At 45.0% G+C, this 257,208-nt stretch overlaps 2 protein-coding genes across 2 annotated transcripts in view; both read right to left on the bottom strand.

Annotated features, from left to right (window-relative positions):
- TP53INP1 (tumor protein p53 inducible nuclear protein 1) overlaps positions 1 to 16,952 on the bottom strand; it is a 24,388-nt gene extending 7,436 nt beyond the window's left edge. The window contains exons 1-3 of the mRNA XM_040354697.1: positions 16,720 to 16,952; positions 2,956 to 3,204; positions 1,040 to 1,385 (exon numbers count right to left, since the gene is read on the bottom strand). Coding sequence (XP_040210631.1) covers positions 1,040 to 1,385; positions 2,956 to 3,070 — 461 coding nt within the window. The 5' untranslated portion in view covers positions 3,071 to 3,204; positions 16,720 to 16,952. The remainder of the gene's footprint in view (positions 1 to 1,039; positions 1,386 to 2,955; positions 3,205 to 16,719) is intronic.
- Positions 16,953 to 86,490: 69,538 nt separating this feature from the next.
- LOC120941356 (neural-cadherin-like) lies at positions 86,491 to 227,391 on the bottom strand. The gene is made up of 34 exons (XM_040354693.1): positions 226,797 to 227,391; positions 199,270 to 199,464; positions 190,875 to 191,100; positions 189,237 to 189,441; positions 187,267 to 187,378; positions 185,773 to 186,022; positions 183,189 to 183,331; positions 182,778 to 182,950; positions 180,588 to 180,756; positions 178,993 to 179,163; positions 178,678 to 178,850; positions 176,039 to 176,206; positions 172,026 to 172,275; positions 171,686 to 171,813; positions 166,132 to 166,318; positions 155,749 to 155,892; positions 150,043 to 150,326; positions 146,866 to 148,483; positions 142,159 to 142,249; positions 139,544 to 139,728; positions 138,456 to 138,688; positions 134,993 to 135,270; positions 131,767 to 131,981; positions 128,576 to 128,703; positions 122,010 to 122,125; positions 119,666 to 119,789; positions 117,369 to 117,549; positions 114,882 to 115,048; positions 111,420 to 111,684; positions 107,673 to 107,853; positions 100,519 to 100,772; positions 94,740 to 94,885; positions 91,433 to 91,492; positions 86,491 to 87,053 (listed from the first exon to the last, which is right to left on the bottom strand). Exons 1-34 carry the CDS (start codon positions 227,389 to 227,391, stop codon positions 86,637 to 86,639), a joined length of 8,232 nt encoding a protein of 2,743 aa, XP_040210627.1. The 3' UTR covers positions 86,491 to 86,636.
- Positions 227,392 to 257,208: the final 29,817 nt, after the last annotated feature.

Genomic DNA, 257,208 nt, shown 5'->3' with positions numbered 1-257,208 from the left:
ACAAAAATGTTGATGAAGAGGATTGCTCAATGTGTGAATAAGACAGTTGTTTCTTTATCAGACATTTAGCAATCGCAAAAGCCCTTAAATGATTATTTTTCAAAATAAGGGTAGATTTAACTGCAATTCCACTTGAAAAATGTTACTCCACCCAGCAGCATATAATTCAATTTTATCTAGCACAAGATATTTTCTGTATGTGAAGCCATTTTCAAGCATCATTTATTACCCCTCACAAAGATCACAGTATTATTCTGGACTATGCTTTCATATGGATTTTCTCATCAAAAGAGCACCCATCTGTCCAATCTGACTGATACGCTCACATTTAGGCTGCATTCACAACTGAGTGTAGCGTTTTGCGGCATTTGCCGCGACAAAATGCAGCGTTTTTACCGCGACAAAACGCTGCGTTTTTTTTACAGGTCTAGGGTCACCAATGTAAAACGCCCAAACGCCCAAATTCGAGGGACAAAAAAAGTCCAGAACTTGTTTGGGCTTCAGGCGTCAGGCGTTTTGTAGTGGAGATGTGAACCATCTCCATAGAGAATAATGTATTTTTTCCCCCTCTAGCGTTTTGGGGCGTCGCGCTTCAGGCGACTAAACGCTCAGGTGTGAATGCAGCCTTAGTGATGACACATTCATGTAAATCCTGCTGCCTGAGCAGTACTTGCCCATGTTCTCAATGTCTGACTCAGATCTGTTTCCTTCTACTGCTGCTCCCCCGTAACCGCATACAAAATGACAATGTTGCATTATAATTAATGGGAAATGGGAGACTGAGGAAATGCTTCTTCCTGCATGCAGCATACTGACGATATATTTCAGCCTGGGCAAAGTCATTGGATTGGAATTCAAGAAGGACTTGGTCTTCTTGTCAAGCAGAGATGACTAGGCTCTCTCAGCTGTAAAACTATGCCCTGTAGACTGACATTGACTAGAACTATATAGACACCATTTACCTTGGACAGGCGGCCATCAGCAACAGCCTAACTTTAAAAGCACAGAAGCTAAAAATAGGAGAATGAAAATAACTCACCTTAAACTGTTCGAGGTATCAAACTCTGAAGCACATGTATCTGCCTGCTTGTTAGAAAGGTTGTGAAAAGCATAAACAGACATGCTTGGGTGTTCAATGAGAAGGTTTTCCATAGGACTGGTCTCCACCTCATTAGTGGTCAAATCTCCAGCAGTGAAGCAGGGAGGTGGAGTTACAAACCAGCTCTCTTCCATAGGACATGCATCAAAATGGACAAAGTACGAGTCACTAGTATTTCCAAACGGTTTCAAGGCACCAGATGTTAAGGACATTATGGGGTGTTCGTCAACGAAAACCAATTCTTCTAATGTAGAGGCTTCTTCTTCTGTTTCAATGCAGGCATCCACTTTGAAGGGCAAGAAAACAATAGTGAAAAACATAAAAATAAAGTATTGCCAATGAAATGTTATGACAACTGTGTAGTCTTTTTATTTATAAAGTTCTATATTTAAAAAATACACAAACTGCTGCCCTTCTTCCATGGACATAAAGCCCCATACACACGGTCACACTTTTTGCCAACCAACTTCAAAATCATCAACTTTTCTAATTTGTGTGACCGTGTGTACGCTCCATCAGACCAACTTTTTCGGGTTTCATCCGACAAAAAGTTGGGTCTGCAAACGGACCAACTTTTCGGCAACAAAAGTCCGATGGTGCCTTGTCTGACTGTGTGTACAGCAAGCCAACCAACTTTTGGACAAAGTGCAAATACGCATGCTCAGAACCAATGTTAAAATCAACCAACAATAGCAGAAGTTAACCAAAGGGTGGTGGTAAAGAGCAGAAAAACCACGTGATGTTGGGTAATTTTTAGAAAAGTTTGCAGAAAAGTCTGAGCGTGTGTATGCTATGGGTGTGACCGGACAAATCAATTAAGACAAAAATCCAAGGGAAAGTTTGTTGGATGTGTGACTGTGTGTATGAGCCTTTAGTCTCATTTTCTCAAAACGTCTGAATTTAAAAGAATAAAGTATCTGGCTTGTATATTTAGCACATCTCTGCAATATATGATCATTTCCCCAGTTTTATCCGTTAAACACTGCAGTACAAAAAAACTTTCAAGGCAGCAGAGGCAAAGTGCAAAAGAAAGTTAGGAGCTTACTGGATTTCTGACACAACGGGTATTCCTTCTACACTTGCAGTGTTTTTAACGAGAGAAAACATGAGTTGGCATGCATTTCCTATACAGCATGATGGTAGGGCACTTAGGCCCCTTTCAGACTGGGGCGGGAGCCGCGGTGGCGGTATACCGTCTGATTTGCCGCGGGATTCGGCCACTAGCGGTGCGGTATTAACCCCCGCTAGTGGCCGATAAAGGGTTACCGCCTACTCTATAGAGGTGCATTGCGGGCGGTATTGCCGCAGTTTCCCATTGTTTTCAATGGGAAGGAGCAGTGAAGGAGCGGTATACATACCGCTCCAAAGATGCTGCTGACAGATTTTTTTCTCTCCTGCTAGCGCATCGCCTCAGTGTGAAAGCCCTCGGGCTTTCACATTGAGTAGGCAGTGAAGGAGCTTTTCAGGTGGTATAGCAGAGCTATTTTTAGCGCTGTACCGCCTGAAAAACTCCTCAGTGTGAAAGGGGTCGAAGGCCTATTTTACACTTCATAATACTATGGAGTTGAGTAACTAAAACTGGAGAGTGCAAAATCTGGTACAGCTGTGCATGGCAGCCAATCGGCTCCTAAATTGAGATTGTTCAATTAATCATTGGAAAAAAAACAAAAAAAAAAACACTGTCAGCTGATTGTTTTTTATGGAGAACTACACCAGATTTAGCACTCTAGTTTTAGTAAACCAACCCCTATGGCTGCTGAAAAAAAGGGGTGTTAGTGTTCCGGGTGTTGTCTTTGATATGTGACTAGTGCAGCGTGGGATACAGGTATACAGAGCGTTTCACCACCTCGTCCTACCTATGAAGTCCACCAGAATCCATTCATCCTCCTCTTCTTTTTCCTGAAGCTCCGGATCATGACTCAAGATGTTGCTGGAGTCGCCCATAAACATATTATTTAGCTTTTGGAACATTGCTGGGTTCCTTTACTAACCGTTCCTCACAGTGATGGCTCAGATTCAGCCAGGTGGCACAGGCAGTGATAAAGTGCATAAAAAATGTCTCAGCTTAAAAATAGAGGAAACATCACATTGGCTTTGTACAAAACCTGCAAAACAAAAACAAAATAGAGTATTGGTATTCATATGGACAAATTTGTAAGATCAAATGCGTTAGAGGACCGAGACAAATCATCCATGTAAAATACAACTGGTTATAAAATGAAAACATTTGTCAACTTCAGCAGCAACCAGGTGAGATTTGAGCCGTATATGGGCAGGCTCAATGTACCAAGTTGATCGATCATTCTGGGTGAGGACAGCTTCCCCTGCCGGGAGAATACAATGTCTTGGCACTAGGGAATCATGCAAAGTTCTTTCCTGCAACCAGTTTTCACCATCTATGGTCTGCCTTAGTCAATGCTGAGCTCCAAACAGACACAATCACCCTTTCTCAGACTTTTTGACACGGAGGAAAATAAATTGCAGGTCTCAGGGAACCCCTGCTAAAAACTGGTGGCGGCCCATGGGAAAAAAGCCCTTTAGTTTGGAGGCCAGTAGGGATGAGCTTAGGTGTGTTTGGACAGGAGTCAGAACCTGACGGATGTATTTGCGGAGGTTTTCGGCCGCTAGCGGGCACTTTTAAAGCGGGAGTTCACCCGAAAAACTATTTTTAACATTAGATTGATGCTCATTTTGTCAAGGGGAATCGGGTGTTTTTTTTAAAATCAAAGCAGTACTTACCGTTTTAGAGAGCGATCTTCTCCGCCGCTTCCGGGTATGGTCTTCGGGACTGGGCGTTCCTATTTGATTGACAGGCTTCCGACGGTCGCATACATCACGTCACGAGTAGCCGAAAGAAGACGAAACGTCGGTGCGGCTCTATACGGCGCCTGCGCACCGACGTTTGGCAACTTTCGGAAAATCGTGACGCGATGTATGCGACCGTCGGAAGCCTGTCAATCAAATAGGAATGCCCAGTCCTGCAGCCCATACCCGGAAGCGGCGGAGAAGATCTCTCTAAAACGGTAAGAACTGCTTCGATTTTTAAAAAAAACACCCGATCCCCTTGACAAAATGAGCCTCAATCTAATGTTAAAAATTAAGTTTTTGGGTGAACCTCCACTTTAACCTTCGCTACCGGCCGAAAAAGGGTTGAAACCACCTGCAAAGTGCCCATGCAGAGGCGCTTTGCCGATGGTGCCCATTCACATTTCAATGGGCAGGAGCGGTATACACACCGCTCCTTCACCACGCCAAAGATTCTGCTAGCAAGACTTTTTTACCGTCCTGCTAACCAGGGCTGTGGAGTCGGTAGATAAATGTTTCAACTCCTAAATGTTCCGACAATCTAAATTTAGTAGGAGTTGGAGTCGATGCATTGTTTGCCGACTCCAGGTACCCAAAATTTCCTCCGACTCCAGGTACCCAAAATTTCCTCCGACTCCAGGTACCCAAAATTTCCTCCGACTCCAGGTACCCAAAATTTCCTCCGACTCCAGGTACCCAAAATTTCCTCCGACTCCAGGTACCCAAAATTTCCTCCGACTCCAGGTACCCAAAATTTCCTCCGACTCCAGGTACCCAAAATTTCCTCCGACTCCACAGCCCTGCTGCTAACGCACCGCTCCAATGTGAAAGCCCTCGGGGCTTTCACACTGAAGAGACAGCAGCGGCGGTTTTAAAGTGCTTTGCAGGCCGGTGCCCCAGTGTGAAAGGGGTCTTACAGTGGTGGTCAGAAGGTCCTCTTACAAACAGCAAAAAAGATAATTTGTATCATGCAGCCGACTCTGCCAACTGGTACTTGCCCCAGGAACTATGTAGGCCCCATCAAATAGGAGGTTAATCAGCAACAGCTCAAGGAACCCTTAGCAGCCTTTGGAAAAACCCTTGTTGACAATAGCTGGTCACAATCATCAGGTCTCGAACAAAAATGACTTTGGTAGCACTGAGTGTATTCCCACCACTGTGGTCAAAGTAAAAAACAGCAACTACACAGACCTGTGCGGTCTGAAAAGGAAGCTATAGCAAGAACATGTGGAGTTATCACAATGTACAATAAACATTTAACTGAAAGTGTGTGAGGATGGGGGTACTTGCCCCCCAAAAAAGAAAACAGCCACCACTGCCGTTGACTGCAGTACTATTTCTAGGTAGGAAGTACCGGTAATGACTGCATACTGTAAATCGGAAGAGGTCTTTATAAACTTTAGCTTAAAAAATTTATAAAAAAAATGACAAGTTATTATGAAGAATTTTGAGATGGGATCGCTGGACCGGCATCTGGGGTACTGACAGTTTAGTATCCCTTAAGGTCAGGGGTGCCCAACCAGTGGCCCGGGGGCCACATGCAGCCCGCAAAGCCCTCAGATGTGGCCCACGACCTCCTGCTCTGGGATGGCTGGTTGGCAAGCCCAGATTGCAGGTTGCCGACCTGCCAGCCGAGAGCATCAGTGTTGTGAATGAAGCCGGCGGTAGAGGAAGCAAGTGGCCTTTTAGAAAGTGCACCACACCTGCAGGATATAATAGACGTCTATGGCAAAGTGCAACTAACCGGCGGGAAAACCACAGGGACACTGCGCCGCAATAGACCGCAGATCATCAGTGCAAGAGCAGCCTTAGGCCCCTTTCACATGGTCGGTCCAACCCAATCGGACACTCCATTCACCTCTATGGAGCGGAAGATGTAAACACACTTTTGTCCGTTTATACCCGCCTACCTCCAATCCGATCTGCAAAAAAAAAGTGGATCTGCCCCCTTCTATCTGATTAGATTGGAGGGCCCATAGAGTAGATTGGGCTGTGTCTGCTTTGCATATGCAGACTGGACACAGACCTGTCATCTGCCCACTCTGATCATTGTGGCCCACGACTGGTTACCAAGTCGCTTGAGTGGCCCTCGGCCTTCAAAAGGTTGGGCACCCCTGCTGTAGGTGCATACAGTGGAGCTAAATCTACCTTTTGTTTAAAGCGGTAGTAAACCCATCGATTTAACAGTTTCAAAAAGCAGTTACATTTCCGGCATGCCGGGAATGCTAACTGTCACATTGGTTGTGCTCTCAACCAAACTGTCAAACCATCCAATGGCTGGTGTCATAACTGATCACATGTGCAGCACCATGGCAGTTGAAGATTAAACATAGGCCAAGATGGCAGCTTCCTTGGCTGAAAATGATAGGTGGCTTTACTTACACTTTAAATTCCTCCTGACAAAAAAATAGTGTGTACCGCTGTCTCCGACTGCTAGTTTTACAAAATGTGAGTTGAGATTTGATGACGTTATGATTGAGGTTCCCGTTGTTGGAAAGAAAACAAATCGCCAATTACCTATAGAGTCATACCCCAGTGTATAGACAAGAACTTCCCTGCTTCTGCTTCATTCATTCTGTGATCGACGCTTTCTGATCCCCTCTAATACACAATTAGTCATCAGATCACCAGTCATTTAGGATGAGAAACTGACATAAGGAAGAAAAGCCCAGCCTCTACCAAGATGCCCACCTCCAAACAGGTGCCAAACAGTTCATGGTAAGTCAGTAGTGGGGAAAAGTTTAGTCACACAGTCTACATGAGTGGTTCAAAATGTGCCACATGCTGATCATACTAACCTACCTTACAGCAATGGGAAGGTGGTTGTGAAAAATGGTTGCTCTAAAGAGACATCCTGACACCTCATCCAAAAACAAATATTTACTGACAAGGTTATGTGTCAGAATGATTTCCAAGAGAACGCCATACAAACCTCAGCAGGAGATGTGTACAGTTATTTTAGGAAAATTGCTACATAAAATGACCTTTGGCTATATTCAGAATTGGACTACACCCACTTATAAATAGCAGAATAAAAATATACCAAGATCCTTATGTGGTGTGGAAAAAAAGCCATAACCACAGTAAGTGGGTTTTCTGAACACTTCAAAAATAATTGTAAGAAAATAAATCAAGATGATCGAATGTCCCCCTCTCATAGTAACTGCTTCATCTCAGCCCAGAACAGATTTAGTGATGGGTATATGGGAGACATTTAGGCCCTTTTCACACTGAGGAGTATTTCAGGCGTTTTAGCGCTAAAAATAGCGCATAAATAATGCCTGAAATACTCCTGCCCCAGCATTCTCAATGTGAAAGCCCGAGGGCCTTCACACTGAGGCGATGCGCTGGTGGGAGAAAAAGCAGCATCATTTTTGGAGCGCTGAGAGGAGCGGCGTGTATACCGCTCCTTCCCATTGAAAACAATGGGGCACCACGGTAACACCGCCGGCAATGCGACTCTGCAGAGGCGGTATTAACCCTTTTTCGGCTGCTAGCAGAGGTTAATACCGCACCGCTAGCGGCCGAATACCGCCGCAATTCCAACAGTATAGCTAAAAATAACGGCGCTATACCGCCACCGCACACACTGCCCCACCCAGTGTGAAAGGAGCCTTAGTTATGAGATATTAAAGCAGAGCTCCACCCAAAAGGGAAAGCTCTGCTTCTTTGCTCCCCCCCCCCGCAAGTCTTCACTTCCTGTTTCCCTCGGCAAAGATGCTAGCGTCTGCAACCGAAGCCGATGGACAGATCTTCTAGGGGTGCGGACATTGTGGAATCCCTGGACAGGCAAGTGTCCTTATATCAAGTCCTCATGCACACTGGACGTTTTTACCTTCAAAGGTTTTTTTCTGCAGCAAATAAACTCCCCATCATGTTATCTATGTGTTCATGCACACATAGGAGTTATCAGCAGTTTTTGACAGGGGGCGTTTTCTGGCTGGAAAAAAAAAAAACAGAACTAGTGGCTTTTGAGAGGAATTTTTCGGCTGTGAAAACAGCTCCAAGACTCCTTTCACACTGGAGGCGTTTTTCAGTGCCAGAAAAATACCTCATCTGCAATCCCAGTGTGAAAAAAAGAGTGCTTTCACACTGACACTGTGCTGGCAGGACGTAAAAAAAAAAGCCATGCAAGCAGCATCTTTGATGCGCTTTAGGAGCGGTGTATACATCGCTCCTGCCCATTGAAATCAATGGGCAGCACCACTGAAGCGCCACTTTTAACTTTATTCGGCCCCTGGTGGGGGGGGGTAAAAGCGCCCCGCTAGCGCCTCTAAAATTACCATAAAGCGCCACTACAACTAGTGAGGCTTTGCCGCTAACATGGCCTCGCTGTCAGTGTGAAGAGGGCTCAAACTCTGAAAACAGCTTAAAAACGCCAACAAACGCTGAAAAAAACGTGGCTATTCAGCGTTTTTGAGCCATAAGCTTTAATGCTAAAGCTAAACATCCAATGTGCATGAGGCAGAAAAGTCAACAGCTACAGCAAAAATTGTTGTACAGACTGAAACTCCTCTTAAAATTGTTATTAAACCCAAAAGCAAACAATTATATCAAAACTAAACCAATTCTTAGATATAAAAGCTGCATTAGTTTTCTTTCCTGTATTTTCACCTGGTGATCCTGTCAGCAAGTCTTATTTTTTCAACAGAACAAGCTGCCCTGCAGATGTAGCAGTTAGAGGGTTGAGACACACAATTCACCACTGGCAGGGGTGCTTACAATGAGTTTATTATTGGAGCTGGGGCTTGGCTTCAGTTTGTTAGTGTTACTAGTACTACACTCCTTTAAAACACAAACTGAAAATGCCGCTGTCCAAAGGTCTCTCTATTTCTCCTTTATCCGGAGTGTAGGCACACTAAGATGGGAAGAGTGTCACTTACCAGATCACCAGGTGAAAACAGAGGGGGGGGGGGGGGGAAGAAAAACAAATGCAGTCACCACATATCAAGATTGATAAGCTCCAATTTATTGCTTTTTTGGTTTTGGGTTTAATACCACCTTGAATTCTGGGAGGACAATGGAAGGCCAAGTCACCATGTTTTGTCTTGGACAGAAAAAAAAACATGGAAAGATTTAACTGCTTGCCGACCAGCGCACGTTACAGCTGACACCCGCAATCTCATAGGGACCAATGTATGTCCCTTTTTCATCCACAAACGGATGGATGAAAAAGCGGACATACGGTCCGCACATCTGAAAGGGCCCCAAGTCTACACACGCTACTCCAGACGTATTGCTGCTCTCCATGTTCATTTCTGAATCTCTACCAAGACCAAAGCCTTTTCTTGTTCTATCCCTCTCTCCCACTTCCTTTCTTCATTTTCTTTTCCTATATTCCTTCTTTGTCTGAATATATTCTCTTATCCGCCTCCTTATAGACTACTTTTATGGAGTCCTATTGCAATTTCTCTCTCTATTGGATTTCCACACATTTATTAAATGTGAACATCACTATATTTTTGATGCCCATTTGTCTGGGCATACCCTCTATTTTTACCTCAAACATTTATTAACCACTTGCCGCCCGCTAATGACAGATTGACAGCAGCAAAGTGGTTGCTTAATCCTGACTGGACGTCCTATGACGTCCTCAGGATATTGAGCCGCTGCGTGCCGATCGCATCGCGGCGATCGTTGTTGCAGGGTGTCAGTCTGACACCCCGCAACACCGATCTAGGTAAAGTGTCTCTCACGGAGACACTTTACCACGTGATCAGCCGTGTCCAATCACGGCTGATCACGATGTAAACAGCAAAAGCCGGTAATCGGCTTTTCCTTACTCGCGTCTGTCAGACGCGAGTAGAGGAGAGCCGATCGGCTGCTCCTCTGACGGGGGGGTTTGTGCTGATCGATTATCAGCACAGCCCCCCCTGAGGATGCCCACTGGACGACCAGGGATGCCCACTGGACCCCCAGGGATTCCACTAGATCACCAGGGATTTAAATCAAAGGTATGCCACCCTAGACCACCAGGGATGACACATAATGGATGCCAATCAGTGCCACAATGGATGCCAATCAGTGCGCACAATGGGCATCACTGATTGGCAGGCATTGTTTGGCACTGATTGGCATCCATTAGTACAACACATTAGTTAGTGCCCATCTATGCCCATCCGTGCCGCCTATCAGTGCCCATCCGTGCCGCCTATCAGTGCCCATCCGTGCCGCCTATCAGTGCCCATCCGTGCCGCCTATCAGTGCCACCTATCCCTGCCCATCCGTGCCGCCCCTCTGTGCCGCATATTGGTGCCCATCATCAATGCCACCACATCAGTGCCACCTCATCGGTGCCCATCAGTGCCACCTTATCAGTGCCAGTCAGTGCACTACCATCAGTGCCCATTAATGAAGGAGAAAACGTACTTATTTACAATGTTTTATAACGGGAACAAAAAAAAATTTTTTTTGTAAATTTTCGGTCATTTTTTTTTTGCTGAAAATAAAAAACGCAGAGGTGATCAAATACCACCAAAAGAAAGCTCTATTTGTGGGTACAAAATGATAAAAATGTAGTTTGGGTACAGTGTAGCATGACCGCGCAATTGTAATTTAAATTGCAACAGCACTGAAAGCTAAAAATTGGTCTGGGCGGGAAGGTGTATACGTGCCCAGTATGGAAGTGGTTAAACAAAAAAAAAAAAGCTGTAACAGAGGTATGGGGGAAGGAGGCAGGCAGTATGACATGACCTTAAAAGTGGTTCTAAAGCCTTGAGGTGTCACCTTAGACCGTATTGGTTACCTCTGGTGTCAAATGTTTTGATGCAGGGGAGAAGCTAGGCCACTGGCACTGTGTCAATAGATGCAGGCAGGGTGGCTCAGGAGCAAGCACGCACAGGTGCCACCATGGAAAGCAGCATTCTGTAAGGACACCTGACAAAGGGGCCAGGAGCGCTGATGGGGGACCCCAGAAGAGGAGGATTCAGGCTGCTCTGTGCAAAAGCATTGCACAAAGCAGGCAAGTAAAGAAAAAAAAAAAAAAGAAAAAAAATGTTTACATTTTAAGGGCCCATTAACACTTAGGCTGCATTCACACCTCGGCATACTAAATCGCTGCATTTTGTCCCGCGAATTGCGGCGACAAATAGCGGCGTTTTGTACCGCGATTCGCGGCGACAAAACGCCGCGATTTAATGCAGCCTTCACCCCCTCTATGGAGATGGTTCACATCTCCTATGCCGAACGACGCCTGAAAAAAAGGTCCGGGACTTTTTTTCAGGCGGCAGGCGTGGAGATGTGAACCATCATCCCTCTACATCATCCCTCTGGCGTGTCGGGGCGGCAGCGGGCGTCACACTACAGGCGACAAAACGCCTAGGTGTGAATGGGCTCTAAGAACTGCATGTGAACCGCACAGGAACACTGGCTGAAATCATACCGTACCACACCAAAAGTAGTGCATACATTACTTTTTAAAATGCACGGCAAACAACATCACATGCTGCTTTTGTAGCGTGGGATCTTGTGCGGGCAAACGCACGGTGTTTGACCTGTGTTTAAGATGTTATCTTTGTACCGCCCCCCGCAGCAGATCGCAATGCCAGTGAAATTGGCCTCACTGGAACGTGGCTTTCCTGCACTGCATTCTAGTGTGAACGGGCCCTTAGGGTGAAATGCTGTCTCTCTATACACCGCACTTTAAATACCATTTCTGCCTCATTTTTCTATGTGGTGACGGCAAAGCCGCCCCAGGTCACGTCACCACAGGGGGGGGGGGGGGGTACTTCCCTCCCACCAGCCACACACCCAACAAAGAGGAGGCAAGGCTTTGCCACATAGAAAAATAGAAAAAACAAAAAAAAAGGATAACTTGCCATTTATACAAAGTTATATACAATGCAGTGAGGAGGCAGCATTTAAAAGGCCGGGTGTTATATAGTCTAAACTTCTATTTTCCTACGGATTATACCAAGAAAATCATATGAGATGAAGCAGGAATAGTAGGCACCGTCCGGTTTTTGTTCATCTTAGCTGTGCACCTATTGAAGGCCTTTCCTGCATATTATATCTGTATAAACACGCTATTCATATCATCTGAGCAGCCATTGTGTAGACCCCCCCCCCCCCCCAGGCTTGTGGCAGGATAATGATGGGTAGGTGAGGATGTTTACTGAAGAAAACCTTGTAACAGGTAATAGGCATAAAGAAGAAGAAAAAAAAAGTGTGTGTTTGATGGGATGAAGTTTATGTCCTCATGGGCTCCCTGTAAATCCACCAAGAACACACCCAGATATTCTATCCATCACCTTCTTTTGGCCTCCAAGTATGTAAGTGATAGTACACTCCCTTCATAATCTATGGAGGAATTCACCTAGGACTTCTATTACACTCCTATAGTATGTGCACTTTACCCCGATCTCATATATCCTCAGTAAAACCAAATTAACTAACACTACTAGAGCCGCACGATCATTAAAAAAAGAAAACAAATACGCAATCTCGATTCAACCCCCTCACGATCTTAACTGGTTCCCGACCCGCTCACACAGATAAACTGCGGCAGGATGGCTCTCCTGGGCGAAATCCCGTATGGGTATGTCCTTCCCTTTAGTGGCCACCAGAGGGCATGCACCCGCTACACAGCAGGGGACCCAATGCCCGTGGCCGGCAGGCATGATTGCCAGCAACACACAAATCCCTGTTCTGTCAGGGCAGAGGAGACATATCGTTTGTTTCTACTAAGTAGGAACAATGATATGTCTCCTCCCCTATTTAGTCACATTCCCCCCTACAGTTAGAACACACATTTAACCCCTTGATCCCCCTAGTGTTAACCCCTTTCCCTGCCAGTGACATTTACACAGTAATCAGTACTTTTTTTTATAGCACTGGTCGCTGTATAAATGTCAATGGCCCCAAAAATGTGTCAAAAGTGTCTGATCTGTCCGTCGCAATACCACAAAAAAAAAAAAAACGCAGACCACCACCATTACTAGTAATAAAAAAAGGCCATAAATCTTTCCCATTTTGTAGAAGTTTTAACTTTTGCAAAAAACGAATCAATACACGCTTACTGCGATTTTTTTTTTTTACAAAAAATATGTAGAAAAATATATATCGGCCTAAACTGATGAAGATTTTTTTTTTATAAGTTTGGAGGATATTATAGTAAAAAAAAAAAAAAAAATGTTTTCAAAATTGTTGCTCTTTTTTTGTTTATAGCGCAAAAAATAAAAAGCACAGAGGTGATCAAATATCACCAAAAGAAAGCTCCATTTGTGAAAAAAATAGGACACAAATTTCGTTTGGGTACAGCATTGCATGACCGCGCAATTGTCAGTTAAAACGACGCAGTGCCAAATTGTAAAAAGTGCTCTGGTCAGGAAGGGGGTAAAATCTTCCAGGGCTGAAGTGGTTAATCTGGCATTCCCAAGATTCTATGTAACAAGTGTAGTCTGCTCTGGGCTGTCCCAAAAAAAAAAAGCCAGCAAATGTTTATTAACATTGCTCAACGCTGAGAGATAAAAAGAAACAATCATTGGGTTCTTTTAGAAGGGATGAACTTCGTCTACAAATGAGGTCAGTAAACCACTTGAAGCCGAGATCCCCCCAAAAATGGAAGGTGACCCCCCCTGACATGCCACATTTGGCATGTCATTTTTTTTGAGGGGGGGCTCTACTATTAAAATACAAAATAATAAATATATGTATTAATGTGTTATTTTGTTTATTTTTATTTAGCATATTTTCACTAATCTGATATATAAGCAATTTTTGCACAATAAAAAGATTCTTCTTGATTTGTGATAATGATAATATTATTACAATTCAAAATAATAAAGTAAATCAATGTGTTTTGTTTATTTAGCAGCATAAGAATAATAAATCACAAAAGAATCTTTTTAATATTACACAAAAAAAAATATTTGTATTACATTTTAAAATTATATATATAAAAAAAAAAAAACAAGAAACATACAAAATTATATTATTTTCTATTAATATACAAATAATAATTAACAATAAGAATATAATACACAAAATTACTATTTTACTTTGCATTTAATATAAAAAAAAAAAAAAAAACTACATGAAATATACAAAATATTATAGTAATATATATATATATATTTCTGTTATTTGTTAACCACTTGCTGACCGCTGGCGGTTATATAACGTCCTTGGCTTTGTGGTGGTAAATCTGAATGATGGGTGCAGCTACAGGCATCATTCAGATATCAGCATTTTCAGCCAGCGATTCCCTACACCACAAGAACGATCATGGCGGCTGTTCCGCCGCTTGATCGTTCTTACGGGCGGCGAGAGGGGATGTCCCCCGCCTCCCGCCGGTGCTTCTACCGACTCACCTATGCAATCAGTGAGTCGGTGACAGGATCCGCTGGCCCCGGATGTTGATCATAGAGATTTCCGGCGGACCAGATGGTCGCCAGAGTCTATGATCGTCGGAGGCCGGGCGCGATGTTATGATGTCACGCCTGGCCTCTGCATTAAAAAAAAACGCCGCTGCTTCGGCTGTGAAGCGGTGATCGTTTTTTTTTTGAGGGGGGGGTTAGGCTTCCCAGCCTAGAGGTGAGATGTGAGGTCTTATTGACCCCATATCTAACTGTAAAGAGGTCCTGTCATGTCATATTCCGATTACAAAGGCTGTTTACATTCCTTGTAATAGGAATAAAGGTGATCAAATTTTTTTAAAAGTGTCAAAATATTTTTTAAGTAAAATTAACAATAACATTTTTTTTTTTAAAGTGCCCCTGTCCCCGTGTGCTCGCACGCAGAAGCAAACGCATACGCAAGTCCTGCCCACATATGAAAAAGGTGTTTAAACCACACATGTGAGGTGTTGCCGCGACTGTTAGAGCGAGAGCAATAATTCTAGCCCTAGACCTTCTCTGTAACCAGTAAACAAAATGAAAGCGTCACCTATGTGGATTTTTGAGCACTGAAGTTTGGCGCCATTCCATGAGCGCGTGCAATTTTGAAGCGTGACATGTTAGGTATCTATTTACTTGGCGTAACTTCATCTTTCACATTATGCAAAAAAATTGGGCTAACTTTACTGTTTGTTTTTTTTAAAACATGAAACTTTTTTTTTTTTAAACGCTTTTTAAAAATTGCTGCGCAAATACTGTGCAAGACAAAAAGTTGCAATGACCGCCATTGTATTCTCTAGGGTCTCTGCTAAAAAAAACATTATGGAGCAGATCCACAAAAGGATTATGCCGGCGTATCTACTGATACGCCGGCGTAATTTAAAATTTCCCGCGTCGTATTTTTGTTTTGAATCCTCAAAACAAGATACGACGGCATCTGGGATCGATCCGACAGGCGTACGTCTTAGTACGCCGTCGGATCTAGGCTGCAATTTTTTGGCGGCCGCTAGGTGGCGTTCCCGTCGAAATCCGCGTCGAGTATGCAAATTAGCTAGTTACGGCGATCCACTAACGTACGTCGGCCCGGCGCATTTTTTTACGTCGTTTGCGTTCGGCTTTTTCCGGCGTATAGTTAAAGCTGCTGTTCTGAGGCGTACTCAATGTTAAGTATGGCCATCGTTCCCGCATATAATTTTGAATTTTTTAAGTCGTTTGCGTAAGTCGTTCGCGAATAGGAATTTGCGTAGAATGACGTCACCGTCGTAAGCATTGGCTTGTTCCGGGTTAATTTCGAGCATGCGCACTGGGATACCCCCACGGGTCACAACGTATTTACATAAAACACGCCCCCATCACTTCCATTTGAATTCCGCGCCCTTACGCCGCAACAGATACACTACGCCGCCGTAACTTACGGCGCAAATTCGTTGAGGATTCAAACAAAAAAAAAAAGTAAGTTACAGCGGCGTAGTGTATCTTAGATACGCTTCGCCCGGGCAATAATGCGCCGTTGTATGTGGCTATATATATATATATATATTAGTGTGTTTGGGGGTTCTATGTAAATTTTCAAGCAAAGAAAATATGATTTTTAGGAGAGAAGTGTCAGAATCGGCCTGGTTGGTAAGTGGTTAATATATGAATAATACATGTATATTATAAAATATATATAATAACAAAATATGACTATTTTAATTGTATTTAAGGTGATTGTAGCCATATTAGTGTAATTGTGACAGAGAAAATCGAGTACTGTCTGTGAAAACTTTGTATTTAATAATATTATTCAAAATAAAATGTTGTATTTGTTATATAATATTAAAAACAAAAAAAAAAAAACGAAATAAGAATGACGTTGAGGATAATAATAACATATGGTGCACATCCCTCCCCTGTATCGGAGTCCTGTCTGTGTCTGTGTCTGTAGGTCTGTCTTTTTGTCTGTGTGTCGGGCGGGTCGGGTGAACTTGTCTCCTCTAACAAGTTGAGGTCACACCGGGAGAGGAGGGCAGTGGGCGTGGCCGGTACAGAATGACAACAGATTGCGTCAGGGATGTGGGTGGGCACGGGGGGCGGACCTTACTAGTATCAACTCAAACTCATAACAACGTCATCCGTGTCACACAAAGAAAAGGGGCAGCTCCTCCTGAGAAGCCAGCGCTGGCCAGTCACCCGCATAGGCAGAGAGAGAGCCCCGCACCCCCTAGTATATCCCCCGTACACACACACGGCCCCCCCATAGCACACACAGTAGCCGGAGGGGACATGAGAGTCCAGAACTCAGCGCTGTGAGGCGCGCCGCTCGCGTTGGAACGTTCCATCCGCTGTAGAGGTGGAGAGCGCCGCGCGCCCCGTAGAAGTGTGGTGGGAGAGTGTCTGGCGCCGCATAGAACCCCCCTCTACCCTCCGTACAGGTGGGAGAGCGCGGCGCGCCTCACATTCCTCCCCCCTTCCCTCTCACACACTGCGGCGGCTACTCACTGGGTGAAGGAGTTCAGCCAATCCCGCTCCAGTAGTCTCCGTTCTAGTAATGAGGTAGTTCCGGCCGGGGTCAGTAGCGGGGACGCTGTGAGGGTCTCGGGTGAAAGGACGAAGTTCTCCCGTCTCGTTCGGTTCTCTTCTCGCCTCCCCAACTGACGCTTTTGTTGTTCTACAACTCAGTTTGCAAACAGCTGATCGGGTCGTGACGTCGCGGAAACCCGCCGGCCAATGGCAGGCAGGGGGCGGGTTGTCGTTAACGCACGTGACTGATAGGGCCAGTTTTATACCCAGTCCGGGCTGTCAGTCATAGAGGAGCCTGGAGGGCATGTCTGGGCAGAGCCGGGGAGCTGTGTGTCCGGCCGGGGACCGGGGGTCCTACTTCTCCGACCGTCCGGAGGAAAACATACACCGCTCACTGATTGGAGGAGACAACAGGAGGCCTTTCCCCAGCACCAGACCCTATAGAGATGAATCCTGGGGAGACCAACTTGTGGCTCAATAGAAACGAATCTGTTTCCCTATGGAAAGTGATTTATAGAAGCTCCAAATTTATCATATGTCTGCAGTTTCTGATCATCTCCCGTATCATGTCTGCCGTCTCTGACCATCTCCCATATTATGTCTGCCGTCTCTGACCATCTCCCGTATTATGTCTGCAGTCTCTGACCATCTCCTGTATCATGTCTGCAGTCTCTGACCATCTCCCGTATTATGTCTGCAGTCTCTGACCATCTCCCATATTATGTCTGCAGTCTCTGACCATCTCCTGTACTATGTCTGCAGTCTCTGACCATCTCCCGTATTATGTCTGCAGTCTCTGACCATCTCCTGTACTATGTCTGCAGTCTCTGACCATCTCCCGTATTATGTCTGCAGTCTCTGACCATCTCCTGTATCATGTCTGCCATCTCTGACCATCTCCTGTATCATGTCTGCAGTCTCTGACCATCACCTGTATCATGTCTGCCATCTCTGACCATCTCCCGTATTATGTCTGCAGTCTCTGACCTGTATCATGTCTGCAGTCTCTGACCATCTCCTGTATCATTTCTGCAGTCTCTGACCATCTCCTGTATCATTTCTGCAGTCTCTGACCATCTCCTGTATCATGTCTGCAGTCTCTGACCATCTCCTGTATCATATCTGCAGTCTCTGACCATCTCCTGTATCATTTCTGCAGTCTCTGACCATCTCCTGTATCATTTCTGCAGTCTCTGACCATCTCCTGTATCATGTCTGCCGTCTCTGACCATCTCCTGTATAATTTCTGCAGTCTCTGACCATCTCCTGTATAATTTCTGCAGTCTCTGACCATCTCCTGTATCATTTCTGCAGTCTCTGACCATCTCCTGTATCATTTCTGCAGTCTCTGACCATCTCCTTTATCACGTCTGCCATCTCTCACCTGTATCATGTCTGCAGTCTCTCACCATCTCCTGTATCATGTCTGCCATCTCTGACCATCTCCTGTATCATGTCTGCAGTCTCTGACCATCTCCCGTATCATGTCTGCAGTCTCTGACCATCTCCCGTATCATGTCTGCAGTCTCTGACCATCTTTTGTATCATGTCTGCAGTCTCTGACCATCTCCCGTATCATGTCTGCAGTCTCTGACCATCTTTTGTATCATGTCTGCAGTCTCTGACCATTTCTTGTATCATATCTGCAGTCTCTGACCATCTCCCGTATCATGTCTGCAGTCTCTGACCATCTCCCGTATCATGTCTGCAGTCTCTGACCATCTCCTGTATCATGTCTGCAGTCTTTGACCATCTCCTGTATCATGTCTGCAGTCTTTGACCTTAAATTATGTCCAGAAATGCCGATGTTCAAACATCAGTTTTGTGTGCAAGACGCCTTTAAAACCACTTAAAAGGGATCAGTAGTCTGCTCACATAATTTGTAATAAAAACATCTTTGCCATTCTGAAGCTTCCCTCCAACCACTTTGCATATTATTTTATATATACTGTGGAACCTCGGATTACGAGTATAATCCGTTCCAGGAGAAGGCTCGTAATACAAAATACTCGCATATCTATCAAAGTGAGTTTCCCCAATGGAAATGAAAATAAATCGCTCTGCATTGACTTCAATGGCATGCAGTAGCGCATGCGGCCAGAGGTGGGGGGGGGGGCGCCGGAGAGCCTCAAAGGCCAGAGGAAACTTCGGAAAGACTCCGTTCCCAAGGTTAGCCGTTCGGAAAGGCCCGAGGACAGCTCGGCTGACCTCGGGCCTTTCCGTGCATTTTCGAACGGCGCTGTTCTGCTCAGGCGTCCCCCCACCTCAGGCCAAACGCGGTACTGCACACCGCTTTGGCCTGAATCCTGCTTGTTTTGCGAGACAACAAACCATGTTAGGAACTTTTTAAATAGAGTGCTCGTATCGCGAAACGCTCGTTAACTATGTTACTCGCAATCCGAGGTTCCACTGTACTGTGATATGCTGCAGAAATCTCCATCCACCGAGTCTGGCTGCATCCATTTTAACTGTGGGCAGCCGAAACTGCTGCCTGTCCACTTCCTGGATTTACACAGCGACAGCCCTGCAGCTCTTATGACTCCTCCCCCCTCCTTCCTGGCACACTCTCACAAGAGAGGGAGAGAGCTGTGCATGATGTCATAAGCCTAGGCTTTTTACCAGACAAGAAACAGGAAGTGGGCTGTGTAAGGTATTTACTGGCAGGAAAAAAGTTTTACTATCCAAAGTTAAAACAGCAAGGGCAGAAGATTTAGGCCCCTTTCACACCCGCCCCGTGAACCTCCGCTTGCTCAGGGGGGATCGCCCTGTTGATCCCTGCTGAGCCGGCGGATGACAGGGCGGTCCCCGCACACTGTGCAGGGACCGCCCTGTCTTTTCGCCAGACGGATGGAAAAGTAGGTTTTTCCTCCATCACACTTTGGCGGAGCAGGTCGGATGTCAGCGGGCATGTCACCGCTGACATCCGCGGCTCCATAGAGGAGCATAGAGTGCCCGTTCAGGTCCGCCTAAAAAACTGGCAGGAGGACCTGAACGGGCCGCCCGTGTAAAAGAGCCCTTAATAGATGCAAAGATTGAAAAATGACCGAAGGTCCAAGCCTATTTCTGACACCTGTTGTTTACAAGTTAAAATACTTTTTTTGCTAGAAAATTACATAGAACCCCAAACATTATTTATATATATATTATATTATTTTTTTATTTTTTAGCAGAGACCCTGGAGAATAAAATGGAGATCATTGTAATACTTTGTCACACTGTATTTGCTCCGCAGTCTTACAAATGCATTTTTTTGGGGGAAAAAATACACTTTTTTTAATAAAAAAATAAGACAACAGTAAAGTTAGCCTAAAATGTCTTTGTTTTTAAATTGCGCCTTCTCGTGGAATGGCGACAAACTTTGGACTTTAAAATCTCCATAGGTGACGATTTAGAGTTACAGAAGAGGTTTTGGGCTAGAATTATTGCTCTCGCTCTAATTATTGCGGCGATACCTCACATGTGTGGTTTGAACACCGTGTACATATTTGGGTGCGACTTGCGTATGCGTGCGAGCTCGGAGCGACGGGGCGCTTTACCTTTTTTTTTTTTCTTATTTATTTTGATTAGTGTTTGATCCACCTGTATTCCTATTACAAGTAATGTAAACATCCCTTGTAATAGAAATAAGCATGACAGGGCCTCTTTAATGTGAGAACGGGGTCAAAAAGACCTCAGATCTCACATTTACAAATAAAGCGGTAGTAAACCACTGAAAAAAAACAAACCTGCAAGACAATACCATAATGTGCTAGTATGCATCGCATACTAGCACATTATTAAATAACTTAGAACAAAACTCCCGCAGCACGCCCGGTCACCACTGAGGGAGCAGACATGTTCCCACTGTGTTTCTTCCGGGATCACTGGCTCCCGCGCTGTGAGTGGCCGGAGCCACGATGACTACACTCCAGTGCATGCGCATGGGAGCCCCTTCGTTCTGGCAGGATACGCCGGACCTGCAGAGCTCATGCGCTACCGACGTCGTCAGCGGCTGCTTGCAGGGTCAATATCTCCTAATCCTTGCAGGTTTTGGAGATATTCTTTTTACCTACAGGTAAGCCTTATTATAGGGCCGCCATCAGGAATTTTGGGGCCCCTTACACAGCTTCAGGCATGGGCCCCCTGGAGCAGAGAACCGGGGGGGGGTGCTGCCGCCTGAAATTGAGAAGCGGGGGGGCTGCCGCAAATTGTGAAGCTGGGGGGGGGGGGGGCTTTACAAAAATAGAAGAAATAAAGAAAAATAGATATATAAAATAAATTATAAAAAAAGGGGGGTAGCCATCCAGGGCCCTGGGACCTCTGAGCCCTTTAATAAAAATAAACCTCTGGCCCTTTAATAAAAAAAAAAATATAAACAAAAAAAAGTAAATGAACATTTATAAAAAAAAAAGGGGGGGGGGTTGCCACATGGGGCCCTGGGGACCTCTGAGCCCTTTAATAAAAAAATATATATAAAAAAAACATTAACATTAACAAAACATAACATTTTTTATAAAAAGGGGGGGGGGTTGTATATATATATATTATATATATATATATATATATATATATATAAATAAAAAAAATATATATATATATATATTTTTTTTTATAAAAAAAAAAATAAAAAAAGGGGGGGTTGCCATCCGGGGGCCCTGGGGACCTCCGGACCCCTAAAAAAAAAATGATTATTATTTTTTTTTTTTAAAGGGGGTTGCCATCCGGGCCCCTTACAGGTGTACTGCCTGTACCCCCCTGATGGCGGCCCTGCCTGTAGGTAAAAATCCCCCAAGCGGGCAATACAACCGCATTAAAAGATTAAAATGTAAACATTTTCATTTGTCAAAAAAAAAAAATTATCTCTTTAACGTCTGAGGGCGCAAGGGAGATTTGATGTCGCTCCGGTTCGCCAAGGGCATAGAGTTAAGTGGGGGCCATCTTGCCCTCACTTGACTTCCTGCCCATCAGGCCACCAGACCTGCTTGTTTCCGCCACTGCTGACCTCTCCATTAAGCTGCCAAAACGACTGGGATGTGGCGGGAGGGGCACCTCTCCCGCCACCCATAAAAGTGATCCCCTGGCAAATCCACCGATGGCAAAGAGGATCACTCTCCGTGGATAAATATACCAGGATTATGGCAGCTATATCCACGGTGGGCGGTCCAGAAGAAAAAAGTGGTCAAAACCTTCCAACAGACTGAACAAATGATTCCTGAATGGAATATATTTGTGATGCACAGTAGCAAATGTTTGTTACAAAGTAACATCTTGGATCTAACAGCTCCATGTATTGAATCTATTACAAACAAAACATGGCTAACGTTTTTCAAAACAGATACAATGTTGTGACAGATTGTGTTAGGAGATTTTCTCTTCTTGGTTACTACTGCAGTGAAGCCTGGGCATACAGCCAAGACAGCTGATTGGAGGAAAGGCACACACTCCCTCTCCTCATAGGTAGAGACTTTCAGCTCTGTTGAATAGTTCAGGGCTCTGCTAATCTATAGCACCCTCCTCAACACAAAACTCAGGCTGCTTTTATCACGTGATGGAGAATTTGGCAGAAGTTATCAGGCTGATAACAGAAGAATGGAGCAGGGGAAAGCTACAGGACATAGAGGGATAAGAAAACACTGCAGATATATGTGCCCAGCTCAAATTTCTTGGTTTGGGTTTACATCCACTTTAACATTTAGGGGCAATCAAAAGGTAAATGTGTGCCTAACAATGTTTACTATGTGTAATGTGTGCTGATTTTACTAAGCAATGTCCGGGTGTTCTGTCAAAATAGCCAACTCGTCTATCTACAACCATGTCACTTTCGGTTACTCTTCAGCATCAGTAAATGGAGTAAATGGAGATTTCGGTGAGTTGGCTGTTTTGACACAACACCGGCAGCGTATACACTACGGTGCAAGACCACTTGGATGTTTTGACAGAACAGCAGCTAAGGAAGAAAAAGTTGATGGTTACTAGCGGGCAGACTAACAATGTCCGCTCATTATATCATCTACTGTAGTGTATACGCTACCAGTGTTGTGTCAAAACAGCAAACTCATCCAAATCTCTAATTACTGATGCTGGAGAGTCACTGGAAGTGACGTGGTTGGAGATTTTGACAAGTTGGCTGTTTTGACACAACCCTGGATAGCTTATACACCAGTGGCGGCTGGTGCTCAAAATTTTTGGGGGGGCGCAAACGGAAAAAAAAATTGCAGGCTCACTGTGCCCATCAAATGCAGTCACTGTGCCATCAATTGTCACCACTGTGCCATCAATTGTCACCACTGTGCCATGCCATCAAATGCAGCCACTGTGCCATGCCATCAAACGCAGCCACTGTGCCATGCCAGCATAAACTATAAATGCCCTCTATATTCTATAAATTCAATTGATATTCTATAAACAATAAATACCATTTATATGCTATAAACTATAAATGCCCTCTATATTCTGTAACTGGCATCGATTTTCTATAAACAATAAATGCTATCCTGGCAGATGGAGAAGAGATAATAAACTGGGTGCATTTTTGGGCCACCACACTGGGGGGGTCGGGCATCGAGGGACACAATAGGAATCCAGGCGTCGAGCATTTCTAGAAAATCAATCGCTTAAAATTCACATCTAAGCAAAATGTAAGCAGAGCTATTCCATTCCTAGAGATTTCAGGGCCCCCTCCCCCCCTGCACCCGGGCCGTCTAGGTTCTGTGTCCGCTTCCCTGTGTATTACTGCGTCTGGGAAGAACAAATAGAAACTAATACACAATACCTGGGTGGTGGTGGCGGCGGTGTGGTGTCACTGGCGGCGGTGTCGGCTGTGTGTGTCCCGGGCGGTTTAGCCAATCAGGTTACCGATAGCCAGAACCGGTCAACCTAATTGGCTGAGACGCCTGACAGTCTTATCCAAGGAACGCACCCCGGTACGTTCCCTGGATAAGCATCCGGAAGGCTGAGGGCTGTACTCGGAAAGCCTATCAGGGCCGCTGGCTCTGATAGGCACTTCCGTACAGCCAACCCGCTGCCGTTATTCAGGTGGTCGGCGCTGATTTCCGACCATGTGAATCCGGCCAGCGGCGACAATAACATTGATTCATGCAATGCATGAATCAATGTTATTAGTCAGTGGTGTGTGCGGGAGCCAGAGGGGGCGGCGCTCCAGCACCCTCTATGGACGAACCGCCACTGTTATACACTACAGTAGATAATAGAATGAGCGGACATTGTTAGTCCGGCCAGCTAGTAACCAACAACAGTGGCGACAACTTTTTCCTCCTTAGTCCCTGTTCTGTCAAAAAAGTTGTTGTGTACCGTAGTCTACACGCTACCAGTGTTGTGTCAAAATAGCAAACTCATCCAAATCTCCAATTACTGATGCTGGAGAGTCACTGGAAGTGACGTGGTTGGAGATTTTGACAAGTTGGCTGTTTTGAAATAATACCGGTAAACCTGCACATTGCCGTGGTCAGAAGAGAGCTTTGTGTTGTTTACATACACAGAGCTCTTTCGTGTCCCTTTTTCCGAGGATCGGTGGGTCTCGGCCATAAATCATTGGCCGAGAACAGCTGATCTGCATTTGCTGGAGCCAGTGACAACACAGTCGGCCATGTGCACATGCACCCCCTACCCGAAACTGTACAATTGTGTGTGTGTGTGTGTGTGTGTGTGTGATTTTGCGCAGCCAGCAAGCACTGTAGCAGTAAAACTACAGTGTGTGGTAGGCAAGTAGTCAAATCATGATCATCAACCTCAAAATCATAGAGCTGGAGCCACCCATCCTGCATTCTCACCCCATTTGAAATCATTATGTTTATTGAAAAGATAAAAAAAAAAATTATGTACATTATGTAAATTATGTACATAAAAGCCCAACTTCACAACTTCAGGGAACTAAAAAATGTTTCCTTTCAGTGGGGTTGTGTTTGTACTTAGGGGTATTGGCTTGTTTAGGTCTAGGAAAACAGAAAAAAATATAACAACATTTTCTCGATCCTCCTCTCCTCCACCAGCCTCCCCCTCATTCTCTGGTTTAGAATCCTGAAGTTATCAAGACCAAACCAAGGTCCAAAGACCGACATTGGGCAAGGTGATGCCAAGGGACAGTCCATCAGCAAGCACCATCTCAAAGGGAGAGGGATCTGCTGCTCTAGGTGTGTGCAATACCTTGATTGGAACCAAGTAGGAGTGCTAGAGAGGACCCCCTTCATAAAAACTTGAAATGGCTGCACATCCAAAGTTTTCAAAAGTGCCAAAGTACACCAGGGACACCAGGTGTTAGGCATATAGACGCGTTTCACACATCTGATCTGTGCTTAATCATTAATGGATAGCGGAGTATCAGATAATCAAAAGTGCAAAAACTTTCCCTATAGACCAGGGGTCTCCAAACTTTCTAAACAAAGGGCCATTTTACGGTTCTTCAGACTTTAGGGGGGCTGGACTAGGGCCATTGGGAGTAGAAAATGTCCAAGTGTCCAGTGGGAGTAAATAATACCATATCTTGGTGTCAGTGGGAGGAATAGTGCCCCATCGTTAGTATCAATGGAAAGAATTAATGGTGTCAGTTGGAGGAGTAGTGCCCCATTGTTGTCAGCAACAATAATTATGTCCCATTGGAGCTGGATGGAATAGTGTCCCAAGGGCCGCATTAAAGGGGTGTTCCAGGCATTTTTAACTGCTTGCCGACCAGCCGCAGTTCTACAGCGGCAGGTCGGCTCCCCTGCACGAGAGCCCGTAGCTCTACGTCGGCTCTCGAAGCGGCCACTAAGGGCGTGTGCGCGCCGCCGGAGGCAAGCGCGCGCCCCCGACTCCTGTGCCCAGCGGGCGCGATCGCTGCCGGGCACACGCGATTGCACGTTACAGAGCGAGGACCGGGAGCTGTGTGTGTAAACACACAGCTCCCGGTCCTGTCAGGGATAGAAATGCTGATCTTCTGTTCATACAAGTTAGAACACACCCAGGGAACATATTTAACCCCTTCCCCGCCCTCTAGTGTTAACACCTTCACTGCCAGTGGCATTTTTATAGTAATGCAATGCATTTTTATAGCACTGATCGCTATAAAAATGCCAATGGTCCCAAAAATGTGTCAAAAGTGTCCGAAGTGTCCGCCATAATGTCGCAGTACCGAAAAAAATTGCTGATCGCAGCCATTACTTGTAAAAAAAAATATTAATAAAAAATACCCCCTATTTTGTAAACGCTATAACTTTTGCGCAAACCAATCAATAAACGCTTATTGCGTTTTTTTGTTTACGAAAAATATGTAGAAGAATACGTATCGGCCTAAACTGAGGAAAAGTGATCAAATACCACCAAAAGAAAGATCTATTTGTGGGGAAAAAAGGACGCCAATTTTGTTTAGGAGCCACGTCGCATGACCGCGCAATTGTCAGTTAAAGCGACGTAGTGCCGAATCGCAAAAAGTGCTCTGGTCTTTGACCAGCAATATGGTCCGGGGGTTAAGTGGTTAATGTTTATTAAAAGTCAGCAGCTACAAAAAGTGTAGCTGCTGGCTTTTAATAAACATGCACTCACCTGCTCCACGTTCCAGCGACGGGCCGGCCGGAGCTCCGCTCCTCTCCCCCCCTCTCCGGCCCGCGTCCTCATTGTTACTGTGGGCACCCGCCGTGACAGCTTTCGGCTTCACGGCCGGGCACTCACTGCGCATGCGCGAGCGGCGCTGCGCTATCTGATTGGACAGGCGATCGCCTGGGACCTGTCACGTGTCCCAGGCGATCGCCTACAGGAAGGGGCCGCCAAAAGGCGATATGACGTATCGCCTTAGCAGCCCCTCGGCGGAAGGAGGAAGTGGGACAGGATGTTCCACTCCTGAAGCCCCCACTCCCCCCCAAAAAAATGACATGCCAAATGTGGCATGTAAGGGGGCGAGGAGTGGATTAAGTGGAATTTCCATATTTGGGTGGAACTCCGCTTTAAGGCACGCAAAGGGCCGCAGTTTAAAGACCCCTGCTATAGACCAAACAAGTAATAAATCCTTGCTGTGCAGGCACAGCCCCACTACAAAGGGATACAATTACAGCGGGTAAAATAAGTATTAAACACGTCACCATTTTTCTAGGTAATTATATTTGTTGGTAATGACAGCTTCACGACGCTTCCTGTATGGAGGAACTAGTCGCATTTACTGCTCAGGTGTGATTTTGGCCCATTCTTCCACACAAACAGTCTTCAAATCTTGACGGTTCTGTGGGCCTCTTCTATGAACTCTGATCTTTAATAGTTTCCATAGATTTTCTGTTGGATTCAAGTCAGGTGATTGGCTGGGCCGTTCTAGCAGCTTTAGTTTCTTTCTTTGAAACCAGTTGAGAGTTTCCTTGGCTTTGTGTTTGGGATCATTGACCTACTGAAATGTCCTCCCTCGTTTCATCTTCATTATCCTGGTAGATGGCAGCAGATTTTTATCAAGAATGTCTTGGTACATTTTTCCATTCATCCTTCCTTCAATGACATGACGTTTTCCAGTAACGCATGCTGAAAAACAGCCCCACACCATGATGTTCCCACCTCCAAACTTCACTGTTGGTATGGGGGGTGTTTTTGAGGTGAAGTGCAGTGCCATCAGGGCCGATCCTAGGGTCACATGCGCCTGGGTGCAGAAATATTTCTGGCGCCCCTACAAGGGCATGGTCACCTTACTAACTCCTCCCCCTTTACAAATGTTTATATGGCAACGATTCAAACACAGAGATGCTCCCTTAAGACGGCTGAGACAGAGAGAGGACGGCAGAGAGAGAGGACAGCAGAGATAGAGGAGGACGGCAGAGAGAGAGAGAGGACAGCAGAGAGAGGAGAGAGGACGGCAGAGAGAGAGAGAGAGGACGGCAGAGAGAGAGGACGGCAGAGAGAGAGAGAGGACGGCTGAGAGAGAGAGGACGGCAGAGAGAGAGGACGGCTGAGAGAGAGAGAGAGAGAGAGAGAGAGGACGGCTGAGAGAGAGAGAGAGAGAGGACGGCTGAGAGAGAGAGAGAGGACGGCAGAGAGAGAGAGAGAGGACGACTGAGAGAGAGAGGACGGCAGAGAGAGAGGACGGCTGAGAGAGAGAGAGAGAGGACAGCAGAGAGAGAGAGAGAGAGAGACAGCAGAGAGAGAGAGAGAGAGAGAGAGGATGGCTGAGAGAGAGAGAGGATGGCTGAGAGAGAGAGAGGATGGCTGAGAGAGAGAGAGGACGGCAGAGAGAGAGAGGATGGCAGAGAGAGAGAGGACGGCTGAGAGAGAGAGAGAGGACAGCTGAGAGAGAGAGAGGACCGCTGAGAGAGAGAGAGGGGGGGGACTGGACTGACACTGACAGAGAGATCCCTAGCCCTGTCTGCATCTGAAGATACCTAGAGCATTTGGCATCCGGGGCGGATCCTACATCTGACACCACCCCACATTAAAATGTAAAAACACCCCACTGTGCCCCCTGCATACCTCTGCATCCTTCAATATTTTTTTGTCAATTCTGTGTACCCCCTCTCCACAAGTGCACCTCTGGACCCCTTCACATTACACAGCCCTTGTACCTCTGGACCCCTTCACATTACACAGCCCTTGTACCTCTGGACCCCTTCACATTACACAGCCCTTGTACCTCTGGACCCCTTCACATTACACAGCCCTTGTACCTCTGGACCCCTTCACATTACACAGCCCTTGTACCTCTGGACTCCTTCACATTACACAGCCCTTGTACCTCTGGACCCCTTCACATTACACAGCCCTTGTACCTCTGGACTCCTTCACATTACACAGCCCTTGTACCTCTGGACTCCTTCACATTACACAGCCCTTGTACCTCTGGACTCCTTCACATTACACAGCCCTTGTACCTCTGGACTCCTTCACATTACACAGCCCTTGTACCTCTGGACTCCTTTACATTACACAGCCCTTGTACCTCTGGACCCCTTTACATTACACAGCCCTTGTACCTCTGGACTCCTTCACATTACACAGCCGTTGTACCTCTGGACTCCTTCACATTACACAGCCCTTGTACCTCTGGACTCCTTCACATTACACAGCCCTTGTACCTCTGGACTCCTTTACATTACACAGCCCTTGTACCTCTGGACCCCTTTACATTACACAGCCCTTGTACCTCTGGACCCCTTCACATTACACAGCCCTTGTACCTCTGGACTCCTTTACATTACACAGCCCTTGTACCTCTGGACCCCTTCACATTACACAGCCCTTGTACCTCTGGACTCCTTTACATTACACAGCCCTTGTACCTCTGGACCCCTTCACATTACACAGCCCTTGTACCTCTGGACTCCTTTACATTACACAGCCCTTGTACCTCTGGACCCCTTCACATTACACAGCCCTTGTACCTCTGGACTCCTTTACATTACACAGCCCTTGTACCTCTGGACCCCTTCACATTACACAGCCCTTGTACCTCTGGACTCCTTTACATTACACAGCCCTTGTACCTCCGGACCCCTTCATATTACACAGCCCTTGTACCTCTGGACCCCTTCACATTACACAGCCCTTGTACCTCTGGACTCCTTCACATTACACAGCCCTTGTACCTCTGGACCCCTTCACATTACACAACCCTTGTACCTCTGGACTCCTTTACATTACACAGCCCTTGTACCTCTGGACCCCTTCACATTACACAGCCCTTGTACCTCTGGACCCCTTCACATTACACAGCCCTTGTACCTCTGGACTCCTTTACATTACACAGCCCTTGTACCTCCGGACCCCTTCATATTACACAGCCCTTGTACCTCTGGACCCCTTCACATTACACAGCCCTTGTACCTCTGGACTCCTTCACATTACACAGCCCTTGTACCTCTGGACCCCTTCACATTACACAGCCCTTGTACCTCTGGACTCCTTTACATTACACAGCCCTTGTACCTCTGGACTCCTTTACATTACACAGCCCTTGTACCTCTGGACCCCTTCACATTACACAGCCCTTGTACCTCTGGACTCCTTTACATTACACAGCCCTTGTACCTCTGGACTCCTTCACATTACACAGCCCTTGTACCTCTGGACTCCTTCACATTACACAGCCCTTGTACCTCTGGACTCCTTTACATTACACAGCCCTTGTACCTCTGGACCCCTTTACATTACACAGCCCTTGTACCTCTGGACTCCTTCACATTACACAGCCGTTGTACCTCTGGACTCCTTCACATTACACAGCCCTTGTACCTCTGGACTCCTTCACATTACACAGCCCTTGTACCTCTGGACTCCTTTACATTACACAGCCCTTGTACCTCTGGACCCCTTTACATTACACAGCCCTTGTACCTCTGGACCCCTTCACATTACACAGCCCTTGTACCTCTGGACTCCTTTACATTACACAGCCCTTGTACCTCTGGACCCCTTCACATTACACAGCCCTTGTACCTCTGGACTCCTTTACATTACACAGCCCTTGTACCTCTGGACCCCTTCACATTACACAGCCCTTGTACCTCTGGACTCCTTTACATTACACAGCCCTTGTACCTCTGGACCCCTTCACATTACACAGCCCTTGTACCTCTGGACTCCTTTACATTACACAGCCCTTGTACCTCTGGACCCCTTCACATTACACAGCCCTTGTACCTCTGGACTCCTTTACATTACACAGCCCTTGTACCTCCGGACCCCTTCATATTACACAGCCCTTGTACCTCTGGACCCCTTCACATTACACAGCCCTTGTACCTCTGGACTCCTTCACATTACACAGCCCTTGTACCTCTGGACCCCTTCACATTACACAGCCCTTGTACCTCTGGACTCCTTTACATTACACAGCCCTTGTACCTCTGGACCCCTTCACATTACACAGCCCTTGTACCTCTGGACTCCTTTACATTACACAGCCCTTGTACCTCTGGACCCCTTCACATTACACAGCCCTTGTACCTCTGGACCCCTTCACATTACACAGCCCTTGTACCTCTGGACTCCTTCACATTACACAGCCCTTGTACCTCTGGACTCCTTTACATTACACAGCCCTTGTACCTCTGGACCCCTTCACATTACACAGCCCTTGTACCTCTGGACCCCTTCACATTACACAGCCCTTGTACCTCTGGACCCCTTCACATTACACAGCCCTTGTACCTCTGGACTCCTTCACATTACACAGCCCTTGTACCTCTGGACCCCTTCACATTACACAGCCCTTGTACCTCTGGACTCCTTCACATTACACAGCCCTTGTACCTCTGGACCCCTTCACATTACACAGCCCTCACTGAGTGCCATTGGACCTCCAAACATGGTGTGTATTATGGCCTCCAAGGAGTTAAATTTCTGTCTTTTCTGACCAGACTATATTCTCCCAGTATTTAACAGGCTTGTCTAAATGTTGGGCAATGGGCAGCAAACTTTAAACAAGCTTTAACATGCTTTTTCATCAACAATGGAGTCTTGCGTGGCGAGCGTGTATACAGGCCACGGCGGTTGAGTGCATTACTTGTTTTCTTTGAAACAATTGTGCCGGCTAATTCCATGTCCTTCTGAAGCTCTCCACAAGTGATCCCTGGCTCTTGGACAACTCTTCTGATAATTCTTTTCACTCATTTACACATTCAGTAGTTTAGAAATCCTTCTGTAGCCAGTGGCATCAGTTTTTTTTTTTTTTTTGCAACAATAAGGTTGCGAAGGCCTTGAGAGAGCTCTCTTTGCTGTTACTCATCATGAGCTTTTTCTTGTGTGACATCTTGGTAATGAGACACCTTTTTATGGGCCATCATTTGAGACTGAACCAGCTGATATTAATTTGCACTGACAAGGGGAAGGATTGCTTTCTAATTACTGGTAGATTTCAGTTGGTGTGTCTTGGCTTTGCATGCCTTTTTGCACCTCCTTTCTTCATATGTTCAATACTTTTTCCCTGGGTCATTCCATTTTATTTTACACATAACTTACTTGTTTTGGTTTCTTTGTATGTTTGTATTATTTGGGTTGTTACCAACATGTGGTAAAAATGTAATGTCAATAACACCTTTAGAAATATATTTACCTAGAAAAATGGTGACGTGTTCAATACTTATTTTACCCGCTGTATTTCATGATATTCCCAGGACAGTCCTGCGTAATTAATTTTCAAGACTGACATAAAGCCAGGCTCAACAGCCTACTGAAATTGGCAAAAGGCAAGTAACACTGATATAGTTAATTATTGATATAGAATTCCCCTTTGAGTAGGTTTTTGGACAATGGTTTTATATTCTGTTGGCATTGTTTAAGGTCAAGGAAATTTGTGCCAAAACTTTCAGCTTCAATAGTTCTGCACTCAGTGAGGACACCACTACAATGGGGGGCAGGAAAAAGGAAAAAAAATGATATGTTAAGGAAGGATGAGTGATAAGAATGCAGGAGATGGTAGTGAAGAAAAAGTAAATAGTAATATTCAAATTTGGAAATAAAAAAACTAAAAAAGGTGATCTTGATTTCCCTGGTATTGGGTAGTTTTATTTGGATAGTACATTAGACATTACCTCAAACTGAGATTAGGTAAGCCAGGAGGACCATACCCTTCCATGGGTATTTTGTACCATTGTTTTTAGTTTTTCTTTTATCATTGTGCTGTTTAACCTGCTTTTTATATCCAAGAATCTGATGCCGCGTACACACAATCATTTTTCGGCATGGAAAAAAACAACGTTTTTAAAAACGTCATTTAACCACTTGGGACCCACGCTGTAGACGAAAGACGTCTACAGCGCGGCTCTCAAGTGCCGGGTGGACATCCCTGGACATCCTGTTGTTTACATTCCCTGTGCGCGCCACTGGGGGCGCGCAGCGGGGAAACACTGTGCCCGGCGCATCGCTGGGAAGCCGATGCGTGTGCCTGGCGGCGGCCACGATGTCCACCAGGTACCCACGATTGGCGGTGACAGCAGGGACGTGGAGCTCCGTGTGTAAACACAGAGCTCCACGTCCTGTCAGGGAGAGAGGAGACCGATCTGTGTCCCTTGTAGATAGGGACACAGCATCGGTCACCTCCCCCAGTCAGTCCCCCTCCCACACACAGTTAGAACACACCCAGGGAATACATTTAACCCCTTCCTCACCCCCTAGAGTTAACCCCTTCCCTGCCAGTCATATTTATACTGTAATTAGTGCATTTTTATAGCACTGATCGCTGTATAAATGTGAATGGTCCCAAAATTGTGTCAAAAGTGTCCGATGTGTCTGCCGCAATATCGCAGGCCTGACAAAAAAAAAAAACGCAGATCGCCGCCATTAGTAAAAAAAAATAAAATAAAAAAAAAATCATAAATCTATCCCCTATTTTGTAGGCACTATAACTTTTGCGCAAACCAATCAATATACGCTTAACAAAAATATGTAGAAGAATACGTTTTGGCCTAAACCGAGGAAAAAAATAGGAATATTATTATAACAAAAAGTAAAAAATGTATTTATTTTTTTCAAATTTTCTGTCTTTTTTTGTATATAGCGCAACAAATAAAAACCGCAGGGGTGATCAAATACCACCAAAAGAAAGCTCTATTTGTGGGAAAAAAAACAATAAAAATATAATTTGGGTACAGTGTTGTATGACCGCGCAATTGTCATTCAAAATGCATCAGGTCTGAAAGCTGAAAATTGGTCTGGGCACGAAGGGGGTTTAAGTGCCCAGTAATGAAGTGGTTAAAATGATCATGTGTGGGCCTCACATCATTTTTCGGCTTCTGAAAAACGACCAAAAAAAATTCGAACATGCTGCATTTTTTAACATAGTTTTTAAAAATTAAGTTTTTCGGGTTGTAAAAAATGATCGTGTGTGGGCAAAAACAACGTTTTAAACCCGCGCATGCCCAGAAGCAAGTTATGAGATGGGAGTGCTCTTTCAGGTAAAACTACCATTCATAATGGAGTAAGCACATTCATCACGCTGTAACAGACAGAAAAGCGCAAATCGTCTTTTACTAACAAGGAATCAGCTAAAAGCAGCCCATTTTTATAAATTTCTTCCCACAAATAGAGCTTTCTTTGATTGGTATTTGATCACCACTGGGGTTTTACATTTTTGCTAAACAAACTAAAAAATACCAACATTTTTTAAATAAAAAATTCTGTTATAAAATGTTGTTTTCTCTTTCACTGATGGGCACTGATAAGGTGGCACTGATGAGTTGGCACTGATGAGGAGGCACTAATATGCAACACTGATGGGCACCGATAGGCGGTACTGATATGCAGCACTGATGGGCACTGACAGGCCGCATTGATGGGGACTGACAGGCGGAACTGATGGGCACTAACAGGCGGCACTGATAGGTTGCACTGATGGACACTAATAGATGGCACTGATGGGCAGCACTAATGATGAGGTACTGACAGGTATTACTGATGAGCACTCATTGGCACTGTGGTGGGCACTGATTGGCACTGTCAGGCGTTCCTGATTCCTGGCACTGACTGGCAGCTGATCGGCACTGATTGGCATTGTTGTGGCACTTCTCATGGGGGCTGCGCTGATAATCAATGTGCTGATTATCAGCGCTGACCCCCCCTCTGACAGGGAGAGACACCGATTGGCTCTCCCTGTCAGCGCGAACTGAGGAAAGACGCTTACCGGAACTTCCTGATTCACGCTGTGATCAACTGTGATTGGCCATAGCTGATCATGTGGTAAGGAGCCTCCATCAAAGGCTCCTTACTACGATCAGAGATGCGGTGTGTCAGAGTGACACACCGCCCCACTGATCGCCATATGATGCCCAGTCAGGATAACTGAACCATCGCCTGGCCGTCATTCTGCTATAGACCAGGCGGGAAGTGGTTAAGAGGAGCCTCAACAGGATCTTTACAAACAGGCAAGCTCTGCTTATCACATCAGGACTCCCCTTCCTTTACCGAACATTTACATCTATGCGTTTTTTTTTCTGGAAACAGCAGGGGACCTTTTTTTCCTGCATGTAATAGACTTCAATGGGGTCGCACCAGAAACGCAAGTTCGCAAAAGGTCGCAAAGTTCAAGGGGGCCGAATACTTTCGCAAGGCACTGTAACTGGTTGCCAAGGAGCAGGCCGGGAAGCCGGCCGTTGCGTCTTTAACAACCGATGAGTCATCAGCTGTCAGCGCCCTTCAGGTCAGGTATGAATTTGTAGGGGACACCGACGACAAAATGTAAAAAAAAAATGTCATGGGGCCCCCCCAAAATCCATACCAGACGCTTATCCAAGCATGCAGCCCGGCATATCAGGAAAAGGGGGTGAGCGAGCACCTCCCCCTTCTGAACCATACCAGGCCACATGTTATCAACATAGGGGGGTGATTTGGAGCAGGGGGGCCCTCCTACCCCAAAGCATTTCATCCCCACGTTGACAGGGACAAGGGCTTCTTCCCCACAACCCTGGCCGGTGGTTGTAGGGGTCTGTGGGCAGGGGGCTTATCGGAATCTGAAAGCCCCCTTTAAGAAAGGGGGCCCCCGAATCCCGGCCCCCCATGTGAATGAGTATGGGGTACAATACCGATGTCTTCTCCCTCCGGTGATTTCTTCCCCCTCCGCTGTCTTCTCCCTCCGCTGTCTTCTCCCTCAGGTGCAGTCTTCTCCCTCCGCTGTCTTCTCCCTCTGGTAATGTATTCTCCCTCCGCTGTCTTCTCCCATCGGTGATGTCGTCTCCCTCTGCTGTCTTCTTCCTCCTCCGCCGTTGACCTGCTAAAAATAAAAACAATGGTCCTCTTCCTAAACTGACTCCCTCCATTGTGTCGGCTCCGGTGTTTGCCAGTTCTTATATAGTCATGGGGCGTGACCATTCAGTGACATCACCCAGAGGACCTGCTCCTTGTCATGCCACCTCTTTGTGTCATCACTGGATGGCCACACCCCATGGCTATATAAGAACTGACGAACACAACAGAGGAAGCCAGCCTCGGAGGAGGAATGTTTATTTTTATTTTTAGGTCAGCAGGGGGAAAACAGCAACTGAAGGAGAGGACCGGAGGAAGAAGACATCTGGTGGTGGTACCGGAAAAAGACACGTTGGAGCTACGACGGGGGACATTCTTCATTTTTAATAAAGAACTTGTCAAAAAACGTCTCTTGTTTTTTGTAACACTACACTGCTTTTTCGTTTAGTGGATAGGTAGGGGTACAATATACCCCAAACTCATTCATATAAGAGGGTGCTTCCATAAAGGGGGCTTCCAGATTCCGATAAGCCCCCTGCCACCATCGGCCAGGGTTGTGGGGAAGAGGCCCTTGTCCCCAAAGTGCTTTGGTTTAAGGGGGGGGGGCAGAGAGAGGGGGTAGGTTGGATGGTGGCAAGTTGAGGGGGTGGACCCTATTTATTTTTCTCTTCACTCCAATTTCTTCTTCTTAGGCCCTGTACACACGATCAGTCCAAACTGATGAAAACGGACTGAAGTTCAGTTTTATCGGTTAACCTACACACCATCAGTTCAAAAACCAATCGAGTCCAACGCGGTGACGTAAAACACGACGACGTGCAGAGAAAAATGAAGTTCAATGCTTCCGAGCATGCGTCGACAGATGGGGCGTACACATGGTCGGTTTGCACCGATGAAACTGAACTTCAGTCCGTTTTCATCAGTTTGGACTGATCGTGTGTACAGGGCCTTAGTGTTGCTGGTAGAAGGTACATTTGGGGAGGGTTTAAGTTCTCACCTCAGATCAGCCCTCAATAGTTTTTGTCTTTCTTTTATGCATCTTTTTCTGGTATTCACACAATATTAGATTAGCTAGTCTTCTTTTTTCCTAGCTGCCAAAATAGCAATTACTAAGGCACAGAAAACTTCTCTGGTAGGCCTCAACTTTTCCAAAAATAAACTATACTGGACCTTGAGGTAGTTAATGATAAACATGAACTCTTTCAGAGGACATGGGATACCTGGATGAAATATATACAACTTATTGGTTGAAGGCCTTAGGGGAATGGAACATCTTCCTTTATCGTACCTCACTTTGGCGGTTGGGGTCCTGGGTCCAGAGGGAGAGGGTAAGTTGGATGGTGGTACAGTCCCCTACTTTCCTTTTAGATCACTTTAGGTAACCTATTATGTTGAAAATTTCAATATATTCAAAACGCAAACTTCATTTGGTTTCTGTTAGCCTTGTTGTAGATTGAAAGAGAACTTTATAGAAGGGCAGAGATATAATTATAACAGAGACACACTGAGCGCCATTAGTTGTTAACTGTGGTAAAGTTGTATTGTATCAGCTGGTTGGTTTGTTGATGCAATGCTTCAGATAACTATGTTGCACAATGTGTTTTGCACTATTTGAAAAACAATAAACATGATCATAATTAAAAGAAGACATTTCAGCCGGAGCTTCTTCTTCTTACATTTGGGATTCTCAGTGTTCCCAGAATCTCAAATAAGGAACATGACATCACCCTCAGTTAGACACCATGGAGGAGATTTACTAAAGCTAGAGCATGCAAAATCTGGTGCAGCTGCACATGGTAGCCAAATAGCTTCTAACTTCAGCTTGTTCAATTAACCGCTTAACGACCGCCGCATGTACTTATACGTCGGCAGAATGGCACGGACAGGCAGAACGACGTGCCCGCACGTCGCTGCCTAGATGTGGGTCGGGGGTCCGATCGGGACCCCCCCCCCGGTACATGCGGCAGTCGGTAGGCCTCCGGGAGCGATCCGGGATGAGGGGGCGGCTATTCGTTTCTAGCCGCCCCCTCGCGATCGCTCCCCGGAGCTGAAGAACGGGGAGAGCCCCATGTAAACACGGCTTCCCTGTGCTTCACTGTGGCGGCGTCATCGATCGTGTCATCCCTTTTATAGGGAGACTCGATCGATGACATCAGACCTACAGCCACACCCCCCTACAGTTGTAAACACACATTAGGTGACACATAACCCCTTCAGCGCCCCCTGTGGTTAACTCTCAAACTGCAACTGTCATTTTCACAATAAACAATGCAATTTAAATGCATTTTTTGCTGTGAAAATGACAATGGTCCCAAAAATGTGTCAAAATTGTCCGAAGTGTCCGCCATAATGTCACAGTCACGAAAAAAATCGCTGATCGCCGCCATTAGTAGTAAAAAAAAAAAATGAATAAAAATGCAATAAAACTATTCCCTATTTCGTAAACGCTATACATTTTGCGCAAACCAACTGATAAACGCTTATTGCGATTTTTTTTACCAAAAATATGTAGAAGAATACGTATCGGCCTAAACTGAGGAAAACATTTTTTTTTATATATTTTTGGGGGATATTTAATAAATAAAAAAATATCGTTTTTTTTTTTTAATTGTCGCTTTATTTTTGTTTATAGCACAAAAAATAAAAACCGTAGAGGTGATCAAATACCACCAAAAGAAAGCTCTATTTGTGGGAAAAAAAGGACGCCAATTTTGTTTCGGTACAACATTGCATGACCGCGCAATTACCAGTTAAAGCAGCGCAGTGCCAAATTGTAAAAACACCTCTGGGCATTTAGCTGCATATTGGTCCGGGGCATAAGTGGTTAAAGGAGTTGTAAATAATTTTTTTTTTTTTGCTGAAATTAATGTTTACAGGGTATAGAGACATAATAGTTAACTGATTCCTTTTAAAAATCGATAAAAAATAGATAACAATCAATCATATAATGTACCTGTAGTTTCTAGTTTCGTTTTTACATGTTGTTTCCTGCCTCTCTGCTGTACAGAGCCACAGAGCCAATACAGGGCAGTGATGGTTTGGAAACTGATTGGTGCTGAGGGGTTTTAGACACACAGTAATCACACCTCCTAGATTAGTGACCACAGAGAGAAAGCTCCCAGTACTGTGGTTATCAGAAAACAGACAACCATGAAGTGTGGAGATCAGAGAAGAATTACAGCAACTTGAGAGCAAAAACGAACAATGAGGACATGAAAACAGCACTGCATTAAGGTAAAGGAAAAGGTATTAAGATAAAAAAAATATTTCCTTTACAAACCCTTTAAACTTTAAAAACCTGGAAGCCGATTGGTTTCTGTGCAGGGCTGCACCAAACTTTTCACCTTTTCACCCATAGGGTTTGATTTATTAAAACTGGAGAGTGCAAAGTAGGTCTATGTTCTAACCTTGTTTTAGGCTGGCCATCGATGGTGCAGATTTCTTTCCTGCAGCCACAAGTTGCTAATGGCGTTTTGCTGTTCCGTGACCAGATCGCGGGACACCGGCGGACACTGAGTCTGGGGGTGCCGCGGGCACGGTCACGGAGATCGCGGTAGGTGCGCGCCTGCTAGGGGGCAGGTTTAAAGCAACGTGTATATATATATATATATATATATATATATATGAATATACGTTGCTTTGCCTGCCTGTGCCATTCTGCCGACGTCAGGCGGTCGGCAATCGGTTAAAGAGACATTGGGGGTTATTTACAAAAGGCAAATCCACTTTGCACTTTCAAGTGCAGTCGCTGTAGATCCGAGGGGGACATGCAAGGAAAATAAAAAACAGCATTTTAGCTTGCACATGATTGGATGATAAAATCAGCAGATCTTTCCCTCATTTCAGATCTACCCCTCAGATCTACAGCGATTGCACTTCCAAGTGTACTTGTAGTGCAAAGTGGATTTGCCTTTTGTGTAAATAACCCCCATTGCAATCATTTGATAAAGATTTTTCGTTTGTTTGTTCACTTTGGGCCAAATTCACGTAGAAGTGCGGTGGCGTAACATATCGTAGATACGTTACACCGCTGCAAGTTTTCATCGCAAGTGCCTGATTCACAAAGCACTTACAATGAAAATCTACGCTGGCGGCCTCCGGCGTAAGCCCGCGTGATTCAAAGGGGCATGTGCCATTTAAATTAGGCGCGCTCCCGCGCCAGACCTACTGCACATGCTCCGTTCTGAAATTCCCGCCGTGCTTTGCGCGAACTGACGTCATTTTTTCGAACAGCGACGTGCGTAGCGTACTTCCGTATTCCCAGACGTCTGACGCAAACGACGTGAATTTTTAAATTTCGACGCGGGAACGACGGCCATACTTTATACAGCACATACGTGTGCTGTGTAAAGTTAGGGCACCCAAAACGACGACTAAATTTGCGACGGGAAACTAGACTAGCAGCGACGTAGCGAACACGAAAAACCATCGTGGATCGCCGTAACTCCTAATTTGCATACCCGACGCTGGTTTACGACGCGAACTCCCCCCAGCGGCGGCCGCGGTATTGCATCCTAAGATCCGACAGTGTAAAACAATTACACCTGTCGGATCTTAGGGCTATCTATGCGTAACTGATTCTGTGAATCAGTCGCATAGATACTCTGAGAGATACGACGGCGTATCTGAGATACTCCGTCGTATCTCCGCTGTGAATCTGGGCCTGAGTCACATTCGAATCGAAAAAAAATATATAACATTTTCGTTTCTACTGATTCAAAATTTATGGATTTGACTGTTTCAAATTGAAAATAAATCGTTAAATTCCAAGAATATTTGAAAAATTACGAATCACGAATAGGAATTGAACGAATCAACCGATTTTAACTAAACAAAATAACTTGGGTTATTGAATCTAAACAAAAGAAAACACATTTTTTCGTCATGCACATGTCTACCCTAATCCTTCCCTTCCACTAGATCTACTAACACGGGGAAAAATGTCAGTTGAAAGTCGAACTATACTCGCCTCCCCTTCGGTGTCAACATCTTTGCCCGGTATCTTCCAGGTTCGGGATTTTCACACATTTTGGCCGCACGAGGATGACATAATTCCCCCACAAGTGCAGGAGTTCATTCATCCTGGCATATGCCGAAATTATACACTGAGCTGCAGAGTGTACATTGTTAATAATAGGCAAAGGAGAAGGAAGAGTCTTTTATTGCAGAGGAGACGTAGTATGGGCTAGATTCAGGTAGCTGCGAGCATTATTACGGCGGCGCAGCGTATCGTATTTACGCTGCGCCGCCGTAAGTTATAGAGGCAAGTGCTGTATTCACAAAGCACTTGCGTCCTAACTTACGGCGCGTATCGTAAATGGGGCCGGCGTAAGCGCGCCTAATTCAAATGAGGATGAGGGGGGTGTGTTTTATTTAAATTAATGTTGACCCCGCGCCGTTCGTGAAAGAATCCCAGTGCGCATGCTCGAAATTCCACCCCAAATCGTCATTGCTTTCGACGTGAACGTAAATGACGTCCAGCCCTATTCGCGAACGACTTACGCAAACGACGTAATAAATTCAAAATTCGAAGCGTGAACGACGTCCATACTTAACATTGGCTGCGCCTCCTAATAGCAGGAGTAACCTTACGCTGAAAAAGCCTAACGTAAACGACCTAACTAAATTGTGCCGGGCGTACGTACGTTTGTGAATTGGTGTATCTAGGTCATTTGCATATTCTACGTCGAAAACAACGGAAGCGCCCCTAGCGACCAGCGTAAAATTGCACACAATTATACGTCGCAGTATTCAAGTTACGTCGGCGGAGGAAGCCTATTTTTTCAACGTATCTGCCTTTGAGAATCGGCGTAAAGATACGACGGCGCAGATTTGAAATTACGGCGGCGTATCTCCAGATACGCCGCTGTAACTTGTTGCTGAATCTAGCCCATAGTTTTTTCTACAATAAAAAGCCTGCCTGGTCACCCTTTTTCCATCTATCCTTAACATTCCGCTTTAACTCCTGAATGAGACAACCAGATAAGAAAAAATGACAGGTTTCATGTGTGAGCTGACATCTAATCTGTTCTAATAAATCCGGTGACATGTCGTCGTGCAGTGTACAATAGCAGGTGGTAATTTATGATTGAAACTGAGAATACATATGTCCTTTGTGTGTACATGCCCCTCCCATGTTTTCATGCCTTCCTTCAGGCCTCATGGCAGCTGTGCTGCAGTATAATTCCCTGAGGTGTCTGAATGAGAAAGGAGAGAAGAGAACTTTAAATGCAAACTTTATTTTCCAGTAATGACCACAAGTGCTGTGTGATCTATTACTGCCTTTTATCACACTGGAGCTGAAAGAATCCAGGTGTATACTTTAACCACTTAAGCCCCGGACCATTTTGTTGCTAAATGCCCAGGCCAGGTTTTGCGATTCGGCACTGCGTCGCTTTAACAGACAATTGCGCGGTCTAGCGACGTGGCTCCCAAACAAAATTGGGTCCTTTTTTCCCCACAAATAGAGCTTTCTTTTGGTGGTATTTGATCACCTCTGCGGTTTTTATTTTTTGCGCTATAAACAAAAATAGAGCGACAATTTTGAAAAAAAAACAATATTTTTTACTTTTTGCTGTAATAAATATCCCCCAAAAACATATATAACATTTTGTTTCCCTCAGTTTAGGCCGATACGTATTCTTCTACCTATTTTTGGTAAAAAAATCGCAATAAGCGTTTATCGATTGGTTTGCGCAAAAGTTGTAGCGTTTACAAAATAGGGGATAGTTTTATTGCATTTTTATTATTTTTTTTTTTTTTTTACTACTAATGGCGGCAATCAGCGATTTTTTTCGTGACTGCGACATTATGGCGGACCCTTCGGACAAGTTTGACACATTTTTGGGACCATTGTCATTTTCACAGCAAAAAATGCATTTAAATTGCATTGTTTATTGTGAAAATGACAGTTGCAGTTTGGGAGTTAACCACAGGGGGCGCTGTAGGAGTTATGTTTCACCTAGTGTGTGTTTACAACTGTAGGGGGGTGTGGCTGTAGGACTGACGTCATCGATTGTGTCTCCCTATAAAAGGGATCACTCGATCGATGCAGCCGCCACAGTGAAGCACGGGGAAGCCGTGTTTACATACGGCTCTCCCCGTTCTTCAGCTCCGGGGAGCAATCGCGACGGAGCGGCTATAAACAAATAGCCGCGCCGTCGTCCCGGAGCGCTCCCCGCGGGTATCCGACCGCCGCATGTAGCGCGGGGGGGGTCCCAATCGGACCCCCGACTCGCGGAAAGACAGGGACGTACATGTACGCCCATATGCCTGTACGTGCCATTCTGTGGACGTACATATACATGTGGCTGTCGGCAAGTGGTTAAACTTTATCTGATTCCCAGACTTTGAGGGCCCATTCACTCTTCCATTCGTTCCATTGCAGTGTGTTAACCCCTTCCCGTCCGCGCTATAGCCGAATGACGGCTACAGCATGGACATCAGGGCTCAAGTCCTGCGGGAACGCGTGGGAACGGAGTTCCTGCACTTTTTTCACAGCAGGAACTCAGTTCCTTTTGCAGGACTAGAGCAGCTGAGAGCAGCCGAGCCGCCCGAGCCAATCCTTCACTAAGCGGTGATGCCCAGCTCGAGTCACTTGCTTCTTTCTAAATCCCGCGATAACTCGCGGCAGACCTCCGCAATGTCTCCTGGGAACAATGACAAAAGCTCCCAGGAGACATTGCGGCATCAAGGAAGTGAAGGAATACACTACCTGATAAATCCATATACAGGAAGCGGCCAGTAACATAAAGGATTACTAAGGTACAGTGGATCGAAAAAAAACAAAAAAACATGCGCTTTAGTAATTATGCATATGAGCGTACTTTTTTTTTTTTGGTGGGGGAGTGAATCTTGGGTGGGAGTTCCCACACTTTTTTCCCCAGGACTTGACCCCTGATGGACATACATTGCAGTGAGGCCGTCATATGACATCCTCCCCTTTGCACGCTCCCCGCGCAGTGCGCTCTGTGGTCACAGAGTCAATGAGACTCAGGCATACTTGCCAACTGTCCCGTTTTTAAAGGGACAGTCCCGTTATTTGGGACCTAGTCCCGGCTAATTTAGGTCTCTACTCATTCCCCAGCACACAGGCCACTCCCCTCAGCACGTACACAAAACAAGAAGCACATGGAGCTCAGCCACGCCCAGCCTCACCGCGATAAGATGGAGGGGTACCGCTTGTCCACCTTGGGGCAGGCGATTGGCCGAGGGGCGTGTCGGGGGCGCGGCCCTGTGCGGGAGGGATGATGTTTTGGTCACGTAGGAGGGAGGTTGCGGCTGTCTGGCTGACATGTAGACTGCAGTAAAAGCGGCAAGTAAGCGCTGTGTGTGTGCTGTCGGAGGGATGAATGGAGGGGGAGGGGAGGGAGCAGCTGGCCGGGATGGAGTACGTTCACGGAGGAAGTAGAAGGATATATACACATTATAATGGGGAGGGAGGATTCGTGCAGAGTGCAGGCATCATGGTCCGCCCATCCTGCGCTGTCTGTGTCTGCCAATTAGATAGGACATGACTCCGCCGCCTGCCAGAACCCGCCAATGCCCATCAAGATTACATTTAGGATGCTTCCTGGCTGGCACCGTGTGCCCAGGATAGGTGCCTTGACAGCCAATGAGGTGCTGAGGGTGGTCATGGTGCGCCGCCCACATCATTGTGATTTTGTTCCGTCCTCCAGTCCAGTCCCACCTACAATAGAGCAGAGGATCCCGCGCAGTGCCTTGGCTGGCTGTCCCACATGGTCTGCACTGTTCAGTGGAGGCTCAGGCTGGAGCTGAGAAGAAGGTACAGACAGTCTGATGTGTCAGTGTGGCCAGTACGGTCAGATGGTGTGTCTGCAATACTGCCTGACTCAAGCTGTAGACAGACAGTATTATACACAGTCTGCAGCTGCAGCAATTATATTCAGAGATCACAGTGTAAACTATAATGTCATCATATACATATTTATTATAGTATGGACAAATACTCAATACTGTATTGTGGGAAACATTGACAAAACCCAAGGCATACTGCAAGAAGGTATAGATAAATAACATCAGCCCTCCACAATATTCCCATCGTTATGTGCTAAAACAAGGACATTGGGCAGTGGCAGAGATAGCTACTAAAGTCCCCTTGATTGGCAAAATTAATAATCCAGCCACGTGTGTCAAGTGACAATCCACAACGTGTGGCAAGTGTCAATCCGCCACACGTGGCAAGTGAAAATTCGCAGTGTGTGGCAGGTGATGTGGCAAGTGACAATCCACATCTGAAGCCAGGTGACGTGGTGAGTGACAATCCGCAACTGAAGGCAGGTAAAGGTTTACTAGTAATGGTGGTGATCTGTGATTTAATGCTGGGATTTGTAGTCCTCTGTAACTGCTGGTATTCTGCATTGCATTTTATATAATGTATTGCTGGGATTTGTTGTTCCTCTCTAGCTGCTGGTATTCTCCATTGCGCTGTATAATGTATTATTGCTGGGATTTGTAGTTCCTCTCTAGCTGCTGGTATTCTCCATTGCGCTGTATAATGTATTATTGCTGGGATTTGTAGTTCCTCTATAACTGGTCAGTGGTAATCTGCATTGCGCAGTATAATCATTATACAACGTAATGGAGAATACCACCAGCTATAGAGGACTACAAATCCCAGCAATAGTACATTATACAGCGCAATGCAGAATAACGCTATCTATGCTATCTTTCTCTGTAAAAGATAAATACGTTAAACGATCACTTTAAGCATCATAACCATTAAAGCTTAATGAAGCACAGATATAATGTATGGTGTGTGTGCCTGCGCGCGCGCGCGCCGGGGGGGGGGGGGGGGTTTAAAATGCACCTTCGCCTTAGTTAATAGCTGTGCTGCAAAGTGTCCCTGGAATTTTTTTTCAAATGTTGGCAACTATGACTCAGGTGATCACAGATCGGAGGATCACGGCCTTCTTACCACGTGATCAGCGGTCAGCCAATGACAGTTGATCACGTAATATAAACAGAAGATCAGTAATCGTTTTTTTGCTTCTCCTCACGCTGACAGCAGGAGGAGAAAAAAAAGCCGATCACCAGCTGCTGTGAAAGGGACATCGGTCCCAAAGAGGAAAAAGGGCAGCCACCTAACCTGTGCCCACTAGTGCCGCCTGCCAGTGCCGCCTGCCAGTGCCCACCAGTGTATATCAATGCTCACTAGTTTTTAACAAAAAAAAACCCAGTGGTGATCAAATACCACCAAAAGAAAGCTCTATTTATGGGGGGAAAATTTCCGCGCAATTGTCATTCAAAGGGTGACAGCGCTAAAAGCTGAAAATTGGTCTGGGCAGGAAGGGGGTGCCCAGTAAGCAAGTTAATGCACATGCATTATGGCACGCGTTGGCAGCATCTCCAGTGGCGTCTCCAGCTTTCATATTTAGGGGGGGCACATGGGGGGACAGGGACAAAAGTAGGGGGGCCAACTATAAAATGCAATTATATATATATATATATATATATATATATATATATATATCCTGGGGCCCTTTATTACGATCCCACTATGGGCCCTTTCATATGTTCTGCAGTGAGCTCTCTTCCTACTATACTGGGGCCCCCCAGGGTGGCAGAAAACAAGAGATATATGTCACCAGCACACCAAGAAAATATAAGGGTCCAAAGCAGTGGGAGAACTATCATTGTTGCAAAGGTTGTCTTGCCACCGGGCCCTGGGGTTCTGCCACAGTGGGGATCCCCAGCTGTCCTGTCCCTGCTATTTACAGCGCTGGTCTGGCATCTGTCTCCTTGGCAGCGGCGGCAGTCTATTAGGACCTAGTGCTGGTGACATTATGGGTGCATGCAGGGGAAGGCTGGCACTATTGGTTATAGAGAGCTGGGCCCCCAGCTGGTCACCTAGCAGCAGTAATGCTGTATAACCTTCTCTGTTGACATGCTGATCGGCATGTGATCCAGGTGATGCTCCCAGTCAGATCTAATAAACACAGTATTTATTAGCATCAAGAGTACAACCACATGAATATAATCAACCATATGATCAGCAGCCATGTGGGCTCTATGCCTGTAATGTGTGGGCTTTGATCAATAAAATCTCTGATATTTATGACTAGGATTTGACTAAGAGCATCACCTGGATTGCATCCCGATCAGCATGTCAGAGAAGGGTCCACTGCTGCTAAGCAACCTGCAGGGAGCTCAACTGTCTACAACAGTGGTCTCAAAGTACCGGCCCGCGGGCCATTTGCGGCCCGCGGACCAGTTATAAATGGCCCGCAGGCAGGGTGGAAGTGAGGAGAGCAAAAAAAAAAATTTTTTTTTTTTTTTTTTAGCTGGCGCCATCTGGTGGCGAGCCGTTGGTATTACAAGTTATTACCACCAGATGTGAGCTGGCGCCATCTGGTGGTGGCCGTTGGTATTACAAGTTAAGCATTACAAGTTAAACAGCAATTCTAATGTCATTTTACACTATTTTCACTGCCATATTCTTCCCTCTAATTAGAACCCCCAAACATTATATATATTTTTTATCCTAACACCCTAGAGAATAAAATAGCGATTGTTGCAATACTTTCTGTTACGCCGTATTTGCGCAGCGGTCTTACAAGCGCACTTTTTTGGGAAAAAAATTACACTTTTTTTAATTAAAAAATAAGACAACAGTAAAGTTATCCCCATTTTTTTTAATATTATGAAAGATAATGTTACGCCGAGTAAATTCATACCCAACATGTCACGCTTCAAAATTGTGTCCGCTTGTGGAATGCCGACAAACTTTTTTTACCCTTTAAAATCTTCATAGGCGACGTTTAAAAAAATCTACAGGTTGCATGTTTTAAGTTACAGAGGAGGTCTAGTGCTAGAATTATTGCTCTCGCTCTACCGATCGCGGCGATACCTCACATGTGTGGTTTGAACACCATTTACATATGCGGGCGCTGCTCACGTATGTGTTCGCTTCTGCGCGCAAGCTTGTCGGGACGGGGTGCGTTTTCTGGCTCCTAACTTTTTTAGCTGGCTCCTAGATTCCAAGCAAATTTGTCAAACCCTGACTTACACCAGTGCTGGTGGTAATAATGCGCTCGCTGACACCAGTGCTGGTGGTAATAATGCGCTCGCTGACACCAGTGCTGGGGGTTAATAATGTGTTTGCTGACACCAGTACTGTTGTTTTTGAAGTTTGAAAGTTTGCATGCGGCCCCCCATGGCATATGAAAACTTGTCTTGTGGCCCTCAGGTAATTTGAGTTTGAGACCCCTGGTCTACAACCAATAGAGATGGGCTCGGGTGTGTTTGAAATCCCACATGCCCGATCCCGCCAGGAAGCCGACACTCCACAGTGCTAATCAATGTATGGGCTGCCTAAGAGCTAAGACCAGCCATAGACAGTTTAAATCTCAGCTGGTTCAGCAGAAACTGGCTGAGATTTGAACCATTAATTAGCAGATTCTCTTATAATTATCACTAGTGGTTGCTGTATAGCCACTGGTGATAATCACTGTTTGTCGGGAGAATATAATTGCTGGGCAGGAGGGATATTCCCCTGTCACCACTGTCTGTTGATGGGGGAATCATGCAAGTTTCTTTCCTGCAATCTGTGGATGCAGGAAAGAAATTTGCACCGTATATTATCTGCCTAACTGAAAGTGAAAGTAAATTGTGAATGTTTTGAAAGAACAGAAGAGGGGGAGGGAGACAGATGGGGGGGAGAGAGAAGGGATGGAGATAATGTAGTTCAGTGATTACAGTGTACTGCAGTCTGCAGTGCACACACTTAAACACGGTCCAGGCTAGAATATCTGGTTGTGTGAGCGCTCGCATTATGCAGTGATGGCGAGCAAAGGGAGGGGGAGGAATCCCCCGCAGAGCTGACTGGGGAGCAAAATACAAAAATTGCAAACAAACAAAAAAAATTTTTTTTTTTGGGGGGGGCACATGGTGGGGCACAGCATGATGTTGGGGGGGTCAGGGCCCCCTCTGGCCCCCCCCCTAGGGACGCCCCTGAGCATCTCTCTAAACAGCCTATTTATTACGGGCTGCCAGCACACAGAACTTGTGAAAAAAATTTAGGCTTTTTTAACAAAGTAATGCAGCACAATGGCTGGGGGGTGATTTACTAAAATTGGGGAGTACAAAGTCTGGTGCAGCTGTGATGGTAGCCAATCAGCTTCTAACTTCATCTTGTTCAATTAAAGGAGTTGTAAATAAAAAAAAATGTTTATGCTGAAATGACTGTTTACAGGGTATAAAGACATAATAGTTAACTGATTCCTTTTAAAAACGATTAAAAATAGAAAAAAATCAATCATATAATGTACCTGTAGTTTCTAGTTTCGTTTTTGCATGTTGTTTCCTGCCTCTCTGCTGTACAGAGCCACAGAGCCAATACAGGGCAGTGATGGTTTGGAAAACGAAACTGATTGGTGCTGAGGGGTTTTAGACACACAGTAATCACACCTCCTTGAAGTTAGTGACCACAGAGAGAAAGCTCCCAGCACTGTGGTTATCAGGAAACAGACAACCAGGAAGTGTGGAGATCAGAGAAGAATTACAGCAACTTGAGAGCAAAAACGAACAATGAGGACATGAAAACAGCACTGCATTATGGTAAAGGAAGCTATTAAGATAAAAAAAAAAATTTCCTTTACAAACCCTTTAAAGCGGGGGTTCGCCCTGTTAAAAAAAAAAAAAAAGTTTTTTTTTATTAGACCATTAAATTCGGCATCGTAGCGCGAGCTACGGTATGCCGGTCTTACATTTTTTATGCCCGTACTCACTGCGGTATCGCTGATTGAAGAATCCGGGGAATGGGCGTTCCTATGGTGAGAGAAGGTGATTGACGGCCGGCCCTGGCACGTCACGCTTCTCCGGAAATAGCCGAAATAGGCTTGGCTATTCACGGCGCCTGCGCATAGCCTGTGCGCAGGCGTCGTGAATAGCCGAGACCTACTCCGGCTGTCTTCGGGGAGCGTGACGTGCCAGAGCCGGCCGTCAATCATCCTCCCTCTCCATAGGCACGCCCATTCCCCGCGGGAGTCGATTTCTTCAATCAGCGATACCACAGTGAGTACGGGGATTAAAAATTTAAGACCGGCATACCGTAGCTCGCGCTACGATGCCGAATTTAATGGTCTAATGATGGAAAGGAGGGTGAACTACCGCTTTAAGCTTTGACAAAAAATAAACAAATCTGGAAGCCGATTGGTTTCTATGCAGAGCTGCACCAGATTTTACACATCTAAAAATTAATAAATGTTATAAAACTGTACACTAGCAGCTATATAAGTATCAAAAAAATATTCCAAAATTAAAAATACCAATATGCAGTTCTATAAATATGCTATATAAACCTTATACAGTTCATACATAGTAAATAGAAGTATAAATCATTATCCCAAACAATGTGTAGTGATGATCAGTAAATAAAACAATTGGTCAGTTCATAAATTATTATTACTTTTTAGCTAAAACTGTGTTTTTTTTCTGTGCAGAATTTAAATTTAATTGGTGATAATAATATATGCACAGACCATTTGTTTTACTGCATTGTTTGGGATAATGATTTATACTTATATTTTTTATATATAGCTTGTATAGGGTTTATTTTTTCTTTATATAAGTGTTTATTAGTATTATCCATATGTGTTGTGTACGGATGAGCCCAACCCCCCCCCCCCCCCCGGTTCGGTTGGCACCAGAACCTGCTAACGGACCGAAACTTTGCGCAAACTTTAGAACCCCATTAAAGTCTATGGGACTCGAACATTTGAAATTAAAAGTGCTAATTTTAAAGGCTAATATGCAAGTTATTGTCCTAAAAAGTGTTTGGGGACCCGGGTCCTGTCCCAGGGAACATGTATCAATGCAAAAAAAGTTTTAAATACATCAGTTTTTTCGGGAGCAGTGATTCTAATGATGCTTAAAGTGAAAAAAAAAGTGAAATATTCCTTTAAATATCATACCTGCTGGGTGTCTATAGTATGCCTGTGAAGTGGCACGTGTTTCCCGTGTGTAGAACTGTCCCCGCACAAAATGACATTTCTATAGGAAAAAAAGTAATTTAAAACTGCTTGCGACTTTAACCACTTGAGACCCGCGCTATTGACAAAAGACGTCAACAGCGCGGTTCTCAGGTGCCAAGTGGACGTCTTTGGACGTCATTTGAAATGCATTACCCGCGCGCGCCACTGGGGGGCGCGCGGTGGGTAACCACTGTGCCGCCGCATTGCTGGGGACCCGATGCGTGTACCTGGCGGCCGCGATGTCCGCCGGATACACGCGATCGTCGGTGACACAGCCGGTAACAGCAGGGACGTGGAGCTCTGTGTGTAAACACAGAGCTCCACGTGCTGTTAGAGAGGAGACCGATCTGTGTCTCTTGTACATAGGGACATAGCATCGGTCACCTCCCCCAGTCACCCCCTCCCCCCCACACAGTTAGAACACACCCAGGCTACACATTTAACCCCTTCCTCACCCCCTAGTGTTAACCCCTTCCCTGCCAGTCACATTTATACAGTAATTAGTGCATTTTTATAGCACTGATTACTGTATAAATGTGAATGGTCCCAAATTTGTGTCGAAAGTGTCCGATACGTCCGTCATAACGTCGCAGTCCCAATAAAAATCACAGATCGCCGCCATTGCTAGTAAAAAAAAAATAATGAAAAAAAATCATATTTCTGTTCCCCATTTTGTAGGCGCTATAACTTTTGCGCAAACCAGTCGCTTATTGCGATCTTTTTTTTTTTTTACAAAAATACGTCGAAAAATACGTATCGGCCTTAACTGAGAAAAAAAAACGTTTTTTTAAAAAAAAAATTGGGATATTTATTATAGCAACAAGTAAAAAAAAAATATATTTAAATTGTCGCTCTTTTTTTGTTTATAGCGCAAAAAATAAAAACCGCAGAGGTGATCAAATACCACCAAAATAAAGCTCTATTTGTGGGGAAAAAAGGACGGCAATTTTGTTTGGGAGCCACGTCGCGCAACCGCGCAAATGTCAGTTAAAGCGACGCAGTGCCGGAAGCTGAAATTTCGCCTGGGAACGAAGGGGGTTTATGTGCCCAGTAAGAAAGTGGTTAATGTAATGTCTGTTCCTGTGCAAAGGACACTAAATCAAAATACTGCAGGTCCCTCCCTGCCTGTATTTGTATGAGAACACCAGCAATTGTATTCAGGTAAGCTTTAGGTGCACACTGTTCAAAGGACACAGTACACTAAGTGAAAATACTGCAGCTAGTACAATCACCTGCCTGCCTGTCAGTATATTATGAAGAGAATAACAGGAACGGATCTAGCTAAACTGAATACAGTGTATAAATGTATATACAACACCTGGGATGCATATATATCCTCTACACACTGTAACTGAAGCTAACTGACTCGCCTGCCTGCTCTATCTAACCTGTGCAAAGGACACTAAAGCAAAATACTGCAGGTCCCTCCCTGCCTGTATTTGTATGAGAACACCCTGCGAGGCCTGGTCTGAGTGGAACATGTCCTGTTGAACTGCTGTATGGTCTTGCCCACCGTGCTGCAGCTCAGTTTCAGGGTCTTGGCAATCTTCTTATAGCCTAGGTCATCTTTATGTAGAGAAACAATTATTTTTTTCAGATCCTTAGAGAGTTCTTTGCCATGAGGTCCCATGTTGAACTTCCAGTGACCAGTATGGGAGAGTGAGAGCGATAACACCAAATTTAACACACCTGCTCCCCATTCACACCTGAGACCTTGTAACACTAACGAGTCACAAATTTCACCGGGGAGGGAAAATGGCAAATTTTCCATATTTGGACATTTTCACTTAAGGGTTTACTCACTTTTGTTGCCAGCGGTTTAAACATTAATGGCTGCGTGGTGAGTTATTTTGAGGGGACAGCTAATTTACACTGTTATGCGGCATACACACGGTCGGAATTTCCGACAACAAATATTCGTTGTGAGCTTTTGGTCGGATTTTCCGACCGTGTGTATGCTCCATTGGACATTTTCTGTCGGAATTTCCGACAACAAATGTTTGAGAGCTGGTTCTCCATTTTTCCAACAACAAAAGTTCTTGACGGAAATTCTGATCGTCTGTATGCAATTCCGACGCACAAAAATCCTACGCATGCTCGGAATCAATTTGACGCATGCTCGGAATCACTGAACTTTATTTTTCTCAGCTCTGCTCGGAATTTCCGACATTTGTGTGACCGTGTGTATGAAAGACAAGTTTGAGCGAACAATCCGTCGGAAAAAAATCCACGGTTTTGTTGCCGAAATGTCCGAGCGTGTGTACGCGGCATTATTCAAGCTGTACACTCACTACTTTACATTGAACCAAAGTGTCATTTCTTCAGTGTTGTCACATGAAAAGATATAATAAAATATTTACTAAATTCTGAGGGGTGTACTCACTTTTGTGAGATACTGTATATACAAGAAAAAGTGAACAGGCAGGCTTTTATTGTGGAAGAGATATATTACTACTATTACTATTACTATAGTAGCACCAGGCCCGTCGCTACATGACAGGCAAAACAAACAATTGCTTGGGGCCCCGATCTGGCCTGGGGCCCCCAACTTCCCTATCCCACGCTGTAGCGTGGCCAAGCTCCTTTTCCTTCCTCCTGGAGTCCTGTCAGTTAGGCCGGGTACCGCGCGTGGTACAGGAGATTCAGTTTCCGGTTCCTGGCCAGACTGACAGGAAGTGCATACTGGGTGCTCACTTCCTTTCATTCCGGCCGGGAACACAGGAAACTGAATCTCCTGTACCACGCGCGGTACCCGGCCCAGCCCCGGCACTATCTGATAGGGGACTGGGGACCCATAATGATAGAACACCGGACTAAGAGGAGGAAGAGGAGCTTGGCGACGCTACAGCGGCAGCCTACAGGGAAGAAGGGGAGTTGAGAATAGAAAAACATAGGGATTGGGGGGGGGGGGGGAGTAAGAACATGGGTGTAAAAAAATTGTGTAGCGCTAACGCAGGTTTTGTGTGCGCGGGGGTGCTTAGGGGCCCCCAATTTGCTTGGGGCCCCCAAATTCCTTCAAACGGCCCTGAGGAGCACATATACGTCATCACATCATGGCTAAAATCCTGAATCTGGAAGACCAGGCGTGGATGTCGGTGCCAGTGAAGGAGCTCATGGAGAGGAGGTACCGTATTTTGGGGTATAGCGCGCTCCCGCGTATAGCGCGCACCCCTAAAGTTGCCCTGAATCCTGTGGAAATTATTATTTTTTGTACTTACAAGTCGGGTCCGGCGTCCGTCTGCGGCTTCGGGTGTCCTCTTCGTCGGGTCCGGCGTCCTTCTGCGGCGTCCTCGCGTCCTCCCCGCTCGTTTCCCGCGCCGAGTTTGAATATTGCGCCGACATATACAGAGCGCAGTACACTCGTGTATTGTCGGCAATGCTCGGCTACTCTCGCGCTGACGTCCTGTACGTCCAGGACATCAGCGCGGGAGGAGCCGAGACTGCCCGACAATACACGAGTTTACTGCGCTCGGTATATGTTGGCGCAGTATTCAAACTCGGCGTGGGAAAGCGGGTATTGGCGTATACCGCGCACCCACGATTTTGCCCTAATTTTCAGGGCAAAAAAGTGCACGGTATACGCCGATAAATACAGTATGTATAATTTTGCTTTAATGCCTCGTACACACGGTCGGACTTTCCGAGAAAAGAAGTCAGACGGGCTTTTTTTCTCGGAAAGTCCGGCCGTGTGTAGCCTCCTTCTGACTTTTTTTCTCGGAAGTCCGACGGACCTTAGATAGAGAACTTGTTCTCTTTCTTTCCAATGGACTCACGGCGGACTTTTGCACGGTCAAATCTCCAACTGTGTGTACGAGGCATTATGGTCGCCCCACCAGCTGCTTATACTTACCTCTCTTATACTTCCTCCTGCTTTTGATCGGCTGATGGAAGCAAAGAGTTGAAGCACTTTGTATGTTCAAAGTCAGCGTCCTGAAGGTTACAAAGGCTAAGGACTCTCTTCCCCTCCCCCATGTGACAATACTGGGTGCCTGGAAGCCAATATCTAAGCATCAGAACACATGGAGAGAAGGGGGAGGGGAGTGAAGCCCACATGCAGCATATCTGAAAGTATTGTTCTCTCCTGGTAGCCCAACGAGGACGAAGGGTAAGGTAGTTCAAGCAGCCACATTGCTTGCAAAATTGCACATTGGGCAGCTAAATGCCGATACCAAGAAGCATTGGCATTTAGTGTGGCTGTACTTGTATGGCAGGCTGGACGTGGCATGTGCTGCTCTCTGGGCACTAGAAAGGCCAGGAAATTACGCCAGGCATCTAAAATGTATGTGTAAGCCCAGTGTGCATGAAACTCATAGCTGAACTCAAGGTAAAAAAAAAAACTATTAAAAATGCAGGTTTTTAATTCTAAATACAACATACATTGTCATCTGTATTTTTGTGTAGCTCTTACCCCTGGAGGGGCTGCTGAGAATATGCCCAGGTTCTGCCAAGTCATACAGAGGCTGCCTGTCACACAAGCAAACCGACAATTATGGCTCTGTCCAGGGGATGTCCTTTTAGTATTTAAAGCGGGTGTTCGCCCTAAAAAATCATTTTTTTTTCCTAGCATGCCATCAAGCATACTAGCGCGATCTACAGTACGCCTTTATTTTATTTTTTGGCGCCGTACTTACAGTTTACTGCCGTAGTGAAGTTTCACACTCTCCGTGGGGAATATGCAGAGGGAAGACGATTGACGGCCAGCTATGGCACGTCGCGCTTCTCGAAGATAGCCGAAATAGGACTTGCCTCTTCACGGCGCCTGCGCAGTCAGCTCCGATGTCTGTGCGCAGGCGCCGTATAGTGCCGTGAAGAGGCAAGTCCTATTTCGGCTATCTTCGGGAAGCGTGACGCGCCATAGCCGGCCGTCAATCATCTTCCCTCTGCATAGGAATGCCCATTCCCCGCGGGGAGTCTGAAACTTCACTACGGCAGTAAACTAAGTACGGCGCCAAAAAATAAAAGAAAGACATACTGTAGCTCGCGCTAGTATGCTTGATGGCATGCTAGAAATTTGTTTTTAGCTTTAATGCTAAATATCTTTACCAGGAGAGGGGTTGAGTGTCAAAGGATACTCCAAACCAATCAGTAGCAACAACAGGAGGACAAACATCTCTCTGAGGCTGCATTCACACCTGAGCGTTTTGTCGCCTGAAGCGCGACGCTCAAAAACGCTAGAGGGAAAAAAATACATTATTCCCTATGAAGATGGTTCACATCTCCACTCCAAAATGCCTGACGCCGAACGCCTGAAGCTCAAACAAGTTCCGGAGCCTTTTTTTGTCGCGCGAATCGGGTGGTTTGGGCGTTTTTGAGCGTTTCTATTTCCCATAGAAAGGCTTGATTCAAGCGACTAGCGCGCCAACGAGCGTTTGCTACGGGCGTTTTGTCGCTTTAATCAATAGAACTTTTCACCCAGGCAGAAAATCTACCAACATAGGGCCGTTTACGTTACACTGCCGCAAGTTTTCAGTTTTAGTGCCCGATCCACAAAGCACTTACCTGGAAACTTGCGGCGGTGTATCGTAAATACGGTCCAAATCGAATGGGCGGGTAACATTTAAATTAGTCGCGCTCCCGCGCCGGACCTACTGCGCGTGCTCCGTTTCGAAATTCCCGCCGTGCTTTGCGTGAACTGACGTCATTTTTGCGATCGGCGACGTGCGTAGCGTACTTCCGTATTCCCGGACGTGTTACGCAAACGACGTGAAATTTTAAATTTCGACGCAGGAACGACGGCCATACTTTAGACAGCAATACGTTTGCTGTCTAAAGTTAAGGCACCCAAAACGACGACTAACTTTGCGACGGGAAATTAGACTAGCGGCGACGTAGCGAACGCGAAAAACCGTTGTGGATCGCCGTAACTCCTAATTTGCATACCAGACGCTGGTTACGACGCAAACTCCCCCCAGCGGCGGCCGCGGTATTGCATCCTAAGATCCGACAGTGTAAAACAATTATACCTGTCGGATCTTAGGGCTATCTATGCGTAACTGATTCTATGAATCAGTCGCATAGATACTCTGAGAGATACGACGGCGTATCAGCAGATACACCGTCGTATCTCCTTTGTGAATCTGGGCCATAGCAACAGGTGATGAAAAGATGATAATTTTTCCTATTGGCTAAAATAAAAAACATTGAAGTACAAAAACGTCGGACGACGCTGTATGCAAACGCGCAAATAAGCATGAATACGCGCGACAAAACGCCGGAAAAAATGACCGAACGACCTACGCTCAGGTGTGAATGCAGCCTAATCCTCAAATAGCAGCTTTTCTGGAGGTAGCAAGGAATGGCCATTATATCTAGGATTCTACAGCAGCAGACTATATAGCAACCTCTGGTACTTGCACAACTAACAGTCCCCAGCAAGGTCTTTACTCGCTGTGTCCCAGGAGCTGTCTGCCATCCACAGGTAGATCCTAAGCGAGGGAGATTACAAGGTCCTTCTCCAGACCAGTGGCGTGCCCTCCAGCAAATGTAATGCTCTTGCAATCTTCCCCAGGTATTCAGCCCAGAAGCTACTGAAGCCCAGACTGCAATGCCCAGCAGCCCCAAAAAAACAAAAAAAAAACAACGGAATCCTCCCCTGAGGGAAAGAAGCCTCAGTAGCCTTCAGGCTTCTTATATATTTATTACCTCCACAGCCACCATCTGGATGTCTCTAACGGTTGGCTGGGGCATGATAACTCATTGCTTGAATCTCTCAGCCCTCTGTTCTGGGGAGGGGGGTTAATCAAACTCTCAGCTCAGGAAAGCCTGAGCAGACCTACATAATCAATCACTGCTTCACTCACTACCATAGGTGTGCGCAGCCTATTGCATTAGCGTGTGTACCCTAAAGCCCAAACACAAACTACCGATCACTCACGATGTTCATTCAGAAAGGGAAGGAACCGGTAAATTATATATTTACTGGGCCCTTCCCCTCTCCTAAAACATCCCAGGAGCAACAGCAGATAGGAGAGGAGGGAAGCTGGCAGCTCCACAGGGGGAAAGATGGGAGCCAGGGCAGTAGGAGGAATGTGTGCTGCACAGGGTGATTAGGGTGTGCCTGGGCACACCTGGCACACCCTGTGCGCACGCCTATGGTCACTACAATGGAAACAAAATTTAGCTAGCAACCTAACCAGAAGAGGGTGCTATGCAAGCACCCAAACTCAAGCATTTTGCTGTCTACTGTATGGTCTGTGCAGAGATAGGGAAGAGGGGGAAGCAGCACAGGAGCCAATTGAGTATGCTGTATGGTCACGATGATAGGAGAAGAGAGCAGAGTGAAAGAGAGATGAACTTATTAGTATGTTGCCTCACTGTGTACTCACAGGGAGGAAGGGGGGGTGGCAATGGGACCCGTATAAGGAAGAGGCAGCAGTGAAAGATCGGGTCCCGTCTTCTGTTTGACTTGGCTCTGTTGTAAGGCAGAGCTATGTAAATCTCAAGGCTGGATAGACGGATTATACGAATCCTTTTACAGGTAAGACAACCGTCATGTATGTGCGTCATTCTATGTATTTAGCTGTTTGCCTGGAGGTCATCTTTAAACTTCTGATCTACCAGCAAAAATGTCACTGGCTGCACGGAAGTATATTTCCAGGAAGGGAGAAACAGGATACAGATTTCAGCTAATCCTGGTCTGGCTACTTGTTTATTCTCGGTACATTGTTATGATAAAAAAGACATCATACTAAAGTATTTTACTAAAAGTGAACTTTCATTTCTCCTTTCTAAGTGAGAATTTTTAACCACTTGCCTACTGGGCACTTTTACCCCTTTCATGGCCAGGACAATTTTCAGCTGCTGTCGCAATTTGAGCGACAATTTTGCGGTCATGCAACTCTGTATCCAAACAAAAATTTTTGAATTGTTTTTGAGATAACGCTTTCTTTTGGTGGCATTTATTCGCCACTGGGTTTTTCATTTTCTTGGAAAAAAACGAAAAAAGACTAAAGATTTTGAAAAAATAAAAAGTTTTTCTTAGTTTCTGTTATAGAATTTTGTAAAAAATAAATGTTTCTCCTTTACTGATGTGCGCTAATGAGGCTGCACTGATGGGCACTGATAAGGTGTCACTGATGAGGAAGCATTAATGGGAACTAATGAGAAGGTACTGATGAGGCTGCACTGATGGGCATTGATAAGGCGCCACTGATGGGAACTGATCAGGAAGCACTGATGAGGCTGCACTGATAAGGCGCCACTGATGGGAACTGATGAGGAAGCACTGATGGGAACTGATGAGGAGGTACTGATGAGGCTGCACTGATCTGTGGCACTGATAGGTGGCACTGACGGGCACCGATAAAGCTCCATGTACACAGGACATTTTTACAACCTCTCCTGAACGATTTAACTTGACAGATAGTAACCAACGTTTAAAATGTCCATTCTTCTGCATTTGCATGCTGTGTTTTGCCGCGTTTGCGTTTAGAAGCGTTTCAATATATATATATATATTTTATTAAATGGCCAAAAACGAAAAAACACCTATAAACGAAACGCGTTTAGAGGCGTCTATAACGTCGGAAACTTTGGCGTCTGAACTTTTTGCCTTAAAAAAAAGGCCTATAAACGCAACTGCCTAAAAACGATAGTAAACAAACCTGTGTACATGTACACATAAGATAACATTGAATGGGGCCTAAGCGGCAACGATAGACTTCACTGATGGGTACTGAGAGGAACAGAGGCTAATTTCTACCTCTAAGTGTAGCAATAAGTTGCTAAATGTTGTACCTTCATTAACCACTTGAGACCCGCGCTATAGACAAAAGACGTCAACAGCGCAGCTCTCAAGTGCCAAGTGGACGTCTTTGGACGTCATTTAAAGTGCATTACCCGCACGCGCCTCTGGGGGGAACGCAGCGGGTAAACACTGTCCCGGCGCATCGCTGAAGAGCCAATGTGTGTACCTGGCGGCCACGATGTCCGCCGGGTACATGCGATCGTCGGTAACACAGCAGGGACGTGGAGCTCTGTGTGTAAACACAGAGCTCCACGTGCTGTCAGAGGAGACCGATCTGTGTCCCTTGTACATAGGGACACAGCATCGGTCACCTCCCCCAGTCACCCCCCTCCCCCCACACAGTTAGAACACACCCAGGATACACATTTAACCCCTTCCTCACCCCCTAGTGTTAACCCCTTCCCTGCCAGTCACATTTATACAGTAATTAGTGCATTTTTATAGCACTGATCGCTGTATAAATGTGAATGGTCCCAAATTTGTGTCAAAAGTGTCCGATACGTCCGCCGCAATATCGCAGTCCCAATAAAAATCGCAGATCGCTGCCATTACTAGTAAAAAAAAAAAAAAAATTAAAAAAAATCATAATTCTGTTCCCCAGAATTGCGATTTTTTTTTTTACAAAAATACATCGAAAAATACGTATCGGCCTTAACTGAGAATTTTTTTTTTTTTTAAATTGGGATATTTATTATAGCAACAAGTAAAAAATATATATATTTTTTTTTAAATTGTCGCTCTTTTTTTGTTTATAGCGCAAAAAATAAAAAACGCAGAAGTGATCAAATACCACCAAAATAAAGCTCTATTTGTGGGGAAAAAAGGACGTCAATTTTGTTTGGGAGCCACGTCGCACGACCGCGCAAATGTCAGTTAAAGCGACGCAGTGCCGAAAGCTGAAATTTCGCCTGGGCACGAAGGGGGTTTATGTGCCCAGTAAGCAAGTGGTTAAATGTAACCATATTGCTACACTTAGAGGCTCCTTTCTTCTTTTTTATATTCAGTTGTGATATGATGCTACTTGTTTATATCAAGCTGTCGCTTGTATATCAAGGCAACATTTATTAAAACATTTTGCTTGTCTTGCAAAACACACTCAAACCAAGTTACTCTCAAACCAAGGGTTTACTGTATACTGTAACTAGCGTCACTAAATTGAAAATCAGATTTTGTTTTAAATATACAGTGCCATCTAGTGGCCATTTTTGGAAAAAACACAAAACAGAACAGATTTACTGTACAACAGGAGCAGTAACCTAGTGCAACCTATCAGATGCATTGCTTTATTTAAAACATAACATAAAATCTGATTGTTACTGTGGGCAACTGCAGAAGTCCCCACCAACATTCCAGTGCTGAAGAGAAGACGGCTGGACAACTGGAATGTGGAATAAGGTAAGTTTTAATGTACGTTACAGGTTAAATACTGGTTTATTGTGAACAGTAATGATTCCAGAGGTATCATCTAGATAATAAGGAAGCAGCTATGGTGAAAAGCAGGTCTTTGTATATAGCTATAAGGCCCCTTTCACACTGGGGCGTTTTTCAAGCGTTTTTCGAGCGTTATTAGAGCGAAGCCTCATCTGCAATCCCAATGTGCTGTTAAATCACCGCTAACACCCTAAAGTTTTAGGGGGTTTTTGCAGTGCCTCGGTGTGAAAGGGTAAGGTGTTTTTACAGCGCTTTTCAATTCATTTCAATGGAGAGGGGCGTTTTTGGAGTGTTTTTTTCAGCGCTCAAAAGCTGCTCCAAAGATGCTGCTTGCAGGACTCAGTGTGAAAGGGTCCATTGAGATGCATGGAGAGCGTTTTATGAGCGTTTTAAGAGCGCTATTTAAAACGCTGTAAAAACGCTTCAGTGTGAAAGGGGTCTTGGATGCAACTTGCAGTGACACAGAACTTAGTACTCCAGTCAAGAATTTCCAGAAAGAAATGATGATGTAGTTTGAACAGAGGCGGCTCTAGGCTTTGTGAGGCCTTAAGCAAAACTTGACATGGGGCCCCACTCTCGCCCATGATAGGAAAAATAATTCAAGGACAAGAGCCTCTTCCCCACCACCCTGGCCGGTGATTGTTGGGGTCTGCGGGCAGGGGGCTAATCGGAATCTGGAAACGCCCCCTTTAACAAGGCGGCCCCCAGATCCTTCTCTTTAATAACTAAGGGGTGGGGGCCACCCGGTGATGTCACCTGGTGAACCCGCCCCCTTGTGACGTCATTGACCGAGGGCTTGCTGGGTCATTAACGTCACAAGGGGTGGTGTCACCGATATTCACTTGGTGTTAGGGACGCTGGAGGCCCCTCTGCCGAGTGAGGGCTCCTAACCCTGCCTGAGCACACAGCGTTAAGGTCCCTTGTCCCTCAAAACTGGGGTAATGCATTGGGTAAGTTAGGCTGCAAGGCCCCTGTGATTGCGAGACCCTAGGCGACCACCTAATTAATGAGCCGCCTCTGAGTTTGAATGTTTGTTTATACCATAATGCGCTATAACATGCGTTACCATAGCACGCTGTAGATGTGGATCGTATGGCACTGGAATGCAGAGGTGATTTTACTCCAATGCACACGTACAGTGTGCTGCGATGCATCTGCGTTTTAGTGCACCATAATACACAGGTGAGTCCTATTAGGCCTCGTACAGACGAGGGGTTATCTGCTGGAAACAGTCCGCCGGACCGTTTCCAGCGGACATTCCTCCTCCGGATTTTGATCCGCTGGCTTTTACACACCATCGGATCAAAATCCGCACGGAAAACATCCGCGGTCACGTGTCGCGCCGTCGCCGCGACGATGACGCGGCGACATGCGCGACGCTGGAAGGTAAATACTTCCACGCATGCGTCGAATCATTACGACGCATGCGAGGGATGGGAGCGGACGGACTGATCCGGTGAGTCTGTACAGACGACCGGATCAGTCCGCTGGACTGGATTCCAGCGGATAGATTTTGTAGCAAGCTACAAAATTTTTATCTGCTGGGAATCCGTCGGCTGGATTTTTATCCGCCGAAAATTGTCCGCTCGGGCCTACACACGACCGGATATATCCGCTGGAACTGATCCGCGGATAAATCCCAGCAGATAGATCCGGTCGTGTGTACGGGGCCTAAGATGTAATTCTATGTTCTGATTGCAAAGAATAGTGTCTACCAGTGGCAGCTGGTCCACAAGGGGCACGGGACCCAGCCCGCACCATCTGTGTGGCCATGCACTGTGCTGGACGCCAGACCAACAGGTCTCTACCTGGTCCATCACCCCCTCACAAGCACATGACCACAGCCAGAGGCCCTAATTGGCCAGTATTATGTTGTCCTTGGGGCGCAGAGCACTCCACCCTGAGCCCTCCTACCCTGTGATACGATTGAATGGGCATCAGCTTCCTGACCCGGGGTGTACCAGGGTCTAATGAAGTCAGGGTTCTGACGGCAGGAAGACGAGCTCGCCGCTTGTAGATGTATTGAACCGCAGATCTGCTGCGTTTTTATTATTAAATACGTTCCTATTACGGTATTATGCAATGTGCCTCCCTCTCTTTTGTTTTACTACTATCCTCTGAGCGACACATCTGATGCTACTGGGAAGCTAGGAGGACTAGGAAGAGATACACAGGAGAATTCACGAACTCTGCGTTCTTTGGAGATATGCCCACTATCATTGTTCTCTGACCACATACCAGCCTCTTGTATTATCATCTACTGCAGGGGTGCCCAACCTTTTGAAGAGCGAGGGCCACTTAAGCAAATTGGTAACTGGCTGCGGGCCACAATGAGCGGAGCAGGAGGATGACAGGTATGTGTCCATGGACACAGCCCACTCTACTCTATGGGCCCTCTGATCCAATCCGATTAGCCAAGACGAAAGGGGGCAGATCCCTTTCAATTTTTTTTTTTTTTAGGGAGGCGGGTGTAAAGTCTGTGTCTGTTTACTGCGCCATAGAGGTGAATATTAAGTCTGATTGGGTCGGACCAATCATGTGAAAGGGGCCTAAGGCTGCTTTCACACTGATGCACTGCGATTTGCCCAAACCGCAGGTGCAGTGCAGTGCATGTGTATTTTTTGCAGGTTAGCTGCACTTTGCCATAAACTTCTATTATATCCTGCAGGTGTGGCGCACTTTCTGAAAGCGCAACAAACCCGCAGGTAATAACAGAAGTCTATGGCTCAGTGCTTGATTCTTCTACCAGCGGCTTCATTCACAAAACTGCTGCTCTGGGATGGCGGTCGGCAAACTGTGATCTGGGCTTGCCAATCTGCTATCCCAGAGCAGGAGGCCGAGGGCCACATCAGAGGGCTCCGCGGGCCACATGTGGCCCCCGGGCCAATGGTCGGGCACCCATGATTTACTGAATATACACCTGAGGATTTTTTGGGCTGTCTGTGCAACAGCTGTGAGGTGAGCTGCTAGGAGACACAAGAGGTGTTTGCACTGAAGCTATCTCTCCTCTCAACACTTGTGCCTGGTTTTGGGATCACCATCTAGAGACTTTTTGTTCATTATATATTATTGAGTGTGTTTTCTTGCCAAATCACATATCTATTGTGTCACCATTTCACCACGTTTGATTTATGTCACTTGGTTCCTGTATTTTATTTTTATGTTTGCTGAAGAATTTTTGATGTTTCTGGATCACATATTGCTTCTATTGAGAGGTTTACCTATTGCCTTCATTGTGTAGTTTACACTTTCACTTCATTTACACATTCAGTGTGCTTATCAGTCACACTGTCCTTTTTGTTCTTTGAGTTACACAGCGCAGACACCACCACTTATTCATTTGACACATTTTTCTGGTGAGGACAGATCACTGGGTGCCTGCAGCAGTGCCCCCTAGCTTAGTTCGTTGATAGCGCGGGAGTCCTTTCTTTTACATTAAAGTATGGGCCATACTTTGTATTGTCAGCTGGCTCCCTGTGTCACTACAATGTCTCCCTCATAGCAGCTACAGTCCCGCTCTCCATGGTGAGCCCTCCATTTCCCTAACCGCGATCTGTCAGAAAATGTGAGATCTGCTCACATCTAAGTGGCTGACACCTCTGTCCTGTCTATTGTCACTGGCTGCCATGGATGAACGGCATCGGCTGTTATTACACAGAGCGGGAGGGGAAGCTTCCCCTCCTGCCCCACGCCATGAGCCTCCCCTTCGAGCCCACCCCTCCGCCCAGGTCTCCCATCGGGAGACCTGAACAACCAGCCAGCATGTCCATTGGCTGGCCGAAGACCTGAACAAAGCCTGATTGAGCTTTGATCGGGTCTCCGATGTAGAAACCCGGAAGCAACATCACTGCGTCACTTCTGGTTTACTCGGCAGATAACAGCGCCATTTTTTAAACAATATCAGGGGGGGTGCCAGATATTGTATCCTTCCCAGGTGCCAAAGGTGCCTGGATCCGCCCCAGGTGCCAAATGCTCTAGATACGTCCCTGTGCCATCGCAGAAGACGCCACGTTGGGCACCAGGGGAGCCATGACTGCTGGAGGGTTAGTGCAGAGTCTGGGCATTTCCAGACAGCCTGCTGCTCGCCGACACTCTCCGTCAATGGATCGATTTGTTGCCAGGACCCGCTCCCAGTCTATCCCCCCCGCTGGCTGGAGGACTATGTCACAGCCGACAAGAAATCCAAGATGACTGCCGCACAAGACACAGGTACTGCAGTTGACAGGCAACGCTCTCCCTCTCCTGCTTCTTCCATGCCCCCCCCCCCCAAAAAAAATCCTCCAACACCAGCCGCCACTGGAGTCTACACAGATATCTAAGAACATATCTCACTGGTAATTTAGTAGCATCTACATACACTAAATGGGCCCTGGATTCACAACATTACCAGGTGAAAAAAGTTAAAAAATAAACCACCACATCTAAGAACTGTTAAGCTGCAATATGTTAACCGCTTGCAGACCGTATACAGAAAAAATATACAGCAGCAAGGCGGCTCTCCTGTGCAAAATCGTGTACCTGTTCGAGTCTGGGGCACGCACGTGCGCCGCCGGCGACCAGCTCCCGCTGTGGTTGGACACAGCAGGAGCCGATCAGCAGGTCCGGCGGACTCTATTTTGGCCAGGACCTGCCGATCGTTCCTGATAGAAGCAGAACGGCAGTCTGTCTATGTAAACAAGCAGATAGCCATTCTGTCACTAGGGAAGGTAGTGATCCTGTGTTTATACTAAGCAGGGACATGAATCTCTCCCTTCCCACAGTACAAGCACCTCCCTCAAAAAATTAGTGTAGCACTGACCCCCGAAGGAGCTGCTGGTTTAATTTGGGCCTGCACTCTAACAATAAACCCCACTAACTTGGCTCAATCCCCTTGGCACAGCTGTGATGCAATGCAATACAATACAATGTAAGACAATACAAAATACCTGTATTCTAACCCCAGGATCCACTGACTGCACTTTGAGGTGTCCGTTTATGAAGCAGTGAAGAGCGGTGATCCCAAGGATCACCAGTGATCACAGCCCATAAACAGTTTATGAAACAGTGATAATCGTGGGGAGAAGTGTTTGAACTTGTTCTCCTGCAGATTATCTCTACACACAGTGAAGTCTCATAGACTGACACAGAAACGGCCAGTTTATGAAGCTGTGATCTGAGCTCTTCACTGGTGATCTGAGTCAGAATTCACACTCCCTGATTCACCAGCTCAGAGGTGGTGAAGCGGGGAGTGAAGAGGGAATCCCAGGGGTTCTGAGGAGGAAGGAGGAAGATTTTTAACTTCCTTCAGCCCTGGTTCACACTGTATACGATTTGGAACGATTTGAGATGCGATTTGACATGTCAAATCGCATCTCAAATCCGCGGCAATTGTCGGCAATGGCACTGTCCTAATCAGTGCGAGGCCGCATCTGCGATTTCAAAAAGTAGTTCCTGTACTACTTTTTGCGATTTCGGGCCGCGATTTACATTAAATTGTGGCCGAAATCGCGGCAAAATCGCGGCCGCGAAATTGCAGTAAAATCGCGCATTTTACCGCGATTTTGAATTCGCAGCAGTGTGAACCTAGGCTAAACCTGTGTGAAGTTGTCACCCCATGTTTGTAAAATCTGAATAAAAATATTCCATTCGTTTGTGCTGGTTTGTGCCGCTAAAACGAGCATTTGTGCCGGTTTGGTTTCTGAGATATTAAACATTCAATTTAATGCAAGCCCGCCCACTTTGCACCCCATGTTGCTGAATTTTTAAAAAAACGGCGCCATTCGTTTGTGCCGCGTTTGTGCTGGTTTGTGCCGCAAAAAGAAACGTTTGTGCCGCTTTGGTTCCGGAGATATTGAGCGTTATATTTTCTGTAACCCCGCCCACTTTGCACCCCATGTTGCTGAATTAAAAAAAAAACTGCGCCATTCGTTTGTGCCGCGTTTGTGCTGGTTTGTGCCGCAAAAAGAAACGTTTGTGCCGCTTTGGTTCCGGAGATATTGAGCGGCACAAACGTTTCTTTTTGCGGCACAAACCATCACAAACGCGGCACAAACGAATGGCGCCGTTTTTTTAAAAATTCAGCAACATGGGGTGCAAAGTGGGCGGGGTTACAGAAAATATAACGCTCAATATCTCCGGAACCAAAATGGCACAAACGTTTCTTTTTGCGGCACAAACCAGCACAAACGCGGCACAAACGAATGGCGCAGTTTTTTTTTTAATTCAGCAACATGGGGTGCAAAGTGGGCGGGGCTTGCATTAAATTGAATGTTTAATATCTCAGAAACCAAACCTGCACAAACGCTCGTTTTAGCGGCACAAACCAGCACAAACGCGGCACAAACTAATGGTATATTTTTATTCAGATTTTACAAACATGGGGTGCCAACTTCACACAGGTCTTCCTTCAACCTCGTTCAGACCCCCCAACACTGTAACCATGTCCCCCTGTAATTTTTATGTGTATACATATATATACATAAATATATATAATGTATACATGTACATATATATAATGTGTGTGTATATACATGTATATACAATGTGTGTGTGTATACATATATATATTATGCAGGGGGACTCGTTATTTTAATTACATTAACCACGCCGTCTTTCAGTGAACTGAGTGGTGATAATTTATCACTGCTCAATAAACTGACATCTCCGTATTTCTGTGAATTTCTGGTCCGTTCTCCAGTGTTTGAAGCATTGGAAGATCACTTCACTCCTCCAAGGGTGAAGCTATCTTCTCCGCTTCATAAACTGGCACACAGAGGAGAAAAATCTTCACCGTGAATGCCGGAGAAAGAAGCAGTGAATAGATTTCACTGCTTCATAAACGGACACCTGAGTGAGAAAAACAGTACACCACAACAACTGGATACTTAACCAGAGATATATTTTACTGTGAAATATGCAAAGAAGTGATTACAGTAATTGTGCTGTCATCCCAACGTAAGACGACAGCACAATTGATTTAAACATAAGCTATTTGAAAACAGTATACATAAACATTTTATACCTGGGAGCTCCCCCTACTTTATTAGCTATGCGTGAGATCTCACTTAAAGTACTTGGTCTTGGATCTTCTTTTCTTCGCTAGCTAAAGTGATTTTGTAATCCACAGTTTTGATGAGTTAAATTGAAGTGAACATGCTCCTGGTGTAACTGCAACAACTATTTTAAAATCGCTTGAAACATCAAATTAGATAGGCCTCAAGCCTTCTCAGTTTCAGTTCCTCTGTGTCACTATAAATCCCAGTGAGGCCTGTATATGAGTCTAACTGCGTGTAAACTTAGCAAACTGTGGGTCGTGACCCGCTCACCCACTGGATCGGAGCTCCGGGTAGTAACTTTTGTTCAGGGTCCTGTGACTGCAACTTGCTTCTCCGTCAGCTCTGTTCAGCTCCGCTGGATGGATCCGGTTCTCCGATGCTCGGATGAGTGTCTCTCGGTCTCTGCAATCCGGCCACTGTCCTCTAGCTCTCCGAGCTCAGCCTTCCCTCCCCAGCAGCTCGGCCTCAGCATCCAGAAGGCTTTTTGTTTACACTCCTGTCTCCCCTCGTCTCCAAGGCAACCAAAATCCTCAACCAAACATCTCTCTGCATTACCAGTATTTGGGTCTCTCCTCGTCTCCAAGGCAACCAAAATACTAAACAAAACATAGCAATGTCCATAGACGTTGTATTAAAGTATGCAAACACACATCAATATACAAGAATGTCAGCGCTACACACTCCCCCTACTTTATCTCTTTGGTCCTCCAAAGAGGTTCAAATTGCTAACTCTATTCTGCATTTTAGCCTCTATACGGTTATACAATACAGACAGAGGAGCTTCCCACCAATTGTCATATGATGGGGAGCTATCCTGTGCACTCACAGCTGATACTACTGTGTCTGGTACAGATGTGCCAAGGGGTGAGGTGGGGTTGTCCCTTACTGAATCAAAAGTAGAGGGACCAGACAGTTCAAGGTTTCTTTTGCTGACAAACTGAGATGCTTCAGAGCATTCGCCCAATGTATCATAAGTCAGTCTGCGTGGTGGGCGAATGTCTCTCTTTGCTCTTTGCACTTTCGGGGTATCCATTCCTTTTTGACAAATGTCGTCATCCCTCCTCTCAGTGACTAAAATTGGAGAGTAAATAAGAGTACTGGGCTCTTCTGCAAGATGAGCTGCCGGCACAAATTCTGGGGCCTCTGCCCTGAGAGTTCCGTTATTATCCTCCTCTACTTCTGAAGAGATATCAGCATCTGTTTCTGAAGTTTCCGGAGGCCACAGCCAACTCATCTCCACTTCCTCATCTTCATCTGTAGAGGGTGCAAGCTGAGATCTGGTTATTGGCCTACACACATCGGTGGATGTGGATGGGAATTCCTCCTCTGTGCTTATCCTGACTGCCTCAGTGAGAGGTAAAAGGTGATTCCGATGCCAGGTTTTTATTGGCCCAGTGTTTCCTTCTGGCTTGATTTCATACACTGGGAGCCCTGGAAGCTTCCTACACACAACATAAGGCTGTGATCTCCAACGATCAGCCAACTTATGCTTGCCTGGGATGCCTAGATTCCTCAGCAAAACCCGGTCACCTGGTTGAAGATCCTGAACTCTTACTTTCAGGTCAAAGTTTCTCTTGTTCCTGTTGACTCTGGAGTTCGAGGTGGCTTGAGCCTGCTCGTAAGCTATCTTCAGGCTCCTCCGCAGCCTGTCCACATACCCTTTATGGGAGGTCTCTGATGTGTGATCCAAGGAGGAACCAAAAGCCAGGTCCACTGGTAATCGGGCTTCACGGCCGAACATCAATCTGTAAGGTGAATACCCAGTGGCGTCACTTTTGGTACTGTTGTAGGCATGAACCAGTGCAGTAATGTGTTTACTCCAATGGGGTTTCTGTTCTGCAGTCAACGTCCCCAACATATTCAGGAGAGTCCTGTTGAACCTTTCCGGTTGAGGGTCCCCTTGTGGGTGATAAGGAGTAGTCCTGGACTTTTGTATGCCTAGTAGATCCAACAGTCTTTTTATTAATTTGCTCTCAAAGTCCCGTCCTTGGTCCGAATGTATCCGTTGAGGTAAGCCATAATGGACGAAGAACTTTTCCACGAGAGTCTTTGCTACTGTGGTTGCTTGCTGGTCTCTAGTAGGAAATGCTTGGGCATAACGGGTAAAGTGATCTGTTACCACCAAGATGTCCCCCTGCCCACTCAGATCGGATTCCAAACAAAGAAAGTCTATGCAGACCAGGTCCATTGGTCCCTGGCTCTCCAAATGGAGAGTCAGGAGTGCCCTCTGGGGCAATGTCTTTCGTTGTATACACCTGAGGCAGGAATGACAGTAACTCTCCACTTCTTTCCTCATGTGAGGCCAGTAGAACCTGTCCCTTACTAGTTGGAAAGTCCTCTCGGCTCCCAAATGACCATGATGATCGTGTAAAGCAATCAGTACCCTCTCTCTGTGCTTTTCCGGCAGGAGCAGCTGCCACTTTGCTTCTGGATCATCAGAGGGGCCCCTTCGGTAGACCACCCCTTGTTGCAACTGCAACCGATCCCATTCTTTCAGTATCAGCCGGGCTTCCTTCTTGGGGCTCTTCTGCAGCACATCAGACTGTTGATGTTCCAATGCCTTCAGCACCAGCCCACACAGTGGATCTTCCTCCTGATCTCTCCTGAGATCCTTTCTGGATAGCTTGGGGAGACCCTCTTGTACAACCTGGGAGACGTTGCAATAGCACCTGGGTACTCCCGCTGAGGATACTCCCACTTCTTCAGCTCTGGCCCCACCTCTCCCGTGTAGACTTGTCCCTTCACAAAGGGCTCTTACCCCCTCTGGAGTAAGTTGAGTCCAGTCTTCTGATGGATTTCGGGGGTCATGAGGCCTTCTTGATAGAGCATCCGCATCTCGATTACCAACCCCTGGTCTGTACTTCAGGCTGAAGGTAAATGCCGAGAGAGCAGCTAGCCACCTGTGACCGGTGGCGTCCAGCTTTGCAGTGGTGAGCAGGTATGTGAGGGGGTTGTTGTCCGTCTTTACCACAAATTCAGCCCCGTAAAGGTAATCCTTCAACTTGTCTACCACTGCCCACTTCAGAGCCAGAAATTCAAGCTTGTGAGTCGGATAGTTTCTTTCGGCAGGAATCAAACTTCTGCTCACATAGGCGATCGGCTGCAGATGCCCTTCATGCTCTTGATAGAGCACTCCTCCCAGTCCGTCATGGCTGGCATCCACATGCAACTCGTATGGTTTGGCAGGGTCTGCATAGGCCAAAACCGGAGCAGTGGTAAGGCTCCACTTCAATTGTCTGAAGGCTTCCTCACATCCTGGAGTCCACTGGTCCTGGATGGACTCTTTCTTCCTTCTGGGCCCTTCTTTTGGCTTCCTTGACTGATCTGGGCTTACACTAACTTCTTCCTGTTTCTTCAGGAGCTCAGTGAGTGGGTGGGCTATTTTAGCGAACCCCTCCACGAACCTTCTGTAGTACGAACAGAAGCCTAAGAATGACCTGAGTTCAGTCACGTTGGTGGGCCTTGGCCAAGAAGTGACAGCTTCTAACTTCTTGGGATCGGTTGCCACTCCCTCTTCAGACACAATGTGTCCCAGGTAATTCACTGAGGGCTGGTAGAACTGGCATTTTTCCATAGAGAGCTTCAGACCTTCATCATGAAGTCTCTTCAGGACCTTCTCCAGGCGTTCTTCGTGCTCTTCCAACGTTCTTCCAAATACTATGATGTCATCCAGGTAAACTAGTACTTCAAGTAGGTTCATGTCACCCACTGTTTTTTCCATCAACCTCTGGAACGTTGCTGGGGCCCCAGACAGGCCTTGCGGCATCCGGTTGAACTCAAAGAATCTGACTGGGGTGATAAAAGCGGTCTTCTCTTTGTCTTCAGGGCACATGGGGATCTGATAATACCCACTCTTTAAGTCCAGCACACTGAACCACTTTGCTCCCGACAGGCTCTGCAGAGCATCCTCTATCCGAGGTGTGGTGTACTGGTCAGGAATGGTCCTCCGGTTCAGGGTCCTGTAATCGATACATAGGCGTAGGGATCCGTTCTTCTTCCTGACCACCACTATTGGGGAGGCATAAGGACTCCTGGACTCCCGCATAATGCCAGTCCTCTTGAGTTCAGCCAGTTGTTCCCTCAAATCTTCCAGATCTCCCAATGGGATTCGCCTAACCCTTTCACGAAACGGCTTGTCTTCCTCCAGTCGAATTCGGTGGGTGGCACTCTTTGCCAAACCCACATCAAATTCACTTTTTGAGAAAACTGCCCTCCATCTCAGAAGTTGGGCTTTAGCTCTTTCTCTCCATGCAGGAGTAAGAGGCGTATTCTTTGGGCAGAATTCTTTTACAGGGATTTCTGCTGCTGGTCCTTCCGTCGAACCACATGCTGCGACTGGAGTTGCTGGGCTGACCTGTCCTAACAGTAGTCTGGCTGGCACCCTCACTGGCACAGCTGCTGTGTTGCGGACACTGACTGGAACTTTGCCGTGAGTCCTCTTCAATGCCCTGGTGGGCAATACTTCAGGGATAAGTTCTAACCCCTTTTTTCCTTCCTGGCTTGTATTTTCAAGGACAATGAAAGGACCTGTTTTTTTCCAGCTTAACTTGACGGAGGCTTTCAGGCAGACTACTTCACCCGGCTGGACTAACCTCTTTTCCCTATCCAGGAGCCAGATTTTTCCCACTCCCTCTTCAGGAGCCTCTTCCTCCTGTCTAAGGTCTCGGTATGTCTGGGCCAACATTGGATGTATTTTAGTGGGGAGGGTCCCCTTCTGCAGCACAAGCGGTGCAAGTAGCCTCCTCACCAAGTCAGTGTTCGTCCCAATGATGAGGGAATTTTTGTCAGCCCCTGGGGGACGAGGGCACACTATGGCCAAGGTGTCAAAAGTCTCAGCCTCTCCTGCTGTACTTGGGTCGAAGGTGAGTCTGACCGGCAGGTAACCATCATATGGGAAGTTCTGGGTGCCTAATCCCCATATCTCTAGTTCCTCCAATTTCTGTAACGGCAGGTGCTTGAGATGTCTGTCATAGAAATCCCTGTAGAGCAAGGTTACTTGGGCTCCAGTGTCCAGCAGGGCTTTCGTATAAATCCCCTCTACTTGGATGGGAACAATTGGGGAGGGTCCCACTAGCTTGGGGAGAAATCCACTGATTGCAGTACCTTTGACCTGCCTGGTGGCTTGTACCTTCGCCTTTGGTTTTGGGGGTCTCTCTCTTTTCCATCCTGGCTTGTTGGTGACCTCAGTGGTCAGGGGTATATGAGTCGGTGTGGAGTTCGCTATTGCAACCGGGCGCCCAGTTGACTCCTTCACTGGGGCCCTCTGAAGTTTTTCCCCCAGTTGTTTGGATTTTGTTTCAGTTACTGGGCTTGGGCACACTCGCCTGAGATGTCCTACTCCTCCACATTTGAAGCAGACTCTCTGTGTTTGTTTCATAGGATGGTTAATGGTAGGAGTCTCTGGAGCCTTGAGTGGCAGGACTTCTTCTGTCTGGGGTTTCACCAGACGAGTCATCAACATGGTCATCATCTCCAGTATTTCTTTCTGGGTCTGGAACAGCTTCTCCAGTTCAGTCTGACCTACGGGTAGGTGGTGAATAGGTGAAAGCCATGATCCCTGTTCAACGCTTGTTGCCAATATATTAAGTTCCTGAGTGTCTGAGGGGACACCTATCTGCTGTATTTTAGCACTTGTGGTGCTAGGAGAATGAAGTTTCCCCTGTTTTTGGTCCCTCTCAATCTCCATTTTATCCGCTTCATTCACTTTCTCAATGAGGACCTCATCCGGAGTTGAGGGATCTTCCAAATACTGCTTCAGTTGTAGCTTGATATAGTCACTCCTCAATCCCGTAGTCACAGATCTCCTAAATTTCCTCTTAACTAGCTCGGCTCCAAAATGCTCTCCATTTCCTTCTTCCTTTGATGTGAACAGCAGGCGGTCCTTGAGCTCAATGGCCCGAAATAGGAAGTTCTGAGGAGTCTCTCTACTATCCTGTGTCATATTTATCAGTCGATGAAACAGCTCAGTGGCATCTTCCTCCTCATAATAGCTTTTCAGTATCCTTTTTAGCTGGTTCAAGGTCAATCCACTCTTCCTCTCCAACATGCCCCTAACACTTGAACCTGGGCTGATGGCATGGATTACAGCCTCTCTAATTTCCGATTCCAGATATCCTTTCTGTAGCCCCAACTCTATTTGGTGTAGGAGGCTGGTGTAGGACAGTTTGTCCTTCTGCCCTCTTTCTCCTATCCTGCCGTCAATGTGGAAATCCTTCTGGATGGTTACTTCCTGCAAGCGGCCCTGGGTGCGTTTCTTCAGTACCTTCCCAGTGTTGGGCGTTATCTGGCCATCTTTCTGGTCCTCCAAAACGACACGTAACCCATTAATGCGTTCAGCTATCATACTGGAGGTCTCCTGAAACCTCTCCTGTATGTTACAGTACTGTCGCTTCAGATCAGCCAGCTGTCGTTCTGCCAGTGATTTCACAGCAGCCTCTGCTTTCCTGTCTAAAGGTTCTAACTGCTTTTGACTGGGAGAGCGCCCTTCATGTTTGCTGGGGTGTGTCAGGTGGAACTCTGTCTTTTCGGACAATTTTATACTGGCACCGTGGAAGTTTTCAGGGACATCCCGTTCCCACTCTATCAGTGCATAGGTGCAGTCGGTCCCAGGATCGGGTTTCACTGCGACCACGTAAGCCTTTCTGTCCGGGGACAATGCTTGTACCACCTCTTTAATTTGTTTCTTTCCCCAGTCGCTCCCTGGAAGTTCAATGACCACGCTCGCTTCTGAGCATGTCCCTTCTGCTTCGCACCATTGGACTACTTTGATGGGGTCCATGATAGCGTGAAGGGGCGGGCTTGCTTGTAGAGTGACAGGAATCCCGGACGAGCCCCCACGTGTAGCACTGACCCCCGAAGGAGCTGCTGGTTTAATTTGGGCCTGCACTCTAACAATAAACCCCACTAACTTGGCTCAATCCCCTTGGCACAGCTGTGATGCAATGCAATACAATACAATGTAAGACAATACAAAATACCTGTATTCTAACCCCAGGATCCACTGACTGCACTTTGAGTGAGAAAAACAGTACGCCACAACAACTGGATACTTAACCAGAGATATATTTTACTGTGAAATATGCAAAGAAGTGATTACAGTAATTGTGCTGTCATCCCAACGTAAGACGACAGCACAATTGATTTAAACATAAGCTATTTGAAAACAGTATACATAAACATTTTATACCTGGGAGCTCCCCCTACTTTATTAGCTATGCGTGAGATCTCACTTAAAGTACTTGGTCTTGGATCTTCTTTTCTTCGCTAGCTAAAGTGATTTTGTAATCCACAGTTTTGATGAGTTAAATTGAAGTGAAAATGCTCCTGGTGTAACTGCAACAACTATTTTAAAATCGCTTGAAACATCAAATTAGATAGGCCTCAAGCCTTCTCAGTTTCAGTTCCTCTGTGTCACTATAAATCCCAGTGAGGCCTGTATATGAGTCTAACTGCGTGTAAACTTAGCAAACTGTGGGTCGTGACCCGCTCACCCACTGGATCGGAGCTCCGGGTAGTAACTTTTGTTCAGGGTCCTGTGACTGCAACTTGCTTCTCCGTCAGCTCTGTTCAGCTCCGCTGGATGGATCCGGTTCTCCAATGCTCGGATGAGTGTCTCTCGGTCTCTGCAATCCGGCCACTGTCCTCTAGCTCTCCGAGCTCAGCCTTCCCTCCCCAGCAGCTCGGCCTCAGCATCCAGAAGGCTTTTTGTTTACACTCCTGTCTCCCCTCGTCTCCAAGGCAACCAAAATCCTCAACCAAACATCTCTCTGCATTACCAGTATTTGGGTCTCTCCTCGTCTCCAAGGCAACCAAAATACTAAACAAAACATAGCAATGTCCATAGACGTTGTATTAAAGTATGCAAACACACATCAATATACAAGAATGTCAGCGCTACATTAGCAAGCACTCCCTAGGAACACATTTAATTGCCCCTGATTTTAACTCCTTCCCTGCCAGCGTCATTAGTACAGTGACAGTGCATATTTTTAGCACTGATCACTGTATTGGTGTCGCTGGTCCCTAAAAAGTGTCACTTAGTGTCCGATTTGTCTGCCGCAATGCCGCAGTCCTGCTATAAGTCGCTGATCGCCGCCATTACTAGTAAAATAAATAAATAAAGTAAACAAAAATTGCATAAATATATCCCATAGTTTGTATATGCTATAACTTTTGCACAAACCAATCATTATACGCTTATTGGGATTTATTTTACCAAAAATATGTAGCAGAAAACATATTGGGCTAAATTGATGAAGAAATTAGATTTGTTAAATTTTTTTTATTGGATATGTTTTATAGCAGAGGTGATCAAATACCACCAAAAGAAAGCTTTATTTGTGGGGAAAAAAATGACATAAATTTTATTGGAGTAGAGTGTCGCACGTCTGCGCAATTGTCAGTTAAAATGAACGCAGTACTGTATCGCAAAAAAATGGCCTGGTCATTAACCACTTGAGACCCGCGCTATAGACAAAAGACGTCCACAGCGCGGCTCTCAAGTGCCGAGTGGACGTCTTTAGACGTCCTTTTATGTGCATTACCCGCGCGCGCCACTGGGGGGCGCGCAGCGGGTAAACACTGTCCCGGCGCATCGCCGAAGAACCGATGCGTGTACCTGGCGGCCGTGATGTCCGCCGGGTACACGCGATCGTCGGTAACACAGCAGGGACGTGGAGCTCTGCGTGTAAACACAGAGCTCCACGTGCTGTCAGAGGAGAAGAGACCGATCTGTGTCTCTTGTACATAGGGACACAGCATCGGTCACCTCCCCCAGTCACCCCCTCCCCCCACACAGTTAGAACACACCCAGGATACACATTTAACCCCTTCCTCACCCCCTAGTGTTAACCCCTTCACTGCCAGTCACATTTATACAGTAATTAGTGTATTTTTATAGCACTGATCGCTGTATAAATGTGAATGGTCCCAAATTTGTGTCAAAAGTGTCCGATACGTCCGCCGCAATATCGCAGTCTCAATAAAAATCGCAGATCGCCACCATTACTAGTAAAAAAAAAATAATAAAAAAAAATCATAATTCTGTTCCCCATTTTGTAGGCGCTATAACTTTTGCGCAAACCAGTCGCTTATTGCGATTTTTTTTTTTTTTTACAAAAATACGTTGAAATATTCGTATCGGCCTTAACTGAGAAAAAAAATAGTTTTTTTTAAAAAAAATTGGGATATTTATTTTAGCAACAAGTAAAAAATATATATATATATTTTTTTTAAATTGTCGCTCTTTTTTTGTTTATAGCGCAAAAAATAAAAACCGCAGAGATGATCAAATACCACCAAAAGAAAGCTCTATTTGTGGGGGAAAAAAGGACGTCAATTTTGTTTGGGAGCCACGTCGCACGACCGTGCAAATGTCAGTTAAAGCGACGCAGTGCCGGAAGCTGAAATTTCGCCTGGGCACGAAGGGGGTTTATGTGCCCAGTAAGCAAGTGGTTAAGGGGGGTAAACCTTCCGGAGATGATGTGGTTAAAGTTTGGTCATTGGGTTTAGATACGCAGTAAATCAAAACAGTTGTGCATTAAAAATATGCAAAAAATAAATAAAAAAAAGAGATTTTTAATACAGCTTACCTGTAAAATCTTTTTCTTGGAGTACATCACGGGACACAGAGCGGCATTCATTACTATATGGGTTATATGGAGTACCTTCAGGTGTAGACACTGGCAATCTCAAACAGGAAATGCCCCTCCCTATATAACCCCCTCCCATAGGAGGAGTACCTCAGTTTTGTAGCAAGCAGTATGCCTCCCAAAATGGTCCTCAAAAAAGAGGGGTGGGAGCTCTGTGTCCCGTGATGTACTCCAAGAAAAAGATTTTACAGGTAAGCTGTATTAAAAATCTCTTTTTCTTTATCGTACATCACGGGACACAGAGCGGCATTCATTACTATATGGGATGTCCCAAAGCAATGCTTACAATGAGGGGAGGGAGAACATCTCCAAGACAAAAGGATTTAATTTAGAGATATACTCAAATCATAATAAATCCAACTTAGTTGAGAAAAATAAATTTTTTAAATTTAACTCAAACAAGAGGAGCCCCCGGAATCCGAGGGTCTCAAACTGCAGCCTGCAGCACTGCCTGCCCGAAGGCAGTATCAGTATTCCTTCTTACGTCCAACTTGTAGAATTTTGTAAACGTGTGGACAGAAGACCAGGTTGCCGCCTTGCAAACTTGAGCCATAGAGATCTGGTGGTGTGCTGCCCAGGAGGCGCCCATGGCCCTAGTAGAATGAGCCTTTAATGATACTGGAGGAGGCAACCCTTTCAAGCCGTAGGCCTGAGTGATTAATTGCTTAATCCACCTAGAAATGGTGGACTTTGCAGCTGCCTGCCCCTTCTTGGGCCCATCCGGTAGAATGAACAGCACATCTGTTTTCCGGATCTTCTTTGTAGCTTTAAGATAGGCCTTCATGGCCCTGACAATATCCAAGGTATGCAGCAACCCTTCCTTTCTGGAAGTAGGTTTAGGGAAGAAGGATGGTAATACCAAATCCTGGTTCAAATGAAAACTGGATATGACCTTCGGAAGGAAGGAAGGATGAGGGCGGAGAACGACCCTGTCCTTATGAAAAACAAGATATGGTTCCTTACAGGATAAGGCTGCCAGCTCCGAAACTCTTCTTGCGGAAACTATGGCAACCAAAAATACTAACTTCCTTGTCAGTAGAACCAAAGGAATATCAGCCAACGGCTCAAACGGTTGTTTCTGTAAACTTGACAGAACAAGATTTAAATCCCACGGACAAAGCGGGGATTTAACTGGAGGTCTAATACGTAAGACCCCTTGAAGGAAGGTCTTAACCAGCGAGTGGGTGGCCAGCGGCCGCTGAAACCACACTGACAGAGCAGAAATCTGTCCTTTGATTGTGCTTAATGCCAATCCTTTATCCACTCCTAGCTGGAGAAAACGTAATACTCTATCGATGGTAAATTTGCGAGAAAGCCATCGCTTGGACTCACACCAGCCTACATAGGCCTTCCAGACCCTGTAATAAATCACCCTAGAGACCGGTTTCCTGGCTCTGATTAGGGTAGAGATTACTTTCTGAGACAGACCTCTACCCCTGAGAATCAGGGATTCAGCTTCCAGGCCGTCAAATTTAGATGCCGTAAGGCAGGGTGGAGGATCGGACCTTGCGATAGCAGGTCTGGCCGTAGAGGAAGAGTCCACGGGTCTCCCACTACCATCCTTAAGATTAGTGAGTACCATGCTCTTCTGGGCCATGCTGGAGCTACCAGGATGACTGGTATGTGCTCCACCCGGATCCTGCGCAGCAGGCGGGGTAGTAACTGGAGCGGGGGAAACGCATAAAGAAGTTTGAACTGATGCCAAGGGCAAACCAACGCATCGGTTCCGCAGGCCATCGGATCCCTTGAGCGGGACATGAACCTGTCTAGTTTCTTGTTGAGTCTCGATGCCATGATATCCACGTCCGGCACTCCCCATCTTTGGCAGAGTGCTAGAAAGACTTGTGGATGCAGAGACCATTCCCCCGGCCATAGAGTCTGGTGGCTTAAGAAGTCCGCCTGAAAGTTGTCCACTCCTGGAATGAATATTGCCGATATGCAGGGCACATGAGCCTCTGCCCATAGGAGAATCAAGCTCACCTCTCTCTGAGCGGCTTGACTCCTGGTTCCCCCTTGGTGATTTATGTATGCCACGGCCGTGGCATTGTCTGATTGAATTCTCACCGGGAACCCCTGCAATTTTGACGTCCAAGCCCTGAGGGCTAGTCGAGCAGCTCTGAGCTCCAAGATGTTGATGGGCAACTGCTTCTCTGGCTTTGCCCAAGTACCTTGGCGAGTGCAACCATCCAAAATTGCTCCCCAGCCCGTCAGGCTGGCGTCTGTGGTCACTATCTTCCAAGCCACTGGGCTGAAAGACTTCCCCTTCAGTAGATTCTGAGGGTCTAACCACCAACACAGACTTTGTCGGACTCTTGATGAGAGCGGCAACGGGATATCCAAGGCCTGTGGCCTTCTGCTCCATGCTGACAGGATGGCTGCCTGTAGGATGCGAGTGTGGCTCTGGGCGTATGGTACCGCCTCGAATGTGGCCACCATCTTGCCTAGTAACCTCATACATAGGCGAATAGTCGGTTCTTTTTTGCTTAGAACCAGTAGGATTAATTCCTTGATGGCTTTTACCTTCCTCAGAGGTAGGAACACTCCTTGTTGTTCTGTGTCTAATCTCATGCCGAGATATTCCAACTGCCTTGTGGGCTGGAAAGCTGACTTTTCTCGATTTAGGACCCAGCCGAACCTCTCGAGGTATTGGACCGTGAGGGCCACTGCTCGCTCCAAGCCGGGAGACGAGTGATCTATGACTAGGAGGACGTCCAGGTATGCTAGGATCGTGACCCCTTGGATCCTTAGTTTGGCTAGGATTGGAGCTAGGACCTTCGTGAACACCCGGGGGGCCGTAGCCAACCCGAAGGGAAGCGCCACGAATTGGAAGTGACGCGAAGCCACCATGAAGCGTAGATATCTTTGATGTGGCTGATAAATTGGAACATGAAGGTAGGCATCCTTTATGTCTATGGACGCCATGAAGTCGTCCTTCTGGAGTGTGGCAGCTGCTGACCGCACGGATTCCATCCGAAATGAGCGGATCTTTAGATATGCATTTACCATCTTTAGGTCCAAAATTGGCCTGACATCTCCATTGGATTTTGGGATGATGAATAGGTTGGAGTAGAAACCCAGCCCCTGTTCCAGGACTGGTACCTCTACTATTACTTCCTGGGAAAGTAGATGATCTAATGCCGATCTTAATGCGGCTCCCTTTTCCGGATCGTTTGGAATCCTCGACTTCTGGAAATGAGGAGGAGGAAACCTTAGGAAATCTAATTTGTAGCCTGTGGCCACGGAAGACCGTACCCACTCGTCGGGAATGCTGGCTTCCCAAATCTCTGAAAAGAGTCGCAGCCTTCCCCCCACCTTCGTGGGTGGGGGCGCCCCTTCATAAGGTTGGCTTGGGGGCTGGTTTTGCTGGTTTGCGAAACCACTGCCTTTTGCCTCTAACAGCCTGTCCTTGTGATCTGCTGTTGAAGCCGAAGTTTGCTTTTGCAGGAGGCCGTCGATACTGCTTGGCATTAGAGGGCCCCTGCCCAGGGGAATACTGTCGTTTAAACGCAGGTCCCTGAACCTTCTTCTTAGTTGGCAAGAGAGTACTCTTGCCGTTTGAAATGGTCTGAATGTATTTATCTAGGTCTTCTCCGAAGAGTCGTCCTCCATGGAAGGGGAACCCTACCAGGAGCTTCTTGCATGGGGGCTCAGCCTCCCAGCTTTTTAACCATAAGAGTCTTCTCATATGGATAAGGGATAACGATAAACGTGACGCTTGCTGGATAGAATCCTTGATTGCGTCTACCGTAAAACATATGGCCTTAGGGACATCCGAAAATTTTTCTGCCTGCTGGGCAGTTTAAATTGATCCGATAATGCTTGAGCGACCCCAATCGCAGCCACAGCTGGCTGTACTACTGCCCCTGCAGTAGTGAAGGAGTTCTTAAGTAGTGCTTCCAAGCGCTTATCAACTGGATCCTTGAACACCTGTATGTTTTCTACAGGGCATGTTAACGATCTGTTAACACATGAGATGGCTGCGTCCACTGCAGGAGTAGCCCATCTTTTGGAAAATTTTTCTTCCATAGGATATAGGACAGAGAACCTCTTAGGTGGTAAGAAGATCTTATCTGGCTTGTTCCAATCTTGGAACAAAATTCCCTCTAATAGAGGATGGATCGGAAACACAGCATTGCTTTGAGGCGCCCTCAGTGAGCCCAAAGCTGAAACCGTCGATACCTGGAGATCTGGTACTGGCAAGTTGAATGCCCTATGGACCAAGTCCGACAATCCTTGAATCCACCAGCTCTCCCTCAGGGAGACTGCCCCAGACTCCTCTGTATCCGGGTCTTCGATCCCTGAACCTACTTGGTCCTTGTCCAAGAGGTCGTCCAATTCCCCTGAGGAAAGGACCTCCTCTTCTGAGGGTCCGCGCTCGGGCGACGGAGATCTATTCCGCTTACTGCCCCGCATAGCCTTGCTGGATAGATAGCTTTGTCTGAGACCTCAGACTCTCTGGGGGAATCCCCACCTCTTGTACCCTCTGACCCGGATGCCATGGTACAATACCGAGGTACACCTGCTACCTATTGGTATTTGGAACTATAAAAGTTAATTGCCCAAATACCTGTTTGGGGGATAAAAAATGCTTCCTCTCCCCTAGATGACTTTTTTTTTTTTTTTTTTTTTTTTTTTCGTTTTTGTTTCAAATCCAGGAAAGAAAAAACATTCTGTCCCCCTGAGTAGTATTGCAAAGAAAAACTATGAGATGGAAAAGAAACAGCCTATTTCTAGGCTTGAAAAAAACAGTCCTCTGAAGACTGCAATATCCTTTCTGGCCACTGTGTGTCCTCGGCGCCCCGTGCTGCCGCTCTGGTCTTTCTCCTCAGTTCCAAAGTATTGAATGGAACAAACAAGGAAGGGCCGCCCCTTCCTTTAAGCCACTGACCCGCCCTTCCCCCCCCAGCAATCTCCAACAGGAAATGCCCCTCCCGACAGGGGGAGGGGGGGGGATTTTGGGAGGAAGGGACCTCTCTGTTCCAGCAAACTGCAGCCTGCAGCCTGGAACCATGAGGAGGTCAGCGTTTTGCCTGCTTGTAGGCTCTGAGGAGGAAGACTGAATGGAGCATCGCCTGGAGGCCTGCAGGTAAGCAAAGCTCTCTGACACACACATATATTTTTATATAACACAGGCCCCACTCAATGCTTTTCCAACACTACAAGGGAGGTCACATCTTATGGGGAATAATACATAGAGAGCCATCCTATCTTTATGATATGTGACTAGTTTGCCAGATGCAGTGCATAACTTTAGGCATGTCCCCTGTGACCCCCCAGAAAAAACCTGCTAAGAACCAAGTTCCGCAAGTTTTCCCCTCACTTACCTGCTCCATGCCGCAGGACTTTGCCAAGCAAGAGGCCCAATCTTCCCCCATCTCCGTGGGGATGTCTAGACCTTCAGGCCCTGGGTTCCTATGAAGGATCCACTGTCCTGGGCCCATATAGCACCCTGGCAACAGAAAACTTTAGGTACCCAAAGGTTTCTAAGTTCTGGGCCCAGGGTCCAGCTCTCTAAAAAGAAAAGCATTATGGGCTATACCCCAAGGGTTTGGGGTCCGGTTACTGACCACTTTAGCGCTGAGGCTTTTTTGGACAGAACCGGTAGCTCACCTAATCCCAAGGATGCGGAGGCAAGCTAAACCATGACTAACACCTAAGACACTGGCGTAAAAACTGAGGTACTCCTCCTATGGGAGGGGGTTATATAGGGAGGGGCATTTCCTGTTTGAGATTGCCAGTGTCTACACCTGAAGGTACTCCATATAACCCATATAGTAATGAATGCCGCTCTGTGTCCCGTGATGTACGATAAAGAAATATGCATTTCAAAATATTAGTGGGATGACTCACGCCAGTGCTGCTGCTATTCATTTACTGTCCAATCACAGGCTGAGACAGGGGGTGACCCATCATTGTTGCTTTACTGCACTAGAGAAAAGTCACATCCTTGCTCTGATAGAGCTGTGTATATCTCAGAACTGCTCCGATGTATTGTATGTATATATTTAAATGGTGCATTCAGTTTGCCTGAAGTTATTTTTAATTATTGCCCATCCCTATGTAAATCTGGGTAGACATGTATTGAAATTCAGCCGATTCAGCAGGAACAGGATGAATTTTGATCTAGGTGTAGCCCTGTCTGTTCAACAAAACAGTCCTGCTGGAAAACCAGCATTCAAACAGCACTTGCAGCCAATGGCTACAGCACTGATCTCTGTATTCTGATAGAGCCACCATTGTGCAGTATGTAGGAAAATGTTACCTCCCTGACAGCAGCCAAGCCCGGTGGCTCCAGTGTAGTCCTAATGTGGCGTTTTGGGCACGATGCGAAATATCGGGACCTTCGGGACCTTTGGTTGGACAAGTTTCTCTGACAGCCTGATTTAGCACACACTTGTATTCTCGTCAGATACTCCTATCTAGCACAGTGTATTATATGTGGTCCACCCTAACTATCCATTGAGGAAGGAACATATTTCTGAAACACACTGGGATTTCTTGTCTTTGTAGCACCCTGGAGTTTCAGCACAGTTGCCCCTAAATTTACCTGCCAGGAGTAGCTACCTTGGCTAATTGTTAGGGATCATCTGATTTCTTCCTAAGTCTGGCATTGCTGCACTTTTCTCTTCTGCCACTAGGTGGCTGGGTACCTGGTGGCATTAGATAAGAGAAGATGGATATATGGGGTATCTCAGCCAATGGGCAGGGGTTTCCTTTTATCCCTTGGCCTGCTGGGAGAGCCTATATATTGGGATGGAGTCAGGTGATCACTGTTCTGTGCCACCTTGACGGCTGTCTGGGTGGACGTGTATTGTATTGTCCGGGCTTCTTGGCCAGAGATTGGGTCTATCCCGTGCACATCTGGCTATGCCAGCTATGACTAAGCAACTATTCATGATGTGAAACATGTTAGCTTTTTTGTCCCCTATGTCCACTTTCTACCATTGATTGCAGTGTTGCATGAATTTTTGGATGTTATACAGCTTTGGATTTTATCCTTTGTTCATTTTGTTTCAATAAATCGCCTATCAGAGTGCGGCAGTCCAGGAACATTTCTTTTTTCCATGTGCACATCTGGCTGCTAGGCTGCCTGAGGGCCTATCCAGAAGCAAGAGAGCAGCGCAGGGGTGGGATCTTGGCTTGCAGTCCAACCATAAGTGTCGGTTCTGCCGGCCAGAGAACATGTTGTGGTCAGAGGTAAAGGGGAAGCTGTAGCCGCTAAGAAACCAACCACCTTATTACCAGGGACCACAGTGAGTAGCTGAAGCAAGTACTGAAGCACTCTCACCAACTGGGGATGGTAAAGAATCTGGAAACTTCAGTGGGTATCAAGCCAGGGACCCAGCCAGTGGAGGTGATGCTTACAGAGCAGCCTTGAATGTCAAGTCAGGGACTGATCAGGCCAGTGGGGTGAAGCTCGAGTAGTATCTTGAGTGCCAAGCTAGGGACCCAGCAGAAAGGCAGGGGGGCACTTGAGGAAGATACTACAGCGAAGATTGGAGGAGCTCAATGGATTCAGTGGCAGAGAATCGTCTAGTCCAGTGAGAAAGACTGGGAGCTCAGTGAGCTGAAGAACTACAAGAAGTGATTGTAGTAGAAGTGAAAGAACTGTTACATTTGTGTTAGGAACTGTTAAAGACCGTTGCCATAGGAGACAGCATTCCTACACATGCAGATGTGGGGTCTGGCTGAATGCCTTTCCCTGCATGGCTGTCCTCCTGTTGAAGTCTGAGTCTGCCAATTAATCTTGCAACTACCTAAGGATGTCCTGGCCCTAACCCCCCCCCCCCCCAAAGTTCTATTAAGAAATATAAAAAACTTTTGCATTCAAGAAGTGTCTGGTGCCCAATGACTTTAACTACTTTGCACCCACTATGCCTCATAACCCACCATATACAGAAGGATGTCGGCCATCTCTGGCCCCGGAGGTTCTCATTAGACCAAAGGAGGCCCGGGACCTTGCTACGTCTGGATGCCACATCTTAGAGCTATTGTGCCATACTCAGACAGCTTACTACACTGTGACATCTTGGACATAGAGGGTATCTGTGACCGCTACAGATCATGCTCTGTATGCAAATGCCTCCATTTTTCATATGTACTACCTATGTTAACCTTTCTATGATTTTGTAATAAAGTTGGTATACTTACCTTTTAACTTAGGCCTCATACACACGATCGGTTAAACAGAGGACAACGGTCTGAAGGACCGTTTTTATCGGTCAAAACCGATCATGTGTGGGCCCCATAGGTTATTTAACCATAGGTTAAAAAAAAGCCAACTTGCTTTAAATTTAACCAATGGATTCCTAACCGATAGGTCAAAACCGATCGTTAGTAGGCACGACCATCGGTTAAAAATCCACGCATGCTCAGAATCAAGTCGACGCATGCTTGGAAGCATTGAACCTTGTTTTTTTCAGCACGTCGTTGTGTTTTACGTCACCGCGTCCTGACACGATCGGTTATTTAACCTATGGTGTGTAGGCGTGACGGACCATCAGTCAGCTTCATCGGTTAACCTATGACAACGGTCCTTCAGATCGTTGTCCTCTGGTTAACCTATCATGTGTACAAGACTTTACTCAGTTTTTTTGGTACACGGGTGGGGTGTTCCTTTTTGGCTTTATTATGATGCTGGCAAAACACCAATAATACCACTTACCCTATCTTTATATTACATATCTATATACATACACATGTAAAATTTCCCACCCCTTCTTCATTTACCACATGTGGTGCACCAAGATACTATACTATAACGATACTATTGATACAAAAAAATCACTGGCGCTCAATGGGAAATAACTAATATCCCATGAAATACTTGAAACCCTCGTATGGGCTGAGAACAGTCCGTGCTGCAGAGATCCGGATACCCTGAAGTACCACAAATACACATATAACGATACTATAACATCAGAGATCAGCCAAAGCTTCCCCACTACCTCCATAACCTGTCACATTGATTCCCTCATGTCCCATACAAACTATTCTCCAGATATTACCAATGTCCTGAGGCACTGCTACTCTTCTTAGGTGAACAGCCAACTTCTAACACTGAATTGTAAGATACCAATAAGAAGCGGGCAGGGTGGAGGGATGGGCATGACATTTCGCCTTTCAAGAACATCTTTTATAAATGAGAAAAACTCAATTACTTTGTCTTTAATGCCTTCCTCCTTGGCAGCGTTACTTACGCCTGGAACAAAGTTTGGTCTGTATGCTAAATTCCTTCTTAATGTTGTCACTGTTTGGACAATGAAGGATCCTTTAAGCCTTCTGAGAACTTGTGAAAAGAACATCAATTTTCTCCTTTTTTAACTAAGATGTTTATTGTATATTTCATATAAAAAATTCCTATGTTATAAATTAGCGTATAACTGTGGGTGTCTGGGTTGCTCTACGAACATGTGTCTGCGGCTAGCTATGCCTCCGTGTCCAACTCCTTATACAGATCTCGGAGTTTGTTAAACTTGGGTCCCCATTCACAGAGGTAGTCATAATTCAAGTCTTCATCAATACTGGAAGAGGTCAGAGAACTGAGACTCCCAGCCAATGAGCCATCACCTTCTGTGGCATACATATGGAGGACCTCAGGAGGTTGTTTTTTTTGGTCATTATCTGCAGCCTTAACTATTTGTGAAACATATTTCTGAAAGCTGGGGTTGCTGGTCTCAGCTTTAGTCTGTTCACGATAAACTGTTCCTCTCGATGCACCAGCACCATGTAGACGGCGAGGAGCGCGACACAAGTTCAAAGTGGAGGGGACATTTGAGGTAGAATATAACTGATGAGCATTTACTTTGACTGTCTTTTTCACTTTCTGAGGGTTGTATCCATTCTGTAAATGAAAAAAACAAACAAAAAACAGTAGGTTAATTATGTCAAATGTTTACTTTGTGATAATTAAAGAAACGTAAAACACAAAAAATAATAAAACAGCTACATAAAAAATATGTAGGCACCTAGAGGAGACTACACATAACTGCAGAAAACTATTATGCCGCGTACACACGATCATTTTTTCGGCATACAGTTTTCCAACTTCATCATTAAAACGACGTTGCCCACACACCATCGTTAAAAAAAATGCTCTAGCAAAGCGCGGTGACGTACAACACGTACGACAGCACTATAAAGGGGAATTTCAATTCGGATGACGCCACCCTTTGGGCTGCTTTAGCTGATTCCATATTAGTAAAAGACGATTTGCGCTTTTCTGTCTCTTACAGCGTGATGAATGTGCTTACTCCATTACGAACGGTAGTTTTACCAGATCGAGCGCTCCCATCTCATAACTTGCTCCTGGGCATGCGTGGGTTTTTAACGTCGCTTTAGCCCACACACGATCATTTTTTACAACCCGAAAAACCACATCGTTTAAAACGTCGTTAAAAAATGCAGCATGCTCGAAAAAAAAATTGTCGTTTTTCAAAAGCCGAAAAATGATGTGAAGCCCACACACGACCATTTTAAATGACGTTTTTTAAAAACGTTGTTTTTTACATGTCGAAAAATGATCGTGTGTACGTGGCATAATTCCCTTTACGAAACAAATGCACAGCCATTTTTGTAGGCAAAGCTCTGGCTCTTCCAGGTTTTGTCAGAGTTTACTGCTACCCACATTCCTATACATTTTTATGAACCCTCTATGCTTGGCAGCTTATGGCCAGCCAGTAGAAATATACAGCAGGCAGGCATTGCCAAAACGTTGCCTGCCTGCCATGAAGGCGACTACATGTTATATATGTAGAAGAACATAGTTTGCAGTATATGCATAATGCAATCTATAGTGCAATATTCTCCCTGCACTCAACTACCCTCCTATTATGTTTTATCAGCATTATTGCATGTGAGTAGGTGGTCAACTTCAGCAATATAATGCTTTTATTTATTCAATGGGTAAATCTAGAGGAAATTTACAAGTACGATGAGTGCCTTTTAAAAGGGTGAAGGATGGAACTGGACAGGTATACAGTATAACAATTATAAATGGTCCCATCAATCATCATATATCTCCCTATAACCAGGGGTCAAGTCCTGGGGAAAAAAGTGTGGGAACTCCCACCCACGATCCACTCCCCCACCAAAGAAAAAAATGATACGCTCATATGCATAATTACTAAACCGCATGTTTTTTTTTTTTCTTCATTGCCGAGGTCTGCCACGGGTTATCGCGGGATTTCGAAAGAAGCAAGTTCTTTCTAAATCCCGCAAAAACTCGTGGCAGACCTCCGCAATGTCTCCTGGGAACAATGACAAAAGTTCCCAGGAGACATTGCGGCATCGAGGAAGTGACGGAATACCCGCACACTACCTGATGAATCCATATACAGGAAGCGGCCAGTAACATAAAGCATTACCAAGGCCTGCCCCTGACAGTGACTCGAGCTGAGCATCGCCGCTTAGTGAAGGATTGGCTCGGGCGGCTCGGATGCTCTCGGCTGCTCTAGTCCTGCAAAGGGAACTGAGTTCTTGCTGTGAAAAAAGTGCAGGAACTCCGTTCCCACGCGTTCCCGCAGGACTTGAGCCCTGCCTATAACCTTATTTTAAACACATGGAAGTTTCTCAGTTCTCAAAATACTTCAACAACAAAGGTTCCCCACCATAGCCTGTTACTCAGGAAAGTCCTACAAAACCATGACAAAAGATGTTATTCTCTTGCAGTTAGACTCACCAGTTGTTAAAATAAGAAGTCTCACTTCAAATTTTATTGATGTGTTCTGTTCCATAGGGGACAAAGTATATGCAGTACGTTATGCCCCCTGTTTACAGATGGCTGTGAGGGTGGACAGGGCACCCATCCTCCCTTCATGGTTCTCTAACAAAGCAGCTAGCAGAGAGGTGGCTGCTTTGACGAACAGTATGTTTCTTCGCCTCCAAGCACCTGCCCAAGACAAGTGTCTCACAGGAGGATGACAAGTGCTAGGAGAGGAAGTAAAAGGCAATTTCCTTGATAGCTGCTTTGTTGAACAGCCATGGAGGAGGGAGAGGTGCTCCATCTGACCTCACAGCTTGCCTAAGGCCTCGTACACACGATAGGTTAACCAGAGGACAACGGTCTGATCGTGTGTGGGCCCCATAGGTTATATAACCATAGGTTAAAAAAAAGCCAACTTGTTTTAAAATTAACCTATGGATTGGTAACCGATAGGTCAAAACCGATCGTTAGTAGGCACAACCATCGGTTAAAAATCCACGCATGCTCAGAATCAAGTCGAGGCATGCTTGGAAGCATTGAACTTTGTTTTTTTCAGCACGTCGTTGTGTTTTACGTCACCGTGTTCTGACACGATCGGTTATTTAACCTATGGTGTGTAGGCGCGACGGACCATCAGTCAGCTTCATCGGTTAACCTATAACAACGGTCCTTCAGACCGTTGTCCTCTGGTTAACCTATCGTGTGTACGAGGCTTTAGAGATCACATAGGAAGATGGGACAAACGTACTACATGTACTTTTCCCCCTGTGTAACAGAACACATAATTAATCTAATTAATCTTTATATATGCAGAATCTGAGGGGGAAATATGACATAACTTTAGCAGGAAAAAGGTACTGGGGATTTTGGTTGGGATATTAGGTAATATATGGATCAACACAGCAACAACCATATGCCTTGCATTGCCTTCCTCTGGATTATCTGTGGGTATAGGATTGTGTGTAGCACCCTCTAGTATGCTAAGTGTGAAAGATAGTTATTTTTTTGTCAGTGTAGGCACATTTATGCAGGCTTGGCTAGTAGCCAAGCTTCCTTGTTTTGTTTCTTGGGTTGGCAGAAATCCAGGGAGAGCTACATGACTCACAGGCAGCATCTCTAAGACCTCCCACTTATTTCCAGAAACCTTCTGGAAAGATAAGAGGAGAGGTGAGGTGGAGCCGCCTGGAGTATTCTGAGGGCCCTGACCAATCCCCAACTTGGATTGGCAGGGGGCAGGCTTCCTCAAATATTCTCCAGTTCAGGCCAGCTGGGGCAGATTTGTTTGGGTGGAAGCTGGATAAGGAGTGTTGGGCTGTTGTGGCCTTTGAGTGAGCTCCCCAGTCTGGTGGGGGGGGGGGACTTCGGCCTGGGCTTGGGTGCAGATGGGACCTTCCTACAACCAATGGAGGTGTCCTGGACAGGAGGCATGGGAGCAAGGAGAAGACAGCAGGAGAACACTGCCAGTTAAGACTCCAAGACGAACAGCAAGGTGCAGCCAAGATGGCTGCTGAGTGACACACAGTCAGGAGGACTGGAAGGCACGACTGAGAGGTCTGGGTGCAAGCAGTCTGGGATGGGTGCAGAGCCAGCAAGGAGGACTGTGGTGGCACGGGCAGTGGAAAGAGGCAGCTGCAGCCAGGAGGGCAGGCAGGGACTGAAGAGGTGGTACTGGGATCAGTGGCCACGTTGGACAGCTAGCACTAGGACTACCCTTTTTGCTACACCATAGGGGCCCACGGTCCCTGCCTGCAAAGGGCATTTTGCTTTGGGCCTGGCTGGGCCAATGTCAGGCCTCAACTACAGTCCTAGCTGGTCCCAGGGAGCGATAGTCTGCAATCAATTGAATGTGCTAAGGAAAAGAGGAAGTTGTATATACCAGAGGTGTATATAGTTCTCAGTCCCTATATTGCTTTTACAATCAAATGGGCATCCCATATCTACCTTATCCCCATCAAAGTTACAATCTCCTAAATAAAATAACAAAAACAAAGTACAAGGAACATTTCTTGACCACTGTATGTCTGAAGATTTATGTGCCTGGCTGTGCAGGGTGAGATGGGAACCACAACTACCAGCAGCCCCTACGGGGATACCGCTACATGTGCATTTTACATGTGTGTTTCGTCATTATCAGTTATGCAGTGTGGAATAGCCCAGTCTCTGCCAGCATTCATTGATCATGTGGACTGAATTAGCTCCACCTCTGCTCGCACAATCTATCATGCTCACGGTTGGAGGTGTGCTCACCTTGTCATTCAGATCACACAGTTCAGGCTTGGTTGGCTGTCAAGGGGTGGAGCCACAGCAAAAACATGAAAAATGGCTGTCTGCAGAGACCGGTACACGTGCATTTTCAGTGGATATTGTGGGAAAACTGCTCCTCTGAAACATAAAAGAAAGTCATACCCTGGTTGTCTTGGGAGATGCATTTTAAAAACACAGATGTCTTGTTTTGAGGTAGACAATATTTCAAAATGATGAGTATAAATGTACTGATAGACAAAGCAATGGCTACTTACAATAACTCTTGTGCCTTTGTTGTTTATTGCTCCGCTTAGTCTGTCTGTTTTCTTCCAGCGCTGAAAATGACAGCACAGTGACTCTTTTTTTCTTTGCAGCATTTTAAAGGAAAATGTTATATATCACTACAGATTAATAGCTAGATTCAGGATGGCGAGCGCATACTTGCGGCGGCGTAGCTTAAGGCATTTAAGCTACGCCGCCGTAAGTTAGCGAGGCAAGTACATGATTCACAATGTACTTGCCTGCTAAGTTACGGCGGCGTAGCCTAAAGCGGGCGGGCGTAAGGGCGCATAATTAAAATTTGTCTGAGGGGGCGTGTTTTATGATAATGAGGCTTGACCCGACGCGATTGACGATTTTTTTAACTGCGCATGCGCCGTGCGCCTACATTTCCCAGTGTGCATTGCGACTAAGTCCGCCGCACGGGCCTATTGATTTTGACGTGGACGTAAACAACGTAAATCCCTATTCACGGACGACTTACGCAAACGACGTAACATTTTTGAATTTTGGCACGGGAACAGCGGCCATACTTAACATTACTATTCCATCTATTTGATGGAATAACTTTAGGCCTGCTAATGCGTTACATAAACGGCGTATCTGTACTGCGTCGGCCGGGCGTACGTTCGTGAATAGGCGTATCTACTGATTTACATATTCTACGCCGACCGCAATGAAAGCGCCACCTAGCGGCCAGCCTAAAAATTACACTTTAGGATACGAGGGTGTAAGACACTTACGCCGCTCGTATCTGAGCCTAATTTAAGCGTATCTGGTTACCAGAATACGCTTAAATTAGCGCTGACGCAAATTATGACTTAGGCTGGCGTATCTACTGATACGCCAGCCTAAGTCTCTCTGAATCTGGCTATTTGACACCGTTTAGTGGGTTCCTCCACCCTGCTGCACTATTCTTGGCTTATTTATCACTTGAAATAGGTGATACCATCGCTTGACAACCATTCTGATTGTTAAACTGACAACCCTACTGTTCTCATCATTTTTTATATATATATATATATATATATATATATATATATATATATATTGAAAGTGAAAGTACGCTTCATCTGAGCACCACAAACCAAAAATGCTATTTAATTCATTTTTAATATTCAAAGAAAACTCACCCATCCATCCATGTCTCCATGCTTTATTTTGTTGAGAAATCACTTTGGCCATGGCTATATTGAGTAATGGCAAATGGTTCATGTTGCATTTATTTCCTGGCCATCTGCCCTTAGCTCAGGCATGCAAGCAGGAGAGGATGTGCTTGACTGAAAAAGCCCCCCCTCTCCCCTTAAGACTCCTGAGATGTATAACATAATTTGCCTAGGCATAGAAAATACAAAGTAACTTAAAAGAGAAGGCTACTTTCACACTGGGACGTTGCGCCGTCGGTGGTAAAGCGCCGCTTTACCATCATTTTTGCGGCGCTATTTGGCCGATAGCGGCCAAAAAAGGGTTGAAACCACCCGCAAAGCGGCGCTGCCCATAGATTTTAATTGGCAGGGGCGCTTTAGGAGCGGTGTATACACACCGCTCCTACAGTGCCTCAAAGATGCGTCTGGCTCACTCCAGGCTTTCACACTGGAGTGAGAGAAGAGGCTCCTTCAGGGTGCTTTACAGGTGTCATTTTTAGCATTATAGTGCCTGCAAAGTGCCTCGGTGTGAAAGTAGCCTAAGGGTTTTTAATTTTAGGAATCATACTTACCTCATTGGATGCAGCATCACTCGTTATATCTGCAAACCAGTGGCGGTGTGTCCATAATGGGCGCACGCCCCCTCTCTCCTGCCACCTCTTTCTCACCATAGATTCATGCATTGCATGAATCTATCTATGGTCGCCGTAGGCTCTAATAGGTGTCCAAAATGGTGAACAGCGGGCACCATGCTGGGTGCCTGCTGTTTGCTCAGCGTTGTGTTAGGAAAGCGAAAAAATCAATTTCCTAACACTGACCCGCCTCTCAGCCAATCAGGTGTTCGGGTTTGTTACCTGATTGGCTGAAACAACAGGCGCTGTGATTGGACGCCTGATAGAGAGGACGGGAGAAAACATCAAGGAGCGTGGACGTGGAGGACGCCACCGTGACACGCTGTGAGACAGGTAGTGCAATACACATTGGTAGCAATTGATGGGGCACAGTAGCTCCAATTGATGGGCAGACTGGCAGCCAATGATGGGGCACAGTAGTGGCAATTGATGGGCACAGTAGCGGCAATTGATGGGCACAGTAGAGGCAATTGATGGGCACAGTAGCGACAATTGATGGGCACAGTAGCGGCAATTGATGGGGCACAGTAGCTCCAATTGATGGGCAGACTGGCAGCCAATGATGGGGCACAGTAGCGGCAATTGATGGGCACAGTAGCGGCAATTGATGGGCACAGTAGAGGCAATTGATGGGCACAGTGGCAGCAATTGATGGGGCACAGTGGCAGCAATTGATGGGGCACAGTGGCAGCAATTGATGGGGCACAGTGGCAGCAATTGATGGGCACAGTGGCAGCAATTGATGGGGCACAGTGGCAGCAATTGATGGGGCACAGTGGCAGCAATTGATGGGGCACAGTGGCAGCAATTGATGGGCACAGTGGCAGCAATTGATGGGCACAGTGGCAGCAATTGATGGGTACAGTGGCTGCATTTGATGGCACAGTGGCTGCATTTGATGGCACAGTGGCTGCATTTGATGGCACAGTGGCGGCAATTGATGGGCACAGTGGCGGCAATTGATGGGCACAGTGGCGGCAATTGATGGGCACAGTGGCGGCAATTGATGGGCACAGTGGCGGCAATTGATGGGCACAGTGGCAGCAATTGATGGGGCACAGTGGCAGCACTTGATGGGCACAGTGGCAGCAATTTATGGGCACAGTGGCAGCAATTGATGGGTACAGGGGCTGCATTTCATGGCACAGTGGCTGCGCTTGATGGGCACAGTGGCGGCAATTGATGGGCACAGTAGTTGCGTTTGATGGGCACAGTAGTTGTGTTTGATGGGCACAGTGACTGCAATTGATGTTTTTTATTTCAGTTTGTTTGCGCCCCCCCAAAAAAATTGAGCACCAGCCACCACTGCTGCAGACCGCAAACTGCCTCCTCTGTGAATATGTTGGTACATTTTGAATAAAATATTTAAGTTCCAAGTTATTGAATCAGCTTATGCCCAGATGATCTGTGACCGTATTAAAGGATGTTATTCCTCGCATTAAAATTTTACTTTACTGTCAGAGGCAATATCGTTTCAAAAACCAAAATCAGGAATTCAAGCCAAGAGACTATGTAATACTGTGTACCTGTCCTCTACCCTCCTTGTTATAATTCAACACGTTCCCTCTGATATCTTCCCAGCTTTCATGTTCTGCAGGAATGTGATAAACTCCACCTTTCCGAAACTTCGATCTTCCCCACTGACTCCATACCGTGTAGGAGACCAACAAGGCTGCAACAAAAACAGCAGTCCAATCTTAAATAAAGTCAGAATATTGATCCAAATACTACAGATTACTGCTGCATCTTACATGAAGGTGGAATAAAAATCTAGTTCAGATAAAAAGGGATGAGTGCTTCTTTTCAGGTTACTTTGTTTCAGATGAAGATTAAAGGAGATGTATGGCCAAAGCTCCATACTACAGATGACAGAAGTGCACTTAGTTCTGCACTCCTCTGACCCATATTCAGCAGACAGAGGGCTGAAGCCCATTGTAGAAGAACTGGCTACTAGTGCTTCAGGTCTCTAGAAGTTAACAAAAGCCAGGGAGCTCCTGCAGAGCTACACCAGGCAACAAATTAAATCTGTGAATGTTTTCCAGGAATTAATATAAATGTACTAAACAGAGTCTGCCCAATTTACCATAATCTTACTGAATATAATTTGTTACAGTCGGAGTCAGAAGTCTTTGATGGTGCTTGTGGGCTGCAGGCGATTGTCAATTGGTTCTGTTCTGTACACACTTCATCTATTACAACTACAGAGGACAGAGAAGCACTTCACCCTTACATGTTTAAAATCAGATCCAATCCAACTGAATACTATAGGGAATTTAGATATAGCGCACAACTGTAAGGTTTGCAGTGTACCATATAAAAATAAAGAAAAAAGGGGGGCAGTTATAGCCCATAGGTCAGGGCACAATGAACAGTGGAGAGTATACAAAATGATTACAATGTTTATTTAGAACAGTACATGGTGCATAAAGGACATTTGAGAGAATTAAAAAAAGCATATATATAAAATACATGATAAAGAGTGAGCCCCTGTGTGTCAACATGTTTCGCTGTCCCCTTCAGAAAGAGGAGGAAACATTGATAAAAAAAATTTACAACAGGAAACCCGCTGGATTTTCAATCAAAGAGCCACATATGCGCCAGGCTTGAATTCAGCCCTGTCCTTTAAACCATTTCTATGAATAAACAGTTTTGCTCTCTCCAGGGTAGATCACTGAATTCTCTGTATATATATATATATAATGGATAATGTGTTATGCCTATGCATGCCATCTAGTGGATTGTTTTAAGAACTACATATCAGATTGTTGGTAAATAGACAAATGGTCAACATATGAACTTTTGTCTGAGTTTTTAATTCTCCCTTTTGGAGGACAAGATATTGGATTGTGTATCCAATCAATCTATCTATATACTGTACAGTTTTTCTTGCTGATATTGCAGATTGTTATATACTATGCTACACATTTTTTCTCTTATGATTGATACAAGGCGTTGACTGTCATTCTTTGCCAGCAGACAGCAGTCATATTTGTATGACAGTAGGCATTAGGGAGCACTGGGTGGCGCTGCCTGAGCGTCAACTGTCTAGTTAGGGAAGCTGTTGATCCTGCTGCTGAGGATGGGAACACTTTCCCATCCACACCGATTGCGGCGCATGCGCGGTACGGCCGTTACTGGCCCGTCTGCGCATGTGCGGCCAGTCTGGATCCAAAGGAAGTGATGTCAGGGGTCAATCTGACCCTTCACTTCTGGGTCGCCCTGGATATTTAACCGCCGGCGTGTGGAGAGAATACACACACACCGGAGAGACAGAGGCATACGAGCACCCAGGCGGGAGCACGTTTGGAGCTACTGAATATCAAGGTATGGATACACAGGACATTTATGTCCTCCTTTACCTCTATGTGTGGCGCTTATACGATAGGTACCCATCAGTGTTGATAGAGCCTATTAAATCCTGGTCTTCCACCCTCCTCTCCCCGCTGTTTGACTTTCAAGTCCCATAGGGGAGAATCTATACTTTGGACTAATTGTTCCATGAAATCTTACATATTCATTACATAGTGAAGGAGTATCCGGCTTACTGAACGTATTTTGCTCTGTGACTCAACACTGATGCCCTATCTAGCTCCACACATTAATAGATATCAATCCTGCCCTTATGCTCCATATACTTGAATAAGAATATGTATATACAGGACCTGGGATTGCTATCACCATTAAAACTCACATGTTTTCTTGGTTCCCTAGGGGATTTATTGCCCCACGGTCCCGCTTCCATCATTTGCCCCTAACTAGAGGATATGCGGTTCAATATGGAATACTAGGTAGGTAATATGTATTTATTTTTTCTTCCCCTTTTTCCTTTGTTATCAACAATGAGAAAATAATTGTACAGTTATTGAACGTCCTTTATAGGTATTTTGCTGATTAACGCCAGCAATCCTATTTATATATATATATGTATGCGTCAGCATTCATGTATATACATATACAATTCTTACCATATCTTATCATTACCATTATAGATTTCAATATACCACCTATCAATATCTGAATACCACCAGGGGGAAACAGCTTCACTCTAAACTCTGCAGGTCTGACTCCCGCAGGGGGCCTTAGTTGTAGCTCAGGCGAGCCTCTGCCCTATGGTTTTTTCCATCTCCCCCAATTTAGGCCTCATGTGTCTTTGCTGACAAAGTCTGCTAGTCTACAGTCGCTGGTGAGCATTTATATATACATTTATGATGTATTAATATAAGTACAAATTATGTAATTTCTTATGTTCTATGCCCGGAAAATATTATATGTAACTAATTTGTTTTTCTTACATATTAATAGATGAGGATGTAATTTAGATGAATGCGGCGCCCAGAAGACACAATTTCTTGCGAAACATGTCGGCGACTAGCATCAAGTTCATCTAATCACTACTAGCATCTCTTCTGTAACAGGGCAACAAGTGATTTTATTCATTGTGTTTTATTTTTATATATTTATAATAAATTGTTACTTTTTCTATACAATGTTCTATATTGAATTATTAGCTCACCTATCCCTGACACGACACACCACAAAGTCCTATATCACTGATGTGGTCTAAACACCCACTCAGTTTGTCTTTGCTCTAATATTCTTACATGTTTAAAATCAGATCCAATCCAACTGAATACTATAGGGAATTTAGATATAGCGCACAACTGTAAGGTTTGCAGAGTACCATATAAAAATAAAGCAAAAAGGGGGGCAGTGATAGCCCACAGGTCGGACTTTAAGGGCACAATGAACAGTGGAGAGTATACAAAATGATTACAATGTTTATTTAGAACAGTACATGGTGCATAAAGGACATTTGAGAGAATTAAAAAAAGCATATATATATAAAATACATGATAAAGAGTGAGCCCCTGTGTGTCAACATGTTTCGCTGTCTAGCTTCGTCAGGACACATTCAGGAATCATTGGGAAAGAGAACAGGTATCACTTGTGGAAAGAAGGAGTCCGAATTGGATAGTCTTACCCATGGGATAGTCTTACCCATACTCTCCATTGTGCCCTTAAATTGGATGTAACCCCCCCCCCCAAAAAAAATATTATTTTTTGATGTCACAATGTAGAGAATAAGATTTCCTACCATCTGTACCCAGTCTTGCCACACAGAGTTAATCCAGCTCTGAGCAATCCTCTTTTATTGTTCAGTGAAAAACAGACTTCCAGAAAAAAACCTGTCTAAATAAAAAGTCCTTTCCGTCCCCTTGCTTCGAGTGACAGGGTTTTTACATATCTCGTGCACTAGCTTGGACACATGCACATTCCTGGATGTTTATCATAATATGGGGGGTGATTCACAGTTCATTGTGAGAGGTAATGTATGTCACTTGAAGCAAGGGGACGGAAAGGACTTTTTTATTTAGACAGGTTTTTATCTGGAAGTCTGTTAATTTTCACTGAACAATAAAAGAGGATTGCTCAGAGCTGGATTAACTCTGTGTGGCAAGACTGGGCACAGATGATAGGAAATCTTATTCTCTACATTGTGACATTAAAAAAATAAAGATTTTTGGGTTTACATCCACTTTAAAGTCTGACCTGTGACTTTCATGCGGATGTGGCCATGTGAGTGCAGAGTACCTTCACTTCAAACCACTGGTGTCTATTGAAATCTGAGATCAATGTTCGGTGGGCTTCACCTTTAATATTGTGCCTCAAAAAATATAAACCCTAATTTACATTAAATATACACTTATATGTGCACGGCAGGATTACACCAACATACAGTCCTTTTTACCAACTTCCATTTTATATACCATTTTCCAGATACGTGTATAACTAAAGGCAAAACCGTTTTTTTCGTTTTGGATAGACTGGAGAGGGATTAGAACGCTTGTCAGTTTTTATTGCTTTCTGTGTCCCTGTTATGGAGATTCACCCTCTCTATTTATCCTATGTTTACTAGGGTTGTCCCGATACCGATACCGAGTATTTGCGGGAGTACTTGTACTCCCGCAAATACCCCTGATGCCTAAATAGAATACTTGCCCGCCGCCGCAGCCGTCACCGCCACCTTATATCGCAAATCCCAACATTACAGGCACCTTTAGTTTGAATAGCTGTTTTGCCCACCGCGCCGTGTATAGACTCTCCCCCTTGGACGGATCTGTCCAATCCCGAGCAAGGGGGAGTGTCCTTTACACGGCGTGGCAGGGAAAACAGCTATTCAAACGAAAGCTGCATGTAATGTTCGCCGCACAGTGATTAACGCGGCGGCGGCATCATCATTAGGTATGGGGGACATGGCTGCATATGTTTGGGGACATGGCTGGATATATGTGGGGGGACATGGCTGCATATATGGGGGACATGGCTGCAATATGTGGGGGGACATGGCTGCAATATGTGGGGGGACATGGCTGCATATGTGGGGGGACATGGCTGCATATATGTGGGGGGACATGGCTGCATTTATGTGGGGGGACATGGCTGCATTTATGTGGGGGGACATGGCTGCATTTATGTGGGGGGACATGGCTGCATTTATGTGGGGGGACATGGCTGCAATATGTGGGGGGACATGGCTGCATATATGTGGGGGGACATGGCTGCAATATGTTTGGGGACATGGCTGGATATATGTGGGGGGACATGGCTGCATATGTGGGGGACATGGCTGCATATATGTGGGGGACATGGCTGCATATATGTGGGGGACATGGCTGCATATATGTGGGGGACATGGCTGCATATGTTTGGGAACATGGCTGCATATGGGGGGGACATGGCTTTATATGGGGGGGACATGGCTGCATATGGGGGGGACATGGCTGCATATGGGGGGGACATGGCTGCATTTGTGGGGGGGACATGGCTGCATTTGTGGGGGGACATGGCTGCATTTGGGGACACATTTAAAAAAAAGTATCAGTATTTGGTATCGGCGAGTACATAAAAAAAAGTATCAGTACTTGTACTCAGTCCTAAAAAAGTGGTATCGGGACAACCCTACTGTTTACCATTATCATTGAAAGTAAAAGAAAATCCCAAACTTTGGGTTGTCCCCACAAAAATAATAGAGGAGAAATCTTCCAATGGGCACACTTGTTCTGTTGACCTGGGGGTCCCTAGAGAATTTCCTCATTTTGTTGGGATTTTCGCTCACTTCCTGTTTGGCTGTGGGACAGGAAGTGAAGGGAAATCACAGCAAAGGGACACAAATGACAAAAAAATAAAAAATAAATCTGACAGCAGTTATATCCCCTCCTTGCTCTAACCAAAATGGAAAACAAAGTTTTGCCTATAGTTCTACTTTAACAATGTGAAAATAAGGAAAAAGAAGCAAGATCTTACCTATGAAGATCAGAAGACACATGCTGATGGCTAAAATGGATCCTGAGCTCAGTCCAACAATCTTCCCAGTTCTGGCCTGGATGGTCTCGCAGACCCGACCCTTGAAGCCTTTTTTGCACTGGCAGATATACTTGTGCTGGGACTGAGCTACACAATTGCCCCCGTTCCGACAGATCCATTTCATACAAGGTGATGGGTGACAGTCCTTCTGTCCTGTTACATTATTCATCACTCCAACTTTATCTGTTGGGCACCTAAACCAGAGAAACACGTACTGCATATTTGACAAAAGCATTAAGAGAATTACAGTATCATTACATAGATATGTCCAAGATGATCTTCAGTCATTGGGTAACTATTGGTTGGAAACAGAACCCAAATGGATATGCAATTCTTGAAAATTCTACCATCTTTTTTTTCAGTGCCTCTGTGATAGAATGGTTGACTCATTCATTTAGCAAGTGTTTTTCTGTAAGATCTATGTGGCATCTTGGCCTGTTACTGTAAAGCCAGGGAGTAAACCCCTATTAATGGAACCTGACATTAAAGAATAGGGATGAGCCGAACACCTCCCCATTCGGTTCACACCAGAACCTTCGAACGGACCGAACGTCTTTGAGAACCCCGGTCTTGCCCCAGGGAACATGTATCAATGGAAAAAAAGTTTTAAAAACTGTTGTTTTTTCAGGAGCAGTGATTTTAAAGCGGAGGTTCACCCATAGAGAACACATTTTCCCCTTAGCTTCATGCTCGTTTTGTCTAGGGGAATCGGCTAGTTGTTTTAAAATATGACCTGTACTTACCGTTTACGAGATGCATCTTCTCCGCCACTTCCGGGTATGGGCTGCGGGACTGGGCGTTCCTATTTTGATTGACAGTCTTCCGAGAGGCTTCCGACGGTCGCATCCATCTCGTCACTATTTTCCGAAAGAAGCCGAACGTCGGTGCGCAGGCGCAGTATAGAGCCGCACCGACGTTCGGCTTCTTTCAGCTACGAGTGACGCGATGGATGCGACCGTCGGAAGCCTCTCGGAAGACTGTCAATCAAGAAGAAACGCCCAGTCCCGCAGCCCATGCCCGGAAGCCGACGGAGAAGATGCATCTCGAAAACGGGTAAGTACGGCTCATATTTTAAAACAAATAGCCGATTCCCCTAGACAAAACGAGCATGAAGCTAAGGGGAAAAGATAAAAAAAAACGAATTGGGTGAACTCCCGCTTTAATGATTCTTGAATTAAAAAAAAAAATGTATAAATTAAAAATTCCTTTAAATATTGTACCTGCTGGGTGTCTAAAGTATGCCTGTGAAAACGTCTTTGAGAACTCGGGTCTTGCCCCAGGGAACATGTATCAATGGAAAAAAAGTTTTAAAAACTGTAGTTTTTTTCAGGACTCCTGAAAAAACTACAGTTTTTAAAACTTTTTTTCCATTGTACATGTTTTTTTTTTATTTAAACATCATTAAAATCACTGCTCCTGAATCTTTAGCTGCAAACTACAGAGCACACGGCCAGTACACACCAAGTAGCTTTAGGTGCAAACTACAGAGGACACAGGCAATAAACCACGTAAGAATACTGCAGCTAGCAGAATCACCTGCCTGCCAGTAAATTAGGAAGAACTGATCTAGCTAAACTATACAGTGTATAAATATATGTACAACACCTGGGATGTATATATATCCTCTACACACTGTAACATTAACTGACTAGCCTACCTGCCTGCCTGTCCTCTCTCTGTCCTCTGTTAACTGCCGCAACACACTACACAAGGCCGACCTGCAGGCGGCCTTTTATAGTGTGGGGCGTGTACTAAACCCCCTGAGCCATAATTGGCCAAAGCCACCCTGGCTTTGGCCAATTATGGCTCTCCGTTTTTTGCAAGCTGTGATTGGCCAATCATGCGGGTCATAGTGCATGCTTGGCCAATCATCAGCCAGCGATGCCGCAGTGAATTATGGTCTGTGAAACGTAACTCGAATTTGGCGTGAACGACCCGTTTTGTTCGTATTTCGATGAACGATCGAACATACGATGTTCGAGTCAAACATGAGTTTGACTCGAATACAAAGCTCATCCCTATTAAAGAACTCCATAAAGTATCAACAAAAGGGACAGTAGGTTTTTATATGTATTATGTTAATAACTTACCTTAGTGCTATCCCTTCTGGGATGCAACATTATTACCATTAGCTGTCTGCTTCTGATCCCTGCTCATTAAATGTTGTAGAAAAATCTCAGGAAGGACAGCATACAGGTAAGTACAATAAACTCACTACCCTACATTCCGCAGTCCTTTTTTGAGCAAAGTCTATTTAATTTGCTAAATCAGCTACTTATAGCAAAATTTAAACTTGCTTATTGTTGTTCATATATATTTTTTTCTGAGCCTCCTCTTTATACAGCAGCCCCCTAGCCCACTGCCTGCCTCAACTTTTGTGGTGCCCCCATGCCTGCCGGGACATATGCAGTCCTACTGCAGGCTCCACTATGTGCAAGTTTGTGTTTATAACTGCAAACTTACATGCAGACATTGCCAGCAGCACACGCAGAGACAGCGAAAGGGACGCTCTTCTCCCTCTTTATAGCAGCTGCTTAGTCAGCAAGACTTTGGTTCTTTGTCCCTCTCAGAATGGATGCATGTAAAGCCCTGTACACGCGATCGGTTAGTCTGATGAAAACGGACCGATGGACAAACCGATCGCGTGTGGGCCCCATCGGTTTGTTTTCCATCGGTGAAAAAAAATAGAACGTGTTTCACATTTTTCCTATGGATAAAAAAACGATAGAAAAAACGATCGTCTGTGTGGAAGTCCATCGGTCAAAAATCCATGCATGCTCAGAATCAAGTCGACGCATGCTCGGAAGCATTGAACTTCATTTTTCTCAGCACGTCATAGTGTTTTACGTCACTGCGTTTGGACCGCGTCTGATTTTTGACCGATGGTGTGTAGGCAAGACTGATGAAAGTCAGCTTCATCGAATATCCAATGAAAAAATCCATTGGATTAGATTCCATCAGATATCCAATCGTGTGTACAGGGCTTAAGTTTGTAGTTCTAAATGGGAGGGTGCACATAAAGAGACTCCAGCAGGTCTCCATCAGACCTGGCAGGCGGAGGGAGAACCAACATACCTGGTGTCAGGTTGCATGACCAGGAAGCTGTATGAGAAAGAAGCTCAGAGGAGGAAAACTATAAAAACAACAGCCAGAGTATGTAAGTTCTGCTATTAGCAGGATAAAAAAATTAGCGCAAGGGATGTAACTTGCGTTCAATGCGATGTGTCCTTTTGTGTTACACTATGTGATTTATTATTGCTCTTTAAGCTCTGTTCCCTTCTGTCTAGCTGAACTGTCTCTCCCACCGTAGTTCTGTATATTTCCCTCCACTTCCTGTCTTTCACTCATTTGCTCAGTATCTCGGCCATGCTGTAACATCTTTCGGCTTACAACACCAACGTTTTTCTATCTATGAATATCCATCATTAAACGGAACATTCGAATAGGATTAATCGTCTGTCTCTCTAACAGTGAGTTTATTCATTGAGTTAAGCCGTCTGAATTGATGCAAGGGTTAAATAGAACACCAGGTCGTGTAAGCCCTACAGGAAGCTGGAAGATAACGTTCATGGCCTTGTAGTTAAAGCGGGATTCCACCCGCAATTTTTTTTTTTAAAGTCAGCAGCTACTAACAGTGTAGCTGCTGACGTTTAATAAGGACACTTACCTGTCCTAGTCGCCCGCGATGTCGCTCCCCTGATGGCGATCGCTGGCGATCGCTCGGTCCTGGCGCCTCCATCCTTACTAAGGGAAACAAGTAATGAAGCCTTACGGCTTCACTGTCCGTTTCCTACTGCGCATGCGCGACTCGCACATCGCTTTGTGAATGAGCGGCTGCCTCCTGGGATACACACAGTTCCCAGAAGGCAGCACGGCTCATTCACAAGAAGACACATCGACGTAGGACGAGCCAGAAGATCCACCACGGTGGAAGAAGAGGCAGAAGAGCTAATTCCGCATAGCAACCGCCCTTTCAGGTGAGTATAACATTTTTTTTTTTTTTTATTATTATTTTAAGATTTTTAGGGCTAAAAAAAAACAGGTGGAACTCCACTTTAAGTCAGAACATGTCCCTTATGCTGCTTTGTCCTGGTTACGCTCAAGAATGTATGAATATGCCAACCTTTCTGACCAGCTTCTCCATTTAAAAGTTGGTACTACAGCTTCATCAAAGGTGGAAGATTTCTGCTAAATCGGCACAGCAGCACAAGGGACACATCACTTTGCATGTAAGTAACATATCTTGTGCTGATTTTTTTCTTAAAGCAGAGGTCCCACTAAAAAAAAAATATTAAAAGCCAGCTGCTACAAATACAGCAGCTGCTGACTTTTAATAAATGAACACTTACCTGTGCATGGTGCCCGCGATGTCGGCAGCTGAAACCGAGCAATCGCTCAGCTCTCGGCTGCCCCCACCGCCATCCTCGTTGAGGGAATCAGGAAATGAAGCGCTGCGACTTCACTTCCTGGTTCCCTACTGTGTATGCGTGAGTCCTGCTGTGCGTCTTTACTGTACCGCTGTGTTCTGGGAGCTGTATGTTTCCCAGAAGACAGCGGGAGTACAGAGTAGGCACAGGAAGTGGCGTAGATCACCAAGGTGATCTATGTCAGAAAGTGGGAGCAAATACCTGTATTAGACAGGTATCTGCTCCCCCCTCCCCCTGAAAGGTGCCAAATGTGACACACCGGAGGGGGGGGGGGGGGAGGCTTCCAAAAAGTGGAAGTCCCATTTTTAGGTGGAACTCCACTTTAAGTAAACTTGGGCTTTTAATACCACCGAAAGAAATCCCCATCTGTCTATTAATTATATAAACTAAATTTGGGTACACTACTGCATTACCAAGTAATTGTCAGTCAAACACAACACTGAAAACTGAAAAATGTCTCGGAAGGGAAGGGGGTAGAGAAGAGACGCTTGAGAGGGATATGATTTGAACTTACAAATACCATACTGGTGACCCCACAATAGGGTTAAAACTTTTTTGCGGAAGGGAGTTTAACAAGACAGATGGCCACTCATTAAAATGAGAAGAAAAGACTTAAACTACGTAGAGGGTTCTTTACTGTAAGAGCGGCAAGGATGTGGAATTCCTTTCCACAGTCGGTGGTCTCAGCGGGGGTTTCAAGAAACTATTAGATAAGCACCCTTGGTGAGAGCAATTGTCACTCCAAATCAATCATATACCATGAGTGAAAAAGAAGAGCACAAAACCTCGCTGAAATGATAATGGTTGAAATTGCAAAAGAAACGATGATACAAAGTCCATTTACCAAAAAAACGCATTAGCATAAAAAAGTCTCTAAAATCATTGTAATTCCTGTGCGTTGTTATACTCCTGAAGTGTCCACACAAAGATCTTCACATACAGGTCTCCCTTAGGAGTTCTACTCACCAGATGCCTATGGTGTAATCAGCCTTGAGAACTCCTGTGATCCTGCTGGGCTCCTTCAAATGGTATGCCTAGGATGTATCCTGGAAGACTCTAAATATCTTTCCTCCTATTACCAGCGTCTCTCGGTGGAGTGGATGGGTAATCAAGGGCAGAGTATGATCATGGAAAATAAGCATAGGAAAGAAACATAGTGTGATACTGCTTTTTATTCAAACCAAGCCCCTCACAAAATGTTATGCTTACAATGTAATAGAAAAATACAGGCACATCAGATGTTAGGACTATTAGCTCACGTAGCTATGTTGCTTGTCAGCTCAGCTCCAGCTGACAAGTTGCTCGTTCTATACAACTGCTGTCTGTATGGGTGTAGACTCGTCGTGTAGCCACGCCCTGACGCGTTTCGGGATTGGTTCCCGTCTTCAGAGGGCGTAGCTACACAACGCTGTGTAGCTACGCCCTCTGAAGACGGGAACCAATCCCGAAACGCGTCAGGGCGTGGCTACACGACGAGTCTACACCCATACAGACAGCAGTTGTATAGAACGAGCAACTTGTCAGCTGGAGCTGAGCTGACAAGCAACATAGCTACGTGAGCTAATAGTCCTAACATCTGATGTGCCTGTATTTTTCTATTACATTGTAAGCATAACATTTTGTGAGGGGCTTGGTTTGAATAAAAAGCAGTATCACACTATGTTTCTTTCCTATGCTTATTTTCCATGATCATACTCTGCCCTTGATTACCCATCCACTCCACCGAGAGACGCTGGTAATAGGAGGAAAGATATTTAGAGTCTTCCAGGATACATCCTAGGCATACCATTTGAAGGAGCCCAGCAGGATCACAGGAGTTCTCAAGGCTGATTACACCATAGGCATCTGGTGAGTAGAACTCCTAAGGGAGACCTGTATGTGAAGATCTTTGTGTGGACACTTCAGGAGTATAACAACGCACAGGAATTACAATGATTTTAGAGACTTTTTTATGCTAATGCATTTTTTTGGTAAATGGACTTTGTATCATCGTTTCTTTTGCAATTTCAACCATTATCATTTCAGTGAGGTTTTGTGCTCTTCTTTTTCACTCATGGTATATGATTGATTTGGAGTGACAATTGCTCTCACCAAGGGTGAATATCTATCACCATAAGCAGAGGGGTAATTTTAGATTTTTTTCTTTTACCTAAGCGCTGTTAGTGTTTCCATATAGAGACACCTTTCCTAATTTCTAGCATTTCTTTTATAATAGCTGCTATTCTGCCAAAAACTACCACTTCACATATCTTAGTAGATATCACACTATATCCATAGAGCGCTTGGATCAGTACTATCTTCGGATAAATTCTGATATTTTTTATATATTAGATAAGCACGTGAACAACCGCAACATACAGGGATATACAATGTAATTCTGACATATAATCACACACATAGGTTGGACTTGATGGACTTGTGTCCTTTTTCAACCTCACCTACTATGTAACCATGTGTAACATGCTGGTATTGCGGTGGTTAATAAACCTTTTTCTATAAAAAATGTATACTTGTAAATAAATGTGAGCAATATACCGGAGAGCTTTCAGCAGCATAGGAGCTTCATCTAAGCTCCATCAATCAGAGAATAAGTGGGGGTTCAAGAGTAGTAAACCCTGCTTCTTACCATTGTGTCATCACCAAATAGGTTAGTGCCTAGTATTGTACCTGCATTCATGTTTTCTCCATAAATCAATACAGTTGAGGTGAGAGGGGCAGGGCTGGTTCCTGCAGACATCCGAGTGGCATCCATTGCTGATACCCTGCGAGCTGACAACAGAGCTGTGCTCATTACCTTCTCCATCCAACGGCAGTACAAGACCATTGACACGCACATCCCGTAAACATCCTGTGCACAATTAACAGAGCCCATTAAAGTTTTTCTCTCTTAGATCATGCAGACAAATATTCATTAAAGAATGTTAAAGTTGTAGCTCAATCTGCAGATAAGAACATCCTGTTCCCCCTTCTGCAGATTATAAAATGTAAGCAAACTTCTGGCTACTTTACAAGCAAAGCTAAAGATAACACAAGCTTTAGAGAAACTTTGGGTTATAAGGATGAGAATTTAGCTCTCATTCACATTGGCGCACATCCCTGTACAGCGTGAAGATCCCTTTGATTACTTCTCTTTCCTAGTGCTGAGCTGCATGCAGGCAGCCCATGGACAGTTCATAGTCCCCAATGGAGAGTCCGTGCATCCAGGACCATGCACTTGTCAATGTGTACCTGTCAGTGGCAGCCCGTCCATAGGGGGCGCCCGGGCCCCCTACGGGGGGTGCGTTCCTTGGATAAGACTGACGGCCGTCTCAGCCAATCAGGTTCACCGATTCTGGTTATCGGTAACCTGATTGGCTGAAGCGTCATCGAGGGCGGGAGAGGACATCGAGGGACGTGAAAGCAGAAAGGTAAGTGCATTTTACAGGTCACAGCTGCGACAATGGGCACAGAGGCAACAAAGGGCACAGTGGCATGGCATCAATGGGTACAGTGGTGACAAAGGGCACAGTGGCGACAAAGGGCACAGTGGCAACAATGGGCACAGTGGCGACAATTAAAGGGCACAGTGGCGACAATTTAGGGGCACAGTGGCTGCGTTTGATGGCATGGCACATTGGCGACAATTGAGGGGCACAGTGGCTGCGTTTGATGGCATGGCACAATGACTGCGTTTGATGGCATTGCACAGTGACTGCGTTTGATGGCATGGCACAGTGACTGCGTTTGATGGCATAGTGACTGCATTTGATGGCATGGCACAGTGGTGATAATTGATGGCACAGTGGCTGCGTTTGATGGCATGGCACAGTGGTGACAATTGATGGCACAGTGGCTGCGTTTGATGGCATGGCACAGTGGTGACAATTGATAGCACAGTGGCTGCGTTTAATGGCATGGCACAGTGGTGACAATTGATGGCACAGTGGCTGCGTTTGATGGCATGGCACAGTGGTGACAATTGATGGCACAGTGGCTGTGTTTGATGGCATGGCACAGTGGTGACAATTGATAGCACAGTGGCTGCGTTTAATGGCATGGCACAGTGGTGATAATTGATGGCACAGTGGCTGTGTTTGATGGCATGGCACAGTGGTGACAATTGATGGCACAGTGGCTGTGTTTGATGGCATGGCACAGTGGTGACAATTGATGGCACAGTGGCTGCGTTTGATGGCATGGCACAGTGGTGACAATTGATGGCACAGTGGCTGCATTTGATGGGCACAGTGAGGCTGCAATTTATTTTTATTTTTTTCCGCCCCCCCAAAAATTCTGAGCACCAGCCGCCACTGGTACCTGTCAACTTTGGCTGTGTGGGTGGATAGCTGATGTTTGCTAAATATTACTTAAATATTGTATTTCATTGCAGTCATCATTCAATTTAGCTTCCCAACATCCCCCAGAGCAATACTCACCTGTCCACACTCCTACAAGATCTACACTGTGTGACCCACACACCCTTGGGCTGGCGCCCAGCTTCCTGTGCACGTGCGTGGAAAAACCCAATGCATTCCTATTTAGAAGTCATCTGCTCACAACAGCTGCTCCATAGGAATGGATAGAATTTTTGCGCAGAAGCAGTTAAGCCTGGGTCACACCTATGCATTTTTTTGTGCGTTTTCAGTTTTTCAGAAACACACTACAGTCCATTTAACATGGCTTCCTATGGATATAGTTCACATCTGTGCATTTTACGGAATTGGCCAGGGACTTTTTTCATTTTTTTTTGTTCCATAGACTTCAATGTATCAAAAATGTGTATTTAAAAAACGCAAAATGCACCGGGAACATGCAAACTGCAGTCTGCATAGGTGTGAATCAGGCCTAAGTGACCAGCCAGGAGTGCATCTGTCTGGAGCATGCAAAGATGACTTTGAATATTAAAATATTAGGGGTGCTAGGGAATGGGGGGGGGGGTGCAATTAAAGGATAACATTCTAAAAAAAAGTTATCCTCAACACTAAAATAAAAGAGATAGCATTGATTGAGAGGCCAGTTTACCATGCTTTAAGGACACTTTAAGATACCTTAAAGTGGACGTTCAGTCAATACTAAGCTTAAACCTACTTCTACCGCTATTCTAAACCTATTCTATCCACCGTGTAAAACAAAAGATGCCTATACTTACCTATTCTGAAGTCGCACGACCGATGCCCCATAGTCAGCCTCTGCAGCCATTGTCGACCGTCCCTCCTCTACACTGAAGCCAGTGCTGGAGAGATCATGTGACCAGACCAGAGCAACTTCAGATTAGGTAAGGATAGGCTTTTCCTTTTTCAGGGAATATAAAATAGGCTCAGAATGGGGGAGAAAGTAGGTTTAAAGCAGTTGTAAAGGTACAATTTTTTTCCCTAAATAGCTTCCTTTACCTTAGTGCAGTCAGGACGCCCACTAACACACAACTCCTTTCTCTATCTGCAACGTAGAGAGCGTCCTGACTCTCCTGTAGTCAAAGGGAGGGGGCGAGCACGACACTCCACACCAGGGAGAAAGCCTCGCATTACTGTGTGTAGTTATAGAAAGAAGAACAGGAAGTGAGGATTTATAAATAAGGACATTTAAAAGCAAAATGGAAGGATGAGGTAAGTGAAGGAGGACTGTACTAAGGTAAAGGAAGCTATTTAGGAAAAAAAATTGTACCTTTACAACCCCTTTAAGCTTAGTTAGGTTTTTACTGAACTTACACTTTTTTGAACCAAAGTGTGTTACTACCTTCCAGAGCCGGGCCAAGGGGTGGGCAGGAGAGACAGCTGCCCTGGGGACTGTGGCTTTATGTGAGATGGGGAGGACATCACAAAAAGATTTTTTTTTGGGGGGGGGGGGGGGAGAGATATGTGTTGGGGGGGGGATTTGGGGGGCAGGCAGCAGGGGTAGGAATTGTTCTAGGAGAGGAAATATGAGGGGGGATTTGTGTTTGGAGGGGGGATAGGATAGAGGATTTGTGCTAGGAGGAGGGATTTGGGGTATTTGTGCTAGAAGAGATGATATGGTATAGTGGGGAGGGGAAATTGTGCCAGTAGGGATGATTGGGCGGTATAAGTGCTAGGAGGGGACTTTTTTTGGGCTGGAAGGGGGTATTTCAGTAGGGGTGTGGATTTGTCCTGGGAGGAAGGGGAATTTATGCCTAGGGGGTAAGCATGCAGATTAGTGCTCAATCTTCTGCTACCACCTAATGCTCATACATCTTGGGACTCGGGAGGGGGCACAGTTTGCCATATTTGCCCAGGGCTCTAGATGGCCTTGTCCAGCCACTGCTACCGTCACTTATATTTTCTACTAGATTTGAGGATAAACTTTTTATTTTATGACCTGAGCAATTTTCTACACTGATAACAGCACACAAGTGTGGAACTTTAATAAAACATGAATTAGAATTTGAGAAGGGGAAACAAGTTTTATGATGTAAACACGTACCTTGAAAATCATCCTCAGCTTGCTGCGCTAAACTGTTTCCTAACATAACATTCGATGGATCAGCTTCGAATAATCTACTTTTCCCCATAGAAGCTGTCACTTCTCGGACACCGCCTCCTCTTTCAATACGCAATGTGAACACATTGCCATAGCGCTCCAGGCTTAGCAGTGCCCATCTCCCATGATCTATACGTAGGTCTGGCAGCCTGATCACATGACTCCGCTCGCCAAAGTTGAAACCAACAGCGAGGTGTCCTCCACTAATCTGCAGATGACACAGGTACATGAAGTGATGGTGCTCATCTTAGTATGGAAGGAAAGTTGCTTCATAATAAAATATTCTTTACAAAGCGGGATGTAATACATGAAAAACAAACAACGCATGGGAGATTCCTCTGCTCACCATAAAAACATTTTATACTCTTAAAATTATACTAAAGATTCTATTTTTTTTTAATAACAAACATGTCATACTTACCTCCACTGTGCAGCTTGTTTTGCACAGAGTGGCCCCGAACACTGTTTTCTGGGGTCCCTCGTGGCTCTCTTGGCTCCTCCCGCTTCAGATAACCCCTATGGCGCTTTTCCAAGGGGCTGCAATTGGCGTTCATAGTCGCCGAGTGCAGGACTCGGCCCTGTCCCCCCGGCGCCCGCGTCATTGTATTTGATTGACTGCAGTTCTAGCCAATGGCTGCGCTGCTATCAATCTATCCAATGAAGAGCCGAGAACCTCGGGCAAAGATCCAGCGTGTTCTTGACGCGGGACTTTCCAGGGCTCAGGTAAGTAAAATGGGGCGGGGGGCCGGTAACTGTCAGATATTTTTTCACCTTAATGCATAGGATGCATTAAGGTGAAAAAACATGAGGGTTTACAACCCCTTTAAAGCATATGCAAACCTGAGAACAAAACGTTCATATATTGCAGCTTTCACCTGATGATCCTGCCAGTAACACACTTTCTGTCTAAGGCCCCTTTCACACTGGGGTGGGAGGCGCGGTGGCGGTATAGGGCCGCTATTTTTAGTGACGCTATACACTCGGAATTGCGGTGGTATTTGGCCGCTAGCGATGCGGTTTTAACCCCTGCCAGAGGCTGAAAAAGGGTTAATACCTCCAGCAATGCGCCTCTGCATAGGCGCATTGCCGACGATATAGCTGCGGTTTCCCATTGCTTTCAATGGGAAGGAGCGGTAAACAAACCGCTCCTCTCACAGCTCCAAAGATGCTGTTAGCAGGACTTTTGGAGCGGTCCTGCTAGTGCACCGCTCCAGTGTGAAAGCCCTCGGGCTTTCACACTAGAGAAACAGCAGCGACTGTTTAGGGTCAGTTTGCAGGCACTATTTTTAGAGCAATAGCGCCTGCAAACCACCCCAGTGTGAAAGGGGCCTTAGGGTGACAACACTGGCTCACTTTAACATATCTATGGAGAGCAGTGTTGTCACTCTAGACTGGTCTCCTTCTTCAGACCATAGAGTTACCCCCCTACCCTTTCTTCATCTACCATCTATAGGGGGCAGGTGTTCTGTAGTTCACAAAATATTTCTGGGATGGCTGATAACATTGTATATCAGTTCAGTGCACAGAAAGTGACATGCGCACTGGACTTCTAGCGGGATCAATAATTATATTCCTGCACTTTCTGAAAATTGTTCCCAGACTGAAAAAAGGAAATGAATGCAGCCACCAAGAGGATTGCGTAAAGCTTGTCACCCAAAAGAAGCTCCTGCTGCTCCTTTTTGTGCGAAAAGCTTAATGCGATACAATTTGCAGTGGGGTAGATTCAGAGAGAATTTACGCCGGCGTATCCATAGATACGCCGCGTAAATTCAAATCTGCGCCGGCGTATCTTCTTTCTGTATTCAGAAAGCTAGATACGCCGACATTAGCCTAAGATACGACTGGTATAAATCTCTTACGCCGTCGTATCTTAGGGTGCATTCTCACACTGGCCGCTAGGTGGTGCTCCCGTCGTTTTCAGCGTAGAGTATGCAAATTACCTAGTTACGCCGATTCACAAACGTACGTGCGCCCGGCGGTAGTTTTTTATGTCGTTTGCGTAAGTCGTTTTCAGCGTAACGTTGCTCCTGCTATTCGGAGGCGCAGCCAATGTTAAGTATGGACGTCGTTCCCACTTTGAAATTTGAATTTCTTACGTCGTTTGCCTAAGTCGTTCGCGAATAGGGCTGGACGTAATTTACGTTCACGTCGAAACCAATACGTCATTGCGGTGTACTTGAGAGCAATGCACACTGGGATATGTACACGGACGGCGCATGCGTTGTTCGTAAAACACGTCAATCACGTCAGGTCATAACACATTAGCATAAAACACGCCCCCCCTTCCACATTTGAATTACGTGGGCTTACGCCGGCCCCATTTACGCCGCCGCAACTTACGGAGCAAGTGCTTTGTGAATACTGCACTTGCTCCTGTAAGTTGCGTCGGTGTATCGTAAATACAATACGCTGCGCCGCAACTAGGCGCGCAGGTACCTGAATCTGCCCCAGTGATTGCAAATCGCGTGACAATAGGGGCAAAACCGCACCCTGTTTTAGATGCCATAGAAAATAATGACACCGGATTCTGCATTTTGTGATTGTAGCACGTTTTGAGATGCGCAATTCTGCCACAATCCCCAAACACCCAGGTGAGAAAGTGGCTGTAAAGGCTGAAGGTTTTTTATTCATGCATGAAGGTAAAAAACCTTAAGTGTGCAGCTCCCCCTCAGCCCTGCCAATACTTACCTAAGCCCAATCTCGATCCAGCGATGTGCACGAGACCCGAGGCTCTCCTGGGTCACTCCCTGCTGATTGGTTGACATGCAGGAGCCATTGGCTCCCGCTGCTGTCAATTAAAGCCAGTGAGGCTGGGCTGAGCCGTGCTTTCTGTGTATTATGGACACAGAGAGCTGGCTCGGGAGCGAGCAAGCAAGCAGGGGTGCCCCCACAGCAAGCAGCTTGCTATGGGGGCACGCGGCAAGGGGGAAGGGCCCAATTTGGTGGCAGGGGACCCAAGAAGAGGAGGATTGGGGCTGCTCTGTGCAAAACCATTATAACATGGTTCTTTTTTTTCAATACATTTTTCACCTTTGCAATAATTAAGCTCCAGCAACGTGGTGGGGGGTGGACAATTCTAAATTCTGGGGGTGCTCCTACTGCTAACATTATAGCAATGCATGATGCCATGCATACTGCCCCAGAACATTACTGGTTGGTATGGTGTAGGTGGAACCATGGCAACTCATGGTGCTGATCTAGGGCAAACTGGGCCCCTTGCTCCAGGCACCCCATGGAAACCCAAAAGGCACCCTAGTTGAAATCCTGAATTAAAGAACACAATAAATATCTGGTTGGAAATACTCATTCTATAGGTTCATGTGATTGTTACCATGATGAATTGCCACGTCTTTCTATTTCATATATTATCTGTGGTAACTAACATCCAGCATTTTTTCAGCTCACCTCCAGCTTCAGAAAAGAGGACCTGTCCCGGGAAGTCAGATGGAGTATAGTAGCAGAAGATATTCGAGTACGAAGCATGAGTTGTATAGAAGTATAGTGCAGGCTGAGCGGATGATGAATCACATAACGAATCCAACTTCCTTTCTCAAGGCTCCATTCCTGTAGGACTAACAGACACATCATACACTTACATACCTCCTATGTGCTGGGTATTACAATAACAGAGATACACATAAGTAGGGTTACAAGGATATGTATGTGCTTATTACATATGCAGACTAGGCTACAATAGTTATTGGTGTGTTGTAGTCAGAGCCAGGACAGGGGTGGGCAGGAGGGGATGTTGCCCTGATGACTGTGGTATCATTTGAGAAGGTGGGGCACCACAAGTAGATTGGGGGGGAGGAGATTTGTGTTTGAAGGAGGAGTTTGACATGGATGAGCGAGTTTGGGGTGGAGGAACTTGACTGGCCTGCACAGAATCCTGACCTCTACCCAATAGAACACCTTTGAGATGAATTAGAGTGGCAACTGCAAGCCAGGCCTTCTTGTTCAACATCAGTGCCTGACCTTTACAAAGGCACTTCTGGAAGAATGGTCAAACATTCTCATAAACACACTCCTAAACCTTCCCAGAAGAGTTGAAGCTGTTATAACTGGAAAGGGTGGGCCAACTCAATATTAAACCCTACAGACTAAGACTGGGATGCCGTTAAATTTCATGTGCATGTGAAGGGGCAGGCGTCCCAATACTTATGGTAACATAGTGTAGATCTAAAGGAGACTGTATCAGTGGCGGTTCGTCCATAGAGGGCGCTGGAGCGCCGCCCCCTCTGGCTCTCTAATAACATAGATTCATGCATTGCACGAATCTATGTTATTATTGCCGCTGCCGCTGTTCTAATCAGATGGTCGGCGCTCATGCCCGGCCATCTGAATAACGGCAGCTGGTTGGCTGTACGGAAGTGCCTATCAGAGCCAACGGCTCTGATAGGCTTTTCCGAGTACAGCCCTCGAGTCCCGGAAGCTTATACAAGGAACGCACTAGGGATGCGCTCCTTCGATAAGACTGACAGGCGTCTCAGCCAATCAGGTTGGCTGATTCTGGCTACCGGTAACCTGATTGGCTGAGACGCCTGTCAGTCATCGAGGGCGGTAGAAGACATTGAAGGACGTGGATGGCTGACTCCAGTAAAGGTAAGTGCCGGGCGGGGGGGAAAGGGGCACTTTACAGGGCACAGCGGCGACATCAATGGGCACAGTGGCGACAATGGGCACAGTGGGGACAATTAAAGGGCACAGCGGTGACAATTAAAGGGCACAGTGGTGACAATTGATGGCACAGTGGCTGCGTTTGATGGCATGGCACAGTGGTGACAATTAATGGCACAGTGGCTGCGTTTGATGGCATGGCACAGTGGTGACAGTAGATGGCACAGTGGCTGCATTTGATAGGCACAGTGAGGCTGCAATTTTTTTTTTTCGTTTGCGCCCCCCCAAAATTTTTGAACACCAGCCGCCACTGGACTGTATAATGGCCATCCTAAGGTCTACATATCCCATGGTACCTTGCTGCATACAAGCAGCATTTCCCATATTGACTCCGCCTCCTGAAACTCCTCCTCTCAGCACCTCTATAGTTCAGAAGGCAGGCTCTGTGAATTCTGTGACACAGCAGTGTCTACTCACAGGGCATAGTGAATATGTGTCACAGAATTCAAGGAAGTAAATGTGTGGGGTCTTCACAAAGTAAGTGTAAAAACGACAAGATTGTTCAGATTTTTAGGAGTGGGCTAGAAGTAATTGAAATACAATTTGAAAATGAATATATGATTTTACATATTGACCGCAGATACGCTTCAAATCAAAACCAGTGATTATGAAAGACAAAGTAATATAACCACACAATAACCACTTACTGACCACCCTATAGCAGATTTACTGCTACAGGGCAGCCGTTCTGTACAGAATCACGTCCTTTAGTGAAAGCAGCACATAGTACACACAGATACCGGTTAGGCACACATTTAACCCTTTGATCACCCTAGATTTTTAACCCCTTACCAGACAGTGTCATTAGTACAATGACAGTGCATATTTTTAGCACTGATCATTGTATTAGTGTCACTGATCCCCACAAAGAGTCAAAAATATCAGTTAGTGTCAAATTCACTGTCGCAATAACAAAAAATTCCAGTATATATCCCATAGTTTGTCGACACTTTAACTTTTGCGCAAACCAATCAATATACGCTTATTGGGAAATTTATATATATTTTTTTTATTTTTTTACTGGATATGTTTTATAGCAGTAAGTAAAAATGTATATATATTTTTTTTCAAAATTGTCGGCTTTTTTTGTTTATAGCACAAAAAATAAAAAACCCAGTGGTTATCAAATACCACCAAAAGAAAGCTTATTTATGTTCATGAAAATGGGTCATGGATTACAAATTTTTTTTATTTAACTTTTGCTTTCCATTTTACCTGAATCACAGAGTTTCCCATAATATCCTGGATGACAGACACATTTAGCGAAAGTCTGATCACTTATGCAGTATCCATGTTTTCCACAAGGTGGCGATCTAATTCTACTGCACTGCTCATCTGTCACAGCACATCCTGCAGCACTGTTCACCGATTCCAGGGGCTTCTCCAAATCATACATCTCCAAAAACACAAAACAATTCAGTTGGTTAATTCTACTTCCGAAAATAAATACCATTTAAGACTTTGCATTTGTACATAAGAATGGACCACCAAAATCCACATATTTGTGCTATATTTCAGTAACAAATTGATTAGTAAGATTCCAAATGTAAAATAATCTGCAATTGAATTTAACCCCCAATATTGCATAAAAGGCAAAACCCATCAGTATGGTGCTTCTTCCTTTTTGTATAGACATTGGCCCAGATCCACGTAGCGCAGCGCATTTGTAAGTCCGGCGTAGTGTATCTCACATACACTACGCTGCCGTAACTTACAGCGTATTTTCCGTATCCACATAGAATTTGCGCCGTAAGTTACGGCGGCGTAGTGTAACTGTGTCGGCGTAAGGGCGCGCAATTCAAATGGATAAGATGCGTGTTTTATGGTAATTCCTATTGACCCCACGTAAATGACGTTTTTTTTTAATGGCGCATGCGCCGTCCGTGGGGGTATCCCAGTGCGCATGCTCCAAATTAACCCGCAACAAGCCAATGCTTTCGACGTGAACGTAATTCTACGCAAAGCCCTATTCGCGAACGTTTTAAAGGGTTGCCATCTCATCCCTTTAAAACAGAACACATATTAATTACACAGGTTCTGGGGCTAATTTAATGCAAATAAGGAACCAAGTGAGTTTAATTACCTCCTTAATCAGCCACAGAACCTGTGTAATTAATATGTGTTCTGTTTTAAAGGGATGAGTTGGCAACCCTAACGTTTTACACAAAAGACGTAAACAACGGAAAATTTGACGCTGGCCCGACGTCCATACTTAACATTGGCTACGCCTCATATAGCAGGGGTAACTTTACGCCGGAAAAAGTCTTACGGAAACTACGTAAAAAAATGCGCCGGCCGGACGTACGTTTGTGGATTGGCGTATCTAGCTAATTTGCATACTCGACGCGGAAATCGACGGAAGCGCCACCTAGCGGCCAGCGTAAATATGCACCTTAGATCCGACGGCATACTAAGACGTACGCCAGTCGGATCTAGCCCAGCTTCAGATGTATCTTGTTTTGTGGATACAAAACAAAGATACGCCGGAGCATCCTAGAAGTTACACGGCGTATCAATAGATACGCCGACGTAACTTCTTCGTGGATCTGGCCCACTGTATATATGTGTGCACGTGTTATATAGATACTGTATGTATGTATGTATATATATATGTGTATATATATATATATATATATATATATATATACATACATACACACACACACACACACATATACACAGTGGGCCAGATTCTCCAATAATCTGCGGCGGCCTCGCGTAAGCTATTTACACTACGCCGCCGCAACTTACTGGAGCAAGTGCCGTATTCCTCAAGCACTTGCTCCGTAGTTTGCAGAGGCGTAGTGTAAAAGGCCCGGCGTATCCCTGCGTATTTCAAAGGGGGCACGCCCCCGTTTCGATCGAACTGCGCATGCGCCGGGCTAAAAATAGCCCAGTGCGCATGCTCCAGTTCTCAGCGGAAAACGTCAATGACGCCGACGTGTGCGTCATTGACGTAATGTCGTATTCAAGAACGACTTAGGAAAACGACGTACCCGACGGGAAAAGACGGCGCGGACCCGACGCCATACTTAACATGGTATACATGGGACTGGCGTAAGGTTACCCCTCATATAGCAGGGGTAACCTTACGCTTACGCAAACGACGTAAGGGACGGTTACGCGGATACTCTGCCGTAACTCTACTGAGAATATGGCCCCCAATCTATATACACGTGTATATTGTTGTTAATATTCATTTTGAACCCACTGGTGTTGAAATTAGGAAGAAATAAGCCTTCTTCCTCTTATCACACCAGCTTCTCTCCCAGATTCTCCACCTCTGAGCTGGTGAATCTGGAAGGGAGATATTTCAGGTGAAATCTTCAGATCTCGGTTTATTAAACTGGCCGTTTGTGACAAAACATCCATGTGCTGTGATGTGAAGTGGAGAATGTGTTCTCTGCTCCTTATCTCCGTTTATTAAATCGGCAATGCTCTGTGATAAGCCGTGATCATCATGATCTCGGCTTATCGCGGTTTATTAAACGTACACCTCAATCATATCTTACCTTACTATCCACCTGCAGATTTCTGATGCAGCCAGAAAACCCTGTGAAGTGGATGGATGAATGAATACTGCCTGGTATATTCTTTACTCCTCCAAGCTGCAGGGGCTGGTAAACATTGAGGAATCTAGAAAACAAGATGCAAATGCAGTTTACAGTTAATATTCAAAATCAATACAATTCACAGATTATGATAAAGCAAATTTGGTTGCAGGAAACCTAGTAAAATCTTGCTTACTTGATACTGTATACAGGGTTTTTTTTCCTCAGAGAATAGGTGCAGGAACTCTTCCTTTTGGACTTGCCCCGTCTTACCTCGTCTTCACCACTACCTACCTCCGAGCACCGTTCCTTGGTCCCACCTCCTACCCACCTCCTAGTACTGCCCCTTTAATTTGTTAATCATAACAAGAAAAGCAGTAAACTAGATCCCCTGCAGCCAATAACAATAGACCCCCAGCAACAATAGATCCACCAGCAACAATAGACCACCCTCAACAAAATAACCCCCCCCCTAGCAACAACAGACCCCCAGCAGCAACAAAAGATCTCCCTGCAGACAGTTTCGATAGACCATTCAACAGCCAGCTACAATAGAATTCTCCCTCAACAGTAGATCCCTCCAGGCAACAACGGACTCTCCCAGCAACATAAGACCCACCCCAGCAACAATCCTTAGGGGCGGACTTACCATTTTGGCTCTCAGGCACTACCCGAGGGCCCCATGCCACCATCAGGGTTGCCAGCATCAGCAATGTAAAAATCTGTGTTTTTTTTTTTTTTTTTACATCTGTCCCTGAAATGTCCCTTACCGACATCCTTCTGGTCGAAAAATCCCAAGATTATAGCTGCCCCGTCTCTCCAGTACCTTTTTAATGAGTGTGTGTGTGTATGTATACTGTGTATGCGTACTGTATGTGTGTGTGTGTGTACTGTGTGGCCCATAATCTCCTTTTGCCCGGGGTCCCCATAATCTCCTATTGTCCGGGGGCCCCATGAGTTGTCAGTCCGCCCCTGTACCTCCTCCGCAACAATAGACCCTCCCCCTGCAAAAATAGATCCCTTCCAGCAACACTATATCCCCCAGCAGCAATAGACACTGTAGCACAACCCAGCACCCCTTGACATCACATACATTCAGTGCTAGAGGTGCCGGAACTGCGTTCCCCCACATTCCCGCTGAAAAAAAGCCCTGACTATATATAATATTAACGTAGTTGTAAGGCTGAAGGTTTATTACCTTCATGCATTCTATGCATGAAGGTAAAAACCTTCTGCTGCTCCCCCTAATACTCACCTGAGCCCTCTCTCAATCCAGTTGTCATTGGCTGAAACACAGCAGCAGTAGCCATTGGCTCCCATTGCTGTCAATCAGAGCCAATGAGGAGAGAGTAGGGGCAGGGCTGAGCCACTGCTCTATGCGCGTTGCTGCATTTTGAGGTAATACAGTGTCATGAGTGGGCCCTTTTTAATTTTGAAAACAGTGAAGAATGGTTAAAACCCCTATCTAGTTTTTCTTTGCCCATTGTGTTCCATAGAGGAAATTTCCCACACGGTCTGTTCCAGAGACAATGGTGACAAAAATTCACAGAAAGGGCTCATTTCCACAGTGGTGTGCTTGGGGAGAAAGCACTTAAAGGGTTACAACCATTAGATTGCTAATATTTGCTAGATAAAGGGCACAGTGGTCACTAGGACAAATGGAGAAGGTGAATCTCCCAGTGGGGACACAGACAGCAATAGAAACCCTATAGGGGTTCTAACCCCTCACCACTCTATCTGAAATACATTAAAAACAGTTTTGGCTTTAGGCACACTTTTTTTCGGTTTGTACAATAGAAGATAAATGGAGTGTCAGGGCTGGGCTCAGCTCTTCTTTCTCTGAGCTGGCCGCTCAGCTGTCAGCTAATTGCCAGCTCCTATCTCTCCACAGTGACTCACCCGTTGATGATATCCTGCTCGTCAGTCCTGCCTACTTAAGTCGTCCAGCCCAGATGATCTCTGCCTTCGCCTTGGTCACATCACAGAGAATATCGCCTGCGTTCCTGTTAAAAACTAGCTTGGCTGACATTGCTTCTGGCTCCAGATCCTGCTTGCTGTTCCACTACGCTGATCCCTGGCTTCCTGACTTTCTAGCTAGTCTGACTATCCGTTCCGGTTACCGAGTATTATGCTATGTTTTGACTATGTTTTTTCTATTTACTTTTATGATTAAACAAGTGTGATTTAACTGTACTTCTGTCTTGGTCTGATTCATGGTTTCTGACTTGGAGGACATGTGATCAGCAGTTAAATAACTATAACTTCCATTTTTAATTATGTTTTTACATTACAGTTATCTTATTACCTCTTGCTCCCAGGCGTCTCTCCAGACACTTCACACCATGACCAGTCTGCATGTAATCCATCAGAGTCTTCACTCACCAGGTCTCCCAAGCAGTTATCAAGGGTCATCTTCACCCTCTAATGACAAAATATTTGACAAATTAGTAATATTATAAACAAACATATAGCTGTAGATAGGGTTGGAAACTGTCCTTCATTATCAGGAACTTTATTTTATTTAGTCCTTTGCAATTACTTTATTGTCTTTTGAGATCAGTGATAAGCTGTGTCGGGGTCAACCAATCAGTGGAAGTTATGTTGTGTCTGGGCCAGCCAATCAGTGGAAGTTAAGCTTTGCCTGAGCCAGTCAATCAGTGGAAGTCATGGTGTTTCTGGGTCAGCCAATTAGTGAAAATGAACCTGTGTCTAGGTCAGACAATCAGTGGAATTTAAGCTGCTTCTGAGACAGCCAATAAGTGGGAGTCATGATTTCAGTATGACCAACCCACGAGCCACAGAAAGATATGTTCATTGGTTTAGCAGAGCAGAGTTTTTTTTCCATTCCTTTTCATATTTGCTCAGCTATGGCTAAAAGAGAAAAGTATCCACAAACAGGTCCCAATTTTTGAATTATCCCACATAAATCTTTGAATTATCCCACATAAACATAAAAACCCCTGTATTTAACATCAAACAGCCGACGTACAATGACGGTCTGCATGTGGTTAACACGGGGTGATTTACTAAAGGCAAATAGTTCACTTTGCACATGCAGTTTCACTCTGCTAGCGCAGTTGCTGCAGATCTTAGTTAATGAGGTAAAGCTTCACTTTACAAAGAATACCCAATCACATGCAAGGAAAATAAAAAACAACATTTTTGCCTGCACATGATTGGATGATGGAAGTCAGGAGAGCTTTACCTCATTTACTAAGCGCTGGAACAACTGCACTTGCAAAGCGCACAATCTATTTGCCTTTGGTAAATCAAGCCCAAAGTGTTTGTGTGGAGCACTATTTGATATATAGTATTAAAGTGACTAATGCCGCGTACACACGACCATTTTTCATGATGAGAAAAATGCAATTTTTTAAATTGGTCATTAATAACGATCGTGTGTAGGCTCCAGAGCATTTTTCTCGACGAGAAAATGGGCATTAAAAATTTAGAACATGCTCTTTTTTCACGTCGTCATTTTTTTTCTCGTCGTGAAAAATGGTCGTGCGTAAGCTTTAATGACGGGGAAAAAATGTGCATGCTCAGAAGCAAGTTATGAGAAGGGAAATTTGCATAATCAAGCCCAAAGGGTGGCGCCATTCGAATGGAACTGCCCCTTTATAGTGCCGTTGTACGTGTTGTACGTCACTGCGCTTTACTCAAGCATTTTTTATCACGATCATGTTCAAGCATTTTTTATCACGATCATGTGAGTGCAAGGCAGGCTTGACAAGAATCACATCGAGAAAAACGTTGTTTTTTTCCATGACATTAAAAACGGTCGTGTGTACGCGGTATCAGAACTATAGTGGAGTCCCGAGGGTGCCCCTTTTTAACTGGTAATGTCTTAGCTCATATTTTGTTGACTAAAAACAAATAAATATATAAAAGGTTAACATTTTAAAATTGTATTCCTGAAGGTAATAAAAAGTATATAAAAACACGTGCTATGATCTGGTGGCCCAACAAACCCTGTTTCTTCATTTTAAGTGGGAATGCTGTAAATATATATAGCTAGATTCATAAAGACTTACGAGGGCGTATCAGTAGATACGCCGTCGTAAGTCCAAATCCACGCCGTCGTATCTTTAAGCGGTATGCTCAAATTGAGATACGCTTCTCTGATACAACCGGCGTAAGTCTCCTACGCCGTCGTATCTTAGCTGCATATTTACGCTGGCCACTAGGGGCGTGTACGTCGATTTACGCAGAGAATATGCAAATGATCAAGATATGCCTATTCACGAACGTATGCAGGGCCGTCGCATATAAGATACGCCGCCAATGTTAAGTATGGACATCGGACAGCCGTCGAATTTCACGTTGTTTACGCCGTTTGCGTAAGCCGATTCAGAATGGGGCTGGGCATAGGTTACGTTCACGTCGAAAGCAAGGAGTATTTGCAACGTGATACTGAGCATGCACGCACATGCGCCGTACAGTCCAGGGACCAGACAGATAGCCAGCTAGACACCGCAGACAGGCAGGCAGGCTCCTACAATCTTTGCTGCATGAATCAACTTGCAGCCCATAGGACCGGCTCCTTCCTTCCCTTCGTGGGCCCCTCTCTTCAGGTAAGACCCTGTCTTTCAGGGCCATCTTTCCACCCCCAGGAATCGCTAGTGACCGTCCTTTTCAGGACAGCCACTCCAGCGATCCAAATTGCGGCTGTTTACCTTCTCTTAGAGCCGCATGCACCCCAATCAGTCTTTTTTCTGGCGATCTGCGGCTCTTTCCCGCATCAGCGCCAGACCAGGCCTTATTCGCGGCCGCCGCAATTAGGAAAGACCGCGGCTTCAGCCGCGGCCTAGCAGCGCGCCGCAAAAAGGAGCACTGACAGCCTGGAAATTTTCCTGGAATTGTCAGGGATCATCCCCCTATCCCTGGAGGATCCTATCCTCCCCTGGATTAACAACCAGCTCATACCCACCAAGCCAAACAGCCCCCAAACCTGAGGCCTGTGGCCCGGTCGGCGGCCATCTTGGTACTCCTCAGCTACAGTGACACCCTTCTTCCCCCCCTTCCCCCCCCCCATTCCAAACAGTACTTGATCCAGGGTTTCGTCCGATCGCCTTTCAGGGATCAGGAAGGAATTTTTTTCCCTGCGGCAGCAAATTGGCTTAGCACTGCCAGGGTTTTTTTTGCCTTCCTCTGGACCAAGGCCAAGCGAGAGGATTCAGCGAATCTTCCCTCTATTGCAATTAATCCCCCCCCCCCCCCCCGGTGACTGGCAACAATGGTTAAACTGCGATACTCTGCAGAAACGATTTGGGGTCTGAGACAATTCGCAACAGTATTACCAGCCGTCACCAAAAAGGCCTTAAAAATAGACCAACTTTTGAGATTCGATCAACGATCGACCATCAAAAATTTCAACCATTTAACCCAGCTCAAGCACATATCATGTGCTTTGATCAACACAAGATCGGCAGTAAAACACCGATCAGAAATCCACGATTTCTTACTACAAAACGATCTAGACTGCCTCTTTATCACAGAAAGCTGGCTTTCAGACGACTGCAACACCATTCTTGGAGAATTGGTGCCAGAAAATTATCGAATTATAACGGAAAACAGAATAGGGCAAAGAGGAGGAGGCCTGGCGGTGATCCACAAGAATCACATTACAATCACTAAGCCGGTCCTTCAAAATCCTCTTCCATTTATAGAAACCCTTACTCTTCAACTTCAAACTTCCCCCCAGGAGACTGTTCACGTTCTCCTCTGCTATAGGCCACCTGGGCCAAAATCGCAGCTTCTACCATCATTAACGGAGTTCATATCCACTTATACCCTTAACAGCAAACATCTTTTGCTGCTCGGGGACTTCAATCTGTGGGCCAACTCCTCACAGGATCCCATTGCGGATGCCTGCATCGATCACCTGGAAGGATTAGGACTACAGCAACTTATGTATATGCGGGCCAACACATGCTTCAGGTCACACACTCGACCTAATTTTCAGACAAAATCTGAAAATAAACATTTTGGGAAATGAACCTTTGCCATGGACAGACCACCATGCAATTAGTTTCATAATTTCCAAAATTCCACCAGTTATAAAAGCACCCAAGCCGGTGACAATACACTGGGCTAGATCTCAGAAGAAGCTCCATTCGGAACTCTTCAAATCTACCTTGGGAAACCGAATCGAAGCTATTCATCCTCAGTTAACAGCCTCAGATACACTGGATGCCATAAATGCAGCTCTGCTACAATCAGCCGACTTAGTAGCACCGAAACGCAAAGTCCGCATCCGGAAAAAAAAGTCCGGCTGGTTCAACAACCAGCTGTCCCTACTGAAGCAAGAGCGCAGAAGGGCGGAAGCCGCCTGGAAAAGAAGCCCTTCAGAAGATCACCTCATCATCTACAAGGCAATAACAACACAATATCATAAAGAAATCTTCAAAGCCAAGAAACATCATTTTTCTATGAGGATTAACAGCGCCATGAACCGCCCCCGAGAACTCTTCAAGATGGTCACCCAGACCATGAATTCGGGATGTCTTGAAGTCCCCAATTCAGACACCCAAGAGTTCTGTAATGAACTATCGGATTTCTTCATCGACAAAATCGAAAGAATCCGGGTAAGTATTCTGCAAAATAATACCCCCCTCAGCCCCCTCTTCAATCAACTACAAAACACCAACAGAAACCTTCTGCAATCAACTAAGTTCACTCTGGAACCCATCTCCATCGATACCACCAAAAATATCATTGGTGCGTTGCGGAACAGCACAGCACCCAATGACATCATTCCCACCAAGCTGCTGAAGGAATGTGCCGACATTCTGGCGCCTCCCATCACACAGCTTATAAATCAGTCATTTAAGGAAGGCATAGTGCCATCCCTGCTGAAAGAGGGCACAATCCAGCCCATCTTGAAAAAACCTAACTTGGATCCCAAGGACCCAACTCACCGCCGCCCCATAACAGGCCTAAATGTTCTCTCCAAGATAATGGAGAAAATAGTGGTACAACAGCTGCAACAGCATCTGGATACCCACAATCTACTCGATCCATTTCAATCAGGTTTCCGTCCCGGACACGGGACAGAAACGGCCTTACTCAAAATATGGGACGATGCCCTCGAGGCCGCAGACGAGGGAGAATCCTGTCTCCTGGTTCTGCTGGACCTAAGCGCAGCCTTTGACACAGTAGACCACAAAATGTTACTGATGCGACTGGCCGAGGTAGCCAGAATCGCAGAAGGTGATTTACCATGGTTTTCCTCCTTTCTTGAAAACCGATCACAAACAGTGAAACTGGGATCTTTCACGTCGGAAAAACGCACGGTGCCATGTGGAGTCCCCCAAGGATCCCCCCTGTCATCGGTACTGTTCAACATCTATCTTCGCCCTCTCTTTGATATTATCAGTAGCCAAGAACTACTCTATCACTCTTATGCAGACGATACGCAATTGTATTTTCGCATCTGCAACAAAAAGGATCATCATCTCAGTTTAGAGAAATGTCTCTCTTCGATAGAAAACTGGATGACTAAGAGTTATCTTAAACTCAACAGTTCAAAAACAGAACTTCTTATGTTTCACGCCAGCCGAAAGAGTCAACTGGCAACAACCTGGACACCGCCGCCCATTCTGGGCCAAAGCATCACCCCTAGCTCCAAAGTCAAAAGTCTCGGGGTCATCTTCGACACCTTCATGACAATGGACGCACAAATAGGGTCAGTAGTCAGCGGAGCGCACCATTTGTTGCGCCTACTACGCAGACTTATTCCATTTATCCCCAAAGAAGACGTAGCAGTCGTGGTGGGAACAATTGTGAATTCCAGACTGGACTATGCAAATGCCCTTTACCTCGGGCTCCCAAAGTACCAAATCGCTCGTCTGCAAGTCGTACAGAATACGGCCGCCAGACTGGTGACTGGGAAAAAACCCTGGAAATCAATCTCACCTTCACTGAGAACCCTTCACTGGTTGCCAGTAAAAGACAGAATTTTATTTAAAGCACTCTGCCTGACACATAAGTGCATCCATGGGAAGGCGCCGCAATATCTTTGCGACAAGATAGAACCTCACAATTCTAATCGCGTTCTGCGATCCACTGACCAAAATCTGGTCAAGGTGCCAAAAACCAAATACAAGTCCAAAGGAGAAAGAAGGTTTGCTTTTCAAGGTCCGAGACTATGGAACGCTTTACCAACCAGCGTTCGGTTGGAGGAAAACCACCTGACTTTCAGAAGACAGATCAAAACTCTGCTCTTTTGATGTCATGAGACACGAAACATCAAGCGCCCAGAGGCGATTCAGTTCGCATGCGCCGCGCTATATAAGTTTTTCATTCATTCATTCATTCACAATCGGCGCTTCATTTACATGTATGGTAATGAATCGTGAATTCATTACCATACAACACGCCCCCTACCTGCCTATTTTGAATTAGGCGGGGTTACACTGGGCCATTTGCGCTACGCCGACGTAACTTAGGAGGCAAATGCTTTGTGAATACAGTACTTGCCTCACTATGTTACGTCGGCATAGTGCAAATGGGATGCGCTACGCCAACCTAAAGATAGGCGGCTGTACCCGAATCTAGCTAATAGTTGGTAAGGTTGAGCAAAGACATTGCTCCATACAGTTCAACCCCAGCTATAACTGAATTTCTGATATCAACTTAGTCCCAGCATCACTAGTCTAGACTCAGAAGCTAATACAGTATATACTATGAGAAAACACAATTTTTCTGATATTAGTACAAAGGCAAGGTGGTAACACATACGTTTAGTCTAAAAAACATGATAACAAAGGAAATAAAAGTGCCTTGTACCACCAATGAGCGCCTCCCTGTCTTTATGTAGATTAGAAAACAGGTTGTCCCCGTTGCTACATTTATATCCATTGGCTATACCTTGCCATTGCTCATGATCTTTAGGTTATGCCAGCGCTGATCTAACACATTGGCTTTTTTTCCAAACTTCAGGAAGAGAGATCCAGAACCATGGTTAACAGAGAGGGAAAGAGATCCATTGTGAAGCACTAAATAAGAGAAGCACAAAATTAACATATGATCAATACATAATTTGCTAAGACAAATTAATTCCAAGCTGCTCCTCCACACTCCCACCTTTAAACCCGGGTGTCGGTGGGTTGTAGAAGCCATCACGGCTTGCCGACCAAGTGCTAAAAAGAAAGCAGCTGTACACCAGAGGGATCACTGGTGTCCTATTCTTATTGGGAAGGATATCCACATTGACAGCCCTCATCTAGGACCACGCTTCCAACGCTTTCACCTATAGGGCTTAGTCGTAGACTAAGTGATCTCTCCGGTGTGCAGTGACTTTCTTCTCAGCACATCATTTACTAAGCTTAGAGCCCAAATTTATATTTTGTTATGGATAGAAGGGGGAAGGAGTACAGCCTTTGTAATTTTTTAATTGCTGTCTTTGTTCCTAATTGGGAAATTCGGCTCACTTCCTGTCAGGGCAGGAAGTGACAGGAAATCTCTCCAATCAGAACACACACAAAAACACATTTGAGTGAAAAAGGTTTAGTCTGATGATATTTTTATTGCTGGCTGGGCCTTTCTGTCCTGGTGACAACCACATTATTAATTGTATGGATGTCACAGGCAAGTGAAAAAAAAACTTATTTTTTTTTATCCAGAAAAAAGTTTATTGAAGAACAGGTAAAACACAGGTTGCTTTAACTGACTTCATCTGCAGATGGGAGTTCATCCCTTTGATCTGTAGATGAATAAACAGAAAGATACAAAATGAAACAATGTTTCATTGTAGCTTACTGTATTCACAGCTGAGCAATGTTGTTTATAAACATTGCCAGACTGCTTTTTTTACAGCTCCAATTGCCGGGACCTTCTCTGTGTACTCGGCATTTCACAATTGCTGTGTACTGTGACAGGGGGATCCTGGCAGCAGAGCAGAAGGACTGGACGTACTAGACACACCCTGTGTACAATGATGACATTTTGTTTGGGGGTGTCTAGCGTGCTCTGTGTCTGCAACTGGTTAATGCATCCTATGCATTAATGTAAGAAACCTTTCTAAATCACAGAACCCCCACTGACCCCCCCTTATACTGACCTGATCTCTATCCAGCTCTGTGCATGTGAGCAGTGGCTCTCCAGGCTTTGTCCCTCCTCACCGAGTAGACTGATAGCAAAGGAAGCTGTTGGCTCCCACTGCTGTCAATCAAAATCTGTGACGAGGGAGCAGGGTGCAAGGCCGAGCTGCCCTGTCTGTGTCAATGGACGAAGACAGGATGGCTCGGGAGCGAGCCTGTATGGAGCACCGGTTGAAGACCCGACCCAGGACTCGGGCTGCTTTGTGAAAAACCTCTGCACAGAGCAGGTGAGTATAACTTTTTTATTATTTTTTGTAAAAAGAAGCAAAGGTTTAATATCACTTTAAGTCTATAGGGGCAATAAAACAACATTTACTCCTCTTGCTCCTCCTCATACCTACACCAGTCCCCGCAGTGTCTTCTCCCCCAAGCTCTAGTGGTCTATGGTCCTGATGTAATGGCGGACTGCGGCCTCCCCGGAGATGTGTGAACTGGCTCCATTGAGAGCCAGTCACACTCTCCTGTCATGCGAATTGGATGCAAAGAAAACCGCATCTAATTCACATATGTGTGAACCCAGCCTAAAGCTTTTATGTTAGCTTTGAAGAGGTATTAATTATTTACTGCTCTATCCACAAAAAATGTTTTCTTTGGAGTTGGACTTTATAAGTAATAAGGAGATTTCATATTCATTGTATTATGGACTAATTTGTTTTGCTTTTTGCACCTTAACCACTTAAGGACCCTCCACTGTATATGTACGTCCTCTTTTTAAACATGGATATCTCAGTAACGGCAGCAGCTGCTGCCACAACTGAGATATCCATGTTTTCAGCGGGCGGCCGTGTAAACGATAACGGCGGTCTCCGCGGCGGATTCGCCGCGAGATCGCCGTTATCGGTGGCGGGAGAGGGGCCCCCCCCTCCCGCCGCTTTTCCGCGCCCTCCGCCGCTTACCCGAGCCGTCGGTAGCGGCGGAGGAGATCCGATGCTGCCGCCTGGAGAGTGAGGACTTGAGTGAGGGCAAGATGGCCCCCACCCGTCCTCATAGCTCTGCTGGGCGGAAGTGACGTCAAAACGTCAGTCCCGCCCAGCCTCTTAAAGAGACAATTTTTTTTCTGTAATTTTTTTAAATGACAAATTTTCCTTTTTTTTTTTTTTTTTTTTTGCATTTAAGCCTAAATATGAGATCTGAGGTCTTTTTGACCCCAGATCTCATATTTAAGAGGACCTGTCATGCTTTTTTCTATTACAAGGGATGTTTACATTCCTTGTAATAGGAATAAAAGTGATCATTTTTTTTTTGTTTTTTATATTTTAGTGTAAAAAATAATAAAATCAATAAAATTAAATAAGAAAACAAAAAAAAATTTTTTTTAAAGCGCCCCGTCCTGACGAGCTCGCGCGCAGAAGCGAACGCATACGCGAGTAGCGCCCGCATATGAAAACGGTGTTCAAATCACACAAGTGAGGTATCGCCGCGATCGTTAGAGCGAGAGCAATAATTATAGCCCTAGAGCTACTCTGTAGCTCAAAAAATGCAACTTATAGAATTTTTTAAACGTCGCCTATCTAGATTTTTAAGGGTAAAAGTTTGACGCCATGCCACGAGCGGGCGCAATTTTAAAGCGTGACATGTTGGGTATCATTTTACTCGGCGTAACATTATCTTTCACAATATATAAAAAAATTGGGCCAAATTTATTGTTGTCTTATTTTTTAATTAAAAAAAGTGATTTTTTTCCCAAAAAAGTGCGCTTGTAAGACTGCTGCGCAAATACGGTGTGACAAAAAGTATTGCGATGACCGCCATTTTATTCTCTAGGGTGTTAGAAAAAATAAATATATAATGTTTGGGGGTTTTAAGTAATTTTCTAGCAGAAAAAACTGTTTTAGTCTTGCAAACACCAAATCTGAAAAACACCTGAGGTCTTTAAGTGGTTAAAGTAGAGAAAGAAGTTTATTCAATAATGGCAATATCTGTTCTATGGTGCAGTTACTCAGCAAAAGGCATCCTCACCCAGAGCGATGAAATCCCCCGAGTCTCCACGACTGCTGGCGGACATGGGACCATTGTACAGCAGAAGGCCATCAGGTACGTCAGTGATGAAGTCCAGAGAAATCTGACTTTCATAGCAGAGCTGCAGGGGTGGAAACCAGGCATATGCAGGGGCAGTAAAGGAGCGTTTTGTCTGCTGACACTCAGGTCCATGGTACGCAGGTGGACATTCACATCTGAGGAGCAAAGCACAGCTTCATCTTAACACAAGAAAGTTGAATGTGTGGGTTTTTATTCCTATTGCTGAAAATTATATTAGCATACCAGTACCATTGAGTTGGGTAATAATGACAACCATTATCAGCGCTTAGACACAGCGACAACGCTGTAATTGGCGCTATATAAGTGTAAACATTATTATTATTATTATTATACAGTAATATCCTTTGCCAAACACAAATGATGTAAATTCCTCAAGCCTGGGTTTGTGCAAGACAGAAAAAGGAAGCACAGGATGGTTTCCAAACATTTCCAGTCACAGCAGAGCCACACTAGCCATATCAGCCAGTAAGATGACCACTAATAATGTCCGAAACTTGAATGCTGCAGCAGAGTTGCCACCTTTTCTTCAACTTTTGGGTGCTAGATTTGAGCTAAACAACCCCCAAACATCACAGCTACATACAATATAATCAGTTTATGGATGAAGAAATGACAAATGGTCTTGCCTTGAAGAACAGAGAGAAACAGAAAAGGCTGTTCTTAAAAAAATAAAATATCAAAGATCAAGAAGGAGCACACTGAGGTTGTGTAGCTGTCTTTAATGTTAAAAGTAAAAAGTAAAACACTCACAGACTAAAATCTTTGTACAATGAGTATATAGTAAGAGGAAACATGTGGCTGGAACTGCCACTGCAGCCACCAACACAGGTGTCCACATAGAGTGTAGCTGTGAGACTGGTGGTTGGAAGGCATTGAAAGACACACACCTCTTCAGATTTCCCCCCTTGGTAGAAACCATGCCTATGCGCAATTCTAGGATAATGTTGCTTGGGAACACATTTCGGGGATGCATTAATTTAGCAACTGTGAACCCTGTCCATTGTACTAAGAATCTCTTTCCAACCACCAATCAGATTGGCAAGTCTGCTTTGGATGTTAGAATGTAATTAGTACAAATAAAAACTGCTCCAATAAAAAGAAACTAGCAACCAGGTGCTAGTACAAAAATACCAAAGAATAAAGTCTTTAAAACCCAAATCTAAATAAATAGTTAGGGTTGCAAATGAAAAAAAGTCCCAAATGTGTAGAGTGGATCACATCAGAGCCCACAGACAGGACAAACAGCACCACCGTGAATTGGACTTCTGTGAAGAAACCACCACCTTATGGAAAGCCGCTTACCGGAACAAACAGGCTCGTAAGCAATAAGCATAAATCCATCCGAGGGTTGAGACACCGGACTGCAGGGATTCCAATGAACAGATATACAATGATGAGCTAAATGCTCGTAGAGAAAAGGTCCTGGTTCATGGGTACAGAGAAAAAACGGACCATAGTGTAATTCTGTAAAAAATGTACTAAAAACAAGAAAGAATCGTACTTAAAAACACGAAGAGTTTAAAAGCATATATAAACAGATGCCGGCCGGCACTATAGGAGCCCTTCCTCCTTCCGTTGAGCGCGGACGTCTGTTGATGACGAAACGCGTCTGGGATGGCGTACACTGACGTCACCGCTCTCAACGGTAGGAGGAAGGCCTCCTATAGTGCTGGCCGGCATCTGTTTATATATGCTTTTAAACTCTTCGTGTTTGTAAGTACGATTCTTTCTTGTTTTTATAAAAAAAATTATGGAATTACACTATGGTCTGTTTTTTCTCTGTACCCATGAACCGGGACCTTTTCTCTACGAGCATTTAGCTCATCATTGTATATCTGTTCATTGGAATCCCTGCAGTCCGGTGTCTCAACGCTCGGATGGATTTATGCTTATTGCTTATGAGCCTGTTTGTTCCGGTAAGCGGCTTTCCATAAGGTGGTGGTTTCTTCACAGAAGTCCAATTCACGGTGGTGCTGTTTGTCCTGTCTGTGGGCTCTGATGTGATCCACTCTACACATTTGGGACTTTTTTTCATTTGCAACCCTAACTATTTATTTAGATTTGGGATTTAAAGACTTTGGGCCAGATTCACAGCTGAAATACGCCGGCGTATCTACTGATACTCCGGCGTATTTTCAAATTTGCCGAGTCGTATCTTTAGTTTGAATCCTCAAACCAAGATACGACGGCTTCTGGCTTCGATCCGACAGGCGTACGGCTTCGTACGCCTTCGGATCGTAGGTGTAATACTTTGGCGCCCACTGGGTGGGTGGGTATGCTAATTAGCTGTTTACGGCGATCCACTAAGGTACGAGCGTTCGACGCATTCTCTTACGTCGTCGCTAGTCGGCTTTTCCCGGGGTATAGTTACGGCTGCTATTTCTTGGCTTATATTCAGACTTGCCATGTTAAAGTATGGCAGTCGTTCCCGTATCGAATTTTTTTTTTTTTTTTGCGTAAGTCGTCCGTGAATAGGAAAGGACGTAACGCACGTCGCCTTTCAAAAAATTACATCGGTGCAACGTCATTTCGCGGGAAATTTCAAAACGGAGCATGCGCAGTACGTTCGGCGCGGGAACGCGCCTAATTTAAATGATACACGCCCCATTTGAATTAGGCGGGCTTGCGCCGGACAGATTTACGCTACGCCGCCGCAAGTTTACAGGCAAGTGCTTTGTGAATCAAGCACTTGCCCATAAAACTTGCGGCGGTGTAACGTAAATGCAATACGTTACGCCGTATTCTATGTGAATCTGGCCCTTTATTCTTTGGTATTTTTGTACTAGCACCTAGTTGCTAGTTTATTTTTATTGGCGCAGTTTTTATTTGTATTATGTTGTTTGTGTTTATCCCATCAAATTGCTGCCTTTGATCTATATTAATTACATTTTTTATTGTTTAGCGCAGTTTTTCCTCTCGCAGAATGTAATTAGTGTCACATTAGAAAAGTTGTCCTGCACATGTTTCATAAATAAGACCCTCCCCACTAGTGAGGATTTCTCTGGAATTTGGCTACAGTATTTTACACAACATTCAGACTGAGGTAATCAGAGAACATTTTCTGATTGTATTGTCTCCTGGATAAAATTGCAGTGTGGAAACATTCACGTATTTTTTTTGCTTATTAGCATAATCCATAGCTTACCTGTATCCAAGTGCAGTGTCTATGCAGGTGCCTCCATTAATGCATGGGTTGACTGGATAGGAGGAGCAGGATAGATGCCGATACTCTCGGGCAGCACAGGAGCACTGGACTTGTGTCACCACAGTCACTGATCCGAAGGAGACGTTGGGGGATCTGATCATAGTGGGCATGTGTTTGTAGGTTTTCCCAGTAATACATCCAGTCTTGTGGCTGCACTGTGCCTTATCACACTCATATTCTCCAATCTGATCCACTTGTACCCCCAGTGCAGATTCTATCTGTGGAGAATATAATGTCATGCCCTCTTATGTACATTAGACACTTGTTACTGATTATGAAACAAAAATAGACAATACAAGATTATATACCGTATTTTCCGGCGTATAAGACGACTTTCTGGATGCAAAAACATGCATCCAAAGTCGGGGGTCGTCTTATACGCCGGGTACGGTCTCAATACTCACTTTTTTTTTCCCAGCGGTGACAGTCCCCCATGCTGCGAGCGCGAGCGTGAATGATTTCAAAGCCGCGCCTTCTCTTCAGAGTGTTCTGTGATAGGAGGAACAAAAATCTTCCCAGCAGCGCCTCGGTTCTGTGTTCCTCCTATCACAGATGCCTTCTCATCCTCGGAAGAGATGAGAAGACGTCCGTGATAGGCGGAAACAGAACAGAGGCGCTGCTGGGAAAATTTGTGTGCCGCCTATCACAGAACACTCTGAAGAGAAGGCGCGGCTTTGAAATCATTCACGCTCGCGCTCGCAGCATGGGGGACTGTCACCGCTGGAAAAAAAAAAAGTGAGTGTTATTGCACTGGGGGGGGGGGGGGGCAACAAGTTCAGGCACAGTGGGGGCAAGTGATGACACAGTGAGAGGCAAGTGAGGGGCAAGTGATAGCAATGTGGGGGCATGTAATGGCACAATGGCAATGTGGGGGCATGTAATGGCACAGTGGCAATGTGGGGGCATGTAATGGCACAGTGGCAATATGGGGGCATGTAATGGCACAGTGGCACAGTCTGGGCATGTAATGTAATGGCACAGTCTGAGGATGTAATGTAATGGCACAGTCTGGGCATGTAATGTAATGGCACAGTGAGGAATGTAATGTAATGGCACAGTGAGATTTGAAAAAGCCTGTTTCTGTCAGCGGTTCTGGCTCCCCCTCAGCTTCCAGAAAGACTAGAAGGAAGGGGGTAGTCTTATACTGTGAGTATATCCCAAAAATTCCTGGAAAATTAGGGGGTCGTCTTATACGCCGGAAAATACGGTACATAGTCAACAAATCTCAAATGTCCTTTTTAAAACATGTTTCATAAAAAATAAAAAAAATTGTAGGAGGGGAAAAAGTAGCTGGTATTGGTGGTGAACTATGCACAAAACTGGAACACCCAGGAAGAGTCCAAGTAGATATTCCTATGCTTTTATTCAGTACATAAAATAAAACATCTGCTTGTGAGCCACTATCTAAATTCATGTCAGGTCCTGACTAACGGTGTGGCCCCTTAATGGGTTCCACAAAACAAACAGGCCATTCTTGTACCACTTTAGTGTTCCGTCAGCACTCAGTCTTTTCGCCCAGCAGCAGGCTCTCAAAGCAGAGAGAGAGAGTCCTGAGCCTCCATTAGTTCTGAGACTAATAGCAAGATCTGGCTACCAGGTAAGATGTAGACCTCACTTTGTCATTGACCCAGAAAATTTTGAGGGTGGAAAAGGCAGGAAACACAGCATTCTGATGAGTTAATGTATGTGTCATTCCACTCTCTCCTCCTATCAGCTTGTTTTTTTGCCCTGCATCACACCTAATTGGCTCCTTGTGCTGCTTCTCCCTCCATTATCTGAGCTCAGCTGTACAGTAGATTGCTAAAAACTTACTTCCAAATCAAATTGAGGACTTACATTGCTTGTATTAAAAGCAAACATGATTACAGAGCTGAAATAATTTGTGCCTTTTATATTTTTCTGCAGTCCAGTTTTAAATAAGTACAGCTATGCTAGCTATGCACTATAAACTACTGTGATATGAAGCTTCCATACCCTGTAATGTTTCCCACACTCTATAAGTTCAGTTGACAGTTTGGCTGAGAGCACAAGCAATTGTGACAATTATCATTTACAGCATGTGTGTTAGGCAGGGTGTGTTTTACAGCATGTGTGTTAGGCAGGGCCGCTGCTACCACTAAGCAAACTAGGCAGCCGCTGCCTAGGGTGCCTGGCCACTGGTGTTCCTACTCTCTTCTCTCTGCAGCAAGCAACTAAGTCTCAGCAGGCAGCCGCCGCTCCATTCGCACATAGTGTCAGAGGCGCTGCGGCGATGGAGGACTTTGTCTATGTCCCGATTGAATGAAAGCAAGCAGACATTCATTGATGGGCGCTGGTAGGCTGCATTTGATGGGTGCTGGTGGGCTGCATTTGATGGGTGCTGGTGGGCTGCATTTGATGGGTGCTGGTGGGCTGCATTTGATGGGTGCTGGTGAGGTTGCATTTGATGGGTGCTGGTGAGGTTGCATTTGATGGGTGCTGGTGAGGTTGCATTTGATGGGTGCTGGTGAGGTTGCATTTGATGGGTGCTGGTGGGCTGCATTTGATGGGTGCTGGTGAGGTTGCATTTGATGGGCGCTGGTAGGTTGCAGTTGATGGGCGCTGGTGGGCTGCAGTTGATGGGCGCTGGTGGGCTGCAGTTGATGGGCTGCATTTGATGGGCACTGGTAGGCTGCATTTGATGGGCTCTTTATTAAAAAGGTGGGGTATACATGGGCAGGGCAAATGGGGTGGAGTCAGTGGAGCCAATGGAGGGGAAGCAAAATGAGGTTTCGCCTAGGATGTCAAAAATCCTTGCACCAGCCCTGGTGTTAGGGAACTGGTAAATTGATGGGTTTACTTCTACTTTAATGAATTTTAGCAAGACTCTGGTTAACTGCCATGTGATTAATCTCTCTCAATGATCTCTTGCAAACAGTTTGTTTAACTATCAGGTAGTTTTAACCAGAAAGAATAGGAAAAGAACATGGCAGAGTCAGGGGCAGACTGACAACTCATGGGGCCCCCGGGCAAAATGAGATTATGGGGCCCCCGGACAATAGAAGATTATGGGGCCCCCAGGCAATAGCTTGTGGGGACACTCAGTATACACACACACACACACAGTATTCATACACTCACAATACACAGTATACACACACTGAAAAAGTACTGGAGAGGCGGGGCAGCTATATTCTTGGGATTTTTAGACTAAAATGGCGTTGGTAAGGGACATTTCAGGGACAGATGTAAAAAAAACACAGATTTTTACATACTGTCCCTAGTTTTACTGAGGATGGCAACCCTGATGGGGCCCCCTAGTGTCATGGGGCCCTCGGGCAGTGCCCTAGTGCCCGAATGGTCAGTCCACCCCTGGGTAGAGTATTTCCTTAATCGAGCCATGTTGGCAGAACTGAGATTGAACAGTGGAAAGATTGTAGCACACCTTGTCTAGGTGGGAAGCCACAATCCCATTCAGTTTTTCAGACTGGTAATAGGGAGGTCTGGACACTGTAAACCAGACATCAGTTGCGTTATCCATGCCAGGAACATTCAATACACTGAACAGGTTCACATTCTCCCATCTACAGGGGATTATGTCTGACAGCAGATCCCTCATCTGTTCATATCTACTTCCAATGCTGGGTGTCTGAGCTATAAATTCTTCAGCTGTGATACCTGGAGATATAAGACATTGGGAAAAAAATTAGTATTTGAAGATGAAAAAATAAACAGGTTAAAACATTTACTGCATAATTGTATCCAACCAACAGGTTGAGCTCTAGCCTTCTTTTCACATGTTTTACTATTTCAGCTGTGCTAAAAGAAGCCATTTGCATACCAAAAAAAAAAAGATAATAGCAGGAATGCATGAAATCAGACTTAAAGGGGAGTTCCAACCACAATTTCACTTTTTAAATATAAATACCCCTGTAATACACAAGCTTAATGTAGTCTAGTAAAGTTAGTCTGTAAACTAAGGTCCGTTTTGTTAGGTTGTTAGAGCATTTAGTTTGTTTATAATCTAGAAATAGACCGTGGCCATCTTAAGTGTGGGCATCATGAAGCCAGACTGTATGACTTCCTGGATTTCAGCCTTGCTTAGTGCTGCACAAGCGATGTAATAGGTTTCAGTCAGGTTTCCATAGCAACGGGAGTGTCAGAGGACGTTGCCGCCCCTTCTATATGCAAATAGGCTATTTGCAAGGACTACTGGGATACATGATGCCTATCCCAGAAACCCTTGCGAATAGCCTTGTGACTTAATAGCCTAGGCTAATAAGGAGGAGGAAGTAATGAAGGACTACAAAACAAAGGTATTTACAAGCAACAAAATAAATAAACATTGTCCATTCTGAACACTATGAGATTAGGGCATGCAGCACAGACAAACATAAAAAAATGGGTGGAACTCCACTTTAATTTGCCCATTCTTTAAACTGGAAATGTTTCTGTATTTTTTTCAAAGCCCATCTTTGTTTAACCCATTTCTTATATTGGCAGTTTTGTGGACAGTTGCGGGGCTTTCCTCACCTTGAAGTCTTATGGCTCCAGCGTTATGAGCTTCTTTCTCAGTAATGTCAGTGAGCACAACCTTTACTGTAGAGACCACATCAGGCCACATGCCATCTGTCACTCTCACCCTCATTTTATACATCCCTGGCAGAGCCCCTTCTCTGATGGTCAGCATGCCGGTAGCATCATGGAGAGTGAAAATCCTGCAATGTCAAAGCATTAAGGTTACCCTGATGTTTTGAAGTGTAGCTAAATAAAGCATAACACACTTTTAAATGAAATATGTCATAAGCAATAAAATAAACATAGGCCCAGATCCACGAAGAACTTACGGCGGCGTATCTATTGATACGCCGCGTAAGTTCTACGATGTGCCGGCGTATCTTTGTTTTGTATTCACAAAACAAGATACGCCTGAATGTGGGCTAGATCTGACTGCCGTACGTCTTAGTACGCCGTCAGATCATAGGTGCATATTTACGCTGGCCGCTAGGTGGCGCTTCCGTTGATTTCCACGTAGAGTATGCAAATTAGCTAGATACTCCGATTCTCAGAACGTACGTCCGCCCGGCGCATTTTTTTACGTCGTTTGCGTAAGGCTTTTTCCGGCGTATAGTTACCCCTGCTCTATGAGGCGTACGCAATGTTAAGTATGGACGTCGGGCCAGCGTCTAATTTTCCGTCGTTTGCGTAAAACGTTCGCGAATAGGGCTTTGCGTAAATTACGTTCACGTCGTCTAGGCATTGAGCGGGCGTAATTTAATTAGAAAATTTGACGTGATACTGAGCATGCGCGCTCATGCGCCGTTCGAAAAAAGCGTCATTTACGTGGGGTCATGCTTAGTTTACATAAAACACGCCCCCCTGTTCCTCATTTGATTTAGGCGCGCTTACGCCGGAACATTTACTCTACGCCACCGTAACTTTAGACGCAAGTGCTTTGTGAATACAGCACTTGCCTCTCAAAGTTGCGGCGGCGTAGCATAACTACGATACGCTACACCCGCTTAATTTTACGCCTATCTACGTGGATCTGGCCCATAGTGTATATAGAAGCTTGACAGCATTTATATCATTGCTTTGTTCAGAGTTTACACTTCCCAGTAAAGAAGAGCAACAAGGACAATATGTTATTGTGCTCTTAAAAATCACACAGAAAATGTAATTATTACTGAGTGCATGTAGCCAGTGTTCTAGATATAGATATGCGTAGATTTCGATTTTAGACTATAAGCTCTTTTGGGCAGATTTCTTATTCATGGTGTTCCACACATTTGTGCGTGTTTTAATTTTATTGCTAAAGACCAAGCACTGAGGATCTTGATGGCGCCAAATAAAACAGACTTTGAAGCCTCGTACACACGACCGGGAATCTCGTCAGGAAAAAAACGTTGTTTTTCTCGACGGGATTCTTGTCAAGCTTTCCTTGCATACACACTAGCCCAGATTCAGGTACGAGTTGCGCTTTATTTGCGGAGGCACAGGGCAACGATTTTGCCCTGCGCCCACGCAAATATTTTGCGCTGGCCTCGATTCACGGAGCAGTAGCTCCGTAAATTGCGAGGGCGCCCCGGCAAAATTGCCCGGCGTAAGCGCTCCCAATGTAAATGATCCCGCCGGGAGCGGGAATCATTTAAATTAGGCGCGTTCCCGCGCCGATTGTAAAGCGCATGCGCCGTCGGGAAACTTTCCCGACGTGCATTGCGGCAAATGACGTCGCAAGGACGTCATTTGCTTCAAAGTAAACGTGAATGGCGTCCAGCGCCATTCACGTATCACTTACGCAAACGGCGTGAAATTCAAATTTCACGACGCGGGAAGGGCGGGTATACTTTAGCATTGGCTGCCCCTACTATTAGAAGGGGCAGCCTTACGCTAAAAATGCCGTACGGAAACTCCGTACCTTGCGTACGCAGGGCCCGCGCAACTTTGTGAATCGGTGTTAGTATGCAATTTGCATACTATACGCTGATCACAATGGGAGTGCCCCCTAGCGGTCAACGCAAGAATGCAGCCTAAAATCTACGTGGCATAAGAGCCTTATGCCACGCAGATTTTAGGCTGCAGTCGGCGTAACGAGTTCTCTGAATCAGGAGAACTTGTTACGCCGGCGCAAGTCAGCAATTGCGCTGCATAACTATGGTTACGCAGGCGCAATTGCTACCTGAATCTTGGCCACTGTCAATCCAAAATCTCGTCGGTCTAAAGTGCGGTGAAGTACAACACGTACCACGGCAGTATAAAGGGGAAGTTTGATTCCAATGGCGCCACCCTTTGGGCTCCTTTTGCTAATCTCGTGTTACTTAAAAGTTTGGTGAGAGACGATTAGCGCTTTTCAGTCTTCGTGCTTTCAGATCGTTTTCTGCTGTTCAGAATGCTGACGAATGTGCTATCTCCATTACGAACGCTAGTTTTAACAGAAGGAGCGCTCCCGTCTCATACTTGATTCTAAACATGTGCGTTTTTTTTAAGACTCGGAAAAGCATACACACGACCGGTTTTCTCATCGGAAAACAGTCCAAAGAGAATCCAGACGAGAAAATTGAGAATCCTGACGAGAAAATAGAGAACAGGTTCTCTATTTTTCTCGTCGAGATTCCCAGTAGTTTTCATTTTTTTATTATTTCACTTACCTTGATTTACTTTCTAGTTGATACAATTTGTGTTCCCAGTCATCTTGGTCTGGTGCTACAACTTTTCCAAGAGCAATGGCTGGCTGAATCCCTTGGAAAAATAAAATGGTACTTTTCATTATTTGTGGAGGAAATGTTGATTTTATTATGATACAGTGCATTTTTTGGGAAGGGGAATGACCTGTCTATTTTATAACTACCGTGTTTCCCCGAAAATAAGCCTGGGTCTTATATTAATTTTGGGAACAAAAGACCCAGTAGGGCTTATTTTCAGGGTAGGTCTTATAATGTGCTGTTTCTCTCTCTCCCTGCCTGTCAGGAAGCCTCAGTTTGAAAAAAGTAAAAATGCCTGTAAAATGCCAAAATCCTGTTACAGCTGTTACAGTAGCACACAATACATTACACAATGTGTGTGCCCCTGCAATCCAATGGTGCCAAACGCCTCAGCTCTGCTCTCCTCCACCTCTCCCAGCCCCGCCCCCCCCCCCCGCAGAAATAAAGATCTGTAGCATTTTAGTGCTTAAGTCTGGATTGCGTGAGTTAAATACGGTATACCTTGTGAAGACAGGAGTATCGGTATGCACACAGTGTGACATGTTGATTTAGTGCAGAGCCTCTGCACTGAGACTGCACCTTCCGTGACTGCAGTGGAAGGAGGGGCCCCCGAGATCCCCCACCGACACCCGGGAGGAGGAGACCAGCAGGGAGATAAGCTGAGCGCCACTCTGTACCAAAGGCACCTGACACGGCTAGATCAAAGAGACACATACACAGCACACTGCCATACCAGAGAGGATTATAGGAGTACACAAGTATCTCAAACTAGGGCTTATTTTCGGGGTAGGGCTTATATTGCAGCCCTCCTGGAAAATACCCCTAGGTCTTATTTTTGGGGAAACACGGTAGGAATAACATTCATGCAGTAATGGTGGCTTTCGATGAGCACATACATAGTCACATATGTGGAATTATCGCTTTAAAGGGACAATGGGCCAGATTCACAAAGCAGATACGACGGCGTATCTCCTGATACGCCGTCGTATCTGTTGTTCTATCATAGAATCAGTTACGCATAGATAGCCATAAGATCCGACAGGTGTAATTGTTTTACACTGTCGGATCTTAAGATGCAATACCGCGGCCGCCGCTGGGGGGAGTTTGCGTCGTAAACCAACGTCGGGTATGCAAATTAGGAGTTACGGTGATTCCCGACGGTTTTTCGCGTTCGCTACATCGCCGCTAGTCTAGTTTCCCGTCGCAAAGTTAGGTTTTTTTTTTGGTGCCCTAACTTTAGTCAGCAAGCGTATTGCTGTCTAAAGTATGGCCGTCGTTCCCGCGTCGAAATTTAAAAAATAACGTTGTTTGCGTAAGCCGTCCGGGAATACGGAATTACGCTACGCGCGTCGCCGTTCGAAAAAATTACGTCACGATGCGCAAAGCACGACAGGAGTTCGGAAAAGGGAGCATGCGTGGTAGGTCCGGAGCGGGAGCGCACCTAATTTAAATGGCACACGCCCATTTAAATTGGCCCGCCTTGCGCCGGAGGCCACCGGCGTAGGTTTTCATCGCAAGTGCTTGGTGAATCAGGCACTTGCGATGAAAACTTGCGGCAGTGTAACGTATCTACGATACGTTACGCCGCCGCAATTCTTTGTGAATCTGGCCCAAACCTACTAGGGTCAGTTATTTCTTGGTGCTCCAGGATCATGATTACTGGATCTGGATCACCCCCACCATAAATTCTTCATCTTCTTGCTGCATTTTCTGTTATGCAGAAGAAGAGATTCTCTCTATGAATTGCTAACATTTCTTTATATGATTAACTGCTCCAAGGTAATGTATCTCAGTGCCATCTCTCTCTTAAGGTGCTTTTAGCTCGTCTTTGTCTCATAGCTTTTACATGTACTTCAAGACTGCTCTCCACATCTGCTACTGTTATCTTCAATTGTTACCACCCCAATAAAATATCCAAGACATCTCTCACATTTAGTATTATTACATTTACTCTAGAATGCTCTTCATTCCCCTATTAGGTTGTCTGTATTTCAAAGGCTCTATGAGAGGGCAACTCTTCAGTAAAGTCTATCAAATTGGCCAGTGATCTATTAGCTCATACTCCATACAACGACACCTCCACCCCTCTAACCTAATTATATACATTCATACTCTTTCATTATGCTTAGTAGTTACTGTGTACCTCCATGTTTATGATTCAGTAACATCCTGAAAATTAGATTTCTGCACTTCTAAAAGCTGTATGCACTCATATATACTGTATATTACAGCCATCCTATAGGTCCAATATTGTATGGTGTTAGTGTTTTGTTTGATTAGTAATGTTACAATCACAATTTTCAGAATGGCAAAAAATGTTGTCAACTGATGTTACCAATTTTTGAATAAAATTATTTATGCATATATTTTTTTCTTTTGAATTCAACCACTTTTGATTCAATAGAAAGATTGTTTAAAATAATCAGTAGAAAAGGAGACTACCAGATAAGGCTGAGAGACATTTGGACATGTTAAGTACAATGTCAATAAGGTCAATGTTCAACGGCCATATCTACATACTGTATATGAGACAGGTCCTCATCAATTAGGTGTAGCTGGGTGTAAATAATTATTGTATAATACTGACATGTTGTGTTGGAACGTCACCTCAAGTGTATGCATACACACCATAATAAGTTGTCTATCTGTGTACCTGGTAATTAGACATCTATATAACTGTGCTTGTGCAACACATACCAGTTCATATCGCTCCAGGTGGACTAAAGGGTGATGGCACAACCAGTGTGTATTGCATACATTTTTCTCTTGAATTCCACCACTGTTCATGCAATAGAAAGATTTATGCAATGCTTGCTGTTTGTGATGTCATTCTCATCCCTTAGAATTACTTCTGCTCTGACAAAAATGATTATTTTCATTCACATCTGTCCTGTCAATTTTGGCAGCTCTGTCCTGCTTCTGTGATTGGACTTCAGAAACTGGTACAGTGTCAGTCTGTCCATGCAAGATACTGTATCCCTGTCTGATAGGTGGAGTAGCTGTGTCTAAAGCCACTTATTACTGTGTCTGTATGCCCCATGTTGGCATGGTGTCCAACATAGCATTTGCAGTGACAAAGCAGTGTAAGACTGGCCATAAAAGAGATTACTTTGATGCGGTTGGCCAGCTTAACCTCCCTGGCGGTATGATTCTTTCTGAAAAAACATGCTGAAAGCGGTACAATTATTTGCAAGGAAATTTGGCGTTTTATACTGTAGGCCTGTGATTTTTAGGAATAACTCACTTAAATCTGACCAAACAAGAATCTAATAGGCATCCCGGGTATGACATTTTTTTAAAAACAAAATTTTAAATTATAATATAATAAATAATTATAAATAATTATAGCAAGTAATAATATCATTAAAATAAAAATTATTCAATAATGTAATCAACTCAAAATCACTGAAATTTGCTCAGTTGCAGAATTGTCGCTGTCATTATTATTATTTTTTTTTGACGAATTTCCCCGCAAATCGCTATCGCACAATTCTGCAAGTGATTATAATTTATTATCGCTGTTTTCTAGCTGATCTAAAACCATTTTTGACATAAAGGGACACTTTTGGTTGCTATGGACAATCTACAGTTTTCAGGCAGAAAGAAAGGTTTTTATTATATAAAATGACATGTAGGACACTGGGCAGACCACTAGGGACAAGGGGTGTGTGTATTTTTTACATACAGTACTGTAATCTATAAGATTACAGTATACTGTATGTATAGTGTTTGTTTACTTTTTTGAATTTGGCACCGATCTCCGCTCCCGTGCGTCGTAACGTCGCAGGGAACGGAGATCGGCGGCACAGGAGGACACTGTGTGAATCGAGCGAGGTCCCGCTCGCTCACACAGCGCGGTGGCATCGCTGGATCCAGGAGAAGGTAAGCCAGCGCACGCTGCAGGCTCTGCATATCTACCCCGAGCGTGACTCGGGGCTACCGATTTTGGTATAAAAAATCAACCCCGAGTCACGCTCGGGGATACCGCCAGGAGGGTTAAGCATGTATTGCAATATGTGTGAGCTAAATATCCCTATTTTTCATAATTTGCTGGAACGTGCGTCATTGACCCAGAACATTTTGGGGGTGGAAAAGGCAGGAAACACAGCATTCTGATGAGTTAATTTATATGTCATTCCACTCTCTCCTATCAGCTTGTTTTTTTGCCCTGCATCACACCTAGCGATACCCATGCTTACAACAGTTTATAGAGAAAACTGAAGATATTTTGGTGCTCCATGACCTACTGTATATACATTTAATTTATATTCTATGGGCCAGATCCACAAAGAAGTTACGCTGGCGTATCTATTGATACGCCAGCGTAACATAAAACACGCCCACATGTTCCATATTTGAATTAGGCGGGCTTACGCCGGCCTATTTACGCTACGCCGCCGCAACTTTGCTTTGAGAATACTGCACTTGCCTGTCAAAGTAGCGGCGGCGTAGCGTAACTACGATACGCTACGCCTGCTTAAATTTACGCAGTTCTACGCGAATCTGGCCCAATGTTTTATAAGGGTTGTAGAGCTCCTCGCTGATACTGTAACTTAATTCCTTATAAATATCTAGGATGCATTCTCCTTTGTATATGTAAAGGGATAGCAGAAACCCTGCTTCCTGTCAACAGGCGCAATTGAGATTTGTTACCCTTATATGAGTAGACAGTACAGTCCATGTGTCCAGAAGAATGAGGATGATCATTTCTGTCTCCGATTACAACTGTCAATGTATTTGTTGACGTGATAGGAGGACTCCCACTGTCAGTAATAACAATCGGTAAATACAACACCTTTTGTATTTCTCTGTCAAAGCTGCGCAGAGCAGTGATCATGGCACTTCCATTGTGAAAGTCTGTCAGACTGCAATCACCAGTACCCACAGTGGCACTTAACAGGTAGAATGAAAATGGCGGACCATTAGTTGCTGTGTCATTGTCTTTAGCATATAATAATGTTGATGTTTTGTTTATTTGTACAACATGGGGATACTCTGAGTTTTCCCAGATGATTGGACTATATTGGACTTCAAATTCAGGACCACTATCATTTATATCCTTAAGACTGAAAACAATGGTTGCGCTTCCAGTGAGGGCCGGCTCACCCATGTCTGTGGCTAGTACAACCAGCCGATGATAAGGAGATGCTTCCCTGTCTAATGGCCTAGAGACCACAATGTGGCCATCATGATCAACCAAGAACTGTCCACCAGGATCGGAAGAGTCCAGAATGTGATAGGAGAACAAACCATTCACTCCTGAATCCAAATCAACTGCAGATACCTGAACCACTGTTGTGCCAACAGAGATATCTTCAGACATTGCAGGCAACTCATACATATTTTGATAGAACACTGGAGCATGATCATTTGAGTCTTCAACATGGATGATGCAGTAGGCCACACTGAAGAAATCCATGTCTTCAACTTTTACGGTCAGATTAAAGGATCTCTCGTAGGGTTTTTCATAGTCCACTTTTTTCCTTAGACGAATGATCCCCCGTTTATGGATCTTATCTGTCTCTATAAAGAATTTGCGGTCATCATCTCCTCCAGCAATGCTGAACGCCATCATTGCATTTTCCCCTTCATCATTGTCCCAGGCATGTAAAACAGTCACCTCACTGTTAACATTAGAACATTCAGGAACAGATGCTGTGTACATTTTCTGAGAGAATACCGGGGCGTGGTCATTCACGTCAGATACTATAATGGTGGCAGTTCCAGTCCCAGAAAGGCCACCTCCATCTTTAGCTTCTACAACAATCAGGTATCTGTCCTCCTTCTCCCTATCCAGAGAACCCAACACAGTGTATATGGAGCCAGTAGAAGGATGAATTCCAAACAAATTAAGGTTTATCTCATTTTTGACATTCTGGACAATTCTATAGGTCAAAATGGCATTCTTCCCAGATTTCGGGTCATCCAAGTCAAAAGCTGTCATCTCCATCACTGTAGTATCTGCAGGGGAATTTTCTGGTACATAGCCCACAAAGCAGCCATCAGAGGTGCACAGGAACATTGGTGGATTGTCATTTATATCTTTAACGTCAACTATCACATCAGCGAATCCAGTCAAACCTTCACCATTTGCATCAGTGGCAAGAACCAGGAAGCGCCAAGTTGCTCGCTGTTCTCGGTCTAGAGTTTTCTGTACATATATTTTTCCATTGTACTGGTCAATGATGAACTCACTGTTGGCTCCCTGACCATGCAAGGAGTAACGAAGAGCACTCTGATCTGCTTCTTGGTCAGGATCGGTAGCAGAAACCTGGACAAAACAAACAAAAGAAAAAAATGAATGGCTGTTTTCTTTACCGTTAAACAAAAATTCAAAGGATACTTTGTTAATCAAAATGGAAACGGGTTAATGGAAAAAAACAGATCTACTGCATAAAGATATTTTTAAAAGTGAATCCAAGAATTTAGCCAGAATAAAATAGGCTTAGTTTTCATCCAAATAGAACTAAATAAACACAAATAACTGTACAAAAGGATTGGTAATTCTGTTCAGTTAGTCTTGTGATCCAGGCATCCCTGCCACACAAGAACATGACCACTTTACCAATACCACAGATTGGTAAAGAACTCACCTACTGCTTGCTGATCCATTATCCATTCTGTAGATCTGTTATTTCTACACATAATCCTGTAGCTTCTTCACTATTAACCCACTAGTCACCAGATCACAGTCCACTAAGCATTTTAGATAACAGCAGAATGGAGGGTTGAGATTTCAGTTATAAGGGTAGCAGTTCTGACACGAAGAAACAAATCGCTGCCCTTCTATCAAGATGGCTGTCTCCACATAGAGGCATAGTGCAGAACAAGACATTGGGCCAGATCCACAAAGAACTTACGCCGGCGTATCTATTGATACGCCGCGTAAGTTCTACGATGCGCCGTCGTATCTTTGTTTTGTATCCACAAAACAAGATACGACTGAATGTGGGCTCAATCCGACTGACGTACGTCTTAGTACGCCGTCGGATCTTAGGTGCATATTTACGCTGGCCGCTAGGTGGCGCTTTTCTGTTGATTTCCGCATAGAGTATGCAAATTAGCTAGATACGGCGATCCTCAAACGTACGTCCGCCCGGCGCATTTTTTACTTCATTTACGTAAGGCTTTTTTCGGCGTAACGTTACCCCTGGGTCTATGAGGCGTATGGACGTCGGGACAGCGTAAAATTTTACGTTGTTTGCGTAAAACGTTCGCGAATAGGGCTTTGCGTAAATTACGTTCACGTCGAAAGCATTGACTATTTGCGACGTGATTTCGAGCATGCGCACTGGGATACCCCCACGGACGGCGCATGCGCCGTTAAAAAAAGTGTCATTTACGTGGGGTCAAGATGAATTAACATAAACCACGCCCACATCTTAGTCATTTGAATTGCGCGCCCTTACGCCGACACATTTACACTACGCCGCCGTAACTTACGGCGCAAATTCTGGATACGGAAACTACGCTCTAGGTTACGTCGGATCTTAGGTGCATATTTATGCTGAGATACGCTACGCCTGCCTAAAGATAGGCAGATCTTTGTGGATCTGGCCCATTGTATTTTGGTAATGGAGAAAGATCAGCTCTAGCAAGCTCAGGGACACTAAAGGTAAGTAGTCCTTAGCGCTCTGATTTTTTTGTGCACAGTTTCCATAAGTCAGGATGACAGTTTAATAAGTAATCTGGCCTTTAGGAGAACAGAAAGGACTACAGAGTCTTTTAGGAAGCTAGAGTTGGGTGCATGCTGCGCGTGAACTCAACACGCAAATCATACATATTGTCTTAAAGTCAGAGTAAAAGTTCAGCAATTATTTGGGTCCTTACTTGCAGCACCAGTACAGGGAGCTCTGTCAGTTCCTCCAGAATACTATCATGATATTCACTCTGTGTGAAGACCGGGGCCTCGTCATTTAAATTGACCACGCTGATGACCACAAGAGTGTGATTTTCCCATTTACCATCTGATGCCACCAGTCTCAACTCGAAGAGCATGTCCTGCTCATAATTCAGACTCTGGGTGAGAAATATTGCTCCGATCTCTGGTTCCACATCAAATATGCCCTTGGCATTTCCACTGGTGATCTGGTATCTGAGCTTGGCATTGGCACCTGTGGAAAAGTATTACAAATTAAAATCTGGAAAACTGATATTTTGTAAGAAACAGTACCAATATTAGAATTATAAGGCCCCATACACACGATAGAATCCATCCGCTGAAAAATCCCAGCAAATGGGTTTCAGCGGATAGATCCTATGGTGTGTACACTCCAGCGGATCTGTTTCCGCGGATATTTATCCCCTGGGATGGATTTCCAGCGGATAAATATTTGCTGACATGCCAAACAAATCTATCTGCTGGAATCCATCCCAACGGATGGATCCGCTGGTCTGTATAGACTCACCGGATCCATCCGTCCGAAGGGATCCCCCACATGCGTCGTAATGATTCGACGCATGCGTGGAATTCCTTATATGACAGCGTCGCGCACGTCGCCGCGTCATAATCGCGGCGACGGCGCGACACGTCATCGCCAGAGGATTTCGGCGCGGATTTCAATGCGATGGTGTGTACACTCCATCGCATAGAAATCCGCGGAAATCCTCGAGAGGATTTATCCGTGGAAACGGTCCGCTGGACCGTATCCGCGGATAAATCCTCCCGTGTGTATGGGGCCTAAGATGGAAAAGAAAGCTCCATGTGAAAGGAAAGAATGGAGAAATCTCAACCCTCCATTCCGCTGTTATCTAAAATGCTTAGTGGACTGAAATCCAAATATACATTGACCACTCCAATTAAGAACAATTGAGAAAAAGCATTTCCAGTTTTTCTTAAACTTCCTTAAACTTTTGATAACTTTACTGAGAATTTTCCTACACCAGTCCCTTATTTCAACTAGCAACCCAAACAAATATAATAATCACTGCACTGCTGCACTAATCTATTGGTTCTGCTGATCACATATTTGCTGTATATACAGAACTATCCAGTGGTCTGAAGGAAAAAAAAAACAAAAAAAAAACGTATTCACATTGGAAAGGTGGTAGGGGGTGCAACAGGTACAGTGCCTTGAAAAAGTATTCATACCCCTTGAAATTTTCCACATTTTGTCATGTTACAACCAAAAACATAAATGTATTTTATTGGTATTTTATGTGATCGACCGACACAAAGTGGCACATAGTTGTGAAGTGGAAGGAAAATTATAATTTTCTTTTTTACAAATAAATATCTAAAAAGTGTGGTGTGCATTTTTATTCAGCCTCCTTTACTCCGATACCCCTAACTAAAATCTAGTGGAACCAGTTGCCTTCAGAAGTCACCTAATTAGTAAATAGAGTCCACCTGTGTGTAATTTCAGTATAAATACAGCTGTTCTGTGAAGACCTCAGAGGTTTGTTAGAGAACCTTAAAGAACACACAGCATCATGAAGGCCAAGGAACATACCAGACAGGTCAGGGATAAAGTTGTGAAGAAGGTAAAAGCAGGGATAGGTTATAAAAAAATATCCCAAGCTTTGAACATATCACGGAGCTCTGTTCTATCCATCATCTGAAAATGGAAAGAGTATGGCACAACTGCAAACCCACCAAGACATGGCCGTCCACCTAAACTAACAGGTCGGGAAAGGAGAGCATTAATCAGAGAAGTAGCCAAGAGGCCCATGGTACTTTTTTTAAAAGTAGATTGCTTTAAAAAAGGCATGGATTAATTCCTAAATGTACAGAATATAGCTGGGTACTAACATTTATAGGTAAAGTTGATCCAGGGAAAATTTGATTGCCTCTCGGGGGATCAGGAATGAATTTTTCCCCTGCTGTTGCAAATTGGAGCATGCTTTGCTGGAGTTTTTTGCCTTCCTCTGGATCAACTGTGAGTGAAGGATTTTGTATATGGTATTGTATTTTTTTTTTTTTGGTTGAACTAGATAGACCTGTGTCTTTTTTCAACCTAACTTTGTAACTATGTAACTCTGGAGCAGTGTTAATTCTGCTAGCAAACGTTTTAGTCTTAAGATTAAAATGGCATTTTAGTTTTGGCCCCATTTTAAGCCTCATACACACGATCAGTCCATCTGATGAGAACGGTCTGAAGGACCGTTGTCATCGGTTAACTGGTGAAGCTGACTGATGGTCCGTCGCGCCCACTCACCATCGGTTAAATAACCGATCGTGTCAGAACGCGGTGACGTAAAACACGACGTGCTGAAAAAGTTCAATGCTTCCAAGCATGCGTCGACTTGATTCTGAGCATGCGTGGATTTTTAACCAATGGTTGTGCCTACTAACGATCATCGGTTTTGACCTATCGGTTAGGAATCCATTGGTTAAATTTAAAGTTGGCTTTTTTTTAACCGATGGTTAAATAACCTATGGGGCCCACACACGATCGGTTTTGACCGATGAAAACGGTCCATCAGACCGTTGTCCTCTGTTTAACCAATCGTGTGTACGAGGCCTTAGCCTTCTGTTATTGTTTTAGTTCTAGTCGCATTTAGTCGACTAAATCTCCAGTACATTTTAGGCTAAAATTATTTTAGTCCACCAAAATCTAATGTGTCTATTTAAATAATGTATTACTCTAGAATTTCAAAATTCATTATACACTCCTGGAGTAAAAAAAAAAAAACCTAATATGTTATTATTCATGGTTGGCCCTTTTATAACATCTTTACTCTGTAATGCCGTGTACACACGATAATTTTTCGGGTTGTAAAAAACAAAGTTTTTTAAAAATGTAATTTAAAATTACTGTGTGTAGGCTTCAGAGCATTTTTCGGGTTCTGAAAAACAGCCAAATTTTTTTTTGAACATGCTCTATTTTTTTACGACGTTTTAAACAATGTCGTTTTTCGGGTTGTAAAAAATGATCGTGTGTGGGCTTTAACGACGTGAAAAACCCGTGCATGCTCAGAAGCAAGTTATGAGACAGGAGCGCTCGTTCCTAATGGAGTAAGCACATTCATCACGCTGTAACAGACAGAAAAGCGCAAATCGTCTTTTACTAACAGAAAATCAGCTAAAGCAGCCCCAAGGGTGGCGTCATCCGAATGGAACTTTCCCTTAATAGTGCCTTTATAGTGCCGTCGTACATGTTGTACGTCACTGCGCTTTGCTAGAGCATTTTTTTTAACGATCGTGTGTAGGCAAGGCCGTTTTAATGATGAAGTTGAAAAAAACTTCATTTTTTCTAGAGCCTGAAAAACTAAGTTTTTTACAACCCGAAAAATGATCGTGTGTACGCGGCATAAGGCCAAGTCTAGTTACAAAAATATTGATTTGAGTCACAGTTTCATTCCTTGCTATAAGTGCATGCTACTTTTCTGTTGTTGAGAGCAAGCATCCCAAAGCTCACCCACACACTGTACAGTCAATTACATCACTGTGTGGACAAATGCTTGCATGAGTGGGACATACCAAAGAGGAAGATCCTAATGGCACGTACACGGTCGGACTTTAGACCGGGCAAAACTCTGTTGGAATTTCCGATGGAAAAATAGAGAACCTGCACTCTATCTAAAGTCCGTCGGAAATTTTTCCATGGGAAATTCCGACCGTGTGTACACTGTTATAACAGACAATAGGAGTAATATGGTGGCAGCATTTAAACAAACCACAGCAGCAGCAGAGGAACCACCCAGCTCTAGGGAGAAAGACTCCCCCATGACAGAAAGTGACTGTAAGACCAAAATGAATGATCTGCAGTGAGCCATTTTTATTATTCTTTTACATAATGACACTACAGTCAATTATCAAATGGATATGAAATGAAGGATCTTAGGGCTGTCTGCTCTACTGGTGTATCTTTGTTATTTTTCCAGTTTATTTTTATCTTGTGTAAAACTATTCCCATAAGATGTTGGACCGGACGCCATGTGTGGTCTTGTCTGGTGCGAGGAGGCAAGTGTTAAAACAATCTTTGATAAAGCAAGATCAATAGTAACCGTCTTCAAGTTTTCCATTACATTGCAACACTGAAGATATTGGAGCATTGTGGCCTTACTCTTTTAAATGACTGCCCCACACACTGGTCAAGCAATACTACTAGTACATTCAACATGAGCAAAAGACTTCTCAAACTGAAAAAAATCAGTCTGCCAAATCGCAAATAACATGGTATTCTCCCTAGTTAAATGGAAAAAGCTCACATCATTGCATGACCTACTGCTGCCTTTTGCTGAGCGAAACATATTAAAACCCCTACAGAGTGACACCATGTCCATGTCCCTGCCCTCTTTGATCCACTCTCTACTAGGGGTGCAACGGATCAAAAAAACTCACGGATCGGATCGATCCTCGGATCAGGAGTCATGGATCGGATCATTTTCGGATCAGTAAAAAAAAAAAAAACACAAGACAAACAAAAGTTTTGTCTTTTTACATTTTTATTAATATTTTTTTTTTTACTACCAATGGCGGCGATCAGCGATTTTTTTCGTGACCGCGACATTATGGCGGACACATCGGACAATTTTGACAAATTTTTGGGACCATTACAGTTGGAAAAATGGCAATTACAGTGTTACTGTTTTACTAGCGTGGGGGCAATGTTGGCTATGGCTATTATTAATAGCCAACATTACCCCCACACAAGTAAAACAGTAACACTGTAATTGCCATTTTTGCCACTGTAATAATAGTCATAGCCAACATTGCCCCCACACTAGTAAACAGTAACACTGTGTGTATAGCCATTTTTTTTATAGCCATTTTCCCCCTGTAATAGCCATTAGCCAACTCACTGTACTGATGTACTTGGTCCGTCTCACTGTACTCTTGCAGAATAGAAAAGATCCACGAGCAGAGGGAGGGGTGATGACGTCAGCGCGCACCGCCGCTGAGTGTACCAAGATGGCCGACCGCTCCGGAGCTAGGCCGAAGCCGTGGTCTTTCCTAAGGCCGCGGCGGCGGTGCGTTCCGCGGATCGCATACTGTGCCGATCTGAACAGGTCGACCCGTACAGATCGGGCACAATCCGTTGCACCCCTACTCTCTACTCAGCCACCTTGAGGTCTTCAAACAGAACACTAGCTACCAAGACCAAGCCACAATTGCACAGAAAATTAAAGAGAATGTGAACCAGCGTTTTTCTTGATTCATTTTTAGATCCAAGTAACTGATGAAATGTTCTCACCAGTGCTTGCAGCCAGGGCTGTCTTAAGAGCATCATGGGCCCCTGGGCAAAGTAATACTCTGGGGCCCCTACAATTGGAAAGCCTGTGTATTATTAGGATTTCATTACACAAACTAAGAGAAAAACGATTTTAAGATGCAGGTGGAGTTTATTGGATTGAATTACTCACTGGCATATTTTATTTGGACCGCAGAGAGAGGACATTTCTCCCACATAGTTCCCAAAGTTCCCCTACTCCAGCTACTAAAGGTGTTATTCCTTTTGAGTATTCCAAGTCTTTTATTTTATGAGGGAGTCAACTCTCTGGCTGCATTCTAACCTTTACATCTCAGCTTTCCACAGATTATTGACCATTTTTTAATACAACACACAGTAAGTAGACAAATTCATACTTCACCTTCATCTTCATCCACAGCGCTTACAGTTATTACAACATAACCCACATCTTTGTCCTCTTCCACACTAGTCTCATATCTCTGTAGTGGGAACATAGGTGCATTGTCATTGATGTCACTGACAAATATTCTCATGTAGGCCGTATCTAAAGACAAGACAGTTCTTAAGTCACGTTACTGTACATGGATTCACCTCTTTAAAAAATTCTTACGAAGACAATCATTGACTATGTAATAATTGAAACAAAAGAAAAGTAGTGTTGTTGACCACATCAGCCAATTAGACATTGGCTGTCCATTATCCACTAATTTAAATTACACATCTTGAAGCATATACACTAGCCACTTAAGCCCCGGACCAATATGCAGCCTAAAGACCCAAGGGGTTTTTACAGTTCGGGACTGCGTCGCTTTAACAGACAATTGCGCGGTCGTGCGACGTGGCTCCCAAACAAAATTGGCGTCCTTTTTTCCCCACAAATAGAGCTTTCTTTTGGTGGTATTTGATCACATCTGCGGTTTTTAGTTTTTGCGCTATAAACAAAAATAGAGCAACAATTTTGAAAAAAAAGCAATATTTTTTACTTTTTGCTGTAATAAATATCCCCCAAAAACATATATAAAAACATTTTTTTTCCTCAGTTTAGGCCGATACGTATTCTTCTACCTATTTTTAGTAAAAAAAATCGCAATAAGCGTTTATCGATTGGTTTGCGCAAAATTTATAGTGTTTACAAAATAGGGGATAGTTTTATTGCATTTTTATTTTTTTTTATTTTTTTACTACTAATGGCGGCGATCAGCAATTTTTTTCGTGACTGCGACATTATGGCGGACACTTCGGACAATTTTGACACATTTTTGGGACCATTGTCATTTTCACAGCAAAAAATGCATTTAAATTGCATTCTTTATTGTGAAAATGACAGTTGCAGTTTGGGAGTTAACCACAGGCGGCGCTGTAGGAGTTAGGGATCACTGTGTATGTGTTTACAACTGTTTGGGGGTGTGGCTGTAGGAATGACGTCATCGATCGTGTCTTCCCTATAAAGGGAATGACGCGATCGATGCGCCGCCATAGTGAAGGACGGGGAAGCCGTGTTTACACACGGCTCTCCTCGTTCTTCAGCTCCGGGGAGCGATCGCGACGGAGCGGCTATAAACAAATAGCCGCGCCGTGGTCCCGGATCGCTCCCCGAGCGGACCCGACCTCCGCATGTAGCGGGGGGGGTCCCGATCGGACCCCCCACCCGCTAATAGGGGAGGACGTACCCATACGCCCATGTGCCTGTACGTGCCATATTGTGGACGTATATGTACATGGGCTGGTCCTTAAGTGGCTAGAGAGTTATTGAACTTTTCCTTCATCTATACATCTTCATTTAGGCTTTGCATATTGAGGATCACTAAAACTATGATTAACATATCCACCTGCTTTTACTGCTTTTCCTAAAACAATAGCAGGGATTTTGTGTTTTCGAACATTTGAGTGGTCATTAATACTTTTTTCTTATTTTACTATATATGCGCTGGTTGTTTACATCATCAGTGAGAATAATGAAGATAAAGCTAGACCCTGTTGTCAGACCATTCTTTTCAACAAAAATGTAATCTTTCCTTAAAGTGGAATTCAAACTTAAAGTTATTGTAAACCTTATTTTTTTAATGAAAATATAGAGATGATATACCGTACTTATCCGATCCCTTACTTTCTCTTCTGGGGTCCCCTGCGGGTCCTTTCCACTCCTCCCCTCCTGTGTGTGCCCCCATAGCAAGCCGAGTGCTATGGGGACACTCCTGAGCAAGGCTGTATTCATCCATAGACACACACAGTACGGCTCATCCTAACACAGTTAATGCATTAGGGTACAAAACCTTTAAAGTGTAGAACCACTGTAACATTAACTTTTCTTAAAAAAGGTTCCCTCCTCGCTTCTCCTACCTACCTGGTCTACCATGTGTAAAAAAGATGTAGGTACTTACCTTTCCCACCCAGGTCTGGTCATGTGATTCTGCAGGATTGGCTTCCCTTTGTCAGTGAGTGGTGGCTGCAGGGGAGAGGAGTGAGTGCTGACAGTGGCTGGGCCAAGGGAGCCTATCGGTGACATCAAGGCTCCTGGAATTCCAAGCCATTGTTGAGTGCTCCATGACACAGGAGAGCATGTAGGATCACATGACTGGCCCAGACAGGATTAAAGGGGTTGTTAAGGTAAAAAAAAAAATCCTAAACAGGGGCGGACTGACAATTCATTGGACCCCCCGGCCATAGGAGATTATGGAGCCCCCGGGCAATAGAAGATTATGGGCCCCCGGGCAATAGGAGATTATGGGGCCCCCAGGCAAAAGATTTTGGGGCCACACAGTATACACCAACACACATACAGTATCCATACACAGTAAACACACACACACACAGACACACAATATGCACACACAGTATAAAACACACAGACCCACAATATACGCACACAATATAGACACACAATATACACACACAGTATAACACACACAGACACACAATATACACACACAATATACGCAATATACACACACACAGTATACACACACAGTATACACACACACAGAATACACATACACACACTGAAATGTACTGGAGAGGCGGGGCAACTATAATCTTGGGATTTAAAAAAAAAATACAGATTTTTACATACTGTCCCTGGTTTTACTGAGGCCGGCAACCCTGATGGGGCCCTCGGGCAGTGCCCGAGTGCCCGAATGGTCAGTCCGCCCCTAATCCTAAATAGCTTCCTTTATCTTAGTGCAGTCCTCCTTCACTTACCTCATCCTTCGCCTTCGCCTCATTTTGCCTTTAAATGTCCTTATTTCTTCTGAGAAATCCTCACTTCCTGTTCTTCTGTCTGTAACTCCACACAGTAATGTGAGGCTTTCTCCCTGGTGTGGAGTGTCGTGTTCGCCCCCTTCCTTGAGGGGGCGAGCAGGAGAGTCAGGACGCTCTCTATGTTGCAAATAGAAAAAGGAGCTGTGTGTTAGTGGGCGTCCTGACTCTCCTGCTCGCCATCAGGGGAGGGGGCGAACACAACACTCCACACCAGGGAGAAAGCCTTGCATTACTGTGTGGAGTTACAGACAGAAGAATAGGAAGTGAGGATTTCTCAGAAGAAATAAGGACATTTAAAAGCAAAATGGAAGGATGAGGTAAGTGAAGGAGGACTGCACTAAGGTAAAGGAAGCTATTTAGGAAAAAATATTGTACCTTTACAAGCCCTTTAAGCTTAGTTAGGTTTTTACTGAACTTCCACTTTTTTGAACCAACGTGTGTTACTACCTTCCAGAGCCGGGACAAGGGGTGGGCAGGAGGGACAGCTGCCCTGGGCATTGTGGCTTTATGTGAGATGGGGACGACATCACAAAGAGATTTGGGGGGGGGGTGAGAGATATGTGTTGGGGGGGGATTTGGGGGGGGGGGCAGCAGGGGTAGGAATTGTTCTAGGAGAGGAAATATGAGGGGGGATTTGTGTTTGGAGGGGGGATGGGGTAGAGGATTTGTGCTAGGAGGAGGGATTTGGGGTATTTGTGCTAGTAGAGATGATATGGTATAGTGGGGAGGGGAAATTGTGCCAGTAGGGATGATTGGGCGGTATAAGTGCTAGGAGGGGACTGTGTGGAGTTACAGACAGAAGAACAGGAAGTGAGGATTTCTCAGAAGAAATAAGGACATTTAAAAGCAAAATGGAAGGATGAGGTAAGTGAAGGAGGACTGCACTAAGGTAAAGGAAGCTATTTAGGGAAATATTTTTTTACCTTTACAACCCCTTTAAAAAAGGTAAGTATACAGATCTTTTTTACACTGGGTAGACATGATAGGTCGGAGGAGGGGAAGGGAACATTTTTAAGAATAGTTTGTTTTAGGCTTGCATTCCACCTGTCATGCTTCGTGTCTTGTGTGATTAGGGTAGCAGAGGCGAGGGGAAGTGCTGCGATGTTGCAGAAGAGGCAGTGTAATACCGCCGGAGGGCTCTGTGATGGGGGGGCTCTGTGATGGGGGGATCTGTTATGGGGGGCTTTGTGATGGGGGAGTCTGTGATGGGAGGATGTGTTATGGGTGCTTTGTGATGGGGGATCTGTTGGTGGGGGAGTCTGTGATGGGGGTCTATGAGATGGGGGCATCTGTTATGGGGGGCTTTGTGATGGGAAATCTGTGATGGGGGCTTTGTGATGGGAAATCTGTGATGGGGGCTTTGTGAAGGAGGTGATCTGTGATGGGGAGGGGGGTTCTGTGATGAGGGGATTCTGTGAAATACTAATATAAGTTTATGTTGATTAAAATTGTTCTTTATTTTAAATATTATATATTTTTTCCTGGTTTTTTTTTTGCACTACAAATAAGATGTGTGCATAGGAATTTGTTCATATTTTTTTAAACTATAGTCCAGCCCCCCAACAGTCTGAGGGACCGTGAACTGGCACCCTGTTTAAAAAGTTTGAGGACCGCTGCATTATAGCATAATCATTTGCTCCTCCCCCAGCTTTTACACAAAAGGTTATGAAGGGAAGAGAAGGGAGGGGTGAAGGAGCTTGGCCAGCACAGACAGTAATATAACACTCCTAGAAGATGAGCGGGCTATGATGTGTAAGGAGGAAGGGGGCTGTGCTGGGGAATTGATTCTTCTAAACATGCCAATTTTACTAGCAAGTTTAGAGGCACATTGCAAATCTAAATAAAAAACAAAAACATTTAAAATACTTATTTTTTATGTGCTTTTACGTGCATTTTTTTTTAAGTTGATGACATGGTGCCTTAAAGATGCCAATTGAAATATTGATTGCTCTTTGAACCAGCCAAGACAAATTTGACAAGAAGACAACTGGGGTCAACTCTTATAGGAAAATTTTGACTGACCACTAGCGTTCCCTCCAGTGTTGGGGATATCATCCTACTTTCTCCTGATCCTCCTTGAAATATATAACCATTTATGCACAGGTTATTACTGAGCATATTTACGTAGAGAAATAAATGACTCTCTGGTAGTTACATACTGTTCCCATGACAACCCACCTTCTGATTATCTTTGGACAGTTATAATTTTAAGAAGTAAGAGAGACCTTTTTTTTTTTTATGTCACAATGTACGATATAAGATTTGCTATCATCTGTGCCCAGTCTTGCCACACAGAGTTAATCCAGCTCTGAGCAATCCTCTTTTATTGTATAGTGAAATACAACAGACTTCCAGATAAAAACCAAAGTCCTTGCTTCTGAAAAAAAGTGCACAATTCACACCCCCTCCCCTGTGTTTTGATTAAATGTTTTCAAAATATGGGGTGAGTCACAGTTCAGTGCCATGAGAAAATGCATCAGAATATACATAGAGCTGGAGGGAAGAGGGGAGGGGGATGTGAATTGAGCACTTTTTACAGAAGCTGTGTATGTCTGCAAGCAGTGCACGAGATATGTAAATAACCTGTCACTCAAGCAAGGACTTTGGTTTTTATCTGGAAGTCTGTTTTATTTCCCTGAACAATAAAAAGAGGATTGCTCAGAGCTGGATTAACTCTGTGTGGCAAGACTGGGCACAGATGGCTTCCGTCTCCGGGGGGAGTGGCTTAGGCATGGCGGAGTGAGGGAGCGAGAGAGGAGCCCCTAACGAAACCGCAGCGTGCACACAACAGGAGGACCGGCAAAAGCAGGCTATACTTCCCGATCGTAGCGGCTCATGTCGCGCAGAGGTAGAGGCGCAAGGAGGTGTACTGCTCTACCGGGTGTCTCAACCCGATCACATATCACCCGCTACCTCAGAGCGAAGGAGGGCTGTTCCTCGCAAACAGACGCCAGTGACGCCGACGACGTAACTACAGACGCCACAGACGCGGCTCGGGAGATGGCGGGGAAGCGAGATTCCCTAGCAGAGGTGTCAACACAAGCGCCTGCAATCACACACACGCTGGATAGAGGTATGTCTGGAGGGGGAGGCATAGGATAGCTGGAGCCTTCCGCGGTGATACCGAGAACGAAGGAGGTGGGAGCAAAGGCATGTCTGGGTAACTCAAAGGACACACAGACCCAGGAGCACGAAGCTGCACTTGACATCAGACAGCTCAGTGTGTTAATACAGGCACTCCCCACGAAGGAGGACATATTAACAATGACAACTAGCATAATGGGGACTCTGCAAGCGGAGATAGAGGAAGTTCGCTCTGGAGTGACGAGAGGAGAGCTTAAAATTAATAATTTAGAAGAGCAAAATCTTATTATGGGGCTCAAAATGGCGAATATGGATAAGGAGGAGCTTAAGAGACAGTATCAGCAGATAGCTATGATACAATTGCATGCAGAGGAAGCCGAAGACAGGAGCAGGAGGAACAATATCAGAATAAAGGGGGTCCCAGAAAGTCTAGAAGGGGCTGCACTGCGTGAAACGGTTATGTCTATATTAAACCGAGTCCTGAAAAATCCCCCAGAGACAGTGATCGAAATAGATCGGGTACATAAAGTCCCTACTACCCGATATTCGGCACAATCAAATCCCAGAGATGTGGTTTGTAGGATACATTTCTATAGGACTAAAGAAGACATAATGAGAATTGCATGGAAGGAAGGAACAATAAAGTGGGAGGGGGGGGACATACAGATCTTCCCAGATCTCTGCCGGCAAACAAAATGGAGGCGACGGATGCTAAAACCTCTATTAGAGCTCATACGCACCAAAGAGGCTACATACAGATGGGGGTACCCTTTAGCAATTATCGTGAAGAAAGAAGGGCAGAGCTTTAACCTGAGGGTCCCAATTAACAGAATTTTTTCAGTTTCTGGGAGCAGACCCTATAAATGTTTCTAACTGGTTAGAACTACCGACAGTAATAGACAGATTCCCTATATAGGCTTTCTATTGTGATAACACACAGGAACTATATGAGAGACTAGAAAGTAAGGAGAAGAAAGGGGAGAAGAGAGCCGGATGTTGAACAGAGGGAGAGGGAAAGGAAGAAGGAAAGAGAAAGAGATGTGAAGAACCATACTATGATGAACAAACCCCAAAAGGATAAGGATAATGGAATATTTTTTTTTTTATTTTTTTTTTGCTTGGGGCTAGGACTCTTTGTAGGTTTTTTTTTTTTTTTTTTTTTTTAAGGGCTCCTTTTTTCTTTTGGAGAAACGGAGGGGGATAGGAAAACGGACTCCTTTTTCCCTTTTTTTTTTGCATCTCGGCTCGGGGGCTGTTTTTTTTTTTTTTTTTGTTTGTTGAGAGAAGGGGAAAGGGACATAGAGGCAGAAGGGATGCGGGAGAAGACAAGTATGGATATACCAGCCATATAGACAGAGACAGTAAGAAGATAAGAGGGTAAGGGCTGGAATAAAAATAAAGCGCACAAACATATAAAGGGAGTAAGCGGACAAGGTGTGGCAGACAAACGGACGACTGATGTCCGTCAGGAACTAGTTTATCCTCTATTTTCCCATTCCCCTTGATCTCCTTTGGGTGGGGGGGGGAGTGTTTCCATTTTTTTTCTCTCTCTTTTTTTTTGGGAGTTTTCTATTTTTGGATATATAAAATGATATGTGATATTGTATGTTATTATATAGTATTATAAGTACCGGCATTATATATGTGGTAAAAAGGAGGTAAATGATATACGTTAAAAGTAATTACCGAGGCCCAATAGGGGGGGAGGGTCGATTTATGTATTTGTTGTTTTTTTTTTTTTTGGGGGAGGTGGGCAAAAATGCTGCCATAGTAAGGGTAGGAGGGGAAGGATAAGAGGGGTTGGAGAGGGGGATGGGGGAAGAGGGGGGGGGGTAGGGCACGTAAGGTATAATAAAAAAAATTTGGAATTGGGAATAATGGGCCAGAGCAGTGGAATACATAAGGGCACTAAGGATTTTCTGATTCATATCTCTTGGGGGGTTAAAGGAATAAGAAAGGAAGTCCTTTTTTTTGGGGGGGGGGTTTTTTTTTTTTTTTGTGTTCACTTTGCTATATATAGGGAGGGTAGAAACATAGAGAATGTAAAAGAATGTAAATAAGCAGTATAACAGGCAAATATGAAAATGTATAAGTATATGGCATTTTGACAAGATTGGTTGATACAGCAGGGGGCACAGATGTCCCCTCTCCCCTATTATATTTATCCTCTCCCTGGAACCATTTCTAAGAACAGTCAGAGCGAGCACAGATATAAGGGGTGTTCAAGATAAGGGGGACGAGTATAAAGTGGCAGCATATGCCGATGATCTATTGTTTACAATAACCTCCCCAACAACATCGCTACCATGTTTATTTGCAGAAATAAAAAGATATGGGGAAATATCAAATTTCAAAGTGAACTATAATAAGTCGGAGGCTATGGGAGTGGAGGTAGATAGTCGGAAACAGCAGCAACTGATAGCCAATTTCTCTTTAAGATGGACAGACTCCCACGTAGAATATCTGGGGACTAAGATACCTAAAAAATTAAGCAGAATTCTTGAATTAAACTTTATCCCATTGATAAAACAAATAAAACTCGATCTACAAAAATGGGACAAAGAAACCTTCTCGTGGTTCGGCAGAATCAACATAGTTAAAATGAATGTGATGCCAAGGATACTCTATTTATTCCAAACCTTACCGATAAAAATACCGACCGGTTTTCTGACAGATATGAGAACTAGAATTATGAAATTCATATGGGCAGGCAAACCCGCTAGAGTACGAAGAAATATACTGACTTTATCGAAGGAAAGAGGAGGAGTCGGACTCCCAGACCCAATGGGTTATTACGTAGCCTCGCATTTGGTACGTGTAGTAGACTGGTGCACACAGCAGGCAGACAAACCATGGGTAAACATGGAACGCGAGACGAGTAATATCCCGTTAGAAGGACTGGCGTGGCTATCAGAAAGTAAAATACCTCAGTCTGCAAAAAAACACCCAACAATAAACGCGACACTTAGTGTTGTCAGAAAGATGTGTAAAAAAATGGAGCTGCTGAAACAGATCGGCCCTATGACACCTATTCTGGGTAACCCGAGCTTTGAGCCAGGTCTGAAAGACCGGCGATTTATCAATTTGAGACGGAAAGGCATCAGCAGACTGACACACTTTATGATAGACAACCATGTGATGCAAAATGAGGAGATGGAGCAGGTCTATGGTGAGGACATAGATTTATGGAGACGCAATCAGCTGAGAACGTATATAGGACCTCTAAAAATACGAATGGAAGATATAGGTGTACCATCGAAATTTGAGGAAATATGCTTAAAAAGGGAACCAATGAGACATATGTTATCGTATATGTATAATTTAATTAACGAAGCAAATGCACCTCAAGAATTAGTCTTCATAAAGGCGTGGGAGAGGGACTTGGACATAAAGTGGTCAGAAACACAGAAAAATAAGATCCTTTCATTTGCACACATAGCGTCAATGGCATCCAGATATCAGGAGGGAGGATATAAAGTTCTGACTAGGTGGTACAGAACACCAATGATATTAAATCGAATCTTCCCAAGTACATCAAAAATTTGCTGGAGATGTCAGAAAGAGGAGGGCACCATGATACACATGTTTTGGAGCTGTCAAAAACTAAAAGAATTTTGGAATATGGTCTCGGATACCACCCGAGAAATCACCGGGGTGAATCTGGGAGACAGACCGGCAGCATATTTATTATTTGACATACCAATGTCTCTGGAAAAATATAAGCAATCCTTGCTAAGACACCTGTTAACAGCTGCGAAGGCCTGTATACCAATACTATGGAAGAGTACAGCTTCACCAACAAGGTCACAATGGCTTAGCAGAATAAATGAGATTCAGTTGATGGAGAATCTAACGATGGGAATCCGAGAACGAGAGGAGGAATATCGGAGGACTTGGACTCCATATTCGGAGTATAGAGATCGGAACCCATAGGGGGGGAGGGGGGGAGAGAGAGAGAGAGAAACTAGCTTCTTTTTTTTTTTTTTTTTTTGTTATCCCCTATTTTTTTGTTTTTGCTAGAGGGGGGGAGGGGGTGAGGAAAGATGGAAAGTAGTCTGATTAAACCTATAGAAGATGGTAACTCAAGGAAGTATTGAACTACAGAGAATAGTAATGTAATCAATGAGAGATTGGGCGGACATGGTGTAGGTTGTAGAAATCGTAAATAGTTAATGGGAGTTGATTAACGGATGTTACAGATGGAAAACATGACAAAATAGCTGTATTATGTTTTTCTTCTTTTTTGTCTTATGTGAAAAATGATAAGAAAAGATAAATAAAGAATTATAAAAAAAAAAGACTGGGCACAGATGATAGGAAATCTTATTCTCTACATTGTGACATAAAACATTTTTTTGGGGGGTTTACATCCACTTTAAGTAACTCCTGAAGAGATTAACAAGTAAGCTAAGCTCTTGGTGACAATTTTATATAGACTTACCTGTGTTAGGGTGTCCTTGCATTCCTGGACGGGCTGATTCTGAAGAGTCTTGAGACTGAATTTCTATGAGGTAGGATGCTTGTTTTTCTCTATCAAACAATGTGCTTGTGTATATGACTCCAGTCTCTGGATTAATGGTAAAATGTTGGTGGTCTCCACTGGTGTCTCTCAGTATGGTATATTGAACCTGCGTGGCACAGAATCCCTTTTTTTGGTAAACATCAGTTACAAATGACTTCAATTGTAGCATTTAAAGGATGTATTTTCCTATTTTTTTGTATTTTTTCAATCTATAGAGGAACATCTAGCAAATTGTTTAACGCAATCAGTAAAATGTTTAAACTATTCAGGATATGCTAGAATGGTTCCAAAGTGAGCAAGTCCCCATAATTTCATTTAATCTATTGCATGCAAATTTTACATGTGTTTCTGGGCTGGGCGACATCCCACTCTCTCAGTCTAGAGCTCACGACACACATTACAATCTCCTTTAGAGTAAGGTGACCGGATTTCTTAAATATATAAAAATGGGGAAAACGAATGCGCAAACCAAAAGGGGTAAGAGTGGAATAAACTAAACTAAAAATAGTAGCAGCCACCAAATGAGTGTTCACACACTAATAACCGTGATGAAAAATAAGGGAGATAAGGGGTAGGCATGTGCATTTCGTTTCGAACCGAACCGAAATTCGGACACATTTTTCATTATTCGGACATTCGGGTGCATACGAATTCCCGAATTGTAATATTAACGAATTTAACCGAATCCGAACGAACGTTTTCAAATCGAAAACCCACGGACGAAATTCCATCGAATTCGAAAACAAATTCTATTCAAATCGAATTCGAAAACAATTCGATTCGAAAACAAATTCGAATGAAAATTGAAAGCAAATTTGAATCAAAATCTAAAAAATATAAATCGATTTCTAAAAAAGAATACGATAAAATAGAATATAAAATAATAAAACAATAGAATAGAATGAAAAACGTGCAGCCATCATCACTAATAAATAACTAATTAATAAAAATTAATAAATGTTAAAGGTAAATCTTCAAAAAGGCCCAGATTCAGGTAGATCGGCGTATCTTTGTGCCGGCGTAGGGCATCTCATATGCGCTACGCCGACGTAACTCTGAGAGGCAAGAGTAGTATCCACAAAGCATTTGCTCCCTACGTTGCGCCGGCGTAACGTAAATTGGGCGGCATAAGCCCGCCTAATTCAAAGTAGGAAGGTAGTGGGCATGATACATTTAAATTAACCGTTACCCCATGCAAATGAAGGGCCGAACGAACGGCGCATGCTCATTTGACGTAGAATTTACTCCCTAAGATAAGACGGCTCAATGCCTACGACGTGAACGTAACCTACGCCCAGCCCCATTCACGTACGACTTAAGTAAACGACGTAAAACCCGACGCCTGTTCAGTCGTCCATACCTTTGCATGGGATGCGCCTCCTATAGGTGGAATAACTTTACGCTGGACGTACGCCTTACGTAAACGGCGTAGATTACAGCGACGGACGCAAGTACGTTCGTGAATCGGCGTATCTCGGTCATTTGCATTATTGACGTGTAAAACAATGGAAGCGCCCCTTGCAGCCAGCGTAAATATGCACCCAAGATACGACGGCGTAGACTTACGTCGGTCAGATGGTGCCAAAATTCAGGCGTATCTTAATAGCAGAATCAGGCGCATAGATACAACGGCGTATCCCTGCACTTACGCAGCGTATCAGTAGATACGTCGGCGTAAGTGCTTTAAGAATCTGGGCCAAAGTGTCCGTTTTCATCAGACAAACCGATTGTGTGTACAGGGCTTTACTTATAAGCCTATTGAGGTGAGAGGCTGGGGGCACCAGCACTGGAGGAATAGCACTTGCACATTGTATTGGATATCACTGCAACTGAAAGAGGATTGCCTGCAATTGCACTTTTATGGATTGTAATGCACAGTGCTGTGGATTGTTTACAGAAATTTCCAGCACAAAGACTTGCATTTGCACTTGTTTTTGGAATCGATATTTTGCACATAAGACTGCTTCGTTGCACTTTATATATATTTATTTATTTTGCTCACACTGATACTGTGCACAGGAGAATTCCTTTTACATTGGATTGTTTCACTTTTAAATGTTTACATTTTTTTACACATTTATTAATTTTATTAATTAGTTATTTATTGGTGATGATGGATGCCCGTATTTAGATTTAGTTCCAGTAAGCGCCCCTTACCTCCCTTATTTTTCATTACAGATTTTTAAAATGAAATCTGGGGACATATTTTAAATAGTAAACTATTTTATAAGCATGTTTTGCTCAAATGATATATGCAGTGTATGTGGTATGTGTTTATGGAATGATTGTATGATATATGCGTCTTTTCTCAAATCTTTTTCCATGAAGCTCAGCTTCAACAGTGCCCATCAATGCGGCCTCACCAGTGCCCATCAGCTCAGCCTCATCAGTGCCCATCAATCCAGCCTCATCAGTGTCCATCAGCTCATCCTCATCAGTGCCCATCAGCTCAGCCTCATCAGTGCAGCCTCACCCAATGCAGCCTGATCAGTGTCCATCAATGCAGCCTGATCAGTGCCCATCAATGCAGCCTGATTAGTGCCCATCAATGCAGCCTCATCAGTGTCCATTAGCTCATCCTCATCAGTGCCCATCATCCCACCCTCATCAGTGCCCATCATCTCAGCCTCATCAGTGAAGCCTCAACCAATGCAGCCTAATCAGTGTCCATCAATGCAGCCTCACCAGTGCCCATCAATGCAGCCTCACCAGTGCCCATCAATGCAGCCTCTGCCTGTTCAGTGCCCATCAATGCCCCCAGGACTTATACACAATGCTATAGTGCCTGGCCACCATGCCAGGGCAGATGCGAACAGAGCAAACAAACAGACTATTTGGGGGCTCGAACAGGAACAATGCAGGTATACTGTCTCTATCATAAGCAAGGGATAGAGTGTTTGGTTTGCCTATACCAGGTGACTGACCAAATCAATCACCTTGCAGGTGAACACAGACAGGGGGAATGCAACAGCCAACACTCGGATGCCTGGAATGAGGAGCAGGAGCACAAAAGTGATTCTGACACGGAGCCTATTCTGTGCCCATCGGCTCAGCCTGTTCAGTGCCCATCAATGCAGCCTGTTCAGTGCCCATCAATGCAGCCTGTTCAGTGCCCATCAGCTCAGCCTGATTAGTGCCCATCAATGCAGCCTGTTCAGTGCCTATTATTGCAGCCTGTTCAGTGCCCATCAGCTCAGCCTCACCAGTGCCCATAAATGCAGCCTGTTCAGTGCCCATCGATGCAGCCTGTTCAGTGCCCATCAGCTCAGCCTCACCAGTACCCATAAATGCAGCCTGTTCAGTGCCCATCGATGCAGCCTGTTCAGTGCCCATCAGCTCAGCCTCACCAGTGCCCATAAATGCAGTCTGTTCAGTGCCCATCAATGCAGATGGAGGAAGAGCCACCGCTGCCACCACAACAGAGGAAGGAAAAAACCCCAAGGAAAGCGGCAGGGGAGGGGGGCAAGCTAGGCTCTCCTGAGTGGGGGATGGACCATGGAGGTGGATCAGTGTCGGGCAGAAACTCCCTCCAACCAGGTGAGGTCTGGGAGGAATATTGTCCGCTTTATGCACTCTTCTCTCCTCCTCCGCATGTGCACGGGTAAGAGCTGTGCAGTATCCCAGTCCACCAGATCATGAGGGAGGCGGGTGGGGGGTGCTGTGCCAACACCAGAGATTCACATGGGAAGATCGCCCCTCCAAAGGGGATTACACTACAGCTGAAAAAAAAAATCTGAATCCCCAGTAAGTTGCTGGGGATTTGGATTTGGATTTCACCGCCCCCCTTCGTCCTGGCACCTTGAATCCAGCCCTGAATCTGGGGACGAAACCGGGGGCAGTTTCCGCCTGGGGACAGTGTCCTCAGTCCTGCGACTGTCCCCGGAAATAGGGGATGTCTGGTCACCCTGCCAACATGTCTATAGTGAAGGGTCCTGCCTAATTAAACAGTTTAACAACTATGCCCTCAAGGAGCTTACAGGTGAAGGTCCCTATCTCACATTTGTACCCAGGCAGTGTTGGCCCTTGAAGGGAGGGTGATATATGCCAATCAGCACAGACTATAGTTCTCAGTAAAGTTTCTCACTGATGCATTGCTTCATTTCCATTCTTTTTCTTTCTTTCAGACTTGACATGTCAGAGAGTGTGGTACTGCCTAGTGGGTCTCTAACACCAGGAACAGGGGAACATAAACATCAGCAGATCCTTCAGGAGTAAGCTCTGCACATGCAAACATACACATACTAATTGAGACAGGTGCCAATTAACCCGCTAGTGTTTTTGGAGTGTGAGAGGAAATCAGAGTATCCAGAGGAAACCCGAGCAAGCACATGGAGAACATGAAAATTTCATGCAGACAATGTCCTGACTGGGATTCAAACAGAGGACCCCAGTGCTGCAAGGGAGAAGTGCTAACCACCAAGCCACAATGCTGCTGTTATGCTACAGCTATGCCTGGACAATGATCATCAAAATTAGGTTTTTGTTGCTCAAAGTAGTAGTATGGAAGAATGAGAGGGAGAAGTTGATTGGTTACACACATGTTTCTGTCTTCAGATACTTTCATGCATGAGGTTCTTTGGGCCAGATTCACAGAGCAGATACGACGGTGTATCTCCTGATACGCCGTCGTATCTGTTGTTCGATCTATGCGACTGATTCATAGAATCAGTTACGCATAGATAGCCATAAGATCCGACAGGTGTAATTGTTTTACACTGTCGGATCTTAAGATGCAATACCGCAGCCGCCGCTGGGGGGAGTTTGCGTCGTAAACCAGCGTTGGGTATGCAAATTAGGAGTTATGGCGTTTCCCGACGGTTTTTCGCGTTCGCTACGTCGCCGCTAGTCTAGTTTCTCGTCGCAAAGTTAGTCATTTTTTTTTGGTGCCTTAACTTTACACAGCAATCGTATTGCTGTATAAAGTATGGCCGTCGTTCCCGCGTCGAAATTTAAAAAATAACGTCGTTTGCGTAAGCCGTCCGGGAATACGGAATTACGCTACGCGCGTCGCCGTTCGAAAAAATGACGTCACGCGCGCAATGCACGGCGGGAGTTTGGAAACGGAGCATGCGCGGTAGGTCCGGCGCGGGAGCGCGCCTAATTTAAATGGCACACGCCCATTTAAATTGGCCCGCCTTGCGCCAGAGGCCGCCGGCGTAGGTTTTCATCGCAAGTGCTTGGTGAATCAGGCACTTGCGATGAAAAATTGCGGCGGTGTAACGTATCTACGATACGTTACGCCGCCGCTGCCCTACGTGAATCTGGGCCTTTATTACTAGCAAACATAATCAGAAAAAAGATTGCTATACCGAAATAAGTATTGTCTAACATGAAACCTAATGAACTGATTGGCTGTAACCTTTCAAGTAATTGTTCAGGGCACTGAATAACTGTCTCTGTTATGTATAGGTAGTAGGTCTACTTTCTTCGGGAATCTAACTATATTTGATGTATTTTAAAACAGTTTGCAAACCTTTCCATGTAGGCCAGAATCAAGATCCGTGGCTATAACTTGTGCAATTGATGATCCGATCTCAGCCCCTTCCTGTAACGTCACTTCATAAGTGGAGGATGTGAAGAATGGAACGTTGTCATTAACATCTGCAAAAGATAAGATGTTATGACATTAGTAGACAGGACATTGGGAATTAGATAAAGCAAATTAAGCTTTTTGATATTAATAATACAACCAGTCTATTGTTAAGGAAACTGTAAGGTAAGATTGAACCACTAGTGATGTCTGTGAAACCTGGACTTTGGTTCTTTTTCCAATAGAATTGGCTTTCAAAGACAGATCAAAAAGTGTAACGTACCAGTCACGTTGACATAAACAGTTGTAAAAGATGCTAGAGGTACTGTAGCAACATTCTGGGCTCTGATCTTCAGGGTAAAGAATTTGGTCTCCTCATAATCCAGGGGTTCAGATACCAATATGGATGCTGAGCTGTCAGTTCTGTTTGTTTTCAGGTAGAAACGAATGGGGTTATTTGTCTCTGGAACAAGCCCTTCTTCCATGTTGTATGTTACACGTGGGTCACCCAGCAAAGATGTGGCTTTTACCGTCTGAAATAAAAGCAAAGTAAAATTAACGAATAGATGGCCAGTGTAACGGTCACCACCGTCTACGACCTTCCATCACCCCACGACAGCTCATCTAACACACAGACAAACCAACAGGACCCGATCCATATCAATTCCCCAGAAAATGAGACTGACTGCTCTATTCTCTGCTTCAAAAGGTATGAACTCTTTTAATGGTTACTTTCAGTCTTATATACAGTACAACAGGTTACAGTAATCCCAGGAACAAAACCACACCCCACCCATACATCACACGATGAGCTTTAATCACATTCTTTTAGATAATTACATCGAGGAGTTCATTATCCCCCAGACGTTACGTCTCCGACAATAAGTCCTTCACCTGCACCTGAGAAGTCACATTCCTTCATTAACAGAATTCAAACAAAACACCATTACACAATGATTTCTTCTCAATCCACATCTTTAGACAGACGTTCTGTCTCCGCATACAGCTTGACAAGTTCCATTCCACACACACACACAACAGTATTTAGCATACATCATGAGAGATCCTGGACCAGACTCAATTAGCATGTCAACAGTCTACACAGAGAGATGAGTCATAGAATAAAGCAACACTTTGCAATCTCCTGCAATATGAGCTATCAGTAATGTCCCCTGTCCTGTAATTTAGGATATAATTTCTCAGTCACCCTATGGCCCTATCGGACATAAGGTGACCCTAGACATAAGAGTTATTAATGACGCTGGCACAGGAGTACCCCCCTCATCCTTCCAAAGTCTCTGTTTGTCCCGGGTCATTCCGTTACAGCCAGATATGGAGATGATATAGGGGTGATAGGAAAACTCGACAGCAAAGCTTCCCATACCAAATTTGGAAACCTCTGACATACCCTGGTAGCATCAAGCTCCACAATATACCCCATAGCTGAGGTAAACATGCATAGTTTTCATAGCTTTCATAGCTTTGTTCCTTTGGTTATCCAGACAAAATAAGTATTGGTAAGTGAGGACAAGTAGATATAAAATTAGGAAATAGGTGTCAGAGGAGATTGCTGGAACAACGAAAAGGGCCCAAGGGTATAACTAGGAGATTACAAATGGGGCATTACAAATGATATTTGTTTTGTCTGGATCATGTAAATACTCTTTCATGGTTTAACTAGAGGCAGGGGGATTTTGGGAAGATTCCCATTATCCCACAATTTATTCTTATGTCCAAGGTATGGGATGAGATGTGTCAGATTATGAGATATAATGGGATTACACTGTATTTGCCTACCTGGGAGAGCGGGTATTTGGAAGAACTACAGAAGTTACAGGTCTTTGAGGGCTGGTATACCAGAGGGGTTACATTCCTTTATCAAGTAGTGTATATACAAATGGTCAACTGAAATCATTTGAATCTTTACAGCAGAAATTTGGTATACCCTCTCATAGATTCTTTCATTTACTTCAGCTCTGTCATGCCCTCTCAGCACAAGCTAAGCGGACTAATTATAGTGGGATTACTGCTCCACTCATGGACCAGCTAGTGGCTACTACAGACAGGAGAGGTATAATTTTGTGTCTTTATAGTACATTGTTGAATAGTTCCCTTGGTAACATACAGCTACCAGGTAGGACAGGCTGGTCTAAAGCTTCGTACACACGACTGGCTTTCCCGGCAGGAAAACTGCCAGGAGAGCTTTTGGCCAGGAATCCCAGCCGTGTGTATATTTCCTGACAGGAAAACTGCCGAAAAAAAATAGAGAACCTGCTCTCTATTTTCCCGTCGGGATTCCAGGCAGAGTGTTTCCTGCTGAGAAAAACGGTCGTGTGTATACTTACCTGAAGGGGAAATAAACTGCGCATGCTCAATAACAATTTGACGCATGCACGGTAGCATAGAACGTAATTTATACGGATCGTCGTAGTCTTTGACGTCACTGCGTTCTTGCCATTCAAAAGAATGGTGGGTCTTTTGTGTGGCTGTGTGTATACATGGCTTTTCAAGGCAAGCTTGGCAGGAATCCCGTCGGGAAAACTGACGGTTTTCAAACAGACGGGATTCCTGGCCATGTGTACAGGGCTTAAAGATATTAATTCACTGGATGGGGAAACCTGGCAGGCTATTTTGAAACAGGTCCTTCTGTATCGATATCACCGACCCAACGTCTACCTCAGCTTTTTGTAATACATAGAGCTTATAGAACATAGAACACCACTCAATTTTTATTAATGGCACCATAGAGAGAGACAGAATTGTCCTTGAAATGCCCCAAGTTAGTACGCTGTTGGCAGGGTATTATTAATATCTTTAATCAGGCTTTTCAGACTCTGTTACATAATGACCCAGGTGGACTAGGTTTCTTAGACAAGGAATTATTTACTCCTCAAGCTCGGGCCTCTCTCTCTAGGTTACTGTTTTTGGTCCACAAATGTATTTTAATAAAATGGAGAATTGGCGAGATCAAATTAATTCTAACCTTCTGAAAGAACGACAAATCCTCTTACATAGCAGTACTCCTCATAAATTTAACAAGCAGTGTACCACAATAAGTATTAATTACTTGACAGAAGCTTAATCCTTTATATTTACTGAAAAGTAGTGTTGTGTTGTAGTATGTGACCCCACTGGAGCGATGTCCCATCCCCAGTGGGAATACAGGCTACGAATAAAAACATGATAGGGACTTCATCACTTTCCCCACATTGTCCAAAACTTAAAAATCCAGACTGGAGTTGAGCTTTAAATTCTTACATTTATAAAAAAACAAAGCAATAGAAAATAGTTAACTAAATAAAACAGGGGTGCAATCAGCGCAAAAATATAAACTATTAATATAAATTAAACAAATAATAAGATAAAGTGAAAAACCATAAAGATAAATTTCACCAGTAATGCTAGCTGAACACTAAACAGGATGTTCACAAAATCCAAAAGTGACAAAAATATAAAGAGAAAACAGTGCAGCGCAAAACCAATAAGAATATATATTCAAATTGAATATATATATATATATATATATATATATATATATATATGTGAAATATGGATCAATCAATATATAATTCTAAAATAGTGATAAAGTCCAAAAAAATTTGAAATATCCAATTTGTCAGATCTTAGAATTCTTCACCAAGTGACGATGGAAAAGCCAAACTTAAAGTGATCCCTCCACCAGTAAGAATGGGTACTCTCACCTCCACACATGGACCACTGGAGCCCCGCTGAGGAAGTTACAAAACGTAACGCGTACGGGGGTTTAGGAGCCTGAAGACACGTCGCTCGCTGCCATCCTTAAGAATCAAGTTTTTCATATATGCCCTGCATTTCTTACTGCCGTTTTTACCTTGGCTGAATGTGAGTAGCCTGTGCTTTTATTACCTTAAATAAATGTTTGAATCCAGCGGAGAGCACTTAGATCTGTGATTCCTTTTTTCATGTTCGGGTCTGTGTGTACCGCTGACCTATGAGGATTTGAATTTCTACCCTGCTTCCTGGTCTCCCATGCTGAGATATCTGCTTATTTGACCATCTGGTAAAACAGTGGTCCATGTGTGGAGGTGAAAGTACCCATTCTTACTGGTGGAGGGATCACTTTAAGTTTAGCTTTTGCATCGTCACTTGGTGAAGAATCCCAAGATCTGACAAATTGGATATTTCACTATTTTCTGGACTTTATCACTATTTTAGAATTATATATTGATTGATCAGTTATCTAAATAAGCCTTGAATAAATATACACAGTAATAAAACTATTACTTTTCTGCAGAGTGAAAAGCAGACTCCACTTACCACAATCTTAGTGTCCCGTGTGATATTTTCTGGAATAGAGACCCAGTATCTTGTTTGTACCCACTGTGGTGGCTGGTTTAGAATGTTAGTTATGGTCACTGTAAGTTCGACACTGGTGCTGCGGTTCCCCCCATCTGTGGCAAAAATGTGCCGAGTAATGCGAGAAGTCTAGCGAAATGCAAAAGTGGTTAATTTTAGAAACATTTTAAACACATTATATATTTGTGTTTACTGTGTTTTAGTAGTACTTATAGGTTTACTTCCAACCTCCAACCTGTGACTGGACAGTGAAAGGAGAAGCAGCACACACTAATCGGCCTGTCACTCTCTCCTACACCACACAGCTCAGTGGCTTCTTGTGCTGCATTTCCCCCATCCAGTTTGAACTCTGTTGTACAGTGGATTTTAACAAGCTGATTTTTAGATTCTTAAACTACATAAATTAAAAAATTTGTTAATGAATAGATAGCTGCATTATGTTGTGTCCTTTATATCTGCAAGGAGAATAGCTTTAATGTATTTGTTAAAGAGAAAGAAAAAATCACGGCCAGCCCCTCTATTATACTCAGGCATACCACACTGTATATGTCTTTTCTAAAAAACAAGGCTTGTAAATACCTATTTAGAGCTATCTTCAGGCCGGTCACGTGACTCGCAGCCGCTTTACAGCACCGATACAAAGCTTCTGCAGGAGGGGCCGAGATCTCCCTCTGACATCAGCCGGGGAGGTCACATGATTGCTCAGCCCCTCCTGCAGAAGCCCTGTATCTGAGATGTAAAACTACCCTTATTTACGCGACCGGCCTGAAGATAGCTCTAAATAGGTATTTACAAGCCTCATTTTTAGAAAAGACATATACAGTGTGGTATGCCTGAGCATCATAGAGGTGCTGGCAGTGACAATTGTAAGTTTTTGATTTCTACTAATAGCGGGGGGGAGGAAGCTGGGGGCAGAGACAGAGACACATGTAGCGGTGCCCCGTGAGGTCGCTGCGTGTTTCAGCTTTCCTATTAGCCTTTTGCAGGCAGGGGTCTGCAGTCCCCTTAGTTGTAGCAACCATTTTAAAATGAAAAGGATAATTGTGCTACCTGATACTTGGTGGACTACTGCTCCCAGAATGTCCCTTCCAAATCCAGACAGGTTTTTTACAGTTTAGAGAGGGGCAGATTACACAGCACACGCACTATGCTGTTTAATCTGCTTTAAGGGTCCAGGATATCAATTTTTTGGGGGGTTAAAGGGGTTGTAAAGGTAAATGTTTTTTCACCTTAATGCATTCTATGCATTAAGGTGAAAAAACATTTGTGTATTAGCGCCTCCCCCCCCCCCGAGCCCCCCTTTACTTACCTGACCCTTCGAAAGTCCCACGCCGAGAATGCGCAGGCTTCTGGGCCGTCTTCCCGGCTCATTCATTGGATGATTGAAAGCAGCGAAGCAATTGGCTTGCACTTCTGTCAATCACATCCAATGATCTGGCGCGACGGAGGGACGGGGCCGAGTGATACAGTGAGAGGCTATGGCCACCGGCTGTATCTTTGGATCGCGCCCGCAAGCACTCAACACCATGCGAGCTCGCATTAAGGAGTTGAGTCCTTGCAGGGGGGAGCCGAGACAACTGCCGAGGGACTCCAGAAGACTAGGTTCGGGGCCACTCTGTGCAAAACGAGCTGCACAGTGGAGGTAAGTATAACATGTTTGTTATTAAAAAAAAAATACCTTCAGTGATCCTTTGACAAACACTTTATATCTGCAAGGAGAATAGCTTTATGTGCTTCCAGGTCCATCATCTACAGGAAGGCAGGGAATGAAAACAGAAAGCAAGCCACTGCTGCCTATCTACTTTCCTTTTGCCTACAGTAATAATAATCAGGATTGCTCCTGGTAATTCTGTATAAGCACGTGCCACAATGTTGTCAGCAGGATAGAGCAGCCTTGCTACCAGCCCTGCCACCCTGGTCCTGTTTCCATGAAATATACTTGCACAGCCCAGTATATAAATTCATTAAGGCCAAATTCACACAAGCATACTACAGCATACACATTCATGTCAATTGGGACACAGCTTCTGCTCCCAATTTGATGATTGAGGGTGCACAGCCCTGAACACACATTTTGGGTTATTTATGAAAGGCAAATACACTTTGCACTACAAGTGCAAAGTGCACTTAAAAATTGCACTGAAAGTGCACTTGGAAGTGCAGTCGCTGTAAATCTGAGGGGGAGATCTGAAATAAGGGGATGCTCTGCTGGTTTTATAATCCAATCATGTGCAAGCTAAAATGCTGTTTTTTTTTTGTTTGTTTTTTTGCATGTCCCCCCTCAGATCTACAGCGACTGCACTTGCAGTGCGCTTTTAAGTGCACTTGTAATTTGCACTTGTAGTACAAAGTGGATTTGCCTTTTGTAAATAACCCCCATTGTCTGTGTTCGGGGCCATGCACCTACACAGCTGTCGAATTGGGTGCAGCAGCTACAGTATGTTTCCGTGCAGACACTGCATCCCAGTTGACATGAATGGCACTGGCTGCGTGGGGATGCATGGAACACCTAAGCATCCTTGTGTGGGCAAACACAGCCCTTAGCACAGATGTACTCTGCAAGGTCCTAAAGACATGGACATGGCACAATTATGTTTTACCTGGGAGATGGGATGGTTGACATACACCCACCCTGTGCTTGGGTTTATCTGGAGATACTCTGGTTGTTCTGCTGATATTGTATAACTTATGGCAGCATTAACACCTTGATCACTGTCTAGAGCAGCAGTGCGAAGAAAACTAGTTCCAACTGGAGTATCTTCTCGCAGGAAATCTAGATGAATAAAAGATAATGTGCAAACTTAAAATTCATAATTCTGTTGCATGGTCACTTACAGACTCTTGGGTTCTACTATTAAAACACTAAAGACTAACAGATAAATAGGTATTTAGCCATTGTGGACATTTTTACTCACATTGGTAACGACTGTTCTCAAATTTAGGGTCATTATCGTTGACATCAGCAATAAGGATAGTCACTGGACAAATACCAATTAGGGGCTCCTGAGCTTGGTCTGTGGCAGTCACAGAGATCGTGTATTCTCTTTGCTTCTCCCGGTCAAAACTTTGAGCTGTGCTGATCACACCTAAATTATTATACACATACAAGATAATTGGATAAAGAAGTGCAAAGACTGTGTGCAAGGTTCTGTAACCGAATCAAAATGAAATTTTTATTGACCTGGCTGCAGTAAACTTATTTGTGATTGTTTGTTATACCCAGCCCATTGACTGGACAGTAAAAGGAGAAGCAGTACACGGATGAGCTCTAATTTCTGCCACTCTGCTCTCTCCTCCTATATTTGGCTTATTGTACTAACTTCTGATCGGTTGTTATGGTTATTGCCATTGCCATGGCTTACAGCTCCAATACAAAGCTTACATAGGGATTCTCCCCAGGGCTCTGACAAGTGAACATACTGGAGGGGGGTGCAGTAAAGGTGAGAGTCAGTCAGGGGGTGCCCTATCTAGAAATCATGAATAGGTAAAGTTGGTAGTTGGTCTTAAAAGTGTATTTATCCCAAGCAATTGAAACTTATCTGTTATATCTGTTTCATAAGTGAAAAAATACTCAATGACCTTGCCAGAAATCTTGTGAGCTGATAAACTCCTGTTGCTCTCTCTCTGCCTGTGCTGCATTCTTATCAGTTACATTGTTCACAGTTATTTCAGAGGACTATAGTATCCCCTTTTCCCAGGTTTATGAAAAAGAGGAAGAGATGTTCTGTAGTCCTCTCCAAGGACAATGCTGTTCCTCCATAGATATGATACAGGTAATGAGCCTTGTTACCCTAGGACAGGTCTGAAAAAATAATAATGTGACCACCACATCTATAGACATGCAAGCTGCAGTTTATTGCATTATCGCCCTGCCCTAGTTCGGCTAAATTTAAGTGGATGTAAAGGCTGAAGTTTTTTACCATCATGCATTCTATGCACGATGGTAAAAAAAAAACCTTCTGTATGCAGCTCTATCCACGAGCTAATACCTACCTGAGCCCCCCCCCCCCCGATCCAGCGATGTGCACGAGAGCCTCAGCTGTCCCGGGACTCCGTCTCCTCATTGGCTCCAACTTCTGTTAATCCCAGCCAGTGAGCCAATCAGTAGAGAGTGGTGGGTGGGGGCCAAGCCAGGACTCTATGTGTCTTATGAATGCACAGAACAGGGCTCGGGCGCAGGCATACATCAGTGCCCCCATAGCAAGCAGCTTGCTATTAGGGGCACTGGCCAAGGGGGAGGAGCCAGTAGTGCTGGTGGGGGTCCCAAAAAGAGGGGGAACAGGGCTGATCTGTGCAAAACCACTGTGCAGAGCAGGTAAGTAAAGTATAACATGTTTTATATTTTTTTTGTTTTTTTAAAAAGTTGAACCTTTAATACCACTTTTTGACTCTGCTGTACTCATGCTTTAAACTGAGCCACAGAGCGTTCTCCCTAGTGACATCTTCACAAATCTCTATGTAAAAAGAATATCATAACAATGAAAAAATTTTATAAAATAAAGTTCAATACCAGTATCTGCGTCGATGGAAAATGCTGGAATGGCTCCCTCTCTATGCATTATTCTGTACTTCACTTCTCCATTCACACCAGTGTCTGCATCATAAGATTCTACCTGTAGGACGAAGGTACCCGGAGGCTGGTTCTCTAGGACCCAGGTGTTTTCACTGTACTTAAGACACTATGCACAGAGAAATGAGACTCAAAATTAAAGTGCTGGAAAAAAAGACACACTAGCGACACAAAGGATGGACAACAGCTGAGTGACAGATGCTAGGAATATCCCAAGTAAAAATACTGTGCATATCAAACAACACAGCAATGTAATAGCATAGCTAAATATAACAACTGCATGAACTTCTTCAATTATAGACAACATGCATCATTTATGACCAATAGAGAAAAGAAGAGCAAGCCCTAGCCCATATTGACCAATCAAACTCTATGTTTCTTTTTCCTAGTGCACTGTAGGGAATGAAAGCAAAAACCTGGTTGCTTAAAGTGGATGTAAACCCGATTTTTTTATTTTTTATGTCACAATGTAGAGTATAAGATTTCCTATCATCTGTGCCCAGTCTTGCCACACAGAGTTAATCCAGCTCTGAGCAATCCTCTTTTATTGTTCAGTGAAATAAAAGAGAAAAACCTTAGTCCGTTCCGCCTCCTTGCTGTGAGTGACAGGTTATTTACATATCTCATGCACTAGCCTGGAGACAGGCATTCTTTTCTAATTCCCACCCCCACTCCTTTTCTGAAGTCATGTGGTTACTTTTCTGGATTTTGACTGGATGTTAGCGATCATAGCAGAATTTAGTGTAAGGAATACACAGAAAAAAATGCATGTTGACAAGGGGAGTGTAGAGGAGGGGGGGGAGTCTACTGACATCACAACTCCACCCACCGAGCTCCAGACAACAGATCTACCCACAGAATCTGCAGTTTTTCAGTTCTTATAACAGACAGAGGGGAGACAGTTGACAGGTGAGGATACATGCAGGAGGCATGTATATCCTTATAGATCAGCACTATGGCAGTAGTTTAGAAAGGATGAGAGTGGGTTTACATCCACTTTAAGCAAATGGCCATATTTTATTACTGTTTAGGTTTTCATATACAGTATCTGCTAGGGCACTTAAAATCTTTCTTGGGTGTTTATTGATGTATTACATCCTGTCCTTGTAACTACAAAGGAAGTAAGGGGAACCTCTGCAGAAAGGGGCTTGCATAAGCCACAAACCAGACCATGCCCCAAAGTCAGCTTGATTACCTGGTTGCTAGGTACTCATGCCAGCAAGAGCTCGTTCTGGTCCCAAGAGCAGTCCACCATCCAAATTGGTAAAAAGTTTAATGTATAAGACAGAATACAACATATGGCCCGCTTCGGGAACTCCTCTTCTGATGTGTTTCACTGACAGATGGGCTTAATCAACTCAGAGGATCGGCTAATCACGTGACCACTGTTATTGGTTGTCACAGTGGTCATATGATCAGGAGACAGTCCTAATTGCTCCCAAACATACTATGAACTGATTGCTGTCTACCACAGCTTGGTCACTGTGCTGGGAACACACATTGAGCACACTCTCAGCACAGAAAGCTCTGCCACCTATGGACCCATATGTGTGGTATGTGAGTGTTCAAGCCCACCCTCTTTGCGGCTGCACATATGCATTACATGGATGGCAAGAAGTTAAAGTGGAGTTCCAACCACAATTAGCATTTTTTAAATGTATGTCCTTTCATCTTGCGTTTTTATAATATAAATCCGGTCACTTACTATTTTACAATCTGCCGCCGATCCGCATAGATATTCAAAAAAGATTGTTTATAAAACTATGTCTACACCGTTGTCATTTTGCTTGTGGGCATTGTGAAGCCTACAAGCACCTACTTCCTGGAAGTCTTGGATGGGGAGTGATAATTGGACAGCGCACTGCATCCTGGGAAATGATGACACACATTTCCAAGGAGCATTAGAGGGAGATGATGTCAGAATCCTAGGTGGTTTCAAAGGCAGATTTCGTGGGACCGCATAGCAACAGGCATTTCCAGATGAGTAAAAAAACATTATTTTTTTTTTTTTTTACTTTTTTAGGTCTAATGAGCACAATAATGAAAAAAAATTATTGGGATGGAAACTCCACTTTAACATACAGGTCTGTTTACAGTAATAGTAGCTATGTTACATAGTATTAAACTCACCTCTCTGAAAATAGGTTTATTATTATTAACATCATTTATTCCCACAATGACTTTAGTGAAGCTGATTAATGAGGACGATCCCCCAGAAATATTATCATCCACTGCAGAGATGTTTAACACATACTGAGTATTCGTCAGCTTGGGCAGAGGCATTCTACGAAGTCTTAAGATACCTATAAAAAATATTGTAATAAAAAAAATGTAATAATTCATAATGGTGTCCAATTAGCAAGGTAAAAAACAGGTATTACGGAGAAGTCAGAAAAAAAAATGGTCCTCGCCCACCAATAGAAACCAATCAAGATTGGCAGGCAATGAGGCTGAGCAAGACAGACAGTACTTTTTTCAGGCACCTGTCCTTGAGACTTTCAAAACAGAGATGTTTGTCAAATAAACATTTTGTTGTTTTACCTCTTTGACTGTCCAGTTCAAAGTTACCATCTTCGTTGCCTTCAACAATGAAGTAGGACACTCCATCTCCATCTGGGTCCTTAGCATGGACTGTCCCTACTAAGGTGTTTGGCCCAGCATCTTCAGACAGGAAAGTGTTATATCTATCAAGGAGAAATTTAGTTTTAACAGTAAACTATTCAAAGGCAGGCAATAATACAAATCTGACAAAGGGTATAACCCCACAATACATGAAATAGTCTAATGTTGATTTGCTCAAAACCAACATTTCTGTTTTTGGTAAATGCTGGAGAGTTAAACCACCTCTAATTTTCTTATATATATATCTCAAGGACTTTACTTGTGAGATATAGACATTTCCTAGGTCTTCACACTTGTTGTGGCCATTGTGGCTGGGAGATTTCACTGTTAGAGCATCCAAACCATATCAGATACCAGAGGTAGACAGCCCAAGAGCCTCCATCCGTAGCTAAAGTATCACTTTTAGGTGGACTAACCCTTTAAATGTCTGGGTTTCATCCTCAACACTCAACTGAAACTCACAAATGGCTAACAGCTAAATCCTACTCCTTGACGTCTTTGCTGCCTTTGACACTGTGGACTACTCCCTCTTCCTCAAAAAACGTTACTCCTTTGGTCTTGAGGACTGTACTCTGCACTGGTTCTCATTCACCTCTCCCACTGCACCTTCAGTTTCTCTTAGGGCTCTTTCAAACGGAGCGGATCCGTATTCATCCGATCCGTTCTGCCAGACGGAAGAAAAATAGGGTTTTCTTCCATCTGAAAAAGCGGAACTTTGCGGACGTGGATCGTTGCGGACGTTAGCGGATGCATCATCCACTAACGTCTGCAATCCCATAGGGATACATTACAAGTCTGTAAACAGACTTGTAATAAACGGTCCATTCGTCCGCCCGTGTGAAAGGGCCCTTACAATTCTACTTCCTCTTCTCCTCTTCATTTCTTTGTTGTGGTTTCCCAAGGTTCTGTTCTTGGACCTCGCCCATTCTTAAACTACACTTCCTCCCATGGCTTCTAATACCATTTTTATTTTGACGACAGTCAAATCTATCTATTTACACCTCAGCTCACTTCATCTCTCTCCTCACGCATCAGTCATTTACTAACAGACATATCAGTCTGGATGTCATACCACTTCCTCAAACCCCAAACTCATAATATTTCCTCTCCCACTTACCTCTTCTCCTGACTTCTCTGTTAAAATTGACGGCTTGACTATCAATCTGTCCTAGCATGCCAGGGTGCTAGGTGTAATCCCGGACTCTACACTCTTCTTTCAACCCCACATACAATGCCAAAGCTTGCCACCTCAACCTCTATAACATCTCCAAAATACACCCCTTCCTAAGCAATGACACCACAACGCTCCTAGTTCACTCCCTGGTCATCTCTCACATTGACTACTGCAACTCACTCTTTATCGGCTTAACTTTACATAGGCATCTCCACTTCAGTCTACCATAATTGCTGCTGCCTCTTAGGCCTTGTACACACGAGAGGATTTCCGCTGGAAACGGTCCGCCGGACCGTTTCCAGTGGATAAATCCTCTGGCGGATTTTGATCTGATGGCTGTACACACCATCAGATCAAAATCCCTGCGGAATACATCCGCGGTGACGTGCCGCGACGATGACGCGGCGACGTGTGCGACCCTGGAAGGTAAATACTTCCACGCATGCGTCGAATCATTACGACGCATGCGAGGGATGGGAGCGGACGGACTGATCCGGTGAGTCTGTACAGACGGATTCCAGCAGATAGATTTCTTAGCATGCTAAGAAATTTGTATCCGCTGGGAATCCGTCGGCTGGATTTTTATCCGCTGGGAAATGTCCGCTCGGACGTACACACGACCGGATCTATCTGCTGGAACTGATCCACGGATCAATCCCAGAGGATCGATCCGGTCGTGTGTACGGGGCCTTAGAGTGTAAGCTCTAATGAACAGGGCCCTCTGATTCCTACTGTATTTATTTTTTATTTATTACAGGTTCTTACTGTATAGCACTGATAATTTACGCAGCACTTTAAATATATCATACATTCACATCAGTCCCTGCCCTCAAGGAGCTTACATTCTAAGGTCCTTAACTCACATTCATACATAAAGTGCATATACTAGGGCCAATTTAGACAGGAGCCAATTAACCTAACAGCGTGTCTTTGGAGTGTGGAATGAAACCAAAGTACCCATAGGAAACCCATGCAGGCACAGGGAGAACATACAAGCTCCAGGCAGGTAGTGCCATGGTTGGGATTCAAACCGATGACCCAAGTGCTGCTAGGTGTACAATAAATTGTATTGTAATTGTACAGTCTGTCCTTATTTTGTAAAACACAGCGTAAACTGTTGACGTCATATAAATCCTATATAATATTATTAATAATAAGCAATGTACTAAATACAGTAACCAATAATGACCAAGAACAATTTTTTCGATGATTGCATACTATAAGCTTGCTGCAAGGCTTACTGCAAGGCACTTTCCACATCACAGCCTGCACTGCCTTATAAATTAAATATTACCTTAAGTGATGTTAAATCTGTATTAAAGTCCTTACACAAACTGGGAGAAGATTGGGGCTTCATCATTGACGTTGGCCATGCGTAGTCGCACAGATGCTGTTCCAGTACGAGGGGGATTTCCCTTGTCCACAGCTACTACTACAAATTCATACATGTGGTTGGCTCGCTCATAGTCGAGTATCTGGCTGGAATGGATGACTCCTTGTAGCGTGATAGAAAACTCTGAGCTTTGAGTGAAGTAAGAAATCTCTGCATTGGTTCCAGAGTCACAATCCTGGGCAGTCACTGATAAAAAAAAATAATCAATATATGCAGTCACACATGATACAATATCGCCCCCATCTCTCTATGTGGGTTTTTTACTGGAAGCTAAGATTATACAATGTAGATCAATGTTTCTCAACTGTAGTACAAGTTTAGTCCCCACATAGTTGCTTTTAAAGGATTTAAATACTAACAAAATGCTCTTACAAAGCTACAGTAGGTGGTAGAATCTTTAGTATCTGACACTTTCAAGTGTTTTGGATGTCTGTGTCTGACAGCTAGGTAAGAATTGATGGTTCCACTCACCGGCTACTACTCTACTAGTGTGGCCATGCAAGTCAATGTGCTGAACCACTAAGGCCTTGTACACACGGTTGTTCCAAACCGATGAGAATGGTCCGACGGACCGTTTTCATCGGTTCACCGCTGAAGTGGCCTGATGGTTTGATGTGCGTACACACCATTGTTTCAAAAACTGATCGGTCAGAACGCGGTGACGTCAAACACACAACGTGCTGAATAAAACGAAGTTCAATGCTTCCAAGCATGCGTCGACTTGATTCTGAGCATGCGCGGGTTTTGAACCGATGCTTTTCTGTACTAACCATCGGTTTGGACCGATCGGGCAGAGGTCCATCGGTTCGGTTTTGAAGCATGTTTTAAAATTTTGGACCGAAGGAAAACAGACCGATGGGCCATACACACGGTCGGTTTGGACCGATGAAACTGAACCTCGGTCCATTCTCATCGGTTTTGTCCAACCGTGTGTACGGGGCCTTAGTGTGTTAGCTGTATGCATCTCCCAGTGACGTAGAAGCCAGTGGTTCTACCAGCTTTTACACTATTAATATTACCATCGGAGGTGGAAGTAGTATAAGCCATTATAGTGACAGAAGTACCAATGAGTGGTACATCTAGAAACTCTTTAATAGTATCAGACAAATTACACTCTACTACAAGTATTTAAATGATGGTAGTTGTAAAATTTTAGTTACCCAAAGCAGTTAACCAGTAATTTAATTAAGATGGACATTTTTGACGGTTACAAAATTGATCTTTTATATAATATAATTTAAAAATATATATATATTACAGCTGCAGTAACTACATTAAAACCACAATGAAAGAGGAGTGATAATATGATGACAAATGGACTATGCTTTCTATTTTTATTTAAAAATTGTCTGATGGCTACACTTTATCATGCAAAATTGGGGAAAATGCTAAAACAGCATCAATTATACACACAGGAGGCATCAATCTACCTTGTAACAAGGATGTTCCCACTGGAATATTTTCTAAAATATTGTCTTTGCTGTATATAGACCTCAGGAACTCAGGAGAGCAATCATTATCATCTATGATGTGAACCATGACCTGAGAAAACAAGAAACCGGTCACTGGAAACAAAGATAGCAGCAAGGCAGTGGAAGAATGAAGATGCAAAGGTTTGAGTGTATAGATAGATAGATAGATAGATAGATAGATAGATAGATAGATAGATAGATAGATAGATAGATAGATAGATAGATAGATAGATAGATAGATAGATAGATAGATTTGATTATCGTTCAAAAGTTCATTTATTTCACTAATGCAACTTAAAAGGTGAAACCAATATATGAGAGAGACTCGTTACATGCAAAGCAAGATAGTTCAAGCCGTGATTTGTCATAATTGTGATGATTATGGCTTACAGCTCATGAAAACCCCAAATCCACAATCTCAGAAAATTAGAATATTACAAGCAATCAATAAAACAAGGAATGTACATAGAACAATATCAGACCTCTGATAAGTAGAAGCATGCATATGTATTCAGTACTTGGTTTGGGCCCCTCAGTACTTGGTTTGGGCCCCTCAATGCGGCGTGGCATGGAAGCAATCAGCCCGTGGCACTGCTGAGGTGTTATGGAAGACCAAGATGTTTCAATAGCGGCCTTCAGCTCTTCTGCATTGTTCGGTCTCATGTCTCTCATCTTTCTCTTGGCAATGCCCCATAGTTTCTCCATGGGGTTCAGGTTAGGCGAGTTTGCTGGCCAATCAAGCACAGTAATCCCATGGTCATTGAACCAGGTTTTGGTGCTTTTGGCAGTGTGGGCAGGTGCCAAGTCCTGCTGTAAAATGAAGTCAGCATCCCCATAGAGCTTATCTGCTTATCCATACTACGGCTCCTTGGTTTCCAAATGAGATGCAAAATTTGCTCTCATCAGAAAAGGGGACTTTGGACCACTGAGCAACAGACCAGGTCGGTTTTTCTTTAGCCCAGGTAAGATGCTTCTGACGTTGTTTGTTGTTCAGGAGTGGCTTGAAAAGAGGAATACAACATTTGAAGCCCATGTCCAGGATCCGTCTGTGTGTGGTGGCTCTTGATGAACCGACTCCAGCCTCAGTCCACTCCTTGTGAAAGTCCCCAACACTTTTAAATGGCCTTTTTCTGACAACCCTCTCCAGGCTGCGGTCATCCCTGCTGCTTGTGCACCTTTTTCTTCCACGCTTTTCCCTTCCACATAACATTCTATTAATGTGCTTTGATACAGCACTTTGGGAACATCCAACTTCTTTTGCAATTACCTTTTGAGGGTTTCCCTCCTTATGGAGGGTGCCAATGATGGTTTTCTGCACAACTGTCAGGTCTGCAGTCTTCCCCATGATTGTGATTCCTACTGAACCAGACTGAGAGACCATTTAAAGTCTCAGGAACCCTTTGCAGGTGTTATGGCTTAATTAGCGGATTAGAGTGGGACACTTTGAACCTAGAATATTGCACTTTTTCACAATATTCTAATTTTCTGAGATTGTGGATTTGGGGTTTTCATGAGCTGTAAGCCATAATTATCACAATTATGACAAATCACATCTTGAACTATCTTGCGTTGCATGTAATGAGTCTCTCTCATATATTAGTTTCACCTTTTAAGTTGCGTTAGTGAAATAAATGAACTTTTGCACAATATTCAAATTTTTCGAGTATCACCTGTATAACAGCACTTGGGGATGGCAGTTCAGGTACAAAGGCTGCATTGTGTTTAGGCAAAGGGAATGTGATATGTTCCCCTATTCCCAGTTATACCAGGTATTTTTTGCAGTGGTCTGTACTGGGAAGTGTAGAGAAGGTATGTACTGGCTACTTTTGGCTCTTCCTATAAAGCAAACCTGTTGCTATGACTAGTAAAGACACAATGGAGGTTTTCTTTAAGGTACGGTATGATTCTCATTAAAGCAATGCAATTACCTCAGTGACGCTGCTGAGTCCAATGTCTGCCTCCACAGCTTTTACCAACAAGTGGTAGAGGTGATGTTCACTCTCAAAGTCCACAGCATGGGTAAGGCTCAGCTCTCCGCTTTCCTGGTTAATGATGAAGAGGCTGCTGGGATTCATCAGCAAGCTGTAGGTGATCGGCTGGCTCTGGAAAGACACAGCTTCTACAACTGCTATTCTGCACAAAGAAGGACACATGCTAACTTTAGGGCTCAAATATTTGATAAAATATTCATTTGTAGATGCTTAAAGAGGACCTAGCATCAGATATGTTATGTTAAGTGCATGCATGTGAAGAAATCTGTAAGACTTACAGGTATTTACTACTCCTCACACAGATCAATGTCTTCATCTACATTCCTCTCCAGAAAGACAGAGTCATATATCTGTTCAGGCATCATCCATGGTCAACATCTACCAACTGGACTAAGATGCTGATCACTTTTACAATACGGGTGGCACGTCCCCCCCACCCCCTATGGTAACTGGGCTCTCTCGCTTTTCTTGAGAGCCCTGGACTACATCAGAAGACATGTCCATATTTGGTTAATGACGACCCCTGTTGACCTTGTTTTAACGGCAGTGGGAACAGTCACTCCATTCAGCGTGGAGAAAGCAACGGGATCGATCTGATCTCAGACAGTGGGTTTTTTCCTTTGCATGGGTCAGCAGTTCATTGTGGTTGATGTGGACTTGCATTGCTGGATGACCTGATTGATGGTGGATGTATATCAGAGGACATTTGTTTTATTTAAAAAATAAAAAATAAAGGACTGATTCTGAGCTTCTGAAATGAAGGGCACTGTGTTATCTGGTTCTGAGAACCTCCCTCTCCCTCTAAAAGAAAAGTGTAAAAAAAAATACTGACCTTACCAGTAGTCTCGCCTTAGCAAGGGTTACTTATTGTAGGATCTTGTTAAAGCCGGGGACCCAAAATCCCAAGAGAAAGAGCTGTGCCTTTTTGTTATAAAAGAGGCACTGCCCCCACTCCCCCCCCCCATCGCTGCCAGAACACGCTGATCAGATGCTGGCTTTCTAGCTTGTCCCTTTGACAAAAGCCGACCCTTAGATTGGCTTTTGTCGAAAAGACAGCTGTACACACTGACCAAACGTCTACCGGTTCCTGTGGAACCGACTGATACCTGCTAATATTCAGCTCGTGTGTACCCAGCCTTAGAAGTTAATTCATTTTTTTCCTATCCTGCTCCTTAAATTGTTCTTATCACCTAGTTTGAAAACGAATGTTGGTTTGTCCCACTAACAAATAGAAAATTTAAAGAATGTTCTTAAAAAAGTATGGCCAGTTTAAGATTCACCAAAACTATGTTATACGATGATCTACCCAAACCATCCACTCACCCAATCAAGCAGGCCTTTACACTATATAGTTGGTAGATCTAAAGAAGTTTGTATAGTTAGACGGTATGATGTAATGTAAGGGCCTACTTAAATACCAATTTAATTTGGATCAGCCATCCAGACCCCCACACTACATATTGGTAGATAGAAAGAAGATTGTACAATTAGAATGTAATGTGTATAGACAGGTTGGGCATGTATGTACCGTATGTGCACATGTATGTATTGTAAAATGTCTGTCTCAATACTCACTTCTCCCTAGCAGCAGTGCTTTCTGGGACAAACAGACTGTACGTCATATTGGTGAACTGGGGAGGACGCAAGCCGACCAGAATGGAGACACAAGCATGCAGACTTTTTTTCCCATGTCTGTCAATTGCCTGCACTGTGAGTGCATATTCCTTATCCCAAATCAGTGGTAAACCTGTCGTACTGATGACACCAGTCTCCTTGTTAACCTCAAACTGCTGGTCATATCCTGAAAAGAAGATAATGAATAAGAATCATCATACTACTATTCATGTACAATATAGGACACGTATGCAAGGTACCGATAAGAGCAATGATTGGCTGCGAACTGTGAAAACCCAATAGCCACTAATCAGATTTCAAGTCAGATCCATTAAAAGATTTATTCTGATTGGCTGCATTTGGAACGTTTTAGTTGATCTTTATTTGTTTGACAATTTCTGCTTTATACATTATTAAAAGCACATAACACCTAAAATACACCCCTCCACAGTTAAAAACAGGAAATATAATTTAACTAAACACACACAGAAAATTATAACATATGATATATAATATATAATTATATATTAAAAGAGTCCATAAAAAGTGCTCAAGTGCAAAAAAAAAGTAAGGGGGGGGGGCCACGTGTGACGTCACCCGCGATCGCCGACCTACCGAGAAACCCATGCTGTCATGGATGTTTTTATTATGCTGTTTCGCCGCACTCGCCTGAGAGTGCTTATGCAGTGAGTGTATTTATTTTATTCTTAATAAATGTATTTTGGCCTGGTGGCTTCAGAGAGCACTAGATTTCCTCTCCTTTGTTTTCTATGCCCTGATTTCCATGACCTGTTCCTGAGTCTGAATGATATCGTGGTTCTACTGCTGCATTGCTTGCTGTCCTTTGAGAACAGGTGGTTCTCTGATTATGCTTTGTGACCTATTGTAGGTCGAAGTTGTAAGGTGAGAGGCCATTCCTGCTATTTGGTGGAGGTTCCTTCTGGATATCACCCTTTGGATTTTGCACTATTTATTCCGATTTGGATCTTTTTTTTGCACTTGAGCACTTTTTATGGACTCTTTTAATATATAATTATATATTATATATCATATGTTATAATTTTCTGTGTGTGTTTAGTTAAATAATATTTCCTGTTTTGCGCTGCACTATTATTATTTTATGTAAATGTGAGGTGTTTTATTTGAATTTACCTTAGTGCTGGCTTGCATTTTCTAGTTTATATTGACATTCCAGCGCTGAATAATTTTCCCTTATTAGAAATATAAACTATAACTAAAAAATATAAATGTGTATTTTTAAAGCGGAGATTCACTGACAATTATCCTCCTCTTCACCTCCACCTTTTTTTTTGGAATCAGGTCATTTTTATTAATAATTTTTAAAGAACAAAAACAGGGAACAGATATATTTTCGACAGATACCCCCTCCCACTTCACCTAGACAAATATTACATCACCTGTCCTGCCCCCTCCCCGCCCATTGCCTCCAGAAACACATCCTAAGAGCATGCAGGACCAGTCTTACTGTGTGCAATGGAGATCCAGCTGTGATAATTCAGGAAGTCAAAGCCAGCTCTCAAATCTAAGATAGCGACGCTGGGGACCCACATCACTGAGAAGAACCCGCTGCAGGTTGCGCTGGACTCCAAGGACTGGTAAGTACTGTACCAGATTTTTAAAAGTCAGCAGCTACAGTATTTGTAGATGTTGACTGTTTATTTTATTTTTTTAAAAGGGTAAATCTCCTCCTTAAGATTTGGTAAATTCCAAAGTTGGTACATGGAAAGCATGCTACATATACTGTACTGGAAGCTGAAATGAACTGACAATGGACGTAGCCAATATGCGGGCTTGACCAATAATACATATGCCGCGTACACACAATCGTAAATTCCGACAAGAAAACCGTGAACGGAATGTTGGCTCAAACTTGCGTTGCATACACACGGTCACACAAATCTTGTCGGAAATTCTGACCGTCAAGAACGCGGTAATCTTTTGTACCATCAATGAGTTTGGAAGGGTGACTCCACTTTCTTTTAGGCATTGCAACTGTTCGAATTTAACCCTAGGGGTTTAAGATTTCCATAGTAATTCCCTAAACAGTATTTATGATGCAAAAAATGTTTTTAAAAAATGTAATTTGGGTATTGTGTGGGAGACAGGTGAGACATAAGAATAATTTTTGTAATTGGTATGGGGGCTGGATGTTGAAATAGGCTGCAAGGAGTCACATTTCAAAAGCTTTAATACCGATTTAAACCAGCTGATTGTCAGCTCAATATTTTTTTGTTGGTTCTAATTTAGAGCCACCAATGGCTCAATAGCCAGAAAAAACAAGAGTGCCTCCTTCATGAAAAGCTGCTTTCGGGCACATATAAAGAGGTTTCACCCAGGAGATAAATATTTAATATGTCAAAATTGCCCATAGGTATCATCACCTTATAAGACCTTTATGGCATCTAGGGAAAGTAGAGCTCTGGTAACCCCCCAGGGGTTTGAGTGTTAATAAATATTCTACAAAGGGGAATAGCTGTAGAATTTTGAGGCATAAAGCCCGCTTGGTCAGAATGTATCACGGAAGTAATTATCTTAAATAATCTGGTCACCAAAACCGAGTCCAGTGAGATAGGCCTGTATGATGTGGGGTCTATACCCGGTTTAAACAACAGAATGATAATGGCGTGGCCGTAAGACGTAGCAGACCGGAAGTGATGTGAGAGGCGGAAACGCCGTTGTTTTACCATTCAAAACGCTTTTAATTGTGCTTAAATGTAAGCAGATTTTAATACTTTTATTAAATTGATTTTGGAAAATGTTAATACACTATTGGAGGCTTGTCTGTTTTACCTTACCCCAAACACATGATCCTGGACCCTTTGAGAGAGGATTTGCAGAGGAGTTTCCAGCAGGAGGAAATAGCTTGTCCCTAATAACACTCAAGGCCCATAATCTGTGGATATGCGGTGAGAGTTCTCTGAGTTCTGAGGTGTTGGTGGCGGCGCATTGACTCTCTGAAGTTTGTTGCAATGCCTATTGAAGGACTGCACAATGATCACAGTATTTATATTTCGATTACAGTCACTATTGGACTATATCACTGCTATTATTATTTGAATTGTGACTTGATTATTTTAGGATTACTTTAGGATTATTGATTTCATTGATTTGCATTTCACTATTGCAAGATTTCAGTTTACATTTATATCACATTGTTTATTTAACTATATAGGATGGAATAGCGCAATCATGAAATCACTAGGTTTTGCAGAAATTCTGGGTATTCAATTAGGATTTACTGTTATCACATTCACCACATAATAGCGCAGAGGATTACTACATCATGCCCATAGGTATCGTCACCTTATACTGTCAAAGACCTTTATGGCATCTAGGGAAAGTAGGGCTCTGGTACCCTTATCATCTGCAGGGGTTTGCACGTTAATAAATATTCTACAAAGGTTAATAGTTATAGAATTTTGAGGTATAAAGCCCACTTGGTCAGGATGTATCACTGAAGTTATTATCTTATATAATCTGGTCACCAGAACCCAGTCCAATATGATAGGTCTGTATGATGTGGGGTCCATACCCGGTTTAAACAACTAAATGATAATGGCTCTTGTCAAAGAACGTGGAAGGCATTTCTGTTGCAAAGTATCATTGAATACTTCCAGGAATTGCAGCAGTATACGACCTGCATATCGTTTATACACTTCTATGGGTATTTCATCATCTCCTGGGGCTTTATAATTAGTAAACGAACTGAGCACTGTATGCACTTCCTCTAGAATATTGGGGAGGTCTATGTTTGGTGTTCTTTGGATAGTGAAGGCAGATTGAGGCCATGCATATATTGAGTAAAAGCAAAACTAAACTGTGTCTGAGCGCCACAAACTAAAAACACCAATTTTTTTTATTAGCAATATTCAAAAGCTCACCCATTCATCCATGTCTCCATACTTTATTTTGTTGAGAAATCGCTTTGAAAAACTACAACCTATCATTACTAACTGCAGCCATCTTGAGTAAGGGCAGTTGATTCATGTAGAATTTACTTACTGGAATCAATCTGGCCTTAGCTCAGGCATTCAGGAAGGAAGGTATGTGTAGCACACTCCCCATAAGAGCCGCTGGTGAATTTGGATCCCCCACCCTGCACAGCCCGGCACACCCTTTTTTCACAGGCACACTTAGATTTAGTGAACAGTCCAGCACTTAGTTTTTGTACTTTATTGAGGGCATAAAACTTGACTAGGGATTAGGGAGATTATTGGATGCCCACTTGACTTTAGAACTCTTTAGGGACAACTCTTCCTATGTACAGCTATATACACTTCTCTTCCTACAGCACTCACTTGCTTGCATTAAACACAGAACCAACTGGGACACTTTTTGTAGATCTAACAAAGAACACTTAGTCAGATTAAGCAAAGCCCTTTACAGGCAGGGACCGTGGGCCCTTTTGATGTGTAGAGAATAAGTCCAGTGTCCAGCTACATCCTTGTGGCTACTGATCCCAGCACTAACTCTTCAGGCACTGCCAGTCCGTCTGACTGCAGCTGCCCCCTTCACCAGCCCACCCGGCTACTTCCCACAGTCCTCCCAGACTGCACACTTAACAGCCACCGGCGGTCTTCTCCCTGGAGATCTCCTGGATGTGCTGACTCTCTTCCCCTGTCCTCACACCCAGTGCCAATCCTGACCTCCCTGGGGCCCTAAGCAAAATGACATGTCACATTAAAGTTGAGAAGTGGGGGAGGTGGGGTGTGTTGTGGGGGGGCTGCCGACAGTGACATGTCACGTTTAAGATTATAGTTGAGAAGCGAGGGGAGGCGGTGTTCTGCTGTCTGTCAGAAATGACATCTTACATCATTAAAGTGAGAAGCGGGGGGTGCTGACTTCTTACCTCCCATGCAGCCAGCGAGTTGAGAAGTGGGGTGAGGGGCCAAAAATGACTTCTCACCAGGCGGGGCCTCTAGTAATTTGGGGGGCCCTTCGTAGCTTTGCGGGGCCCTAAGCGGCTTGCATAGTGAGCCTATAGGGAGGATCGGCCCTGCTCACACCTGCTCCTGTGCATCCAGGACAGGACTCCTCCATGTGTTGTAAATGGATCTAGGGCTGCAACTAACAATTATTTTCATAATCGATTAGTTGGCTGATTATTGTTTCGATTATTCGATTAATCGGATAATAGCCTTAAAAAAAATGTTGCTTTTTTTTTTTTTTTGTGCCAATTTGTTGTTGGGCAGATTACAAAGCACAAATTGCTGCAAAAACACATTACATGCTTTTCTGCAGCTTCTCCATTGAAGTATATTGAACCAAAAAAAACAAAATAGCACCGTTTTGCATTAAAAAGTCTTTGCCCTTTCCAAATACGCAGCAGCTGAAAAGAAATCATGGATGTGAACGTGTCCCATAGGAAAACATGTAAATTAACTGTAGTGTGTTTCTGCAAAAAGCACCAAAAAACAGAGGTGTGAACCCAGGCCTGAGATGTTTAGTAACAGAATGGGGTTAAAAAAACAAAAATAAGTTCAAAAAGAGCAAAGAATCGCTACTGTAAGGGGTTAATTTTTTTACTGTGGGACAGTGAAAGTAATATTTACAGTAGCGATTTGCTTTTTTCTACTATAAAGGGCTAATTGTAGTTTTTGTTAACCCTATTATGTTACTGGCCGATTAATCGATTATGAAAATTGTAATCGATTAATTTCATAATTGATTAGTTGTCGATTAATTGATTAGTTGTTTCCTAAATGGATCCCTCCAGGACCTGAGCCCAGGCTCTAGGTCACACCCCCCAGATTAGGGCCACCGACAGCCTCCTCAGCACTCTATCGCCACCCTGTCCCCCTGTCCCCATCCCACCCTGTGCTCATCCAGCTTTCACCCGACTGCACCTTGCTGGCATGACTCAGAGTCTTTAAGAGGTGCCCACTCCCTTCCAGCCCATTTGCTGGCGACCTCAATACTCCAGGCAGATCCTCCTAGCCTCTCTCCTATTCTTCTGGAAGCTTCTCCAAGGTTCCAGCAAGTAGGGGAAGGTACCAGAGGTGCTGCCTGATGAGTGATCCAGCTTCCCCTGATTCACTTATCCCTGACCCAGATTCAACCCAGGCTTGGCTGCCAGCCAAGTCAAAATGTACCTACACTAAGGCCCGTTGCAACAGGACAGGCAAGGCAAGCAATTGCTTGGGGCCCCGAGCTAGAGGGGGGCCCCCAAGCTGGCTCGCCTGTCTGCCTGCTGCTATGTTCACAGGCTCCCCGCGAGCCCCCCTCCTCCCCCACGGAGAGCCGCACAGCTGAATCCTGGAGTTCAGTGCCGAAGCGTGCAGTTGCACTGAACTCCAGGATTCAGCTGTGCGGCTCTCCGAGGAGGGGGGCTCGCGGGGGGGGGGGGGCGTTTCTCCGCCCCCCGCAAAGTGGCGCGGTCATCGGGGACAGTGCAGCCGTCCCTCTCTCTCCACTGACTGCAATACATTACACAGTCACACTTCGGCTCCTCCCCCCCTCATGGCTCAATGTGTACACAGCCAGGAGGAGGAGCCGAGGAGAGACACGAGTGCTGCACAGTAAGCAGGAGGTAAGGGGCCCCCCTTAAGCAGATTCGAGGTGAACTATTGAAGTGATGGGAGAGGAGAGGGTGGTAAGGTGATATGTGCTGGGGACTGATTTGAGAGGGAAGATGATATGTGCTAGTGTGTGTGTGGGGGGGGGGGCGATTTCCCCCCCCCCACTAGCACATATCATCTTCCCTCTCAAATCACTCCCCAGCACATATCCCCATACCACCCTCTACCCCCCCAAATTAAGATGCTCTGTTCCCCTGTGCCCATCCCACCCTGTGCTCATCCCACCCTGTCCCCATCCCACCCTGTCCCCTTCCCACCCTGTCCCCTTCCCACCCTGTCCCCATCCCACCCTGTCCCCATCCCACCCTGTGCTCACCCCACCCTGTCCCCATCCCACCCTGTCCTCATCCCACCCTGTCCCCATCCCACCCTGTCCTCATCCCACCCTGTCCCCATCCCACCCTGTCCCCTTCCCACCCTGTCCCCATCCCACCCTGTTCCCATCCCACCCTGTCCTCATCCCACCCTGTCCCCATCCCACCCTGTCCTCATCCCACCCTGTCCCCATCCCACCCTGTGCTCATCCCACCCTGTCCCCATCCCACCCTGTGCTCATCCCACCCTGTCCCCATCCTACCCTGTGCTCATCCCACCCTGTCCCCATCCCACCCTGTGCTCATCCCACCCTGTCCCCATCCCACCCTGTGCTCACCCCACCCTGTCCCCCTGTCCCCATCCCACCCTGTGCTCATCCCAACCTGTCCCCATCCCACCCTGTGCTCATCCCACCCTGTGCTCATCCCACCCTGTCCCCATCCCACCCTGTGCTCACCCCACCCTGTCCCCCTGTGCTCATCCCACCCTGTCCCCCTGTGCTCATCCCACCCTGTCCCCCTGTGCTCATCCCACCTTGTCCCCCTCCCACCCTGTCCCTCTGTCCTCATCCCATGAAAATGACAGGACAAGTCTTAAAAAGAGTCTAAAAAAGATGAAAGAAAAAAAAATGCCCATGAAGCCTCCTGGTATGTAGACATACTTTTGGCCTAGGCCAGAAACCAGAAAGCAACTGAAGAAATGTAAAAATAAAACAAGTTTAAAATAATTAAATATAATATACCTTCCTATCTATTTACTAAGGCTAGCATAAGGATTAAAAACCGTTAATATTGAACAAGAATATTTAGTTCCACTTTAGGAATCCTCAGAGCGGGGGGTTTCGGAAATATATAGGTCTTATAAAAAAACGAACCAGTTGCCGCAGTATCAGGAAGGTGAATTCACTATTCGTCCTTCAGAATTAATGAACGATTCAATGTTATTTGAAGATTGTTGGAATTGAGCGGTTCTAGCTAGCAGTTGATCAGCTTTCTCTCCCTCCTCATAGTAAGCCAGTTTACTAGATAATCGTTTCTTCTCTGAGGATAAGACAGAAGGGTGCTTCAGAACATCCTGAGCAGTCATTCATGCATCATGTGTCAAAGCATTGGGGTTCAAAACATTTTCCAGCACCTGCTGGTCCACCTTGGCGTTCACTTAATGTAGTTGTTATTTTATCAGCATTCATTTCCGATGTAAATATGCCCTGCAGGTATAGCTTGAATGCTTCCCAACAGGTGAGCTTGTCCAGGTAAGCATAATGCACCTGAATTTTTTTTTTGATCTCTGCATTGGCTACAGAAACAGCAAGCAAATTTCTAACCCTTCCCTAATCATCCCAAAAACGAAAAAAAAAAAAAAGATTTGTCTGGAATTAGGATTTAATATCTTCTCAAGAACAATCCAGTCCATGCATTATATTATATGGAGACATTACTTACCTTCCATAATGTAATATGATATCCCACCACCTGAGCTCTCATCGTTGTAGTAATGGGCTAAAAGCTGGTACACAAAAGTGCCTTTTGGTGCTTCAGGATCTACACAAGCAAGGTAAGGGAAGGGGTACATCGTCCACTCCAAACTCTCCTCTCTGGGCACAATAATGGTTATGTGGCACAAATACCAGTCGCTGTCTGCAAATACAAGAGCCAGAAGTTATGGGTTTTTGTCATCGCCAAAGCAATAAAAGAACAATTATAAAAAAAATACTAAAATAAATACCAACCACAACCACAAGGGAGAGTGCTTTTTTTTTAAATTGTTTTGAACCTTCTACTTTATGGCCCAACTTGGGAGGTTCAGGCAACACTTCTATTTTACAGCATGAGATTGAAAATTATTGAAAGAAATTAAAAAATGATTAAAATGGCACCTCTAAATCTAGGATTGTCTATTAAATCTAAAAATGGAATTAACTAAATTGGGGGAATTATGAGACTTGGGGCCTTTCACCAAAAACTGAACACTTTATATAAACATACATAGCTAGATTCAGAAAGCCCGCCGCATCTTTGCAGCGGCGTAGTGTATCGTGCAAAAACAATAAGGATATGGACAGCCGCACTCCAGGACTTTGAAAAAAGACGTGCCCTTTATTGGGTACAGGAAAAAATGCACTACAGGTATCAGCACACAGTGGGATAAACAGCTGACGCATTTCGCATTGAGTGTCAATGCTTAATCATAGCTATTTACACTAGGCCGCCGTAAGTTAGCAAGGCAAGTACTGTATTCACAAAGTACTTGCCTGCTAAGTTACGGCGGCGTAGCGTAAATGGGGCCGGCGTAAGCGCGCTTAATTCAAATGAGGATGTGGGGGGCGTGTTGTATGTATATGAAGTGTGACCTGACGTGATTGACGTTTTTTAAGAACGGCGCATGCGCCGCCCGTGTACATATCCCAGTGTGCATTGCGGCTAAGTACGCCGCACGGACGTATTGGTTTCGACGTGGACGTAAATTACATCCAGCCCTATTCACGAACGACTTACGCAAACGACGTAAAATTTTCAAATTTCGACGCGGGAACGACGGCTATACTTAACATTACTAGTCCAGCTATTTGATGGAATAACTATACGCCTGAAAATGCCTTCCGTAAACGGCGTATCTGTACTGTGTCGGCCGGGCGTACGTTCATGAATCGGCGTATCTAGTGATTTACATATTCTACGCCGAACGCAATGAAAGCGCCACCTAGCGGCCAGCCTAAAAATTACACTTTAAGATACGACGGTGTAAGATACTTACGCCGCTTGTATCTTAGCCTAATTTAAGCGTATCTGGTTACCAGAACACGCTTAAATTTGCGTCGGCGCAGATTCAGACTTAGGCCGGCGTATCTACTGATACGCCGGCCTAAGTCTTTCTGAATCCACCTAACAGTATATATCTTAAGTAAAGGATATGAACACGATCTTAGAAAAGCCATGTCAACTAGGGTTCTGTGGAATCCTAGGGCTCCGTCAGAAGTTAACAGGTATTCCTTGAGCTGTGGCTGTTTAATCAAAAATTTGATGGTGACTGCATTTTTCCGGGGTCAACACCACTTGGCATAGCCAGCTGCATGACACCAATGGACTTTTTAGCTGTCTGTAGGGTGGCATTCTTATCACCACTGTAACATTCTTCCCACTACCATAGGCGTGCGCACAGGGTGTGCCTGGTGTGCCCAGGCACACCCTAATCACCGAATGTGCATTAGTGTTATCGCTCTGTGTAGCAACAGGAACATGGGAAAGATCTCCTTCTTACCGGTTTTGCCATAAGAGAAGTGTTTATGCTCTTCTCTTTCACTGTGCCAGCAGGGAGATCAATGTGCCAGGGGCATGTATATGTAGATACATACACATGCATGTGTGTTTGAGCTTAAGGGTGCACATCCTAAAGCATTAGGCTGCACACACCTATGCCCACTACCCACTAATATAAGTGGCATTTTTTCCTTTGCCTGTCTCTGTGCATCACTCTGCAAGTACTATATAACCTGTCTAAGCCATTACATAGACTCGGTTACTGTGTGTTGGAACATTTTTGATAATACACTTCCTGCAATTTCAACCGCTGTGTGTGCCGTGTTTTCCCTTTGGGGTGCCTACCACCTTGGCCCCTACAGCCTACAAGAAATTCCCCAAGACCTGAACATTATTTCAAGCGTTCCTCTGGTGTAAGAAGGTTCAAAAAGACTAGAGGGTAAGGAATCCATTTCAAGTTTATGTACCTTTCAAAAAAAGTGGGACCTGTGTTTGAGGCTTAAGCCACCACAGCTCGCTCTCAGTTCAAAAAAGCAGCTACCCTTCTACTTGCTACTCTTCTAACCCAATCATGTGGCTTGTTGTGCTTTTGAGTTTGACTTTTCAGCTATCAGCCTCAGGAAACATTGCTATTGACCAGATTACAATACAGGAAGAGCAAAGATCTAAACCTGGCCATACACTAGTGAAATTAAAATTTTAAATGTTTAATTTTAACAAAATCTGTTAAATTTTCCAGTGGTTACTGAGGATAAATTGATGTTAAGTCATACATACTAACAGTTTTTTTTGTTTAACGAAGTAATGGGAAAAATTCCAGCTCAGGTTGAAGTCGCTGTACTAACAAGCTGCTGTTAGTACACCGATCTCCCCCGCTGTTCTATTGTATTCTGACAGAGGGACAGCCCCCCTCCAGAATACTCGGGTCACCGCTCTCAGCCCTTGGCTGAGAGTAGTGATCGGGAGCCGGTCAGCAGGCCGTTTTCGATCATAGCCCTTAGACAGATGGTAAGGTAAGGACATGCTAGAAGAATGGTAAGGTTTTCTTGATCCTTGAAGCATTTTGTGGAGTTAAGCTGGTCATATACTAGTAGATTTTTGAACGAATGTTCGTACAAATTCTCTCAGCCATTGGCTGAGAGTACTGATAGGGAGCCAGTCGGCAGGCCGTTTTTGGTCATGACCCTTAAACAGATGGTAAGGTAAGGACATGCTAGGAGAATGATAAGATTTTCTTGATCTTTGAGGAATTTTGTGGAGTAAAACTGGTCATCTACTAGAAGATTTTTGAACAAACATTCATACAAATTCTCAGTACATGACTCAACAAATGCCATACGAAAGTATTTAAAAGCTGTATTTGTTTTTAACATTCCGTATTGGAATAAATGTAATTTCTCAAATAAAAACCACATTCACTGTTAGAAATTGTGTTCATTCGAGAAAAAATTTCCATCATGCTCCTTCAAATTTTCCTTAAGGTCACTATGGTGAAAAACTAAAGCCTAATACACACGGGCCAAATATTAGGCAGCATCGGCTGGTTCAATTGAAATTGGCTGACATTTGGCAGCTGTGTATGGCAACCGGTCTGACAGAAGTCGACCGTTCAGCCGGCTTCTGTCAAAGGGTCATGATCGAAAACAATCTGCCGACCGGTTCTCGATCAGCGCTCTCAGCCAATGGCAGCTGGCCATCCCCGTCAGAACACAATAGCACAGCAGGGGAGGGGTTTTTTTTGTTTAACCCACTGGGGCTTGTCTATATTTAGTACATGCACATTAGAGAGTTTACAGAAATATTTAAAATGAAGTGAGGGGGCGCTGACTGGAAGTTACACTTCGACGTACGTTTCGTCAAATAATGTCATCAGGAAACCTACATAAGCTGAGGCGTAACTTTTGGTCATGATCTTCCAGTTCTCAGTAATTGGCAAGTGGATCTCATGCCGGCTCCATAGATTTAGCAGAAGGGCAGTGATTCTAGTCAACACAGCAAGTGGACAAACTCAGTGTCGGGGAGGGCACTTTATTATGTAAGCAGCTTTTACATGTTTTTAAAGATTATTAAATAAATTGTATCACACTATTAGTGTTTAATGGTATTAGCTCTTTCTCCAATTTATGGTGACATAGCGGAGTGGAGCAGTGGTACTGTGGATCCATGACAGGTGTGGGCAATATACTGTATGAAGAATCATAAAGAAACTCATTTATCAGGCCATGTATGACTTTCTTTTTAGTTATAGAGGTCATGGTTATCTGGTGAGTGGTATTCCAGTACAGCACACTGGGTGGAAATGAAATTGGTGCTGATGGTATAAATGATACTTCACATTGAAGAATTAAGAATGGCACATATGAACTTTTTTTGAAAATATTCTCTGCACTTTTTTGATTCCACAGCATTTTTGCACTTTATGAATTATTTAGTACTTCATTGTGTTAATTTGTTGTAACATTATTTATTATTTTCACACTTGGGGTTATCAGCTTTACAATTTCATTTAACAATTGAGGTAATATTCACATAGAGATGCAAGGTTTTGATTTTAACACTGCCCCCCACCTCAACTGTCTAGCTTTCCCCCACCTGTCCCACTGCTACCCTCCTGTTGGTGGAGGAAATGGGATGGGAGGAGGACATGGGATGGAGAACATGAGGCTGGAGGAGGACAGGAGATAGAGGAGATGGGACTGGAGAAGGATGACATGGGATAGAGATGGGACTGGAGGAGGACATGGGATAGAAGTGATGGGACTGGAAGAGAAGGATATAGGATGGAGGAGAGAAGGAGATGGAAATGGAGGAGGGGGACATGGGATGGGGGAGATTGGACTGGAGAAAGAGGACATAGGATGGAGAAGATGGGACTGCAGGAGAAGAAGGAGGTGGGATGGGGAGATGGGACTGAATGGGGAGGAGGAAATGGAATGGAGGAGATGGGACTGTAAGAGCACATGGAAAGGAGGATATGGGGAGATGGGAATGGGGGAGGAAGAGGACATGGGATGCAGGAGATGGGACTGGAGGAGGTAAAGAACATAAGATGGAGAAGATGGGACTAAAGGAGGAAGAGGACATGGGATGCAGGAGACAGGACTGGAGGAAGAGAACATGGAATTAGGGCGATAGGACTGGAGGAGGAGTAAGAGGACATGGGATGCAGGAGATGGGACTGGAGGAGGTAAAGAACATAAGATGGAGAAGATGGGACTAAAGGAGAAAGAGGACATGGGACACAGGAGACAGAACTGGAGGAAGAGAACATGGAATTAGGGCGATAGGACTGGAGGAGGAGGAAGAGGACATGAGATGGAGAAGGAGGAGGATGTGGAAATGGCCAGTGGACGGCTTTGGTGAGACGGTCAGTGGGCGGGCCCTGGTGAATGTTGATGGACAGACCTGGTGGGGCCCAGGCCTAAAGCTCTGTAAGCGGTCCTTAAAATTTCGGATGGCTGCCCCCCTGTAAAAGATGTAAAATTCACATCAGCATGCATATCTGTAAGAAAAAATATTTAAGCATTTTCTCTGGAATCCACCTTCCTGAGGAAGCATGCCCGTGAAACATGTCAAGAGATTGTAGTCCCTCCACAACTCATAACTGCAAATTCTCTGTGTCATTCTAATCAGTTGATTGTTATAGATTTAATGAGCAGTATTCGTTTTTAGCCCTTTTCTTGAAACTTAATGTGTTTTTATATGTATATATATTGTGGATGAGATATACTACAATAGGGGGTTGTGCTCATAATTGTTTGATGCACATTGTTTATAATCTTTTTGTATGTATTGTTTTAAATATTATCAATCAGCCTTTTGCTGCGTTTTTTTGAATTTACGTCTTTAATTTCTTGAAGGAGTAAAACCTTCTCTATTCTTTCTGGCTGCCGACATGGACAGTAATTTTTCTGGATGTTTAGAACAACATTGACAGCACTGACATCTAAAAGATTTGGCATTTCTGTGTGTCTATTACTGCCATAAATACCATAAAGCTGCCATTTCTACAACCATAACAGGAAAATTACCAGGACATGCAACCAAACATCATGCTTTATCCCACTAGCTGGAAAATCCCTTCCGGATCCTTTGATCAAGCTTGATGAACAAAATGAGCAATACAAACCCACTTCCTGGACAAAAACCTATCCACAATGAGCTTACCTGGACCACACAAGTAAGACCATCGCTATTGTGCCTGGATTAGCAGTGACTGGTCATGTATGAAGGCACATTGCTCTAGTTTTATGAACAGCAATCAATCACTTACGTGGAAAAGGGATGTGTTGAAACATTCTTGTGATAATTTACATGCTCGGCTTACTGTTTGCCATTACATTGTAACAGAATCAACAAATATTTATTAATACAAATAGTTATACCTTATTATAAGAACTGTCGGCAAAAGTATAAGCAACAGACGGCATGGGTTCACGAAAGACAGAAGTTGTCAGACAAACCTGATTTATTTTTATGAAGAGGTAAGTAAAACCCTGGACAGAGGCGTGGCTGTGGACGTGATATACTTGGATTTTGCAAAAGCGTTCGATACAGTTCCGCACACACGGCTCATGTGTAAGGTAAAGTCTACAGGATTGGAAATATCAGTTTGTAAATGGATAGAAAACTGGCTAACAACACAGAATTAAGTGAGTAGTGGTTAATGGTTCTTATTCTAAATCAGTGGTTATCAGTGGTGTACCCCAAGGTTCAGTGCTGGGACCCTTACTTTTTAATATATTTATAAATGATATTGGGTCTGGGATTAAAAGTAAAATTTCTGTCTTTGCAGATGACACCAAACTATGCCTAACGATGACTAAATTTACAAGCCGACCTCAATGCACTTGTAAGAGAACTATTAGAGCTGTCCCCGCAAATTCGCAAGAGCGTGCACGTGCGCGGGAGCGCACCTGCGTGTCCCTTGGCGCCAGATAGCTTATTTAAAGGGTGCACTGACCCCAGCCTAGTGCTGACGGATCTCATCGGTTCCGGTCCCTGTATCCTGTGCCTGTTCCTGTGCTCCTGATCCCAGTTACTGAACCTCGGCTTCCTTGACTTTGCTATTGGACTCGCTTCACCTCTGACTCTCGGTTCCTGATCTCGGCTTCCCACGTGACCCTGTTTTCTGCCTGATGATTTTGTGTCTTGCTGCCCGCTCGTTGCTGAACCCGGCTTTGCATGTGACCGAGCTCCTGTCTCCTGTTTGGCTCCGCTCAACTTCCTGGGTACCTGCGACTTCGTCCCTGCAACCTGCTGCAACCTCGTCACTTCAGACTTCACCCAGGTACGTGACAGCACTGTGTAATTGGGCAACTATGTGGCAGAGGTTTAAGGTAGATAAATGTAAATTTATGCAATTGGGGGCTAAGAATATGCATGCATCATACATACTAGAGGGAGTACAACTGGGGGATCCATAGTGGAGAAGGATCTGTTTTTATTTTGTAGATCATAAGCTTAATAATAGCATGCAATGCCAAGGTTTCCAAAGCAAGCAAAGTCCTTTCTTGTATTAAGAAAGGTACGGACTTCAGAGAGAGAGAGATATAATTTTGCCCCTGTTCAAATCATTAGCAAGACCTCATCTGGAACATGGAGATGCTCAGCTATGAGGAAAGATTAGAGGAACTAAATCTATTCACTCTTGAGAAGAGGAAATTAAAGGGGGGATATGATCAACATGTACCAATACATAAGTGGTCCATATAGTGAACTTGGTGTTGAGTTATTCACTTTAAGGTCATCACAGAGGTCAAGGGGGCACACTTTACGTCTGGAGGGGAAAAGGTTTAATCTCCAAAAATGGAAAGGTTTGTTCATATTAATGAGCTGTGAAAATGTGGAATAAACTCCCTCCAGAGGTGGTTCTGGCCAGCTCAGTAGACTGCTTTAAGGTCCCGTACACACGACCGGATCTATCCGCTGGGATTTATCCGCGGATCAGTTCCAGCGGATAGATCCGGTCGTGTGTAGGCCCGAGCAGACAATTTTCGGCGGACATTTGTCCAGCCGACGGATTTCCAGCGGATAAAAATTTCTTAGCATGCTAAGAAATCTATCCGCTGGAATCCTGTCCTTCTGACTTATCTGGTCGTCTGTACAGACTCACCGGATAAGTCCGTCCGATCCCCATCCCTTGCATGCGTCGGAATGATTCGACGCATGCGTGGAAGTATTTACCTTCCAGCGTCGTGCACGTCGCCGCGTCATCGTCGCGGCGACGGCGCAGACACGTCACCGCGGATGTTTTCCGTGGGGATTTTGATCTGATGGTGTGTACAGCCATCAGATGAAAATCCGGAGGAAAAATGTCCGATGGAAACGGTCCGGCGGTCCGGCCTAAGAAAGGCCTGCATTCCTTCCTAAATGTACATAATATAACTGGGTACTAACATTTATAGGTAATGTTGATCCAGGGAAAATCCGATTGCCTCTTTGGGAATCAGGAATGATTTTTCTCCCCTGCTGTAGCAAGTTGGATCGTGCTTTGCTGGGGTTTTTCGCCTTCCTCTGGATCAACTGTGGGTGAAAGATTGTGTATATGGGATTGTATGATATTATTTTTTATTTATTTTTATAGTTGAACTAGATGGACTTGTGCCTTTTTTCAACCTGACTAACTATTTAACTAACTAAACAACATTTTGAGTATAGCCTCATGTAATATTGAATAGAAGGGAAGTACCATCATCCAATTTGAATAGGAAAACTAGACCAGGTGAAGATATTGAGGCAGTTGTTGATGCTGCCCAACTTATATATAACCACCTAGAGGGAGGACATGCTGGACTACCTCGGTACTGATACAATGACAAATGGAGTATGATAAAAAATTATAGTTTAATACATATATAAAAAAAAAAAATGAATGTTAAAAAACAATACACCACAAAAAACAACAACTACTAACGGGTGACCCCATGAAGTTTCTGTTTGAGTGGAGTATGAATGTTTCCTCAAACTCCATACTGAAAGTGCCCAAACAAGGACCATCATGGCAGAATCACCAGGTATTATTTTCAAGAACGCTGAAGATTTAATAACATAGAAAGTGTTTTTAAAATTACATTATATCTTGTTAAATATATATTATAGGAGATTTTAGTGTTTGGGGTAATGTATGGCAAAGGACATCTTGCACAATATCACTGTGATTCTGCTATGTGTTTTTAGAATAAACATTTTTTTATTTGATTTATTTAAAGGTTTATGATTCTCAAGCATCAGAGACATATGGTGACTCCTAGAAGAGAAGGAACCAACAAAGGCAACCGGACAAGGAAAATCTTGTTTAATCTTATAAGGCTTGAGCAGTCACCAAGTGATGAGGACCGAAGAGCCCTTTCCCCTTCTCCCATTCATTTAGAAATGGGCTCTTCTTTTCAGCACAGAGAAGGACCCCATCCATGGATTAGTCAGATGCAGGAGTTTAATATGGGACATTTTCGAGAACTGTTTAATCCCTTAAGCATGGTTGAGTTTCTGTTCAGAGTGGCTACCAAAGCCTCTCCATATTTCACTTGGTGGATTTTCCTGGCAATGGACCTCATTGAAGCCATAATTAAATGTAAGCCTTAGTCAGTGAATGTGAACAAAGTCACGTCTAGATGTTTATTCATGTTCATAAGTATACAAAGGAGTTTTTTTCAGAGCCTCTATTGCTTCCAGGTTGGGGGGATTTGACATTCCTGACATCATTTCAAACCACTTCACTTCATCATTGAAACGATTTCCCTCCCGTGGTGTAGTATACCAACTTGCAGACTGTTTAATGTGGTGTGGAATTATCTGTTAATAAATTAGAGCTTAAATATGGGTGTTTTTACAAAAAACACAATGATCTGTGGTCAGTGCCAACATGCAGGGATGATGCTAGACCATGGCATGTGCCCCAGGTCTTCTACTGAGTGCATTGGGTCTCCTTTGATATATGGAGATGATACACTATGCATTATACAGTTTATGTGCCGCGCGCACATATACGTCCACACAATGGCAGAAGCATGTATATATATTTCCCCTTTAAGTAAGCACCATTGTGCACACGCGCCCCGGCGGCGGTGTGCGCACGTGCCTGCCGCGAGCTCCATGAACCCGACCGCGGGTCCCACGGACTCGATCGCCAGGGGGATACCCGCGATCGTCTCACGCAGAGATAGAGCGGGGAAATGCTAATGTAAACAAGCATCTTCCCGCTCTGCTTAGTGACAATGACACTGATCTCCGCTCTGTGTAATCAGAAGCGGAGATCAGTGTCCTGTCACACAGCCCATCCCCCCTACAGTAAGAAACACTCACTAGGGCACACTTAACCCCTACAGCGCCATCTAGTGGTTAAACCCTTCACTGCCAATGTAATTATCACAGTAATCAGTGCATTTTTATAGCACTGGTCGCTGTAAAAATGACAAAAGAGGTAACAAATGTAAAAATATAATAATATCTAGAGGTATCAAGAAATTACCAAGCTGGCAATTTACTCAGATCTCATTGCAGCTTCAGAGAAAAACACCAAATAAAAAGCAGGACTTTTGGCAATAAAATTAAATTGAGCAGAGTTGGTTCTGATAACAATAAAATAGGGATCAGTAATTCTTACCCTGCAAGGCGATCCATACTCAGTGTATATAGTATATATCCTATACTGCTAGATTTGATTGTTTTACGTATCAGAAACAGATGCGTACAACCATATTTGACCCAGACTAATATCACGCAGATACACCATTCCTCTTTTATCTTCCTGAAGAAGTGAACCTAAGGCCCCTTTCACATTGGGTCAGTATGTGCGGTGGCGGTATAGCTATATAGCTATACCGTCGGAATTGCCGCGGAATTACGGTGGTATTCGGCCGCTATCGGTGCCGTATTAACCCCCGCTAGCGGCCGAAAAAAGGTTAACACCGCCCGCAATGCACCTCTGCAGAGGCACATTGCCGGCGGTATTACTGCGGTGTCCCATTGTTTTCAATGAAAAGGACACACACCGCTCCTCTCACCGCTCCTAAGATGCTGCTTGCAGGAGATTTTTTTTATCCCGCCAGTGCATCGTCTCAGTGTGAAAGCCCTCTGGCTTTCACATTGAGAATGCTGGGGCAGGAGCATTTCAGGCGTTATTTATGCTCTATTTTTAGCGCTAAAACGCCTGAAATACTCCTCAGTGTGAATGGGGCCTTAGTGAATTGAGAATGAACCATCTTTCTATCCAGCACTCTTTGGCATATTCATACGTCATGTTTCCTTTTGAAAATATTGCATACATATGTGATATATACCGTACAGTAGATACCCAACCTGTCAATCTTTAAATTAGCGTGTGCCCACAAAACGGCATTGAACTTCGATTTCCTATATTTTCGATAGGAAACACATTAAAAGCCATCAGGTTAGAGTTCACCATGAATACTCGCCCTAGAATTATTGCTCTTACTCTGACTTGTGCGGCGATATGTGACATATGTATTGAAAGTGGCATTTACATTTGTTAATGTGTGTGTGTGAACGTGTGGGTGAGGTGGGCTAAAAAATGATTTTTTGCTTGGGTGTAGCTTAATTATTTTTACTGTGTTCACTAAAACTTTATTGATATGACATATAGACGCCAAAAAAATCCCCTATACGATATAATATTTTTAAGACAGGTTCTCTTTACCAAGATATTGGTGGGATTTTGATCCCCGATATCTCACCTGCACTACATTGAAGCTAATGGAGCACACACTCTAGGGGTCAAAGAAAGCTACCACCGCTGTAACATTTGCAACTGTGGTGGTAAAATGGTCAAAGCAGTTTAAGGCCTGGTTCACACCTAATAATTTTTTTGTGCGTTTTCAGTTTTGCAGAAACACACTACAGTACATTTAACATGGTTTCCTATGGATGTAGTTCACATATGTGCATTTTATGGAAAGAGCCAGGGACTTTTTTCTGTTTTTTGGTTTCATAGACTTCAATGGATCAAAAATGTGTATTGAAAAACGCAAAATTCACCTGGAATAAGCAAACTGCAACCTATGTAGGTGTGAATCAGGCCTAATGCCGCGTACACACGATTGGAAATGCCGACAAGAAAACCTTGGGTTTTTTTTCGCCGGAATTTCGTCTCCAACTTGAGTTGCACACACACGGTCACACCAAATTCCGCCCGTCAAGAACGCAGTGACGTACAACACTAAAACAAGCCGAGAAAACTTAAGTTCAGTGATTCCAAATTGCTTCAGAGCATGCGTGTTTTTTTGCACATCAGAATTGCATACAGATGAGGGTATTTTCCAATAGGAACTTTTTTCCGTCGGAAAAATAGAGAACCTGCTCTCAATCTTTTGTTGCCGGAAATTCCGACAGCAAAAGTCCGATGGAGCCCACACACGGTCGGAATTTCCGACCAAAAGCTCACATCTGACTTTCTTGTCGGAATTTCTGATCGTGTATACGCGGCATTAGGGCTTGTTCACCAGTGTTCTGAAATGTGAGCTATTGCTGTCTAACCCCAAAGTTCAACCCTAAACAGAGAAATATAAACATAATGAAATTATTTTTTTTCCAGCACACAAACTGGTGTTACAACATGTGACAATGCATCACAATATACTGCAGCCCATAGAATAGCATAGAGATTTTTAGGAAAGGAATTAATAATAAGGAAAGCACTGCAGTGCCTTTCAACAACACATAGCAGTGCGTGTTCACACCGCACATCAGCGCACACGCCTCATACACACAATAACATGCACTGAATGCTGTGAACAAGCTCTTACTTTTCAACAGTCATACCTCTGCCGAGGATAAACAGTTCATATCACGTTTCACGAATGCAGCCATTAATAACCCCACAGACACATCTAAAGAAAACAAATACTGGGTTCGGTATAGCCGATTCCCCTCTTTCCTGTTTATAAACTGAAGAGCTCACAGTGCCGAGGTGCAGGTCAGGTGACTGGCCCAACGTGAACTCTCTGGGGACGCCATACAGATGTGACCATATTAGTATAATGTACTTGTACTGACAGTCACCTCAGACTCCGCAAATGTAAACAGGAGACTTTGAAATGGCTGAGAGGGCTAATTACTAAATATTATTTATAGTCCCCGCACCACACAGTCACACTGGATTGAACATTCCTTTGTTATTGCTGGTGTGAGGTGGCTGTACAGAGAGGAGTAGGATATAGTGAACAGATCTTTGGCAGCACAGGGCGATTTGATGGCAGACGCACATTAACGTAGATGTAAAGTCTAACTGGATGACATTTAGTTTGCTAAAGCATTGTGTATCATTATTCTATGCATGTTTTTCTTTTTTATAAAAAATACTATTTTTATCTTTGTATCACAGCTTTTTTATCCACTTTGTGTCTATATGCAATTGCTGCACATCATTACTCTGGACTGGTTAACTAAGTGCCGGTTCACACAGGGGCAACCCGACTTACAGCGCGACTTTGCAAGGCAACTTCAGCGCGATTTTGCAAGGCAACTTCAGCGCAACTTGGAGCAACTTACAACGTGACCTAAAGTTGCTTCCAAGACAGGCGACTTTGGCTGTGGCCAATCACAGAATAATCAGCTCTGGGAGGGTGGGGTTTGCCTGAGTAAACTATTTTCTCTTCCTGTAAAGTTGCTTCAGTTAAGACAGAGATCCAACTGTGCAGTTGGTACAAGTTGCCTAGAAGTCGCCTTGAAGTAGTACAGGAACCTTTTCTGAAGTCGGAGTGACTTCAGTATTGTACATTAAGACGGCTCCCATTCACTTCAATTGAATTTCTCATGTTGCGCGACTTGGGGCGACACAAGTCGGATCCCAAGTCGTGGTAGTGTTAACCGGCACTAATGGTGACAACAGTGGATCATGTCTGCATAATTTGTGTTGGCAAGGCCCCTTGTTGTCTGAATCGGGGTCTTACGTTACGTAATCAGGTGACAAAGCAGGGGTACAACTGGGTGATAGTTGTCACACCATAACAGGAAGTGACTGAATAAGAAACCTTCCTAGTTTCACTGAAGGCCTCATGCACACTGGACATTTTTACAGCTGCTGTTTTTGGCTTCAGACGTTTTTTTCTGCAGCCAGTAAACTCCCCAGCATGTTATCCTATCTGTCCTTGCCCACAGGCTGTTATAAGGCGTTTTTTTGGCAGGGGGCGTTTTCTGGCTGGAAAGAAAATTCAGAACTAGTGGGTTTTAATAGGAGTTTTTCAGCTGTAAAAACACTGATAAAAGCTAAAAAATGCTGAAAAATAGAATGCATTGAGGTGAAAAAACATTAAAACATATTGAAGATTTTTTTTTCTGGTTAAGTCCTACTCAGCTGTAACAGACTGAAGAGGAGCAACTATCTGCATGTACACAGTGTACCAACAAACGTGGCCCGCAGTAGTGGGGCCTGATCTGTACACTCTACAAATCAAAGGCTGGCATCACTGCTGTTCACATGTAACTGCTTTGATGAGGCATTAGGGCCTGTGACTGACCCAAGATACAGATTAGGGCCTCCAGGGATACAAACTGGCTGCAGCTAATTGTCATCGAGGGCCGCATCAGCATTATGATTGTCCTCAAAAGGGCCGGTTGTATCTGTAAGATTAGATGTTCAGCGCATCCCCTCCCCTTACTTTAGATGTCAAGAGCCACCCCACCATCAGAAGTTAAGTCCCCCACTCTCCCTTACATCACAGTGCACCCCCCTTTCCTTATGCTGCTGCTGCTGGGAAGAAGTTGGATGCATTGCTTGAAAGCAGAAAGTAATGCCCCTTTCACACTGAGGAGTATTTCAGGTGTTTTAGCGCTAAAAATAGCACATAAATAACGCCTGAAATACTCCTGCCCCAGCATTCTCAATGTGAAAGCCCGGGGGCCTTCACACTGAGGCGATGCGCTGGCGGGAGAAAAAAATCTCCTGCAAGCAGCATCTTTGGAGCGTTGAGAGGATCGGTGTGTATACCGCTCTTTCACATTGAAAACAATGGGACACCACGGCAATGCGACTCTGCAGAAGCGCATTGCGGGCAGTATTAACCCTTTTTCGGCCGCTAGCAGGGGTTAATACCGCACCGCTAGCGGCCGAACACCGCCACAATTCCACGGCAATTCCGATGGTATATCGCGCTAAAAATGGCACGCTATACCGCCACACACATACTGCCCCAGTGTAAAAAGGGGCCTAAGGGTCTGGAGGAGGACCAGAGGAGGGCTGGAGCTCTCCTGCAGCTGCAGGAGAGGTGAGAGGGCCACCTGAAATGTCCTGGAGGGCCAGATTTGGCCCGCGGGCCTTGTGTTTGACACCTGTGTATTAAAGCGATAAAGTTTGCTGCAAATGGATACTCACAAAATTGCAACTTGTACAAGCCAATGCACCACAAGATGCCATACAGTGGAGAATGCACATACTCCAATTACACCCTATTGTGGTGTCAAACTGACGCATTTTGGGGGCTCATCCCCTTCCTCGGAGCTTAGCTGTATTGCATCTTGTGGTTCATTGGCTTGTACAAGTTCCAATTTTGTGAGTATTCATTCTCAGCAGTCTTTATCCCTTTAATAAATGTTTTTGGTAATGCACTAGGTGCGTGTGCCCTCCAGTTTGTTTGTTTTTGTAGTTGTACAAATAAAGCTTAGTGAATTTCACTGTGTATCTCCATATATCTTTGTGTATCTCAATAGGACAGGCCTTAGACTACATTAATAATAAAAAGAGTAGCACAGTAAAGAGAAACTGAGTGATTAACAAAGTACTTAGGACAGGTTGTGACAAGCTGTTCCAGCAACAGCAGTGTAGAGGGGAATTACACTCACTTTAGTGAGATTTCCTCTTATTTCCTGTTGCATGTCCAAGACAGGAAATAAAAATCTCCCCAGTTTGTTACAGAAAAACATAACCAGACAGGCTTACATTTTTCTACTCTATCTGAAACCAATAAATCAAATAAAAAGCTTTGGCTATACACACACTTTAAAGGTTAAGTGCTCTACAATTGCCTGGATGGAGGGATGAGGCATGATTTTCACATAGGGTGTGCAATCTTGTCATCTCAATATCTACACTCTCATTTTCAGATCTCTGACTCTCAGTTGAATATAAGTAGGTAGATTCAGGTACATTGGCCTTACTTTAGGGCAGCGTAGCCTAGCCTGTTTAGGCTACACCGCCGTAAATTAGTTAGGCTAGTAGTGATTCTAAATCAACTTACCTGCTAATTTACGGCGGCGTAGCCTAAAACGAGCGGGCGTAAGGGCGCCTAATTCAAATTGGTTGGAGGGGGGCGTGTTGTATGGAAATGAGGCTTGACCTCACGTTTTTTGAAGTTTTTTGACACTGCGCATGCGCCGGGTGACTACATTTCCCAGTGCGCATTGCAGCTAAGTACGCCTATTGATTTCGACGTGGACGTAAACGACGTAAATCCCGATTCGCGGACGACTTACGCAAACAACGTTAAAATTTCGAATTTTGCGGCGGGAACGGCGGCCATACTTAACATTGGCTAGGCCACTAGAGCATAGCTCTAACTTTAGGCGGCCTATCCCTTACGGAAACGACGTAATTCGACGGCGTAGGCCTGGCGTACGTTCGTGAATCGGCGTATCCCCTCATTTACATAATCTACGCTGGCCGCAATGGAAGCGCCATCTAGCGGCCATCAGAAACATTGCAAGCTAAGATAGAACGGCGCAAGCCGGCCTATCTTAGCTTTGTTTAAGCGTATCTCTGTTTGAGCATACGCTTAAACAAACGCCGGCGTAGATTCAGAGTTAGGTCGGCTTATCTACTGATAAGCCGGCCTAATTCTTTTTGAATCTACCTAAAGGATCCTTAACTTATCTTATGTTAATTCTCACCTAAACCGGGCCCAAAATCAGGGCCCATTTTAAAAACAGACATGTGTGAACCGGCTCCATTAAAAGCCAGTTTGATTCACATGTTATGAGAATCAGATGTGGTTAAAATACATCCGATTCGCAAATTTGTGAACCAAGTTTAAAGGAATCTTATACATGGCAAATAATACTAATAAGTAGTTTTCTATGTGTTTGCTGCAGGGTGGATATAAATCAATGTTTTCTTTAAAAAATCAAAAAAATATGACTTTCTTGATTTAAACAGAATTTTTTATTTAAATCGATTCTTTTGATTTTTATAAAATTTATTTTAATAAAATGCTTTTCGAAAAAAATCAATCTATATAAAGATAGTTTTCTATTGAAGATACATTAATAATTTAGTTTATTCAGCAAGAAATGGTGCTTAGTTATGTAGCATGAGGCTATATATTCTGCAATATTTACATTTTTAGTAAACTCATTCAATGAATCCAAGCTCTGAAAGCTGAGATAACATGCACTGAATTGATGCATTCACACAATGTCACAGTAACGATACGATAAAACAAAGTTAGGAATATTCCTTTATCCCATTGTTTTGCAAATATATGTACACTACAAACTGTATGATTGAATCGGTTCTGACGTGACAGCTTATTATTCTAAATAGGAAACCTTCATTTTGTTTGCAAATATTAAAGTTTCTAACTACCAGCAAGAATAAGACATTTAAAGAACACCTGTCATCTTTAAGATCCATCATGGCAACGCCTGTTAGCGGGCATCTACTCACCTTTTGCCGCCACATGCCTCACCTTGCTGTGTCACTGCCGCATCACCAGCCAACCACTTAAGACCCGGACCAAAATGCAGCTAAAGGACCTTGCCCCTTTTTGCGATTCACAAATAGAGCTTTCTTTTGGTGGTATTTGATCACCTCTGCGGTTTTTATTTTTTGCGCTATAAACAACAATAGAGCGATAATTTTGAAAAAAATGCAATATTTTTTACTTTTTGCTATAATAAATATCCCCCAAAAATATATAACATTTTTTTTTTACTCAGTTTAGGCCGATACGTATTCTTCTACCTATTTTTGGCAAAAAAAAAAATCGCAATAAGCGTTCATCGGTTGGTTTGCGCAAAATTTATAGCGTTTACAAAATAGGGGATAGTTTTATTGCATTTTTATTATTTTTTTTTTTTTTACTACTAATGGCGGCGATCAGCGATTTTTTTCGTGACTGGGACATTATGGCGGACACTTCGTAAAATTTTGACACATTTTTGGGACCATTGTCATTTTCACAGCAAAAAATGCATTTAAAATGCATTGTTTATTGTGAAAATGACAATTGCAGTTTGGGAGTTAACCACAGGGGGCGCTGAAGGGGTTATGTGTGACCTGAAGTGTGTTTACAACTGTAGGGGGTGTGGCTGTAGGTGTGACATCATCGATTGTGATTCCCTATAAAAGGGATGACACGATCGATGCTGCCGCCACAGTGAAGAACGGCTCTCCCCGTTCTTCAGCTCCGGGGGCCGATCGCGGGACTTCAGCGGGGATCGGGTCCGCTAATCCCACGGTCACGGAGTTTCGGACCGGGTCGCGGGAGTGCGCCACTGGCGCGCGCCCGCGACCCACGGTTGGGTACTAGTACAGGACTTACATGTGCCCAGCCGTGCCATTCTGCCGACGTATATGTGCAGGAGGCGGTCCTTAAGTGGTTAAAGTGAATGGGACTGTCGGTGAGTCAACAGCGGGTCAGAAGAAGAAGCCGCTGCGGGACAGAGATAAAAATTATGATTTAAATCAAACCTTTTTACTAGTAACTTAACTCGTTATTTAAATCAAATCCACCCTGGTTTGCTGAAAATTAAATCAATAATGGGAAGCCGGCACAACAGACTGATAAATTGCAGACACTGATGAGGTGGCACTGATAGGTAGCACTGATAGGTAGCACTGATAGGCGACACTGATTGGCATCACTGGTGGGCACTGATAGGCAGACAGAACTGATGGGCATTGTTGGGACTGCACTGATAATCAGGACACTGATGCCCTGATTATACGTATAGATGTCCCTTTCACACAAGCCAGTTATCAGCTCTCCTATCCTCATGCTGTCAGAGCAAGAAAAGGAATGCCGATAACCAGCTTGTGTTTACATCGTGATCTGCCGTAATTGAACACAACTGATCAGGTGATCATCAGGTAAAAGGCCACTGTGATTGGCCCTTTGTGATCAGCTGTGTTCTGTGATCACAGAGTGAGTTGCAGCAGGCATGATCACGGGAGGATGTCATATGACACCCTCTCAGAACTGGCCAGCCATGCTGTAGCCGTCATTTGGTTATAGCGTGGGTGGCAAGTGGTTAAAGGAGTTGTAAAGAAAAATCGGTCCCGATATCCTCTTTGCCGCTCAGCCTGGCCGCTGATTGGCTAGAGCAGATGGATTGAGAGCAGCGCAGCCATTGGCTGGTGCTGCTGTCAATCACATCCAGTGACGCAGCGCGCCGAGGGGTGGGGCCGAGTGATACAGGGAGCACGCCCGCAATTAGTGACCACCATGCGAGCTCTCGCATGACTGTGGTTACTAATTGCGAGGAGGACCAGAGACAGCCGCCGAGGGACCCCAGAAGACATGGATCGGGGGCACTCTGTGCAAAACGAACTGCACAGTGGAGGTAAGTGCTCGGGTATGTAAAACATGCCACTAGAGGAGAGCTGCTGCCATCTAGTTGATCGGCGCTCGGGGGGAACATAAGAGCTTTCATTTAAATAGCTGTGTGTTCCCAGCCGTGCCCGTCATATATAGCCCCTCCCCCTTGTCCGGGCACTTTGATAGACAGATCACCCATCCCAGGATTGGATGGGTGATCTGTCTATCAAAGTGCCCGGACAAGGGGGAGGGGCTATATATGACAACGCGCGGCAAGGAACACACAGCTATTCAAATGAAAGCTGTTATGTTCCCCAAGCGCCGATCAACTAGACGGCAGGGGGGGGCGGGACCTACACAAAGCTGCATTTAGGGAGACACACGGCTGCATTTAGGGAGACACATGGCTGCATTTGGGGACACATGGCTGCATTTGGGGACACATGGCTGCATTTGGGGACACATGGCTGCATTTTAAAAAAAAGTATAGGTACTTGTACTCGGTCCTAAAAAAGTGGTATCGGGACAACCCTAGTTTTGGGTATTGGGATGCTGGTCCTGCATTGTGCATGTTGACATCTGAGTGCAGCTGCCCCATTGAGTGCCCAACAGAAGCTAAAGAGAAGGAACCTGCAGGAGTGAGGCATATGGTAAGAATTCTTTTTAATGGTACCCTAGGCATTCATGACAGTGTAAGCCCTGCAGTGCGGGAAAGATGCCACTGAAGGTGTTTTTTTTTTTAATTCAGCTAGAGATCAGCTTGAAAGCTTTGTGAATTGTGCCCTTTGTATTATATGATATGAGGATGGCACAGTACAGGCGCCCTGCACAGTAACATCTTAGGATGGTGACCAAATCAAATAACCTTGACCAGCATTGTCTATGAACAGACCCTCCCCGAGGGCAGAATGCCTGTCAATACCCTGTCATTAGAGCTCAGGCTGGGGACATCACAGCCACACAATGGGCTGACTTTGGAGAGACAAGGAAAAAGCTGATTTAAAATAAGCCGCATTTCATAACACCCAGTAATGGGACTCCTCACCTTCCAATGGAGGCTCATAATAAAAATACGAATTTTACTCACAATATTGTATTTCTTGGTGTAAAATGTCTGACTTTTAGGAGAAAATGTCTGACTGTGAAGGGGGAATGTCTGACAATGAGCGGTGAATGTCGGGCTACGGTGGGGGAATGTCTGACAATGAGCGGTGAATGTCTGGCTACAAAGGGGGAACGCCTGGCTACAAAGGGGGAACGCCTGGCTACAAAGGGGGAACGCCTGGCTACAAAGGGAGAACGCCTGGCTACAAAGGGAGAACGCCTGGCTACAAAGGGAGAACGCCTGGCTACAAAGGGAGAACGCCTGGCTACAAAGGGAGAACGCCTGGCTACAAAGGGAGAACGCCTGGCTACAAAGGGAGAACGCCTGGCTACAAAGGGAGAACGCCTGGCTACAAAGGGAGAACGCCTGGCTACAAAGGGAGAACGCCTGGCTACAAAGGGAGAACGCCTGGCTACAAAGGGAGAACGCCTGGCTACAAAGGGAGAACGCCTGGCTACAAAGGGAGAACGCCTGGCTACAAAGGGAGAACGCCTGGCTACAAAGGGAGAACGCCTGGCTACAAAGGGAGAACGCCTGGCTACAAAGGGAGAACGCCTGGCTACAAAGGGAGAACGCCTGGCTACAAAGGGAGAACGCCTGGCTACAAAGGGAGAACGTCTGGCTACAAAGGGAGAACGTCTGGCTACAAAGGGAGAACGTCTGGCTACAAAGGGAGAACGTCTGGCTACAAAGGGAGAACGTCTGGCTACAAAGGGAGAACGTCTGGCTACAAAGGGAGAACGTCTGGCTACAAAGGGAGAACGTCTGGCTACAAAGGGAGAACGTCTGGCTACAAAGGGAGAACGTCTGGCTACAAAGGGAGAACGTCTGGCTACAAAGGGAGAACGTCTGGCTACAAAGGGAGAACGTCTGGCTACAAAGGGAGAACGTCTGGCTACAAAGGGAGAACGTCTGGCTACAAAGGGAGAACGTCTGGCTACAAAGGGAGAACGTCTGGCTACAAAGGGAGAACGTCTGGCTACAAAGGGAGAACGTCTGGCTACAAAGGGAGAACGTCTGGCTACAAAGGGAGAACGTCTGGCTACAAAGGGAGAACGTCTGGCTACAAAGGGAGAACGTCTGGCTACAAAGGGAGAACGTCTGGCTACAAAGGGAGAACGTCTGGCTACAAAGGGAGAACGTCTGGCTACAAAGGGAGAACGTCTGGCTACAAAGGGAGAACGTCTGGCTACAAAGGGAGAACGTCTGGCTACAAAGGGAGAACGTCTGGCTACAAAGGGAGAACGTCTGGCTACAAAGGGAGAACGTCTGGCTACAAAGGGAGAACGTCTGGCTACAAAGGGAGAACGTCTGGCTACAAAGGGAGAACGCCTGGCTACAAAGGGAGAACGTCTGGCTACAAAGGGAGAACGTCTGGCTACAAAGGGAGAACGCCTGGCTACAAAGGGAGAACGTCTGGCTACAAAGGGAGAATGCCCGATTACGAAGGTGAATGTTTGGTTATGAAGGATGAATCACTGGTTACAAAGGGAAAATGTCTGGCTACAAAGGGAGAATGTGTGTCTATGAAGAAAAAATGCTTGTTTATTAATGGAGAGTGCCTTGCTATGGAGCGAGTATGTCTGTCTATGGGTGAGATTGCCTGGCTATGCATTGGAAATATCTGGCTATGAAGGGTAAATGTCTGGCTATGAAGAGATAAGTTTTACCATGAAGGCAGAATGTCTGGCTATGAAGGGTAAACGTCTGGCTATGAAGAGATAGGTTTGACTATGAAGGGAGAATGTCTGGTTGCTTTAACTGACAATTGCGTGGTCGTGCGACGTGGCCCCCAAACAAAATTGGTGTCCTTTTTTCCCCACAAATAGAGCTTTCTTTTGGTGGTATTTGATCACCTCTGTGGTTTTTATTCTTTGTGCTATAAACAAAAATAGAGCGAAAATTTTTAAAAAAATTCAATATTTTTAACTTTTTGCTATAATAAATATCCCCCAAAAATATATAAAAAAAAAATCCCCTCAGTTTAGGGCGATACGTATTCTTCTACATATTTCTGGTAAAAAAAAAAAAAAAAAAATCGCAAAAAACATTTATCGATTGGTTTGCGCAAAATTGTAGGCGTTTACAAAATAGGGGATAGTTTTATTGCATTTTTATTAATAATTTTTTTTTTACTACTAATGGCGGCGATCAGCGATTTTTTTCATGACTGCGACATTATGGCGGACACATCGGACAATTTTGACACATTTTTGGGACCATTGTCATTTTCACAGCAAAAAGTGCTATAAAATGCATTGTTTACTGTGAAAATGACAATTGCAGTTTAGGAGTTAACCACTAGGGGACACTGTAGGAGTTAAGTGTGACCTCATATGTGTTTCTAACTGTAGGGGGGCGGGGCTGGACGTGTGATGTCATTAATCGTCTTTCCCTATATCAGGGAACAGACGATCAATGACAGTGCCACAGTGAAGAACAGGGAAGGTGTGTTACACACACCTCTCCCCGTTCTTCAGCTCCGGTGACCGATCGCGGGACATCGGTGGCGATCAGGTCCGCGGGTTCCGCAGGCGCGGTCACGGAGCTTAGGACCGGGTCATGAGCGCGCCGCCGGCGGCATGCTCGTGACCCCACGGCTGGGCTTAGAGAGACACGTACAGGTATGTGATTGTGCCCAGCCGTGCCATTCTGCCGACGTATATCGGCGTGAAGGGGTCCTTAAATGGTTAAGGACCATGACTGTTTTTCAGACTGTGTTTATAAGTTAAAAACAAGTTTTTTTGCTAGAAAAAAGAGCCCCCAACGGTGATCTCGCGGTGAGTCCCCTGCAGAGACCACCATTATCAAAAACCGGACCGCTGCCTGAAGAGATGGATACTTCAGATGTGACAGCAGCTGCTGCCATAACCATGATATCCCTCTTCAAAGTCAGGACCTATATAGTCGTGCGGTGGTCCAGGAGTGGTTTAAACTGGCCATTGATGCACATTTTTAGGAAAAGTCTAAGGCCCCTTTCACACGATCGGACTGTTCAGGTCTGCCTGTCAGTTTTGACGGTGGACCTGAACGGCCGCTCCACGCAGTCCTATGGACCGTCGGATATCAGCGGAGACATGTCCGCTGACAGGGCCGATCCTAGGGTCACAGCCACCTGGGTTCAGAAATATTGCTGGTGCCCGCCACATGGGCATGGTCATCTTACTAACTCCTCCCCTTTACAAATGTTTCTATGGCTATGACTCAAACACAGAGATAGATGCTCAACTAAGAAGTCTTCATTAGTGTCCCCCATCACAGTCCCCCCCAGCAGGTGTCCCCCATCAGAGCTCCCACAGCAGGTGTCCCCCATCAGAGTCCCCCCACAGCAGGTGTCCCCCATCAGAGCCCCCCAGTAGGTGTCCCCCATCAGAGCCCCCCCCACAGCAGGTGTCCCCCATCAGAGCCCCCCCCACAGCAGGTGTCCCCCATCAGAGCCCCCGCCCCACATCAGATGTCCAAATAGATCAGTACCTATCCAATAGATCCCTGTAGCTCAGGCGCGCTGGGAGCAGAAGTACATTACAAGGGGCGGGGCATATATGGCATCTTTGATTACTAGGAGGGTGGCACAAAGAGAGCATTTCTGGGAGTGCACGGGATGATTGGTAGCAGCTCCGGCTAACCCAGAAGCCTCTCATCACACCGCCTATGGGAGAAGAGCCGACACACGCAGAGGGGGCGGGGCAGACAAAAGACTGCTCCACGCGCACCGGACAGAATTAATTAGTGCTGCGGTACCCAACCCGGATTCCGGGGACAGTGGGGGGTATGCGCTCGTCAGTTGCCAGCGGAGAGAGCAAGCGGGATGGGGAACCGCAGCACCCGCTACATGTGCTCCATTAGCACTTTGAAGCTTCGGCGCCCCCACCTCTATGGCGCCTGGGTGCGGAGCACCCCGCGCACCCTGCCTAGGATCGGCCCTGTCCGCTGACATCTGATCCGCCAAAGTCAGACGGATGGCGATACATCCCCATCTGTCCATGGCGGATCGGATCTTGTGAGATCTGATGAAAACGAACATGCTGTCCGTTTTCATCAGATCTCCCCATAGGAGACAGTGGCGCTGCACAAGCCCCTCCCCGCTCAGTGAGCAGAGAGGGACTTGTCATCCGCCAGCTCAGCGGAGAGAACTCCCGCTGAGCCGGCAGGAGCTGGCGGACTCCGTAGCGATGGAGTCCTCCTGCGTGGAAGAGGGCTTAGAAAAAAATCATACTTATATTCTTAGAACATTCGTTTGTTGTTAGAAAGATTTTGCTTGCTGTTAATATTTCATTTTGGACTTTACCAAACGAAAACCACATTCACTGTTAGAAATTTTTTTGGTCGAGAAAACTTTTCCACTTTGCTCCTTTGAATTTTCTCATCAATGTAGTAAAAAATGAACATCATTTTGACCCCCACTTTTTTTTAGAATTTTCTTTCCTCAAGAAGTTTTGTTTGTTTGAAATTCTACCCATCTATGGCCAACTTTAGTGACAAAGGTCATTGAGACAAATTAAAAATTCAGATAATGTTACAGAGAGGGTGACAGCAATACACAGCCAGCAATAAAGGGTCCAACACTAAGGCCCCTTTCACATTGGGATGTTTTTCATGCGGTACAGCGCTAAAAATAGCGCTGCTATACCGCATGAAAAATCATGCCCTGTACTCTTCAATGTGAAAGCCCGAAGGCTTTCACACTGAAGCGGTGCGCTAGCAGGAACGCTCCAAAAGTCCTGCTAGCCGCATCTTTACCGCGGTATAGGAGCGGTGTGTTCACCGCTCCTATACCGCGCCTTCCCATTGAAATCAATGGGAAAGCGCGGTAATACCGCTGTAATACCGCTGTAATACCGCCGCAACGCGGGCGGTATTAACCCTTTTTCGGCCGCTAGCGGGGGTTAAAACCTCAACGCTAGCGCCCGAATATCGCGGTAAACACGATGGTATAGCCGCGCTACAAATAGCGCGGCTATACCGTCACCGCGGCTGACGCTTCAGTTGAAGCCAGCCTTAATCCCTACAATTTATTTCATACATATATAATATTACCATGGGTTCATATATTAAATGTTAAGGTTTACTATGCCTTTAAATAGCTCCTAAAGGAATACAGAAAGCCCCTTCCCAAAATCTCACACCTGTCCTGTGTCTCATCATAAATGTGCTTTTATGTTTTTTGTTCTCTTCTAGAAAGGAAAAAGGTCCCAAAACAAATGCAATCCAAAGAAACAAATACAAAATGCACTCAATTAAAAGAACACAACGATCCTAGATACACATTTTCTCACTGCCATCGATCATTTGCAGGGCTTTTTTTCAGGGGGAACTTAGTTCCACCACCTCTGGCTCAGACCCTTTGGTGCCCACTCACCACAATCACTTGTAAACACAGAAGTCTGGTTTCTGTGTTTACAAGTGACAGCTCTGCACTCTGTGTGTAACCCCCCTGAACTCTACACTCTGTATGTAATGCAATCCTGGTATTTAATGCCCCTTTAAGACCCAAGCTCTGATCATTTGACACATTATTATGCAACAAAAGGATTCAAAATATTAAAATTGCTAGAAAGTTGCCCAAGTGAATGCAGAGAACCCCATAGATGGCGATGATTGCGCCCAACCAAACTGGCACATAAATATACATAGCACATTATTACCATATTCCCATCTGTTAAACTGTGGAATTTCTTCACTAACTTTTAAAACTCTGAAATAATTTAGTAGATTTTAATATAAGATTCGGGATGAAGATCGGTGGATTGTTAAATGGTCACTTTTGACCTCCAATAAACTTTTATTTTTATTTTTTTATACAGTGATCTGAATGATATGAGATTATTTGCAGTATATCTTTCATTTCAGATACCTGATCGATTAAAGTGATTGGCTCTATGGGTTGACCGCATGCAGAAATGATGTGTGTAGGGTGGACAGGCAATCCCCGCACAATCTCATTTACCACAACTATTTAATATATCAAACCCAATAAAATGTAACAAAAACATACAATGTGTAGATAGATAGATAGATAGATAGATAGATAGATAGATAGATAGATAGATAGATATAGATGAAAGATAGATAGATAGATAGATAGATAGATAGATAGATAGATAGATAGATAGATAGATAGATAGATAGATAGATAAAATATAGATAGATAGATAGATAGATAGATAGATAGATAGATAGATAGATAGATAGATAGATAAAATATAGATAGATAGATAGATAGATAGATAGATAGATAGATAGATAGATAGATATATATGATAGAATAGATAGATAGATAGATAGATAGATAGATAGATAGATAGATAGATAGATAGATAAAATATAGATAGATAGATAGATAGAGATGAGAGAATAGATAGATAGATAGATAGATAGATAGATAGATAGATAGATAGATAGATAGATAGATAGATAAAATATAGATAGATAGATAGATAGATAGATAGATAGATAGATAGAGATGAGAGAATAGAAAGATAGATAGATAGATAAAATATAGATAGATAGATAGATAGATAGAGATGAGAGAATAGATAGATAGATAGATAGATAGATAGATAGATAGATAGATAGATAGATATAGATGAGAGATAGATAGATATTTAGAAGTAGATGAGAGAATAGATAGATAGATAGATAGATAGATAGATAGATAGATAGATAGATAGATAGATAGATAGATATAGATGAGAGATAGATAGATATTTAGAAGTAGATGAGAGAATAGATAGATAGATAGATATAGATGAGAGATAGATAGATATTTAGAAGTATATGAGAGAATATATAGATAGATAGATAGATAGATAGATAGATAGATAGATAGATAGATAGATAGATAGATAGATAGATAGATATAGATGAAAGATAGATAGATAGATAGATAGATAGATAGATAGATAGATAGATAGATAGATATAGATGAGAGATAGATAGATAGAGATGAGAGATAGGTAGATAGACAGACAGATAGAATAGATGATAGATAGATAGATAGATAGATAGATAGATAGAGATTTAACAGTCAAATTCTATCGAATCGCACAGGCCTTACATGAAGGAGCTGGTACAATCAGATTGTATAGTGTATGGTGCCAATGACAGGTCGCCCTCACCTTGCTCCAGGTTGTGGACCTTCACCTGGATCTCTGTCTGTCCTCCTTGCAGTTTCTGGGTCAGGTACAGCCGACCAGATCCGCTCTCTATCCTCATCGGGGGCTCTGGGGGCCAGCTGATCTCAAACCATTTGCCCCGATACCTCCTATCGGGGACAGTGAAGATCGTCTCCCCTAGGGCGCCCCCTGCTGGTACCCGCACAGTGTAGGAAGAAGATATCCCCAGAGGCTGAATGAATCTGGCCGATCTATATCGGGCAATAAGTGGGGGCAGAGAAGGAAGTGATGGGGCAGTAGCGGGTGGTAATGCTGGTGGCAGAGGATGAATATGAGGGAGAGGATGGTACAGGGGGGAGGGTGGCTCAGGTGTAGAAGTCAGGAGATCGGATGGGGAGAATCCATGAAGAGCTGTCCGTCCTCTTCCCGACTGATCGCTCTCATCAGCACCAGCCACAGTCCCATCAGGAGGGGGGATCGGGACCCCAGAGGAATGGCCGGGACTTCCATGGGGAAATATTGCAGGACTGGCAGCCTGGCACAGCATGAAGAGGAGAGCGGAGTATAGAATGGGGTCCTGGGTGTGCAGCCTGTACATAGTGCCCGCTACTGGAACATGGACGGGTCCTGATGAAGAGTCAGCGGGTGACTGAGACTCTCAGCTCTGACTACAGCCGCTACTGACACCCACATGTGGGAGACACGCCCCCTTCCCCATCACTGACACCCACAGGGGACACGCCCCCTTCCCCATCACTGGCACCCACAGAGCACACGCCCCCTTCCCCATCACTGACACCCACAAAGCACACGCCCCCTCCCCCATCACTGACACCCACATGTGGGAGACACGCCCCCTTCCCCATCACTGACACCCACAGGGGACACGCCCCCATCACTGACACCCACAGAGCACACGCCCCCTTCCCCATCACTGACACACACACGGGACACGCCCCCTTCCCCATCACTGACACCCACAGAGCACACGCCCCCTTCCCCATCACTGACACCCACAGGGGACACGCCCCCTTCCCCATCAGTGACACCCACAGAGCACACGCCCCCTTCCCCATCACTGACACCCACAGGGGACACGCCCCCTTCCCCATCACTGACACCCACCGGGCACACGCCCCCTTCCCCATCACTGACACCCACAGGGGACACGCCCCCTTCCCCATCACTGACACCCACAGGGGACACGCCCCCTTCCCCATCACTGACACCCACAGGGGACACGCCCCCTTCCCCATCACCGACACCCACAGAGCACACGCCCCCTTCCCCATCACCGACACACACAGAGCACACGCCCCCTTCCCCATCACCGACACCCACAGGGCACATGCCCCCATCACGACACGCCCCCTTCCCCATCACCGACAGCCACAGGGGACACGCCCCCTTCCCCATCACTGACACCCACAGGGGACACGCCCCCTTCCCCATCACTGACACCCACAGGGGACACGCCCCCTTCCCCATCACCGACACCCACAGGGGACACGCCCCTTCCCCATCACTGACACCCACAGGGGACACGCCCCCTTCCCCATCACTGACACCCACAGGGGACACGCCCCCTTCCCCATCACTGACACCCACAGGGGACACGCCCCCTCCCCCATCACTGACACCCACAGGGGACACGCCCCCTTCCCCATCACTGACACCCACAGGGGACACGCCCCCTTCCCCATCACTGACACCCACAGGGGGCACGCCCCCTCCCCCATCACTGACACCCACAGGGGACACGCCCCCTTCCCCATCACTGACACCCACAGGGGACACGCCCCCTTCCCCATCACCAACACCCACAGGGGACACGCCCCTTCCCCATCACTGACACCCACAGGGGACACGCCCCCTTCCCCATCACTGACACCCACAGGGGACACGCCCCCTTCCCCATCACTGACACCCACAGAGCACACGCCCCCTTCCCCATCACCGACACACACAGAGCACACGCCCCCTTCCCCATCACCGACACCCACAGGGCACACGCCCCCATCACAGACACGCCCCCTTCCCCATCACCGACAGCCACAGGGGACACGCCCCCTTCCCCATCACCGACACCCACAGGGGACACGCCCCCTTCCCCATCACCGACACCCACAGGAGACACGCCCCTTCCCCATCACCGACACCCACAGGGGACACGCCCCTTCCCCATCACTGACACCCACAGGGGACACGCCCCCTTCCCCATCACTGACACCCACAGGGGACACGCCCCCTTCCCCATCACTGACACCCACAGAGCACACGCCCCCTTCCCCATCACTGACACCCACAGAGCACACGCCCCCTTCCCCATCACTGACACCCACAGGGGACACGCCCCCTTCCCCATCACTGACACCCACAGGGGACACGCCCCCTTCCCCGTCACTGACACCCACAGGGGACACGCCCCCTTCCCCATCACCGACACCCACAGGGCACACGCCCCCATCACCGACACGCCCCCTTCCCCATCACTGACACCCACAGGGGACATGCCCCCTTCCCCATCACTGACACCCACAGGGGACACGCCCCCTTCCCCATCACTGACACCCACAGGGGACACGCCCCCTTCCCCATCACTGACACCCACAGAGCACACACCCCCTTCCCCATCACTGACACCCACAGAGCACACGCCCCCTTCCCCATCACTGACACCCACAGAGCACACGCCCCCTTCCCCATCACTGACACCCACAGAGCACACGCCCCCTTCCCCATCACTGACACCCACAGGGGACACGCCCCCTTCCCCATCACTGACACCCACAGGGGACACGCCCCCTTCCCCATCACTGACACCCACAGAGCACACGCCCCCTTCCCCATCACTGACACCCACAGAGCACACGCCCCCTTCCCCATCACTGACACCCACAGGGCACACGCCCCCTTCCCCATCACTGACACCCACAGGGAACACGCCCCTTCCCCATCACTGACACCCACAGGGGACACGCCCCCTCCCCCATCACTGACACCCACAGGGGACACGCCCCCTTCCCCATCACTGACACCCACAGGGGACACGCCCCCTTCCCCATCACTGACACCCACAGGGGACACGCCCCCTTCCCCATCACTGACACCCACAGGGGACACGCCCCCTTCCCCATCACTGACACCCACAGAGCACACGCCCCCTTCCCCATCACTGACACCCACAGGGGACACGCCCCTTCCCCATCACTGACACCCACAGGGGACACGCCCCCTTCCCCATCACTGACACCCACAGAGCACACGCCCCCTTCCCCATCACTGACACCCACAGAGCACACGCCCCCTTCACCATCACTGACACCCACAGAGCACAAGCCCCCTTCCCCATCACTGACACCCACAGAGCACATGTGGGAGACACGCCCCCTCCCCATCACTGACACCCACAGAGCACATGTGGGAGACACGCCCCCTCCCCATCACTGACACCCACAGACCACATGTGGGAGACACGCCCCCTCCCTATCACTGACACCCACAGAGCACATGCGGGAGACACGCCCCCTCCCTATCACTGACACCCACAGAGCACATGTGGGAGACACGCCCCCTCCCTATCACTGACACCCACAGAGCACATGTGGGAGACACGCCCCCTCCCCATCACTGACACCCACAGAGCACATGTGGGAGACACGCCCCCTCCTCATCACTGACACCCACAGAGCACATGTGGGAGACACGCCCCCTCCTCATCACTGACACCCACAGAGCACATGTGGGAGACACGCCCCCTCCCTATCACTGACACCCACAGAGCACATGTGAGAGACACGCCCCCTCCCCATCACTGAGGCCGACAGAGCACATGTGGGAGACACGCCCCCTCCTCATCACTGACACCCACAGAGCACATGTGGGAGACACGCCCCCTCCTCATCACTGACACCCACAGAGCACATGTGGGAGACACGCCCCCTCCTCATCACTGACACCCACAGAGCACATGTGGGAGACACGCCCCCTCCCTATCACTGACACCCACAGAGCACATGTGGGAGACATGCCCCCTCCCTATCACTGACACCCACAGAGCACATGTGGGAGACACGCCCCCTCCTCATCACTGACACCCACAGAGCACATGTGGGAGACACACCCCCTCCCCATCACTGACACCCACAGAGCACATGTGGGAGACATGCCCCCTCCCCATCACTGACACCCACAGAGCACATGTGGGAGACACGCCCCCTCCCTATCACTGACACCCACAGAGCACATGTGGGAGACACGCCCCCTCCCTATCACTGACACCCACAGAGCACATGTGGGAGACACGCCCCCTCCCTATCACTGACACCCACAGAGCACATGTGGGGACAAGCCCCCTCCCTATCACTGACACCCACAGAGCACATGTGGGAGACATGCCCCCTCCCCATCACTGACACCCACAGAGCACATGTGGGAGACATGCCCCCTCCCTATCACTGACACCCACAGAGCACATGTGGGAGACACGCCCCCTCCCCATCACTGAGGCCGACAGAGCACATGTGGGGACACGCCCCTTCCCCATCACAGAACTGACACCCACAGCATACAGGTGGGGGACACGCCCCCTCCCCATCACTGACACCCACAGAGCACATGTGGGAGACACGCCCCCTCCCCATCACTGACACCCACAGAGCACATGTGGGAGACACGCCCCCTCCTCATCACTGACACCCACAGAGCACATGTGGGAGACACGCCCCCTCCTCATCACTGACACCCACAGAGCACATGTGGGAGACACGCCCCCTCCCTATCACTGACACCCACAGAGCACATGTGGGAGACATGCCCCCTCCCTATCACTGACACCCACAGAGCACATGTGGGAGACACGCCCCCTCCTCATCACTGACACCCACAGAGCACATGTGGGAGACACACCCCCTCCCCATCACTGACACCCACAGAGCACATGTGGGAGACATGCCCCCTCCCCATCACTGACACCCACAGAGCACATGTGGGAGACACGCCCCCTCCCTATCACTGACACCCACAGAGCACATGTGGGAGACACGCCCCCTCCCTATCACTGACACCCACAGAGCACATGTGGGAGACACGCCCCCTCCCTATCACTGACACCCACAGAGCACATGTGGGAGACACGCCCCCTTCTCATCACTGACACCCACAGAGCACATGTGGGAGACATGCCCCCTCCCCATCACTGAGGCCGACAGAGCACATGTGAGAGACACGCCCCCTCCCCATCACTGACACCCACAGAGCACATGTGGGAGACATGCCCCCTCCCCATCACTGACACCCACAGAGCACATGTGGGAGACATGCCCCCTCCCTATCACTGACACCCACAGAGCACATGTGGGAGACACGCCCCCTCCTCATCACTGACACCCACAGAGCACATGTGGGAGACACGCCCCCTCCCTATCACTGACACCCACAGAGCACATGTGGGAGACATGCCCCCTCCCTATCACTGACACCCACAGAGCACATGTGGGAGACACGCCCCCTTCTCATCACTGACACCCACAGAGCACATGTGGGAGACATGCCCCCTCCCCATCACTGAGGCCGACAGAGCACATGTGAGAGACACGCCCCCTCCCCATCACTGACACCCACAGAGCACATGTGGGAGACACGCCCCCTCCCTATCACTGACACCCACAGAGCACATGTGGGAGACACGCCCCCTCCCTATCACTGACACCCACAGAGCACATGTGGGAGACACGCCCCCTCCCTATCACTGACACCCACAGAGCACATGTGAGAGACACGCCCCCTCCCCATCACTGAGGCCGACAGAGCACATGTGGGGACACGCCCCTTCCCCATCACAGAACTGACACCCACAGCATACAGGTGGGGGACACGCCCCCTCCCCATCACAGCACTGACAAGGTGTGCTGGAGGCGGAGCTAGGCTGACAGTGACATCCATTGTTACTCCAGGGTACCATTCATTTCTTTCATCATCACATCCCCCTCCCTAAGGATTCATCAGACATTCCTGGAATGACTTTTCCCGCACTCTGGGAAAGTTCCTCTTTTCTGGCTCATGAAAGAGATCTGACTATACTGGATTTGTGACAGTTCTCGGGAAACACAGGGACTGCCTGCATCAGCCAATCAAATGTGCCCTCTTCATTTTTTTTTTTTTTAGCTGGAACATTGTAATCCCACATTCCCACTGAATTTTCGCTCACTTGTTTCATGTCATGAGGACTTTTTTAGACTTGCGCGTTTTTGACCTTTTTTTTCGAGAGTTTGTATGCACATGTTTCAGCATTTGTGTAAAGCTTTTTTAAAAGCATTTTTGATTAGCCAATAGAGAAAACATATCATCTGTTTCATCATTTCTTGCTATGTTTTTCGGCTTTTTTATTTATTACTTTTATTATTTTATTTTTTATGTAAGGGATTAAGGGTTTATTTACTAAAGCTAGAGAGTGCAAAATGTGTCACTTTTCTGCATAGATAGAAACAATCAGCTTCTAACCCCAACTTGTTTTATTTCGTTTTGGCAATAAAACCTGGAAGATGATTGTTTTTTCTGCAGAATTGTGACTAAGGTTAGAGCTTAATTTATTGACTGTATTATTTATTTATTTTGTAAGGATAGGGGTAGGGTTTAGAATTAGTGGTTAATATTAGGGCAGGGGTTGGGGGTTAGGGTTGTGTATTATTTATTTTATTAGAGGACAAAAAAAAAAAAAGCTCAAAAACACGTGACAAAATGCACTAAAATGCTCAAATCAAACATTTCCATGCATTTCTATGGGGAAAAAAACAAACAAAAAAATAAAATAACACAAATCTGCCCAATTTGAGCTCCAGAACTTTTTTTGAGCTTCAGCTGTTTGGCTATGTCTTTCAACAGCTGTTATTTATGATTTATTTATTACTTTTTTTTTTTTACTTTTTTTGTAAGGGCTTAAAGGGTCACTAACCACTTCCATACCAGGCACTTGCGCACCTTCTCGCCCAAGCCAATTTTCAGCTTTCAGCGCTGTCGCACTTTGAATGGCAATTGCGTAGTCGTGCGACGTGGCTCCCAAACAAAATTGGCGTCCTTTTTTTCCCACCAATAGAGCTTTCTTTTGGTGGTATTTGATCACCTCTGCGATTTTTTTTTTTGCGCAACAACTAAAGAAAGCCTGAAAATTTTGAAAAAAAATGAAATTTTTATTTTTTTCTGTTAATTTTTTTGTAAATAAGTAAGTTTTCTCTTTCAATTACGGGCACTGATATGGTGGCACTGATGGGCACCGATGAGATGGCACTGATGGACATCGATGAGGTGGTACTGACGGGCACAGATGAGGTGGCACTGATTGGTGGCACTGGTATGCGGCACTGATGGGCACACATAGGCGGCACTGATGGGCACACATAGGCGGCACTGATGGGCACTCATGGGCGGCACTGGGCACTCATAGGCGGCACAGATGGGCACTCATGGGCGTCACTTATGGGTGGCACTGATGGATACTTATGGGTGGCACAGATGGGCACTGATAGGTGGGCACTGGGCATGGATGGGCACTGTGGGGTGGCACTGATGGACACTGAGGTGGCACTGATGGACACTGAGGTGGCAGCACTGATTTACTCATATTGCCAGTCAGTGCCCATTTGTGGCGGGGAAATAGGCGTTCCTATGAAGAGGGGAACATGATTGACGTCCGGCTATGGCGCGTCACGCGTTCCGAAAATAGCAGTAGGAGTAGGACTCGGCTCTTCACGGCGCTATACGGCACCTGCGCACAGACTAGGAGCTGACTGCGCAGGCGCCGTATATATCCGAGTCCTATTTCGGCTATTTTCGGAACGCGTAATGCGCCATAGCCGGACGTCAATCATGTTCCCCTCTTCATAGGAACGCCTATTTCCCCGCCGGAGTCTGAAACGAAACGGGACGATTAAAACGGTAAGTACAGCGCAAAAAAAAAAAGGCATACCGTAGCTGACGCTAGTATGCTGGATGGGATGGTAGATAAAGAAAAACATTTTTTTAGGGTGAACCCCCGCTTTAAGGGTTAGGGTTTAATTTATTTATTAATGTATCATTTTTTTTTTTTTACTTTGTAAAGTTATGTTTAGGAGTTTAGTATTAGAGGTCAAAATTAGTGTTAGGGTTATGGGTTAGTTTTTATTTATTTATTTTATTTAGTTTTTTTTATTATTATTTAATTTAACTATTGCATTTGAGCGTAAAAAAAAAACACTCAAAAACATGCAACAAGATGCACTGGAATCTTTTTTATATCAAGCGTTTCCATGCATTTCTTTGGAACAATAAAACGCTTCAAAAATTTACCACTCTACCCCATTTGAGCGACAAAAAAAATGTTCCAGAACTTTTTTGAGCTTCAGGCAACTCAGAGTGGAGATGTGAGCCAACTCCTCAGAGAATTATTGAATTTTTATTCTCCAGCATTTTGGAGCTTCGAGCCTCAAAGTACAAAATGCTGATGTGTGAATGGGGCCTTATTTATAATGGCGTCCCAGATGTCGTGCGATTTTGCTGCAATTGTCACGTGACAGAATGGTGCAGCAATCTCTGTAAAACGAATGGTTTGAAAACGTGCTAAACCTGTCACCCAAAAAGGGTGCGGCGCTTCTTTTGGGTGACATACATGGATAGGACAGCCCTTTGAACTGAACGGTCTGCTCTATGCGTGACACGTGTAAGTAACGCTTAAAAAATCGCAAGTGGGAACCTACAGTTGTGTTCAAAATTATTCAACCCCCCAATGCTGTAAAGGGTTTTAGGGAATTTAGTGTACATTTGTAATTGTATTCAGAATGAAATCCTACAAGGACTTCTTAAAGAACCATATGCAACTAAAATGACATCAATTGGTTTTGTAATACAGTAGTAAATGTTTCTTTTGTGAATTCTTCATTTACACAATTATTCAACCCCTTAAAGACTACCACTCTGAAGAACAGAGGTTCATTGAAGTGTTTTCAATCAGGTATTGAAAACACCTGTGGATGTCAGGGAGCAGCAATAAAGCCTAATAAGCACCAATCAGGCAGCTTTAAAATGACTGTGATACTCAGCTCCTTCTAGACATTTACTGGTGTGGTTACAAACATGGTGAAGTCAAGAGAATGGTCCAGGAAGACAAGAGAAGAGGTGATTACTCTTCACAGGAAGGGCAATGGCTATACGAAGATTGCAAAGATGTTAAACATACCAAAAGACACCAAAGGAAGCATCATTCGCAAATTCAAGGCAAAGGGCACTGTTGAAACGCTACCTGGTCGTGGCAGAAAGAAAATGCTGACTTTGACTGCTGTGCGCTACCTGAAGCGTAGAGTGGAGAAAAGTCCCCGTGTGACTGCTGAGGAACTGAGAAAAGATTTGTCAGATGTGGGTACTGAAGTTTCTGCTCAGACAATACGGCGCACACTGCGTAATGAAGGCCTTAATGCCAGAACTCCCAGGCGCACCCCCTTGCTGTCTCCAAAGAATAAGAAGAGTCGACTGCAGTATGCCAAAAATCATGTGGACAAACCACAGAAGTTTTGGGATTGTGTTCTGTGGACTGATGAAACTGTTTGGGCCCATGGATCAACGCTATGTTTGGAGGAGGAAGAACAAGGCCTATGATGAAAAGAACACCTTGCCCACTGTGAAGCATGGCGGGGGTTCAATCATGCTTTGGGGCTGTTTTGCTTCTGCAGGTACAGGGAAGCTTCAGCGTGTGCAAGGTACCATGAATTCTCTTCAGTACCAGGAGATATTGGATGACAATGTGATGCAGTCCGTCACAAACCTGAGGCTTGGGAGACGTTGGACCTTTCAACAGGACAATGATCCCAAGCATACCACCAAGTCCACTAGAGCATGGTTGCAGATTAAAGGCTGGAACATTTTGGAGTGGCCATCGCAGTCACCAGACTTAAAGCGGATCTCCACTCTAAAGTGGAGTCCCGCTGATCGGAACCCTCCCCCCCTCCGGTGTCACATTTGACACCTTTCAGGGGGGAGGGGGGTGCAGATACCTGTCTACAGACAGGTATCTGCACCCACTTCCGGCCCTACAATACGGGCAAAGGACGGGTTTTTTCCTTCCTTCCCGTCCGTCCCCCGTTGTATGCTGGGAACACTCGGCTCCCAGCACACAGCGGGAGCCAATCGGCGGGCGCAGCGCGACTCGCGCATGCGCCGTAGGGAACCGGGCAGTGAAGCCGGAGCGCTTCACTTCCTGGTTCCCTCACCGAGGATGGAGGGGGGAGCAGCAGGGTGACGAGCGATCGGCTCGTCATCTGCTGCGATCGGCGCTGGACTCCAGGACAGGTAAGTGTCCTTATATTAAAAGTCAGCAGCTGCAGTATTTGTAGCTGCTGGCTTTTAATATATTTTTCCCGTGGCACATCCGCTTTAAATCCGATTGAGAACCTCTGGTGGGACTTAAAGAAAGCAGTTGCAGTGCGCAAGCCTAAGAATGTGACTGAACTGGAGGCTTTTGCCCATGACGAATGGGCGAAGATACCCGTAGATCGCTGCAAGACACTTGTGTCAAGCTATGCTTCACGTTTAAAAGCTGTTATAACTGTAAAAGGATGTTGTACTAAGTACTAAGATTGAATGTCACTTGGGGGTTGAATAAAACTGATAATGATGTAAGCACAGAAAAGACATTTGTGGTTATTTCATTATAAATGTTATGTTATATTTGTCTGACCTACACGTGCCTCTTTGATTTAATTGTAAGCAGGATGACTGAATGATCAAAATCAATGTCAAACTGGCCAAAACAATCAATTTCAGTGGGGGTTGAATAATTTTGAATACAACTGTATGTGAGGTCCGAATGGGACCTTACAAACGCTTTAAATCAATAAAGCAACAAATTACGACAAAGCAAGCATGCAGACATTCCAAGGATTGCTCTGTTTGTGGTAAACTGGAATATAAACTGCACAGATTGTGGTCCTTCCCCGTAAACAAACATTGATACATTGTAGCTACATGGACTATATTTTCTTCAGCAGAGGCTGTGGTCCTTTTTTTATTTATTCTGTTATTGTATAGTTTGTAGAGTACAGTGGAACCTTGGATTATGAGCATAATCCGTTCCAGGAGAATGCTTGTAGTCCAAAGTACTGGCATATCAAAGTGAGTTTCCCCATGGACGTAAAAAAACAAAGATAATTCGTTCCGCATTGACTTCTATGGCATGCAATACCGCATGTGGCCAGAGGTGGGGGCACCGGAGAGCCTCGGAAATACTCAGGGACAGCTCGGCTGATCTTGGATACCCTCGGAAAGGTTTGGAAACACCCATGAGTGGAGTATTTCCAAGTATTTCCGAGTATTTCCAAACAGCTCCGAACCAAGTGTCACCAGTGCCCCGCACCTCTGGCCAAATGTGGTATTGTACACCCCATTAGCTTGAATTCTGCTTGTTTTGCAAACCGAGTCCGATTTTTTTTTAAAGTTGCCCGTCTTTCAAAACGCTTGTTAACCGCGTTACTCGTCAACCAAGGTTCCACTGTATATTCGACAGAATCTTTAAAAAAAAAAAAAATAAGATTTGATCGAGCATGTCATTTCTGAAGGAACTCGCGACTATAATGAATTGTCGGCTCCCGGCAATTCAGAGAGAATTCATTCATAAAAAATAAAAAAAATCGTGGGGGTCCCCCCCAAATTCAACTACTAGGCCCTTCAGGTCTGGTATGGATATTAAGAGGAACTCTGCCATAAATTTTAAAAAAAAAAATGACGTAGGGTTCCCCCCAAATATCCATTCCAGACCCCTTATCCGAGCACACAACCTGGCCGGCCGCAGAAAAGAGGGGGGGACAAGAGAGCGCCCCCCCCTCCTGAACTGTTCCAGGCCACATGCCCTCGGTGGTTTGGGGGTCTGCGGGCGGGGGGGCTTATCAGAATCTGGAAGACCCCTTTAACAAAGGGGACCCCCAGATCCCGCCCCCCTATATGAATTGGTAATGGGGTACATTGGACCCCTACCATTTCACTAAGGAAGTGTAAAGAATTGTAAAAAAACACACACACCGTGGAGAAAGTCCTTTATAAAAAAAAAAAAAAAAAAGACAGCCCGGCGAATGACGCGGCTGGCGCTTGTGACAGTTCTTATATAGGGTAGCGGGGCCACCCATCCCGTGACCCCGTCCCCCTCTGAAGCACCCAGCCAGGCTTCCCCCTTGCGTACCCCTACCATTTCATGAAGGAAGTGTAAAGAATTGTAAAAAAAACACACACACCGTGGAAAAAGTCCTTTATTAAAAAAAATTAAATCCAGCGGTGGTAATCCACTCTCGATCCCCGCTCCAACGTTGTCAGTATCCAGCAACGGGTGATCTCCTCTCCGCCGTGTTCCAGCAATGAGAAGATCATCCAGGTCCAAGATCCAGAGCGCAGCATCGCCGGCTGCCTGTCTCCACTGGAGACAGCCCGGCGAATGACGCGGCTGGCGCTAGTGATAGTTCTTATATAGATGAGGCGGGGCCACCCATCCCGTGACCCCGCCCCCCTCTGACGCAAGGGGGAAGCCTGGCTGGGTGCTTCAGAGGGGGACGGGGTCACGGGATGGGTGGCCCCGCTACCCTATATAAGAACTGTCACTAGCGCCAGCCGCGTCATTCGCCGGGCTGTCTCCGGTGGAGACAGGCGGCCGGCGATGCTGCGCTCTGGATCCCGGACCTGGATGATCTTCTCATGGCTGGACCCCGGTGGAGAGGCGATCACCCGTTGCTGGATACTGACAACGTTGGAGCAGGGATCGAGAGTGGATTACCACCGCTGGATTACATTTTTTTTAATAAAGGACTTTTTCCACGGTGTGTGTTTTTTTTTACAATTCTTTACACTTCCTTCATGAAATGGTAGGGGTACAATGTACCCCATTACCAATTCACATAGGGGGGCAGGATCTGGGGGTCACCTTTGTTAAAGGGGTCTTCCAGATTCTGATAAGCCCCCTGTCCGCAGACCCCCACAACCACCGGGCAAGGGTTGTGGGGATGAGACCCTTGTTGAGGGCATGTGGCCTGGTATAGTTCAGGGGGGGAGGGGGTGGCCGCTCTCTCGTCCCCCCCCCCTGTTTTCTGCAGCTGGCTAGGTTACGTGCTCGGAAGAGGGGTCTGGTTTGGATTTTTGGGGGAACTCCACAACATTTATTTTTTTAAATTTGGGTTGGAGTTCCCCTTAAAATTCACAGCAGACCTTAAGGGTCTGGAATGGATATTTGGAGGGAACCCCACATAATTAAAAAAAAAATATTGACGGCGGGGTTCCCCTTAATATCCATACCAGACCTGAAGGACCTGGTAATTGAATTTGGGGGACCCCCACGCTTTTTAATTTTTTTTTATGAATGAATTCTCTCTGAAGTCGACAATTCATTATAGCCACGAGTGATTTTAAATTACTTTTTTTCCTTCAGAAATTACACTTTGTGCAGGGACAGTTCTAAGTAAAGGAATATTTCACTTTTATTGTTTCACTTTAAGCATTATTTATTATTATATAACTTGCATATTAGCCTTTAAAATTAGCACTTTAGATTTTAAACGTTAGAGTCCCATAGACTTTAACCGGGTTCTAAAGTTCACACAAACTTTTGGTGTGTTCGCACTGGCATACCTAATGCATATGCCCATGCGAGGGCTGCGTTTACCTGCATGGGATGCACAGGTGTTCGTATAGGCAGTCCAATTGGGACCAGTGGCGGCTGGTGCAAACCAACGCCCCCACCCCGCAGAAGACGCATGGGAAGGTGCCCCCCCCATGCAAAAGATGGAGGGAATAAGCCAATCCCCAACCCCCCCTTCCCCCGCAGGGGGACAGACGCAAAGGCGGCGATCACCCGCCCTTTACCACGGAAGACAGACGGAAAGAGGCCTCCTTACCTTAGGAGGCAGATGACAAGGATCCGGGACAGGGGCGTTGCTAGGTGGCAAAAAGACCAGGGGCTTCAGCCCAAAGTCCGAGTCTGGTACCGGGGGGGGGGGGGGGTTTTGCCTACCTGTCGCGCACCTGACCCTGACACACACTGACCCTGACCCACACTAACCTACCTGACACACAGAAACCTACCTGACAAGACTTCAGGTGACGTGACTTCCTCCTGCAGCTCAGCCATAGCGTGCAGGCACTCCAGGCAGCCAGAGCCAGAGACATGACAGGACACATGACAGGAGGGCAGGAGAGGAAAGGAGGATGGGACACAGGACAGGAGAGTAGAGCCGTGCCCGTAACAGGACAGGAGGGCAGGAGATGACAGGACAGGAGAGCAGTGGCGTTGGGAGGGGGGCTGAGGGGAGCTGGAGCCCCGAGTGGGTCCCCAAAAAAGCCCCGGGTCTCGGACATGCACAATTTTGTTATTCGCCTCGAATTGGCATATGTTTAACTGCTTCCGTACCACCCACCGAACAAAAACACCGGCTGCGCAAAATTGCGTACCTGTACGTGATTTTGTGTACGCGATGTAGGGGGTGTGCGTGCGCCGCTCATGCTGTGATTAGACACAGCAGGAGCCAATCAGTGGGTCCGGCAGGCGCGATGGCCGCTGTGACCCGCCGATCATTCTGTGAAGGGAACCGCTGATATGTCAGGAAAGAAAGGAGAGATCTTTGTGTCTCAGCTGTCCCTCCCCTACATAGTTAGAAAGCACCTCCCTAGGATACACTTAACCCTTTGATCGCCCCTGGTGTTAGCCCTTTCCCTGCCAGTGTCATTTATACTGTGACAGTGCATTTATTTTAACACTGATCAGAGTATTGGTGTCACTGGTCCCAAAAAGTGGCACTTAGTGCCCAAAATCTCTGATCACTGCCATTACTAGTTAAAAGCGGAGCTCCGCTGAATTTATTTTATTAAAAGCCAGCAGCTACAAATACTGCAGCTGCTGACTTTTAATATTAGGACACTTACCTGTCCTGGAGTCCAGCGTCGTCCGCAGCAGAGGACGAGCGATCGCTCGTCACTCTGCTGCCCCCCCCGCCATCCTCGGTGAGGGAACCAGGAAGTGAAGCGCTCCGGCTTCACTGCCCGGTTCCCTACGGTGCATGCACGAGTCGCGCTATGCCTGGCGATTGGCTCCTGCTGTGTACTGGGAGCCGAGTGTTCCCAGAACACAACGGGGGACGACGACGGGAGGTGACGTCCTGCCCGCAGTCTGCCCGAGACTGTGTGGCCGGAAGTGGGTGCAAATACCTGTCTTTAGATCGGGAGGGTTCCGATCAGCGGGAGTTCCACTTTAGGGTGGAGAACCGCTTAAAACAATAATAATAATAATAATAAAAAAAAAAGGTCCCTAAATCTATCCCATAGCTTTTGGACGCTATAACGTTTGTACAAACCAATCAATATACGCTTCTTGGGATTTTTTTTACCAAAAATATGTAGCAGAATACATATTGGCCTAAATTGATGAAGAAATTTGATTCTTACATTTTTTTTATTGGGAAGGTTTTATAGCAGAAAGTAAAAAATATAGTTTTTTTTATTTGAAATTTTTGTTATTTATTTATAATGCAAAAAATAAAAACTGCGACTGTGACCTTATGGCAGACACTTTTGACACATTTTTGGGACCATTGGCATTTTTATAGTAATCAGTGCTATAAAAATGCATCGATTACTGTAAAAATGCCACTGGCAGGGAAGGGGTTAACATTAGGGGGCGAGGAAGGGGTTAAGTATGTTCCCTGGGTGTGTTCTAACTGTAGGGGGGGTGGGACAGACTAGGGGAAATGACAGATCGCTGTTCATACATTGTATGAACAGACGAACAGTCATTTCTCCCCCTGACAGGACCGGGAGCTGTGCGTTTACACACACAGCTCCCGATTCTCGCTCTTTAACGAGCGATTGCGGGTGCTCAGCGGTGATTGCGCATCGGCACCAGGGGCGAGCGCGCACCCCTAATGGCTGAAATGTGAAATTACGTATACCTACTTGATTTCGCACAGCCGAGCCGACCTGCCGCCGTATAACTGCGGTGGCTGGTCGGCTAGTGGTTAAACAGCACTAAAGCGTCTCTAAAATGAGCGGCGCATTTCAGCCGCTAGCGGGGTGCTTTTAACACCCAAAGAAGGGGTTAAAAGTGTCCATGTTGCGGCGCATTGGAAGCGCTGCCCATTAATTTCAATGGGCAGGGCGTTTTGGGATCGCTGTATTTAGCCCGCCCCAAAGATTCTGCTTGCAGGACTTTTCCTAACGTCCCACAAGCGCACCACCCCAGTGTGAAAAGTCACACTGGAATGAATGGGAAGCTATTTCTAGCGCTAAAAATCCTGAAAGTGGTCTAAATGATATCTTAGAAATAGGTGAGTGCAGTGCTCACTCCTATATTAGCTCAATGTGCCATCCTACTACTGTTAACGAATTAACCGCTCAAGGACCATCTGCCGTCATTATACTGCTGCAGGTTGGCTCCCCTGGGCGAAGCGCCGTCAGCCGTTTTAAGAGCGATAGGGGGGCGCGCCCATGGCGGAATACCGAAGCCGATGCTCGTGGCCGGCGGTCGCAATGTCCACTGGCCACCCGCAATCGCTCCATAGGGAGCCAGAACAGGGTTCTGTTAATGTATACAGACAGATCACGGTTCTGACAGGGGAGGAGAAACAGATCTGCTGTTCCTAGTGATTAGGAAAAGCGATCTCTCTCCTCTATTCAGTCCTGTCCCCCCACAGTTAGAAACACCTCCCAGGGAACGCACTTACACTTAACCCCTTGATCGCCCCCTAGTGGTTACCCCTTTCCTGCCAGTAACATTAACACAGTAATCACTGTATAAATGTCAAAAGTGTCCGATCTGTCCGCCGCAATCCTGCTAAAAATCGCAGATCACCGCCCTTACTAGTAAAAAAAAAAGAAAACATTTCTAAAAATGCCATAATCCCCTATTTTGTAGACACTAACTTTTGCGCAAACCAATCAATATATTTTTTTTACCAAAAATATGTAGAAGAATACATATTGGCCTAAACTGATGAAAACATTTTTTATTTTTATTTTTTAATTGGGATATTTATTATAGCAAAAATTTAAAAAAATATATATATTTTTTTTAATTGTCGCTCTTTTTTGCTTATAGTGCAAACAAATAAAAACTGCAGAGGTGATCAAATACCACCAAAAGAAAGCTCTATTTGTGGGAAAAAAAGGACGCAATTGTCAGTTAAAGTGACACAGTGCCGTATCGCAAAAAATAGCCTGTCTATTAAGGGGGCAAATCCTTCCAGTCCTTAAGTGGTTAATTGACATACTGATTAAGTGCGAACAATTTTTTTTTTTTTTTACCCCTACTGGGTATTGTGCCCAACAGTGCAGTGCTGTAAATCATAAAAATGATAAGGTGATATACATATAGCAATATCCTGATGCTGTTACTCTACTGGGTGTTGATTCCAAAATAGCATTGCTGCAAATCCTATGTGATAATATACAAAATGTCCATAAATATATAAATAAAACCAAAAAGTTCACTGCTCAATCAATATGGAAGTGCTATTACTCAAATGCCGCATACACACAATCATTTTTCGGAAAAACAACGTTTTTTTTCAACTTGATCATTAAAACGGTCTTGCCTACACACGATCGTGAAAAAAATGCTCTAGCAAAGCATACAACGCGTACAACGGCACTATAAAGGGGAAGTTCCATTTGGATGACGCCACCCTTTGGGCTGCTTTTAGCTGATTTTGTGTTAGTAAAAGACGATTCGCTCTTTTCTGTCCGTTACAGCGTGATGAATGGGCTTACTCCATTACAAACGCTAGTTTTACCAGAACGAGCGCTCCCATCTTAAAACTTGCTTCTGAGCATACGCAGATTTTTGACGTCGTTAAAGCCCACACACGACCATTTTTAACAACCCGAAAAACGACAAAGTTAAAAACGCTGTTAAAAAATGAACCTGAAAAATGCTCTGGAGCCCACACACGATCATTTTTAATGACATTTAAAAAAAAACGTAATTTTTTACAACCCGAAAAATGCTCCTTTCACACTAAGGCAGTTCTCAGGCATTTTAGCGCTACAAATAGCGCCTGAAAACTGCCTCCCAAAAGTGCACCACTAGTGGCTGAAAATTGCTGCGTAAACAGCGCTAAAGCGTCGCTAAAAGGAGCGGCGCTTTAGCGCTACCGTGGTCGTGTGAAAGTAGCCTTAAATTTTGGTGCCCCTTATTAATCATCACATGGATATAAAATGCAAACAAAGGTAATCTCTATAGTGTGAACCAATTAAGCACTTGCTTATTGGGCACTTAAACCCCCCTCCAGCCCAGACCAATTTTAAGATTTCAGCGCTGGTGCACTTTGAATGACAATTGCGCGGTCATACAACACTGTACCCAAATGCTAGAATTTTTTTTTAAAGACTGAATTAAAAAAAAAAAAAATTGCAAAATTTTATAACAACATATAAAAATATATAAACAGGTAATTTTTCTCCTTCATTGATGTATGCTGATGAGGCTGCACTGATGGGCACCGATAAGGCAGCACTGGTGTGCACTGATAGGCAGCACTGATACGTTGCACTGAAGGGCATCGATAGGTGGCACAGAGAAGTGGCACCAATAGGCGGCATTGATAGGTGGCAGTGATGGGCACTGATGGGTGGCAGTGATGGGCACTGATCGGCTTTGGTAGGTTACACTGATGGGCAGCACTGCTAGGTGGCACTGATGAGGCACCAATGGTGGGCATTGATAGGTGGCACCCGTGGGCATTGATAGGTGGCACTGGCAGGGGGCACAGATGAGGCAGATATACCTCCTTCCTCTTCGGGACCAATGTCCCTTGCACCTAAGCCAGTGATCAGATTTTTTTTCTCCTCAGGCTGTCAGCATGAAGGAGATAAAAAAGGAAGGAGCCGAGACACAGCAGCCAAAGGACCCCAGAAGACGAGAATCAGGGCTACTCTATGCAAAACAAGCTGCACAGCGGAGGTAAGTATGACATGCTTGTTATTTTTTATTGAACCTTTAGCCCTGGTTCACATTGATGCTACTTTGAAATCGTGCTAATTTACTTGAAGTAGTGAGATTTCAAAGTAGCAAGGTCAGCGCGATTTCAGGTGCTACTTGATCGACATTTCTGTGGCTTCATACACAGATGTCTATAGAAATCGCACCTGAAATCGACAAAAGTAGTGCAGGAATTACTTTTACAAATCGGTGCGGCGCCGCATAATCGGTGTCGCACCGATTGGAACAGTGCCAATGCCGCCAATAGGCTGCGACTTGTCATGCGATTTGATCTCTCAAATCTCATGACAAATCGCTCCAATGTGAACCTAGGTTCAATACCACTTTAAATAAGGGCCATCTGTTTTTTCACAGACTGAATGAGCTCACTAATTAAACTCCACACTGCTATTATTTTGAACACGCCCCTTTGAATTAATTACACAGAATCAGCAGAATGCATGTCATGACTGTTGGTTTTCTATCACTCTACTACTATGATAATATAATTTATACCAAAAAAAGTGTTTCATCTGGTAAGTGATGCTGGACTGCTATTATTTTCAACAAAACTGTATATATTTGTGAAGCCCTTGTAATAGAAAGTCTGCAAAAACTTGCAATGGGTATGTTGGTATGCTCTACACTGTGGCCCAGATTCACATAGAACTGCGGCGGCGTAACGTATCGTAGATATGTTACACCGCCGCAAGTTTTCATCGCAAGTGCCTGATTCACCAAGCACTTGCATGAAAACTTACGCCGGCGGCCTCCGGCGTAAGCCTGCGTAATTCAAAGGGGCGTGTGCCATTTAAATTAGGCGCGCTCCCGCGTCGGACCTACTGCGCATGCTCCGTTTTAAAATTCCCGCCGTGCTTTGCGCGAAGTGACGTCATTTTTTCAAACGGCGACATGCGTAGCGTACTTTCGTATTCCCGGACGTCTTACGCAAGAGCAAAACATTTTTACATTTCGACGCGGGAACGACGGCCATACTTTATACAGCACATACGTGGGCTGTGTAAAGTTAGGGCAGCTAAAACGACGACTAACTTTGCGATGGGAAACTAGACAAGCAGCGACGTAGCGAACGGGAAAAACCATCCTGGATCGCCGTAACTACTAATTTGCATACCCGACGCTGGTTTACGACGCAAACTCCCCCCAGCGGCGGCCGCGGTATTGCATCCTAAGATCCGACAGTGTAATTCAATTACACCTGTCGGATCTTAGGGCTAGCTATGCGTAACTGATTCTATGAATCAGTCGCATAGTTAGGAAGACCCTAAAACAGAGATACGACGGCGTATCTCTTTTGTGAATCTGGGCCTATGTAACTGTTGCTCCAACTGTTCACATTACATGCAGATGTTGAAAAGTGTAAGGGCAGAAATGTGTCGAGAGGAATTCCAGGACCGAGCTGAATGAGTTACTAATAACGGATAATAATACGGGTCTATTCCTCCAGAATGTACATAATAACCCACTGCACAATTTTCTTCCATTAGGGAGAACTTGATATATCCTATTAAATCGAAATTAAATTCTCAGTTACCAAAAATACGCTCATTAGTTCAGACATACAGAGACATGCAAAGAGCTCATTGCTGACAAACAGGATTATGAAGTTTAGTAATGTCAGAAAGGCAATAAGGATAAAGACACATTACCGGACATAGGGAAATAGAGGCCAGAATGAGCAAATGGGAACCGCGATCTGATGATTATCTACAAAACGTCACCGAGTCACATTTAGCTGGAGAGTGGTTAGTGATTAGAGTAAAATGTGTTTAAATTGCTGCTCTCCACAACCATATTATAGAAAGCGGCTATTTAAAGTGATATTTTATGGAGAAAATAAACAAAATAAATGATTTTGCAAAAAGTACAGGTGACTTACAAAGTCAGAGAGAAGATGCAATTGTACAGCGGATTGTAGTAAAAAAACTGAGAAGAATAACACTAATGCATATAGTTACTGTTAAAGAGCAGCAGCAAGTGAAAAACAATCACGAGTTGATAACACTGCAGTTGTGCAAAAAATAAAAAATATACACTTAAAGGGGTTGGAAAGGTTTGTTTTTTTATTTTCTAAATAGGTTCCTTTAAAGGGTCACTAAAGGATTTTTTATTTTTTTAGCTAAATAGCTTCCTTTACCTTACTGCAGTCCTGGTTTCATGTCCTCATTGTTGGTTTTTGCTTTGAAGTTGCTGTAATTCCTCTCTGTTATGGACACTTCCTGGTTGTCTGTTTCCTGATCACCACAGTACTGGGAGATTTCTCACTGTGGTGACTAATCAAGGAGGTGTGATTACTGTGTGTCTAAAACCCCTCAGCACCAATCCAGTTTTGTTTTACAAACCATCACTGCCCTCTATTGGCTCTTTGGCTCTGTACATCAGAGAACCAGGAAACAACAGCAAAAACTAAACTAAACTGTAGGCACATTATATGATTGGTTTTTATCTATTTTTAATCATTTTTAAAAGGAATCAGTTAACTATTATGTCTCTATACCCTGTAAACATTTCAGCTAAAAAAATTTTTTTCCTTTAGTGACCCTTTAAGCTAGTGCATTGTTGGTTCACTTATCTTTTCCTTCTAAATGTTTTTTTTTTGTCTGGATTTTTAACTTCCTGTAAACTTGCCCCCATCACCCCCTGGGGGTTAGTCAGCCAGAACAGCTTACTGAGGAGAAACAGGAAGTGAGAAATTCAGACAAAGAAAAAAAACATTTAGAAGGGAAATTTTTGCAGACAAATCAGACACCTGACACTTTTTGGAGACCAGTGACACGAATACAGTGATCAGTGGTAAAAAAATATGCAGTCACTGTACTAATGACACTGGCAGGGAAGGGGTTAAAGGGGTTGTAAACCTATGTGTTTTTTCACCTTAATGCATCCTATACCCAGAGGAGGCTATCTAATGCGAGGAGGAGCCGCGAGAGCCACAGTGGGACTGCAGAACAGGTGGATCGGGGCCACTCTGTGCAAAACGAACTGCACGGTGGAGGCAAGTATGACATGGTTTGTTATTTAAAAAAATAAAAACGGGAACCTTTAGTGTCACTTTAACATCAGGGGCGATCAAATGGTTAAATGTGTTCCTAGGGAGTGCTTGCTAACTGTGGGGGAGGCGATTGTACTGTGGGAAGACAGAGATACATGTTCTTGCTTAGCAGAAACACAGGATCTCTACCTCCCCTTTTCACAGAAAGTCGATCTGCCTTGTTTACATAGGCAGATTGCCGTTCTGCCTGTTTCCCGAACAATTGGTGGGTATCGCGTCTGCCTGACCCGCTGTGACCAATCACAGTGGGAGCAGGTCACCTGCGACACGCCCCAGACCTGGAAGTGCAGAATCACTTACAGGTATGAGATTCTGCCCAGAGCGGCCGCCCTGCCACAGTAAAAGTATGTGGAGCGGTCGACATCTGGTTAGATTTGGCAAGAAAACCTGAAAGTCGATTGGTTTCTATGCAAAGCTGCACCAGATTTTGCACTCTGAGTATTAATAAATCAACCCCAATGTTAAGCCACTGTGCAGTTACCTACCTTGTCCCAGATCCACAAAGAACTTCCGGCGGCGTATCTATTGATACGCTGCGTAAGTTCTACGGTGCGCCGGCGTATCTTTGTTTTGTATTCACAAAACAAGATACGCCAGAATGTGGGCTAGATCCGACTGACGTACGTCTTAGTACGCCGTCGGATCTTAGGTGCATATTTACACTGGCCGCTGGGTGGCGCTTCCGCTTCCGTAGAGTATGCAAATTAGCTAGATACGCCGATTCTCAAACGTACGTCCGCCGCATTTTTTTACGTGGTTTACGTAAGGCTTTTTTCGGCATAACGTTACCCCTGCTCTATGAGGCGTACGCAATGTTAAGTATGGACGTCGGGCCAGCGTCACATTTTTTATGTCGTTTGCGTAAAACGTTCACGAATAGGGCTTTGCGTAAATTACGTTCACGTCGTCTAGGCATTGAGCGGGCGTAATTTAATTTGAAAATTCGACGTGATACTGAGCATGCGCAGTTCGAAAAAAGCGTCATTTACGTGGGGTCATGCTTAGTTTACATAAAACACGCCCCCCTGTTCCTCATTTGATTTAGGCGCGCTTACGCCGGCACATTTACGATACGCCGCCGTAACTTTAGACGCAAGTGCTTTGTAAATACAGCACTTGCCTCTCAAAGTTGCGGCGGCGTAGCGCAACTACGATACGCTACGCCCGCTTAAATTTATGCCTATCTACGTGGATCTGGCCCCTTGCGTTTGTTCTCTATTGCATGTAATAGTTGTTTTTTTTGGTCACAAGCAAAAGCTATGGCATCATCATCAACATTACAAAACAACTTGGGTCGAGTGTAAGTAAAAGACAGTTTTATTGACATCACCTCTACAGATTTCAAAATTCTGGAGAGCAAAATTCTACGACAAACTTTATGGCCAGCAGCATTTCCCACAATCCTCCTCTTTTAATTGTGTAACATACAAGACTCCGACTTCACTTTGGCAGTGAACTTTGGCTTACAGACCAAAATACAATAAGTACACTTGTTATTAAAACATACAGCAACCATCCACACATACACATGATAAACCATACATAAAACATCAATACCACCAATAGGACCTGATGGACAATGATTCAGTGCTTGTAACAAGGCAGAAGAATTCAGTTCATCCTAATACACAGAAAAACGTTTAAGACCGAACAAAAATATTGTCTCAGTGCAGAAATCAGCTGGTGTGATGGTCGAAAAACTACACTTTTTTTTCTCAGTAAAGCAGCACAGAGAAGATAGGTGAGAGAACACTTTAGGAGGCGACTCCTGATTGGCTGTCGCTGGGATTCTGTACTTCCCACATCATGAGTACACTTCGCACTACCCTTCTAATGAAGCTCATGCATCAAGTTTTAAAGTGCGCACAATTTTGTATGAAAGGCCAGGAAATTAGTGACCCATCTAAGGTTCTTCCTTAAAAAGGTTTGACTAGGGAGGTACTGAGATTTAGGCCCAGATTCACGTAGGAGATACGACGGCGTATCTCTGAGTCTGAGGCGTCGTATCTTGGCGCCTGATTCAAAGAATCAGATACGCCAGAATTCGTCTAAGATACGACCAGCGTAAGTCGCCTACACCGTCGTATCTTAACTGCATATTTACGCTGGCTGCTAGGGGAGTGTACGCTGATTTACGCCTAGAATATGTAAATCAGCTAGATACACCAATTCACGAATGTACGCCCGGCCGTCGCAGTACAGATACGCCGTTTACGTTAGGCTTTTTCCGGCGTAATGTTACCCCTGCTATATGAGGCGCAGCCAATGTTAAGTATGGACGTCGGGCCAGCATCGAATTTTCCGTTGATTACGTCGTTTGCGCAAGTCGTTCGCGAATAGGGCTGTGCGTCATTTACGTTCACGTCGAAAGCATTGGCTTTTTGCGGGTTAATTTGGAGCATGCGCACTGGGATACTTTCACGGACGGCGCATGCGCCGTTCGTAAAAAGCGTCATTTACGTGGGGTCACAATAAATGACCATAAAACACGCCCACATGTTCCACATTTGAATTAGATGGGCTTACGCCGGCCTATTTACGATACGCCGACGCAAATTTGCTTTGTAAATACTGCACTTGCCTGTCAAAGTTGCGGAGGCGTAGCGTAAATAGGATACTTTACGCCCGCTCACAAATACGCGCTCCCTACGTGAATCTGGGCCTTAGTATATAAAATATATTCTTAACAAAACATGAATTACTTTTGAAATAGGCAGGTCAAAGGCTTTAAAGTGTTTTTTTTTTACGTTGAATGGACGCTTGTGAGACAGTTCGAGTGACGAACCAGGTTTTTTGTCAATCATGCATCCGCTGCGTCAGGTGAACCCCGAACCCGATGTAGGACATTTGTTGCCGGAAAGTTTGTCTGTTCACACAGCGAACATTTGTCCGATTAAAAAGTTTGTCCGATGGAGCGTACACACAGTCGGATTGTCCGATCAAACAGGTCCGTCGGACAATTGTTGTCAAAAAGTCAGATCGTGTGTATGGGCCTTTAGACAACATTCCACTTTGGTCTCTTGGACATTGATCTAAAAGCATGGGTCTTCAAATTACGGCCCTCCAGTTGTTCAGGAACTACAATTCCCATCATGCCTAGTCATGTCTGTGAATGTCAGTGTGTTACAATGTCTCATTGGATGTGTAGTTCTACAACAGCTGGAGGGCCATAGTTTGGGGATCCCTTATCTAAAGCAATGGTCCTCAACAGGGGTCAAGTCCTGGGGAAAAAAGTGTGGGAACTCCCACCCAAGATCCACTCCCCCACCAAAAAAAAAAAGATGCGCTCATATGCATAATTACTAAACCACATGTTTTTTGTTTTTTTCGAAATCCTTTATGTTACTGGCCGCTTCCTGTATATGGATACATCGGGTAGTGTGCGGGTATTCCGTCACTTCCTCGATGCTGCAATGTCTCCTGTGAGCTTTTGTCATTGTTCCCAGGAGACATTGCGGAGGTCTGCCGCGAGTTATCGTGGGATTTAAAAATAATGTTCCGCAATATCTCCTGGGAACAATGACAAAAGCTCCCAGGAGACATTGCGGCATCGAGGAAGTGACGGAATACCGGCACACTACCTGATGAATCCATATACAGGAAGCGGCCAGTAACATAAAGGATTACTAAGGTTCGCCTGCCCCTGACAGTGACTCGAGCTGGGCATCGCCGCTTAGTGAAGGATTGGCTCGGCTTCTCTAGTCCTGCAAAGGGAACTGCGTTCCTGCTGTGAAAAAAGTGCAGGAACTCCGTTCCCACGCGTTCCCGCAGGACTTGAGCCCTGGTCCTCAAACTGTAGGCCACAAGCTGGATGTGGCTCTTTGCTAGCCTTCATCCAGCTCTCAATTTGAGGCACTATGCCTCCCATTGGCACCAATGATGAGGCACCACCCCTTTCACTGACACCAACAGTGGGGCATCATTCCTTTCACTGACACCAGTGACAGGACATACACAGTGTCCAAATGAATGTCATGACACTACTCGTCTTAAGGTGGAAATATTTTAGAAGAAAATCTCTAGGCCAACAACAACTTGGATGATGCTGGGCTGAGCTAAAACACGATGGGGGGAGGGGGTACATGACATAGACACCGTCTTTGATCTGACCGTTTTGGGCAGCCAACTCATGTTGGAGGAACATTAAGACAAGCCTGAAAAACTGCTCTGTGCCATATATGATGAATTAGGAAGGTTAAAAACCTTATTTATTATTACACTCACAAATAGGAAGGCACTGGAGCTGTCCTACTTTTCTGCTTTTTCTTTGCCCCCAAGGGAGTTTGGATTGGGTCTGCAACTCTGACTGTTCTTAAGTCTACAGGAAGCCTTATGTTTGTACCCGGTTTTTAGCAACTGGTACTCCATCAAATCCACCTTAAAAAAAAAAAAAAAATACTGAAAGAATGACTTGCCTGGTTGTTAAGCTAATCCAATTACTGCTTTGCAAGTCACTGACCTGGAATAATAATACAGGTCAGCTGTTCTGAATTCACTGGCTGCAGCCAATACTTGAGTCAATCCAAACAACCATGGTTTTAAGCCCGATAGACACTGCAAGTTTTTTTTGGTTCAACCCAGACGGTAGAACGAAAAAAAAAAAAAAAACTGGCAGATCGCTGTACCAACACATGCAATGTTGGGACGGAGATCTTCCCTGTTGTGCTCTTGTATTCTGACATGGGAACTCCCCCTTGCCAAAAAAAATTAAAAAAAAATTATCAGTACTTGCAGACATTGCACTGATCAGATGCTGCTTTTCCAGCATGTCCCTTTGACAAAAACTGGTCAGTAGACTGGCTTCTGTTGCACAGACTGCTGTACACACTGACCAAAAGTCGGCCGTTTCTGCTGAATCTCCTGATTTTCGGACACTGTGACCCAGCTTTAAAAAGAGATCAGCAATATATATATATATATATATATATATATAGAAGAAAAAAATTAGATCAGCAAATTATATATATTTTGCTGTACAGGCAATGGTGGCAACCAGTGTCGGGGTGCATAGCTCTGGTACTGAGGTGGTATTAAAAAAAGTGTAAACCTGCTTTATTTTAAGTGAAAGGAAAGGAAGAGCAATATGTGAGCTGCGGCTTCGGTTTATGAAGCGGAAGGCTTTGGCGTAGCATCTTGATCCTTCCTTTGACACTTGGTTACTTGTTGGCTAAGCACAAGCATGCAGCCAATATGGAAATATTTGTTCCGGTAGCAGCAATGTCCCAAACAATTCTCCAGGCTACAAATCTTAAAAGGTAATTTGTGCTTTAAATGGAAATTACAAATGTGACATATTAGAATTCACAAGGATTGTAAGGACTCAGTCATGAGTGTGCAGATACCATTGCTGGTGAAAATGCAGGACTGCAGGCCAACCAATTACATAAAGTAGGTGCTGTAGTGCACCAATGTATCTCAATAGTCCCGACATGAGTCCTACCACCAACGCATAAACAGTATGCACGAGGTATTGGGAACTTTCAATTATTACAAGAGAGTTCAATGAGGCAGCTGGGGGGTAATTTAAGCAATCTGGAAGCTCTCTGATTCATGGACCAATGTGAAATGTATGCCACTAATGCAGGTTTTGTACAACTTGGTACAGGAGAAGTAGGGCAGTAAATCACCAGGGAACAAATAGAACACAAAGTGGAACATGCACCAAGTTATAGCAAGACAACTAACAAAGATACTTTGTTGTCCACTTGCACAATGATGTTGGATAAGAATTCCAGTACCAGTCCCGAACAAGTCGCCCCTGCACCTTACATTATAACTGATGCTGTATTTCCTGATGGTTCAGGGCTGTTACTGCTCTGTGGATGGTGGATACTGTATTTATCTTCGTATAGCACGCCCCGGCGTATAGCGCGCACCCCCAACCTGGAAGGGAAATTTCCTGAAAAAAATTAAATACTTAAAGTTTGAATGCCCCTCGTCGGTGTCTTGCCCGGCGTCCATCGGCGGCCTTGTCCGGTCCGGTGTCCGTCTGCGGCCCTGGTGGTGTCCTCCCCGCTTCTCCCGCGCTGTTTCTGAGTCTATCCCCGCTTCCCGCGCTGTGTTTGAAAGCCGCCGCCGACATATATCGAGCGCAGTACACTCGGGCACGCTCGGCTCCTAGCATAAAGGCTAGGAGGCGGCACAGGGCGTGACCGCGAGGGGAGCCGAGCCTGGCCGAGTGTACTGCACTCGGTATATGACGGTGGCGGTGTTCAAACACAGCGCGGGAAGGGGAGATCGGCGTATATCGCGCACCCACGTTTTTCCCCTTATTTTAAAGGGGAAAAAAGTGCACGGTATACGCCGATAAATACGGTACTTAAAATAAAGAATTTGTAAAAAAAAAAAAAAAAAATTCCAGTACCAGCCTGTATAAGTACACAACAGAGTTAAAAACCTCCCACAGGAAGCACTGGTTTTATTACAGGTGTAGGTTGATGGGACATGTAGAGCAGTGTTCCTAAACTCCAGTCCTCAAGGCGCCCCAACAGGTCATGTCTTCAGGATTTCCCTCAGATGAAATGGCTGTGGTAATTACTAAGGCAGTGAAACTGATCAAATCACCTGTGCAAAATAATGGTAAGCCTGAAAACATGACCTGTTGGGGCACCTTGAGGACTGGAGTTGAGAAACACTGATGTACAGTATAACTGTGTACACTGCAGCCCTGCTGCTCTGTTCGAGCACCTCAATGTTCTTCCAGCGACACCCGAATTATGGGGGAGATTTGCTAAACCTGGTGCACTCAGAATCTGGTAGCCTCTAACTTCAGCTTGTTCAGTTAAGCTTTGACAATAAAACATGGAAACTGATTGGTTTCTATGCAGAGCTGCACCAGATTTTGCACTCTTCAGTTTTAGTAAATAACCCCCAAGTGTCCTCAATCCCTTCAATTAGGCATCTTCTCATAACCTGTTAGACAAGAACAGCAGGGGGAGGAGATTCAGTTTGAGAGATTTTCTTTTACTTCCTGCAGTGGTGACATGATAGGAAGTGAAAGGCAATCTCCCCAAAATGAGGGAAAATGCCACCTTTGAGAATTGTCACCAGAACAGATGACTCCATCGGGAAATATCCCCACTAATGCCGTTTTGGTTATGACAGTAAAAAGATGCTGGATTTCACCTACTTATAATGGCCAACATGACAAATAATGAGAGTGGACCTCCCCAACAAGGACACAGACTGCAATAAAAAACCTTTACACCCCAAATTATACAGCTTTGTTTGGAGTTATACTTTGAGCACACTTATACAGTACAATGTGCCTGTCCCAAATTCTCAGAATGGAATGAAAGAAAAGCTTGACTATCAGTGGTGAGAAAAGTGGGGAAAGACATGTTTGTAAGCTGATCTTTGTGCTCTTAAACCTCCATTATAGAGCCCTGGCTTGATTCCAGCCTGCGCCTTCAATTCCCTGAGTATCACAATTTTACTATTCTGAAAACCTTACACCTAGTAGAGAAAAAAAAAAGGAGGTGCAGATCAGAGCAGCCCAAAAGATTTTTGGTAATGTTATGTATCTGACCAGCAGAATAGATAGAAAAGATGTGCAAGCAGCACACCATAGGCCGCTGGTCTTATTCTTGTGGAGTCTTTGCTTTAATGGCTTTGGGGAACATATTGTTTAAATCGATTCTGTCAGGTTTTCTTAAAAAAAAAAAAAAAGAAAAAAAACACACACACATTTTTCTCAGTTTCTCTACTTACCTGGCAGAGCTAGAAGTCCAAACCCTAGTTAAACTCTTTCCCTCACGTAACAGTATGTGGACCTGGTGATTGGCCACTCGGGCCCAAGCACTGCATCCATGGAAGAAGTCACATGCTCCCTTATATTCAAAGGCACTAGGCATTAGCCGGGGACTATGATGAAGCAACAGATCAAAGGGGGAGGGCAGCGAAGGTCATTATAGAGGAGTGGAGGGGGGTTGTTCTTTAGAGCTAGATGATCGAACCACACACACCAGCCTATTTTACAGTTCATGGGCTGTTTGAGTTCCCAGCTATGCCCAACTGCAGCAACCATTAAATGCTGTAATTTTCCTTTTTTTGCAGCATATGCATCAAGACTTCCCGCAACAGAAGGTACCCTGTTTCCCCCAAAATAAGACCTACCCTGAAAATAAGACCTAGCGTTATTTTCTAGGAGTGGTGCAATATAAGCCCTACCCCGAAAATAAGCCCTAGTTAAAAATGCTTGTAAAATCCTATAATCTACTATATTACAGTAGTTTATAATGTACAATGTGTGTGTTTCTGTAATATAATTGCGGGGAAGAGAGCTCTGGCGGGTAACAGAAGGCACTATAACAAATGTATTTGGCACAATTATATTACAGAAACGCACACATTGTACATTATATAATACTGTAATA

Source organism: Rana temporaria, chromosome 5 (genome assembly GCF_905171775.1).
Source record: "Rana temporaria chromosome 5, aRanTem1.1, whole genome shotgun sequence".
Lineage (NCBI taxonomy): Eukaryota > Metazoa > Chordata > Amphibia > Anura > Ranidae > Rana > Rana temporaria.
The sequence above is the reverse complement of the archived record's forward strand: the minus strand, read 5'-3'. Positions and strand labels throughout refer to the sequence as shown.

Coding starts and splice junctions, on each gene's coding strand:
- LOC120941356 (XM_040354693.1), bottom strand. CDS start 227,391: ATGTACAGGCTGCACACCCAGGACCCCATTCTATACTCCGCTCTCCTC. Junction 191,101..199,269: donor ATCATATTACATTATGGAAG/GTAAGTAATGTC, acceptor TCTTCTTTTCAG/GATATGACCAGCAGTTTGAG. Junction 138,689..139,543: donor TGGAGCCATAAGACTTCAAG/GTGAGGAAAGCC, acceptor TTATATCTCCAG/GTATCACAGCTGAAGAATTT.